The sequence below is a fragment of the Drosophila willistoni genome, chromosome 3R (genome assembly GCF_018902025.1).
Source record: "Drosophila willistoni isolate 14030-0811.24 chromosome 3R, UCI_dwil_1.1, whole genome shotgun sequence".
NCBI lineage: Eukaryota > Metazoa > Arthropoda > Insecta > Diptera > Drosophilidae > Drosophila > Drosophila willistoni.
In genome coordinates, this window is record NC_061086.1 from 23,534,753 (window position 1) to 23,744,207 (window position 209,455).

General features: G+C 37.4%; 24 protein-coding genes and 1 long non-coding RNA gene across 47 annotated transcripts; 13 read left to right on the forward strand and 12 right to left on the reverse strand.

Annotated features, from left to right (window-relative positions):
- Positions 1-9,299: 9,299 nt before the first annotated feature.
- On the reverse strand, positions 9,300-18,061 carry LOC6647178 (muscle segmentation homeobox). Its single transcript, XM_002070120.4, has 2 exons — positions 16,399-18,061; positions 9,300-10,008 (listed from the first exon to the last, which is right to left on the reverse strand). The coding sequence occupies exons 1-2, from the start codon at positions 17,639-17,641 to the stop codon at positions 9,671-9,673; spliced, it is 1,581 nt and encodes a 526-aa protein (XP_002070156.2). The 5' UTR covers positions 17,642-18,061; the 3' UTR covers positions 9,300-9,670.
- A 65,209-nt stretch (positions 18,062-83,270) lies between these two features.
- Positions 83,271-87,581, forward strand: LOC6647319 (protein TRC8 homolog). Of its 2 annotated transcripts, none has more exons than XM_002070119.4 (8): positions 83,271-83,482; positions 83,536-84,498; positions 84,570-85,140; positions 85,205-85,745; positions 85,813-85,987; positions 86,207-86,403; positions 86,462-86,662; positions 86,725-87,581. In XM_002070119.4, the coding sequence occupies exons 2-8, from the start codon at positions 84,072-84,074 to the stop codon at positions 87,043-87,045; spliced, it is 2,433 nt and encodes an 810-aa protein (XP_002070155.1). In that variant the 5' UTR covers positions 83,271-83,482; positions 83,536-84,071; the 3' UTR covers positions 87,046-87,581. The 2 variants fall into 2 exon arrangements, with proteins under 2 accessions (XP_002070155.1, XP_015032818.1); XM_015177332.3 differs by having other exon boundaries at positions 86,222-86,403.
- Positions 87,582-87,673: 92 nt separating this feature from the next.
- On the reverse strand, positions 87,674-91,598 carry LOC6647318 (F-box/LRR-repeat protein fbxl-1). Of its 3 annotated transcripts, none has more exons than XM_002070118.4 (7): positions 91,557-91,598; positions 90,259-90,470; positions 89,262-89,586; positions 88,581-89,199; positions 88,355-88,522; positions 88,090-88,293; positions 87,674-88,027 (listed from the first exon to the last, which is right to left on the reverse strand). In XM_002070118.4, the coding sequence occupies exons 2-7, from the start codon at positions 90,340-90,342 to the stop codon at positions 87,892-87,894; spliced, it is 1,536 nt and encodes a 511-aa protein (XP_002070154.1). In that variant the 5' UTR covers positions 90,343-90,470; positions 91,557-91,598; the 3' UTR covers positions 87,674-87,891. The 3 variants fall into 3 exon arrangements, with proteins under 3 accessions (XP_002070154.1, XP_023034615.1, XP_015032882.1); XM_023178847.2 differs by lacking the exon at positions 91,557-91,598 and adding an exon at positions 91,501-91,518; XM_015177396.3 differs by lacking the exons at positions 90,259-90,470; positions 91,557-91,598 and adding an exon at positions 89,683-89,795.
- Positions 91,599-92,960: 1,362 nt separating this feature from the next.
- Positions 92,961-94,697, forward strand: LOC6647317. Of its 4 annotated transcripts, none has more exons than XM_002070117.4 (4): positions 92,961-93,058; positions 93,494-93,832; positions 94,018-94,085; positions 94,149-94,697. In XM_002070117.4, exons 2-4 carry the CDS (start codon positions 93,507-93,509, stop codon positions 94,508-94,510), a joined length of 756 nt encoding a protein of 251 aa, XP_002070153.1. In that variant the 5' UTR covers positions 92,961-93,058; positions 93,494-93,506; the 3' UTR covers positions 94,511-94,697. The 4 variants fall into 4 exon arrangements, with proteins under 4 accessions (XP_002070153.1, XP_023034406.1, XP_023034407.1 ...); XM_023178638.2 differs by having other exon boundaries at positions 92,961-93,052; XM_023178639.2 differs by having other exon boundaries at positions 92,961-93,027.
- Positions 94,698-94,828: 131 nt separating this feature from the next.
- LOC6647316 (signal peptidase complex subunit 1) lies at positions 94,829-95,409 on the forward strand. Its single transcript, XM_002070116.3, has 3 exons — positions 94,829-94,944; positions 95,000-95,146; positions 95,214-95,409. The coding sequence occupies exons 1-3, from the start codon at positions 94,921-94,923 to the stop codon at positions 95,343-95,345; spliced, it is 303 nt and encodes a 100-aa protein (XP_002070152.1). The 5' UTR covers positions 94,829-94,920; the 3' UTR covers positions 95,346-95,409.
- On the reverse strand, positions 95,347-96,479 carry LOC6647315 (tRNA-uridine aminocarboxypropyltransferase 1). Its single transcript, XM_002070115.4, has one exon. The coding sequence runs from the start codon at positions 96,375-96,377 to the stop codon at positions 95,400-95,402; it is 978 nt and encodes a 325-aa protein (XP_002070151.1). The 5' UTR covers positions 96,378-96,479; the 3' UTR covers positions 95,347-95,399.
- Positions 96,480-97,440: 961 nt separating this feature from the next.
- Positions 97,441-100,328, forward strand: LOC6647314. Its single transcript, XM_002070114.3, has 5 exons — positions 97,441-97,881; positions 98,469-99,713; positions 99,783-99,790; positions 99,879-100,006; positions 100,192-100,328. Exons 1-5 carry the CDS (start codon positions 97,441-97,443, stop codon positions 100,326-100,328), a joined length of 1,959 nt encoding a protein of 652 aa, XP_002070150.1.
- LOC6647153 (dynein light chain Tctex-type protein 2B) lies at positions 98,223-101,226 on the reverse strand. Of its 4 annotated transcripts, XR_006955398.1 has the most exons (5): positions 101,045-101,226; positions 100,850-100,969; positions 100,479-100,777; positions 98,380-98,408; positions 98,223-98,323 (listed from the first exon to the last, which is right to left on the reverse strand). XR_006955398.1 is itself a non-coding variant. In XM_002070113.4 (4 exons), exons 1-3 carry the CDS (start codon positions 101,145-101,147, stop codon positions 100,518-100,520), a joined length of 483 nt encoding a protein of 160 aa, XP_002070149.1. In that variant the 5' UTR covers positions 101,148-101,226; the 3' UTR covers positions 98,223-98,408; positions 100,479-100,517. The 4 variants fall into 4 exon arrangements, 3 of the variants coding, with proteins under 3 accessions (XP_002070149.1, XP_046869550.1, XP_046869551.1); XM_002070113.4 differs by having other exon boundaries at positions 98,223-98,408; XM_047013594.1 differs by lacking the exons at positions 98,223-98,323; positions 98,380-98,408 and adding an exon at positions 99,715-100,400.
- A 527-nt stretch (positions 101,227-101,753) lies between these two features.
- LOC6647152 (F-actin-monooxygenase Mical) lies at positions 101,754-150,825 on the reverse strand. Of its 4 annotated transcripts, XM_023178861.2 has the most exons (23): positions 150,716-150,824; positions 149,607-149,642; positions 144,313-144,422; positions 129,074-129,127; positions 119,945-121,614; positions 119,748-119,880; positions 119,184-119,680; positions 118,873-118,928; positions 117,971-118,240; positions 116,782-117,321; positions 116,096-116,359; positions 115,614-116,031; positions 115,433-115,548; positions 109,994-115,252; positions 108,833-108,991; positions 104,708-108,775; positions 104,511-104,543; positions 103,346-103,637; positions 103,015-103,219; positions 102,876-102,953; positions 102,720-102,820; positions 102,463-102,656; positions 101,754-102,396 (listed from the first exon to the last, which is right to left on the reverse strand). In XM_023178861.2, the coding sequence occupies exons 5-23, from the start codon at positions 121,611-121,613 to the stop codon at positions 102,391-102,393; spliced, it is 14,358 nt and encodes a 4,785-aa protein (XP_023034629.1). In that variant the 5' UTR covers position 121,614; positions 129,074-129,127; positions 144,313-144,422; positions 149,607-149,642; positions 150,716-150,824; the 3' UTR covers positions 101,754-102,390. The 4 variants fall into 4 exon arrangements, with proteins under 4 accessions (XP_023034629.1, XP_046869547.1, XP_023034623.1 ...); XM_047013591.1 differs by lacking the exons at positions 101,754-102,396; positions 102,463-102,656; positions 102,720-102,820; ... (5 more) ...; positions 108,833-108,991; positions 149,607-149,642 and adding an exon at positions 109,600-109,899 and having other exon boundaries at positions 109,998-115,252; positions 150,716-150,825; XM_023178855.2 differs by lacking the exons at positions 101,754-102,396; positions 102,463-102,656; positions 102,720-102,820; ... (8 more) ...; positions 149,607-149,642; positions 150,716-150,824 and adding exons at positions 109,600-109,899; positions 121,781-121,896 and having other exon boundaries at positions 109,998-115,252.
- Positions 122,830-123,610, reverse strand: LOC6647151. The gene has a single exon (XM_002070111.4). The coding sequence runs from the start codon at positions 123,454-123,456 to the stop codon at positions 122,950-122,952; it is 507 nt and encodes a 168-aa protein (XP_002070147.1). The 5' UTR covers positions 123,457-123,610; the 3' UTR covers positions 122,830-122,949.
- LOC124462122 lies at positions 124,474-124,972 on the forward strand. The gene is made up of 2 exons (XR_006955399.1): positions 124,474-124,806; positions 124,866-124,972. It is a non-coding gene; the product is annotated as an uncharacterized LOC124462122 (long non-coding RNA).
- Positions 150,826-151,570: 745 nt separating the features above from the next.
- On the forward strand, positions 151,571-153,669 carry LOC6647150 (eukaryotic translation initiation factor 2D). The gene is made up of 3 exons (XM_002070110.4): positions 151,571-151,739; positions 151,818-152,236; positions 152,310-153,669. Exons 2-3 carry the CDS (start codon positions 151,837-151,839, stop codon positions 153,611-153,613), a joined length of 1,704 nt encoding a protein of 567 aa, XP_002070146.1. The 5' UTR covers positions 151,571-151,739; positions 151,818-151,836; the 3' UTR covers positions 153,614-153,669.
- On the reverse strand, positions 153,643-154,796 carry LOC6647149 (phosphoglycerate mutase 2). Its single transcript, XM_002070109.4, has 3 exons — positions 154,575-154,796; positions 154,002-154,499; positions 153,643-153,932 (listed from the first exon to the last, which is right to left on the reverse strand). The coding sequence occupies exons 1-3, from the start codon at positions 154,675-154,677 to the stop codon at positions 153,766-153,768; spliced, it is 768 nt and encodes a 255-aa protein (XP_002070145.1). The 5' UTR covers positions 154,678-154,796; the 3' UTR covers positions 153,643-153,765.
- Positions 154,797-154,902: 106 nt separating this feature from the next.
- Positions 154,903-155,990, forward strand: LOC6647148. Its single transcript, XM_002070108.4, has 2 exons — positions 154,903-155,090; positions 155,175-155,990. Exons 1-2 carry the CDS (start codon positions 154,984-154,986, stop codon positions 155,869-155,871), a joined length of 804 nt encoding a protein of 267 aa, XP_002070144.1. The 5' UTR covers positions 154,903-154,983; the 3' UTR covers positions 155,872-155,990.
- A 160-nt stretch (positions 155,991-156,150) lies between these two features.
- Positions 156,151-157,296, forward strand: LOC6647147 (UDP-xylose and UDP-N-acetylglucosamine transporter). The gene is made up of 2 exons (XM_002070107.3): positions 156,151-156,221; positions 156,280-157,296. Exon 2 carries the CDS (start codon positions 156,287-156,289, stop codon positions 157,256-157,258), a length of 972 nt encoding a protein of 323 aa, XP_002070143.1. The 5' UTR covers positions 156,151-156,221; positions 156,280-156,286; the 3' UTR covers positions 157,259-157,296.
- Positions 157,297-157,349: 53 nt separating this feature from the next.
- On the reverse strand, positions 157,350-164,635 carry LOC6647146 (aminopeptidase N). The gene is made up of 7 exons (XM_002070106.4): positions 164,304-164,635; positions 160,110-160,840; positions 159,889-160,044; positions 158,447-159,827; positions 158,179-158,384; positions 157,808-158,116; positions 157,350-157,744 (listed from the first exon to the last, which is right to left on the reverse strand). Exons 2-7 carry the CDS (start codon positions 160,838-160,840, stop codon positions 157,516-157,518), a joined length of 3,012 nt encoding a protein of 1,003 aa, XP_002070142.2. The 5' UTR covers positions 164,304-164,635; the 3' UTR covers positions 157,350-157,515.
- An 854-nt stretch (positions 164,636-165,489) lies between these two features.
- LOC6648200 (UDP-N-acetylglucosamine transferase subunit ALG13 homolog) lies at positions 165,490-166,078 on the forward strand. Its single transcript, XM_002070105.4, has one exon. It carries the CDS (start codon positions 165,545-165,547, stop codon positions 166,061-166,063), a length of 519 nt encoding a protein of 172 aa, XP_002070141.1. The 5' UTR covers positions 165,490-165,544; the 3' UTR covers positions 166,064-166,078.
- A 92-nt stretch (positions 166,079-166,170) lies between these two features.
- LOC6648199 (V-type proton ATPase 116 kDa subunit a1) lies at positions 166,171-173,112 on the reverse strand. 9 transcript variants are annotated; one of them, XM_023178881.2, is made up of 13 exons: positions 173,040-173,112; positions 172,516-172,662; positions 172,243-172,419; positions 172,033-172,161; positions 170,013-170,113; positions 169,546-169,587; positions 168,979-169,105; positions 167,753-168,911; positions 167,465-167,682; positions 167,202-167,207; positions 166,888-167,104; positions 166,657-166,828; positions 166,171-166,588 (listed from the first exon to the last, which is right to left on the reverse strand). In XM_023178881.2, exons 2-13 carry the CDS (start codon positions 172,630-172,632, stop codon positions 166,480-166,482), a joined length of 2,574 nt encoding a protein of 857 aa, XP_023034649.1. In that variant the 5' UTR covers positions 172,633-172,662; positions 173,040-173,112; the 3' UTR covers positions 166,171-166,479. The 9 variants fall into 9 exon arrangements, with proteins under 9 accessions (XP_023034649.1, XP_023034651.1, XP_023034653.1 ...); XM_023178883.2 differs by lacking the exon at positions 169,546-169,587; XM_023178885.2 differs by lacking the exons at positions 169,546-169,587; positions 170,013-170,113 and adding an exon at positions 171,166-171,257.
- Positions 173,113-173,384: 272 nt separating this feature from the next.
- Positions 173,385-175,731, forward strand: LOC6648198 (augmin complex subunit dgt6). Its single transcript, XM_002070103.3, has 2 exons — positions 173,385-175,229; positions 175,287-175,731. Exons 1-2 carry the CDS (start codon positions 173,475-173,477, stop codon positions 175,404-175,406), a joined length of 1,875 nt encoding a protein of 624 aa, XP_002070139.1. The 5' UTR covers positions 173,385-173,474; the 3' UTR covers positions 175,407-175,731.
- Positions 175,732-175,873: 142 nt separating this feature from the next.
- On the reverse strand, positions 175,874-181,831 carry LOC6648197 (choline transporter-like 2). 2 transcript variants are annotated; one of them, XM_002070102.4, is made up of 3 exons: positions 181,730-181,831; positions 178,596-178,947; positions 175,874-178,530 (listed from the first exon to the last, which is right to left on the reverse strand). In XM_002070102.4, coding segments are annotated over exons 1-3 (2,430 nt in total). In that variant the 5' UTR covers positions 181,732-181,831; the 3' UTR covers positions 175,874-176,454. The 2 variants fall into 2 exon arrangements, with proteins under 2 accessions (XP_002070138.2, XP_046869554.1); XM_047013598.1 differs by lacking the exon at positions 181,730-181,831 and adding an exon at positions 181,092-181,149.
- A 485-nt stretch (positions 181,832-182,316) lies between these two features.
- LOC6648196 (yemanuclein) lies at positions 182,317-186,993 on the forward strand. The gene is made up of 6 exons (XM_002070101.4): positions 182,317-183,255; positions 183,321-183,536; positions 183,596-184,343; positions 184,408-184,555; positions 184,614-184,853; positions 184,914-186,993. Exons 1-6 carry the CDS (start codon positions 182,998-183,000, stop codon positions 186,310-186,312), a joined length of 3,009 nt encoding a protein of 1,002 aa, XP_002070137.4. The 5' UTR covers positions 182,317-182,997; the 3' UTR covers positions 186,313-186,993.
- A 48-nt stretch (positions 186,994-187,041) lies between these two features.
- On the reverse strand, positions 187,042-189,367 carry LOC6648195 (beclin 1-associated autophagy-related key regulator). Its single transcript, XM_023178391.2, has 3 exons — positions 188,958-189,367; positions 187,839-188,890; positions 187,042-187,780 (listed from the first exon to the last, which is right to left on the reverse strand). Exons 1-3 carry the CDS (start codon positions 189,269-189,271, stop codon positions 187,626-187,628), a joined length of 1,521 nt encoding a protein of 506 aa, XP_023034159.1. The 5' UTR covers positions 189,272-189,367; the 3' UTR covers positions 187,042-187,625.
- A 285-nt stretch (positions 189,368-189,652) lies between these two features.
- LOC6648194 (pyruvate dehydrogenase E1 component subunit beta, mitochondrial) lies at positions 189,653-192,522 on the reverse strand. Of its 2 annotated transcripts, XM_002070099.4 has the most exons (6): positions 192,470-192,492; positions 192,144-192,396; positions 191,648-191,809; positions 190,331-190,742; positions 190,152-190,271; positions 189,653-190,095 (listed from the first exon to the last, which is right to left on the reverse strand). In XM_002070099.4, the coding sequence occupies exons 2-6, from the start codon at positions 192,336-192,338 to the stop codon at positions 189,884-189,886; spliced, it is 1,101 nt and encodes a 366-aa protein (XP_002070135.2). In that variant the 5' UTR covers positions 192,339-192,396; positions 192,470-192,492; the 3' UTR covers positions 189,653-189,883. The 2 variants fall into 2 exon arrangements, with proteins under 2 accessions (XP_002070135.2, XP_015032877.1); XM_015177391.3 differs by lacking the exons at positions 189,653-190,095; positions 190,152-190,271; positions 190,331-190,742 and adding an exon at positions 190,843-191,349 and having other exon boundaries at positions 192,470-192,522.
- Positions 192,523-192,551: 29 nt separating this feature from the next.
- On the forward strand, positions 192,552-193,359 carry LOC26528824 (uridine diphosphate glucose pyrophosphatase NUDT14). The gene has a single exon (XM_015177451.3). The coding sequence runs from the start codon at positions 192,608-192,610 to the stop codon at positions 193,289-193,291; it is 684 nt and encodes a 227-aa protein (XP_015032937.1). The 5' UTR covers positions 192,552-192,607; the 3' UTR covers positions 193,292-193,359.
- A 57-nt stretch (positions 193,360-193,416) lies between these two features.
- LOC6648193 (uridine diphosphate glucose pyrophosphatase NUDT14) lies at positions 193,417-194,364 on the forward strand. The gene is made up of 2 exons (XM_002070098.4): positions 193,417-193,892; positions 193,955-194,364. The coding sequence occupies exons 1-2, from the start codon at positions 193,489-193,491 to the stop codon at positions 194,184-194,186; spliced, it is 636 nt and encodes a 211-aa protein (XP_002070134.2). The 5' UTR covers positions 193,417-193,488; the 3' UTR covers positions 194,187-194,364.
- Positions 194,365-209,455: the final 15,091 nt, after the last annotated feature.

Below are 209,455 nucleotides of genomic sequence, written 5' to 3' on the forward strand. Positions count from 1 at the left end.
GTATAAAAACAATGCCAAAGTTTTGTTTTGTTGATCGTTTTCTTCTTTTGCTCGCTCCAGTTGAACTCCCATCATTATCCACTTGTTTCATGGTATCAGGTGGTTGCTCTCCTCTTCTGAGAATAATGGCCAACCCAATTGATGGACAGCTGCTGCTGTTCATTGCAACAACAAACTCGTGCACGTAGCCAAGTACTTTGAACGAGGTGAAAACATTATTTTTATTACCTAATTACCTCAATTTATTCACTGTAATTGTAAGTGCTCTGCATATGCAACTCCGCCATGCCGTCTGGCTAACTTCAGTGAGGTTTCTGCGGATCGCTAGTTTATCGGTTCGGTTCGGCCCTAAGGAGGTTAGATAAACGGATTTCCAATTCACTTGAGTTTTTCATGAATGAATTTTCTGTGTACTCAGTAAGTACTTTTCTTTAGATATGTAGGAGTGTGTGTGTGTGTGTTTCTGTGTGTGCAATTTTCATTTCTTGAACTTGTTTGCTGGCGTTGGCCATTGCCTTTTGGTTTGGTGTTGGTGTGGAAAAACTACTTACCCTGGAGTGTCTGGAGTGTGAGAAGTTGCCCTCGTCTTGCATAATCAACTCATAATGAGCTCATTTACATCTGCATGTGTGTGAGTGTAAGTGTATATGTATGTGTGTGGCAGATGTGGAGTGGAAAGAGGTAAGGGAAATTAATTAAAAGTCTAAAACAGTAGTACGAACTATGAAGACAAGTTTAAAGCTTATGTATTTCTAAATACTGCATTAACAGTATTTAAGTTGAAAATTTTAAGACAAATAGAACTGGAAAAATTTAGTTACTTAAATTTTTAATAAGGGAGTTTCTTATATTGGACATAAATAGTAAATCTTGAATGATTCAGAGCTTTTAAAGAACTTATTGAACCTACATACAGCGGATACGAATTTAAGACTTTTTTTGACTTTAGTTCTGAATTTTTCGGCTTATAAAAAACTTAATAAAATAATTTTTTCTGTAATTTGTTGATTATTGTATTCAGATGATGAACTGTAAAAATGGTCTTCATAGTTTAATCCGTTTTTTTTCATAGATGCATTTCAGTTTTTGGTGAGGATATATTTTTGACTTTTTTTCCAAAATCTTCCATATAACAGATAGAAATATGAACTCTTTGATAAAGTTGTAGATCTAGTAAAAATAAGATAAACTGCATAACACAAATTTTTAATGTAGCCCCAACTTTCGATGTGGAGCCAATTTAAAATCGGAATTTTGTATGGAAATGTTTTGGTCCTTTTGGGCGAGGCTATTTGGCGACACAAGTTTGCACTAAAGTACTTTTTTCCATGAACTACGAAAGAAAGTGAATTGAATTTCCCTTCAAATGACATATTTTTCATTAAAATCTGATAAAAATTAGATATTTTTTGCCTATCAATATTTTTTGGCTATCAATATTCCATTAAGAAAAAGAAATGAAAACTGTTTTACCAAACGAGCCCGTATTACAAAAGAAACTGTTTTATCAATTTTCACCTAATTGCATAGAAAGTTTGCCATATATGGCAAGTAAGTCGTCTCGCCTACTTAGGTATACCATACACCAGTAAAGCAAATATTTCAACTTTGTTAAGCAAATGCATTTTCATATGTTTCTTACAAGCATATCTTAGTATCTCGCTCACTCAATCATATCAGCACCCTAGCGCCCCCACCAGCCAACGGCCAACTCCGGCCTTATGGAAACACGTTTATATGCATAACTCGACTGTTTTTTGTCCGATTTTGATCAAATTTGGTATTTTGCTAGATATTAGTATTAAATTTAAGTTTGCCAAATTTGATTGCATAAGGTAAAAACATACGGAAGATAATCAAGGTTTTCAAATTACGGGGGCGGAAAAGGGCGTGGCAAAATTTTTATACATAGAAAATGTGTGCATTTACTAAGCGAATATACATACCAAATATGGTGTTTTAGCTGGAATAGTTTTTAAGATAAACGCTTTTTTTAAATTGCGGGGGCGGAAAGGGGCGTGGCAAAAATTTGAAATAAACTGGATCACTCTACATACTACACGAGTCTACATACCAAATTTGGTGGCTCTAGCTCTTACAGTCTCCGAGATCTAGGTGTTCATACGGACAGACGGACCGACGGACAGACGGACAGACGGACGGACGGACAGACGGACATGGCTAGATCGACTCGGTTGTTGATCCTGATCAAGAATATATATACTTTGTGGGGTCGGAGATGCTTCCTTCTGCCTGTTACATACATTTTGGCGACTTTAATATACCATTTCACCCTATGGGTGTATGGTACAAAAAAAACGTCTTAAATTCGTGTCCACCACTGTACATACATAGATACTTCAGTGTATACCCATGTACATAAGTCGGATTATGTATGTATGTATATCAATCAATTCGTCATTTGCTATAATATATGAAACGAGTGCCAATTATTGTTAAGAAAATTTGTAGAAATGCCAATTGTTTAATATAAATGTCACACTGAATGGATATCATATTAAACGCAATGTACATTTTGATGCCTAATTAAAATGCATCTATATATATGTATATACAATTGAGACTTTTGTCAAACTCTTAATTGATCAATTGGAATACAAATTTGTAAACAATTAAAATTCAATCTGACTGGGCGTTAATTATAACTAGTAATTGTATTATGCTAGAAGCGAAATGAAATAATTTCCTTAATTAGGCATTTATTATGCGACAATGAATAAATGATAAATGAATTCGCACAAAATGCAAATGCCAATTTTCACAACAGTCGACAATACATATACATATACATATGCAGGTGTGTGTGTAGTGTATATATTTTGATTTGTATTTGTTATCTCGAATGTCAAATCGATTGTCGCCGCAATTAATTACGCGTATATAATTACAGCTTGGCCTACGCTGACGCCAGCCATGGTGGAGACCTCTGTCTCTGTCTCTGTCCAGTCCTGTCCTATAATACATACATATAATACTACATTATTTGGGTTACGTCTCATCGTCGTCTTTTGATATTAATTAGGCTCTGATACGCCTCCAGTTAGCCACAGGTGGTTGCTGCTGCTGTTGGAAAGTGCAATGCGTTAATCAAATGCGGTAATCAAATCATTTGGCAAGACGGGCAGAACGGTTAACTGGAAACCGATCCCCCACTCCTCCTCCCTCAATGGTCCATGTCCCACAATCCGTTGGCAATATGGAAGCGCAGTCAATCGGCTGACTTGCCTGCTGCCTGCCTGATCACATTGGTAAGTAACCTGCTGCGTTTTTGCCGGGCTAAGCAATTAAGCTTTATATTTGGGCCTAATGGACCGAGCGCCGCCTGTGCTGATTGCACGCATTTGTTTGGCGTCGTTTCACTGTCTCCCTCTCTCTGTCTCTCTATCTCGCACTCTTTCTGGCAGCACCCAATCACAGTCTATAGCCCCCCAGATCCCCAGACACAGCACGATATTAACGCCCAACTGTGAGGCGGCGCATTTGCCATGATAATATTTGTGTTCAAAGTTATCAATGAGCAAGCCGAAACTTTATGCGTTTGAGAATGTGAATGGGTAATGGGAATTGGAAATGGAAATGAAAATGGAAATGAAAATCATTTTCGATTGACCACTCTAGTTGGTTAAGAAATTTGGACTTAAATTAATTACAATTATAACCCAAAAGCGAGACTGACCATATAAATAAGATATCTTTATCTTTTGGACATCGAAATTATGTGCTTTGCATGAAGCTTTTACAATTAGTTTAAACAGTTTTAAACTACAGAGAGCTCAATTTAGTGTTCTACAAATTTAATCGTTCTATTAAAATATAAAATGTATGTTAAATAATTCTAAAAATTAGGTTATTTGGTTATTGAGAATTATTCAGTGGTTCTCGTTTTCGTTTAACAATAAAATAATACTATCAATAAATATTTAATAATAGAAACACAGTACATAATGATTTACTTACCCAATATCTTTACGATCGGCCACGGGCAATGATCGGCTTTAACCGACCTCCCCCTCTCAGTCATTCGTCTTTTATAAGCTCAACGTCAGTGGTAAACGGAAAATCATTCTCTCATGGAGCTGCCTTTTTATTTCTCTCTCAGTATTTTTCTCTTTTGCATCCTTGGCACTAGCGGTCATACGGAGAGAGTGTGAGTTGGGAAGATAGAACGTGTGGGTGGTAAAAAAAGAGAGTGAGAGAGTAAGTTTATCCCTCTCTAAAGTTATTACTATATACTATAATTACTATAAATTAAAGAATTTCGTTTTTACTTATTCAATGATTACAAATTGTTTATTAATAATTAATTTCGAGTAGTTTATCTTTGATTCTGATTGTACATCAGCTGAAAATTTCAGCTGAAAGCAATTTTAGCTGTATGTATTGTATTTTATAGATAATGGAACAAGCTGTGTAGAAACTCTCTTAAACCTCGGCTTCTGCAGTTAATTGATGTGACTGCAACTCCGGATGTAATATATACCAAGATTGGTTTACTAAGTAGAACTTTCTGGACTTACTGGACCTATAATAAATATTTCATATAAATTGTGGCTGCCCAATTCATGCCCACTTTCAAAGTCAAAGGGCAAATCTATCACAAAGCTGGCGCCCCGCTTCCATTCCCAGATAGTGAACATAAATTTCTTTAAATGTACTTCATTGGTGATGATAGAGACGAAGCCAATGCACGATTTAGAATATATACAAGCAAGTCCATCATTTCGCAGCTACAGGAGCTTCTCCACAATCGAAGCAATTTAATGCGTTTGGTCAAAATATATCAAATATATAAAATATAAATATATAATCAGGCGTGGTTTCTAGTATATTTATATATTTCATATACTTAGTCATCAAATCTAAAGTAAACTTTGTTTTCGAAATTTACAGGAAATGAATTAGACTATTTTGAACGACGATTATATATAATTCCATGTTAAATATGATTTATTTGAAGATTATTTGTTATCAACAGTCAAGAATCAATCTATTATTACACCCGTAAGTGTATATATTTATATAAAAAAGCAGATTATTAACATGTACAGACAATTTTGTCTTAAGAACAAAAATTTGAAATTTCGTTGGAAAAGATTATTTTTCTTGGTAATTCAATAGGAAAAAACAAAATAAAAACAGTACCAATTTAATGGACACTTAGTCATGCTAGTGACTAGCAGCTAGTCATGTTTACTATGTTAATCATGTCGCTAAGAGTAAGTTTTGGATCTTATAAAAAAAACTGAGGTAATTTAATCTATTTATAATGAAATCTAGTAGGTGAGAAAGTTCAATTGAACTAAATCTATTGCATCTTTCACTGATTGTGCTAAGTTGTCTTTTCTGTTTAAGTATCCATTTTTTAAACCAACCACTATAAGACTTTGACATGCTAAATAAAGTAATTGCCACTTAAAACTAATAGATAGTAGATAGATATGTTAATAGTTTTTATGTTTCCAATTAAATTCAACATCAAACCATGACTTATCGATTAAAACGATTAACTCTAACTCAACTGAATTGAAATAAATCAATGGCATGAAGATATATATAGTACTTATTACCTCAAAAACAGGCAACAGACATTTCAATGTCAAGTATTCTTCACATGTTGATCAGGAATGTATATATGTACATATATATAGTATGCCTAATATTTGTTTATTGCAAATTCACACATGACTTTTAATTTTCACTTTCAGCTATTTAAATTTTTCATATGATTCCATCTGTTTGCCCATTTTGTAATTCATTTGTGTATGGCATTCAAATATAGCAAAAAAATATTTTGTTCTTATCAATTTCAAGTGGCAAATAATATTTTAATTTATTTATTGAGCACACATACACACACACACATACACACTTCACTTGTTTTCGAATTGCAAATACATAAATCAAAAAAAGCAACAAAAATTTTGACGTAAAAGTTGCCGCTGCCGCTGCCTTTGGCTCTGCTGCTGCTGCTGCTGATGTCGGCGTGTTATTTCCATTTGTAATTAAATTAATTGGGTTTTAATTCAGTGTGATAAGGGAACAACAACAACAACGAAAACAACACACAGTGACCAGCCGTTTGTCAACAACTTGAAAATAAGTCCACTTACTGCGAGTTATTTGTGGCAAGTTCGTTATTGAACCCCGCCTGACACTCGACAAATCATGTAGGAATAAAAATTATGATGATAACTCACTGAAGGCAGATCATCATCATCATCATCAACATGTCTATGTTTAACCTACACTTTGATGGCATTCGAGCTTGGAAACAGACGTCAAAATCTACTTAGCATCCCAACCCCGCCTCCTCCTCCCACCACTCTCCGGCGATCCTCTCTGCCTGGTTAATTAAATATTAATTGCCTACTGATAAGCACGCGCTAGCACTTTTGCTCAACTGCAAAAATTCAGTTCAACGCAATCAACTAAGTAGCCTCTGTTCTTTGTTCTGTTAGTCTGTAATTATAAATGGCATATTATAAGCCAAAGGTGCCATTTGCCACATAATCAAACATACAATCTGTAAGCAAATGATTCGCTTCGTGATATAACCAATTCGTGATTGTTAGATAATTTTTCCACAAAGATAACAGGAAAGTTTTTTGTTGTTATTTCGGTTGATTCATAGGGCAGATCTATGTGTATGTATATCGATTTGTTCTGCCAATATCGTGCTTTAAAATATTTTTCTCCATTTGTGTGGATTACATCACATAAATGCACAAATGAAAAGGAAAAAATAAAACAAAACTTTTACGGCTTAATCAAGTTAGCTAACAAATTTGTTCCACACATTCCAAGCCACAATTAGTCAGTAACTAGTTTGTATGAAACCCATTTGAGCTTTTTGATAGTAAGCGGGGGAATTAGTTCTGCATGTAATTTTAGTTGGCATTGATGGAATGCAATCAAATCCATCAACTTTTTTACTTTCATGCAATTAACTCCAAGAAAACTATGGCTATAAATGAATTAAATCTAAGAAAACTATGGCTATAAATGAATTAAAACAATTGTCCCGAAAAGATATAAAAAGTTATTATATAGCTGAGTTTAATTAACCATTAATCGAACTTTGACTTAAGCTTAGTTCGGATTCAATTGCATTATTTGTGACCTTAACTGAAATTTTATATTATAATTTAAGCAAACCTTAGTTAAGGCCATCTGATTTTTGAGAGTCCTTTGCAGAGATTTTTATTTTGTTTTGTGAATAACGTCAAAGTTTTGAGAATTTTGGTAACTTAACTCAAAAGGTAATAACTGATATATATACTTTTGCCAGATCAGTTTAAAGTTGTTTTTGATTTAACTAAGATTCCATAATGGGCAAAACTGATGCTAAAAGTTTAAGGGGGGTTTCTACCTTGTTGGGCCGAAAAGGCGCTTTTTAGTAAGAATTCTTTGTTGAGAAAACTATAATAGATCAAGAAATGAAATTTTCCACATTTGTTGGGAAAACTTTATTCTATGTATAAAAATTTTTTTTCCAATGGCATCCGCATTTTGTCCTTATGGAAGTCCTACCGTTCGCAAATGAAGTCTGAATCCGAAAAAATTGTTTCTTAATCTAGACACTTTTCCGCCGCGCTGGTAGTAGAATTGGGAAAAAAGGATGAAAAATGAAAAAGTCGTTCGAAAAGTTTTGTCGTTTTTCGTTACTAATTAATTTTTTAAATTAACAATTTTTAATATTTTTCGCCAATTCTACTACCAGCGCTGAACAATATCCTAAAGAACATGTGTAAAAAATTTCATAGCGATTGGTTAATTTTTGTGCCCTGTAGGACTTCCATGAGCTCCAAAAATGTAATTTTGAGAAAAACGCGTTTGAAAATTTGCGCTGCGGCCCAACGCGCTTGACATCGCTCCACTTAACGGCCGACAACTTTCGTATTTTACAGAAATTAACTTGAAATTATTACGCAGTATTCTTGAAACATATATCTATCCGAAAATGCATCGAATTTTTTTATAACACAAGGTAGAAACCCCCTTAAAAAATATTTTCAATATCTCGTTGAGAAATTCTAAAAGGAAAACCTTTGATGTCAATTTCGAGCTAAAAACCCAAAGTTATAGTATCAATCAAAAAGGTTGTCAAAAAAAACTAATGTTTTTCAAAAACCTAAATTAAAATTTATCTAATGATTGATCAGCAATGATTTCACTGGCAAATTCAATTAATTTCAACTCAGTAATACTAAGTATAAAGGCCTAGTAAAATATTAGGTATAAAACAGTGTGTGTCAGTTAAGAAGAATTTCACATTGAGTTATAGATCGGTTAGGGATAACCCCTGACATAGCTGGTCTTTAAAAATCATCCACTGAATAAGGACAGTGGGAAACATATTTTATCCTTTATCTTTTTAAAGAAAAAGTAGGACTACGGATCTATTGGCCTTTGAGCAATTTGCTTCTGAGAATCCTTTTCATAATCCCACAGAAATGCTTTAAAATTTTCAATTGGCCTCACTGTTTAAAGAAAATCTTCCCTTCCAATTGATATTTGTTTTCAATTATAATGGAATATACATACATAAGTATATATATATATATTAATCCAAGCTTTAATCAATGAAATCGGAACAAATTCCATTCGAAGCAACATCGTAATCTAAATAAAAACTAGAATATTGTTTTTTAAATTTTTTGTATAATCATATATTTCATTGATTTTTGTGTTGTTTTTTTAGCTTTTTGTTTTTGTTTTTTTTTGCTTTTTTTTGCTTTTTAATTTCTTTTTTCTGTTGTTTTGTAATTTAGATTTAAACAACTACAGAGGATTAACGCTATATGGTATTATATATGTATGTATGCTTGTATGTTTGTTTGTTTTGTATGTTTTGTTTGTTTTGTATGTTTTGTATGTAATGTGTAATGTAATTTAATGGTCTATTTATGCATTTAAATGTAATGTATAATGTATAATTAACGGCATAGTTATAGTTTAATTGCTTAAAAGTATTTTTTAAATACACATTCAATTATTTTTATCTAGTCTCGACTTAAATGACCATGACAAAATACAAATACGTTCGATCAGCAATATATATATCGGATATATATCATAATTTATGTTTTTATGTTTTTTGTTTTGCTTTAGAATTTCTCTTGCTCCTTTAATTATGCTTATTGACTTGAGTTTTACAAATAAATTAATTACGTTTTGCTCTTTTTGTTGCAATTCTCCACTTTTTTTTTAACAAACATGAAATTTTCTTTTTAATGTTAAATCTTAAGACTCTATGATTTTAAGTTATTTATGTACAATTAGGAAACATTTTCTCGCTTGCTTTTGTGTTTGTTTTATATATACAATATATCGGTTAACTATATATATTTGGATATGGTAACGTCATCGTCTCCATCGTCTCCGTCGTATGCTTACATTATTTACAGAGTGCATTTTAGTTTCAAACATTTGAGAATATGAATAAAGTAAAATGCTCTAACATCACAGCAAAATTTTGGGGGGGTTTCCACTCACGTCGTGCTCTCTTGGCTCATTGGGAGGGGGGAGGGGAAATTGGCTTATTGGTTATTTGGTTAACAATCTGTCTGCTATCAATGGACTTGTGCTGCTGTTGTTGTTGCTGCTGTTGTTGGTGGTGGTCATTGCCGCCCACCAACTTGGCCGCCACTTATCCTAAATGCATCAAACTGGGATGAAAATAACCAGCCATGGCCCATTGTGCTCCCGGTGCACCGCGTCCCAAGGCGGCCATTTTGATTTTCTCAATTTCCGCTTCCTGCAGCCGCTTGGCCTTGGCTCGGCGATTTTGAAACCAAATTTTCACCTGAGTCTCGGTGAGACGCAACGACGACGAGAACTCGGCCCGCTCGGCAATACTCAGATATTGTTTCTCCCGGAATTTCTTCTCCAGCGAAAGGAGTTGCTGTGTGGTGAAGGGAGTGCGGGGCTTGCGATTGGGTTTATGTTTTCGTAAATTGCATTTAATACGAGGCGGTTCATTGGCATCTATAAAGAAAAACAAAGGAAAGAAAATTGATTAGTAAAATGTTCCATTGAGAGAGTTTTGAATGACAAGGGGTGGGGTGAGGTGGGGGGATTGCTGTCATCTTGTGGGGATATAAAAAGTAGCCACAAGAAATGGTAATTACTCCTTTAAGTGGCCAATAAATTTGCTGTCTAAACTATTTGTCAGGCAAAGCAGCGACGGGAAATGCAACACAAGTTTTTGCCTCAACCAGCTCTCTCCCCCTCTCTTTGTCTCTATCTCTCTCTGTCTCTGTGTCTCTCACTCGTATACATATCAACTCTCGGTATAGCGAAAACAATTTTAATTTGGGCATTTTGTTTTGGCAAACAAAGGCAAGAGACACAGAAGACAGGAGACAGAGGCCAAAGAATCGTGCAGGCCATATACAGAAGAACTGGAGGAGCAGCAGCTGCTTCGTCGTCGCTATGGCATTCAGCCTGGACATGCATTTGGCTTTGTGTGTGTGTGTGTGTGTGAGTGTGTGTGTTGTTAATGAAAGTAATGAGCTTGCCACAAAGATGCAAATGGCATTTTAAAGATGCAGCCAGTCCCGGGTCACTCATCCCTCTGGAGTCTTGAGGCATGCGTAATTTATTGGGCATTTTGTATTTGTATATATACATATATATATATTTCGCTCTTGGAGAATCAAAATAAAGACAAATGTAAATGATATGCAACGCTTTAATTTTATGCATAATTACGCAAATTGAAAATTGTTGAGTGACAAACGTGGCCAAAGATGCCAAACAGATGAGAAGGCAGCTGCAGCAGCAGGGAAAATTCTCTTTTGTAATTGCTTTTTATGCTCCACAGATGGGGCAATGGGGCATTAAACAACAAACAACAACAACAACAATGTTTTGTGGTTTTTTTTGGGAAAGAAAGACAAATATTTTCCCATCACAACAGAGAAAGAGAGAGAGCAAGAAACACAGATGGAACACACACAAATTTGTTGTCACTTAATGTTATCAATAAACGAAATAAATGTCAAAAAATAATAAAAAATATAAATAAAAATACTCCTGCAACCTCAATCTCCTTCAGCTCTCATCTCATCTCATCTCTTGTCACTTGGCTCACAATAAAATGAATATTAAGCTCAGTCTAAGTCTCAGTCTCAGTCCAAGTCTCAGTCCAAGTCACAGTCTCAATTTCAGTTTCAGTTTCAGTCAGCTCTCTGGCCGATCAGCTCATTAAGTAATTAGTGTGACATGTCAGAGTTATGTTAATGCCTTCAAGATTTCTCGGCTCTTGATGCAGCTTATCTGTTGCTGCTGATTCAATAATATGCATATAATTTCATTTATTTGTTGCTGTTGTTGTTTGTGGTTGCATATGCAGGTCGTAAAAGCGTTTTGTATGGGGCCCTAACAAGGTGAAACGAAATGTGAAAATTCAGATTAAGAAACCAATGTAAATTTTGAATGTGGATGGGAATGTGGATGTGGTTGTCACTCTGATTGGGATTGGTATTGGTATTGGTATGAGAATCAGGCTAAGAAGATGCCCCGCAGCAACAGCAGCTATCAGAAATTTGTTACAGACTTCGAGACGCTTAACTATAAATATAAATATTGTTTTCTTGACCATTTTGTTGTTGGTGTTTATTTTTTTTAGTTCATTCTGATTTTTTGTTGCCTGTTTTTTTTTGGTATTTTGTTGTCGCTCTTGTTGTATTTGATCATAAATTTTCTTGCCAAATTAGCATATAAATGATACGGCCAAAGTTTTTATGGCTTTTATTTGTTTTCGTGTTTTCTTGTCTTATGGTTTTTATTTTCTATATCTATCGTTTTGTTTGTTTTTTTTTTGGCCATGTAATTGGTTAAGATTTTCAAATGAAATTTAGTTTCAATACACTTGTCACCTGCCATAATAACTTATTAACAGCTTTCTCCTGCATCCTCCCGCCCCTTTGTTGCATCCCTCTTCCCCTCTTTCGTGCTTTCTGTAACAATCTCTCCAACTCCAAATCCAATTGGCTTTGTTAAGCTCTTTGCATTTATTTCAAAATTAATTGCTCATTTGTCGCTAAATTGTTGGAATGGGGTTTCCATTGCAGACCAAAACGGCAGAAAAACTATAGCAAGTGAGCCTCCAACTCCCCCAACTCCCCCTGCCCCCTCTACCCGCTGCCTTAAACGTCGACAATTGGCAATCCTATCCTATTACAAAACCACCAACAACTCTAGCAAAGGGGGGCACCAATGAAAAAGAAAGAGACAAAGGCGCAAGAGAGGTGGAGAGATCTAGAGAAGGGGGCTAGAAAGAGACAGACAATGGCGACGCACGTTTTAAAACCAGAGTGCGAGACTTGTTTTCGCCTTTTTGCTCTTTTATAGACATTGTGTTGTTGCTGTTGCCGTTGCTGCCGTGCTATGTTGTTGCTGCTGCTGCAGCAGCAATACGTCGCCAGCAACAGCAGCCAGTGCAAATACATGCCACAAACGCCAATTGTGACATTTAGCCTATGTTTGTAATGGATTTTCAATTAATTTGAGTTCTCCGGTGTATTGTAGACGAGACCGACATATAAGACCCGAACAACAACGGCAACCAGCAACAACAGCAACAATTGTGAAATTTACGCATTTACAATCCAAACTAAACCAATCTCGTACCGTCTCGTCTCGTCTCATCTGGTCTATATGGTTAGCTGCTGGGGCTGCTGTATATAGACGATAGTGACAACGGCCGATTGATTTGCGGTGCAAATTGCTGGCAATTAATTCTTCATTAAAGCGTTTTCGCATAGCAAAATGGGCACCAGCAACACGAGCAACCTTAGCAGAAAATCATTTTGCAATATCTAGAGAGAGAGAGAGAGAGAGAGAAAGGGGAGAGAAAGAGATAGGCAGCCATTTGGCTAATGCAATTACACGCTTACGGTCAAAACGGCAACTGTTGTCCGTCCCTATGGCTAACTGATTGGGCCAACTGATTTCATAATGAAGGATTTTAATTAGCACCAAATATGTAGATATCTACGATGACACACACACACACAAACACACACACACAAGTTTAATTTAATTAAAAGTCAAATGAAAAGATGACAAAGATTATTCCATAATTAGGTTTTGCTTTGTATTTTGAAAGAAATACGTAATTAAATTCACTTGTTTAGAGGAATAGTCGAATATGTATACTCAATATTCATTGATCAACACTGTTTATTAGTGTGACCAAGTGTGTGAAACTCTATTAATTTAATTTGTCAATCATATTTTGACATTTGTCTAGCTGTCACACTTGGATCCAGAATACTTTGCCAAGACGAATCATTTCCTTTAATCATAGACCTCATTGCAAATGCCAATTAATTAGCTGAAGAGCGCGTCAAAACTAGTTGTCATAAGATAAGTAAATTGCATTTGTATATGGTGTAGAACTAGTCTTCCCACCGATCATTTTCGCAATGTCCATTGCATGTCCAGCTGCATTGGCCCAGGTCTCTCCGGGGCCTCGGGACCGCCGTTTGGAATGCACATTTTGCTATAAAGTGCACAATTTAATCGCCAATGGCTGCCTCTGGGCAAGATAAGCGAATGAGATAACAAGTGGGTTGGGTTGCCCAGTAAATGGGCCCTGGGGGGGAGGAGGGGGTCTTACACGCATGCGCCAACTTGCCTCGAAAACTGAAAAACTTGCGCCTTATGACAGGCAAGAAACAGCCAAAAGTGGGCGAGGCAGGGGGGCGAACAAAAAGTGATATGTACTTTTTTGAGTTTGGTTTTTTAATTACTCAGCTGTGTGTGTGTGTGTCTGTGTGTGTGTGTGGGGCAAGTGAACAACTCAAATTAGTTGAACTACCAATTGTCTACAAATATTTTAGCAAATATGTTTGCCATTGTATCAACACAGAGAGAGAGAGAGAGAGATACTCTGCACCTTGCGGCTAGCATCTAGCCCCCACAATCCTCCTCCCCCTATCCCACCCTCTGTCTCTTGACATTTTCTTTGGCAATTTCCATGGTTCGGTCTGCGGGACTGGTAATTTAATGCAAATAAATTTTATTTACCAAAACATACATCAAAATGTCTACGCCAACTACACCTCATCCTGGTCCCTCCACCCTCTCTCTCTCTCTTTCTCTCTCTCCCCCGTCACCACCTTGTGGTTATCCCAATCATCCAGCCGCGTCTTTTGGCACGTTAGATGGCGTGCAGAATGCAAATATTATTTTAGCTTTTGACTCTGACTCGGAATCGGTTGGCGTCTTCGGTTTAAACGGTCTTGCTCGCTGGAGATGGGCGGGGCAGGGCAGGCAAGGTACGAATGTGGTAAATGGTGTTAAAACGCATGCAAGTTCTCTCCCCCCTCCTCACCCTCCCATTCCATTCTGTCCAGCAGCAGCAGCAGCCTGTCTGTCAACGTTTAAATTGCTTGAATTGCGTGTTTAGGTGGGCGTAGCTGACACTGCCACACCTACCTACCAACCTACCTAGCAACCTACCTATACATATTATACATCTATCGTTTTGGCCAGGTTTTGGCGCTTCTCTTTAGCTCTCACTCTCTGTCTCTCTCTCACTCTCGCTCTTTCTCTGTCATTTCTTTACTTTGGCTTTTGTGTGTGTTGTTTGTGGCTTTTTATGCAATGACTCCCAAGTTGTTGCTCGTTTGTTCAGCTTGAAAAATTAATTTCTATAATGGCTGCCAAGAATTGCAGCTGCAATGTGGTCCAAGGGGGTGGGGTTGGGGGGAGGGTTAGAAGGTGGTACGTGACTATGGTTAGGCTTGCAATTAGTTCAATTATTAAGGCATTCCCCGTGTTCATTTTACTAGCACGAAACGTAACAAATTTTTGAATATATAAGTTCTAAGAATGGCCAACAACTTGTGTGTTCTTTCTCCCCCCTCTCCCCTCTCTCACTCTCTAATCTTTTAACCAATTTCATTTAATTCACCGCTGATAAGGTAGAAAAAATCCTTAAAGACACCGACTCTCAACCGTAAACGGTAGCTCTTAAGATACACACACACACACAGAGAGAGGGAGAGAGAGAGAGAAAACATTATGTTGAGGGCTCTAAGTACCTAACACTTGACATAATGCAGCGCCAGAGCGGCAGATAGCGGCACAGGTCACAACAAAATACTACATCCATATATAGACAAAGGAGCTGAAGACCTGAAGAGAGAGTGAGGGGGCAGACAAAAGCAACCTGCTGAGCTAATGAGCCCTGCCAAGAGGATAGCCAAGAGAGAGAGAGCGAGAGACAATGGGATCAAGAACCAAAAAGAAAAACCAGCTGCCAAATGAAACGAAACACGGTTGAAAATGAAGTTGTACACACACATACACACACACACACATCCATATATTCATTTAAAGTGTTCTGACAGTTGACAGCCAAATGACAAAATAAAGCGGCAAATGTTTCTCCATCACTCGATCAGATCTCGATATTTAGAAAAATTGACAAAAAATTTACCAACTTTAAGACTTTAAAGCGCTTTTGGATTTCTATAACTTGAAAATTTTGTTTCGACCCTCTTACAAAACATTTGAAGTATTTTCCCTTCTGGCGGAAATGTGCAAAAAGTGTTTGGAAAAGAAAAACTACTTTGTGTGTGTGTGTGTGTTTGTTTTTCTTCTGTTAAAGTTCACATGTCAGTCAGCCGTCGGATTTTTGTCCTGCATTTTCAGTGTTTTTTGTGCGAATAGTTTTTTTCAGGAAATGCATGAAAAGTGTGAACTGTGCATAGAGATAGAGATCAGACCCCAAAGAGAAGGCTTTGTAGTGGCCAGACCCTAGCCAGACTCGCTTCAATTAGTCTGGTCGGTCAGTTAGACCTAGATGGGTGGCGGGGGGAGGGTGGCTAGACCGGAAAACGCCAAAAAAAACGCCACAAATCAGACAAACCAATGTAATGAATAATCAGACAGAGGCCACCAATTGAGTTAAATCAAAACCGACGCGACATATCCACGATCATGATGATGATGATAATATTGTTGATGATGATGATACGAGTAATAGAAATTGAAATGGAAAATGGTCGGTGAGCAATCAGCAAAGCACATTTCATTGTTTTTATTTAAAGCACAGCAATAATTGCCACGCACTTTGACTACACCATATGAAGGGAGGATGGAGGGAGCATGGAGGATGGAGGGAGCATGGTGGAGCACCCGCAGCTACTCGTCACCAACAAGAGTACGTTGGCCATTCCAATTGCCAATTAAGGAAAAGGGGGCGAGCGAGTTAATTGAATTAAAATGCGACACACAAAATGGAGATGATAAAGTAAAACAAAAGTGAAAGACAAAGACAATAAGTGGGCGAGAGAGACAGACAAAGGGTCAGTCAATTGGCATAATGAATTATGATCCTAAATGGCTATCGAAACTTACCTCCACCGAATCCTTGTCCGGGAAACAAGCCTGGCGGTCCGAATGGGGGCATTTGTCTTGCTCCTGGCCATGGAACACCGCCACCCATTCCTCCCCAGGCAACAGCAGCTGCAGCCAAAGCACTGAACGGTGTTGGTCGTATGGGCACATGACCGGAGGCGGCCAGAGCGGCTGGCGAAAGAATTGCCGTTGGCATTTGGGAACCCGGTGTACTGCCGCCATGGCCGCTTTCCAGGGATTTACTGCTGTCCAGGCCATCGGGCGTCGATCGCGGCGAATCGTCGGCATTCATGTCTTCGATATCAACAATGGAGTCCTCCTCCTCGTCGTGCTCATTGTCACCGTCGTGCTCGTGCAGCATGTCCTCATCGTATTCCAATTCCGAGTCCGTGTGACTGCTGCCCAGCGGCGAGTGTCTTTCACTTTTGGCGGGCGTGGAAGTGGCTGCCGCTGATCCTGCTATTGTCGTTGTCATCACTGGCGTGGTGCTTGGCGTGGAACTGGTGGTAATGGATGCGGGTGGAGAATTGGCTCTTGCCTCGGCCTGTGCTTGGGCTTGGGCCTGAGCCTGGGCCTGGGCCTGCCGCAATTGCTGGGCCATGGCCGCTGCCTGCTGCTGCTGGTGTTGGGCATGTGCCGCCGCAGCCGCATGGGCGGCATGCAGTAAATGGGCATGGTGGGCTACGGCAGCGGCTGGATGGAAGGCAGCTGGATGCGGGCCTGGAGGCGGTGGTGGCGGCGTGCCCGCTGCACTGCCTTGTGAGAGTGGAGAAGTTGAGAGATTCGTGGGTCCATCGCTATTCTGGGATTGTTGGGTGGGTGTGCGGGGCCGTGTATCGGCCAGCAAGGAGGCCACACTGAAATTGCTCAATCTGGAGGTGGTCTTGTGGAGATGATGATGATGAGCCGCCTGCTGCTGCTGCTGTTGCTGCTGTTGTTGTTGTTGCTGCTGCTGTTGATGCTGCTGGGCCAGTAAATGCTGCTGATGGGCCAACAAAAGTGCCGACGGAGATGTGGGACTGGGACTGGTCAAAGGATGGACTATGGGACTCCCACTGCCATGCAGGGAAGCGGAGGTCAAGCTGTTGTTGGCACTGCCGCCGCCGCCGCCGTTGCTGCTGCTGCTGCTCCCCGAGCTGCTTTGGCTGAGCGTCGTAATTGGCGGCACCGTCGGGCTGGTCATTGTTTGGCGGAGCCCAGTCACTGTCATGCTAGTTGCTGTTGTTGTCGAAAGCTTTAACATAAAGCCTTCAGTGGAAAAGTCGTTTCTCGGTTGTTCGTTCACTTGCGTTGCCGTTGCCGTTGCGTTTTGCGTCTTTTGGATTGTTTATTTTACTGAAACATGGCTTGACTTGACATCAGGAATCCGTAAGTGTGTGTGCAGTTAATTTGTTTTGATTATCTCTTAATTAATTCGCTCGTTTATCACTCATCACACACACACATGCACAGACGGAGTATTACACACACACACGCACGCACGTACACTTGCTCTCAGTCACCTTCACACGCGCGTATAAAACACGTCCGCTTGGTTGAAAAATCGTCAAAGTATTGAATTCGAAAAATTCTCAACTCAAAAACTCAAAAAGACTTGTTCACAACAAAAATCTCGTTAATGCGACCTGCGTGCGAACGTTTCAAAGTCAGTCTGTTAACTAACTGTTAACGAATACTAAAACCGAGCATGAGCATGCCTGAGAATGCCTGAATGCGCTCGCGCTCACCCTCATGTTGGCTGCGGTACTTTGGTACTTTTGGTGGTGGCTTGCTCACTCTCTCTCTCTCTCGTCTCCTCTCTTTCTCACGCAGGCACTGAGGCGATGCAGCGACACCATTTTTATTGGCCTAACGTTTTGTTTTTCCCACTCACACTCACAGACGGTCCGCTCTTTTCTCTGCTTGCGCCGCCTTCTTTTCGTGCACACTTCCAGTGTGGTGAGTTTCACAGACAGAGCCGGCTATGGTTTGCTGCCAGCCAACTGGCTACCTATCTCGCTTGCACGCCTAATTATTATTGAATAATTCAATCTTCAAAGCGTTTTTTTTTTTTTTCATTTTTCGCTGTTGCTGCGCGTATTAGCATTTTATAACAAGCAGCCGCAGCGTTGACAAGGGTGGGAGGACGGTGTGGTGATGGTGATGGTGCTGGTGGTGTGGCGTCGGCGGAGGCAATCTCTTGTCCATTTCCACTTGGAGGTTTAGATGTATTTTCCATCTCTCTCTCTCCGTCACGTCACAGATTCTAACTGCTTCCACTGTGTTCATGACTTCATTTGCCTGTCCCAGCTGCCTTTTAGCTGTGGCTGTTGCTGCTGTTGCTGCTGCAGCCGCCGCTGCCGTTGGTGATGCTGCTCCTTATTAAATTCTGCTGTCAACATAATTGGCAGCGTCGTCGTCGCCCTGTCTGGGACACTGGGAAGCTATAGATTCGGTAAGTGAGTCGCTTTTGCCTTGTCTTTAATTTAATTGGTGCTCCATGGCGTATGAGCAACCAGTTAATAAATGTCCTACCCCCGAATAAAACAATACTTATAATGAATAATAAGCTGCATCATTATCAAGGTAGAAGCATCTCGCATTCGGAATCCCTTTTCGCATTCCCATTTCACATCAAAGACTATGACAAAAGGGTACCACCAACTTATCTGGAAGCTGGCATCTTGGCCAGGAAATTATGCTTTTTTACGTCCTTTGAAAAGATAAACCATAAAAGAAGAATCTTATCGTTAGCCATAAATCGGGTAGCCCAGCAAATCAATCACATAAATAAATGGGAAATATGCAGGATTACAAATTCAGATCACAAAAAACAAAGGCAAAAAATGAGGATGTCCTCAAAACGCATTTTATATAAATTTTGTTTACAAAAAATAATCTCATTTTGGGTATTATTTAATAGGCAAGCTTTTTGGCGGCCATTGTAAATTGGGAAGTTATGGGGAAAAGTTAATGCCTCATTGTGTAAAAGTTAAGAAAATTTTCAAAGGTTCTTTGTAGGAGAAGTCTTGATAAGGATGAAGTAATCTGTATAATAATCTCGATTGCGATGACTCAGCCTTAAAATAATAACTAAATGGATTCTGAGAATCTTACTTTTTACTACATAAAATACTTTTTACTCTAATGATTCATTTCAAAATTAAGAGACTTATTTAACTTGATTTATTTATTACTCTTTAATTCTTAAATTGAATTCATGAATATGGATTCCGATAATCTTATTTCTTACTTAAAAAATTACTTCTTACTTTAATGATTCATTTCAAAATTAAGTTATTTATTTAATTTGATTTATTTATTACTCTTAAATTCTTAAAATTGTATACATTCATGAATTAATATTCACATAACACGCATAAAATTCTTAACATAGAAACCCATTTAGAAAGAAATTTAATGAATTAATTGTAGAATAAAATTAAAATTTAATAAATTCCATCACCAATTTCAATTTCTCCTTCCTCTTTTAGAGTTTAGTTAATCATGTAAACTTATAGATTAGTCTAATTTTCCAACCCCAACCCAAACTAATCCCAAACTAATCCCATTTATAATCTTCACACATTTTCCATCATTAAAATTCCACTCGGTCCACCAGAATAACCAAAATAACTCAATTAACAAATGATCTATGGTATTGTATTGTATATTTTCAATATGTTTTCATGTGTTTCTCTCTCCTCTCTTACCAATATCCAGTCCAATTGCTCATCCCACTGCTTGCTCTGAGGCTGATTAAAGCAAATTCGACTCTATGTCAGTTGGGCGCTTCATTATAAAAACCAACAACAATGCCGCTTTCATTTCAATTAAAAACATTTCGAAATACATGAGCAGGCCTCATTAATAATATTGTATTCTTTTCATTTTTCTGTGTTGAAACTGTGGCCATTGGCATAAACAATTATAGCCAATTACAAATATTAATTTCTCAGACGAAACGTGTCAAGAGTTTTCTTTTCTTTTCGGTTTTAATCATCATCATCATTATTCATTACGCCTTTGAAATACGCAAATAAGAGGCCAAAACGAGGCGCAAATTAATTTTTCAATAAACATCATAATCATCCACACACACTGAGAGAGAGAGAGAGAGAGAGAGATATACACCTATATAAGATACAATCGCCACCTCCGCCCATCCCCATCTCCATCCCTCTGTATTAACCAACAACATTGCCGGCCAAAAAGATGAAACGGTACCGGCAAACGCAGCAGCAGGCCCGGACCAGCCAGCGGGCTGACTGGCTCTCGGGCTGGACTGGCTTTTTGGTCGAGTTGGTCAGTTTCAGTTGATAAATGGCTGCCGCTTTGGTCCGCATGTAAATGTTTTGATAGTTTTTCATAATTCTTTTTATTTCCCCCTCCTCCTCCTCCTCCTCCTCCTCCTCCTCTATCAAGCGCTCATTCTCTCTGTATTTAGCTATTTGTGTTTTGATTTTATTTGCCGCGCGCCCACTTAGTCTAATGTGGCATTTCCAGTGAGTAACGACCTTTAAATACTCTGTTAAACTTAAATTCACATTACAACAAATTTAAATACTCTTAACTTTAGTTAAAACCATTTTGGCATATTTAAATTCACTTTAACAGTTATCTATAACAATTTCTATTGATTACATTCTGATTTTCTTCTATTCAAAAGTTTAGACTTTAATGAAAGACAAAAGTTTTCACAATTGCAATAAATCAAAAATGCAAATCTCTTAAAATTAGACAAACGTATTAATAGCCCCTAAATCTTATAGATTCTGAGTTTTAGTTAGTGATACAGTCTACTATATACTTTTTTAGAAGCAAATACTTTGAAATAGAGTATTAACACCAAAATGGTTAGGGTCTTCGGGGGGGGAGGGAGAGCAAAACTTTTCAAATTTAAGTGTATTGTATGTAAGTGTGAGTGTGTATTGTATGCGTGTATTGTGTGTGTGTGTGTGTGTGTATGTGTGTGCGTGTGGGTGTATTGCATATTTATGTGGGTAGTTAGCTTTTCAAATAGCCGCCGACGTCGCTGCCGCTGCCGCTGCCGCTGCCGACGGACGCCGCAGTAATAGGCTGGCATCATCAATTAAACAAGATTGTTGTTGTTTTTATTGTGCAATTAATTTTCAAATTGAATTGCATAATTGTTCGTATCTCAAAAGATTTTAATTGTTAATTTAGCACAAAGAAAATATATGTTGCATACAACAATTAAAATTGAATTCAATTTAAATGTTAACCCATTCGAACGGATCGAAATACTTTTTTTTTAAATTCAAATAAAATATTTCGTGTTTTTAATATCAGCAACTAGTTGTGAGTCGAGTTAGTTTACGTTTGATCTCACAATTTGTGAAGCAAATCGAAATCATAAATCAAAAGTTAAAGGAAATGAAAAGTTTCACCCAGAACAAGCTGTGATTTCGCCTTAAAGTAGGCAATGGAAATTTACTTTGGCCTTTAAGAGGGCTTAAAAGGAAAATTTGTCTTTGGTGATTAACATACATTTGGAAATCTTTAGTTTTCCAACATTTTCATTCATTTCAAATACTTTAGTTATGTTATATAATTGTTTATAAACAAACTCGTAGATTTATTTCCAATTCGTTTAAATAAATAAAAATAGAAAAGTGACAGAATGAAAAACAATAGAACAGCAAACTAAATACTCTTGACTTTCTGTTGTAGGACTAAAATTAGTTAAGTAAATATCTAAAATTAGATCAAAAGTCTATTGAACTTGCCATGGGAAGCTTATTCCCACATGTATTTAAGCCACAATGGGTTAACAAGCCATGTTAATTAGCAGCTTCCAAAAACTAATTCTCATTCAAAGACAAAATGAAATATATGTATATGTATATATGTGTGTGTGTGTGTCTAGTACTTGACACTAATAGCGATAAACGTTACGTCCAACGAAATGGTTAGAAGGGGGAAGATGGGGGGGGTAGAGAGGAAAACGAGTAAACGAGAACCAGCCAAGCGCTACATAATCAAAATTTCATTATCCTTGCGATGCGTTAAATCGCTTAAACAACACTAAACGCCGGAGCCACCCCTAACTGACAATCGTCTTCCCCTCCCCCCGCTTCTTAGCCCCATCCACCATTAGTTGACGTGTTGACAGTTTGGACTTTTCGAGAGAGAGAGAGAGAGCACAAGAGATGATAGAAGGGTCGCTACAGCGGGGTTGTTTGGCCAAGTAAATAAACCAACCCCCACTCACACACACACACACACACACACACACACATAGATATATATACAATGCGGTTGTCAGTCAGTCATTTAGTCACAGCGGCTGTTGTGGCAATTGTGGCCTCACATACATACTATACATACATATATCTACATATATATCCTGGCTAAACGGCTGGGTGTTGATGGCTGCTGCTGCTACTACTCCTCTTCACCTCTCCCTCTCTCGCGCTCTCATCTATTTAGCTAGATGTCTTTCTGTCTCTTTCTCTGGCGCTCGTTTATTGAATTACATCCGCATGACTGAACATTTAACGAGCTCTTGGGTGTCGTTTTGCTGATGGCGTAAACGTTTGGCAAACAACAAACAAATAAATAAAGTTCTGATTTGGCACTGATTGCCTTGCTGCCTGACTGTGGGATCTCTCTCCTCCCCCCGCCCCGCCTCTGGTTGTGGCCATGGCGGGGGTGCAAAAATTTTTAGCCCAGTCAATCAGTGTTGACAGACTGACGTCTCTGTCTCTGTCTCTCTGTCTCTGGGGCAACTCCACCCCCTTCGGCACTTTGCTCACATAATTGCCAAGACACACACACACAAACACACACACATACACACAATGGGACGCCTGCCGACATGCGTCCAAACTCGTTATGATTTCGTTTCGACAACGCTGCCATTTTTATTAATTTATTTTGTATTTATTCTACGTTTTTATATAAGGATATACGCACACACACACACACATAGAATCCCTGACAAGTTCTTATCTTTCTTTCCATTTAATGCGATAGGCAAACAACAGGGTGCCCACCCAAGCTACCCCATAAAAATGTAAATCAAATAAATTTACCTAATATCAAATTTCCCCTTCGCTGCAGCTACCAAACACAACAACAACAACAACAGTTAGGACTAAACAGGACCCACACCAAAATTCCATAAGGATTTTTTTTCTCAATGGCGGCCAACTTTACACCCGCTTGCTCTGCATCATCATCATCATCAGCATCATCATCATTCACGCTCATCCTTTATCCGCTCGTTTAACAATCGTTTAATAATTTAGCCTGGTAAATAACACTTAGCCCTCTACAGCCGGAGAATTTTGGCTTTGCCTTGGGCTAGAACGCTCCGAGCACTGCGTTTTGTTGGTTTTTGGTTCGGGCAAGGATTCAGCTTTTTGGGGATGTACAAACTGGGCTGAAGTTTGGTTTTGCGGCATCTCTTTGTTTGCTTTGCCAGCTTGGTACAGTGGGCTCAAAAGTGCATTTATTATGGATTTTGGTGATGACTTAAGTAGTTTATAGATTTAAAATCTCGTTTTCAAGTGCTTTAGCTTCTAATTTAATATTTCTTAGACATAAAATTGTAACAGTAATCACATTTATTATATATATGTTGATCGCATCATAATATGGTGATTAACATAATATTATCTTAAGAAATTTCTTAACCAATTGGTTACCCAATAGTATTTACTCCTGATTGAAAGATAACTAAAGTAAATAAAAGACTAATTTCATATGAAACAACTAGAACTAATTGTAAGAGATATTTTATAGACAAACATAGTCATAACCCAGTTATGACCCGGGTTTTGAAAAACCTCAACATTTTTTCCTCAGTTCCGGGAAATGAAAAATTAAGAAGTTTAACATTTAAATATTAACCAAACGCAACTTTTTTCCAAAGAAAGTATGTTTATTTGAGTTACCCAAAAGATTTTGGAGCAGATTTAATCTGGTTAATATTATTTTAGGCCGAAAAAAAGTTATGACTCACCTTAAAAAATTCACTGAAAATAAGAAAATATGAAAGGAATGTCACACTAATTGTTGTGATTGGTTTGTAATGGTTTATTTGAGAATGTCACAACTGGACCCCCTCCCCTACATGTGAAAATATTCGTCTATTTTCCTATTAGATTCTAACTCTTATATTTTCCAATAATTATTGATTTTCTCATGAAATGAGCCCACTGTGCTTGTGTTGGCTCGTTGTCTATTTTGCAGCATATTAGCTACTATCATGCGCCTAACCGCAACCCCCACATATCCTGATATCCCAACTCCATGGCCAATCCCAGTCCAATTTCAATCCCCTTCCCCCGCTTGCCGCCCAAGAGCTGAGATACTTGGCTCGAGTCATTTAGCCATTTAACTTTGGCTTAATTCAATTTGCAATTTTTCAAAAGCCTTCGGCTGGAACATCGTTGACTAGATGGCGTTGCATGGAGCATGGAGGGGGGAGGAGAAAGACTGGGTAAGTGCTCTCTCTTTCAGAGTGTTGGATGCTGGTTTGCTGGTGGCTGTTTGGGCTCGGAGCATACGCTTTTCAAGCGGTTTTTATGTGCCTTTTGGGGGTTGACTTTTGTAATTTTAGCCGGCTGTGCTTCCTGGCACAGGATGTGCGGTTCTGTCGTCTTTTATGTGCCATCCTCGCAGGCTGCTGTGTACATATTTACTTTCTGAATGTATGTACATACATATGTATATACATATGTTTGTCTCTGTATATATACACAGAATGGAGTCTGTGGCTCTTGGCTTTATTTGTCGCCGCTCGGCTAATGAATTTTGATTGTCTTCGGGCGGACGTGGGAGGATTCAGCCATAAATGGCAAGGGTTATATTTTTGGTGTCGGCTTTGTGCCTTTGTGCTCTTCTTAATTACAACTTAATTGCATTTTATGCGAACAAATTTTCAACTTCCTATAAATACTTACTTACGTGGTACGAATCCGACGAGTACGAGATTGAGATTGAGAACGAGAACAAGTAGCACAGTCAGTTGAAATCAAATTAGCTAAATGTATTTATCTTGTCAATTTGCAGACTGCCACAGAAATTGAGATTGCCATTGGCATTGCCAATCAATGGGAATCACAGAGTAGAAATCCAAAAGAGAATCACATCAGTATATTCATTCTCTGGCCAGATCGGGCAGCAGCAGTTCATTAGGCTGCCCTCAAGTTGAAGTTGAAAAGTTGCTAAAATGTTTACAAGTCACTTTGCGGATCTGCTCGCTTTCAGAAGCTCCAAAAAGGCACACAACAGACAAACAGGCCTTACTGTTGTCTGGTCTGGGATAACTCTTTGCCACATCAATTGTTTGTTTGTTTGTTTACTTAACTTTTTTCGTTCTTGTTGTTGCCTCCTCCTTCGGGTATAAGACTGCAACTGGGAGTGGAAGCCTCGAATTCAGGCTGGAACTGAAGCTGAGGAGCTGGCATGGCACATTTGTTTGTCAACTGCGTAGCCGTTCATGGTCGCTGGCTTTCTTGGCTTTGCACTGATTGCACTTTGCACAAGGATCTTGGCCAGCAGCGGCAGCAAAAAAACTTTTCGCGCGACGCACATAAAGTGTCATTCCGTAGCTGCTAATTGACATCGCACACAGACCCAGCAGCTACCCAGTCAGCCAACCAGATAGCCACTAAGCCCAACATTCTGGCCAAAGTAACTAAAGCCGTTGCTTTTTGGTAGACCTGAAGCTAAAACTGGACAATTGTTCTCATCGCTGATTCTTCCATTGATGCAATTTGAATGCGCGCGCGGCGAGTTTTTGTAATACCCTTTACAATGGGTATTACACATCACATATATCACAGTTGGTTCCTTGTTTTATTAATTTTACAGAATTGTCGATAAGGCTTAAATAACAAGCCAGTTAATAACTGAACGTGTGATAATACAATATATCTGAAAATTTTCATCCAAAAATATTAAAAACTGTGTGAGATATAGGCAATCTTTGGCGGGACCTCAAAAAAAGAACAGATAAAATATTACCTAAATATTTCGTCTTCTTATTGTAATCCCAAAAGTCTATAAAAACTTTTTAAGTAGAAATACTTAACTTACTCACTAACTTATATTTTATGATCGTTCAAATCTATTAAAATGTGTAAAATGATTTTAAAACATCTTGATTTTTGAAAAATATAAATACTTATATAGTAGAATCCGGTTATACGACGCTCTAGGGATCGACGATCGTTATATCCGGAAGACATACTGACCGGAGGTCCTTTCACCTATGTTTGTATTGGGACCAACCAATCACTTATCGAACTTTAGTCGCGATAACCGGACGGACGTTAAAGCGGAGTCGGTATAACCGGATTGTACTGTAAAATGTAAAACCCAATTTTAAAGGAAATCGTCTCAAGGTGTTGCAGTTGATGTCTTTTGTATTGATAAGTGTCCTCTATAGACCCTCGTCTATCCTTAGCCATTATTATGTGGCAATTTAAAGTGTATTCGGAATTCGATATAGCCCTGAAGCATTGAAATTACTTTGACCATTCAAAATCAGATTCAGTTTATTTATAGAGCACCGGTAGCTATGTCACACACTCCAAAGTGTCGCAGTTAATTGGCAAATGTGAGTCAAAGTCAAAGTTTATATAGAAAAATGTGTCACAACAATTGGTGCGCCGCCGCTTTGAAGTCATAATAGATGTAACTACAGTTTGGATGAGACTAACCACCGAAGGGTGAAGAGGGGAAGAGAGGGGAAAGAAGCCAATAGTTAGATGGCACACAAGAAGCAAGAATTGTGGCCCAATCGAAAAGGCATTGTAGATAGAAGTGCCGACTTTTCTTTTCTCTGGTCCATGGTCAGAAGACAGCAAAGACACCTGACAATACGTACCTACTATGGATGAATATTTTATTGTTGTTGCTGTTATATTGTTATATTTGCATGGCAAATATTGACGCTTGGTAGTTGGAACGATCCGACCGACAGAGACGGAGACAGAGATGGAGACGGAGACGGCAAAGCAAACAAATCATAAATACTAAGAGAGCCAAGATCTTCATCTCCATCTATATATATACATCTTGGTGTCCATGTTTGGCAAAGTAATTGAGTAAGTGGCGGCGGCGGCTACGGCGGCGACTTGTCATACCCATTAGCATTTGTTTGTGAAGGTGCGGGCCGCCGCAGAAGCCGAAAGTCATACGGCATAACACAAATGCCACATTAATTGTTTCAAGTTGACGACGTTGACGACCGACGACCAAGATTAAATATTTGCCATCATTTTCAAGTGGCAAGATTATGACGCATTCACGCCAGTTGGAAGACCGTGGGGGAAAGAGATGGCAGATATATAGGTATACATATATAGCTGGAAGATGAAAGATATTTGCAGCAAAGTCAGTCAACCACTTGTGTGTTCCAGTTTTCCCAGTCTTTCCCAGGTCTTAAGGTTTCTCAATTTCCAGTTTCAGCTGTAGTTATTAATTGGTATTTAAAGTAGAGAATAATGTTAGCTCAAACAAAAGGACACCACAAGCCACTTGACGGGGCTCATCCATCACCCACAGACTCTCGAGTACCCAATCGGCAGGTAGGAGGTACATACAGCTGGCCACTCAAAAACTCAAGTGCGGCGCACTTTTTCGTCAATTGTTTTTGAGTGAACCACAGGACACTTTCTGCACACTATTTGGCAGTTTTATTATTTTCACACTCGAAAATAATTGCATGCTGTGAGCTTAGCCCAATGCCCCATGGAGAGAGGCTAGAGCTAGAGCTGCTCCTCATCCAGACGCTTAGGCACCACACCCATTTCGAGTTCCCATACCAAAATTCTATATATCCATCGGCTTAGACTAAGGCCTCTAGACCTCGTGGCTGCCTTGTGAAACTCGTGTCTGTCCAAAGTTTATGATGCTGGCAGCTGGGCCCAAAGCAACACCAGGACAACAACAGCCAACAAACATCTAGCCGTTAAAACGACTGCCAAAACATTCAATAAATATGTTGGCTCATATAAATTATGGCAGCTAATGAACACGCGCTCCCAAACCAAACCAAAAAACTCTCTCTCTCTTCTTCATCTCCTCTCTTTTCTAGCCCCACCTCTCCTGCTTACACTGAATAGCGATATAAAAGCAGTTGCATCTGCCACTGCACGCTTATCAACTGCCACACATCTATAAGATTTCTTTGGAAATTTACTATATCAATAGCCTTCGGCCGAACACTGATCTGAAAGGGAAAATGTCGACACTTGGGTTAAAGCCGAGCAACTGCTGCTCTGGGCATTGCTTGATTGGAATTTGTGGGCTCCTTGGCTTTATGGTTTGCTAATTAATAAAAACCCAAAGGGGACAGATACAGAATTAAAGATAGAATTCTAGCGAGGAACAAAGCGAAACAGATAGCCATCTAAAACGCCATACAATCTGTTACATTTCCTTTGCGTTAAAACAACTCAATATACTCAAAACTTTGAATAAAATTTCAATTAATACTAAAGATTCCGTTTTTAACTCCTACGTCTTTATAATTATAACATCAAAACTCCATTTATTATCAAATCCTTATGTTTATGTGAAATTTAAAACCATTGTTAATTCAAAATAGTTTATGATAATAAAAAATAAAGACCTTTTACTTTGAATTTTTAATCTGCAATCAAATGATTTGAGAAATAATATTCGTCTGAGTTCAAATCTGTTTTAGAAATATTAATAATTCTTTAAAAAATTTAAGATAAACAAGGAAAATAAAACCGTATGACTCTATGATGGAAAAAGGATAAAAATAAATCGAAATATATTTGTTGCCAATTTCTCGACCATAATAAACTGCTTCTTCGTTTGAATTCGATGATTCAAAACTTTCCTTGGCTATGTACATACAGTAAAGGAAAAAAGTCAACATACACCTCCAATTTTGGCATAAAAATTGCTCAAAAAATTAAAAATGTAAGTATGCCATAATTTAGAGGACATAAAGTTAACTCTATGCGAGAAAAAAAAACAGAAAAAGTGATGGGAAAAAAGTCTACATACATGGTTAATTTTTTGTATTTTTCAAGACTTTTTCGACAAATTGCTTCATTGTAGGTCTTCCTTATTGCTCAGAGTTTTATAAACAGGATCTAATCTAGGAAAAAATCGGGTAACTTAATGCCCGTTTCAGAGTATCCTTAAAAAAGTCCTTCAAAAAACAAAACTAGTAGGCAGAAAAGGACGAAACACATCGCAAAATGTCCCTGAAGGAATAGAGAACTATGTTGCGTTCCAAAAAGCCGAATTATGTGTAAATTGGAGGTGTATGTTGACGTTTTTCCTTTACTGTAGTTCCACAATCTTTCCGAAACAGATTAGACGACGTTAACCAGTTTTTTCATTTATTTGCGAGTTCTCTTGGTACAGTAAACTCTTAAAGCTTTGTGCTACGAGAGAGAGTAATTCAAAGTAAAATGTAAAGGAAAACGCAAGAAGAGAGCCAACAGTGATGCTAGATTGAACTTTTTTTGAGCTTGCGGTATATCGATAGTTTAGCTATTTAACCCAATGGTTAATATTTCAGAATAATTAAATTAATGAGTTTAAATTCAAGAGTTCTCCTCCAACAATATTTATTATAAATATTTTGTTATATTTTTACCATTTTCTATTTCTAATAACTAACAGATCTCCATTTAAAAATAATGAAACTCAAGAGCGTAGAAAATTTGATGTAAAAAAGGAATTTCAAAGCAAATGAAGTTAATACCAAACGAATTTGGCATTTTTACTATCCTTTTCTCTCTCTGTCTCTCTGTGTGATTGTTCCCTTTTAACAATTGTTTTTTTTTTCTTGTTGTAAATTGGTTCAATCATAATTCCATAATCCTCTAACCACATCACATTTGGTTTGCCTTTCAGCAAGATCAAATAATATGGGAAAAATATCTTTTAATTACGCTTCACGTTTCGTCTATAGATATTTAAGCAGAATTCTGGCAGATGTTTGAGCCCCCAAACAATGGAGAATAAGATAGAGAGAGACAGAGAGAGACCCTTACCTGGTATATCAATCAAAAAACTGCATAGTCTTTGGCCCATAAGCGTATAATACCTTTTGCACTTTGACTTTCAGAATTGGCTGAGCCTCTTGTAATACAAAGACCAATACAAATCCTGCTAATCCGCTTGCCTTTTTGACACTCATCAAATGCCTCAATGACTTCAGGGACTCAAGTGCTTGTGTGTGTGCGTAAATGTGTGTGTTTTGAAATGCTTTTTGCATATTGTAAGTGTTTATGGATTGTGTTTTTTGTGTTTCAAAACTACGTTTTCAGCTGAAGATGGCCAAAACAATTGGCTTGTCAACAGAATTGTATGTCAAGGGAGCTGACTTTAAAGTGAAGTGCAGTTTATAGTTCGAGGCATTCGAGGCGCATTGTCGACGAGTTCATTATTAAATAATTTTTAGTTGTTCCTTGACACGTGAACTCAATGGCCACACAGAATCATAGAAGGGAACCAGCAGCTGGACATGACTTTGTCAAAATGTTGATTTTCATATGCAGATTTCTCATCACTGGACAGGGGACAGGGTAAGGGACAGGGATAGCAGCTGACAATATTGCCAATTATGTTTGGGCTTTTGTTTTGTTTTTTTTTTTTTGATCATGAATCAATTATGGAAGTTGTTGCCATTGGGTTGTTGCTGGGTTGTTTGGGTTGTTGTTTCCCCCCATCGACTTAATCTAAACGTAATTGGCTTATGTCGCAGGCACAAAGCCAAAAATAATGAGGGTGCTAAAAGCAAACTCCCGCACAATGTCAATGGTATTATATCGAATTGGAAATTCGGCGGAAGGCAGTGACGAGATGGAGGGAAAGATTTTCTGATATTCATATTGCCAGGGGCAATCAAAACATAACAGACACAAAGATAAACATCTCGCCCCATAATGAGGCAGATAGCGACACACACACACTCACATATGCTTTAATTGCAGCTTGTGTGTGGATGTTTTCTGGTTGCCAACAGTTTTTGGCAAAAGGACATGCGGGTGGGACAATGGAATTGCGCCAGTTGTTGGACAAACGCATGAACGCCTCTTCTTGTTGTTGTTGTTGTTGCCCAGCGGCATCTGTAAGATGCGCGTTCTCTTCTTGAGGAGTGACCAAAACAATTTTCAAATTAAAAACCACTAAAAGATGCAGTTGACACGCTTCATATATCAACTCCTGCCGAGATGTAGACAATGCCAACTAAAATGGCATCGAATCGGATTCAGATGGAGTGTGTGTGTGTGTGTGTGCCTTTTTGATTTCCGGGAAAATCAACTTTGGTTTTCGAAGAGAGGCGTTAAGACAATTTGAGCCAAAAACACTTGGCATGCTGGCAATTAGATGCGCCTCACTTGAACCTATTTAAAATACAATACAAAAGAGGTGTAAAATTATTTTTTGTTTTTTCCTTACTGTTGTTCCTCATGCTGCAGTTGTTGTTGTTGTTGCTGCTGCTGTTGCTGATCTTGTTGTTGTATTTCGCAAACGGCCAACAATGCCAGGCCACTGATAAATAGAAGGTAACAATGGCAGGTCGAAACAATGCTTTAGTTTTTTTTTTTTGCTTTTTCGCAATTTGAAAGCAAAAACTTCAGACAAGGCATTGTGTTTAAGCCAAACCCAAAACTATATACTCCCTGTCTCCCTCTCTCTCTCTTACGCTATCTATCTATCTCTCTCTCTGCATCTTTTATTCTTTCCTTGTTTTGTTTGACTTCTCATCTGGCTTATCACAATTCAGTTTTCATATTTGTTTGTGGCAAGTTCAATAAACTTCATTTACTAATTTTAATAAACTATAAAAATTATCAACGAATTTTCCATTAGACCCAAGGGGACCTTGAGCCCTTTATTATCAGCTCAAATTAAAACATTGTGCTTGTAATTACCAACAAATGCATGGAAAATCAATAACAAGAAGAGAAGGAAAACTAAAGAAAGAAAAGGGGAAAAGGATAACATCGTTGACAGCAAACGCGACTGTCTTATCAGTCCCTTTCGCTGGGTAATTGAGGCTGTCATTGAAATCAATTCCCTTCCTCCCTCCTTCTCCTTCTCTCTCTAATCAGCTGGCATAACGCTTGACTAGCCCCCAAATGGCAGACTCTCTTATCTCGGACACGAAGCCATGTAATTATGTGGCACAGATAACCCCGAAGAACTCATAGCATCCCCACACACACAAATAAAATAGTTGAGAACACTTTCGAGCCAAGATTTATGGTATTTGGGCTGATAATTGCTTTAGTTGCGATAACTTTTCAGTTCGATTTCTCATTTCTTTTGTTTTTCGGTTACTTTCTTCTAATTTGGTAAATTATTGACTAAAGTTCGAAAGCAGCAAATGTAATTGTTAATTAATATTGAAATTATTCAAGCATTTAAAATATGACTTGCTGCTACGTTGTTTGAAGGCGTGACTCTATGGCTGGTCCCCTGCCATTAAACGGTAGTTTGTTCAATTTGGGCGAACAAGAATCCTTTTAGTCCTGCGACAGTCGACTACTTTCTCTATGAAGCGTGCCCCAAACTGGCGCCAGAGGTGGACACTTGTCACACATTCCGACATGGTCGCTTTCTTTGTGCATCGCATTACAAAGACCAGAGAGACAATACGGGGAAATGGAAACGCAGAAGCCGCCAGTAGTCGGATATGTTATCCTTTTTCTCATACGCCTCATTAATATGGATCATGTTTTTTCACGCCGCAAAAGCAAAGAGTTCCCTAATGAAGCAAATGAAGAACTGGTGTCAGAATATTCTCGTTTCCTAGAACTGAAAATCAGATAATAAATTATGGGAAAATCTAACACAAATTATTATATATGTATGTATGTGTGTAGTGTCATGGATAGAACTAATATGTTACTGAGCTCATGTGAAAGCTCTTGTCAATCTCACAGTTCAATGGTAGCCATTTTACTTGGTTATTTCAAATGGGAATGGCAAATGTAATTAAACCAAACAACTGACACATAAGGCATGAAAATGCTATGAAATGCAATTTTCATCAAATTTATTGTTATTTGCTTTTGAGTGGCTGACGGCATGCAAATGGCACTTTGGCAATTGCATTAATGCCTCATTATACAGATAGAGGCAGGAGGGGAGACGATGACGTTGAGGAGGGGAATAACTCTAGCCATTCGACTGGGCACATTCATGCTGGTCAATTGCCAAAATGGCATTATTATTATTATCCCATCGACACTCAGTCAAGCGGGCAACGCCGATTGGGTGTTTATATGTGTGTATGTGTGTATTGGCAATGAGCATTCAAACTACCGTTATTGTTATCCTTTCAACACAAAATGGCTGACAGGCTGCACCGAGTCTGACATTTAAATTCGCCTCTGTTCCATTGTCTAGAGTCAACTGTGCGTGAGCCACGCAGCGGGCATCTGATGATGGCAAAGCGATTAAAATCGATGGGAACACAAAACTATTCACAATACACATACATATGCAAAACACTTTTCCTTCAATGGTGTGAAATTTTCCAGCATTCACGCATATGCTGATTGGAAAAGTCCCACCACCATTGGAACCATTGGTCGGACTTGTCTGTTGCAAAACACGAAAGTTTTAACAAAATGAAAACGTTAGAAAATCAGAGAAAAATTCAGTGGCAAAAAGAGCAAAGAGTCTAATAAAACAAATAAACACTAAAAATTGACATTTTTATATACTTATAAAGGGTGTGTCTAATAATTGGAGTCCTCGGTAGATGAGTTGTCTAAGTGGCCCAGTCATTTAGTCAACTGAACAGCGAGGATCCGGGTTCGAATCCCGAAGGCCTTTGTTGCCAGTGCTTGTTAAATATAGTAAGGTTGATAGTTTACAACTATATCCCACACTTTAATAATAATAATAAAATGTATTATAATTTTAGTCAAATGTTCATAAAGTAGTCAAGAAGATGTTTGTCGGATCGGGACCACTATAACAGAGACTAGGTTTTGGAAGATCGAAAAGTCTTTTTAAAGTTGGTTAAGTGGCTAATTCTTTATAATACTGAAACATCTTATTGTAGGATACTTATTGAGGAAATAATTGTGGGTACTACAAGGGTATATGAACTTCGGCGAAACGAAAGTTAGTTTTCTTTATCAGTTATTCCTAAACATATTACTTTCATTTAGGGATCAGACTTCCTATTGCCTTTAAGTCTATATTACATATACATTCTAGATATACTTATTAAGAGTAATGACCTCGAGCCGACTTCAACGAAGGTTTTAATGACATAAAATATGTTCATTGTGGTTAAAAGTACTTGAAAAGGCAATCTTATTGTCTTCACTCAATATTTTTAAAAACTATGGTTATATTTTTTGCTAACATGGCGACGAAAGAGTATAAAAATTATCGAAGGCTATAAAAATCTGAAAGATAATCTAAACAATTTAAAACGAAATAAATATGTGATCATAGATTGAAATATGAATATGAAATATGAATTATACTAGTAAACAATCTAAGACTAAATATAAAAATTATCATAGATTGAAATATGTTTTACGAATTATAATAGTAGTTCAATATTCAAAAAACTATCAAATCAATTGTTAACTCCATATATTCTAATCTAACTTATTGAAAATTAATTATTTTTTATTCTAGGCTTATGCCTATATCCAAAATTGTTTTGAAATTAAAATTTTAGTGGTTGCCATTTGCTACTAAAATAAACAACAATTATCATAAACAAAACGAAATGAGCAAAGAACGTGACAAAAAATATTTGTGATTAATTTCAAACTGTTTCTGTCGATTTTTTTTCTTTTGTTAATTTTAAGCAAAATTTAACAAAGATTTAAGGGCAGTATATTCAAAGATACATATATGTATACATATGTATGTACATATATACATTAATGAAAATTAAGATGATTAAATTTGTAACAATTGCAGTCCCTAAAAATGTACAAAATTGATAACAAACTATATTGTAGAGTTGTATTTCCTAAGCTTATAAATAAATTGTAAATTAATGTTAATTTGACCAAATTCGTTCAGCCATATCATTTATTGTCTATTGATAATCATTCATATTTTTCTTTTATTTTTTTGTTATGCAGCTGTTTCCGCTCAGTCGAGTAGTAAACGATTTAAAATGTTTATTAATTGTTTGAAAATAATTGATAATTATAGATGTGATAATCGCAGCGACGGCGGCGGCGGCTTCGGCATTGGCGCTTAGCTCAAACAAACCTGCTCCAATTACAGCGCGGAAATTCTCACACAACGGGCGGAAATACGAGACTACCAGACTGTGAGGTAGAGGGAGAGGGAGAGCCGGGAACCGAGTACGGGTAATGGCATTTAGAATATCAGACTGATTGCCGCTGCCAAGGATCGTTAGTGGCAGACAAGTTGGGGCGCAACCGCAACAACACAATTCCCGTGAAAACAGAAAAAAAGAAAAACACAAGGGAAACTGCAGCAAAATGATGCACGGAGTTGCAGGCCACACAAACACACGCGGCATCGAAGGCGTTGAAGGCGTTGGCGGTGTTACAGATGCTGCAAGTAGCTGTCACTTCCAACACATGTTTTGACCACATCAATAAATCATCAGTCAGGCATGTCAGAACAGGCGACAGCTAACGAAATGCCACCGAATCTTCAACTAAATTGTTATCAACAATTCGAGAAGTCTTTATATTCCAAGAAACACACAATACATTGAAACAAAAGTATTTAATTAATTTCACTAATTTCATGTATAATAAGCTTATTTCTGTTTCACATGAAAATTGATAACGCAAATTTCTGACAAATTATTCAAGACTAATTCATAAGAATGCTTTTTCGGAATTTTTGCTTATCATTTTCGAATTTGGCGCCGACCTCCAAAACTGTTTCATGCTTTATTTCCTAGTATATTTTTGTATACTTTATATATATATATATTTCAATGAATTAAAAATAAAATAATGAATTGGAAATGTCCAAATTATAAGTTCAGATTTAATCAAATACATACACAAAAATTCATAAATGATTCGGCTACTTTTTTTTACGCTTTTTCATTGAATTAATTTTGTTGTCGATAACTTTGGACTTTTTATTTTTAAATTCAAATCTAAATATACATATGTATAAGTAGCTTTTGTTGTTATGTTAAAAATTCTTTATGGTAATGAATCAATCAAGTGACTGATTCATCTATAGAGAATTTTTATCAAAGTTCTTACACAAAGTCCTAGAATACTTAATGACTATTTTCAAATCAAAAACAAATGCTTCCTGTTTAGTCTTCATACATTTACATTGTCTTACAATAGTTTATCTCTATCATATCTCTCTTCCGTTAGACTAAACAATTCTTAATTACTATTTAGAAATTTTCTAGTAATTTTGTTGAGAATTTTTGGGTCTGTTTATCTGTTTATTGTTTTTCCCACAGCCCTTTTTCCTTATTACTTTTCAATTGCTTGATTGTCATTTCATTTATTTTCCATAGTTTCCAGTTTACTTTTATGCCTGACCAGCAGTTTATGCCGTCCAAGCCAAGCCAAGTCATGGCAGCCCACAGAGACACTCGAATCTAATCTGAAGCAGACAATCTTTAAGATGGCAAACGGACATACACCCAAATGGCACTTCCACCAATAAATTTCAATGTTAATTTAAATGAATTTCATTATAGAATCGCCATCCTTGCTGCCAGCGGACTAGAGTCCATTATAAATCAAGTTAAAATTTGAAAATTCATCGCCACTTTAGTAACCCCTAATGACTTTTATGTTGAAATTGTTTTTTTTTCTTTTGGGCAATCAAGTCCTGTGACCAACCCCACTCCGACAGAGAATCATTGTCGCAGGAAGCTAGGGGTTGGACGGCCAAAAGGTGCAAAATGCACAAATGAGTATAAATATTTTCACAATTAACGAGAAATTAAATGTGACAAAGATCCATGGCAAAAGAGAGAGAGAGAGAGAGAGGGGGAGAGAAGGGAAGAAACGCGGCAGCCGCAGTGTGATCTGTGTTAGCAATCTGGCGATCCTTCGATCCCCGATACAGATCCTTTAACCAGAGTCGAGACAAACAAATAACAACCACTTCATGAGCCAGGCACTCGAGCCAGACAATGGGGCAGTACACGCATTTAATAGACTCGGGCTCTGGCTCAATGATGATGATGATGTCCTTCTGGCATTTAATGCGTACAAAATGTCTAATAAATTAACTTCACTTCATTCTCACTGTGTGAGTGTACGAGTGTGTGTGTGTGTGTATATATGTTTTGTGTTTTGTGTAAGTGGCCTGAAAGAAAAATCGTTTTCAAATGAATTTCAATGCAACGAAGCGTAAAACATTTTACGCCGCGCTTCGTTTAGGTTTTTTGGGGTTGGGGTTATCATTGGTTTGAGTTTGGGTTTGGGTTTTTAGCATAGGACAACAGAAGCTGCACAAAAGGACATACGGCGGCTGCTGCTGCTGCTTCTGGTGCCCCTGCTACTCAAGAGAGATATGGTTATACTATTAAACATTTTATTAATGAATCCTTTCAATTGTTAGCGCGTGATTTCACTTTCACATGCCCAAGGATAACTAGCTGAGGCCGCATTCAAGGACAATTAGATGGCTGCCTTAAAAAGCAATACAGAGCAACAAACATAAAAAAAAGAGAATGCCAATTGCATTCAACAAAATGAAATGAAATTAAATGACCCAGAAAGCATGGACAACTCGGTGATTCTTGTAAATATGATTGCATATGAATTTGGATTCATGTTTCACTACCATTCCACAAAAAAAAACATGGTATTGTATGGCACAGATGAAAGTGTTGCCGCTACCGTATTCTTCCCCCTCTCTCTCTCTCTCTCTCGCTGGGTCATAATAAATTTTCCTAGATTTTTGTATCCTTTTGAAATTGACTTTTAGTTGGCGTTGAAATTGTCGTTCTGTCTTGGCAATTATTATAGTCTTTATAGTAAACATTTGTCACTAGAATACCTAAATCCCACTTGAGTCAACTTATTATATAGTTAGAATTATGAATTGGGACAACTGTTCAGGCCTAATTCAGATTTTGGGCTTTAACGAAGTGTATTTTTTAATTATTAATCAGAAAAACTCTTTGATATTTTCAATATATAAAGGATTCGTCTACTTGCTTATAAAAAGCAACCAATCTTCAAGAGACATTGAATATATAAAAGTCTCAGTATTGAAACTCGGAGTAATAATGTAAGAAGATCTATACATAACCTTTAGAACTACCTAATTCATAGATAGAGTGATGAGAAACATCTAATATTGAAAAGTGTCTGGTGACTAAGACTATTTTCCTATTGGTTTAATTCCTGTTTATTGAATAGTTCTTTAACTCAGATATAAAGCTAAGTTCCACGTGTCAATGTACGGTAGAATCCGGTTATAACGACTCCGCTTATAACGTCCATCCGGTTATAGCGCTAAAATTCGATAAGTGATTGGTTGGTCCCAATAAAAATTTTTATGAAAGGGCCTCGGGTTAGTACATTTTCCGGATATAACGACAAAGCTCGTCGATCCCTTGAGCGTCGGTTTAACTGTATTGTACTGTATTCATTTAGATCAGATCACCCACCAAATGGAAGAAAATAGAATATAATCGATTTTCATCTATATATTATTACATTCATTTTGAAACAATAAACTGTAAGAATTTACATTTGTATGGCATAATGTGATAATTTTCTCTTTAGTTCTTTTTTGTTGAATGACTTGAATAGTTGAAATAAATTAATATTTTTTTAGAACAACCAATTATGCCTAAGGAGCAGCTTGAACTATTGTATATCTAATGTTTTCCCCTTATCAAGAGTTGAAAAGAAAAACACACGTGTTTTATGGCTTAAATAGTCTCACAGAATTGGATTAATATAAAAGGTTAGGCATCTGCTTCATTCACTTAACTGAATTGATAGAGAGTTCTAAGGAGCCGATTCGATGGGCTGTAGAAGTTGTCTTTTAGGCATTACCATTACAAATTTTTATTATGACCCACAAAAAATGGAAGTGTATTCTAATAAATGTCAAATGAATTTTTTGAAAAGAGTTCAAAGAAGATGAGCATAGAAAACAGATAGATAGAGAGAGAGAGAGAGAGAGAGATAGAGAGAGATAGAGAGAGAGAGGGAGAAACATTGGCACTATGAATTAGTTTCTGAAGTGTCAATGAATGGCATAAAAAATTGTCGTGGTGTAGGGCAGAGCCCGGCACTCATATCCCCCGGGGGACGAACTTGTTCGGCACCTCGTATGCGTGTAACCTGCCGAAGTCCTCACACAGAGGATGAGGGTTGATTTAGTTTCCCTCAGCATTTCGACGCAAGCAGATCTATGTCGCTTTGTTGAGAAAACACACATGAAAAAATTGATCGCTGCTTTGTTTTCTCTATCTTTTTCTTGCATAAGATTATTTGCTGCACTCGTTTTCTTGATTCGAGGCAGAATTTGATGAAGTTTAATTTTGCGCAGTGTAAAGCAACATACGCATACAAGCAAGTGCACACATACAACTAAACTTTTTTAGCGCTCTCTTTGTGCCGGGCCCTGGTGTAGGGAGTCTCTATGCAGTTCATTATAAGCGAATCCATTGAACAAATTTGCTCTCTTTCATATGGCTATTGCTGACTCTTTCTGTTATTGTTTGTTTTTACAGGGACAGGCCAACTGAATGGCAACGACATCGGCTAATACGATTATAAATATGCGATTATTAACACACGATTGCTTTCTGACATAATTAAGACATAAGGATGGGTATGCCAAGAGACCAAATAAACTGAATGGAAATGGAGGGTTATAGCACAGATATATAGGACATATAGATATCTGTTTATGTGTGTGTGTACGTGTCTTCTTGTAGTATATGTGAACAAACAATGGCGGCGGCAAAATGTCACACGGCACATTGCCTGACATTGGCTGATGTCGATGTCGATGCTGATGCTGATGCGATGCTCATTACTGATAACTGACATGTGCTGGATATATCCACTCGACTCACCATAATGGCCTGCTCTAATAGATGTTTGAAATTAAAAGTAAACCGCAAATAAGCCAGAGATAAATGGTTAACAAGAAGTTTGTACAATGCAAACGGGTGAGAGTTGAAGAGAGAATGTACATAGGATAAGAGGGCTGACGTTACAGGGGGGTTAAATATCCGAGTTTCAGTGATTAATGATCGTTAAAAATTAACTTGATGGCACGAAGAAAAAGGTATTTGAAAAGGGGAAAACGCGAATTCGAGGAATATTCATATGTAGGTTGACTTACCCAAGTCTGATTAACTTCTTATTGTGTTAGTTCTATTCAAAGAACCTTGGGAGTATTAATTATTCGAACTTGTATTCATTTGCAATAAACATTTGATTTAAAACTCATTGAGATATTCATTACAAAAACTAAATATTATAGGTCATACTTCTCAATTTAAGTCATGTTTTCGAAAAATTACATAAGCTAAACATTATGAGTCAAATTTCTTATTATAAGTCATATTTTCGACTAAAGTTTCTTTAGCTTTCGTAACGCCAAATTTAAAATGAGTTTATGGATCAATTTAGTGACAAAAAAGAGGAACAAACGTTCGATTTTTGGCCAATTGTTTACTTTCTTTCAAAGCTTTTTCTCAAGATTATAAATTCTTCTAGGATAGTCATTTCATTCACCAATTTTTGATGCCCTTTGAAAACTAAAAACCATAAAGGACTATATAAAATAAAGACTTACGGATAAAAATTGGTTGGCTTTAATTTGAAATTCATAAAGATGTATAACAAAGAGGATAGATACCAATTGATAGTCACAGACGATTCCCAGAAAGTCTCATAATCACAAGCATTATATTATTTCTAAAGCAAATCTATAGAAAATGATTTCTGCTTAAATCAGTTAAATGCAGTTCAGGGTTTTCAACAGACATGAGGGGTTTATTTTTTTAAATTTAAAGCGATGTTCGTTTAGCCACAATTAGCCACAATCGAGTTAAAATGTGTCAAATTAATAATAAATAAATTTCGTGTTGGCCCTGGCAAGTTGGCCAAGTTGTATAGCGAGGTCGGGAGTTAAGGTTAGGGCGCATAAATTGTGCGATTCGAGGCGTTGATTTCCTGAACGGGTTATTCGCTTTCAGTTTCAGGCGATATGTGACTGTGGATGTGCCCTGTGGAGGCTGTCAAAAAGCCGTAATTTCTGTTTAACTTTAAGCAAAGCATTGCTTGTCGATAAATTATCACAATTTGCGTTGCATTTGCAGCAGCGGCAGCAGCAGCACCAGCCGCTAAATTAACAGAAGCCGAATGCAACTAATTTGCGACAAAACGCCCTCAGGTATTGCCTGGCGAGCCAATAAATCACGTCAAGCCAAAGTGACTGAGATCGGGGGAGTGCATTCGGGAGGGGGGGGGAGCTTCGAGCGGCTGCCGCTTGGCATCATTTGGCACTCGAATTTGTTGTCGTCGTCTGCATGCGCGGCAAATAAATTGCCAGGGCTTGGACTCAGTCTCTGTACTGGAGCCCACAAGACTAGGCTCCACTCTCTCCCTCTCTCTCTCTCTCTCTCTGGCTCTTTCACTCCCTTTTGAAGCACAATTGTGCAGGATCACCATGAAATGGGATTAAATCGGACAAAAATGTTCGTTAGCGTCAATGAAAAGGCCAAAACAGGGCATGGGCATGAATGGGGCCAACTTCAGAACTGCAGTGAGCCAAGGCTGAGGCTGAGGCTCTGAAGCTGCTGCTGCCATTTCAGTCGTCATTCGAAACGAGTGTTCAGAGTGTGCCTGTGCCCCATCTGCCTCCCATTCCAGCAACAAATTAACACCTTGGCTTTTGTGTTGCCACTTTGGGTACAAACAATAAATAAATATCACTCCAAGCGGGCTCGGTCTGTCAAGAGCCAAGTCCAAATGTGAAGTCACTCGTTGCTGTTGCTGTTGCTCTTGCTGTTGTTCCCTGGCATTGAGATTGGCAAATTTATCGCCTTTTAATTAAAGTGCAGGCGACCTGGTGCTGTGTCAGGCCGGCAAAGAGAAGGGCTAATTGCAACTCAATGAGCCCACAGTTGCTGCCACATCGTGATCTGCATACTGATCGGCCATTCGAATTGTACTGACAGTGTGAGTATCACTATCAGTCTCAGTCCCAGCTTCAGTTTCAGTCTCGGCATTGGCGTCCGTGTAAGTGTACTGCATTTCCGTTCTATTCTCGATTAGATCAGCTCAAAAAATAATTGAGTTGGCCCAGAAGTTTAGATCAATTGTCGACCAGATTTGGCCAATGGCTTCACTCAACAAACTCGACTTTATCATCAAGTAATTGAGTAATTGAAGTACTTAATTTACAAATAAAATAACTTACTGCGCCAGAGAGAGAGAGACAAAGAGAGAAAGAGAGCGAGAGAGAGAGAGAGAGAGATAGAGATTGTGTTGACGCCTCAAAATCCGTACTAATATCCATATCCAATATATCCGTATCTGTATAAACGTTGGCGGCATTTGGGCTTCAGGTGTTTTTGAAATTGCCCATCATTATGTGAAGACGTGCTTACTAAATACGAGGGTTTCTACAGAAGTTCCAATGTGATCAAAAGTAAAATCTGTTAAACGAAATAAATACTGATATTTTCAGATATACTTTGATTGGTTCGAGCTGTATTTCATATTTAATGTCTCCAATAAGATGAAATATATTCACATGTCAATTATATCTCATCAGGATCTCAATAGAATCCATGGCGAATATAAGTACAATCTCTTAAGGCAAACTATTCTATGGGAATAATGCCTCAATCTAAATCAGTTTTTGTTAAATCTTAGCTTAAGAACTGCAAAAGCAAAATTATCTTACAATTTTATAAATTTCTAAAGAATTATACTTAATAAATAGACTGAAAGGCAGTCATATGTAGTTGTAAAATTACTAAATAGACAACAATTTGAAAGCTAAACTGATTTGGTAATATTAATTAACATATTACCAAATCAGTTTGGCTTTCAAATTAACAATTTAACAATTTCCTTAAATAGTTCAAAATAAACCATAAAAACTACTATAATTATGGGCAATTAATAAACTATTTAATGAAAAATGATTTCAAGGGATATCTATATTTTGAAGGGAATTCATCAATCAACCACCTCATAAACATGATCAATGTGATCGGTGCAATGTTTTGTGATCTTTCAACGACCATTGGACTTAATCACAGTGCTTATTGTCCGGGCCCGAAAGATGCGTCCAAGCAAGTAGAAGGAAGCAACGTTAACAACTCCGCAGATCCACAACTACACACACACACACACACACAGATGCATACTACACACTTTGTTTCTGATCGAGCCGAAGCCAAGTGCAATTTAGTTTATTGTTATAAGTGAGTGAGGTTAAGTACGAGGAGAGTAATCTACGAGTTTCACTTGCCCCAATCGCCTCCTCCTTTGGTTAGGTATCATCATCATTTGTAAAGGAAAGATAGAGAGAGAGAGAGAGAGAGAGAAGAAAACTGATTGCATTCCAATCGCGGCAAGTGGCCGATGTGTGCCGGAGCAAAGGTGTTATAAAATTTGTTTAACTTAATTTCAGCGAGCGCCGCGGTATGCCTTTAATCAAGAGATCCCAGTCCGAAAACTGAGACTCGACTCCATGGTGGAGGATCGATCAATCAAGTCATCAATTTGAATGTGTTGTAGCTCAAAATATAGTAATTTTCAATATATGAACAAGATATACATACATATAGAATGTATATGAATGTATGTATATATTTTTAGCAATAATTCAATTTGCAATTATCTCAAGTGTTTTGACTTCAAACTTCAGGCCGCTCGGATCATTGTCCGCTGGATCGCCACAGCGTCATCATGCAGAACAAATGAGCGACAGCTCTGGGGCAACTCACGTATTGCCCGGAGGGGGGCTCGTCGTTGCTTTTCAGAGCCTGGTGTTTGGTGTAAATGAACCCAATTGATTAAAGCGTAAATTAACCTCAGGTTAACAATGTTTGATCGCAATTGTTATTAATCATTGCACGTATGAATGCCTAATCAGTTAACGCATTTATATGCGGGGAGGTGTGGAGAGGAGAGGTTAGGGGGGGCGGCAATTGTCAAAGCCTGTCTTTGCTTTCCCAGGCCAAAAGCGATCTATTCAATAAGCGATGATGATTGAGCCCAAAAATGAATATAATAACCAAGGGGAGCAAAGAAAGTGCAATTGGGACAAAAGAAATCAAGAATCTCAGCAATAGAATTTAGAATAGGCAAAGCAATAAATAATTTTTTTACCTTTTATTAAAAGAAAAAGGCTTTTCGCTTTAACTCCAATTGAAAGTCACTTGAAGTGACTATCAAACATTTCCATTTCCATTTTCATATCCATTTCCATTGACGAGTATTAATTTTTCATCATTACAGCCAGCGAAACGCTTCAATAAATCAATCAACAAAAAAGATGTTTTTTTTCTCCTTTTTTTTGTCTGGGGTAGACATTGCGTCTGGGCCAAGTCATGCTTTGGGCCTATATGGCTAATATGCCAGACAGTTTGGAGCCAAGGCGATCATTGATTTGTTTACAATTTGATTTATCACAATTCATGCTTAGTTGGCACTTTTTTTTTTTGGTCTTCCACCAGATCAAAATAGTTAAAGAAGAGGCTTATGTCAATAGAACTTCTTCAGCAGCTCATTTTGAAGTGGAGAAATTGACATGGTTAATGATCGCCAGGGCATATCAAATCTGTAGAGTAAGAAGGGTGAGTATGTTGAAACTTATTGAAAGGAGTAAGAATTCTGAAGAGCATGAAGAGAATTCTATTCTCCATTGGTGTAACGAAATGACTTTAAGAATCTTTCAGGGTTCATGTAGGCAAAAAGGATTAGAAATTTCATTTGGATTCCACTCTTTCTTTGTGATAATTGTATATAAAACAGATGAGTAGAGCCAGGAATAGAGATGAAGTAAGATCAAGTGGACAAATTTCAAATAAGAGTCAACTACAACTTTTTGGCTTAACTTAAACTGCTCCTTGCTAGGATCAACTTTAGAATGAGTTAGCAAATGGCAGATCAGTTGGAAGAACAAACTTTATTACTATTTTCTAACCTGCTAACGAACTAAAACCATTTCGAAAAGCAAACATAATCTCTCAGGTTGTAATATTTCAAGCTTTTTGTCGCTAGGAAAATTAATTCAGTTGTCTAATTTTTACAGCATTTATGCTCAAATATAAATTGCCTGCTAGAGCCATTCAGAGTCAGACAGAGTTCCGACCACGCAAAATGCAAAGTAAGTCCCTATTTGGACAGCCAAACAGGGGATCAGGGGATCAGAGGAGAATGGAAACGTAATGGAAGCGTGCATATAAAATATTTTGATATTCAAGTTGCATTCATGTTAAGTTAAGTCTGGTTTATGAGTGTTGAAAATGCGGACTTTCTGGGTCCCAGAGTCCGTGATTGCAACTATTGTTGGGCGATTGCGAAACCCAAATGTGGCATGAAGTTTAAGGCTACCATCAAATTTAGGTAAAGACAATTTTGAATGCATGGCATATGTATGTGGAGAGGAGCAACCACTGTTGGATTCTTGGTAATGTGCCTTTGTGTTAAACAAATCATAAATCAATAAAAAGAAAAACTAAGCTGCGGCATTCCATAACACACAAAAAAAAACCCAAAACAAGGAAGATAGAAAATAAGAAAAGATCCCCAGACTATGCGGCGTTGGTTTTGGCCTGTCCAAGATAATTGCACATACACCTAGCAGAGGCCAATGCAAGAGAGGGCTCTCAAAAAAACAAAACATCTTAACTTAGTGCAGTCAACTAAACTGCTACCACTAACAAAGACAACAAAAACCACGTCCCGTTTCCCGTCATCCCGACTTTCAAGTCGGTCCCAATCCAGAACTCAGCATGCTGCGCTATGGAAAATCGTGCAGCCAACTCACGACTCTATGGAAACCAAACGAAACTGGCCAAAAGAGAACTGGCAAGTGCCATGGGCTGTAAAACACTCAAAGGCAACTTGATGGTGGGGTGTAGGTGGATCATCGGCATGGGCCACGTTACTAGGCCCAGGCCTGGGTACACTATGGAAAATTGTCGCTTAAGCTTAATCGACAGCAGCCACAACGAGAAATTATTATCATAGTCTTTGGCTATCACATCGTCTCCCCGTTTACCCGTCTTTCGCCTACATGCCAAATCTCCTTGTTTGCCTTTAGGGAAAGGTTTTGTGTCAACATAAATGCTTAAGGTGTTGGCAAGTTCACGCTTTTGGCAACAACAATGACTGCAACAACAACAACAACTACTTACCAGACCTTCAACAAGCATATTAAGCCACAAAATGAAGTTATCGGCAAAAAGTACTTTTGCGCTATGAAAAACTGATTCATGACTTTGGCATAGCTGGCAAAGAGCTTTGTTATTTGTTGTTGGCATAGCTCAGTAAGATCGTCGTGCAGCCTCTTATAGCCACGGCAATAGTTGTTGTAAATTTGTTGCAACTGTTGTTGGTGGGACTGATGGTGGTTGTGCTTATGGTGGTGGCGGTGGCGGTGGCGGTGGTTGTGGTGCTGAAACTGGTGATTTACGGCATGCGTTGAGTGCTGAACTGCAGTTTGGCCTGAGTCTAGCATTGAAAATTTGCATGCCGCAAGTTTAGCGATCCTGCCGATAATAAAAGGCTAAAACCCAGGCTAAAGCCCAGCCAAGCTAGCCTTGGCTAACTACTACTACTACCACTACTGAACTCGTAGAGTTGTTGTTTCCTCCTCATCGTCGTCGTCGTCGTTGCTTGCGATCCTTATCGACTTTAGACCAAAGTGCCATTTGGACGCAGAAACCAATGAACAACTGCAACAACAACAACAACAACAACAGGGGCAACACCACGTTTAGTGTGCGCATTTTATGATTATGTTGTTTTGATTTTCACGATCATTTAGCCCTGGATGTGGTAGTATGTATTCACTTGGCCTTTGATCGTGTTACTGATCGTGGCATAATTATTGCACAAGTTACTTGTTCTTAGGCAACATAATTAACAAATGAATTTGTTTTCAGTTTGTATCATACAATAAACTAGCTAATATAAAACAAGCAGATCGACAATCTATCGATTTTAGTCATCGATAAGTGTTTATTATGTAACCAAGTCTGTTTTGGCAACATTTTTAGGCAAACCATTTACAAGTTTTCTAGTGAGTTTAAGTAATTCTTGATTGATTTCTTGGTTTCTCTATTAATATTCTGTTTAATGTTTATGTTAATAATTATTTTACATATTTATTTATTTAAATTGTGATTGGGAAGTGATTGTAAATTACAGCCAATCTTCTTACTAGCTATAGCTACTAGTTAATGTTAATAATTAAAGTTGATCTTGAGTTTTATTAGTCTTTAGTTTGTTAATGTCAAGGGAAACTTTGTGTTTGAATTTGTGGAAGATTTTGGCCGATAAAGTACTCAATTAGTAGTATATATATTTAATTTAAGAACCCAATTTTAAATTAAAATCTAGGATTTATCCCAAAACTCTCTCCCTCCGACCTACATGCTAGCCAGATAGTGTTAGTAATTGGTAGAGAGAAGAAGGGAGAGACAAAAAGTCAGATATTTTAGCTTTTCTTCCGCTCGTATCTGACCATATAGAAAATCAGAGGGTTTTAAGGGCTTTGAAACTGAGGGTAAATTGTGGGGCGTAATAAATAATTTAATAACTGAATCAACGAGATACTAATTAAGACTATATTTACTGCCATTTTATTTTCATAAATTTATTTCTCTTATTTTGAAATCCTTTTTGCTTTAAAAACATCGATTTTGAAACGAAATCGATGATTTCAACCACCCAAAAATCTATTATTTACGAAAAAGCTATGAAGAATTTTAAGGTTTAAATATCCATAATATAAAGACTACTAGCTAAATAATGGTACTATTAATTTTGATAAAATTTTTAAACATTTTCTTAAAGTGTATTAAAAGCTTAATTGAAACCAATCTAAAATCAATTAAAATCTCTTGGAAAAACAAGAACTGAATTTGCTTTGCTAATGAATATGTTACAATCTCTTATAGTACTCGATAGATTGAGATCTCAATGCACGATTTTGATGAAATTGACAATTAACAAATTAAGTCTTAAAATATCATTTATTTGCCTAACGTGTTGACTCTCACACACAATTGAAATGCATTCCTAAGATATAATGCTCAGGTATCTGTAAATCAAATGTCTTTAAGTAGTAATTAAAATGTCACAAGTTCGACCAGAAAAAGAAGATGAACTAAAATTGATTTATGCTTTTTGGTCGCTTATTCAAAAGAAATATCCGTTAATAGTTCTGGGCTCGCTGTGCATTTAATAAGGATTTATTGTTTCTCTCTCTAGTAAAAAACTCCCCGCTAGGCATTCGATATGAGAAATTTACAGCTGCCAAACGGCTTAATGGGGCCATTAAGTGGACCATCATAACTCTCTATGACGAAGAAGATGTTTTAATCAAGTCTCAATACTTTTCTCATTTGGTTTGTATGTATTTATTTATTTCCTTCTCTCATTTTTGGTGCCCTTAACGCTTAGTTGGCGTTTTATGAGCGTGACCAGCCAAGGCCGGCCGCCCTTAAGCCAATTCCCCTTTACCCATTTTTAATATCCTAAAGATTTTCTATACCATCTGCCGGCGGCATACCAAGAAGATTCGAAGATCCCACTCATCATAACATTTATTTGTTATTTGTAAATCAAAAGCGTATTTAAATGCCTCAAACTTTGTGTGTGGAGGGGGGGAGAGAAATAAATCAATGCTTTGTGACATGAAATTCGAGAGGGAGGCGGGCGGGCATGATTTTATGACACCCGCTTCTTTCATTTGTTAATTTGTTTTTGGGGCAACACATGGCGCAATTTATGGCCTCATGATGAGCTCAACTAACTGACAAGCGGAAAGCTTTATGTCATTTCAATGGTCCTTCAAACCAAAAAAAGAAATAAATATATACAAGGAAAAAAATAAAAATAAAAAGAAAACTTTGACAACATTTCCAGGAAATGATAGAACACATCATAACTCTCATTCTATAAAGGATTATTTATACATTGGTAATATATAGATATATATATTTATATTGTTATGAAGCTGCCAATTGCTGTTTGCTGTTTGTCCCTTATCTTTGTTACTGCTCCTGTCCCTGAATGTCCCTAAATGAATGACGATGATTATGATGGGTTTACCTTTTTATGGCTCTGCAATAAAATGGGCATATACAATTTATTTGCCATTTTGCTACTAAAATAATATATGTACCTAACCAAACGTAAAAGCTATAAAAAATTTAGCTAGAACCCTTAGAAATGATGCCAATATATAATTTTATGGGTTTAAACCCCATGGAATGTCTATCATAGTGAAAAAGTTTAGCAACTTTAAAGTTGAGCTTAATATTGAAAAGTTTTTTTAACCTAATGAAGCAGCACGCTTTTTCTATTATTAAATTTGGGTAATTTAGAACTCTAATTAGTTTTTAATACATTTAACTAATTGGAATAGTAAATGGAGTCGAGCTTAAACAAATCCAAGTTAGCATGATATCAATTCCATTTATATAGACAGACAATTAAATAATGGCTTGTAGGAAAAGAAAATCTTATAATGTATTTCTTAAGAATGTATGTATTTCTTTTAAATTTGTCTTTAGCTGAAATTTTCTTAAGAATATAAGCATTTCTTAAGCTTTTATTATAAAATTTATAAAACTATTTTATTATAAACTCTAATACTCTGTTCCTATTGTAGCGAACTCCATAGTAGATCCTTCAGAAATTCTAAGATTTCCAACAACGATGACAGATTCATAGAAGCATTTTCTAAAATATAGATAATCAAATAGATCTGATCGAAATATTTAACTTACGTATCTTTTATTATAAAATGAATTATCTATAAATTTCAACTTAGGATTCAATTATCATACTCAATTTAAAGTGCTGTTGCTATTGTTACGAACTTCATAGTACATAGAACCCTAAGAAATTCTACGATTTCCATTTTCTTTCATTTTATAGAAGTAGTTTCTAAAATTTATAAAAAATCAAATAGATCTTGAATCCACGAATTCAACTTAACTTAAGAAACATCTTCTCTTAGATTTTGTTTTTTAGAAGAGTAATCAAAATGCCACTACAATTGAGAGAGATAAGAGTTTCCCCGGTTTGTTGATTTCATATAACCGTTGTTAATATTTTATTGTTAAATGAATGAATGAAAGGAAGTCGCAGCGAATGCCTTTTTTTCTGTGTAGTCAACCAGGCTGAAGCGTGGCTAGCGGTTGTCACGTTTGCCTGGCAATTTATGCGCTGGATGAACGAATGCCAGGATTCTCCAACAGGAAAAAGATGCTGGCAACACATAAAAAGGAAGAAAAAACGACTGCAAAAGCAACACTCACAGAAGAGAGAGACACTCTGAACAGCATCAGAGGAACGCCAACAGCAACAATCCTGTCGAAGCATTCATCAAAAAATGGAAACTAATTTCCTGTCAGTTGTTGTTGTTGCTGTCGCTCACAATGCCTTACGCCTTCTTCATTGGCGTTGTTGGTTTTTTTTGTGTTTTTTTTTATATTTGCTCCCCCAACCCTAGCCCCATTTTTTTGTACCATTTCTGTTTTTTTTATTGTTGCTTCATATATTTGCTGCTTTTTTTTTTGCCTCCTTCGCTCGTTTTGTTTCGTTTTTTTATTAATTTTTTGTTTTGCCCGTCTGACGCTGTTTGGTCGCGATACAATGAAGTGAAAATGGCGCTGAGTGCACATAAATTGCCACCGATTGCCGTTGTTGTTACTACTATATGCATATGGTGAAGTGAAGTTATCTTTCAGCTTTTGTTTGTTGTGGCCAATTTTAATTGAAAATTTTTGCATATTGATGGAATTTTTTGTTCACTTCTCCCTACGCTTCTCCCTACCCTTCTTCTCCTACACGCATTCTATCTATCTGAAAAAAGGAGACTATAAAATTAAGCCACTTCTTCTTCATTGAACAACTCAATAAATCGGCGGCACTTGAGGCCATTGAAATTATATGCTTTTTGTAAGCACTTTAATGGCAGTCTCTTGTAATTTTATTGTACCAAATAACAGGCTGAGGAGGTTATTGTGGCCATCGGCTACCGGGGCCAAAGTAGTAATTTACTTTGGTCTGCCTTGCCATCAGATGTCTGCTTAATTTGTGACAATAAACTAAGCAATCGGCAGCTTTTTGTAAAGTAAGGAATTACTATAAATACGAAATGCTTAAGATAATTTGGAAAATATCTGCAATCATTAAATTGCCGACTGACGACTCCAAAAACTATAAGAAATAAGCAAAAGAAAAGAAAAGGAAAAAAAACAAAGCGAAACGAAACGAAAGGCAGGCAATAATAAGTAATCATAATAATTACAGCGAAAGGCACAATAAAAAAATATAATACTTAAGCCACATAAAAGGTAGAGACTACGAGAGAGAGAGAGAGAGGGGTGGAGAGGGGGGACAGGGTGACTCTTCAAACGACTTAATTAAGACGTTTTGCCCAACGACCGTTACAAGTGGCGTATACGCAATTAAAAAGTCACAAGGCATTCAAAATATGAAGAAAGCTACGTAGCTTCACCTCCTGCACCTCCACGGAAGCGGCGACATCCCTCAGACCGGAAGTTTGCTTAATTGCGTCATACTGGAGACTGAACCGCATACCAACAATTGCCATTGAAGGATGAAGAAGTGCCCGAGACGACGCCATTGGGCAAGAAGTTATCCAAGTTTATGTAGCTTCAATAACTACTATATCAGTAATTAAAAGTAATTAATGAATTTTTATAAGATATGACAATTTTTTTAGTTTGTTTAACAGTCACAGAAAAATTTTAAGATTCCGATTAGATAACTTTATAAAACTGGCTCTGTTTTCTAATTATTTTATTTTCTAATTGTATTCTAAAGTCATTTTAAAATTTCTTTTAGGGGGGTTTCTACCTTGTGTTATAAACAATTTTGATTTCATTTTCGGATAGATATATGTTTCAAGAAAACTGTGTAAAAAATTGAAATCTGTAAAATTACGAAAGTTTTCGGCCGTTAAGTGGAGCGATGTCAAGCGCGTTGGGCCGCAGCGCAAATTTTCAAACGCGTTTTTTTCAAAACTATATTTTTGGAGCTCATGGAAGTCCATCAGGGCCAATCGCTATGAAATTTTTTACACATGTTCTTTAGGATATTGTTCAGCGCTGGTAGTAGAGTTGACGAAAAATATTAAAAATTGTTAACTTAAAAAATTAATTAGTAATAAAAATAGGCAAAAAAATACATTTTTTCCTAAAAAAGCTCATAACTTTTTCATTTTCATCCTTCATCCCAGTTGTATTACCAGCGCTGCGGAAAAGTGTAATTTCTGTTTTCACTTTTGGTAGGATTTGCATAAGAACGAAATTGGGATGCCATTGGAAAATTCCTACCCGTTACCCCTTTTCACGGTTCGCCGAAAAAAAATTTTTATACATAGAATAAAGTTTTCCCAACAACTGTGAAAAATTTTATTCCTTGATCTATTATACTTTTCTCCAAAAAAAATTTTTCCTAAAAAGTTATTTTTCGGCCCAACAAAGTAGAAACCCCCCTTAACATTTCAAAAGATAGTTTTAAGTCATCTTCTATTCTGAAGTTCTTTCAAAATTTCTAAGAAATATCTATATAAAATAAAAGAATAACAATCAAATTCTGTCTTGCCTGAAATATATTTCAAGGTCACTTTTTGTTATAACAAATTTAAACATTTTTGAATTTTTTATGTTTAATCAATGTTGATATTCAGATTCAGGTTTCTAAAACTAGTAGATTTAATCTTTAAATTTAATATTAAATGTGTTTAATTTAACACTCAGAGATACAAAGATAAAATATTTAAAGCTTTAAATGTAACCTCAGCCCTTAATTTATGTAATTAGTAACTAAAAAATTTAATAAGCCGTTTCCCAGATTATAAATGTAGATGGATATCGATATATAAAAGATTATTATGTTAATAATATCTCGTCTAAGCTTAAGACTTTTAAATGGCCTCAGGAAACGACTCTAAAAGGCATAATTTTCTGGGCTCTAAGAAAAACTGCTTGTTATCGCAATCACATTCATTAGTGAAACTATTTACATATATGTTATATATATATATATATGTATGTATAGTAACTCGATTCCAATTCGTTCAATTTGTGACCATCAGACATCAACACAAAATGGCAGGTAGCACACGAAACTTAATTGCCTATTAGCAGGAGCAGCAGCCACCACAACCACCACCACAGACACTATCTGGCTAAAAACCCAAAAAAAAAAAACAAAATAAAGGTAAAAACAGCATGGCTGGCCAACCGATCACCCGTACTGGTTTGGCCCAAGTGGGAGTTGCAGCCAGCCACTGGCAATTAAGTGCAAGCCAATCAAGCGATTTGTACATGGCCAACACTTGCACACAGACATGGAGAAACTCATTTACGCTGATTGCCGATGATCTTGGCGGTTCCGACGACTTGCAAACTCTTTTTTAACGCCTCAAAAAAGAAAACAAAAAAAATGAAAATAAGGGAACAAAAAAAAATCTGTGCTATAAACTTTAATTAAGACATAAAATAGTTTTAACTATGCACTCAAAGGCAGCCAGCTTTAGTCAAAGTCAAAGTGAAAGAAGGGAGAATTTTTTATTGCCCTACGTGAAATAGCATTAAATGGGGAGGTAAAAAAAAAATGGCTAAAAACCCTTCTGCCATATTTGTGCAAATTAAATTTCGAATTATGTCGAGAAGGTCGAGCTAAGTTAGTTAGTTTAAACAATAAATCGTAAAGATAGAGCATCAAGCCTTACCTTAATCTTAATCTATCTCCCTGAAGATTAAAAACTTTCTCCTTGCGTAAAACAATAATTGAACAACTAGCAGTTGAGAAAATAAATATATGTGACCAATTTCAAACACATTCACCACTAACCATACCAAAGCCATTCAGTTGGCCAAATTGCCAACTTGTCAAGCAAAGGCCAGAAAGAGTTTTGTTGTTGTTGTTGTTGTTATTTTGCAGTCGTTACAATCGCCAACCAATTAACTTGAAAAGTTCACGAAACTGCAACCGAGCGGCAGTAAGCACTAAAAATCGACACATAAAATAAAGTTATAAGAATGCTGAGTGGGTACCATCCACCAGATGAAGGATGCTGGATGGATGGATGGATGGAACCGGTTAAAATTTCATCCACAACTGGCCACAACATCAACTTGAGACTGGGATTCAGACAGCAGTCAGCAGTCAGTTGGCGATTTAACGTGGCGCACATTATTCATTCCGTACGTTTTTATTACTTCATGTTCGTGTTATTTGTAATTTTAACAAGATAATTTTGTTCAGGCATTTAATGACAAGACCAACTGAACGACGATGAAGTAAAGGAACCTGGAAACTGTCAAACAGCAGCAGCAACAGCAACAGTCAATTTAGTTGCACTTGTGCACAGATAACTAAAAGATGGATCTCTTCTTCTTCAAGCCAAGTTATGTTCTTTTCTTTTCAGCTCAGTTAATTGCCATGAAACGGAAATGTATTCATGTGATTTTTATGCTGCCAAACCAATTATGGGCAAACTTTTCACTGCATACTGAATGCTAGCCCAAAACTTAATTGGCAAAAATATTAAATCAGTCAATTTGTAAAAAAAAAAGCTAAAACCAACGAGTCCAAGAGGCAAGCAAAACGGCCAACTACTGCATAATGAAGCCATCAAAGCCAGAGAGACACTCTGCAAGTCCACTGACAGTCACTGTCTTTCTCTCTCTCTCCCTCTCTCTCTCTCTCTCTTTCTCTCTCTCTCAGTCTTGGTCAACATCCTGATGGCAATTGTTTGAATCATCCAATAAATATTACCATGGTTCAGTCCTCTGACTCGTTTTTCAAATTCTGCAGCCATTTTTGGTGTCCGGCATTCAAATTCCTAGAACAATGAAATAATTCCATAAATTCGATCGCTATTAGCGTTAAGGCCCACCATTTTTGTCCAGTCACCACCAACACCACCACCATCTTTGGAAAAGCTCCTCCTACCTATCTCTGGCCTGGGGACAGGCCTGGGTAGGCGTAGCCCAAGTCCGATCATCAAAAGCAGAAACAAGTTTTCGTGGTTAAAAGCCAACAACATGTTAGCAAACTGGTTTTGTCTTTTGCCTCTTCGATGGAAACTCAACACAGTTGCCCAGTCTATGGCGTATTTATGTACAGAAAAAAAAGCAACAAAAAATACACACTAAAATGAGTGGACGCGGTTGGATTTATGGTCAGTAACACTTGAGCTGAACATCGGAATGGGTTTTACAGCAACAACAACAACCATATCGGCTAAATCGACGGCGAAATTTAGCCAAGTTAGTTAGCTGTCACACCGTCGGCACTTACACACACACACACAAACACATGTATATGCAGTTGTGTTGGCCATTTGATCTCATTTATGTCAATTTAGTGTCATTCGATTCAAGTGTTTATCTATTTATACAATGGGCCACAAGATGTCTAACTTGTCTGTCTATTTGACTGTATATTTGTTTTGTTACACGATGGAAAATAATGTGCAAGATTCGAAATAGAAGGTGGAAGGGAGGAGTCCCTCTATTATTTTTTTTTTCCTCATCAATTTAAGGTGTTATTTGGTAATTGAACTGAAATTAAACTGAGTAAAGTTTTTCAAAGTGTATAATAATTTTGAGTCTTGGAGTAACTTTTTTTCAAGTTGGAAAAGTCTGGCTTATATATTTTCAACATCCGTTCCCAAATTCTTGTATTGTATTCTTGCCGTTGTATCTCTATTTTTGGCTTCTTAGTTTAAAGCTTAGTAAATATTAGTCATCAAAAAACCATCTTGAGAACTATATTTGAAGATACATTAATATCTTTTGATTTATATAAATTATTGCTACTTTAAAAAATGTCATGAAGGTCAACAAGCAAAGAGATTTTAATTTGCCTAGTTTAGTACCTAAACTAAAACTAAATGTTAAGTAAAATAATACCCTCTGCAAGGGTATAAAAACAAAAGGTTATCATTTACAAATATGTATCTCCTCCTTCTCCTACTTCTATTTGTTCCTTCATTGTAAATGCAATATTATATGTATTAGTTTCCTTCTTCTGATGATGTTAGATGCAATAAGACATATCTTAAATAAAGATAAGATTTCCAATGCCAAACAACAAATTATTATAATTAAAAATTTGATATAAATTTCTGTGGCCTTTTTTTGTAAAAGTTGTCTATGATATTTAAAAGAATGGAACGTTTTTTAAACTATCTTTCAAATGGGTTAAAAAATATATACATAGGTATTTATTCTTTATCTAATTTTATATATGCAGGTTAGGCCATTTTTATACCCTTGCAGAGGGTATTATAAAATTGGTCAGATGTTTTTAACTTTGAATTTGATTTTCTCGGCTCCCAAGAAATTTAATGAAGAAATTTGTTCAGTAATTTGTTGGTTGTTGTATTTAGATGATGACCCGTAATTATTGTCATGTCAGCTTTCGACGTTTTTTTTACAGGTGCTATTGAACGAAAAGCGCCCCACAAATTCTGGTCAATAGTTTAGCCCGGTCTTTCTAAAATCTTTAATATTATATTAGACATGTATATTCTTTGAAGAAGTTGTAGATCTAGGTAATCTAAGATAAACTGTATACCAAAAATGTTCATTTTAGCCCCAGTATTTATTTTGAGGCCCATCGAAATTTCCGGTTTTTGTATGTAATTCTTGAGGTCTCTTGGTTAGGTAGATAAATCAATTTAAATACAAAAACTGACTGGATAGACTTAAAAAAAAAACATAATGAAAACAAAATTCTTGTAAGAAGTGCATGTTTAGTTATTATTAATAATGTATCTATAGATTTCTATTTTTACAATGTTCTATTTTAACTGTTTTCTATTTTGTTCTGTAGGTAACAGAATAGAGTTGAAACTAATTTATCATGAGTTGACTTTGGAATACTAATATAGAATATTACGGGTGTTGCTTAAGCCATGGGTGTTTGTGCTTATAGCCATGTTATATAGAGTACATGTAGTACATAAGTTAACCATAAAACTATAATAATTTAAATGAATTCCTTTTCTTATTCACCATTAACGTAACCTGTTTGCTGACTCGTCACTAATGGTAAATTCCGTAACTTGAACTATTTGCTTTTATGGCCATTTCGTTGCCTCATAAATATAATTAATAACTTTAATAGAATCGGCCCTTAAATAGATTGAAAATTAGTTATAATTACAAACTGTTTGCGATTAACTGCACAGTAACACGAAGGCGCCCGTTTTGGCCATCAATTGCAACAGCAACGACTCCTTGATGGAAAAGGGGGAGAAGAAGCAGCAAGAGAGATAAAAGTCGAAGAAGAAAATGCAGAAAAAGGAAAGAAAAGGGAAAAGAACGCGCTTCCTTCAGGGGCAATTAAAACGCTCAACGGCGCGCAAAACTCACGAAATGGAATTAAAAAGGCATCTTGTTATTAATTAGGGAGAACAGTAGCTGACAGATATAAAATGTTTGCTAATTTGAGATATATACATACATACATATGTTTATATGTATGAGTGTATATTCCATCCTGAGTTGCGGCCTTCTTCTTGATAAATTCGATCTTCTTCAGTCGCCTTCTCCTCATCCTCATTCTATATCTTTTAGTTTCATGCGTTCCGAAATGCCGCGATAAAGCGAAATTCAATGTCTTTACCTTATAATTGGCAAAGTCAGTCGCACCAGTCGGACAACATTGACAAAGATACATTTTTATTTTGTTATTTTTAAGCTGGCTGTGGCAACCAAAAACCCAAAAACTTTGCTGACAAAATGCTGCCTTAATGCCACTCTATCGTTTGTATTATGAAATTCCATTTGGTTTCAGTTTCATTTTACCGATTGCTATCGGGTTCCCCCCCAAATTCAACTTTTGTCATAGTCAAAATTAATTAACATAACTTCCGTTTCTGATTCTTTGTGCTAATTAGGCATTTGTTCGTTGTCTTAGGCATATTGTTTTCATAATCCTGAACGTCCTTAGGCCTTCTTCCCCTTCATTTCTTACCCTTAATAAGCCATTATGTACTCACGAATTGTTTGGTTGAACTAGTTGCCAAATGGCGTGTCGCTTTCGGTTCAAAAATTATAAATTATTATTGAAAATTTAATTTTCAAACAACACGCCAGCCAATCTATACCCCTCCTCCACCTATACCCACAAACACACACACACTCACACACATACATGAAGTTATCGAAGCTCGTGCAAATTGATTTTCGCTTTTTGCATGCAAATTTCAATCAAAATTAATTAGTTAACATTTTTATTGTTGTACAAATGAGCAAAATTAATTTCCATGACTATTAAAAAAGAATGACTTTCGTGTAATAAATAACAAAAAAAAAAATAAGAAAAAAACATAACAATAATAAATAAAAACATAAAATAAACCAAATACAATAACAACAACAAGCTAGATATCTTAAAAAGCAAAGAAAAAATCTACAACAACAAAAAATCTCAACTTTTTTCAAGACAAATGCTAAAAAAAACAATACTGGAGACAAGACAAGCAGAGATTTTTATTGAATTTCAAATATAACTGAATACAAAATACTCTAAAATTTTGTAAATTTTAAAATTCCACAACGGTTCTAAATAATATGCAAAGAATGTCGAATCAAAATTTATTATTATATTAACATTAAATTAACTCGATTGATAATACAACTTATGTCTTTATTATTTGTCAGACATGACATTTAAGATTATAATTTCAAAGAATTCAATAGTTTTTCAAAGGCTTTTCATGGATATTTAGTCGCTTGGATTATTCATAGAATGGAAATTTAAATAGAGATAAAAATTAAAAAACTAGCATTATAGTTTAGAGTCTAAACTTTAGACTTTCCAAATAAAGCTAATGCATCTTAAAAGACTTTTGGATCGAAATTTTAATTTATAAAATAAAATGCGAAAGATTTCCATCTTAAATCAATTAGAAACTAGTTTTACAATTTTGAAAAAGTAATATTTAATTTATGTTTAGACATAATCATAAAGAAAATTTCTTGTTTATTAATATTTGTTTAGCTCGTTGATTGTCAATTTGAGATGGCTTCAATTATTTATAGGGTATTTTGCGCCCGCTTAACACCTGATGCTGCGACATGAACGTCGTCTCTAGGGGTCTAAAATTTATGAGTGCGCTACTACAAAACTATAAAACTATCGGATTACAAGGCAACAACAAGACAGCCTACAGCATGTTTGGATTCGGGGCAACCAGAGACAGAGACAGAGACTAGTGAAGTGGAGAACGGAGAGAGTGTGATTCAGAGGCAAAGGCAGGGAGATGGCCGCCCATATGTGTATATGTTGATTATGTTGAATGTGGCAAGTTGGTTTTGTTTTTTATTTGGTGGAGATGATGCTGACTCCAAACTTGTTGTGTGTGTGTGTGTTTCTCGCTTGGTTAGTTGCTTTACTTTGACCCAGTTCCCTGAGCTATTTATGGTCAGATAAAAGAAATAATTTTGTTAAAGCTTATCAGTTGGATCGATATATACTTATATTTATGTGTAAAAGGTATGTGATAACAAATGCCAAGTCAATTGAAAGAAATCAAACAAAGAGAAGACCAAATTAGCATAAAATTATAAACATTTTAATGGCTAAAACCACCTTATGAAATCTGTTAAGCTTTTTGAGATACCAAACGACAAATGAGACGATAGAGTGATAGAGAAGCACCAAAAGGGAGAGAGAGAGAGGCAGAGTGACAAAAGTTGACTGCATAACCCATAAAATCAATTAGTGAATATTGTCGATTGAACCTTTTAGTTGGACTGGAACCAAAACATCAAAAAAAAATACCCTGCTACCGTGCATGTCAGAGGATTAAGAGCAAACTTCGAGCATATATCAAAAAGAAAAACACACACACGAAAGTCAAATGATAATTTTATGCTGCCAAATTAAAGAAAACATGCAACCAGTCGGTAGCCAGAAGAGCACCTAAATAGTTGTTAATTAAAACCTGATTTTTTTTCGATTCTCTTCTCTCTCAGTTTTGAGGAGTTTTTCCAAGAATCAATTAACAAACGTTGCTGGCTGCACATTAACCAATTAACTGCTAATCTAATTTTATAGATAGATAGAAAAACAAAAAACAAAAAAAACCAAATAGAAAAAAACAAACAGGAACGAGTTAAGGAAAAGAATCGGAAAACATAACGTAAATCTCAGTGGTAGTTCAGTTCACTCTCCTAGTCTCTCTCTCTCTTTCTCTCTCTCATACTCTCTCTATCTCTCTTGCTGTCATTTGGGGTCTGGAAGCAATATTATCAATGGAAAGACAAGACGATGGAAGACGAACCCTTTCAACTAATTAGCATTTTTCACTAAATTCCCAAAGTCCCAATTAAAAAACACGAAAACACGACGTTAAGAACAGAGCGATAATTTACCTACATCAATGAGTTTCATTATGGCTCAACACACACACACACACACACACAGTTGAAGAGTTACCAAGATCTTTATCTCAGACGAGAGCTCTGATTTCACAGCAGGCTAGCAAGTGAAAGAGAGTGAGAGAGATAGACCAAAATCATTGGACCCACACGAAAGTCTTCAAACTCAAAGAGGGGGGGCAAAAGGGGGGAATGTCATTCATAATTAAAAACAAAAGTTATACCAATATGTCAAGCATAATTTTTATTTGAATGGGCCCAACAAAACCAGTGACAAAAGTTCGAATGGTCCCTCAACATAAATTTCAAGCCTAATCGAGCCAGAATACTGAAAATATTCTCACCTTTGGGTTATATAGCTTCCTGCGACGATGTCGAAGACGACATCGAGACAACGAGACAACGAGAACGACGAGGCAAATTAACATTTCTGTTTGCCTTTTGCTCTCTTATCCGTTTTGTTTGGATTAATTTTGAATTCAGTCCATTGCTGGTTGACTTTGGTGTGGTGTGGTGTGGTTTGGTGTGGTGTCTGGTGGTGGTGGTGCCCCTGCACCGCCAGGCTGCATTCTAGTATTAATTACTTTGGCTTCCGAAATCGAATTTACATATTAAAGTCGTTTTAAGGCAAGCACACATCGACGATTGTATCGCGATCCGCAGGGTGCAGTCGTTGCAGTCCTCCGTTGTGTCCCTGTGTCCCCTCCCCCCCACTCGTCCGTGGTAAGCTGCAGCAGGTTAAATGGAAATCAGCAACTCAGAAATCAATGGGAGCCACCAGTCAACCAGCTTCAACCATTTCACAAATCGATACAAACAGAAAACTGGAGAGCAGAGAGGAGGATTCTTTCGACTAAAAGCATCCCAGAGCATTCAAAGAGTGTGTGGCTTTCGGGTTTTTACCTTTTGTTTTATTTATTTTAATTTTTATTTTAATTGGAACAACATAATTCCTAGAAGTTCGCACGAACTGTGAGGACAAGCCTCGAGCATCGAGAGCAACAGCCACAGCTAATGGAGTTCGTTTGTTTGGGTGTCCCAATCACCATGAGGCCATCGTAAATTACTCGATCGTGTGTCTTGGGTTTTGGGAAAGGACCAGGACCCAGGCAGAAAAGAGGATTGAAAACAATTAAAAAATTGGCAAACACGAATCGATTGTGATTACAGTAAATTGTTGTCAAATTAGCTGTAAAATGAGAGACTTGTATGGCGACTTGCAACTTTGGTAATCGCCATTTGAGTGGGTGTGGATTGGATGAGCGATGGCGGACTAAAGTGGACCTAAAACCTGTTGAATTAGAGAAAGTTTTTAAATCATAACCTAAAGTTCGGTTCGGCCTAAAAGGCCAAAGATCAAAGACAAAGCCAAACCCAAAAAAAAAATACAACGTTTACTTTTAACGTCTAAGTTTAAGCATTTCTTTTTGTGGAATTATTTTGTAAATTGAGGCTTTAACGTAATAGAATTGTAGCTTTTGGCAGGAGCTAAACTAGGAAACAACTTTTGGAACCCCAAACTATTTAATTGTGGATAATTTGGATTTTGGAATATTCTGGGAATCTTCCCCGAATCCTTCTCCAACCTCTCTTAATCCTTCTCTGACAAAGGTATTACTTTTATAGTGTAATTTTCCCTTAATTATGTATAAACAAGAAAAAAAGGAGGAACGATTTCTCCTTTAAAAATCTGTTCCCAAAATACACAATTCAGAGTTTTTCATTCGCCAAAATAAAATATCTATTACATTTAACAAAACGATAGTCAGACAAGGCAAACCTCAAAAATGAAATCCAAGATCCATCCAAAAATTAAACTAGGAAACAAACGTACTAAGGTCAAGTAAAACTTGTTCTTTATAATGAAGGTGATTAAGAATTATTATCTGAATGAAAAATCTCAAATATTATGGCATACGAAAAACTAATTAAACCTTCATGGCTATAGATCGATGCCAGACTAACTGAAATTCTGACAACATAATTACAAAAGAATATCAATCAGATCATCACCACATAAACCTAAGCCCCATGTTGATTCTCTATAAAAATCATCATATAAAAGCAGTCAATTATATACATTTCCATCATATCGGCCAGAGCACATCTTTATCACACACACACACACACACACACACACACAGCCATTAAAAGACCAACACACCCAACGGCTCAGGTTCAGGCTATCGCCATCGATTGATCGATCATGAGAGACCAAGACGAGACATTGGGTGAGTCTTGATTGTGAGTGAGTCTCAGAAAGACAGTTGAAATAATTATGAAATGTCAAACTTGTGTTCGCGCTCGATTACGCCACTTGACATGGCCAATTAATCTCGGCTTAATTGGTTTGTGCCACAATCACAGGGAACACGGAGACAAAAGGAGAAAAACAGTGACAGAGACAGGAGCTCGTATCGATCGATATTGATGTGCATTGAAGCTTCTGATTTTGTCTTGTAGCCATTCGTTTTGTTTTCATTTATTTTTTTTCTCTCTTCGTTGAAATTTGTCATATTTAACCGTCGGACAAGCGATCGATATGAGGAGATGAACAGGGAACAGGTCGCTTGCAGTTAGAGTTTTTCTTCTCCTTGACTTCTTCTAGGGTATATCTAAGTCGTAAGTACTTTGGGTAGGAGGAGAAGCATTTGTGATCATAAAAGGGATAAAGACAATCCATCTTCATCATCATCTCCATCATCATTGGTGGTCTTCCACCTCGATATGCACCTGAAATTAGCATCTACTTAGTGAAAAACACTCTCTAATGGATTAACAATAGTTTCTCTTAGAAATTCTCATAAAGTTAGTTTCAAAATTTTATCCAACATCATAATTCTTTATAGGGTATCTGAAAGTCATCACATTTTAATATAATAATCTTTGCCTTTGTCGCTTGTGGACATTTTATCAGATTCTTTAATTGCGTAAAACATTTTTGAATTCTTCACGTAACGAAATTCCAAAACACCGTAGCTTGTTAAAATTCTTCTAACCGAACGACAATGATCGACCGATTGGCCGACAAGAGGCAACGACAAAAATCGAAATATCACCAGATTATATACATATATATAATGGAACAACAGACATGGGAATCGCAGAGACGCTGACAGAGAGATAGAGAGGGAGAGAGAGAGACTGCCAGTCGATTGTCTGTCTCTGTTTAACATTGTGGAACGCCAATTAAGAAATTGACAAATTAAAGCTGAATGCTTTTTATAATCAAAACAGACAAAGCAAATAAGCAACAACTGGGCGGCCAAACAACTTGTTCGAGGCAAAATTTATGAATTTTTTATCTTCTCTGTTTTTTTTTTTTTGTATTTTTGTTAAACATTTTTTATATCTTTGCACATGCATGACAAGTGTCTGGTTTTTTCAGCCCAAACTGTTTATTAATTTTATAAATTTGCATGAAAAAACAAAAGGAAAAAAACAAAAAAAAATAAAAAAAAAAAAACTTTCTATTTTTGGAAATAAATACTTTCGGCGTTTCGGTAGCCAATCGGCGGCAAATTAACAAAAAAAAAAAAAACAAAAAAAAACGACTTGTTTGTTACACGGCAAGTTTTACAATCTGTGCCAATGTATGTCTATCTCTGTCTCTCTCTCTCTCTCTCCCTGTCGGTTGGGTTTCCTTTTTTATTCTGCGACAGCAATCAATCGATCAATCGTTCCAACAATCCAGCGATCAAGCGATCAAACAAGCGAAAGCTGCTTCGGCCATGTCAAAGTCCTTTGGACACAGCAGGAAGGACCAATCCGATGGCCAACCATGGCTGCTGGCTGCATTCCGAAATGACAAAACAGTTAAAAAATAATTAATTGCGTTACCATAAATGGCCCAAAGCGGTTTGCCATTTTTTTTTCTTTTTTTGTCGTTTCGTTGCAACAACATCGACAGGAGAAACAAGTGCACATGTTTCTGCTGTTTTCATGGGAGTAGCGAGAATTTCCTACAGAGGTAAAATTAAAGGTTATCTGCAATGAGAGAAATTTGAACTATAAAGTTCTAACTTAAAGGTCTAAAAGATGATGTTTTCAAATTATTTTTTTTTAATTTTGTTTGTCCTTCAAGTGGATCCGATCTTACGAATTGTTAACAACTTTTAATAAGCAATTCCTCCTTTGGACAACATATGTTTAATATAATTGGTTTAGGCTTAAGAATAAAATTTGCCTCTCTGCCTTTTGACCATCCTGCGACCCATCGGGCATTTAAAAAAATATTGCCAACTAACAGAATATAAAATATTTATAAATAACTATAAGATTTACATTGTCATTACAACTGTAGATTCTTTATCGAAGTCTGGTGATGATAGAACTTGGTGGTCCTTGAAATAGCTATACAGACAACCTGCTTACCTTTTGTGCTGACTATGACTTAAAATCTTATAAATTAGTAAGATTTATTGACCTCATGCCGACTAAAACCGAGTTTTGATATAAATAACGAAATATTTATTGAATTTGACTTTAGACAAATCTGATATTTTAATTCATAGAAATAAAGATGTAGAGAATTTGTTAGTAGTACAATATGTTTATCTCTTTTGTGTCTTTTTTTAGACATTTCCTTTAGATATGTTGCCATATTCCTACAGAAAAAGTTTCTTATTTAACAATTATCTATCTCCTTCATTTTCATTATTTTATTTGTTCATTTAGTTTAACTTTATCATTTAAAATTCTGTATGTTATTGATATTGTTATGTTATTGCAATTTTATGTGTTAATAAATGGTTTAATTTTATAAATATGTAAAGATGTTTAACCAACTTTCAGATATTTTTAGGGTACTATATGTATGTATATCTGACTAAACTTTATCTGGCTTTATTAAAATAATTTACCAAATGCCCTGATGTATCTTTTCATTGAAGATATGTTTCTTCTTCTTATTGTAACAATTAAAGATCATATTTTATGTGATTGTATTTATGTACGTATTTAGAAACTTTTATATGTTTAATACTAAAAACTTTTTGCTGGCTCCACCCATGACTAGTTCGTTTATTGCCCATTTTGGCCTTTTGTTTTTATTGTCCCCGAGCAACCACTTTAGGGCTTATTAATGATGGATTCTCCTCAATTGTTGCGCCGCTTTTTTTTTTGTCTCTCTCAGTTTTTATTGCGCAATGTGCAATGTGGAAGCCAGCAGGACAAGGATGATGATCATCAGTAACATTATGTGCCTGGCTATGTTGTTGTTGTTGCGTCTGTAGTTGTTGGCTTACAACAAAGACCATCCATTGAATGTATGTCAACGGCAACACAGTCCTTCTGCATGACAAATGAACAAATGTTTGAGTTTTTTTTTTGCTGGTTTTTTGGTTTGGGATTTCGAGCGATTGGGTGAGAGCTTGGTACTAAACGTTTTGGCAGCTTGGCGACTAATTTCGACCATCATTATGACGATGACAATGATGACAAAGGGGGCAAGTGAGTAAAGATAAATGAAAACTGAGAGAAATAACAGATATCTAACTGCTTTAATTAACTACCAATATCATAAAAGAAATACACACAGTATCTCAGATCAGATAATAAGTAGATAACTACTTATTAACTGATTTGCCATTTAAGCATTTGACTGAACGAGTTTTTCAAATGTTACGAGATACCATTTTCCCCTTGGACAAATTTCTTTTTATAGCCAATAATAACTTTTAAAGATCTGTTTGTAAATTAGTTTGAATTTTCATTGAGTCAAAGAAGTTTTATGCTATAAATTATGATGCTTATCTAGATATTTATTTAAACAGTCAATTTTCACATATCAGAAATGATACCAAAAAAGTATCTAAAGATATCTTTGAAATGAGTGGCCAGGGCCAGGTTACAATTTATTGAGCTTAACAAAAAGACGCACACACAAACACACCCAAAATTTGAAATGAACATAACCGATTGTGAGTAGGAGATTATCAATATGTATATCAAACAACAAATCGTCAATACATTAGCAATAAATTTTCAATCAAATCCGTATCAATACAAAAGTAAAACTTTGCTGCATAATTAGAAAATGTCTAAATTCAGAAAAGAAAAAGACACTAAATTAGATTTATGATTCTTGGTTAAATTTTCGTGGAGCGCAATTAAAATCAGCTTAATAATTTTTGTTCCTTTTTTGGCCAGAGAAAGCCAAATGTTGTTCAGAGTGTGATAATATAAAAGAACCCCTCCACCCCTCCTACCTTCAATATGGCAACAAATCACGTGAATATAATGCACTTCGAGCCAATAAAAAAGATTTAAAGAAGGCATTTACATTCATGAACATAAATCTTTTTAGGGAGCACAAAAAAAACGAATCCAAAAAATGAAAATATAAAGCGGACAGCAAACATTTTCATTATGAATAAAAGAAGGTGAATGAATCAATGAATGAATGAATGAATGTAGGAGCTCTCTTTCTCTCTAGCATTTGGTGGATATTTTCATCTATTTTTTTCTATTTTCTTGGGTTGGGCGGCAAGTCAATTTTGGAGGACCTCACAATTGGAAGACGGGCACATTATAGGCGATTAGGTGTTAAGTAACACAATTCGTTGGGCTCTGACATAATTTATGGCCCATTATAAAGTAAAGAACTAAAGAAATTAGACAAAAACTCCTTAGACAAAGATGCAGGTACTATGGCATAGTGACCACCATCCATTGGGTGGTCGCCGATGGTTGGCAACGAAGTGCAATTCCTGTGCAATTCATGAGCATGCGCCGCTGGACACTTCAGTGGAAATTATCATGGACCAGCGGAGCTTTGGCGCCCGCAATTAAGACAGAAATCATAAAAATTAAGGTTAATGTAAGTTTGGGTCTGCTAATTAAGACATGGTTGTCTGAGCCTGTATGCTTCAATGACGCCTCCAGTCTCCCGACTGCTCTCGAACGTCTCTCGTACCTTTACCTTGGTCCTATCCCCCATAACCATTTTCATTCCTTTCACTATACTTATATCGCATATCCCTTTTGTGTTTTTTTCACCTTTCGACAAGTCATTGAGCTGTTAAATTTATTTAATGGCTCGAACATGGCACTTGCTTTATTTTATTAATTTTTATTGCCATGCGATTGTAGCAAGTTGGTCTTTATCTACATGGACTAGGGATTCCCATGATCCCAAAGGGCAATCGGATAGCTAGTAACCTGCTGGGCTTTTGTTTTCCAAAAGAAATACCCCTCAAAAACAATATCGAAGATCCCGGTCAGACTCCCTATTTTTTTTCCATCAATGAACAAACAAACCAAGTTCATTCATTCATTCATACATTGGATTCATTCATAGCTATTCATTGTCTGCTGTTGTGGGTGTGTATACAAGGATTACACTAATGCTTGGTCTTGTTTGTCCTGCGTAATATTTTATATACTTGTTACTGAGAGGATTTCATGATTTTCCCATCAAGTTCAAGTGTGTCGGCAAATTCGCAAAAAGGATTCTAAGGTTTTTGTTCCCAAAATCCTTTTCTTGTATTTCAAGAACCCTTCATATTTCATGATGACATTACAAAAAGATATTCAAGTGTAGACTGAAGTGCACTTGACAAACACTTCTCTCTAGGTCCATGATTTGGTTCAAGTGCAGGTGCACACTAGGCAAGATGAGAGGGGATTTAGATTAAGAATTTATGCGCTTAACTCTTTGACTTTGTATAGAGTTAACGGATTAGGTTTGTCCAATTTTTGAACCATTGCAATATCAGGTAGAATTGGCCATAAATATTCTGCAAAGGTAGAAAAATTATGAAAAGAAACTCAAAATATTAATGATTTGTTTGAGTAACTTCTCTAGAAATAGAAAAGGGTAAAATCTGAAAACAAGATCATGATAGAAAATGGGCAAGTTTTTCATCTTGACAACGACAGTTGAACAAAACTTTGCAAATGCTGCAAAACTTTGTCTACTTAGGCAAAACTTTTGACAGCCTTTAACTTGGCCATTGGTCCAATATTGACACCCCCACAGGAATCAGGCAGGCAAAACGAAGACGATGCGTATGACGATGGCTACAATTGAACGACTGAACATTGGACAATTGGAATTTAATGGAGTCAATTTGGAGTTTTGGTGTGAGTTCTTCTCTTTTTTTTTTTTGGTTTTGAATGCAAAAAGTAAAGGAAAACCCCAAAAGAAAAACACCAAAAACGAAACAGAAGTCAGAGACAAAACAGCTAACAATGCAGATCAAGAGATGAGCGCGTCCATTTCGGGTGCCAGGATCGGAATATGGAACGGCCATTGGGCCATTGTTCCATTTGGCATGTTTGTTTGTTGTTTTAGAATGAGAAGAACATGAAGAGACGAGAGTGGCGGGGGTGGTGCGGAAGGTAGTTGAAGGAGCTGCTGCAAGCGCGTGTTAGCTCCACTCGTTAAGGATTTACGAGCAATTTTTATCACTTTGAGGATCGCTGACAAATCCGGCAACAACAACAACAACAGCAGCAGCATCAGCAATCGCATGGCAATGCAACATGCGCATAATAATGGCAAGTTGTCCAAGAAATACATACGAATATAGGTATATATATATGTACATATATACATCCCACATTCGAACTATGGAGCCCAGGAAGCGCGCTTGTCTCATCGTTGTCGCTGATGTGGCCAAAAGTGGCCAATAAAACCCAAGCGACGACGACGACCACAACGACGACGAGTTGCCTTTGTGGCTTTTTAACCATTTTGCTTTCCAATATTTTTACTTTTTTTTTTCATGCTGGCGGCCTTTGGCGTTGATTTCCCTTCCAATTTATGTGACATATTGATTTTAAATTGATGATAGTCTAGTTTGCGTTGCACTCCGAATAGACCAGACTCGGCCAGACTGGTCCAGACTGCAATCCAATTTATTTTGACCATTTTAAATTGGCATTGCGTATGCCATATGACTTCATCACCATATGAACAATATGCATCCCCATATGATAAAAATTCGACAAAACTTCACTTAAATGAGCAGATAGAAACTTAATCGAAGTTCAAAGGAATGTTAGGAAAATTTCAAGTTTTTATTTACTATTTTTTGTCTGTCTTGCATTTTTGATTGATTAATCTTATTATCAAAAGCAGTGCAGACAGACAATTCGTTTTGATAATCTCAGCATGCAATCAGAACTCGCAGAAGTTCTCAAATATTCAGCAATGCATTGTCATTAAAGGCCAGATGGTATGCAGATCTTAAAATTCTAAAGTAGTTTTCCATTCTTACTTTGTCTATGTTTTCAAAGCTACTGGATCGACTGTCATCAGTCTTAAAGTCCTTAATTCGAGTGTAACTTGTTCCCATATAATGTCTAATACTGGGCCATGAATCAGAGGATATTTTTGTACATGACTTTGAACCCTTTGCAGGTGCTTTTTTATGCAAAGTAAGTTCAGCAGCAGAAGATATCGAAAGAAGTTCAACTGAAGGATACGAATCCGTAGAATCAGAAGCTATAGAAGATGAAGTAGAAGCAATGGAAGATGGAGGTATTAAAGGGATACATTTGCTTTGTTCAAGGTGTCTTACGAGATTTTCTTTTTGAGTAAATTCCTGGCTACAAATTTTACATATGAAAGATTTGGACCCGCTGCCTCACACTTCGACCATACGAAGTCTCAAAGTTCTCTGACTTGTCAGCTTTTTCTTACATTTCTGGCCTTTGAATTTGGTAATTTTTTTAAATGTGTATAATAAAATATAAAAATAAAATATGTAAGATGAAAATTCAAAGCTTTAAACGTAGATATCTTTAGCCATTCCTTTCCTTTTTGATGGACAATCATGGATAAAAATATTGACATAGATTAAGTAATGTTATTGATGAAGTGATCCTTGACAAAATTTGAACAAATAAGTTTGTTTCAATTGTGGCAAGGATTACTTCATGAATAACATTCAGATATAGAAACATATTTGATTTCTCTGGTATCTATCGTCTTGACTACTTGTAGTTGTGGCACATTTAAATGTAAATTTTATTCAATTAATGATTGTCATCATCCAATGGAAGCAAATGCCTAATTGCCATGCCATGATCGTAGCCATTGTCATCATCATCATCATCATCATGATCATCCTGGCAGGACTCTGCTCTCAGATCTCAGGGAAAAGGCAGCTGACATTATGATGATTTAGTGCCGTTGTGTGTTGTGTTGTGTTGTGTGTCGTGCATCGGGCACCATAGGCGTAATTTGCGCATTGTGCAAAAAGCGTTAATTAAAAATTGCTAAAGAGACAAAAACAAAGAAAAAAAAGTAAAAATAAATAAAAGTAGTAAGTACAAAACAAGAAATAATAGTAGGAGAAGAATTGCAGCTGTGCCATGTCTTTGCCTTTGGCAGCGTCTCAGCGTCTTCGTCTTTGTAATGAACCTCTTTGCCACATTGCCACATTGCCACATTGCCACAGCTTACATGCGTAAGCTTCCATGTTCATGTTCCATTAAATAATCAGGAGGAGATCGGGCCACATTTCAGCTAATAATTTCCTTTTAAATGGCACTGCGTTGTTGAATGAATCGAAGGCTGGATTGCCTTTAGCTTCATGCCTATTTATGAGACTAACAATGAGCCTCTGTCATTGCCTGGAAATATGCTGGGCTTTCAATTTGATTTTTTTTGTTTTTCTCTCTATATCTATTCAATTGATTTTGACGCCAGTTCAAAAGTTTGAATGGAGGAGTTACAACGAATGAATGAATCACTTCATCACTTTACTTTGAAGCTATGATTCACTTTGTACATCCAACACTCAAAATAAATACTAATAAAAATATTCTTTTTTCTAGATGTACATTTAAGACCATTTATTTAACAGTATGTTTAAAAATGTTATAATATTTTTAGGAATTATTTCTTCAAGGTTTCGAAATGGTTTACTTTATAAGTCGTTTTTTCAAAAATTTATATAAATTAGATATTTCTAAGTTTATATTGTGTGGCCAACCAATTTTAGGGAAGTACAAGTATAGTTAGCTGTTTATCTAGAGCTCTTCTTTATATCTCAATCGGCTGACTTACCCACTTAGACCTTTCTTTAATCTCCTGGATGTCCTTACTAACAATACTCTAATACTTTAACAATAAAATACCAATAATTTAAACTGAATCGGAATCGGTAGACTTCAGTTTGACTTTAGGAATAAGAAATTTAAATTCAATAATAGAGAAAAAATGGCTTTAAAAGGCTTTTGCATTACCTACACATTGTGTATAATATAATATGAAATTATCCTCAGTAATTGAGATTTCTACCATATTTATCTATGATATTCCTATAAGCAAAAAAGTTGAGTAACATTAGCATAACACCAAAATTTTGTTAAGAAATGTGTCACCAACGAGCCAAGGATTTTGGATTGATCTTACCATCAAAATTGATTGATATCCAGGTCGACCTCAAGCCAGCAAACAAAATGATATGAATACAATTTTTAGCTGTATTAAATTAGACTTGTATACTACCCATCATAGATTTAACTTTTAGACTCTCAATTGATATATTTCTTACAAATATTCCCAAGTAAGTATTAAGTACATATATCCTCTTTTGAGGTTGTTATTATAAAACATTCAAGATCTATACATTTGATCTAAATAAACGAATTTAAAACTACTTTAATACTCTTATAAATAATACTCTTATACATCTGATACCTATTATAATAGTCTATACTATTTTATAACCATTTGCCTGACCATTTGGATCGCCGTCAAATTGATTATGATTTCTCCTTTTTTACAACTCAACACCGATTGTTTATGCTCACTTTGAATAAGTTAGTTAGATGACATTTTACCTACGATCAGCCAATTAAAGATGCAAAAACAAGCATAGTTAATTCTTTTCGATGGAGAAAACCAAAGACAATAAAATCAACAAATTTTTTTGTATTAAATGATCGGCAGCAAATTAACATACATTTACACATGGCCAGAGAGTGATGGGGAGGGGGCGATGGTTAGGACCGGGTCCGCAAGCCGGGCGTAAGAAAACAAACGAGTTCCAACAACCACCGACAAAAAGCCGACAAACCCGACCACAACGACCACCCAGGCTAAAAGGTATACTAAATGGCCGGGCCCCTGATGCCTCCGAGCCAAGCCAAGGCAATCCAATCCAAACGCAGAGAGCTCGTTCAGCTCGACTACATTTATAAGTAGGTGTTGACAGTTCGTTATAATAATAACTACTTTAAAATAAAGCCCGACTCGGAGGCATGATAATTAATTGCCAAACGATTAATGACAATGTTAGGCCAACCGCCAACCGCATGACAAACGCAGCGGGAGTTGCCGCCGATCCGCTTCAGTTCATCTGACTTCAAGCATGCTTTGCTCTCGGAGGAAGGGGGATTTGGCCTTGGGCATGGGCTAAGTGCAAAATAACTTAATAGACATCTTTAGCATAATCAGACAGATGTCATATCTGATTGCCAACACACAAAATACAAAAGGGATACTTTGATTTTTTGGCGGTGCACTTTGAACTGTTTCAATTGCCTGTTCTGAATGTCATGTAAAGCACACACAAAATCCTTTTAAACACACATAATGTCATATGGGACATTATTCTCTCTACTTTTCGCCCCCCCCAAAAAAAAATATTCATTGTTTGTTTTTTTACCGCACAAAAATTTATAGCCACATCATTCCACTAGATTTCCACTTCATACCACTCGAGGCGCATAATTAATGTGAGGGCCACAGCATTCCTTAAGTAGGGTGCCTTCTTCCCCTTCTAATACAACAAATACATAATTACGTTGTTTCATTAACAGCATTAGCAGCGATAATATTTCACTCGCACTCTCCTTCAGAAAAAAAAAGAAAATCTAGGAGACACAACTTGAAGTGGAGGTGCTCTTTGCCTCTTGATTTATCGACATTGGCAGATCGTTCAAATGCCTATTTCGGGTGGGTGGGCAACTAGTTAGAGATGATCTAAAAGATCTATTAAGGAATGAGCACGTGACTAAAGGAATATGAATTTATTGTGCCATTCTTTCCATTACATATAGTATTTTCGATCCAAATAACTATTAGAAATGATAGAAGTTGAAATCTTTTGGCGTAGATGAGTTTATAATACAGTTCGTTTAGATTAAAAGACCCTTCAGATCTATTCCCAATCACGTGATCATCTCTAGTTCTAAATATATTTGCCTGGCGTTATGGATTATTAATGCAATGGGTTGTGAAGGGGCATATGATGCAGCATTGATCATGCAACAGAAGGCCTTCCCCTAATCGAAAATGTTTCTGGAGGCGCAAAACTGACTAATGCAATCTCAAGTATGTGCGACATGCTGGCTAGGAGTTATCCAGAGAGTGGGAAAGTGGTGCAGAGAAAGATTGAGTGAGAGTGGGAGAAGTTTTACCAACATGTGGCTATGTCAAGGCATAAAAAGACACAACACAATGCAGAGCAACGGCTGCCTCTGGGTCTGGGACTGGGATATGGGCATGGGCATGGGCATGGGTCTGGGTCTGCATTGAATTTATGTGCAACGACATGTTGCCATTGGCTTGCCGCTTGGTGGCAAGTTCTCGCACGCATTTAAATACCTAATAAAACTTACACTTGAAAATTAATGAGCAGCATTTTAAGGCAAAACATTTTGTGGAACACACGACAAAGTGACAACACTTGAATTAAGTTGTTCCCTCTATGTGGCACCACCACAGCTCAGCAACACTCACAGATGTCAATGGATGTATGCGATATATGCTCCTCCTCATCTCCTCATCTTGCCGAGATTTCAGTTTTAGTTGGTGTAATAAATTTTGTGGTTTAATGGGGCGGGCGTTTGTCGACATCGGAGGCGGCATGACTCTGAAGTTTCGCTTTGATATTCGAGCGTCTATTAATGAAAACGTCTTTTGCCATGCAGAGAGAGAGAGAGCGAGAGATCCATTCAAATGCTGCTGCTGCCGGCTTTTCTTTTTTGGCCTATTTTATAGGGCCATAGTATACACTTCGTTTCTCTTCGGGTTTCCTGTATAATGCACTCACTTCACTAACGTTGCACATAAACGATGCTATTAAAGTGACAAAAATTGACACTAATCATGCTTGGGTGCACAGGCAAAGGGGTGGCCCCTTAAGCCATTTGTTTCGGATGATACGTACCGGAGGCTAAAATTCCTCCAGAGACTATCCCATCATTTTGTAGCCCTGTCATGTTCAAGACTGGCTAATAATTTATGTCCCAACACTTAACAGAGTCTTGACAATCAATAGAGTTCAGGGTGACTCTGTTCACGGTGGAGCAAATAAATAAAATCCAAAGTCTAATCCAAAAGTCATAATGCCAATAAACAAAGATATTTCCCAGGACAATCTTCTATTGAAAGGGACAGTTCACCGAGCCGATCCTATGTATTAATAGTTATATCTTACTTTACACTTTATAAGAAACTTCAATAATTAAAGTATTAGGTCTGGCAAAAACATAGGGACAGAGACTTAAGGATATAGTTATGGATATTTTTATCAAACTTCCAGGTTTTCTGTAGCTATATTTTCATCATTTTTGGGCATATTTCAAAAAGATTTAGATAAACTAGATAGTTTTAATGGTATTCTAATGAATTTTAAACTGTTATCAAAACATTAAAGTCTTGGAAAATAAATTTCTAAGTCGATTTTCAACAGATCTAATGATTGTGAAGAAGTTTTACGAAAATTTTGGCTAAAATATTAGTTTTCGAGGTTGTAATGCACTTTTAAAAACATTTTGTTTAACAAAAAGGTACAAAAAAATGAGACAATTATATACATATCTGGATGGATTTTTAAAGATTTTGCTAAACATTAGGATAACAATGTTTAATGATTCCAATTATTTTTCTCAGACTGTACTTTGGCCAAATTTTAATCGATTTTAAAATATTTCTATCTCAATTGTTTCATAGTTTAGTATATTTTAAGTCAAAAACTTAACAGTTTAAGTATTTTCAATTAATTTAAACTCAATTTTGGTTACAAGACAAAGTAAACCTTACGATTTTTGTAAGTTTACCAAAACATTAGTTCCTAAGGATTAAAATATAACTTTTCTATAAAAAAATAAAGACACCAATTTCAATGGGCCAACTTACAGATTCAATAAGTTACAATTTTGTATAATTAAAACAGAAAAAAAAGCGAATTACAATACATAAATTAGCATAAGTTTTGAATGATTAAAGAGTTAAACATTCATGAACTTACATAAGAAAATATAATCCGTGGCAGTTGCAACTCCAACACCATGGCTAAATGCAACAAAGTAAATTGTTCGATTAATTGGATTTTAACAGCGACAAGTAGCCAGCGAGAGTGGACATCGGGCCAGGAGCTGCTCCAGACCACAAGAGAAAGAAGAAACAATAAAAAAAAAAAACAAACCAAACAGAAGTAACAGTCAGCCAACATTCCCCAACCTGAACTTTCTTGTACGAAACGAAATAGAGATGAATTTACAGCTACAAATCGCTTGATCAGTCAACGTTTTAGCTACGTCTCTAATTGTCAGTCAGTCAACTGGTGATGGGGCAACCAACCACAAACGAGCGGACAAATGGACAAGCGGACAAGTCCAACAGAGCAGCAGCAGCAGCAGCAAAAAAGAGGAACCAAAGTTGAATTTTTATTGTTGTCACAGCAATTTCAATTGGTTCGATGAGCATTCCAACGTTGCACGCGGCCAACTAGAGACCAACAAAAAAACATTGCTGAAAAACTGAACAAAAAAAAACACAACACAACACTAAACAAACAAGGAAAGGAAAGAAAAAAAAACTGGCTTAGACAAGTCGATGGGACACAGCTCCATCATCGATATTATGTCGCTGGCAGACGATTAATGATTGCCAAGGTGAAGATCTCATCGGTAAGCAGTTAGCTTGGCTCCCTCTGTGTTTCGTCTCAATGTCAGTCAGTTCGGCAGGCAGTCAGTTCGTCAGTTAGTCCATGTCGCCAAAGCACCACCATTGTCTCCTGTGCCTCCTGTCGCCTCTGTTGTCCCTCGAAAACACTTGGTATTTATGCCAATTAGTATGAAATTTCTTACATGCCAACAGACAGAGAGAGACAGAGAGAGCACAGCATCCAAGATCCAAGATCAACACAAACCATCGACAATGTCTTTGGCTACTGCTGCTATTGCAGCTTCCGCTTAAACTGGTCCAGTTTCATTTCACGATTTCACCCTAATACAAAACTCTTTCGGTTTTTTTGCCTTTTATTGCCGCTTTTGCAGACACGGCCAAGTTTAGCGCCATTTTTGTCGCGCATTTTCTGTTGGCGCTTGCCGATGAGTTTGCTCTAATCTCAATGCTCAAATCGCCAAATATTTGCGAATCTGTTTTTAAGAGTACAGTCTCTACAAAATATCTCTCACAATCAGTTTTCAATATCTCAAATATCTTAAGTGTGAAAAATATGTAAGCTACATTTCAAAGAGTTTCCTTTCTGTTCTTTGCTTAATTTTAGAAAACTCGAACTTTTCAAACACAAATCTTTTTACATATTATCTCCAACTGTTTTTGAACCAATAAACTTGAAATCTCAAGTCAAAATATTGAAACATGTACGGAAACAAAGGAAAACTGTTTCGATTTTGTTTATTTTTCTAAAATTTAAATTGAAAATCATCAGATGAGAGACTATAAGAGAGTATTACTTATAAAAGGATTTAAAAAAAGACTTAATGGATTTCATATTTTCAAAAGATAATTATGTCAAATTTTAAAAAAATGTTTTGTTCCTTTTATCGGAATGTTTAAAGTTCCCTAATACATATTTTTAAGTTTTTTTCTACATCTTTTTCTTTAGAACCTGTAAAACTTACTGGAAAACTTCGAACATTTTTTTTGCTCTTGATAATTCTTTGATACTCTAACTCAGCATGGTTCTGATTGAAAGCTCTAACCAAAGACTGGCACTAACTTTACAAAAAGAAAGGCATTAAAAATAAATAACACCCATATATGAATATATGTAGCAATTTATGAGCACTTTAAATCTTATATATCTATATGATTCTAGAATCTCAGAATATGAAGCACATAAACTTTGAGATGATGTTACTTCAATTTCCATTCACCGACAAATTTCCAAGACCAATTTTACGCCCAGCAAGCGGTATGTGTTCGTGTGTGTGTGTGTGTGTATGCGTGTGAGCCTCGTTAGTAGCTGACGGTGGCAATAATTGAGCAATTATTCATTCAAATGGATTGCCAATTTCGCTTAGCAGCCTCCAATAACCAACCTCCAGGGGTATCTCTACAGGAACACGCCCCTCACCAATGCCAAAGTCAATTTGGGACCTGAGCCCCATCGAACTGCAATTGCAATTGCAATTATAAAACAATCACTTGTCCGGATAGGCGGCTCCTGGTCGCCACCTTTAACGACTTACCATTATTTTTCTGTATTTTTTTTCCTTTTGTATATTTATTTTATATATGTATATGCATTTTTTTTTTTCGTTTACTCCTTCTTTATTTTTGGGGCGGCAGCCACGCAAATTGTGCTTACTTAATAAGTCGTACAACCTGCTAATGTGAGCAATTTACCAAAGGAACGCGCTCCAAACGGGCTACCGGTAGAGACATTGGCCAGGCGGGGCAGAGGGGGTCGAGAAGGCAGGCAGGCAGGTTCGGCTCCGATCTGCGGGTTGTCCTCATCCTCGCGCATGCGCAACTGCGATTGCAATCAGCAACAGACGAATGCGAAGGCGAAGGCGAAGTCAACCTGGAGCTCGATCTGGTGGTGGAAGGATGGAGCCTCATGCACCTCAAGTGAGTGTGTGCGCCGAGTGTATGAGTGCGCACAATAAAAAGGTGCGAGCTTAAAGAATTTATGGGCCAGCTTGAAATGTCGATAAGCCGGTAGAAGAGCTTGGCCAGAACTGCAAAACGAGAAACAAAGTCGCCTGGACAGCGCACCTAATTATTATAAATAAACCAATCGAACAATAAAGATCTGCTCGGCCAACTTTCCACGAACTGTGTGTGCACAGTGGCCCCATAAGAACTTAATCGCAAATGAGATTCAGACCAGAAAGCCAATAGCCGAGAACTGAGACCGACCGACTGAACGACCGAACGACCGACCAAACTCTTTGGCCAACGCGATCGATAACACAATCGATGATGATGAGGCGGCAGCGGCATTGGCATTGGCAATGGCATCGGCCCAACCTAACAAGCCCGGATTCTGTTCAGTTGATCCGGCAGCGGTCTGCTGGATTAATCGCTGACAAGAAAGGACCCATGGACTGCACCTAACTCGATACACTGGCCAGGACCCAGCAGAAGATAACGCGTTGACGTAGTTAAACATATTGTAATTGCTGCCAAAAAAAAAAAAAAAAACAACAAAAACCGAAACGAAAGAAGGAAACGAGTTTGGCCATCGTCTGTGCTCATTGTTTTTGGGGCTGACTTCTGTATCTGGGGCTTAGCATCAGATTACCACTCTATGTGCAGACAAAGGCGCAGACCCAACCAATAAATGGAAGGCATCCTCATCCACATGATCCACTGCCTCCCCTCCGCTCTCTGTCCGCGTTCCCCAATGTTTGTCTTTATCATCATCCATCCTCTACGTTGTTGTCGTCTGTCTTTGATTTTTGTGGATCAGCTTTTGCACAGTAGCCGTTCGATAATTTGCTATGGCATTCCAAGTATATGTATGTTTGTCATCTTCTTATCCCGCATGTCAATCAAGCTCCTAATTATTCTCTGAATGCAAAAGATAATTGGCGTTTCGGGGTGCTATACCCAGGGTACCCCAAATACACCAGGTACGTTGGCAACCACATTGAGGGATATCAATTTCAATATAATATACGATTTGGTGACAGTTTTTCGTTGCCAATTATGACAAACAATCTGACATCGAATGTGGAGCAAAAGCAGGCACTGTAGCCCATCATTGGCTACATAGTTAATCAACGCAGCTAAAAATCCAATTAAGTCCATAAAAAGACAAACTCAATAGCAAAACAAATCCAAAATCAGCATTCAATTTCGTATCGAAACGAAATCTACCCTGGACTTAAAGTGAATTAGGATTAGAAACCAAAAAGACTTATAAGTTTTTACATTAGGATCATGTGGAAAAAAAAGTGAAAATCATTGAAATTTTAATCACTTTTCTATTGTTTCCTATAAGCCTTAAAATTAGTTATATAGATCTTTATCCTTTATCCTATACTTATAATAATAATAATATGTACCTAATAATAATTATTATATAGATCCATAGCACTTGAATATGATTTATTCGAGATAGAATATATTTAGTAATGGTAATCGATAAATTAATTGATTTGTTTATTTAATTAAAGTATATTTAGAGGCTTATTTTTTAAAGTATATTCTTCAGATAAACAAATGAAGATAGGATTGAGATTATATGCCGGGAACTTTGTCAACTTCCTCGTTTTTTTTTCAAGTATATTTGAATAAGAAACCTAGGATTGGCAACATACATAGGCGGATCCATAGAGGAAGTACGGGATCTACAGTGTACACAGATCCTGAAATATCAGTTTATATAAAAATTTTTGACTTTTGACGCCCAAAAAGCCAATCTTCGAAGTCGTCCTTCAATTTTGATAGATCCTCATAGTGAAAAAAAATCTTGAAGTGGTAAAATCTTGATTTTTTAATTGAATACCACCAAAAATATTTCTAGATCTATTTAAATAAGTTTCAAAAAATGCTAATACACCTATGCACATATATCCCTGCTTATATATACTTACCTACATAAATACTATATCTATTATTAATAACAGAGACGATATGTGTAGCCATTTTGGAATGGTTGTTGTCTTTAGATAAAGTTGGCTTCAATGAATGCATGTTTATAATAATATGAAAGATTAAGAATAATAAAAAGTATGGATAAAACATCGGCCATTTTAACCTTTATCTTTGAATCAATTTAGATACATATATACATATAACTCACTATATGGAATAGGTATAAATAAATGTTTCAAGTCTTTTAAGTATTTCTAAGTCTTTATATTTGATTTCATTATAGTTCCAGAGACCAAACTTGTATTGACATAACATCTAAAAATGGCATTTTAGTTGATACATGTGAAAAATCAACATTTATGCTTATGCTAATAATGAGAAAACTGATGTCCGACATTAAGATCAGTTCCAGCAAATCACCTTAATTGAATCGTATTGGCTTCAATCAACAAAATGTGATTCCTGCAATGTTTTCCTTTCCTGACAAAAGCCCCGTTTTTATATCTATTTGACTTGGTCCAGTATCTAAGAGTGCATAACCTGTGGCATCTCTTTCCAGAAGTAGACGCAGAAGCAACTGCAGCCAATTCATTTGGCTTCTCAGCAGGTTTCCAGTTTTCTTCATCATCATCGTCATCACCATCATCATCATCATCGTTGCCGGTCTATCTATAAGTGGTAATCAGGTTGAGAACGCATTGCACTGGTTCACATGAGTCCTGGACCTGGCCAATTCGCCGAAGTGCATAGCTTTACGTGTAATGAAATCACACATAGACAGGCCATAGAGAATCGCGGTGGAGGCATCGGATGGCCTAGACCGGACCGAACTATCGACACTTTGTTCAATGCTGTGTAAAACGATTGGCGCGTTAATCAATGTACAAATTTCCGACTTATATGGCCAGCGAATTAAATCGTTCCCCCGAGACAGAGACAAAAACAGTGTGTGAGGGAAAGAGAAAAGAGATCCTGTCTTGTCTTTGGACCCGACACTGACAGCTGCCGATTAGAAGTGGAGCGATAAATTATACAATTGCCATGCGTGAGAGTTGGCCAGGACCATATCTAGGTACCAATCCCAATCCTGGTCCCCCACCGCCTAGCACATCGCCGCGCCGGTGACAATTACACTGATTATATTTATATATATGAAGCCCATATATGGGCCACTCCACATGGGAGAATGTAATTTGTGCAATTTGCTGTCCCTATCAAGTATCAACACAAAACTATGCAAATTAGTTAAGAGCGTAGAAATAAAAAAACAAAAAAACGGAAAACAAAAACCAAAAACACATGCATTCTCGTATTGTTAACAACATTTTGTGGCATGGCATGAAAAATCAATTATGTTAGTTGAACTTTTTGAGCTAAACGCTAAACAATTGCGCATAATTACGATCGTTACACACTGAACACCCCATTCCACCACAATCCACTCCACACCATTCCACTCCACCCGAATCCTCACTAGCTCAGCTGCAGTACCGCCGCCTCAATTTGTGCATTTGCATAAGGCACAGTTTACCTCCATGTTTAAGGTTTGTGCCACAGAAACAGCAACAGAAACAACAAACAAGAACCAAGAACAACAACAATTAAAGTTCAAAATGGCAAAAGTTAACGACCGCACAATTGAGGAAATTCACGTAGACCCAAGGGCCGAGGTGATTACATAAATGCCAACCATGAGGGTTTTCTTTTGAAAGAATTCCAATGATTTTTACATACATATGTATGTTTGTTGTTGTTGTTGAGCTATTTTATTTAGTATTATTTGACACGGAAAAGATTTTTCAGACTAAGGAATCTAAAACTTCTTTGCTTATACGCATTTAAAAATATATTATACATAAATTATCATACTTCAAATCTCAATCAGAGACATCCTTTTGCCAAGTTTATCCATTAAAAATGTCATAGTTACATATCATTTTAGGTTTAATCCACTTTAAGGTGCATTTGTATTAGAAAGCTAGGAAATTCTACAAGATTAGGTACAGAGCGCCAAAAAGACAAGATTTAAGTTAGCCTGAAGAAATCTGTGGACCTGTATTCAGTTTTCGTTTTAATACTTAATAGTCCAAAAAAGCATACTACAAAACGAATGATCAATAATAATTGACTAAATTTAATATTAATGCTTGTATTGAAACTTTTTTATATTGGATCATTTCAATTACATTACCTATCAAGTTTTTATGGTAAACAAATAAATCAGAACAAAAAATTGTTTATATCGATTTCTAGCCAACTTAGCGTATCCAAATTGCTTAAATTAGAATAAGATCAAAGGAAAATAGTTCGATTTTTAGTTTTTTTGGCTCGTCAAATGTTGTTTCATAATTGCTTATTTGAAAAGACATAATCAGTTTTCTAAATAAGATCAAAATATGAATAAAATCGAGTCTACAATATACACCACTTTAACGCTTTAAGAGATTAAATATTCAGATCATAGTTACCTGGAAAAAATGAAAAACGTACTCACCATTATACACATTTTTGATTCATTCACATTGTTTCATCTCTGACTTACATATCAAACTATAATACAGATTTGTTACGTTACTAAATATTCTTCTATTTTGAAAAATTTTGTAACACCGTTTTACAAACTCTTAAATGCAACTGCAAGTTTAAATTAACACGGCACCATTTTAGTTGTCCAATTTGCTAAAGATAAACGAGCGTATATATATAAGATTGATGAGCTGAAGGTTGTGGATTTTCGTCTAAAGGTATTGTTAATCATTTGATTTCAATTAAGACTTTGTAGTAATAACCCATTTAGTTTGATTTCCCGCCATTTATGGCCAGTGCGACCAATTTTTTAACTTATCGAAAGATATATTTATCGATGTTTTAGTAATCGATATACCGGTCGCCGATTGGTCACACTACAGGTGACAGAAAAGAAAAAAAAAACAAAGCCAAAATTATTGTGGAAAAGTGTAAAGTTCAAAAATCGTCGTCAATCGGAAAATTGGCGATTAAACGAAAATTGCCCGAGTGTGGAAATTGAATCCAAAGCAAATACAACGTTACCACCTGACCTCCTTCCAATATAGTGATTTTCACATTAACCATAGGCTTTCAAACACAAACACATACACAGAATTGTACGCTCCCATACACGTACACACACACACAATTCTCTTCTCTTTTTGCGAAATCCAAGACCGAAGGCCAACGCCAGCTCCAAAAACCGCTCCAAATGCGTTAGATAGTGAATTACCATTACCCTCCCGATCGAACATTCAAAATTTTGTGCACCGTCACGGTGTATCAGCCAGACGCCAAAACCAAAACACAGACTCAGCCACAATCATGTCTATGCGTACGAAAGTTCTGGGCCTGGTGGATGTGATGATGCGAGTGCCGCCCATCATGGTCATCGATGAGATACTCAAAATTGGCATGGGTCTGCCCACGCGAATGTATCCGGAAAAGAATGAAGCTGGCACATCGACAACGACGGTGGAAGTATCGACAGAGCCGCCATCTAATAATGAAGCATTTTCCTTTATAACAACATTCTTCGGATTGAGCAGTGGATCGGGACCTGATCCATCCCCACCGGGTGAAGCTGGCCAAAATGTTATTGAACAGGCCATAGACAATGCCTCGAAAGCCGCCCAATCTCGGGGAATGCTAGGCAATGGTTTCAATACCATAATGGATGGACTGGCCCACGATGAAGCGATAGCGAGCATAATCAGCATTACGACAGTGAAATTCGTATTGTGTATACTGGGTAAGTGAACCATTATTTACAATTATCTTATCTTTCAATTGGACATTAACCTAGTCCCTGTCTTTATTCAGGTTTCGCGTCTGCCGCCTGCATATTTATGCTCTGGACACGTCATCTTGTGATGGTCTACATGTTTCTCACCTCACTGGGTCTCACATTTCTGTCCTATTGGTCAAATGTCAGTGCTTTGGCCCTTATGGAGGGTAGTCCGTGTATCTTAGAAGATCTCATGTCAATGAACACCACACGAATATTGGAGTCGGGTGGCATTATCGTCTCACTGGCACCGCATGTAATGGCACAATGGTTCATGGGCATGCTCTTCGCTTACATACATTTGGGACCAAGATTTGCGCTTCTGCAAAAATCCATGCCCATGATTTTTACTAGTCCCATTCTACTTGCCATTTTGCCATTATCCCCACGATTTGTGCAACAGTTACCAATAATAGCGGGCTTCACGCCCATCATATTAACCAAAATCACAGTGATTAACAGCAGCATGGAGGCCAGTCGAACGGTGTACAATGGTTATCAGTATGCTATGAATTTTGTATCCAATTTTGGTTTATCCGCACTTATCGAGAATGAATGGCAACGTCTTAATGTGCCGAATGTTTTAAGGGTTTTCTGGACAATTAGGTAAGTGGCAATTAAGTAATTAGCAATTTCCAAATTTATTATCTATTACCTTATTACATAACAGGATCTTGCAAGGTGCCTATGTCCTGGTCAGTGCCGAAAGTGAGGCACCTTTGGAAGTTTATCCCACTATCGAGAAGCTTCTTGTTGATGGCTGCGAGACTTTGACTGCTGTTTTGGGCATGACAGGTGTAATATCAATGATATGCCATTATATTGGACGCGGCTTTCAATGGTATCTGCTGACGTATGACAATGACGAGGAGAAATCACTGGGCACTGTTTCGGCGGTTCTTTTCTATATATTGGCCTTGCAAACTGGACTAACCTCATTGTCGCCAGACAAACGATTTGTGCGATTGTGTCGAAATTTGTGCCTTCTGGTTACTGCCCTGCTACATTTTCTCCATAACATAGTTTCGCCCATTTTGATGTCGTTAAGCGCTGCGAGAAATCCTTCGCGCAAACGCCATGTTCGTGCTCTATCGGTTTGTGTTTTTCTGATCCTAATGCCATTGAGTCTGCTTTACTATCTGTGGACCCAACATTCACCTTCCACTTGGCTCCTGGCTGTGACTGCCTTCTCCATAGAAGTTATCGTTAAGGTTTGTCTAAAGATGGATTTTAGCTATATATATATTTGTATTTAATTGTTTGCTTTTATGTTTCTAGGTGCTTGTATCGTTGGCCACATATGGCCTCTTCCTTCTTGATGCTCGACGACAGTTCTTTTGGGAAAAACTGGATGACTATCTCTACTATGTACGGGCCTTTGGCAATTCTGTAGAATTCTGCTTTGGTATTCTACTCTTTATTAACGGAGCCTGGATATTGCTCTTTGAATCGGGTAAGTGTCGTATAATGTGCCGCTGTAAATCACATATCCAAAAATTACATCAGCACATGAGCAGCCCAATCTCTTCTCTGTCCTTTCTCCCGTGACCCGTTTCCCCATAATTTTTCCACTTCCGTGTCTTTTCTTTTTTTGGCTTTTCTGTTCTATGTGTGCATGTAATATTTTTTATTTGGTTGATTTGCGTGTACCGATAACTTGATAACTTGATAGCTCAAAATGCTACAGGCGGAGCCATCAGGGCGATCATGATGTGCATACACGCCTATTTCAATATATGGTGTGAGGCCCGGGCCGGCTGGTCGGTGTTCATGAAGCGACGTTCTGCTGTCCATAAGATCTCGTCCCTTCCTGAGGCGACAACGGCCCAATTGCAAGCCTTTGACGACGTCTGTGCCATATGTTATCAGGTAAGAGGATTTAAACTTAAGTAGATAAGATCAACCTGAACTAATTTCGTCTTCCTAGGAAATGTATACCGCCAAAATAACTCGATGTCGTCACTTCTTCCATGGTGTTTGCTTGCGCAAATGGCTTTATGTGCAAGATCGTTGTCCGCTGTGCCATGAGATAATGATGTATACAGAGAAAGCTGAGGATAATGCCACACAAGGCGAAGGTGCCGGTGCAGCCCCAGCTGATCAGCCATTAAGGATATATCCACGAGATGTGAGTAACCAGTACATTCTCTAAGCATAAACCTGACTAATTTCGAATATCATTATTCTTAGGATGGCAACAATATGGCAGCGCCAAGACAATCGCCAGAACGTACTGCTTCCGATGTGGGTGAGATTGGCTCCACAGCAGCAACAGCTACAACGAGCAGTGCAGCAGCTATAATTGGAGCTGAAGCAGCAGCAGCCATCGCCGAGGCAGCAGTAGCAACTGCTGCCGGGCTCAGTGTCACACCAAGTAGCAGTAATGCCAGCTATATAACAACGTCGTCGGCTCAACCGCCGCCACCAACAGCCACATCGGCGGCAGCTGTGGCCACTGCGGCTGCTAGTAATACAACGCACATCTTTCGGATGTCGCAGGACCAGCAGTGAGCGATGATGATCATCCTTCTTACTATTACAAATTTTTACCATTTGTGAACTGTTCTATGTGTTAGTGTACTTACGATTGTAAAAACGAAAAGAAAAAGAAAAAAATGGGAAAGAAGAAAAGTAGCATGCGAATGTAAAGTGATTAGGAGCAGCTTAGTTCACCTTTCCAAAGCAAATTTTTCCAATTTCCACACTCACGTCCTACACATACACACACTCACACACACACACACACACACACAGCCATGCTTTATTAAATTATATACCATGCATATAATAGCGCGCTGAACGAAACGAAGATTTCCAAACCGGAGATCTATGTAAATTAAGTTTATGGTAACCAGTTGAACCCAAAAAGATTTTTTGAAAAATATTAGTTATAAGTTTGCAAAGAGAAGAAGAAAAACAAACAAAAAAAACCGAACAGTAAAAGTGTAAAAATCAAGAAAAACATAAAAAAAAAACAAATGAATGTGGTGAAGTCTGAAAATGATTTAATCAAGTTACCAAGTAAAAAAAAAACAAAAAAACAAACCTAGTTAAAAGAGAGAGGGGAAAGGATGAAAAAATCAAGAACACACTATATGTTATATAATTTTGTAATGAAAACGAAACTTGAATTAGCAAATCCTTTGTTTATATATATATATATTTCTTTAAATTACCTATTTACGTTTATTTAGATATAATTTAATTAAACGAAAGAAGCGGAAAAATACAGAAAACAATTTATGTTTAAGCAAAGCAAAAACAAATTCAACTCTAGTTTAACTATATCATATATATATATATATGCATATAGACACAACAATCCAAAGAACGACAAAACAAATGTAAGACAATCGTTTAATTGAAAATCAAATCATTATAGTTGCGCAGCAAATGATATGGCGACACACGGCAACACGTTGTGGTGCGTACCACAGTGATACGATCTGCACGCTCAAAATTGGCCTTCACTGTCTCATAGTAGCGACCATCACTGTATGTGAGAAACACAATAACCACAACATTGAGAAACCCTTTTTTGTTTATTGCACTCACCTTAGAACCATGCAACGCAGCTTTAAGCACTTGACACGCAATATATCAATGGCCTTTTGACTTTTGTCCGAGAAACGCAAATTATCGGGATCCCAACGCAGCTCCAGACGCTCCAAATTGCCACAATTGGAGGCTATAGTGTCCATAAGCTGATCAACATGGATGTTAACACCCAATTTCTCGGCCGTGCCCATGACAACAATTCTGTTAATAAACTCAAGTTTTTCAACAAGAATTTCTTAATATTTATCAAAGGGAAACTCACTTGCAATTGCCCAGCAGTGGTAAGATACTCATCCATAGTTGATCTGTAATATGTGGCATACCGGATAGACAACAAGCAAGCAACTGATGTCCTTGACGCTGCAAAAACTTCAACAGACCCTCATCAGAGATGTTGTCGGAGGAATCCAAGTCCAAGGATATAAGAGATCTAAAAAGTAAAGAATAAGAATTAAAACACCAGTAAATAAATAGGTTGATCTACTTACCTAGTAGTGCCCGATTCCATCCATTGCTTGAGAACAGAATCATTGAATCCATTGATTTGTCCAGCCGATAGAAACTTAAGCGTTGGTATGCGTGTCAACATATCAATCAGACATTCGGTGGACAAATCCGTGGCTGTGATATCCAATTCCTGTAGAGCACATTTATCCCATTCAGCTTGCATGACAAATTCGGATTTCAGACTGGTGCCATTCATGAGGAGGCAGGTCAAACGTTTGGAACGTTGAATCAACGTCTTCAATGTAGAACCAGTGACCTTGTTACAAAAATTAACAGCCAGACACTCCAACTGAATGCAATTCGAGCTGAATGCATCGATATGAGAGTCATCAATGAAATTGATGCCATATAGATTGATAACCCGCAAATTGGGTGTGGCCGACTTCAGTTTGTGGACATTGATGACTTCGTAGATTTCCTCCTCCTCCTCTTCGCACTTCTCGTATGTGCCAATCAAATGTAGAACCTCCAGGCCATTGATGAAATTATAGATTTTGCGCATAAAACCCTCCATGAAAATGACTTCGGAAAGGCAAATGCACATATAGCGCAGTTTGGTGGGAAAAGCCTGCATTTCGCTGAAATCGTGAAGCTGCATGGCTAGATAGGATGATAGTAAAAACAAATATAGTAAAAACTTGGTTCTCTAACTGACTACCAACCCGTGGAGAAGTCCAGCAGCATGTGAGTCAAATTGGGACACTTGGCCGACAATTCATGCAACACAGTGTGCGTGATCAATTCAATTGGTAGCTCAATGTAACGCAATGTGGGTCCAAATCTCACCGAGATTAGGGACAACAGCATCTCCAGGGATCCGACATGCAGACCTGATACCTCTGGCCTCAGCGATACATTCTTCCACAGGCGTGTATCGTAGGCTATCTGACGCCAGCGACGACATATACGTGCCAGGCGACAAATCTCACGATGAGATAGATACGAAAAAATGTGCAGCAGCACCTTGTCCGGCAGCTTCTCGATGGTCTAAGAGAATAGTAATGAATAATAATATCAGCATATGTATATATAATATATACAAAAAGTGTGTAGACTCTGCTCTTCATTCCATTCTATTCCTACCGTATCAGCAAAGGGACTGCGCACTGTGCCATCGGATAGATAAACCTGAGATGCCTCTACAGCCAATTGACCCCAAATATCGGTGGAAATATCCATTTTTCTGTTGTATTACTATTATTATATAGTATTGATTTGATCCAATTTGAGGTGACCACTTGCTTATATAAATATTTAATTATTACACCGAGCTATACACGCGTTGTCGTCCACACTCAAAGTACGTCTGATTTAGCTTCTAAGATCACTACTACTTGGCCCACTACTGTGAGAAATCTCCAAAAATAATGAAAACTAACTCAAGAGAATAATCATCATCACCTAGCAGCGAGATCCTATTTATAGCTGAGCACAAAGTAACGATCACAACAAAATTTTGTTGGGGAGAGGAACAGCTGTTGATCGGCCCGGCTGGGTGGTGGCCATATCCACCCACTGTGTATATAAAACGCATCTTTTTGTTGTGTTTTTGGGTGGTGAGTATTGCCAACATTTAGAAAAATATTCTATATACATCGATCGGTTTGTTTTGTTTACACGCCATTTGATTGACACTTTTGTTGATGTTTCTCTACTCACCAGACGCGTCTTCACTGTGCCAATATCATCACGTCCAATGGCTTGGGATGAGGTCTGTGCGGCTAAAACATTCCAATTGTCCATTATCGTTTTGCTTCACTTATGGGTTATTGTGTATGGATATTTGTAAACCTGTATCGGATCAGCTGGGCAACTAGTTCTATCAACTATATACAGGCTGGCGCCGGTTTGTGTCGGTGTATTGTATTTGTCTATAAGTGAATGAAAACAATTCGATCATGTGTATATTTTTACAAGTTAATGCCATGCCGGTTTAAGATCAGACATTTGACATGGAATGTAAAAGGGTGGATCAATTATGAACAAAATTTCCACGACTGTCTGTTTGTCATTTGAGAAAATATTGCCATCAGGATCTTTACACTAGAAAAGACTTCCATATAAAGGAAAGATGCAATTTTTTATCACTTTAGTCTAAATTAATAAATGATTTTTGTTTTGAAAACATAAAAAGCCCTTTTATACATTAGGAGACGTCAAAAATTGGTAAATTTTTGAATTTTAGATCCAAAAAATGCAGCAATTTGTCCCAAGTAACAGGACTTTTTATTCTCATTCAGAGATTCCCCGAAATTTCAGTGTTATATGCGTTTGCAAACGAGATGAAAACATATTAAAACTAAGTTTTTGTAGGGAAGTTCATCCAAAGCAAAGCTAGAGCAAATCGTGGGCAGTTACTACATATCTATTTCAACTTTTATACATTCTACATCGAGCTCTTTAATTTGTAGGATTAAAAATGCAATAAAAATATTTACCCATTGTCAGATTTTTTTTTAGTAATTCACGATGTTATTATTTTTGGCATGAAATATTCAAAAATGTTAATCATAAATACAAACACGGATAATTCAGTTCACACAAGCAATGTATGTACATATATAAATTTTGAGGCAAATCGGTAGTAAATTGCAATAAATTGCACAGAATTTACTGATGCATTTTGCGCATCAACAATAGCAAATTATGCAAATTATCAAATATTTGCCTCATCTGAGTGGAGGAGGAGGAGTACACACATCAAATTTGTTTTACCCCTTTTCTTTTTTGTGGATACTATTTATAGGAAGATTTCTTGGGTCTGTTCTGTAATTTTTGTAATTTGCACACAATAATTTCGTAACGTTCACTTAGCTACATAAATTGGCAAATTGCACTTTTACTTTCACTTTGGGAATGCAAATGGCATTTGCATTATTTGATGCATTTACTAAGTATTACTTGGTTGGGGTAGGCAATTCAAAACGTTAACAATGCAAGTATTTTAATTGCGTTACATGTTGAATTTTCAGAACAATTCTGGTAAATGTTTCGCGTAGTTGACGGCTCCACAACTCTTTGGCAACTGAGAAATCAGGCGTCCGAGAAAAATGAATTTTGCCAGAATCAGAATACAACATTTTGGCATTTGTATGGGGCATGAGAAATTTTTATGTGGGGTCAGAGCGGGAATTTTATTTAGCCAAAGTTGCTCGCGCGTCATTTGCTGCAGCTGGCAGAAGTGCTTTCAAATGGCTTTTGGCCAACATCGTGCCGAACATGCACAGAGACTACAAAATTCATTCATCTAATGCAAGCTAAATCTGCCTAAATCTCCTTGTAAATAAATTTAGATTCAAATTATAACGGACAAGAGTTGCCAACTTGGCTTGAATAATATATGTGAATATCTGTTAGAGATGGGCATGTGATCTTAGCAAAGTATCTTTATTTTTTGAGAACTCTAATAATTGAAAAGAATATAGCAAAATGTTTGCTTTTTTATAAGTAAATTTGGCAAATTTATTAAAAATTGTATTTATAAGAACTATTTAAAAGCAAGGGTAAGAAACAATCACGAGGCCATCTCTACGCACGCTCTCTCTCTCGTTAGATCTATCTTTTATACCCTACCAAAGCAGTACATTAAGTTTGTTGGTAACCATTGCAGGCCATAAATTATATCTTAATTGTACATAAAGGTAGATAGATAGATAATGAAATCAGTATTTCTTTTAAATTTAGAGTTTTAAAAGTCACTTTAGATAAGTGAAAAATGATTTCATATGCCTTGTTTTCTATTCTGGATGGAGTGTTATTTCGCCGGCAAGGGTATACAAAATTCTGGATATCTATTTTGATCAATGTCCACAAACTGATATAAACGATTATCTGTTAAAGATGGGCATGTGATCTTAGCAAAGTATCTCTAATTGTTGAGAACACTAATAAATGAATAAAATATAGAAAAACCTGTTTATTGCTTTTTTGCAAGTAAATTCGGCAAATTTATTTAAAGTTGTATTTACAAAAACTATTTAGAAGCAGTGAAAGGTAACAATCACGAGGCCATCTCTACGCACACTCTCTCGCTAGATCTATCTTTTATACCCTGCAAAAGCAGTACATTAAGTTTGTTGGTAAGCATTGCAGACCATAAAATTATATATTAAATGTAAATAAAGGTAGATAGATAGATAATGAAATCAGTATTTCTATTAAATAGAGAGTTTTAAAAGTCACTTTAGTTAAGTGAAAAATGATTTCATATGCCTTGTTTTCTATTCTGGTTAAAGTGTAATAGTGCCGGCAAGGGTATACAAAATTCTGGATATCTATGTATATTTGTATATATGTATATATATATATATTTGTGTGCCCGGTTCTGATCAGAGTTTTTTGAAACCACCAACATTCGTATCTTTGCTGCCTTAGCTGTTGGTTGTCGGTCTCCCTTCGAATTGTTCAGCTATAGATAAACCCGTGTAGGTGTGTCCACACTAAGTGCGCTTGTGTAAGTGTATGTGTCAGCAGGTTGGCCAAAAAGGCTGGCTAAACGAATTGTTTAACAATAAGTACAAGCATTTTGTTTTTATCAAAGATATGTGAAAAGGATGTGATATAAATTATTATCAAGTAATTTGTAATTTGTAGCAACAATAAAATTGGTACTACAAAATGTTTGTTTATATTTTGGGTACAGTAAGCGAGCGTTGCAACAAAAACATGTTTATGTGTGTGTGTGTGTGTGTGACGCTCAATTGAGAGTCAGAGAGAGCACCTTAAGCCAGAGAACGAGCGAGAGAGTGTGGGAGAGGCAGGTGTACAATGGGCAGACGCAGCCTGCAATTTAAATTTCAAACTGAATTGCAATTAGTTTCAAGAATCTCTCAATTAAAGAATTATCAATTAACCCATTTGTGTACTTATCTTATGCATACCTATTTATTTACAGTCAACGCCCAACGATGTCCTACAGTGCAGAGCGTGCCCTATCCTATCTATATCCCTTTATCATTGTCGCATCGTTGATTTGCTGCATCACATCAGCGGTTGCATCGCTGCATTGGCGCTATGTCCTGAATGCCTGTCCGGATACGAACTGTGGCTGCGTGCTGCACAGTAAAAGCACATATAACAACTTTGAAGGAGGAAATATTGCTTACTGTCATTACGCTACTTATGGCTTAGTTTTGCCTTTAGTTTTTGCCGTCGTCTTGGGGGTCTATCATGGCTATAGAATGTGCATAGGACGGGGCAAACCCAAGGCTGGCACAGCGACCATTAGACAGCGGTAAGTAAATGATCTTTTTCAATTTTCGTCGTCTAGGGGTCAAGTGGTTAAATGGCTCAGACACAGACACCCACACTCCCTAACTAATTAGAGCGGTGTTATGCTAATAGAATCCATATTGCTGAAGATCCAAATGATTCAATTAAAGTTTCGCCAATTACTCATACTTCCGTTTCGTCTTACAGCTCTGGCGATATGATTGTTGTGACCACCGAATCGGAATTGACACCCGATGGCCTCTCCCCATACTATTGTAGGTCAAATGGTGCTATTCATTCTTATCATTTAAATCTAATTGTGATGATTTTGCTTATAGGGCTCCCAGCCACAGTTATATCTGTAATTATGGGTATATATCAACTGGTCTATGCTGCAATTTTAACCGACGGCTTTGAAGTAACATGTAAACAGTACAGAGAAACCCTTTTGAAGGAAATTCAAGGAGTGGGCAACATAGTGCCCGTGCTCAAACAACGTTTGTCCTGTGGCGCAGTTTTTGATTTCATGGACTATCTGGTAGAGAGCATTTCCTATGAACGACGTCGCTATGGTCGGATTAATACGGCCGCTTGCTTGTATTTTGCTGTAATCTTTTCCTGGTTTGCCTTGTTTGCTTGGCTCCTCGTTTGTGTTATCAATATTTTGCATTTGCGACGTACTCGAGCAGCTCGAGTTTAAAGCATTGCTGCTTTCTATTACAACGAAACAATTCGACAATCCATGAACATTTCCATTAATTTTAAATGTAGTTATTACTCGATGTCACTTATTTATTAGTAATTATCTAACGTCCACGGTTCATTCCGCCATATCACCACACATATTGTACAAATAACTGTATGAACAAAAAACTTTTTCTTAAAAATTCAAACGTTTTTTAATTTTATTAGTGGGCGGCAGTTTAAATCATAATTTGAAAATCACATTCCTCACAAGCTGTGACTGCGACGATACATTATCGTTGCTGTGACTTTCGATAATTCTGAGAGATAAGCAAGTTCCATCACAAAATCGAAACCTTTACTGCTGACGTGCCGCATATGCATTTGTTTACGTGAAAAGTTAGCTTATTTAACAAAAATCTCACAATGCTAGATATACAAACACACATGGTAAGCCCTCTTATAGCCAAAAGGTTTTGTCAATTGTTAACCAGCTTATTAACAGGACTTTGAGGGCCAAGCAAAGGCAGAGCGCTGGTCCCGCCTCATTATAACATTTTTCGGTGTCATCGGTCTTGTTTATGGAGCCGTTGTCCAGCAGTTCTCCCAGACAGTTTATATTCTGGGTGTGGGCTTTCTACTGTCCTCATTGGTGAGTAGTTATTACGAATATTTATAATATCTGAAATCAACGGCACGATTTTTCCTTTTGTCTACAGATTACAATTCCACCATGGCCCCTGTTCCGCCGTCATCCCTTGAAATGGCAAAAGGCCGTGAATACCGAACCCAAGTCGCAGTCACATTCCCCCTCTGAATCGAGTGATGAGGGCAAGAAGAAAAAGAAATAGCTTTAAATTAACTTAATCTTTTATTTTGTCTGTCTGAATAAAGGACAAACATATTTAAATGGGACGCCGATAGGATATCAGATCATTGTGGTCATAATATTTATGTATAAGATCATACATATTGGCAAAGAAAAACAAGAGATTATCGTACTGTCCATTGTAAGGCGATTCACGCTTCACAGCATTCTCCTCCGTGGCTGTAGCTATTGTCAGTGGCTTGGCCAGCTGATGAAAGCCCTCCGTTATTTCCAGGTTGTCCAGTCCTCGGTAGGCAGCATTAAGACCCCATGCATTGACATGAACCTCTAACAGAAATTGATGAATAGCTTCAATGGTGGCCAAATACCAGCGTGGGCTCCCTTTTTGATGACGCCAGAACTGCGAGAGACGGTTTTGTAATACCACAGTCTTCAATTGTCTAACCCGCTCATCCAAATAGATGCTACGACTTTGGTTCCATGTGCTATCAATAAAGACGGCTCTTTGTATCGGCAGATTGCCAAAGGTGTAATGGCTCTTTATTGATAACTCCTCCATCTCGGACGTCACTTCCACTTCGTCCATGCGGCGGCGGAGCATGGTTCCCATGTGATGGCCTTTCGGCAAGCCGTAATTATCATCTATTTTAAGCTGTACATTCCTTTCAAAGAGTTGAGGAACTGTCAGACTCTTTGAGCTGGGAAAGATTAGCACAACGCCCGGCTCGCCTCTGTAGTCCGGTATATTCGGATATGTGTGTATTGTGACATGTTCCGGAGCCAAGACTGCCGCATGCACTGCTGTGCTTTTCCCATCGATTTCCTTCTTATGCTTAATAATGTCAATCTTCAGAGGTAGCTCCACTTTTGGTAAGACTTCTCCCAGGTCCCCTACAGGCTTGTAGCAGCTATAGCAGAAAAATTTCCTAGATCTGTTGCAGTCCCCACAAATGTGGCGGCCCTCGATTGTGTCCAGCACAGTGTGATCCCCTATATGCAGATTGGCAAAGGGATATTTGCGCGGCCGCTTTTGGCGCTCCACTGGATGAGACATAATCCCTTCCTTGGGCTTAGGTATTTTCAAAAGTTACCAATTTTATTTCCTCATCCGCTGGGGACTGCCGATACAGATTGTTTTTGCTTTACTCAAATTGATCTTTACTCAAAGTGAGCACTAGAGATGGCACAAAAGTGAGTATTTTTTGAAAATTTAAATTTCTAATAACGGCCAGACAAACAAGGCAATATATTTGAAATGGAAATTACGTTTAAAAGTAAATGATGTGTAAAGTTGTTATGCATATTTTAAAATTTACTAAAATATTTATCTAAATTTGTTTTAATATCTATATTAGAAACATCATAAAAATGTAACTCAACTATGCATTACAATCTGTCTAATAATACGTCTATCTAATGATACGTTATAGAAATCAAAAACTAAATACTGTTCTTTATTCTGTTACAGTATAATTACCAAAGAGATATTTTAAATATTATTTGTCATTAGTTTCAACTGATCGAAAATCGACAAACTTGTCACAAACTGGCAGACAAGATAAACCTTTTTACATTGACTATTCAGCATTGCTTTTTAGCAATGTTTGCTTGCAGATTTATATACTTATGTATGTATAAACAATTGGCTGGCCGAAAAACTACCGAACCACTAAGTGTAGCCGATCCATCATCCGATCAATCGGATTGGCCAGTACTTTATGAAGAGAAGAGCCGCTTTCCACAATTTCAGTCTGGCGGCAGCAATCACGCGAATCAGTTTGAATTTAAAACTAAACTCAATACCAAATCCAAACAAAACTCGCAAATGGATTTATATAGAAACATACAAATGTGCTATGTGTAAAACGCGATCTATTTGACGGTTCACAAATTACAGAATTGTCAGCCATTACCTTGAATTCAAACAACTCAATTCGTTTAATTGATTTGAATGTGATATTTTAGAATTTAGAAGCGTCAAAATAATAATGAAAATACTGCAATTTATCAGCGCACATAAAAATTGCGAATTTTTTTGCTAAAAAAAAAAAAATATACTGTTAATGCGCCAATTAAAGTGCACTTATTTCAATCCGAGCAAGGTCAACTCTCTTGTTATGCCTCGATTTGCCTTAATAATTACCTGGATAATATTGGGACTTGGTCTCGTTTCGGTTTATTTCCCGACTCAAGCTCATTTCATACAAATTGATCATGAGGAATTTCGTGCCAGCGGTTTTCCGCATCCCCATTTGCCACCACCACCGCCTCTAACACCGCTGGATCATCTGCCACAATTGGTGGCTACCAAGGAACTGACACCAGCCGAGGTGATGGTTGATCTGACAAACGATTTAACCCAACGTCTGCTTCACTATCATTCCATTCTCAATCGCAATAATTTCGCCTTTTCGCCAACTGCTTTGGTCAGTGTCTTGGTGGCTCTATACGAAGGATCAGCCGGACAGAGTGCCAATGAACTGCGCAATGTACTCCAATTGCCCAACAATCGTGATGTCATACGAGTTGGTTATCGTGACATCCATCGACGGCTGCGTGTAAGTTTTTCAACTTAACCCATAGCCCAAAGTTAAATCAATTTCGCCCCTTGCCCTAAAAAATACCCAAAAAAAAACAAAAAGAACTCGTATTGAAAACATCCAAATAAAATGCCAACCCACATTTACATGCTTGGTTAAGCAAACACATTGCCAAATGGATTACACTTCATTGATAATAAAAAAACTAGATACATAAGTATGTTTTTTGCCCCTAGGGCAACTCCAAATCCAATTTTATGACCACACTCAATTGATCTTTAAACATGCTTCAATAGTTTATTGACCTTTTTTCTCTACTGTGAACCAAATAAACCGAGTGAATTATAAATAACAACATATTTTGTGTTTAGCTTCGATTTTTAATTGTTAACAATTTCAGAGCTTAGTTTTAGGCATGATATGACAAGATAATTATATATATACATACACAAATAAATATCTAGAATATGTCAAATGATGTAATGATGAAACTTATATTAAATTTGTACTACTTACAAAGCCAATTTAATGCAGGTCCTTATATTCTAAAACGAAAGAAATATTGTAAAATTACATTAATTTTGTAAATTTCTATCACATTGCAGACTTATTTTTTTGGATCGGATAATCCTTTAAAGGGTCTTAGCATGAATAGAAATAATGTGACAGTGCTAAAAGATTTTGAAACAATTCTAATGTTCTATGGCTACGATCTGAGTGTCGATATGAAGTCGAGCATGCCAGCTAATATCACATCGGACTCGAAGATGGCCAATACTACCTTAGCCAGCAATGCCACAGCGGAGGAAATGCAAGCCGAGATTACAACAATTAAAGATACGGAGGCTACCACTACCACAGAAGTTCCGACCACTACAACCACAGAAGAGGCTACAACCACAGAGGAGGCAACTACCACCACAACGGCAGCCGAGGCAGAAACTGAAGCTGCAACCGAAGAAGCCCCAGCCACAGATTCAGCCGAAGAAGCTGGTGGTGGTGATGAGGCTGCCGAGCTGGTCTCAGCTTTTGTGGCCGAAGAGGATGCAGAACCCCTTTTGCGGATACAAAAAGCACGGGTTTCCCGTTTACCCACCAGCAAGCTGCAGGCTCCTCTAAAACACTCCAATCCCATAACACCAAAGCCAAGCTATTTGCCCAGTGCTCGGGTAGCAGTAATGCCCATGATGGAACGTCAGGTGGCGGCTCCACCGCCAAGAAGGAATACAACATCAGCGCCAGGCATACGTAAAATAATTACGACCATAATTCCAGCTCAACCAGTTCAGAAACCAATGAATAACTCAGCTACCCGTAGGGCCAAGGCTACACCGGCACGACATAAACGACATATTTTCGGTTACAAGGATCTGGATGCAAATCTCTTTTTGACCCTATTCAGTCCACATGAAGTGGCACATTCGCATCCATCTCTTCTACCAGCCACGCCTGCTTTTGCCCACATCAACAACGATTTTGAACCACATTATATAGGCGAGGCAGCCGAAAGTAAATCGAATTACAACACAGATGTTATTAGCCATGTCTTCTATCTGGGCAGCCAGCAGATTGTCCACACGACCTTTAAAGTCTACAATGCTGTGCTCTATTATAAATATTTTGAGCATTTGAAGATGAGTGTCCTGGAACTGGAACTCGATACACCTGAATATAATCTAATGATTCTATTGCCGGACTATCATACGGATATTGTTGCAGCAGCCGCTGCCCTCAAATTGGGGCCCACATTACGTCTGATGCGAAAGCAACTAAAGCCGCGTTGGGTTCAGGCAATTATACCCGATTTTAAATTACATGGCACGATGTTCTTGACCAACGATTTGCAGAATGTGAGTATGAACTTTACTTTAATTTAGTGAAGAAATTGTGTTAAAACTTTTGTTGTCTATTTCTTTCAGATGGGAATGTAAGCTATATCCATTGGGACTACTATTGGGTGTGTTTCACTTTTACTTTTTCCAATTTCGCTCTTTTCCCTTGATTTCATTTTGCAGCTGTGATATATTCGAACCAAATCGAGCTGATTTCCGACCCATGACTGATGAGAAAGGCATCTACGTGCGACACATTGAGCAATCTATAGACGTTAACATTCGAACACATCCCATCAATCAGCTTAAGCGTAAGTATCAGAGGCTATACTACCAGACACCTGAACGAAAGCATTGAGGCGCAACATCGCCATCACACCAATACCCCACCCAACTATAGATGCAACTGCAACTGCAACTGCGATTGCGCAGCAGCAGCAACAAAAACCTAATAATAACTTCCTATTTGATTTCTTCTTTTGCATTTCCAATTCAGGCAACTATGGTGCTCAAACGAAACCCATACAGATCTCTGTAAATCATCCGTTTTTGTTTTTCATCATCGATCGCGACTTGGACGTGGCTGTGATGTCAGGCCGCATACTCAATCCCCTGAATGTGCGCATCCAATGAGGCAAAACGAAGGTCAAAGCATTAGGACAAAGACTGTTGCATTGAAAGTGAAGCTGGCATCAGCCCTAATGGCTATTAATGCGAAAAAGAGTTAACTAGTTTAAATTGTGTATATACATAAGTTGTTGTTGCATAAATGCTGCTGCTCACCATTTCCATAGTGCATAGTAAAATCGACAATGTTTCCATTCAATACTGATAGGTGCCAAAGACAGTGCAGACACAAAAGAGGCTGGTATTACTGAAGACTTCCGATACGGAGGTGTCACAATCGCAATCCCAGCAGCAACGTGAATTGTAGGTGGCACCTGCTCCAAGCTCCTGACCCAGCATTACTTGGACTACATGTTTGTAGCGTTTCACTTTCGGATTGCTTGCGATTTGCTGATTTACCTCATCGGCAATCTCATGAGTCCATGTGGTGGCCAGGACTTTGTCATAGGTTTTGTCTGTAAAATGAAATGCAATGTGTTGCCATTAGCGACAATTTGTTTGGAATTTTTCATTTTTCCCCTTCTTACCTTTTAGTTTTTGGGACATGACCGTGTTCATAATATTCTTTATGGTAGGCAATGGGAACATTTCACCCTCACCAAAAGTCGGACGCATACTATAAGCTCGCTCTTCTTTTTTATCAGCATCTATAAAAATTAAGTATTTATTCATTGTACTTCATTCAGACGCTCTTGACCACAAGCCGGTGGAATATTTCTTACCCGGCGTTTGCTTTTCTTTATCTTTTTTTGGCTGTTTTTCATTTTCTTTCGTAGCGTCAGTTTTCACTTCAATTTCCCCTGCATCTGACTTTGTAGCGGCCATTTTTTTAATTTAATATTTAATAGTGAAATAAAATTTACGAATTCTGAATGTCACAAATGCCAATGACAACAATAATTTTTTGTTGTGCTAGGCAACAGCAGCTGTTGTGACTATCGACGAAGTAATCGATAACTTTGTGAGACACATTATCGATAAGTTATCAAATTTAAATTCGTTTGCTTCACAGTGATACACATTTGTTTATTTTCTTTAACTTTTAATAATATTTATTCACTCCGTATAAAGAGTATTGATCAGCCCAATGACCGATATTAACTCAATTTTTATAAGATTCATTTCTTGGAATTTTACATCAAAGCCTTTAACATGTGCAGCGGTTTCATTTTTCATTAAAATCTTTATTCAATTTAAAATAAATCAAAAATTACATAATAAATTCGATAAATATTGTTTTTATATGCAGGTTATAAATAAAAAGTTACACAATAATTTAATTTCATTTTTATTAGTATACAATAAATGGTTGCTTTGCTTTCATGTATCGCTTCATTTCATATAGAAAATATTTGTGTGTATATCTTTGTGTTCACTTTGATTTAATTTGGGCAGCAAAATACATATTACATACATGGATCATCATTCATATCGGATCATATACATACATATTTTATTTTTAATGGGCATTTAAACAATACATTCAAACGGTACACACACACATATATTCAAAAATAAACATAAGAAATAATCAAAACTAAATGGAACTAACCTAAGCAAATGGATAAAATATAACACCATTTACTACATGCCATTAACCCGTTGCACATACATAATTTTAAATTTAATTCCATAGACAACATAATACATAATACGAAGATCAGACAATTGATAAATTTGCAACTGGTTCACAACTAATTATTAGAGTTACATTTACAAAACAAAATGTGTGTAATGTGTGTTAAGAAACAAATGTAGGTCTTAATTTCAAATTGCAAATAAAGTTTTCGTATTTTTTTTTTTTTTTGGTTTTGATTTTGTGTACTTTACAATAAACTTGCGCATCTCTACTTAAATTAATTGTTCTTGTTGTTGAAATTGTTCATCTGCAATGAATAGGTTTTGCTCGTTTCTGTATACAGCTCATGCGTTGCTTTTTGTTTTTCTTATTTTTCTTTAGTATTGTTAAATTTTTATCCGATTTTTGGTACGTTTCTGCTTAAGTATTAAGGCTTAAAACTCCTTGCACGATTTCATAGGCCAGCAAACCCCATGGAAAGTTTGCTACTCAAATCTATGAATGAGAAAATCATCGAAATGAAGTTATGGAATGAAATCTTGAGAGTCCAAAACAACTTACATTCGATTCTTCAAGATCGTGCGGTTGACCCGATAGCTTAATGCCGGCCGCTTCCGTTGAGGTTGACGCACCCGCTCCGGTTAAATCGAGCTGAGAGGCTGTTGGACGTAGGGCCGCACGTTTGGCAACAATTTCCAACATCTCATTGAGTATAGCACCCTCGGCTGCTACATCGGCGGAGCTCTTGTCGAGTTCTGTAAATTTAAAAAAATGAATTTTAATAAACAGTTTAATAATCAATCTGTCACTGGACTTACTATTGCATGACAAACGCAGATTGAGCTCCTCCTTGAGCTGGGCATGCCGATATTCCAATTGCAATTCCTGTTGCCTAATAGTCAGTTCCTCATCGCGTTTCCTAATTGAGTTAAGGGATTAGATAACACTATTATTTCGTGGAAGTAGATACTCACTTGAGTGCTGTGATGTTACGCCAGATTTCTAAAAGTTCCTTTAATAGTTTCTCATCGTTATCCTTTGCCAAGTCCAAACTGTAAGAAAAGATTATACATTTTTTACTATAATAATTGAAAGAGAAGTTTATGCACTTACTTTTCTGTGTGCTGCGCCTCGCCACGCAGCTCCTTCTCAATGAGTACACCGCGTCCTTCCAGTTCCTTTAGCTGCACCTCGATTTCCTCCTGTTCACGCTGTATTTCTTGAGCGATTCGCAATCGCTTGAGCTCAGCTTGTCGTGAAGCCTTCGATATGGCACGTTGCTTTTTATGCTCTCGTGTCTCGTTAGCATAACTCTCATCTAATTGAGATTATTAAAAACGTATTAATAGATCAAATTCTATTTTCATTTGATGGGACGAAGGTTAGAACAAAGGGTTAGAGGGAGGGGGAGGAAATGTAGACAAACAAAATGAGAGTAACAAACCATCGGATCTTTGATAATTCAGTGGCAATGGCGGTATAGGTGGCGGTGTCTGATCATCCAGAGCTTTCGCTGCGGCCAAATGATGGGGTTTGTGTATATAGAGCTGCGGACTGGATGTCGAGAAAGTTTCGCATTTGGATTTCGAATTCGAATTCGAGTTCGTGTTGTTCGTTTGTTGTTGTTTGCGATAGCGACTCTGATTTGCCGTAGTGTTTAGATGATCTTGCGAGTGTTTTGTCTGTGTAGTTGATGATATCGTGTTTGTGGCTGCATTCACGGCTATATCCTTGTCCTAATTGTATATATTGATATATAGTTTGAAGGAGGGGGTTTATCAAAATATAATTTAGTTTTCAAAATTTTCAGTGCCAGCAGCGTTTAAAAAAAGGAAATATTTCAAAATCAATTTGTTTGTATTATCAAATATTAAAAACACAAATTAGAATATTTATTTTATATTTTGTTAATAACCAAAAAAAGAAAATATATCACAAACGTGCAAAAAAAAAAAAGGTTTCCAAACATACGTATATATTTTCTATGGGACGTAGGGGTCACCATAACCATTTTCCAATTTCCCGTTCATGCATAATACTTAAACTAACATAAACCCTATGGCAAATGTCCGTAAAATTATAATTCTTAAACATTTTTAACTAAAACTAAAGTAAGTTATAAAACATTTATTAATAACTTAGCGGGGGGAAAAAGTGAAAACAAAGTAAAAATGCTTAAACCAAATAAACTTATAATAACAACATAAAACCTTTTCCCACATTCATTTGCCCACAAGCAAACCAAAAAATAAAAATAAAATTACTTAAATAAATCCCAAATAGAAAACTTAAATTATAACTTGAATATTTTAAGCTGCAAGTGTGAAAAGAAAATGAAAAATAAATCGTAATAAATTATAAATAAAAACCAACTCAAAATTGCAGAGAAAATTAAAAGCAAAATCAAAAAACACAAAAGTAGAAATGTAGTTAATGAGGTTTTGATGGAAAAATTTTAAAATAAAATTAGACTAAATTACACAAATTGACACACAAATTACATGCAGAAATTACTTTAAACGAAAAAATTAGCCAAAATGTGTTTGTGTTTTTTTGTTTTCTTTGTCTAAATAGAAATGAATAATAAAGTTTTATGAAATTGTTCTTACACCATAACCGAAATTCCTCAGATCAAAGCAAGACTGTAAAATGATTGGAAAGTTTGTTTGTTGTTTTTTTTATTGGTTACACATTAAATCGAAACAATAAAACATTAATAAATATGAAATACACCCACACACCGAATCCATGAGTTACACAGTACAAAAACTTTAGGACTAACGAAAAATATTAACAAAAAACTTACCTTCGACTTCTCCTTGGACTTTGGTGAGATGCGGAAACGACTAAAGACCCCACCGCTGCCACTGCCTGCATCAGAGATTGGCGGGGTGGCGCTGCTTCTGGTGCCGGGTCGCTCTGCTTGGTCAGAGAGACTGGCAGAGGCAGCTGCGACGGCGGCGCCTTGCTCTTTGGGACTGGTCGAAACTGTTGGCGATGTGGAGCTACTGTTACTTCCCTTGTGGAAGAAACTCGATAGAGATTGAATCAGACTCTTGCGGCGTTCGGGATCCTTGTTTGATCTCTTGCTCGATTTGGTTTTCAGCTGTTGATCCTGACTGCTGCTAGCTGCCAAATTGGGATCGGATGTAAAATCAGGCGTCTTGGCTTGATCCTTGTCGAGGTTGTGCTGCGACTGTTGCTGCTGTTGCAAACTGACCATGTAGGCCAGATCATTGACGCTCTTGGATGCGCTCATTTTGCGGGCCCGGGCGGCCAGTTCACCGGACTGCGTGTCCTCTAGCTGTTGCTTGGCATTGGGATCGTAATGCAAGCGCTTGCGTAGTAGCTGCATCTTCTCCTCCGGACTCAGACCCAACTCTGAATTCGACTTGAGACGGGCACGGGCTCTGGCCTCACTGCGCAAGTTTTCTGTCGATGCGGATATATTTATTTCAGCTGGAGCTGCGTGTTGTACACCAGCACGATGTGTGCGTCCCGGTGCAATGGGCGTGACAAATGCTTCACTCATTTTGCCATTATTAAACGACGAAGTTTTATTCAATTTGTAACGATCGAGTAGTTTAATCTGTTCGGCATCTATATGCTCGCTAAAGGGGCGTGGCTTGTAGGCATCAGTGCTCCTAGTTGGCGCCTGGACAGTGCGATAGGGCGACACATATGTGGCAGTGGCCGACTTCTGCAGAGGATTAGGCTGTGTCTTACTGGGTCGCTGCTCTTCGGCTGTCGATACATGATAATGCGCCTGGCTAGAGCAATTAGTATCCTGTGTGCTGGCAGCTGCCGCCAACTTGGGAGTGGGACTCAGACTGGAGCCACTGGCATAGCCACTAGTCAGAAGACTGCGTTGACGACTCCTGTGCAGTCGTTTCTCGGCATTTAGCTGCTTCTTCGACTGCAATTTATCCATAACCAAATCGTGTATGAGATCCTTTTGCTTGGTCCTCTCCTTGGTGATCTCTTCCAGTTTGCTACTGAGCGTGGGTATCTCTGGTACTTTGCTGGAAGAGCTGCTGCTTCTGGGTCGCATGGTCGTCTCATCGTTTGGATAATCGGAGGCGGCGGCATTTGTTGATTCTATCACAGTTGCAGTTTGCAGATTTGGTGGTGCCTCCCCCTTGGAACTTTTGCGACGCTGTGTGCTAATCTGCGAAATCCTCTGCTGCAGAGCTCTCACATATTCAAACTGGATTTGCAGATCCTCTTCGGCTGGAGCAGTTTCCTTAGCGGCCGCCTGAGGTCCAGGAGTGGAACTACTGGCACCGCTGCTACTAGTTGTCACTGTTGAAGTCTTTGGCTGTTGCTCCGAGCTGCTGGGCGTGGACCCATCTGCCTTGCCCGATGCCAGCAGTGAGGCAAAATGATCGAGCACCTGGGGCGAAGACGTGTCCAATGGGCTGGTCACCACAGTTAGAGCCTCGCTCTCCTCCGTAGTTGTGGGCTGTGTCTGTGACGTGCCCATTCCAATACCCAAACTATCGTCGTCCAGTTCGTTTAGAGTGCTCGAGTCGGTCAAAGATTGACTCATAACGGGCAATGGTGTCTCATTCACTGGGGTCTTGGCGTCATCGTGCAATATGTAGGATCCCTGCTCAATATAGTCAATGCCCAGTTTCTCATCGCGTTTCGTTATCAACGATGGCAGCAGCTTAGCTGGTTGAATTGGAGGGTTTGGCTTTTGCTGTTGCTGGGATCGCTGCTGCTGTTTTGAATCGGTCTCTATATATTCCATATAGCCGCGATTGTGCAGCAAAGCTGTATTTGTGGCACAATAGGCCTCAGCACAAGATCCCTCCGATCCCGTGTCCATAAACTCAATGTCATCGATGTCAATGGCATGAAGAATGCCCTCCATTTCGGCAACTGGCGCTTGTTTGGCCAACTCATGGATTACATCATGGCTGCTGGGAAGTTTCATTCCGGCGCTTCGTCTCTTCTCTTTGCGACGCTTCATGGTGCCTTTGTTTGAGTTTAGTACGAATTCCATATCTACGAAATTCTCTGAAATGCAATCATCAGCCGTCCAATCCGATAACTCGGTCTCTGTTAACACTTGTCCAGTTCCAGTGGCCTCAGTTTCGGAATCGGAACCCCGTGAGTGAACCTCTTGTCCCGTGGGAGTCTTATCACTATCGTGGGCTGTGGGTGTGGTCGGGGTATCTGGTGTTTTGGCCACACTACTCAAGTTAAGGGTTATCGGCTTTACCACCTGACTATGTTCTATTTGATGATCCACAATAAGAGGTAGATTCTTGAGACTTTCGATTTTGTTTTCATTTTTGCTATCAAATTTCAATTTAGGTGGTCCCATTTCGGGCAATGGACAAGGGTCTACAACAATCTGCCCTCGATCGGCCTCGATGACCGTACACTCTGCGGGCTCTGGAGTAGCCGTGACTGGCTCTACATCCCCATCGTGGTCATCCTCCAGTTCGCTGGTCTTTAGTACCGCCGGCGCTGGAACTATCACATCTGCTGGCATTTCCAGATATTTGACATCCTCCGGATCACCGATATACTTGCCATTGACAATCATTAGGCTATCCACTTCCATTAGGGCTCCAGTCGTATCGTGCACCTCAAGACGTGGCACATTGTGTTTGCCAGTCGCTGGCGTCGTTGTTTGTGTGTCCGGACTTGTTGTAGACTCCAGTATATAATGTTGAATGTCCTCAATGCTGGAACTGTTTGAGCTGGAGCAACTTGTACCGCCACTGCTAGCCGTGGTCGATATAATCTCTGATTTTGGTTTGCTCCATGGTATATTCGGCACTTGAATTTGAACTGCATCCTGAGTATCATCGTATTGATCAGGATCGGCATTCTCTTTCTCCGGTGAGTCACGCTTCTCCTCATCTGATTGACAGAGAAGACTCTGCTCGTCTTCGGTGTGTCCTCCGCCTGGCTTCACATGCTTATCTGTCCTTATGTCACCCAATATATCTGGAATACATTCCTTCACATCCTTAGACACATCTGGCTCTGGTTGGTCTCCTTTTTCACTGATCAGATCACTGATTTTATTGCTATCAGGGGTAAGACGATCATCTACTTCAATAATGCCATCGGCTAATTTCCTTGGAGTCTCCAAAGTAGTCAGATCAATAATGGGTATTGAACCCTTCTCGGGTGTAACTAAATCGATTACTTCGATTACAGTTTTATTGTTCGTGGGCGTTGTGGGAGTTGCATTCTTGCGACCAAGCTGTTCCAGGAGAGTGGCATTCACCGCATCCGTGTACTCCATGCCTTTGTTCAACTCGTTTTTGCTATTGACAAATACATTCTCCTTCTCATTGTCCGTAGAGTTGCTCGATGGAGCCTTTTGGATTTTTAGTTCCACCCGTAAATCATTAATCACATTGCTGGTAGCCGAACGCATAAGATCATTGTTCTGACCTTCGCCCAGTTTGGTTCTGTCCAGGAAGGAACGCATGCCTGCACTGATGTCACTGCTGGGATTCAATAACTTCTGACATTCAGAGATGTTCGATTGGAAACTACGTATACGTGAATCGAGAACCGATGTGGATCCCGATTTTTGTATCTTATTGCCATTAGCTGGTTCGCCCAGCAGGTAACGTTTCTTCAACTCCAGACTCTTCTTCGAGGCAATGCCCTCGGTGCTGGCTGTTTTATTTAGCAAATAATCACCAGGACGTGGATTTTGTAGGGGAGCACCGCGTTGACTATTAATTAACAAAGTGGGATCGACCTGAACCAGTGGCTTAAACTGTGGCAGTGGCGGTTGCTGGGGCTGATATTTTTGCAAATAGCTGCCACCTTTTTCGCGAGAAGCCAATTGTTTTTGGTGCAATCCCGAGGCACTGGGCGTAATAATGGAGGACTTGATCTAAGAACATAAGTAAGTTAAGTTAGTTATCTCAACTATTTCAAGTCAATGACTTACCTGGACTTTAGTGGGCTTTCTTAGGTGTGTATCGTCGATAAAGATTTTTGGTGCCTGCCGTATGATTTCGTCGTTATCAAATTCGGAATCGGTGGATATTTCTGTGGCAGAGTTAAGCTCAACTTCGTCAGGCCATGTGCTGTCGGATTCGCTTTGTACCTGCAAATGTAAGCAATCGAGAAAAACAAATCAAGGCATTGGATTAGTTTTTGTTCTCCAAAACACACACAACAAGAAAAATAAAGCGCATTAAAAACAAAAAACAGAAAGAAATATAAACGCATTGAACAAAGCTTGGAGAGTAAAGAGCTCTATAGATAATCATCCGTAATAAAGGAGTTTCTATTTGATTGCCCTTAAACTCTGGGGCGGCATTGGGTCATGCATCATCCATTAGTCAGAGTAATTGAGAGTTAATAATTTTAATAATTAATTGGCAGCGACATGCCTCTTCAGCAGGTACGATCCAGAAAGGTACGAAACAAAGACAAGACAAAAAAACACACACAAGACGACAATAAATTTGATGTTAGATCTTCCAGTTATTTGGTAGTGGCTTTTTGGGTTAGAGAGGCTTTTGTAAAAAACGACAAATGGGATATAGACGAAACGACGAAACAATTTCTCCATTCTCTAATATTTTTTTTTAGAGACTACTACAAACTTGATTTTGTGGCTCGGGCTGCTTTAAGGGTTAGGCGCAACATTTGTCAACAGATTTCTAATTGAGAATTTACCTTCATAGATCGTACCCAGATGCATTTTGATTTGGATATGAAAAATGTTCTAATAATTGTGTTACTCTCTCTCTCTCTCTCTCTGTTTTTCTCTGTGATAATTGTCTAAACGGTAGGCGTTGCACATCTAGAGCAGATAGGCGGGCGGGCGGACTAGCAGTTGGTTGGTTGTTTGGTTGGTTGGTGTGGTTGGTTGGTTGCTTGGATTTACGTAGAATGATTCAGATTTTAAGACCTAGTGTGTATTACAGAGTATTGGGTTGGGTTGGTTGGTTGGTTGTTTCTCAGGGTTCATTCGTTTCTCAGTAGTAATAATAATTGAGTCGTCGTCTAGGGTGTTTTCCATATTTAAGAATAATAATAATAATAATAATAAAGATATCAAAATTAAATCGTTAAGGTGGTCTAACAACTAAGAGATAACGCACGACTCTTTGCTGGTTGTTGATGGTAGATGACTGTAATCGCCATATCTGGAACTTGATGCCGGACTGCGACGTTTGAAAAGATCACTGAGATGGGAACTTCGCGGTGTCGATGATGCTGTTGTACTTGGATAATAAGGGGAGGTGGTGGTGGTGCCTCCTCCAAGTGCTGATGCATAGCTGAGTGGTCTTCGGCTGAGGTAGTCATAGTTGTTGCTGCGGTGCGTTGAAGTGCTGGGAAAACGACTTGCAGTTGTCGTTGGTGAGGGAGCATAATGTCGCGGACGATAGCTAGATAGATCATCATCTGCCCCATCGTAGTAATCATTGCGATCCGTACTACGTATGACATCGCGCATATAGGGATTCCGCTCCACTACACGTTCATTAACAAAATCACGCTTTCGATTGTGCAGCTTCTTACTGCGATCCAATAGAGCTTTAGTGCTGGCATCCACCGATTCATCATAGTTAATGTAGCTTACTGCTGGCCGTGATGTGGTCACTGTTGTGGCCGTTGTTGAGTGACTATCGGTGGCATCCTGACTAGAATGAGCCGATAGCGACTGCAGTGAGGCGTGAGTGGAGGCACCTTTCTTGAGGTCACTGTACGATTTCGAACTCTGGCGAGAGCTTGCTGTCAGTGGCTTAAAAGGCTGTGGGGATTGAGAACGTGGTTTATTTCGTATAGCAGCTGAACCATTGGACAGATCACGTCGCTTGCTGGCCTTCAGTAGGCCGAGAATATCGTCCGACTCTATAGAATCAGCACGTTGTTCCTTTGGAAAAACTGTTTTGCCATCGGGCCATTGTCGATTTTTAAAAGCAGCCGAAGGCGGCGAGTCGGAGCGAGCATATTCGGGTAAAAGTTTCTTTCTCTTCTCCTCCTCATCTAGGTCGTCGAGATCTTCGTCGTCGCTGGCCATGGTCAAACCCTCTATTTGCGCCTTTGGCCATGAACGACCTTGGAAAACCTCTGGCACAGGTTCATCGGCTGAAATTATTTCGGGAACAAATTTGATGGCTTCCTTTTTCGGTAGTTTCAGCTTCTTGGGCATTGGGACAATCACTGGTTTGTTATCCTGCAACTCTATAAATGCAAATGAGCTACGACGCGTAGAGCACGTTGTGGAGTCTAATGGTGTGGATGTTCCATCAAGATCTAGTTTCTTGAACATGGGAGGAGTTCCCTCTCGTTTGGTTACATCTGTGCGATTAGTGTCCTGAGTTGTGGCTCTCGACTGGGAGCTCTTCATTGTGGTTGGTTTGGACGTGGATGAAGGAGGAGGTAGACTACGTTTGCTGCTTGAGTTACTGCTGCTCTGAAGGGAGTCACGTCTCCTTTGCTCCGCTGCTATCACTTCAAAGTTTTCATCACGCTTTATTAGAGCCTGACGACGTTCTCGTTCAATGTCGTCGATAAGTCGACGTTGAGCTGCCTCCTCATTGACGTCAGATATATTGTTAAGTAGTTGGATTGAATTACTTGGAGATATGTTGCGGAGTAGTTTGTTTCGACGTGGCGGCATGGGACTATTCGGCATCTTTTCCATGTCCCATTCCAAGGAACTCTCCTTGGAGACAGTTGTTCTTTGTGTTTGTTGTTTGCGCCGCGGCATGGGTGAGGCTGGCATTTTTTCCATATCCCAGTCACTGGAATTTTCCTTGCTAGCCTGTTTTGGTGGGGTCACAATTTTAGGAACTTCATTGAGACTGCCTTGTGAGGAATTCTCGCTTTTAAGAGAACTGGTTTGACTCTTTGGAGTATTTGTTGGCTTTTCCTTGACCTCCACAGTTTTCGTTGAAACAGCGCCATCAACTTGATCCATTGGCAGCATTTCAGTCTGATCAAGAACTTCATCCCTTCCCAGCATTTCATTCTGCTTAAGAACTTCATCCCTTTGCAGCATTTCATTCTGATCAAGAACTCGATCCCTTTCCAGCATTTCATCCTGCTCCACAACTATTGTGGGGAACCTTAATGCTTCTTGCGCTTCTCTAGGCTTTTCTATTTCCAATCTATCTGGGTGGACATGTTGTTCCAGTAGATCTTGTACTGAAGGCGGCATATTTTCGGGGTCTAGTTTGGCTAATTTATTTTTCAGGCGTTGAGGAGGCACTGGCATGGTCGGCTCACTGGATGAGGAACTGCTCTTTTGACGACGCTGTGGACGCGATGGAAAATGCAAACCATCAACCTCATCATCTTTAATAATGTCATTATGAAACGTATTCATAACTACAGGCTCAACATCTCGTTCTAGTGACTCTAGTTTATCTATGAAATCACGATCCGCCGATTCACTGGAATGGACTGTGGCACGTGGGCTTATGCCAATCAGCTCATCGTTGGAATCGAATTCAACATTCACTAGCATTTCATCAGAGAAATTGCCAAATAGCTTCTCAATGCTATGCTCCTCTGAGCTACCTCGCTTTACCACAGTGATGGGTTGAGCACTGGGACTTTTGCTAATGGTGGTGCACAATGAATCCGCATCAGCATCCACATCTTCAATGTCTATGGCTTTTGGCTCCTGATCCATTTCCTCAACCATGCTCTGGAAGAGCTCTTCCACATCCTGAGACTGATGCTCCTTTTTCAATTGACTGAGAGCAGCAAGAGCATCTTGATTCAGCTTCTCTGTTAGAGATATATCACCTGAGTTTCGCCGTGAAAGTATTAAACTAGCCTGCGAACCGCGTCGTGAATTGTTCAAGGACTTGTCACATCCTGTCTTTGGCAAGTTTTTAATATCCTCAATGGGAATGGTTTGATTAATCACCGGATTATCTATTGGAGTTCCATCAACTAATGATTCTATGGCCGGACTCTTTGTCTGTGCCCTTTCATGTTCTTTGGCTTCTGTGGCCTTGTCCAGCAAATCGAGAATCTCAAAATCATCTGGAACAGGTGTGGTCGGTTTTTGTGCCGGTTTCTCCACTGGCTTGTTACTAACAACATTTAATTTATTGGCTTTCTTTTGTGCCTGCTTAGCCTGACGGGCATTGCTTATGTTGGCCAACTCTTCCAGAGAATTATTGGCTTTTGAGGCTGTCACCTTTTGACTCTTTGTGGGTGACTTCTTTTTCTTAATTGGTGATTTGCGTTTCTCGGGTGATTTTCGTGAACCGAGTCCAAAGAATTTGGATATTTTAGATTCGCGATATTGCACGGGAAGATCTCTGATTGGATCTGGTTTGGAATTGATTTCAGCCTGCTTTTGCTGCTGTTCCTCTTTCTGGGCATAGAACTTATTGCGCTTTTTCTGCAAAAAGTTTGTGGCCTCATTACGCCATTCGTTGCGTAAATAGTCCATGGTCTTTTCCAAATCACTCATTGAATCACTCGTGGCCGACAATAACGATTCACGTGAACGATTGAGATTACTCAGATTACTGGTAGTTGATTCCATGCGTCGCAATTTGAATGCCTGATCCTCACTGTTGTGTGAACTAACCGAACTGAGTGATTCGAAACGTTTAAGTATATTCTGTACTCCGGTGAGGCGTGGAGACGATGGCTTCATTTCGAAATCACCCTCGCCAAGGGATTTGGTCTTTTGTAACTTGGGTTTGCTGCTGCTGCGTCGTGGTAAACCCAATTCCAAATTCAGACCCGTCTCTTCGAGAATACGATCAATATTATCGGATAAATCACTAGGCGATTTTTCATCTTGGAAAAGTTTTTGATACTCAGAGCTGGGGGAACGTGTTGCACCGCCATCACCCAAGATTTCATCCAGAATGCGTTCCGCTTCATCGCGTGGTGGTTCCTTCTCCGCGGTTGTTGTAGTTGTAGTTGCCGCTGCTGTTGCTGCTGCAGCTTCTGCCGCCGCTTTTTTAGCCGCCTTAGTGCCTTTGGGTACAATTTTCTTCACGATTTTCACTTTACCTTTGGTTGTTGTAGTGGCTTTACCCACACTGGTTGTAGTTGTTGCTGGTTTCTTCGCCGTATTAACCACCGCCACCTTTGTGGGTGCCTTCTTTTTGGTTAAATCGACAGCTCCGTCCATTTGATGGTCACGTAAACTAAAATTTTGACCCAACGAGGCTTGACGCTTTGGTGGCACAGGCTTAGTTTTATTCTCCTCCGATTGGGAAGCAGGTGGAGTTATCTCTTTAGGCTTGGCTAGGGAAGCCTCAGTCTGTGATTTCTTGAGTTTTTCGGCCACCGTTTCGACTGTTCTTCGCTGTGGCACTGGACTACTGGGAAAATATTTAGCTAGATCGACATCTTTTAAAGTTTTTTGATTCTTATTCGTATTGGCCGATGTGTTCTTTTCCTGCTTTTGATTGGGAAAGTATTTGGATAGATCCATTGTTGCTGCCGCCTGAGAACTACTAACTGTTGGCATGGTTAGCTGCGATTTTATATGATCCATGGTGCCGGCAAAGCTGCTGGCTTGAATCTCTTTGAGTTTATTGCTCAATTCTTTGTTATCCTGCGGCACATCTACATCCATGGCATCTTCTTCTTCGTCGTCTTCTGCTTCTTTACTTTGTTGTCGTTCAATTTTCTTAATTGTGCCCAGGATATTTTGAATATGCATTTTGGGTGTCGTTGTCTTCTTCAGACGTGGACTGCCCCCACTGGAGCTGGCATTACTCTTCATACTATTGGAGCGACTTACATTAGTGCTGGTTCCGTTCTTTTGTTCTGGCTTAGGACTTGGCTTGATTGGCTTTTGAAGGCTGGCCGGTTTGGGCAGCATTTCTTGGGGACGTTCATCAAAATTTGGTTTACGTGGCTTTAGTTCGTTCAAATCGAAATCAATCACTGGCTTGGGTTTAGGTTCAACCACTAATAGATTGGATGATGGGGAAGGACTCACAACCTTTTCGTATTTCTCATCGAACTTGGATTTGGGAGGAGAAGTAAGTTGAGGTTGTACTGGTGCTATGGTTGGATTGGCCATTCCTGCTGCTATGGCTGCATTCTCCGCCAACCATTTCTCCTTGAGTGTCAGCTTACGCAATATATCGCTCTTGACCAAATTCTCTTTGGCCAAAACTTCAAGGTCTTTGTTCATTTTCACCATATTATTCATATGATATAATTTCTCGCTAATTGCTTCGATTTCACTGCTAAATTTACGTGGAGCATTACGTTCCAGTTGCTCCAACTCGACACGAGTGGTGGGCATGGGCGTAGGCGTGGGCGTTTCCAGTTGACTCTTAGCCGATTCAAACGAATTGATCGACTTAAGGGAAGCGCGTTCATTATTCTCTTTATTATCTGCATTTAATTTTAGCTTCTACATTTTAGAATGAAATACCAACACCAACATGGATGGATATGAGGAAGGACAGGAATGAAAAGTTTTTCAGAATGAACATCGATAATAATAATAGTAATAAAAGAATATAAATAAATATATAAAGATATATTAGTTATTTCCTTAACCATGGGCAATAGTGCATAAAATGTTGCTTACCTCCGTTTCGGTATCTGTGGGCAGGTTGGCAGGCAACGGTTGCAGACGCACTTCCTCGCGTCGCTTTTCACGGGCCTTTTTGAATTCCTCGCCTTCGGTATCATCCTTACCATCATCTAAAGGAGAAATGAATATTTGGGAAAATTTATTTTGATCTTTAAGTATATAAATGCCAGCTAACCTGCTATACCTTCACTGGAATCATAAAAGTCATCCGAATCATCGCTATCCTCGCAATATTGCTTTCCAATCCAATCCGAGGCCAATTGTAGAGTTTGTGCACCGAACGGTGAATCATCAGCTTCCTCAAACAACTCGGAGTCCGATTCCGTATCCGATTCATCGGAACTTGAGAGTTCTGATTGTGAATCATTATTCGATTCTGGTAGGAAATTACGTCCAGACCATTCATGCTCATCAATTACATTGGCCTCATCATCGGACATGGCATCAGCAGAGGCAGCAGCCGCAGCTGCTGCCGAGGCACGTGAGGTTTCCAATAAGTCAACTTGGTCCCGCAATGGTGTAGTGTCCATGGGCTCAGCAGCGGCAGGAGCAGCAGATCCAGTAGTGGCTGCACCCTGAGCTCCAGCAGATTTCTAGCGAGAGAGACAGAGCATTAGAAAACATTCTATTTCTATTTTAAATATATTTTCCACTTACTCTTGCCTTGTTGCTGCGCTGTGGCAATGGTTTGGCTGGCAGTCGGAAATGCTGTGTGCAATAGAAACGACCCTGGGGATCGTCGCGATCGAAGGCATAGCCACCTAGGCGTAAATTGGTATGACAATGATGACACTTAAGGCAATTGCGATGCAGGATCAGTCCCTCGACAGTGGTCTTTTCCATAAGGTAGACAGTTTGCTTGCAGAAGCGACATTTTTCCGATGCAGCCTGCTTCTTGAAGGCCAGCGCCACCTTAGAGCTCTAAGCGGGAGAATTGAATTAGATTAGTATAGCAGTTTAAAAGGAAATACTAAGGACTTAAACCACAAGTTAAATTGGCATTCAAGATAAATGATTTTGTGCATAGATAATGTATAGATTGATGCGGTTGTGTGTGTGTGTGTTTTGTATGTGTGTGACCTATGAATTGATTGCACTCTAAGAACAACAACAACAACAACAGCAACAGCAGCGGCAGCAGAAACACGGGGAATCCCCTTAACCACATAAATAAAAATAGGAAAAAAAGCCATAAGCACTATACAACTTACAAAACTTAAACCAAAAATTAACAAAACTCAAAAATCAAATCAAAATATTAAAAATAAAATCAAAATCAAAATTAAAACAAAACAAAGCCCCCCCGGAACACAAAACACAAGGAACAAAGGATAATTACTCACAGATTTTGGTATGACTGTGTTTGTATTGGTATTGGTGGTGGCATTGCTACTAGCATTCTTTTCCTCCGATGTACCATCGTCCTTCTTCACAAATTGACCAGCTATGGAGGCGACCTTATTGCGACCGCGCTCACCCACATCCAGATTGTGACCCTCCTTCAATTGTTTATCCAGATTCTTGATTGTCTGATCGATATCCTTAAATTTTTCCGCCTCACGTGAATCCTGACGCTGGGGCTTGGACATTTTATGCTGTCGTGCCTGAAATTGCTCTTTACTCCATTTGGGCACCTTCTCACGTCCCTTGGGTCCATGGATTTCCGTTTTCTTCGACAATTCAATTTTCTTTTCAATTTCACGCACATTCCAATCATTCGAATCGATTTTACCAATCGCTCGCATCAGATCTTTGGGCTTTTTATCACTGCCCAAGCCACCGCGTGATGTCATCCGCTGTTCCATATTCTTGATGCGATCGCTGAATTGCTCGTCGGCAGCACTCCGGGGCTGGGCAGATGGTATATCGCTACGTTCTCGATCCTTTTTTTTGGTTGGTTGTGGTGTGTGGCAATTGAAAGTGTTTGTTTGTTTTGTGTGTTATCAGGTTGTTTAGGTTTGTAGAAGGATTTCAGGATTTAGGAAATCAAAAAAAATTGATATATTCAATATTTTTTAAATAAAAAATTCATAGCTTCATTATTTTAACAATAAACAATAAAAATCGAAAAAAAAGCAACAACAAAATTAAAAATATGCAACCAACATAAGAAAATCGAAATCAATTTTTAGTATTTCAAAAACATTAAATGAACAAGAGCTTTTCATTATGTAATATATATATATATATATATTAACCTGACATCAGTTTAAGAAAATAGCAACAAATTATTAAGGCAGCATATCTTAATCTATATATTTAGTTTAAACAACAACGGGAAAATAGACTCAAAAGTGACAACGAGAATCCTTTTTTTAGTTGAGATTCAACTTAATTCTTTGATCAAGCGATTTATCTAAAAAGTTAGTTGGCAGGTCCTAAAATGCAATGCTGAACCAATATTTAATCACACTGTTTGATTAGTTGTCAATCATGCCAATATAGAGTCAAATGGTTAGACAAGGTCGGCGTTTAACCTAACGAACGAACAAACGAACAGGCAACAGGCGGACAGTTCATCGGTTTGCTTACAGGAAACAAAAGTTTGCGTTCAAGATCCTTAACGCGATCATTAAATACCGGAGCCTGCTGACGATAGAGAAATATGGAATAGTCCTCAAAGGAGCTGCCATCCTCGGCTACGCCACCTTCGGCATTGCCTTCTCTTAATAGTTTACCCGCCTGCAGTAATTGCAGACTCTTGTAAAAGTTTTGGGTCTGATGATAACGTTGCTGACGTCGCTTGCTCATGCGATCCTGTCGATTCTCTTCGATCTCTTTCAAACGCAGCTGCCGCTCCTCCTGCTCGGCACATTTTAGATATATGGACAGAGGTTTGTACGAAATTGTAATTGCAGACAGTGAAAGAGGATGGACTACTTCACTAACGATTTGGGGTTAGTAGAGAAAATTGTTGTATGGATATGATAAAGGTTAGAAGAATCACAGATGGCTTAAACAAATGAAAGGACAACATGGGACGGACAGTACATAGTTGGACACAAGAATTGAACTGACCTCATTAATGGTTTCATATGCATTTATGGCATTATTGATTTCATGAAAGAGAGCTGTTTTCAGCATGAGTTTTACCTTGATACGCAGGTGGGTGTAGTATGTATGTACGTATGTATTAATATTAAAAAATTTCAACAATAACAATTCATTTATGTATATATTTATATAGAGCTAATATAGGTATATGATCGAGAGAGAGAGAGAGTTATGTATATATTATATTGATAGGCATTATGTTTGTATGTATTATATGTACATGTATTCGAAATGTGATCTTTCTTATAGCTTATTAACTGCATTATGAATGGCTACTTGAAATTAAATATTCAGGCAAACCAATAACATAATATAATTAATAATGTAACATAACTTAGGATGTTTATTAAAAATCGTTTAAGGCGTTTAAATTTACTCACAATATTGGCCGTTTTATCGGCCTGTCGTCGCTTCTTTGACCTGCGATCACTTTGACCTATAAAACAAGAAAGTACAATTTAGTCTATGAATCAAGTTTAGTTTAAGAATCAAGCATAAGGCTGACAACTAATTGAAACAACTACAAAAATGTTTGCTTTAGAAATTGATATTTAAATTCGTTTTTCGTTTAGCCAGTTTTTGTTTTTATTATTTTGAAACGAAAGTAAATGTGAATCAAGTCAACAATTATTAAGCACATGTTTCAATCAGTTGAGTAGGCCAGATTTCATAATCGTTATCTTTAACACACCCTGTGGCAAGTTGGTGGATGGACTACCGCCTCCACCTGCACCACCGCTGGCGGCTGTTGCATTGCCACTGTTTAGTAGCTGCTCATGCCGCCGCTGCCTCTTGGCCCGCTCATCATCAAGAACTGAGCGACGTTGCACTGTTGTTGGTATATCCACAGCATCCTGCATCGGTGACTTAGCCTTGGGTTTGGTTTGCAGCAATTTGGAGAAATCTGGCTGCGCATGGGTGTGATTCATGCGATACTTTTGCCGCAAATCACTGAAATCCATCTTTGGATGCTTAATGTGAGGTATTTCGCCACGAAATACTTCACATATCTGATCTAAGTAATTCAACCATTTGCTGGATTCAATTTCAGTCAACTCGATCGATTGCTTGGCACTCATAATACGATCAATGTGCAGTTCACGATCAAGCACAGCAAAGGCCAACTCATTTGATTCCATGGGAGTCATATCCTTGGTGGCCGCATAATCAATTAGATCAGGACGATAGCTAGAAAGGAATGTCGAGAATATGAAATGAATTTCGAATTGATATAAAATGACTATGATAAATTTACCGATTGATGAGGGCACACAAAACGCGTCCATTGCGAAAGACATCGGATGGTTCCTTCATTTCGGCAGCAAAATGATAGGCATTTAGCTGAGCACTGATCCAGCGCAATAAACTGGTACCCTGAGGCAAAAGATCTGTTGGAAAATCAAATCATTTTATTTAAACTGTACTATAATAATTAACATTCGGTTTCCCCACCTCCACTGCGTCGCTTGCGTCTGCCCGGAGTCTCCATGCGAGGTAATTGCAGCGTGGCATGTGTGGCATCCATGAATGTCTGCTCCAATATCGTCGGATCATCGGTATCAATCAGATGCTTGACCTGCCAACTATTTACCGACTCACGATTAAGATTTGGATAACGTGTGGCCGGATCTACCGTATAGGCGCTAATATCACGTTGCAGGGTATCCGGTGTGGTCTGATTGAGCAACCGATAGATACTCTCTCGTTGGGCCAGAACACCGAGTGTACTGTTTTGTGGATTGGACCAGAGTTTAATGGCATAGGCGGCATCCATGCTGGAGAGAAAACCTCGAGCACATCCCGAGCCGGTGGGCCAAAATGGTTCCAGTAGGCTGTCACCCACAAGGCACTGCATAAGGCGACAACCCTTACGCACAATGACACGGCAGGACATTTCGGCGGCAAACATTGAAGTAAAATCAAACATGGCTACATCTGGTTTGCCATAATGATTGACAGCGAATTCCAAATTAGGCATTTGATATTGTGTCGAGAATTCGGCTGCTTCGCGGGCATAGTCATGGAGCTTTTGAGTATCGACATTGGCAGCGGCCAATAGTTCACCAGGATCGGCCATATCCTCAATGATGACACCCTTATCGATAAGACTATGCTTTTTGGCGGTCATTACAAAATAATGTGTTTCATCCTTATAGTACACAATATTCTCCAGATCGATGCCCGTTTTGCCGTAAAGTTCTTTAAAGAATGCCTGATTGAAAATGAAGGCCACACCGCTGATCTCCTCCACTTTGGCCTCAGCCTCGGTTTTCTTATTAATGAAATTGGCCGTTATGGCTATGGCCAGCTTGCCGCGGAACTCTTTACGCCGAAAATCCAACATATTCCTCTTGCCATCGGCACCAATCAGGACATCAAACTCATAATGAGAGACGGCATGATCGGCTGGACTCACTGCTGCCCTCCAACCAGTGGTGCTGTCTTCACTCGGCTCCAAAGGATGCTCGAAACTTACACCCTCATGGATCTCAACGCCCAGGAGTAGAGCAACCTTTAGCAGCATACATTGCAGCTGACGGATCGAGATGTGATCAATGGAACCAGCACAGAATTTGCCATAGAACTTCTTCGCTCCCAAGTTCCTGAGATCCGTGATGACAAATGGCCATAGATGCAGCACATTATTGCGGGTAATACGATCTCGTTTCTCTAGCACCACAACTTTGGCGCCCAACAATTGAGCCTCAATGGCCGTTCGCAGGCCACACGGTCCGGCTCCAATGACCAGGACTCGGGTCCCCGAACATGCCATACCCTTGCCATACACCCGATGGGCAGCACGTGCATCAAATTTCTTCCACAATGCCTGCGCCTTCCATGATCTCACCTTGGCCTTAAGCTTGGGATAGAAATCATTCAGTGGCGATGGACGCAGACCAACCGCCTCGCACATTTCCCGATGCAAGGCCAGAATCTGTCGCATTGTTGTCGCCACACAGAGCAGATCGAACAACTCCGCCGCCTTGGCGGCTGCAGCATGCTCCTCCATAAGCAGAGCCTGTTGTTGTTGCTGCTGAGCCGTCAGCTGTTGCTGGTTGGCCGCCAGCTGCTGCTGCTGCAGCGGGTGGTGATGGTGGTGCCGCTGGTGTTGGCGGCTCATTCTGCGAAAGACACAAAAATACAGACGCAAAAAAGTTTAGAATAATGTGGTTAAGAAGACAACAAAATACAGAATTTGTAAATTGTTGTATGTATATGTATATATATATATAATCGTTGACGTGTTGTTGATTGAGTTTGTGAGTCGTCTCAACCAATATTATTTACCTGGCATTATAGAAATTAATTTAATTACAGCTCAACGACACGCGCTGCGGCTGCATGTCCCTTAAAAACATAATACACAATATATACAAACATAAATCTATGTATATGTATGTATGTATATCTACAGATATATTGTTGTGTGTGTATGTGTGGATTTTGTAAATAAATTTTAATTTGACAACTTTTTGATTTACATGTTGTTCATTGTTGTCTTTCTCTCTTATGTTCTTCCTCTATAAGATTTTGTTCTTTGTCTGACTGTCAAATTAATTTTAATTAATTAAGTTGAACAAAGGGCAAAATGAAATCTTTTTTGATATACTCAATGTGCAAAAAATAAAACTGCAATTACATTTCTCTGAACTTCACCGAAATGTGTCCCAAATTGAATCAATGATAAAGGAAGGCTGAGAAAAACGATTAAACTGCTAAAATTTCCACATTCAAAAACGATTCCTGCCACTGTCTGTGGCAAAACCCATCATCTCATTCTTTACCAGAAATCAAATCAAATCGGTTACTATATAAACACACATATGTCAATGACACCGACACAGACACTGCTTATCTGCATGAAAAGCGTTTTCAATCTGAAGAATTATATTACTCGACTTAAACGTAGACTCTGTTTATTTATATATTTCCGCTCAGAGTTGAGAATCTCTTCATGCTTCAATTAAATGCATAACAACAAGGAGAGAGAAATGAATCGAAAGTTTAAGGACGGACACAAAGAGGATTACTCATCCCATCACTGACAATGAGTGGCCGAACAAAAGAAGGCAAGAGAAGAGAAAGGAAAGGAAGGCCAGACAGACTACAAAAGATGTTGGTTAGTTGGTGGAGTTCGGGGCCTTTGCCTAGACAGGCAACAACCTGTCAATGGACACATACATATAAATAATAATGCATAAACTTCATCAAAGCTATGTGAAAAAGTAAACCAACCACATGACAACTTGGCTATTACACTTCCTCTTTGTGAGAGGACAATAGCCAGGACATTGCCCCATTTTATGTGACGCATAATATTTTGGGCTTTTTTTGAATTATTTTTTTCATTTTGAACTGCTCGAAGAGGTGGATCCATCCAAGCATTGGCGTCATTCTTTATTTTTTGGGTGTGCTTATGTATGTATAAAATACAAAATGGACAAAATGGATTCAATTCAAAGTGGCAACTCCACACGAATCGCATCCATTGTTGGGGCATCTCCAGATGGTGTACGCTCACGTCTCTCGCCAGTGGAACGATTCTGATTGAGTTGAAATGGCGGCGAATCATCCAATTTTTCTAGTTTCAACATTAATGTTGATGGTTGAGGAATCTGTAGATTGCTATTGCCATTGACACTACCACCACCACCACAACCAGCAGCATTGCAACCAGCGCGGCTCATAGATAAAATTTTTGTGGCATATTCATCGATATCGCTTCTTAGCTGATCAACCGTATGCTTATCGACCGTATAACGTCGATTGTAATAGCTGAAGAAACCATGCTGTACACCGGATTGAAGGACATCCCCCACAACTGGTTGTATGCGATCCAATGGCACTTTATAGATATTGGCCACACGTTCCGCAATCTCACAAATGGTAGCCGGACGACCGAGAACCTTTAATACCTCTAGCACCAAAGCCCCATTCTGTTTGCCCAGATTTGTTGGATACATAATTGCACAATGAGAATACCTCCTTGATGGCGCACTTAAGTTCGATTTTATATTGCTTTTTCTTTTTTCGATTTTCGACAATGGTTTTACAATGAATTTGTAATTGATTCTTTTGGTTTTAAAAAAAAAAAGCGTTCAAAAAAGGAAAAAATTTCAATATGTATATTTTTTTTTGTAAGAAAATATTTTTTAGCAATGTTACTTATTCGAAGGTTTATTTTCTACTAAATCAAAAGCATTCAAACTTTAGTTAGAAATTGACTGCTTGGATTCGATTTGGGAAAAACAAAAATTGCCTGCTTATTCAGCGCTTTTGTCTATTGTTGTTGGTGAATTCAACAATAGACATCGTCATGGAGTGGCATCTCTTTTAAGGGCGCAACTGAATAATTTCAATTATTTATGCAACAAAACAATGGCGAACCCTTTCTTTGAATCATTCCACTCAAAAGGAATGCCTATTACGTGGGCAGCATTTGTAGGCTAAAGAAGTTGCTGCCAAGACAATTTATAATAAGGATCGACCTCGTTTGAAATTGTCTATATATGTATGTATGTATGTGCTGTATAAACTATGTAGTTCCATGGATGTTGAATAAGTTTTTGAGTTTGATTCTTTTCATGAGATTTACAGTGGACTTAGTTTGGAATGATACCTCCTTTTGTAAGACTTTGAAAGCATTCTAGAATATCATTTGACGAGGAATTCGATTCACTTCTTTTGTGGTTGAAAAAGAGGAGTTTTTTAGTATCGAATAACGACAACTTACCGAAAGACCCAAAAATTATATAACAAACTTAGAATTTCAATTGGCCATATAACGAATTCAGGGGTTAATGTAAATTGAGGCAGTTTTTTCAGGTAATCACTTCAATTAGATCTGAAATCCGAGAACACTAAACGCCTTAAATTTGTGGTCACTACTGTAAACGAAGTAGATACATACATATATGTATGTACATGGTGTGCGGTGAGTTTTATTCCAATTTCTATTAAACAAATTCGATTGGCGCCAGTTAAGTCATAAAAAGCTCACGCACATCTAAAATAAAAAGCTAGAAGAAAGAAATCATTTCTTGCAACTTGAGGCAGGGCACTCAAATGAAAAGGAAAGACGAGGCGGGTTCAGGCGAGGCACTGGCGACACTTGGACGCTAACTGCTGCTGCCGGCTGGCTACCACAACACTCCGAGTCATTTCTCTTTCTCTCAGTTGGCTTGCGCGACATATTGGGCACATGGTATGCTACAAGGATTATGTCACAACTGACAATGGATGAAAGGACAAGCGGGAGGGAAGATTAAACATGAAAATTAAAGCGAAAGGAAAATGAAACGACAAGTATATATGTATGTATGTATGTACGTACATATGTATGACAGTCGGGCTTATCGATTTTTCTCATCAGTTGTAAAAGAGGGACCCATCAACCAGTTAACATTTGGCCTGTTGAGGCAGGATACGCGAATAAATGTCAAGGGGTGGAAACAACTTGCTTCCCTTTGTGATAATGTGCTTTTGCTTGTTTGTTTGTTTGTTTGATGACTCATTTTTTGTGTGGGCGTCGAAAATTCTATAGTTCAAAATATCAACAACATTTTCCAATATTTGCAATTTTATGCGAAATATCTTCCACATGGCCCCTGACAGATCGGACAAGATCAAGGTTCCCCCCGCGTAATAGACGTGATGTACACAATTTGATTTTTTTTTTGATTTCAACTTGGCCAATTGCCAAAATGAAACAAGAATTAATAATCATTTAACATTTTTGTATCCAAAAAATGTTTTGCTTCTTACCTCGTGTGTCAAGTGATTCTACAATTTTTCCCTTATCGTTGAATTAATTAATTTTTGTTTATAACTTTTTTTTCCTTTTCGCACAAAATTGATGTAAATTTTCTCGTTACAATTTCGTTGTGACTTCAGTAGCGACTTGCTTGCTAATGAAACATTTGCAATATAATGTCGAGCATTTTAAATACGAATCCAGTATGAATCCTATACAAAGGTACAATGAGTGTAACAAAAAACAAGGAAAACTGAACCACCACCCCCCCACCGCCTTCATTAAGCCATATGAGAACCTTGTTCGTTGACATCTCATCCATAATAAGGTGAGGGTGACAAATAAAGCTCACCCGAATGATGATCTGATGAATTTAACTATTTATCTATCTATATACTCGAATTCTACACTTGCTACTTGAATGTAAATTACAGATATAAACATTTTCATTCCTTTAAACCAACATTATACTTGGCTGATGTAGAAATAACTTATCTATAAAAAGAAACAAATGTTTTCGTTGTCAATCGAATAGACACACACACACAATCACATTAAAGATAATGTTTGTTAAAGAAACAAGCGCAATAACAACATCGATAAGAAAACCACAAAAAAGAAGACTTTCTATTCCATTATCAAAAATTTCCCACTTCAAAGTCACGTAATTTAAATATATATTATTGTCATATATGTATGTATAAGAATTGTTTGTTAGAAATCTATAAATATATTTACATATAATATATGTAATTGTGACAGCGACGTGAATGGGTTTTGTTAATAGAAAAAGTTGCCCAGCAAAATTATAAAATGTCTAAATCAAGCTATGATAAATTGGGATTAATCAATTGAATTTTTTTTGTAATAAACGTTTTTTGCTTTTTGGAAACATTAATGCTTACAATTTTATATTGTAAATGTTGATTACAAGGTCATGAAATTTAACTATCGCTAGTTCGAACCTTTTATATACATATAGGTTTATATATTAGTTAGAAATTATACACAAAATCAGAAAACTGATTCGTAAAGATTCGTAATCATGAAATAAACAAAAAGTTATTTCTGCAATTTTGCCATATTTTAATGTGTTCATATATACATACATTACTGTAGCTTCTATTAATGATTATTTTCTTATCCATGCTTAAAAAATTTTAATCATAATATTGTAACTGAATGGAATTTGGCAATTGTACATGTCAGATTAATGTTCCTTTGTCGAACTCTCGCAAAATATTTATTAATGAAATGAGATTCAAGGTATGTAAAATTCATAAATGAGTGTGAAAATAATAAGAATTCATTCCAACACTTTGAAGAGCTATTTAATACAGAAAATTTGTATAATTTAAACGGATAAATTGAAAGAATACCACCCCCTTTCCATTGAAAAGAGATATAAATGGAAAGGGGACTCCCTTTTTCATTGGAAAAAAGAGAATGAAATAGTTAAAAAAAAACTCTTGATTGATCTCTGCTTGATTTTCTAATTTTGGCAACGTGGAAGAGTATTAGAATTTTGGGCGTTACCGAATACACAGAACTACACCACTGGGAATTGTTTAAATTGCAACAAATTGATCTATGACGAACAACAACCACAAAAGACGCAATGCGGAAATACATTGAAAATCTCTAAGTAAAAAAACGAAACAAAAGAGAAAGAGTATATGTATGTATATGGTATGTATCCATACATTAGTATTTATACATATATATGTATGTATACTTGTTTAGTAGGGGCACTCACAAATATGGAAAACATTTGAAAATGCATACAAGAGCGCCACAAATTAAGTTTGACTAAAACAAGATGACAAGTGAGAAAATGGTGCAAATTTGTTAATACTTTTGGTTGAAAGCCAAAATACAAACAAATGCAACATATACATATATTATTCGCCTATTCTTATAAATTAAATAAAGCCTTTTAGTTGAAAGACAAGAGGCATGTTTTTAATAAATCACCTTTAATTAATGTCTAGCAACAATAGACCATTAAACCAAACTACAACAAAAGAAATAATCAATTAATCTTATAAAAACATAGAATAAGATCAGACTTTAGAGATTCGTTTGCAATGATTCTTTAGGTTAATGTAAATAATAGTAGTTCAATACTTTAAAGAGAAGAAGGGGGTAAAAGCAATTGCCAAATGAATTAGTTAACCAATCAAAAAAATGAAGTTTAGAATGCAGAATCTGGACTCATTTGCATGGAGTTTCCTAGGAAATTCATTTCTTTTAGTGTTTGCAAGTTTTTCCACTCAAAATGTTGCAGAACTTTTCTTTTAGCATTAGAGTGCCAAGTAACTTAAATTAAAGTTTAAATTTGCCAACTTTTTCTTTCTTTCTTTTGCTTACATTTTTTTTCTTTAAAACATTCACTTATGCTCTTTCTATGTCTGGCTCACTCTAAATTGTAATTTGAGGCATGGACGGGCAACAGAGCACGCGAAAAAATTGTTTAAAACATATCATTTAGATACTTATTTTCGCTATTCTTAGCCTAAAGGAATATTTGGGTCAGCAAACGATGTGCACGATGTGCGGTTGGTCAAACATTTTGGCAGCTAAAAAGAAAAAGTGGCATAGAAAAAAGAGATGGAGACAGCGAGAGAGAAAGAGAGAGAGAGAGAGAGTGAGAGAGAGGTGGCAAAAAGAGAGTGAATCTTTTGGCGGCGCCTGGGTATTTATTGTATTTCTTCTTCTTATTATTATAAATAAAAATAGCAATTTAATTGATTTTTAGTGTTGCCAGCTCGCAACAATGTGCCCAAAAAACAATATACTCGAATAACGCCAAAAACAAAAAAAAACAAATTTTAATGCAAAATCAATTTTATTATAAAGCTGACGGGCAAAATGACATCACGAGTGCGAAATGTTAGGGCAACAATCGGTTACCTTTGCTAATTAATGCAGCATAAACGGCTCAAAATGTTTTAAATAAAATACTAAAATAAAGCAACGTCTTAATTGTAGTAATCACTAAATTAAAAGTCACATCTCTAAAAACAAATGTAATTACTTTGTAAAAGAATATAAATCGATGTGTAGCAACTACTTTTAATTCTCCTTCCTTTGGATCGTTAAAGATTCTTAAAATTGCCTGTCCCATTAAATATTTGTCTCATTCTGCTCTGATCAACTATCTATATTACCAACGACAGTTATAGTATAATTTTATATAGCCCGATTCATAATGTATAAAGCAGTAATTAAAGAAAAGTATAGCCATTTTGAAGCATTTTTTGTGCTGTCTATGAGTAAAAACCCTATATAAGATCTATTGACATCAAGCCAGCTAAGACCCAGTGTTCATCAATTTCAATATATTGAAAGATATAAGTTACAGTAATATACCTTTTTTTAGAGTATACAAATGATTCAGAGCAAAGTGTAAGTAGATTACATCCTAAATTCATGCACACACACCATAAAGCACACAGCATCCTATCTAACGAGTCATCCTTTGGAAATAGCTGACCTCATTTTTACTCTAGAATCTCCATGTCCTGATTTCCGCTCCAGTTTACAATACATTTATTTGTAAGTACATACATACATACTTGGATCCACATTCTATACTATATGTACCTACATATTTTACACCAACATCATCAACACAAATTTATGCCGCCTGCACAACAATATAACCAGAAGTTGGGTGTGTATGTGTGTGTGTAGGTTGCTCCATTTTTCCTACTTTTTTTTTTTTTGCAGTGGGTACAGACAAAGTTTCTTTACATATTTTTTTTTTTGTGCTCATAGAAAATTTAATAACAATTTGCATATATTTGTTGTTAAGCTCTACTTACTTCAGTCTCAATCGCTGACAATTTTGTGTGGGTCTGTCATATATGCAGCATTAACTGTAAAGAATAAACAAATAAGAATACAAATTTATACATATGAATAAATTAAAGCGAATAAAGGTTGATTAATTTCTAGTTGAAAAATTATGCTTAACCCAAAGGCCAGGCGACATTTCAATGTTGAGGCCAATTAAAGATATTTGCAGATACAATATAATATATTATCATGTGGGTTGGACCAAACAGCAATTTATTATTGTCGTTTCTCTGCAAAAATTGAAAAAAAAAAAAAAAAAAAAAAAAAAAACAAATTACCTGGGGTGTGGGTATAACCAAAATATCAGACATTTAACATTTTAGCAGACTAGCCAATTCTGTTTATATAATAATTTTTGAGGATTTTTTTACGATATATCAAAAAATTGCAGCAGTTGTTTAATTCACTATTTTATTTTGGGCAACGGGGTAAGGCAAAATGTTGTAATTTTTATTCCAACAAACAATTTTGACCTATTAGCACTTTCTTTAGAATTTATAGACCTAAAATTCGTTGCCAAATATCCTTTTTAGGTTCTATTTTCATTGTCTTCTACGTAAACTTTTATTTATATATAATCAAACATCAAGATTAGTTAATTTTATTACCAAAAGTTGTTTTAATTGTGATAAATAAATACATAAAATGTAAAAATTTTTGAATATCCATCTTCAAACATTTCATTTCTATTTTCTAAATCTGTTTTTAGTGGTTTTGTGGAATTTTTATAACCCAAAATTTAATATGAATGTATTTATATCTAAAACTGAAGTTAAATAACCTTCGATGAAAACAAAAACACATATGGAAGGGAATTCGGGGCAATCACGAATAAATCACAAAAAAAAAGAAGGAAAACAGCTACCAACATTATACAAAATATTTTAAATGGCAGTAAAATAGAAAACAATATTATTCTCGTATATAGAGTTTGGAGTAATTTTTTCAACTTGCAACTAGAAATGGCACGAAAATGGCATTAAACTTAACTCAACTGAAAGACGACTTCTCTCAGACGAATGGCGTTGAATAAAACACGTTGTTGTTGTTGTTGCTGTGATTGTTGTAAGCCCATCTACAACAACAACAACAACAACAACAAAACACAAACAAAACGAGGGGCAAACTATGCCGCAAAATCACGTGGCTCAAAACATAATAGATTGAAATTAATTTTCATCATTCATCATATAACGAATCCAGTAATACTCTTAGCCAAGTTATTTTTTGAATTGGAAATAATGCAGTTCAGGGAAATCAAATACATTTGATTTAGGACATTTGACATAGGAACTTAACATTTGATTATTCAAGACATTAAGTAAAGTTAAAAGTTCTTATATTCAATAAGGAGAGTTTTTATTCACAAATTCAAGTTTTTAAAGTCTTAACCCTTTAATACTTAAAAGTTTATTAGAGTTTCTTCTTTTTTTTAGAAAGGTAGAGTATTAAAAAGTCGTTGTATTTAGCTAGATTCACACAAAATGTTTTGTGTCTCTTTGTCTGTGGGTCTTTTTCTTTTTTGGCAGGTTTGGCTGCCGTTTGAGCTGCAATGAATGAAATTAAATGTTGCCATGGGGAGAGACTGACAACAGCAATAGCAACAACAACAACTACAACAAATGACGAAAATAGTTAGAAATACTAGGCAGGCAAAAGTTTTGGCTAACAGCAACAACGGCAACGGCGGCAGCAATGGCAACGGCAACGGCAACAACTGGTTTTTTGTTGCTGCCGGTTGCAGCCGTCAAGTTGCCAAACTTGGCCAAGTGTGCAATGGCAAGTGTTCAGTTATTTTTATAGCCAAAGTAACAACAACAACAACAACAGTCAGAAACCACAGCAAGTGCAACAGAAAAATGTTGCAGAGGTGAAATATGATTGCAGGCGGCAAGTTTTATTTTTTGTTTCTCCTTTTTCTTTACTTGCCTTAAGGAAATTTTATTTTCCGAAATAAAGTTGGCGCTTTCACTTGCAACTTTTTTTTCTCCCTCTCTCTTTCTATAAGTAGAGACTTTTGAGCTCTGTTTGTTGCCACAGATTGCCAGGCGAATGGGTCAAGTGCTGGCAGCGGCAAATACCCAAAAAAAACACAATTCTTTAATGCCACACCCCAAAACAACAACGAAAAGAGATAAGCGGAAATAAGAAATCAAATGTTTTTGTTGTATTTACACACACACACACACAGTATAAGATATTAAGTTAAACAAATCAACAATTTTAGATAGTTATTTGGCTTTTTATGCAAATTTCTCTATGTTTTGTCTGGTTGAAGACTTTGATTTATGTCGCAAAAGAGATTATGTAATACATGAGCAAAACTCAGAAGAAACAAACAAAAAACAGAATTCAAAAGAAAGACGAAGAGAAAAATTGAATCAAAATTATGTATACAAATTTGTCTATTATGCTAATTTAAAAAGATATTTAAACTAATGGAAAGTAAATTCTAATAAGCCAAACTATAGACTGTAATTGTTAGTTCACATTTCAAAGTTAGAATAAATTATTATTGTTAAAGTTTGGATTGCCTTTAAAATCAATAAATTAATAAATTAAATTCTGATATATCTAGAGCTGCTGTTAGAAATATAAGAAGAACAAAGTTCAATTCTCTTTCATATTTAAGCTGTAAGCGGGAAGTTTACCTGAGACTTTCATATTTCTCTATTTATTAGCTGGATTTTGCGCATTTTCCACTCACAAATCTTTAGCCAAAAGTCTTTTATTGATTTTCTCATTTGTTTGAAATTCAGTTTAAGTTTGAGCTCTTTACAGAAATAGTTTCCTGTCTTGGTGTTAATAATGAGGATGAATGTTGTATTGGAAGTGAACGGATCCAGGTCCAATGTTTACACATTTTGGCCTTTTGTTGTTGTTGTTGTTGTTGTAGAAGCGAACAGCCGTCCCCGTTTTGAGAGTCCATGGGGCCAGCCAGCTGTGTGCAGAGCATCGAGTGGGCCCAAAAAGGCATATGCAGGATAGATTTCATCTTATTTTCATGTTATTTTTAAACAAAATGTGCGACCCATGCACCAAGTTTTCTGTTTATATTGGCTTGTTCTTGTTATGTGTGTGTGTTTGTGTGTCTATGTATATGTATCTTTTAGATACTTAAACGTAGGCTAGAAACATCAAGTTTAACACGGAGGCCCCAACATCCCGCAGCATTATTATTTGGTTGCAATGACAATGAACTCTGCTGATGCCAATGAAAGTGCAATTAAGCCGAACCAACCAGCAGCAACAACAACAACAACAACAATGGCAGTGACTGCTAATTGCATTTATTTGTGTAGATGTTAATTATGATAGAAAAAAAAAAAATGAAAAACAAGAAACAAAATGAACGGATCGTATGATTATGCAGGAGACGGTTTCGAACTCTTGTCGAGGTCAAATGATATAAGAGAGATGATTAACTAACAGCAACAACAACAGCAACAACAACAGCAACAACAACAACATCAACCACACTGCAGCAACAAGTGACTCTCTGCATAGCAAACATAAATTACCAACTAAGGTTAAAGTTGCAATGCCATGGCAACCAACATATACAAGTTTATCTCTAGATATATATATATAAGAGTGTAGAGTGTAGTCAAATTAGATGAGATGAAATCATTCGTGTTCTCTGTCTCTTGTTATTATCTATCTTTTGTTTTTGGAAACTAAGTTGCATTTACTTTTTGTACGTGTCTTGTTTATTTAGTTTATGATGTGATAAAAAAGGTTAAGCTTCTTAATTTTAGCTCGAAACCGTAAATGTATATAAGTTAATAATATAAAAATTTAAGCATATGACGTCATAGAGGTTGAAATGATATAAACAGAACAGTCTTTAGAGCAAAAAATCATGGCAAGTACAGGAAGAATTTAAAGTTTAACTGACTTTCCCCTCATAAATGGTATTACAACTTCATGGCCTTTCAAAGTTAACAAAAATCCATCTAATTTTGATGAATTTTTTAGTATTTTGTCACTTTTGTTACTACTTTTTAGTTCAATGTCCACTTTATATACCCTAGAGACTTGGCCAGTGAGTATGCAGATTTACGATGTACGACTTCGACCCGCCCCTGGGGATACATGGTCGACAGTGTCACAATGTCCGACGGACGGTCAGACCATGGTGCAAAGAAAATTGTAATTTTCACGCATTGTCCACTCCTCTTTGATTTGATGAGTTGCTTTTTGATGTCTTCATGGGGCGGCGAGGAGGCTCAACGACCGTGCGTGAAAAGCGGCTATTAAGAAATGTGTCTCTCGTTTTTTTTCTGTTTTTCTGTTGCAAAAAGGCAATGTGCCTATTTCAAGTGCATTGGCTTGGCCATGAAAATGGGCATCTGCATTTGCTGGCGCAGGTGAAAGTCTTTAATTATTCGTCTACTAGCTGCCATGACAAATCTCTAATACGATGTTTCGGTGTGATGATGAATTGCTGCTGCTGTATCGCATCCTTCTCCTCCTCCCCCCAGGCTGACCATGATAAATCCCAAAATTGTATAGACAGGAAAGTGAAATAGCTACCAAAAATGGGCTTTCGCCATTGAAAACATCAAGAGAGCGAACAAGGTTAACACCTTGTTGAGATGTAGTATTACCAAAAATATTTATTGAATCTAATAAACATGATGCAGTTTGCATGGCAAATTGATTCCCATAAGGCAATACCAAATAAACCCGAGACAAAGAGAGAGAACGAGCGAGAGAGAGAAATAAATTGGAATCTTTGTTTATTTGTTAAACAAATACAAAACTGTTGACATCCCCCGCCCATTTACTTTCATAATAACATCACATACGTCTGTCAAGTACTTAGCAAGTGGACAAACACACGCACACACACACACACGCTAGAAATAATGTTAGAAAGTTTCACTTTCAAAGGCATTTTAGATCCCATATGTTTCACTTTCACGAGAAACAAGTTGCTATTCGGCTCTCTAAAATGGATTAGATGTCTCAATCAAGTTATTTGTTGGCTCGCAGTTCTAACATCGTAACGGATTGTAAGGTGCGTAACATATTTATATACAAATTCTCCGAAATTTAGAATAAAGAGTGTACATTTTTCAAAAAATTCAATTTCGTTAGAGTAATTTTGGTGTACGTGGCGTATGAGTAATAATTGCATCTATTTCATAGTCATGACTAATACCAATGATGACTGCATTGTTAAATGGTATTTTAATAAGGCAATTAAGGCCATATATATTATACTTATCTCAAGATAAAAGTTGTTTCGTAAATCTGAGCAATTACCTAAGGTTATGCGGTGTGTCATGGTGTCATTAATTGTAATTGGGTTAAGTCAAGATCTGTTTAGAACCTTTGTACTTTTAAAATTATTGTAGAGTATAAAAAAATGCATCACAAATGTTGCTCTCGAAAGTAGATTTCCAATCAATGCCAAATTTGTCATCTGAATGAATGTTACAATCTAAAGAATGGAAGTGTATGTTTTGATAGTTAAATTTCAAGCATTTCTGTGATTCTTGATATACTTGATAGTAAGTATACAGCAAATTGTATCTCGTTCTACGATCTTTATGAAGAACAACCCAATCTCCAACTCAAAACTCTTGAGTATGTCAAAGTTATTACTAAATGTAACAAGAATCGGTCTAAAAATTTATCTATTACAATTTCTATTCGTCTATAATTTTGAAATTCGTGAGTCTGTGTGTGAGTTTTTGCCATGATTGTGTTATAAATAAGTTGTGAATCGAAAGTAGAAAAGCTAACCAAGCAGCAACCATTTAAAGTGCAACCAAATGAAAAACCAAAAGTTATTTATATAGTACATTGTTTTTTTTTTGTTTTTGTTGTGTTGTATTTTATTTATACAACTATTTTTTTTGTTTTTTTTTTGCTCGTTTTGTTTGGCATTTTCATTGCAAACATTGAACAACCACACCGAAATGTGTGGCCTGAGGCATATTTTTAAACGATTTTCTCTCCTCCACCCCACCCTCAGTACTGGCAGCTTGTTAGCCACTTGGATGAAACCAAATCTTATTCACACATATCAAACAGAAGCAAAAGAAGAAGAAGAAGAAAAAAACAGCTTTAACAATTGTTATTCGACAATTTCATGTTGCAGTTAGTTAGCAGAAAGAGAGATATATTTTTGCACAATCCTCGGCCGATGCGATTGTTGCAATTGCAATTTTTATTTCAGCTTTTTGCTTCTTCTTCTTGTTGTTTCTGTTGCTGTTTCGCTCCTCTGGGCGCTAATTGAGTGAGCACACGCCAAAAAAAAAAAGAAGGCCCAACAGGCCAGAGGAGAAATGAAAAACGCTGCAAGGCCCCCACCAACAGCAGCAACAGAAATCCAACTCACACATTTGTATGTGGGGCAAGTAATGCCCCTCTCTCACTCTCTCTCTTTCTCTCTCTTGGTACCTACCACTTTCGGTTCTGCCTCATGCAATTGCGGCATGTGGAGTAACACATGTACAAAATGTATATCCAAAGAGTTGCATGCAACACACATTGAATCAAGGAAGTGCCACAGATAACAATAATAATAATAATAAGCCGTATTACATTTTTTCTCTCCAACTTTCTGTCTCTCTTTATCTCTCTCTATCTCTCTTTCCCTCTTACAAGGGGAACTTCAGGTATGCGAATCACCGATTTGGATGAATTTTGGATATGTTGTAGAATGCCCCATAATTTGAAGCTGTGTGAAATATTTCGGCGCACTATTCTATATTTTCCTAATAAATCGGCTTTAAAGTTATAGCTTTGGTGACTTATAAGTAAAACGCCGAGTGGTCTACAAGCAGCTCGACGGTGTAAGGGGTAGAGGTCCTGCCTTAAATCGACGGAACTCTGGTTCAACCCCCGCCCGAAGCTAGTTAGTTTTGGGTTTTCTTTTTTTTTTTTTTTGCTTTTTCAATAATTATTTTTGTCTAATAGCGAAATAGGTCTTTTGATGATTTGTAATTGGAAACATTTTTTATGTATGTCGAAATTATTGTAGATGCAAATTATTATTATTAACTTGTACGCTTAAGGTAATACCAGCTATACGCACGCCATTATGTACTGTATTTTTTAGGTAAGTTTAAAATATGATAAAGAGAATGCAAAACTCCTTAACGCTTATAGAAGAAAATCGAGAAATTTAATCAAAAGAAGACTGTACTAAAGTAAAATCCCCGTCAAAGACGGGGCAATTCCACTTGTCATCTCTGATATTGAAGGGAATGCTCAAGTATGCATGGTTCGCTTCAGATTAGAAAGTGGTTTTCCAAAATTTTTATTTCGTTTGTTTCCTTAAAATTGGTTTAAAGTTGGTATGTTTTTGCACAAAAGCATTATTTAAACATGTTCATAGTCTTGAGAAAATATACATACGGATATCATGTTTTTATGATTTATATCACAACAAAAAATGTGAAGGCAGAAGTTAATTAGTCTATTTTGCGTCTATATTATATATATGTTTTTGTAAAGGCATAAAAAATGAATCCAATCACAAATCATCAAAAGACCTATTTCGCTATTAGACAAAAATAATTATTGAAAAAGCAAAAAAAAAAAAGAAAACCCAAAACTAACTAGCTTCGGGCGGGGGTTGAACCAGAGTTCCGTCGATTTAAGGCAGGACCTCTACCCCTTACACCGTCGAGCTGCTTGTAGACCACTCGGCGTTTTACTTATAAGTCACCAAAGCTATAACTTTAAAGCCGATTTATTAGGAAAATATAGAATAGTGCGCCGAAATATTTCACACAGCTTCAAATGACGGGGTATTCTACAACATATCCAAAATTCATCCAAATCGGTGATTCGCATACCTGAAGTTCCCCTTGTTAGTCTCTGTTTCGCTCATCTGGGGATCGTGAAGAATGTTGATTGGCCTAAAAAAACTATAATTTAGTGCCGCCAATTGACCTGCCCAAAAGCATGAAAATTGTCATAAATTTAATCTGATAAAAAAAATAGTTCATTTCTATTTTGTTCAAATCACGAGCGGATTTAGATATATAAAGGGCTATAACATAAGGGCATTTAAATTAAGTTATATTTAGCTTTTGGTTATATACATTTTTATCTGATCGTTATTTTAACTAAAGTTAGTAAAACGTTTTTGGGCGATTCTAAGCCATTTACAAATACGAATGAATATATTCAAATATCTTTAAAATTTAAAGTTTAAATAAATAAAACAAGCAAAATTAACTTGTAAAGTAAGTTGAGTAAGTAGTTGTGAATATTATGCGAGTGAGTACAAAGCAAATACAACATTTTTTCGAATACTTTGTGCTCCTATATCTCTATTCATTGTATTCGATTAAGCATGGAATGCGTCTCATTTTGAATATACCCATTTCCTCCCTACTCTTTATACGAATAAATAACTCGTTTCTATTGAAAGATAATTTCTCTGGCTTGCTCTTGCAGAATCCGTCACTGGTCGTCCATTGGACAAGAGTGACCACTGCCTCGCGCTGCTCATGTGTGTGGTGGTAGTCTCGCATAATCAGCATTATGATCGTTTTCATTATTATTACTATTTTCATTATTGTGATGACAGCACATTTCAAAGCTATAGATGCCGATGCCGCTGTCGTCCATTGTCGAGACGACTTTATTGTTCCATAGCGCAGAAAAACAGAAAAACAGTTTTCCAAGTTGCAGTTTTTTAGGTCAACAATATTTTCCCCTGCCTGAGCAAGTCAGTGAACTCTTGAGTAAGTGATTGACAGAGTGTTTGATTGATTGACTGACTTAAGAATTTAAAAGCCATGCCATAGTAACTTTCAATTGCTATTAACTCGCTTAATTTTATTTTCTTTTTCGCTTTGCTTTTCTGCATAAATGTGTAATGAAATTATGTGAAAATGAAATTGCGTAATTGCATTCTGTTCAATTCTATTACGAGAAGTTTTATCTCCCTCTATTTTGATCAAGAGAAACTTGTTGTTGTTGTTGCCTCTCGAGAGATGTTTGCACAGCACAAACATTTTGTTCATTTGGCATTTGTTTTGCAATTTGCTGAGGAATGCATTGGCATTGATTGTGGCCTAAAGATGTTGTCTATCGTCGGCCATGATAAAAAATATAAAAATATATACAACCGATCGGTGCATTTTATTCTAAGCTCAAATATATATATATTTCTTGAACATTCTATATTTAACACAAAATGAAAGTAATTTATTTATTCTTTCTTAATTCATTCAAAAAATAGATTAAAAAATTTGATAAAAATGAACAAGTATTTCGAGTAAATTGTTACAATATTAACTTGTATTTAAACTAATTATTTGAGACCTGCTTTATATACATATACTATTTTATATCAAACTGGCTTTACATGTGGCCAAATTTCATCTATTGAATGCATTTTGAAGTTTCTCGTCTCATAGACGCTGTTAATTGAAATTAAATTTCCATTGAATTGCCATACAAATATGTACTTTTGTTTAAATACCAACAATTTTTAATTTTTCTTTTATTGTTATTTCACTTTTTCTTTGTAATGGCTAGACACCAGTTTTTACTTTTTTCCTTTTTTATTTTGTACAAAAATGGAAAGAAAAAAAAACTATAAACAATGAATTGGGGGGGGAAAAAAACCGTCACTGGTTCATGGCCAACTCGTGTGGCTAAATGGTAGCCAACAATTTCCAAGCCGCATTATTTCTAACCAACATCGATGGCAACACAATAACAAAAACATGAGCAACTATTTCAATTATATTGTGCAGAGTCATGAAATCTGGTCAATGAATCGCTTGGAGATAGAATCGGAGGAGTGAGGGTGAGGGCCTGAGGTGTACCAAACAATTGGCCAGAGCACGCCAACACACACTCACACACACACACATATTAACATATGTATATCGAGTCGAGTGTGTGTGCACGCGATGCCAAGAAAATATGTCTCAAAAATTGAGGTGACGCCACGCCCACATTCTAGTAAATCGTATTATGGCATAAATTTTATAGCCAAAGTAGCTGACGTTAAATGACCACAATATCAAGTAAACGTAGGCAGGTGTCTCTCTTCATGTGTGTGTGTGTCGTTGTGTGCGTGGGTGGCAAGCGCCAAAATGTTTATTAAAAACCACTTCAAGTGGCCATGGCTTAAAGTGAATAAAACAATACTTAAGCCAACGCACGTGCTTTAAATAAAATCTGATGCAAAACAAACAACAAACAAGAACCATTTGTTAAAAGTAATCGATCCAACCTCGTAAGATCTAAACAATAATTTCCCAAAAGTTTTGACACACCAAATGTGGTTAATAACAAAAATTGCAAACAAAAAATGTTTAAAATTATATTATAACCACTTTTAAAATCGCGTGTTGATGGTAATAGCTGTTAGTCATATGTTTTTAGACAAGATTATGATTTTAGAAAAGTTAAAACAATAAAAGGAATGAAAGAGGTTTAGACTTAGAAGCTGGAAGCTCAACAACAATACAGAGATATCTAAACATTATATATAAATTAATGTTTTTTTTTGGCTTGTTCTTGATAGATTGTGAAAAGGGAAGAGAATAAATAGATCTACTAATATCCTTACTATAAAGGAGCGTTTTAAAACTCACTTTTTGAAAACATTGTGAAGGGATAAATATAAAATATTCTGTATATGTTTCTCTATGGATTAAGGCAAAAATTGTGGGTAATTTTACCCTAGTTCAAGTAAGATAGGATGAAACGGAAAATATATAACAAATCTAGGATAATTTTTGTCCTTTTTTATGTAAAATATATAAAGCAACAAGCAAGCTTTACTAAGGGACACATTGAACAAATGTAAATAGTAAATATATGTACATACCAAATTCGATAACTAAATAAAGTTGTTTATATAGAAAGACACTTTACCGAGCAAGTTTATAGCAGAGCTCAGCCTAGGCCCGATGTTTAAAGAGAACTATAAACATTAACAGATTGCATTTATTATAATAATACCCCACTCTTACCCTTTAAAGAGTAAATTTCCTGATTTCTTGATAATAATTTGTAAAAATAAACACATATTCATTGAAAGTCTTATCTCATGTGAATTTTTTCAATTTGTATTTTAGTTGTTATTGCAATTAATGGCCATATAAGTGCCGACACGGCGCCATTTCAATACCTTTTATTACAGTTAAAGGTCTACGAAACACACACACACATGGAAATTGATTACTGATAAGGTCTAAGTTGATAGAAAAAAAATTCGACTCTATAGAATTTTGATAGCGATAAGCACGTTCGCTTAATGCAAACCTTGACCAACTGTTTAATTGAGGCCAATGGAATGAATCAGCTGGGCTCATTTGGTGCGGGGTTCAATCAAGCCGATCGATCGATCGCCATCCTTCGATCCATATAAGGTAAGGGGCTGGTTTCTTTTGGTTCGATTCTCGGTTTTTGGTTTCCAATCAGCAAAACGCAAATCCAATTATCAATTGGAAAGTTAAGCGACCGCAGTACAAGAAGAAAAAAAAAACGGAGGCTTGCAATTCAATAAATAGGGCGTGGCCCCTAATAAACATTTCTCAATATAATTGGGTAGGAAAAGTAACAAACCAAAAAAAAACAAAAAGAAGAAAAACTTTTAAACTTGATTCTTAGAGATTTTTCATCCACAGATGCAACGTGATGGTTCGTTGGTTGCTTTTGTTGTTGTTTGTTGTTGCTGCTGTTGTTGTTGTTGTTGTTGTTGTTGTTAGCAAACAAGTTTTCTAGTTGCGCATGAATCATTTTTTATACTCTATAAACGTGTGTGTATAAAGAGATTACACACTTTTAGCAAGAAGTTAGTGAATAAAGTAAATGGCATTGGATTAAATCTGAATTCGATCCCTTTCTTTGAATTTAAACCACAATTTATTCCTTTTTAGCTCAAAGGGCATTCCAAGGAAGAGCAAAAAGGACTTGTCCTAAGTATACCCATTGAACTATTAAGCAAAATTGCCCACTGTGTAGGGTATCGAATAGCTGAAGTAAACCAAAACGATGTAAGGTTGGTTTTTGTGTTCTGTTTTTGCTTCTTTTAGTATATATGTACGTAGATACATAACAGAAACTGTGTACACACTGTAATTTACAGTTAAAAGGGCAGGTCGAGAGACAAAGAGATGGGGAGGGTGGTTAGGGGGCTTGGGGTTAGGGAGAAAGAAAAGATTACTCTCTGGGTTTGGGTTTATGATGACATGACATAGTTATTATAGGGTGACGGAAGTTACCGGTCAACGAAGGCCAACAACAAAAAGTCAATGTGCATGATCCACACACACACACTGTGTTTCCCCTCCTTGTCGCTCCATTTCTCTCTCTCTCTGCCACTTTGTGTAACTATTTGACATTCTGTCAGTCAGTCAGTGAATTATTTTTATTTGTTGTTGTTGTTTGCTTTTTGTTGCTGCTTGAATGCATTGCCAGCGGATATTGGCCAATGCAAGAAGTCAGTTGCATTGCATTCAGGTTAGACTTCCATTTAATGACTAACAAAAACATTTCAAATTTGTTTAAATTAAAGCAAAGCTGTTTAAAAACATCCAATCATAAGCATAGCCTTTATAGAGACTTGTTTTATTAAAGACAAAAGGAAATTTATAGTTCCTTAAATGAAGGACTTCTACTCCTACAAAGAGATAGAACTGAAATGCCAAAATATTTAATATCTTTCATATTCATATCACTCATAAAAAACAATGATTAAAAAGAAGGAAAAAAATTACAGAATTTTAAAAAACCTTTCACAAAGAACTAACCTTTCTAAGCAGTTAATTTTGGCAAATGTCACATAAAAATATTTACATAAATAAAATTGACTAAAAATATATAAAATTCAATTTCAAACTTCACCATGTATGAAAATATCATAAGAATATCGATTCATAACATATTGTATTATATATGTAGGTGACATTGAGTTGTCTTAGCCTCTTCTAATTAGGGTCAAAATCCTTTTTGCATTTTTAGTTCAATTGTACGTTATTTTTTTTAACCTGCTGTGTCCTTTTTTATATTGTTTTACCACCTACTATTGCTATTATGCATCATGCGTTTTTTGTTTTTGGTTTTTTGTTTTTAATTAGTTAGCAAATTTTAAAACAAATTGGCCACGGGCCAATCGTTGAAAAGTGCAAAGTTTATTGGGCCATCACACACACACACACACATAGACACATACAGATGCGATGGTTTATCGAAATCGAAATTGAAACTAGCCAAAACGAATTGAAACTATTTTTAATTGCTTTGCTCTCTTTGGGCTATTAGTGTTTATATCTTCTATGTACAGTTTGACAGTTTTAATTTCAATTTCTGTTTCATTTTAATGGCATTTTAATTGATTTCTATGGCCTGTTTGCCATGGTTAGTTTGGATTTGTATTGCTTTTTTTTTTGTTTTGTTGGGTTTAGGCCAAAAATCTTTACGCAAATGACAATTTTGTCAACCAGATTGCATTATGGATGAGATTTTCTGAAATTGACCTTTTTATCTATTCTATTTCATTTGACGTTTTCAATCATTCTTCTTCTCTCTCTCTCTCTCTGTCTGTCTCTCTCCCTCTCTCTCTCTCTGTCTCTCTCAGTCATGCATCTATTTGAAACTTAGTTTTCATAATTAGTTTTGAAATATTTTCTAGTTAAATTTGCATGTTATACTCGTAAAATATTTTTGTTTTTTTTATACCTAGTACCTAAAGTAGAGAGGTTTATTTGTGGTTTGAAATTATCTACGAGAGAGTCATTTCCAAGTATTCACATAGAATAGACAAGTTTCCAATCGGTAGACCCCAAAAAGGATATTTTGGTTCTTATCTTAACCTGTAAATTGTGTCTTTGGGTTCCTCTAGCCAATTTCGTTCTTCTGAATTGTCTATAAATTTTAGATAGAAAATTCAGAAGAAAATTGTGAAGATAAAAATTGTAAAAACTGTTTTGACTGCAAAATAACATAAATTCCACTTAAAGCAAGGTATCTTATAGTCGATGCTTAGGCTTTTGGTTGTTTTTATGCTGTAATTAGTTTGTGCTGAGTTTATTGAACCATAAGTTTAAACCAAAAAACACGTTAAAATTACGGCACATGTTGTTTTTTTTTCCTTTTTTTTTTTGTTTTGTTTGCTGCCTGCATTGTTTTTGTGGTTTGCTGTTAGTTAGTTTTGGACATGTTTATGTATTGAAGCTATTTATGGCCGACAGACACAGCACCAACCGATGTGGAAAAGAGAAGTGAAGAGAAACAAATTTTTTTTGAAGTACTTGAAGTAGTAATGCCGCCATTTGGGTGTCTATGTATGACTACAGGTCACTGTCATGTCGCTTTGTTCTTCTTGCATTTGTCGAATCGTCATCCCTTATTCTTTAGTTGTACATCCAGTAGAACGAAATGCTCCAACAAAATTAAAAGAAACACATGTAACTACATACATATCTTTGACAAGTTTAAAAAAAAAACTATTTTAAACGCAAATATGATATCAAAGATTGTGTCTTGTGTCTAAAATATTCTGGCTGATATTTCAAGCCATGTCTAAGAAGTTTTCCATTTCGGAAATTAGAAGAAAGTGTAATAACAAAGTGGTGGATTTATTTAAATGCTCATACACATTGATATTAACAATCATAAGACCTTTAGTAAATGAATCTATCAAAGAAAGCTTTCAGTACCAATGAAAAATGCAGTTGCTGATTGAATTTAAATGTAAATTCCGTTTGCAATACTCACTGTATAAATGAAATAAAATGTCTCAAAGTTTCAAGCTAATTTACAATCGATAAGTCCAATGAAAATCCAAATATTATAAATGCATCTGGTTTTAAATCCACTATGGGAATTACTATCAAATTACGCCAATGTTTCACTTATAAAGTAATCCCAATCTAATCTAACATATGCCACAATGGACAGATGTGCAAAAATCAATATTCAACGTATACAAAAATAAAGAAAACATGCACACAAATATCCTATGATTAACATACACCGCGCTTCATGACGTTAGTGTCACCAGGTTGACCATTACTCTTCTTTATTCCGACTCAAACAGATATGCGATTTGAAAGGCCATCTAAGTTTTTTTTGGTAATCATTCAAACGTTAATGGTCAACCTGAAAGGGGGACGGCTTTAACCTAATGACGCGCATTGTTTATATTGTGGCAAAAAAGACTCGACATTCTTAGTCATTGACATATGCCAATCTACTAAATTTAACTCACCTTAAATCGCTAATTTGTAGCTGCTGGCCGAACACATTTATGATGTAGGAAGAGAATGAGATGGAGAGACAAATTTCCGAGTTGTCTTTCTTACTTTATTGTTTAGTTTGCTGAAAAATAAATGAGCAAAATTAATAATTTTGTACACTTTAAGAAAAATCTATAGACTAAAAAGAATATTTAAGGTAGACCCATTCATTCATCCAGTAAAATTGAGCAAATCAATTTCTTCAAGTGCAAAAATAATAAGTATTCATTTTAGCATTTTACTTTTACCTCAAGGTCTTCTCAAATGAATGAATTAGATAATATACGTCATTTGTATATATTTAGATATAGAATGATGATTCACTCAATGAAATAGACGTACAAAACCGAAAACCGGATGGGAAATTTCCTAGAATAAAGATTCCGGCCTTTTGTGTGTTCCAAGCTCCTTGTTGCTCGCCTCTCTCACACATCCGGTTGTTAGTGCTTTTTGGCTTATATCAATTCAAAACTCAACGATGTGCCAGTGACATGCACTCAATTTAGAAATGCTTTCTATTTATACCTATAAACATAATCAACACAAACAAAAATCGAAAGGCTATGCAAATGTCAACACTTTTCATATTTATAAATGGTGTTTCATTTCATTTCGTTTGATCGTTCCATTAATTGGCCTTCAAAATTGACGCCAATTTGAAATTGCCATTGCCATATAGAGAGACAGATAGAGAGAAGGAGAGAGGGGAGGAGGCAAAAAGGCATGCCAAACAATTGCACTTTGTTCTTGTAGTTCATTCAATCTATTATGGCAAAATGCTTTCGCCTTGTTCACATGACGATGCAAATCTATTATGCCAATAAATTACACAAAATGTTTTATCAATAAAATTTAAAATAAATATATCCACATATTCCTAGATATTTGCATGTTTACTAACTAATCAGAGACATCTTTAGTTAACATTTAAAGTATTTAATAGTGTAGACAAAACTTAACTTTTTCATTTTTTAAATTTAAACAAACATTACAAAAGTATACCTTTTTTTGTTTGTTGTTTCTTTTTTACAAACTTCTTAAGCTATTTGTAAATGCTTTACTAAAATGCATTAAGGACCATATGTCTTTTGTTTATGTACATAAAAGTGTGCTTTTTTTTACAACAATGCTCTTAGCCTTCAGAAAACGAAAGGTTTTTTACACACACACAGGGCACAAGTGGAAAAAAAACTCAAACTAGACCATTAACATAAAATGCATTCAGAACTGCCATTAGTGCAATCCAGGGCATGAGCAGGGGGAATAGTTAAACCACCAATGAGCAAAATATTAGTTAGAAGCCAAGCAGAACAACAGAAAATGAGAAGAAAACAAAGTCAAGTGTGGAAAATTGCTTGGGGAAAAGCGTGACAAAGTCAAAACGCATGAAACGGGGGAAAACTGGAGCAGCAAATTGAACATCTCCGTGACATCATTGGCCAAAAGCCGAGAGAGAGACAAGACAATAGATAAAATGAACTCAAAAAGTTGGCAAAAAAAAATAAGAAAATAAATTTTCATGCATCAGCCTTGACATTATTTTTGTGAAATTATAAAAAACCCAACTAAGAAAAAGAAAAGTTGCGAAAATCGCAAAGATATGATAAACTGTCGACAAAAAGATTAAGAAAAACCTCACTGCCTCTCTCTCTATCTTCTACAATTTCCAGCAAAAGGTTGATGAACCCATTAGCAAGATGGAAAATCAGCGATAGGCGGTGCAGCAAAGAGTGGGCCAAGCCAAAGAATAGACTAAGAAAAATAAACGGATAATGCCTTGAACTAATCAAGGGCTCAATAGGATAATTATCTCTATAATAAAATCTGTCATCTAGTTGAATGATTACTGTGCCTACTTTAAATATTATAAGATAACTTGTGCCCAGATTTATTAGAGAAAATGTGTACATATTAACACAGACCGCCATTTTTTAAGTTAAGAAAAAGTGTTTTAAGTTATTGAACTTTTATGGAATTTGTGGTCCTGTTCTTAGTTTTGGTCAATCACGTCAGGATTTTGAAAAAATTACGTTGGAATTATTTAAAATTTCCTCATTTGCAATATTTTATAGTTTAATATAAACAAATTATTATACTAAAATCATTATTATATTAACCTATTATTATATTAGGTATGATTTAAAAGTAATTTACAAAATATCAAAGAAGCGTTTCTTTGTTATAATGCATAATAGCTTACATTTTGGATATGGTTCCAAAATGAGTAAAATTTGAACCAAAAAGTATGCTATAGGGATGGGAAGAATTTGCTTCTTTTTGATTTTAAAGAATTATTGGAAGCTTATGCATCTAACAAATTGTTTATTAGTAATGTTTGCAAAATAAAACTATTTTTCTTCAACAGGAAATTCTAAAATCTGTTGAAAATGTAGAAAAACTATTTTACGTTTCTTTTGGGTGCCCATTTTTCAATTCACAGATCCCCTGATTTCACAAAATCTGGATGTTATGGGCAAAAACCGAGTATGCAGGCAGAATCAGCTTACCCGAATTAGTTAAGAACACCTCTCTAGTTAATGTCACCAAAAATCATGTCGGCCTGTGTAATTGATAACAAAAATTTGAACCATTTAAAGAAGTTTTTAGCAACTTTAAGCAAACGAAACCGAATAAATGGATCTCTATATCCGCATGATTTCATAATCGAATCATTCGAAAACTTTGAGTACTCTGAGCCAAGATAAAACAAATATGTTTACAGCATTTTGCGTATTCCTACATTACTGAACGATTGTGTCCCGAATGACTAAGTATATGAAGTTATTTTCCTGATTTCTTTCTGTTCGAGTTCAACAGCGCAGGATTGCGACATTTTTAATCACATCTCAATTTTTGATTTAAGATTACCCACACATACACACACAGTTTACATATATCTCTAGTAGTTGTTGGTTGGTTTTGTCTGAATTAGCATATAAAAACGAAACGTTGAACTCTGCCCACATGGAGGCTGACTGGTGAGAGAAAGACAGACAAAGAAAGAGATAGAGAGAGAGCATTGGCCATGGCCACACGACAAAGACACAAGTTCCAAGTACATACATATATGATTGTTGTTGTTGTTATTGTTGCCTGTCAGCACTAAAGTAGCTTTTCTAGCACTTGCCACTCAAAAAAAAAAAAAAAACAAAATACATATAAGAATAAAGCGACACAACAAGAGACAAGACTTCACCAAAGGAAACCAAACGAGTTGGAAGGGAATGCAGTTGACGAAACTTTTCAACATTAAATAGCTCATTTTTCTTTTTCTTCTATATTTATTTATTCTTATATGGTTTAGTGTGTGTGAATGGCAGATAAGATAACACAAAAATAAATAAATAAATAGGTACAATTATTCCATTTCTATTTTCGGTAAGCAAAATATTTTCCATACCTGGAAGCCTGATTTCAATTATATCGCCACAAAATAACAAAGATTATCACAAAACAACAAAGGAAGTCAAATCACAAACAATTTGAAAAATATTTCACTTCTTGCATCAGAAATCTATATACATAAGTGTTCATCCTAATCAGTTTATCACTTCCTAATGTACATATGTATCTAAATGCACTTCATGATTATTAACCCTTTTATGGGCCATAGAGTAAACTTTATGAGACTTTAAAATAGGTAAAAACTTCTCCATTTCCTCTAATCCAGAGTCTATCTAAATATTTGTATCTGGGATTCGGATTCAGTATACTTAATTAGTATAGTTTTACTCTGTTTCATTTTGGTTTTGTGAAATCGGTCATCGAGACACAGTTTGTTAACCCATTTGGTGTTTCTTTATATTGTTGCTTATCAGACGTCTTTCACGTGATGTTATTTGCTTTCATTGTTGTCATAATTAATCGCATTTTTATCGCTTTTTAATAGACATAGTATATACTGAAATGGCAAACCCGTCAGTTCGACAAACCAAATAAAGAGGAAGGGAGGAAAAGGAAACAATCACTTGAGGTCAGCTATCAGGACGTGGAAAAACCATCCATTGAGAAACATAAAGCAAGACAATTGGCAAAATCTTTTAAAGTTGTATTATAGAATTCATTTTCTAACATTTTGGATTGTGTTTTTGTTGTGGCAACTATAGGAGCAGCCCTCGCATACATTACTATACATATTTGCTTTATAATTTATATTACAAAAAGTTTGTTTTCCCTTTGTTCAGACAATTTGTTCACATCGCCAAAGTTCGTCGTGCTCTTCGAGGGACATAAAAAGAATTTACCACAAATCCAATTCCATCTGAAGGTGTATATTTGTGTGTGTGTGTGTATGAAGTTGTTTTTCTCACATGCTGCACTTGACTATACAATTTACTGAAATATATACAGATATATGTATGTATGTACATACATACATAGGTACAATGTCTATCGTTCCCCGCTTATGAATTCAGTTTTTCCAGTTTATTATGCAAAAATTGATCACAAGGCACTCAGGCATTAATTTTTCGCTGTTTTTACACAGTCACTCACTGATTCAGCTACTCATTCGCTTATTCCATTCAGTTATTTAGTTAGCTGAACGAAGCTTCTCCTGCCCCACCCCTTCCCAAACCCTCCTCCTCATCGTGTAGGCCCTACTAGCCGGTTCTCGAGCCGTTAATATGATTAAGTTTTTATGCTTCGACAGTTTTGTTGGGCCAGAGAGCCAATTGAACTACTGCTGTTCAGCAGGGGCGGGGGCAGTGGACAGGGGACAGGGGGAGAAGGCAAACCTTGGGGGTTCTCTTCAATTTTTGTTGACACATTTTCTTTTTGTCGTCAATATGGGTCAATCCTGTTCTGAAAAATTGGGACATTTTTATTAACAACATTTCCTCAGGGAAATCACATGAAGTAAAGAAGCCACGAAACGTCTTGACGTATGTATGTGTGTGTGTTTTTTAAATTCTTTTGAAAGTAAAGAGACACAATGAATTTCCTCTGATTAAGCTTAAAAGTTAAACAGTTTTCAAAATTATTTCAACTTTTAGATTCAACACTTTCCTTCAGTCTGAGTCTTTCTTTCTCAACTTTTCCAAAAAAAAAAATGTAGTTATATTAAATAATCTTCATTCAATTTTCCCAATTCAATACATATATTATTTTTAGAAGAGCGCCAACTACAATGGCGATTTCCATTAGAAAAACTCACAGATTTCTTTACAGTTATTTATCCAAAATATGATGAAGATAAAATAGAATCGATAAAACTTTAAATATTTACATATGTATATGTATATATGTATGTATATCGATAACTTACCTTTTTTTTTGTTTCTAATTAAGGATCGTACGGATTCTAGATAATTTTCAAGAAATTTGTATTTTTAAGACACAAAACGAAAGAGAAATGGTGAAACACACACACACACGCACACGTACAAGGAGTCAAAATAATCACATAAACAGTTAATTTAAAAACAACAAAATAAAAACCGAAAACCGGTTCCCGTTATTTGTTTACACCGCGTTTACATTATAAAGAACTCCAACTACAGGAGAATACAAGTAGAAAAGAGGAGAGAAATATAGAGAGTAAGATAGAGAGAGCAATATGATGGTGGTGGAGCATGGATAGCAAATAAATGGGGAATCAATAAAACAAACACACAAAAAAAAGAAAACAAAGACGCAGACATAAAACACATGACAAGAGAGAAACCGAAAAGAATTGTTTATAATTCATTTTGATTATTATTTATGGTTAATTGCGCAAAAGAGGCGAATAATATAGAACGATAAGAAGGAGGGGGGAGTCTGTTGTGGGGGTGTGAGTGCGTGTGCAGCAGCTGAAACTAGATAAAGAACAAGAACAATTTCTTGGACTCCTCAGACAAAAAAAAAAAAAACAAAATATAAAAGAAAAATCTGAATCATCTGAAGAAATTAAAGATAAAAAATATTCTTAGCTGCACGCAACACAAATACACCCACACACACACATACACACACAGGTAAATGTTTATTAATATATTCCAGACACGCGGTGGCGGCTTCTCTTCACTCCTTGCCAATGCCCACTCTCTTTCTCTCTCTCACACTCTCTTTCTCAGTGTCTCGTTGATTCCCTTTGTCTCCCTTCTCTATTTGGATTCTTTTTACTAAAACGCGTTGCAGTTGAGCGGCCTTTTTTGCATTTTAATCATTATATAATATTTGCATGCATTTGAGCTTCTTTTATAAAATTTCTTTTATTCTTGGGCACTTTAACTGGTTTTCACTTGATTTGGGAGCTCAATTTATTAAACACAACAGCCCACGCACACACACACACACACACATACACAAATGCAGTTATTCCACAAAACAGAAGCTGAGATACATTTTTTTTCGAAGCACTGCATCAGCTTTTTTAACACTTAATTTATTTACCTTTTAAAATCTATTGACTTGTTATAAAAATTAAATAATTACTCGCGAAACACCCGCAACAGAACGACCGCACAACCGCTTACTTTAAAAACAAAAACAACAATGAAACAGTGTTGCCAAGTCAGCCTTTTTCCCGTCAAATGTGGCCTTTTTTAAAGTCAACAACGATTCGTGCCGAACCCGAAGCACATCAAAACAGCCGAATTAGATCGAACAACAACCTTCGCCGCGAGTTCGCCCGAGCCGTGTTCAAACGTAAACACAACATTACTCACGAACTCGAACATGTTCGCGCGTTTTACTCACATGTTCGAGCGGTTTACTCACGCGTTTTAAATCGCGTGAGTAAACGCTAGCGTTTTTAGAGCTGGGAAATCCATCGATGGCTCCATCGATAGTATCGATGGAATTTATAAAGTGCGATAGATCGATGTAAATTTTTCGATGGCGATGTATCGAACTTAATCAATCCTTTAAGTTAGTCAGAATCGGAAGAATGCGAACTTTCAAACCCATCTATTGTTTATTTCAACTTTGTTGCTTCAATAAAAAAGGGTTTTTACTTGAATATCTCGAAGCAAACCAAAAATTTGTCATTTTTACTTTAAATTAATTTTGAAGTCAATATCGGAATCTTGCAACAATATATGTAGCTGTTTAACAGTATTTGGTATTAGTTTGATTTGCCTTGAAAAGTTTTTTTTTGTTTTATAGCACAATAAGTGAACTATCGATACATCCTACATCCTAACCCCGAATAGCACAGCCCAATAAACATTTACCGCATAAGAATTTTATTTATTTTTTTCTTTTATTCTGATTCTCCCAATACATGTTCCTTCTGAATTTAGTGAGATATTCTTCTAGTTTATTTACTTCTGCCATGTTTGTGTCATCGTTATTTTGTATTGGTAGATAAAATTAATAAAGAAAGAAGCGGGCCACCCTAATTATTTGCTAGCCATCATTTTGGCTGGAAAAGACTTAAGATGCCAACGCTGTTTGGCATTGTTGATTTTCGCAGGTGAGTCTGAGTAATTTAAGTACATGTGGCTTTCCACTTGATTTTCTCAAAGTTGTTTTCGTTTTGTTTATTTATTAGTTTTTTATACTAGTCGCAAATGTTTCTAAAGCCTTACAGACCAAAGAGCAGTGCCGCTCTGAAGGGCTCAGAAGGTAAAAAGTTGAGGCAACGTCTTGAATTGGCTTATCCACACATTTCCGTTGATCTGCTGATGCCGGCAAAGGCTGCTCTGACTCAGATAAAGATTCTCACACATGGCGGTGTCCAGAGTATGGTCTATTGTGTCGACAAGTTGCCAATGTTTTTCGAGCTGGATGGCGGCCAACTGGTACCAACTTTGTACACTCTGTGGACGGTAAAGGACATCCTTCCATATTTCACCACCCACGAGGGTGTGCTTCCGAAACTAACAAATGGAGCAGATCTCATGCTGCCTGGAGTGGTGCCGCTGGGTGTGGGACTAAGCATGTACGGTCACTATAAAAAGGGACAGTTGAGTGAGCAATCATTTAAATATAAGAATTGCATGGAACATTAAAATTATTGAAACCTTTTATTTTACCCTTCCAGTTGCTGTCAACCTAACCAATAACAGTTCAGCAGTGGGTGTGGGCCGGCTGGCGCGTTCCAGCGATGAGCTATACATGTGTGGTGGCCATGGCGTTGCTGTTAATATGCTGCATCTATTTGGTGACAAATTGTGGTCCCATGAGCCAAGTCTGGTGCAGCAAATTCCATTGTTGAAAACGAAATCCTTAACTACCGAGGATTTCCCCGCTCTGGGGGCTGAACCACAAAGGAAGACGACACCAAAGGTAGATGCTCCAACAGTGACTACTGAATCGGAAACATTTGCAACTGCAGATGTACCCGAGGACTGGGAGGACAGTACTGCTGCTTTAACTCTTGAGAATGAAGAATCCACTTTGCCGGATACTTTAACCCAAGAAATCAGCCAAGAGACGATATTAAAGAACGCTTTTTTGTCGGCTCTCAAAAACAATGGAAAAAAATTGCCACTGCCTCTGCTGACGAGCAATTTCTATCGACTCTATGTGGTCACCGAGGCAGCTGAGCAGATTGATTTGAAAAAAACTCGCTACAAGAAGCTATCCAACTTTCTTGCCGAGATGGTGGATCAGGGATTCATTGTAGTACGCGAAGAGAGCAAGGGAGTGGACAAAATCATTTCTGTGGATCTGGAGCATCCTGATGTGGTAAACTTTATAACCGACGTGAAAGCCAACGATGCCAATAGCGGCGCCAGTGAGACGCCACTATTCCACTCGGAGCTTAAGGAAATGTACATTGTATCGGATATCACGGCTGCTTTTTTTACCAAATTGAATTATAAGCGGGGCGAGGGTATTCCGGTTGCACAGATTAAGAAAATTGTCAGAGAATATGTGAGCAAGAATGGCCTGCTCGACGTCCAGACCAAATTGGTGCGACCAGATGAAACTTTGGCCGAGCTGTTTGGTCATCAGCGGGCAGGTACCTTAAGCGAGATCTGTTCATTAATTACTAGCAAAATGGAGCACGCATATCAAATGTGCAGTGGCAAGGACACGAGCGGAAAGCCCCTGATTCAAATGTCCTTGGCCACACGCTCCGGCAACAAGAAGGTCACCCTGGTAAGCAACATCGAAGCTTATGGCATCATCCTATCAGAGTTTATAAAACTTTGCAAGCAAGGAGCCGCTGCAAGCACAACTATTGTCAAATTGCCACATCAGAAGCATGAACAACTCCAAATCCAGGGTAATCAAGTGAGATTCATATTCACCCTGCTGACGGAAACGTATAAAGTGCCGCCCAAGTGTATTCTAGGACTGGAGCTGGCCAAAGATGGCAAGAAAAACAAGCGGAAATGAGGCCACTCAATAAACATGTCGACCCGTGATTTGAATAAATTATTTAATAACTTTAATGTGGGGATGAATCAGATTAACTGCTACGGGAACAACAACAACGATTATGTGGGGTTATCATGCGGGGCAATTCTGTGTGCCTTATTTTGTGCGCTTTACTTGGCTTTGCCCTGAGCAGCCACGGCTTCAATGGCCTTCTTGACTGTCTCCTCATCACCCAAAAACTGCATGGACACCACAGGCTTGAAGTTTTCATCCAACTCATAAACGAATGGGATACCAGTGGGCAGATTCAGAGCCATAATAGCATCCTCAGAGAGATCTAGAAAGTTAAAAGCCAATTGTCAGTCGGAGACGTTCTATTCTAGAAAGGTCATATGTATGTACTCACTATCTAAATGCTTGACAATGCCTCGCAGACTGTTGCCATGGGCAGCAATCAGGATACGCTTGCCCTCCTTCATCTGTGGAATGATCACATCGTTCCAGTATGGCAGTGTACGTTCGATGGTCAATTTGAGGGACTCGAATTGAGGGAACTCTTCGGGCTTGGGTCCATCAGCATAACGAGGATCCTTCACAATGGTATCGTAGTACGCATGGCCTGGTTCCATTGGAGGTGGTGGTGTGTCGAAGCTGCGACGCCAGATTTGCACCTGGGCCTCACCGTATTTGGCAGCCGTCTCGGCCTTGTTCAGACCGGTTAGACCACCATAGTGACGTTCATTGAGACGCCAAGTCTTTTGGATGGGAATTTCCTTGTGGCCACTGGCTTGCAATATGCTGGCTAGAGTCACTTGGGCACGGGTCAAAACCGAAGTGTGGGCCACATCGAATTCGAGGCCTGCATCCTTAACAGCCTTACCAGCGGCTAGGGCCTCCTCCTTGCCTAAAATAATCGATATTAATATTAAGTATACGCCTTGTTGGGTAACGCAGCAAAACTATGTAAATCATTACTGACCCTTGTCACTGAGATTGGCATCGAACCAGCCGCAGAATTGATTCTTCTGATTCCACTCAGATTCGCCATGACGGACCATCACAATCTTGTACTTGCCACCCATATTAGATGATAACGATCGAATTAGTTTCCGGAAAATTGTGTATACTCGTCGCAAGCGCTTACAGCACTGTCGCTTTTCTTTGAAAATTTGGCCGAATTTGACCTACAAGAGAGCTTACCAAGGTCGCAGCTGTCAAATCGCGAATTGGGGGTGAAACTTGCACTCGGTGGCGCCGCCAAACGCCCGCTTAAAAGTATCGACACTAGAAACATTTTATCGATAACTTTTGTATATTTATGTTTTTGTCTTGATTTACAAGTGGAGTACTTTTGTTTTGAATTTATCCATGTATTCTGTAATTTAACCATGGACTGCACAGTTATCAACGCGCGATGTAACTGGACCCAGACGGCTGGTAAAGAGTTGTCCCAATTAGTGCCCGCTCGCCTTTATGATGAAGATGTGTTTGTCAAGTGAGTAAGATTAACAAAGGACTTGTATACGACGCCCAAACTGGTTTGGAATCACACATATATATATAATTTTCCTTTGTCTAGACCTGATATAGATGATGTTGTCGGCGACGATCGTGCTGTTTTGTTCTCCAACGATGTTACTCAACCTACGGCCTGTGAGCTTAACTTTTCCATATCGCCTCGTTTTAAAATCTCCGTCTTGACCATTGTGTGTAGTGTCCCGAAAATAGAGTTATTTCTGGGTCCGTCACAGGAGTACTATGAGACCATCTATGGCACAAGCATTGAGGAAGACGATAGCGATGTACCCATTCGACCTTATCGCTACGATATGGAAATCGACAGATCTGGAATTTGTGATATTAATCTGAAGCTTCTGACGTCGGCCAATGAGATTTGCATTTACGGTGCTATCTTACATGTAGCACCCAATCCAAATGGCATTACCACTCAGTCCAGGTCTATAGACTTGCAGAAAATACAAGAAATATTGATGAAGGGAGGTTCAAGTGCCGCTGGTGCGGCAGACAAGAGCGAAGAGCAATCTCAGAAATTTCAACAGTTCATGGCTTTGATGAAGGGTTGTACCACCAGTCATGTACCGGCAGAGAATCCAAGTCAGGATATACCCACAGATCTGATAGCTCACATAGACAGCAAATTGCAGGGGCTCGAAGAGAAATTAATGAAACGAATGGAGGAGATTGGGGCAAGACAAACGGAGAAACTAGATCTGATTATTAGACTGCTGATGGTGAAGAACCAATCACACGATTAAAAATTTTTTAAGTAATTATTTGTAATTCACTTCTCATTTTATTTTTTGTCCTGGTGCTCGATATACATATAAATTTACGATATTTTACTTCAGCATTAAACTTTCATGAATAGATTGTATTTCTAATGCTTCTCAAATTAGCAAATCTTTTAGAACATTGATTCGGTAAATAATATCTTGGAATTTGGCGCCAAGTCCTACATATAATTTCGATTCGATAACAGGGCTGGCGAGAGACTTGTTGCTCTACTCTACGTATTTATCGATAAATACCTGTTGCTTTTGTTTTGATTTTTTTGGGGAAATAAAGAAAGTTCAGCTGAAATAATGACCTAGTTTAAGTGCCTTAGGTGAGTGTGCTTATCTTTATAACAAATTGGAATTTATTTGTTTATATTTATTCATTAGGCCTCATATGTCTTCCCTCCGTCCAAGCTCCATCCTTGCCACAGGCGGCGTATTCTTAGGATGCTGCAGTGGAATCATTTTCTTAGAGCTCCTGGTGAAACTTGATCCGGGAGCAGGTAATCTCATCACGGCCGCTCAGTTCGTCTTTATAGCCCTAGAGGGTTTTATATTTACCTCTAATTTTGGTCGGACCCAACGTATAATTAGTCTAAAGGACTATGGACTCCTGGTGCTCATGTTTTTCTTGACGAGTGTCTGCAACAACTACGTGTTCGAGTTCAATGTGCCAATGACACTGCACATGATCATACGAGGCGGCTCCCTCATATCGAATATGTGTCTCGGCAGAATTTTACTTAAGCGACGTTATACGATCAGCCAGTATATATCAGTTATTATGATAAGTGTAGGCATTTTTATATGTACATACTGCTCCAGCCAAGACCAAGGGCAAGGAGTTGGGAATAGCGAAGGGAATTTCTTCTGGTGGCTAGTGGGCGTTTTACTTCTCGTATTGGCTCTCTTTGTGTCATCCTACATGGGCATTACCCAAGAGCTTCTATATCGCAAGCACGGGAAATGTGCCCGGGAAGCCTTGTACTATACTCATCTATTGCCATTACCTGCTTTCTTGTTCATGTACGAGAATATTAAAAATCATTGGTTTATGGCTTTTCAGGGTGAAACTATAAAATTGCCCTTATTAGATCTCTCAGTACCTTTAATTTTAGTTTTTCTACTGGCAAATGTGCTTGCTCAGCATCTGTGCATCAGTTCAGTTTACTCTCTGACCACCGAATGTAGTTCACTTACCGTGACTCTCATTCTGACTCTGCGTAAATTCATCTCTTTGGTATTTTCGATCATTTACTTTCGTAATCCCTTTACCTTGTACCACTGGTTTGGCACATTCCTTGTCTTTGTGGGCACATTAATGTTTGCTAACATTTTAAGACTGCCACGCAGAAAAAATGATTAAGCTTTAACTTTAAAAAAAACCACCATTCCATTTTCACATAAAATATACATATATATAAATGATACATTTAAGTACAAGTTAAAAATACAAAGAAGAAGTTTTTAAAATTAGATTAGTACAAATTATTCCTTTTTTTTACAGAGGCAAGCGCTCCAGCTCTCCTAGATACTAAGACATAAATGCATAGCCAAGTGTTTAATACTGCTGCTGCTCCCGCTGTCTCTTTGGATCCAGCCAAAAACCAAATCGGAACGTTTTTACGTCGAGCCAACTTCACGTTGTAGCCATTTCACAATCGACTTGTAATTGCGGGTCATCCAGTCAACACTGGTCTCAACTTGTTCAACAATTTGCTGTATGGGTCTATCATAATCCCAATGGGCATCATGCAGAAATTCCTCAAACTCGGCCAGCTGGTACTTGGAGTTCATGCGTTTGGTGGCAAATTTAAGCAATGTATGGATATTGGTTATCTGGGAGCCCATACTGGAAAAAGGAAAAATTGTATTAAATCAAGCCAAATTATGATAATTGTGTAGATCAACTTACTATGTGTTGATCTCTTGCCAATTGTTACGCAGAAAATCAAAGGCTACATGCTGACCAACCACCGAATTGGATACAGCGGCAAATACCCGAAATACGTCTTGTTTTCGTATATGTTCTCCGGCAATACCACGTCGAAGATAGCGATAGAGCAGCCAGGGCTCTTTTGAGCAGCCCAAGGCAGTGAGCAGTAACTCCTTTTCGCCGGATAAACTTGTCCTTAAATAACGCTCGAAAGCAAAATCCCATTCATATTCAGTACCATATTGAATGGCCGTACAGTAGACAACGCCACGAAGATTTGGACCAATTCTAAGCAGAATAAACTCATTAGAAATTAGTTAAACAATTTCTTCTAGTTTTAAGTGACTTACGGATTATTAGCATCAGGATTTGGTGTTTGTATCCAGTTCTGAAAATGTCTTATGCTCTCCGAGATGCATTCCTGATGTCCCAGATGGCAAGCCATATTCAATATTTCCGAACGCTTTAGCAGCAATAGAATATCTTCGTTCTCGCTCCGTGAGTCTTCAAATCGAACTTGATTATAAACTATTTGCAGTTGTTTGAGAAGATATTTCTATTGTGAAAGAAATGTGAGCAATGAATAACCCAAGAAGTAGATCGTTAAGAAATTAATACCTTAAGCAAATCATAATCCCCAGAATTGACAAACATGGAGTCAATGAAATTGAAATTAGTTATGGCTGCCTTCCAGGGCACATGACCCGTCTCATGGGCTAGATATCGGGTCAAATTCATAGCCGTATCATAAGAGAGGAACGAACCCCTTGCCAAGTTCATAACATCGTCGATGAGCTGAGCCCGATTGGCTGGTGCAATTTCCTCAAAATGCTTTTCATCCATTAAGTGTTGGGTTATAGCCTGCCAGTTATCTATATCATAGTTGACCCGATAGTAGCCAGTCTGCTGGATATTAAAGATGAACCATTTATCTGTGGAAAGATTACGATTCTCTATCTCGTACACTTTAGTACGTGGCATCCACGTGGTGGGACGTGTGTTGGCAAAATTTAACTCCGTCGAGGTGGTAAAGGTTAGAGGTATCCACCAAAAGAGACTTTCATCCTCTTTGGAACTGTTGGCATAAACAAAACGTACTTGCTCCAATCTAATGGCATTTGAATTCGGATGACGGGAAATTTTAACGACCGGGTATCCAGTCTGAAGGGTCCATGTATCCATTATCTCCTTAACACTGGTGCTGCGATCTAGCAAACCAGAGGCCTTGGCTTCATTGGTCAGGAAACGCCAAAGATCATCTTGAGTAGCCGAGCTATATGCCATATCTCTCAAATATTTGCTCAGACCGCGACGGAAGACAGAATCCGTAAGGAAATGTGCCATCATTCGAATAATGGCTGAGCCCTTTGCATAGGAGATGCGATCAAAGATCTCTGTTATCTCCTGCGGATTATACACTTCCTGTGATATCTTATGCGATGTGGAGAGAGCATCCAATTGAAAGACTGACTGCAGTTCGTTGACCACAAACTGATCCAATTGTTTCCATTCGGGGGCCACAGCATCTGCTGTTATATACTCCATATAGCTGGCGAAACCTTCGTTCAGCCAAATGTCTGCCCACCAACTGGGGGTCACCAAGTTGCCAAACCATTGATGGGCCAACTCGTGGCCAACCACAGCGGCAACTCGTTGCCTGCTATTGGCAGTGGCCAAGCCTGGCTCGAACAGCATTGTCGTCTCCCTGAAGGTAATGAGACCCCAGTTCTCCATGGCACCGGCTTGAAATTCAGGCAGAGCTATCATATCGATCTTGGGAAGTGGAAACGTTACATTGAAAAAGTCCTGCAGAAAGCTTAGAATCCTCGGTCCCACACTTAAGGCGTATTCTGCCGATCTTATGGCATCTGCTCGGGCCCACACAGAAAAATTACCCGACGATATATGACTAAAATCCGAAATGGCATAGGCCACCAGATAAGTTGACATGGGCAGCGATTCGGCAAAGTGATCCCAGACATAATTGGGTATAGAGTCACTGCAATGACAACGAGAGGGTTAACAAAGGACACTGTAGGGAATCATTAATGATTACTCACTGCTTATTGGTCGATGTGATTGGCATATTGGAGATGGTTGTCATGTTACGAGGACGAGCAATATGCAAGGTGAACTTGGCCTTTAGAGCTGGTTCATCAAAGCAGGGAAAAGCACGACGGGCATCGGTCGCTTGGAATTGTGTTGAGGCCACCCACCTGTTAAAAAAATGGAGATCCATTTAGCCACCACAATCATCTTCGACATCCAAAGCTCAACTTACCTTGTTTCATTGTGCACTTTGTAGGAGCTTCTATAGAATCCCTGTAGAAAGTCCTGAATGATGCCACCAAATTGTATGTGCACCACATATTCAGAACCACGGACTAGCTTATCATAGAGTTCGATGACAAAGAATTGCTTGGCTCCCACTAGATATTGTTTGTGTATCCTTAGGCTATCCTGATCCAATTGATTTTGAGCCAATACACGATAAACAGCCACATCATTGCGTGAGATATTCAACTCCTCCGCATGCATGGTGATGTTATAGCAATCCTGGAGCACACGTACACGTATCTGGACACTACCTGAGAAGCTAAAATTTCCACTTAGCTCAGGTTCCAGGGTAATATTATATTTCAATGGCTCTATGGAATGCGGCAAGCGTACATCCCGATCGTATTTGGGTAGATCATCATTCTGGGCATGATTGGACTTATGACGCAAGTGGACACTGGTACAGACAATATCTTCACCCGGTTCTGCTGTCAATTGGCCGCATGTTGCAAAATTATAGACTATGAAACCCACAGCCAAAAGGGTGCATATAAAGAAAGAGATCAATAGCACGGCAGTGGTGATGGACACGCTATAGACCCTAGAGAAGGTTGTTGTTGTTGTTGGTGTTGTTGTTGTGGGCGTGGCCCTGCTACTGGCACCTGATGTATTGGCATTCAAATGACGTGCCTCCATGCTGAGATTCTCGTGCAATGGTATCTCCTTGACAACCATCTGAGGACAAACAGGAAGAAGATATCAATTAATAGAGACCACCACCACCACCACCATCATCAGGACTATCAGTCCACCACTTCCATTTCCGTAATGTGATAGCCAACTGCAGGTTTAAACCTTTGCCCCCTCCCCTCCCTTTTTAACCACTTAAGTGGTTTCTCTTGAGCCTCCCTTTCTTACATTGCACTTGGCACATCGATTTAATTGTCCTTGCATATCCTTTTTGTGGAAGCACAAACAAAAGAAGCCAAAGTAATTGAGTACAGATTTCTGTAAATTAATAATCATTGCAGGTTCCCCCTATTACCCATATTTTCAACTCGATGATGATCATCATCGTCATTATTATTATACAAAAGATGTACAGTATTATTAAAAAAACACAGTTGTTGTTGTTGTTGTCCCAACAAAATAACAAACTTGGTGAAAAGGCCATAAATACAATAGGAATAATTTCTGTTAGGTAAATAAATAACTATTTATCTGGGTGGGTTACGAATAAGAGAGATATGTACATATATATATATTGTACCCACTAATTGTAATAGAAAAAGTGTGTGTGCCATTCGTTAATCAGTCTTATATCACGCTTAGCAAGCTTCTCTATTTCATTCACACAATTCAACGTCACTTTACTGAAATTGCATTTAAAAAAAAAGGGTGTTTCCCTCGTCATCATCATCATCATCATTATCAAGAATTGTGTTGAAAAATCCCAGTTGAGTGAATTCTGTGGACAACTGGTTTTTATGTTAAAAAAAAAGACATAATAAAGTTCCTGCATTTGAGATCAATTAAATTGTTGATTTAAATGCTAATTTTAGAATATAGTCTTAATGGTTCTATTAAAAATTTAGCAGTCTTTGTGGTTCAAAACTCTCTCACCTCAAATCAATTATCTAATATGTAATTAAATAATTACAACTGATAATTTATTGATAATTGGTCAATTTTATTGCTTTATTTTCAGTTCCAAATTGTTAAAATGTTACGACTTTATTATAATCAATTGTTAAGTTATGGGACAAGTTCCCAAAAATTCATGAGGTTTTAAGAGTGTATTCATTACTAGAGTTTTTTTTTCTACTAAATATAAGACCAGAATCAAGACAAATTTGAAATGTACATACATATGTACATATGTATATACATAGGATCATAGTCAGAGAAGGCTCCATTCTTATCTTTTCTTTAATATATATAAATAAGATCTATCAATATTTAGGATCATAGTTAGAGATGGTTCCATTCTTTTCTCTTTCTTAAGATATAAAAAGAATATCAATCAAGTGTAAGTAACCAATATATTTCAAGCACATTAAAAACACTTAAATTGTCAGGCAAATGAAAAGTTTTTAAAATTTCTTGCATTTTATAATTAATATGGAACAAGATCAGAAGATTTGCCTTATCAAAATGTCAATTTAAAAGACCTCTGGCGATTACGAATTATTTGTGCACCATAACAAACAAAACTCACCACGTCATCATTATAATCAATTGGCAAAAGTTTAAGTATAAATTGAGCATAACAACAACGACATCATCATCATCATCATCATCATCATGAGTTGGTTCACATAAATCAACTTATACATACATATGCAAATATGATAGAGTCAGTCAGTCTGCCGGCTAATTGAGTTATGGCATTAATTTGATCTGTTGCTGGTTGCAAATTGCAACAATTAAACGCCGACAACTGAGTTCATCTGGCAGAGATGACACGATGACCTTCATTGAAAACATTAATGATATGTCACCCAAAGCCCAAGCTCTTGCCACCCCCCTCCCCAAAGGGGGGTTGGAGGATTCTCTCTCCGGGGATCCAATTTAAAGCAATATTTCATTGATAAAGTGCGTACAAGTCCATGGCATATGGCATTGGCATGTAGTCAATTAATTAATACAAGGACATTTCTGGATACGATGTTGACAACTAAAATGTGCAGAAAATATACACACACTTTTATTTATACACTCACAAATAGGTGTGTATCTCTTTTTGGCCATGAGTTTGTTTTGCAATGGAAAGATAAGTATTTGAGAGAAGAAGTATATTAAGGATGTATTCTACTCTATATATTTCTTTCATTAAATACTTATCTTAAGGATGAATTCTACTCTATATCATTTATCATTTGTTGATTTCGAATAATCGTTAAAGTGGCAGACAAGATTCATATCCTCCAGTTCATTTTCAAAAACTTTAAATTAGATTCTTCATAAAGACAAAGATATTTGATTTGTATGTCAAAATGACTTGAAGACGATTTGGATTTGGATTTTCCTGCAATATCACATAAAATAAAGGCGACGTGAACGAAGAGTTTTAATTTATCAGCTTTATTTCTTTACTTTTGAACTAGTAAAAGATCAAAACAGATTTTAACCGCTGCCAAATCGCTTTAAAATATCAATATATATTGATAAAAAACTTTTATTTTGTCTAAAATATATTTTTATTATAAGACCGACAATAAAAATGATCGAAAAAAACGCGAAATGAACTGGGCCCTAGGCTAGTAAATAAATTTTTTATATAGCACATATATCTATATCTATATATTTATATCTACATGTGTCTATGCTTGATTAAGATATCAAAAACACAAATTGAATCGATGATCCCCATTCTCCCCCCCGTTGGAGGATACATATATAAAAAGTAAATTTATTAGCCGATGACTGATGTATGTGGCTATGTCTCTGTGTGTGTGATTGTGTGTGTGGGTGCCGATGATGATGTTTGCCGGCTACTGATCTTTGGTCTTGCTCTTGGGTTGGGCGTTTCACCTAATTTGCACTTTTGCTCTAATTGAATTTCGGACAACAGGAAAGAGATAGAGATAAAAAAAAAATCATAAATAATTTCTACAAATTTTTTGAATAGATTAAAAATTCAAAAGTCATAGAAAAGTTTCCGCTCGTGTTTAATGGATCCTGGCATTATCGAGAGATAGTCAATGTTAGTGTTTTTTTCTTTTCTTTCTTTTTTCTTAATCGTTGCCAGATGGCAAGAGATGAAGGAGAAAATAAACACAAAAACTTAAATGTATTGTAGACAAAATAAACAACAAATTCAAACAACAAAATAATGTGCAAAAATAAAAATGGAATTAAATTAAGTGTTGATGGGTCAATTACTGTCCACACACACACACACACACAAACAGACACACACACATTGAATATACAGTGCATTGCTAGTGTCTTGGCTCAACAAATTACCACAAGAAATTAATTTAAAAAAGGACATGAAGGGCATATGAAAGCCACTTTCTCAAATATTGGTCTTTAATTAGTTGCGGTTTCATTTGAATGTACATATACTTTATGCATACACTGTTGGCATATGGACACCCACACACTAACGAAGAAGAGCAATTGGAGCCAGGGAACATAGATTGAAAATCAAATTACCACCACAGAAATAATTACATTTTGCTTGTGCTTTTACCTTCTCGTTGCAATTTTACAGTTGTTCACAAAACTTTTGCAATATCAATTTAAACGGACACACACACAGACACATACAATTTAATTAAATGTAGAATAAATCAAATATCCAAACATAAGTGACTTTATTTTTTGTGCGCCGCCGTAACAAGCTAAACTAAATGCAATTTGTCCAAATGACCAATGACCACCGACCGAATGGGTATGGGAGGACTCGCCCCCACCGCTTAACTAGACACACACACACACGCACAATTCACCCAAGGAACAGGTGGAACGAGGACGAGCAAAGACAACCGTGTATCGTAACGGTCGAGACCAGACTGAATCCGAGGCGGAAGCAACCCAAGCATAATAAGCTGATACGAGTAGATCGACAGCCAGGCAACCAGCCCGGCGGGCAGCAACTTTACTACACATATGAATATGTACATATACCCGCATAGGTGTGTGAGAGAGAGAGAGAGAGAGAGTAGTGGGTGAGTGAGAAACCGAAAGTGCGAAAGTGAGAGTAAAAATATTGCACATAAAAAGTTTACATTTACTCAGAAATATACTTGCATATATTTCTAAGTGAGGGAGACCGCTGGTCATAGCGTTTTTGTCATCTTTAATTTATGGCGCGCTAAAATAATCATTAAATTTTTTTATTCTTGCAAAGGGTCTGTAAAAAATACAAAGTGTTTAAAGACTAAAAACTTAAAATTTAAAAAGCATAATTATTATTTTTTTATTGGCGTGTATTTCCTAATTGCAATCTGTGCTTACATGGACAATGGACACCCACAGTGAATTTTGTTATTAACGTTAAGATTTAACACAGATACAATAATTTGAAATTATTAGTTTTATATATCTTAATTATTATAATTATTTTAATTGGCTACTAAAAAGATAATAAAATATGGGGTGTAAATGAAAGGAATGTGGGTGCAGGAGAGTGAAGGTCAATATAACATCATTTTTTTCTTCTTCTCAATATTTCCATTAGTCAAATGCGATACAACTCAACGAAATAATCTGTTTAAGTTTGATTTATAAATGGAATATAAACTTACGTATAACTTAAAACAGATTGTAGTTGAAATCCTTGAGAAATACAAAATAACGGAAAATACCGAACATTCGAAATCTTGTGATTTTTTTTGGTATTTTAGTATATTTTATATTTTTATAGTGTGCCCAGCTCACTAACAGGGTGCCAACTTTATTTATTTTTGTTCATTATTATTTCTACAAAATATGCAATTGACAACTGTTTATGTGACCGTGGGCACGACTAGATTTAATGCCCTAATTAGGACAATGAAATCGCCATCGGTTCTGGATGCACTCCAGAGTCGGGGTTGCCAAAAGCTTATCCTTCAACACGGTAATTCTGCCGCCTTACATTCCGAAGATGTAAAAGGGATACTGCTGAGACATGGGATTCAAATAGAGCAGTACAAATTTCGTCCAAATATTGAGGATATCAGATCTGCTGATTTGGTAATTGGACATGCTGGAGCAGGAACTTGCATGGATATACTTAATAACAAGAAGCCTGGTCTAATTGTTGTCAACGATGAACTGATGGATAACCATCAGCTGGAATTGGCACAGCAGTTGGCAACTGAAAAATATTTATATTACTGTCGAGTCAGCCAATTGGCAAATAAACTGACCACATTGGACTTTTTACAACTTTTGCCCTATGAGCCGGCCAAAGAAAATATGCAAACATTTGTAAACGCTTTGAATGATTTAATAAAAGCTAAATAACTCCTTGAATAGAAAGCATTCCCGGCCAAAAATTCGATTAATTTTACTGTAAATAAATATACCTCTCGTTTCAGATGTCTTATCAAATTGTTAATGCACATGTTTTGTTTGTTTTTGGCAGGGCTGTTCCCTAGGACTATTATTTATTTATGAGAATAAACATGATAAACGGCTACATAGAACATTAGTAATTACATAATATTATTAACATACACATATGTGAACTTGGGTATACGAGATATACATTAATAAATTCATGATTACTAGACATCAAGCGACTATTAAAGCATACATATATGTAATTTTTAAGAAATTGCTAGCTTATTATGTATTTGGATATATAATTTTAAATTGCATTAACGATGAGACTCCTCCCTTCATGCTTTGGTTACGTTTCGGATGCTGTCGAATGAAATTTATTCAGCCTCGCTAGAAGAAGCTCCTCCATTCTCGATGATGGCATCGAATGAGAACGGCAAAAAGGCATAACCCTGGCCCATGTAGAATTTACTCTGGAACTCAACCCTGAGAAGAAAAACGAAAATGTTTTAGTCTATAAACTTAGGCAGTTTACGCAATCATCAATCAATTACCAGTGCAAACGCAAAGTGTGCAAGAAGGCAGATAGACCTTCCATTAGCACCAAAATGCCAACAGTTAAAACAGCCCAGAAAGCAAAAACGAAGGTCAAAATAACACCGCCAAGCCAGCCCTCTTGTTTGAGTCCAATGGATAATACCATGGTCCACAGGACTTCGGCAAGCTCTGCAAATATAAAAGAATATTACTTAAATCCAGGATACGGTCAAGTTGATTCCACTTACGTGCATGAGCCAATGACAGAGCCCACAATCGTAAATATGAGGCGGTATGCGAAACAGAACCAAGCACATACTCAATGGTATGTATGCCCTGATGTATGAATATCTCGGACATTTCCTCCTCATCATGATGACCACCAGCACCAGCCCCTCCGTGGGAACCACCATTAGAATTACCACCAATTTCCGCATCAGATGTAGCTCCAGCTATGGGTTGAACCTAAATTGAAAAATACAATATCAATCTTTAGTATTTGAGCGTTTTGGAAAAATAATTTCAAATATTTAGGACAAAAACACAACGAGACACGACTAACCTCTTCCTTTAGTATTTGGGTTGGAGTGTTTATTTTTTTTTTTAATTTGATTTTTGTTTTGTTTTGTTTGGTTTGGTATCGTGTGGATCGGGTGGGGAATAATTGGAGTACAAATAAACAAGAAGCAGTTACTATATGCTCATGTTATGTTAAGATGTTTAAGTGCAATGTCGAGATGTAGTGAGTGGTGATTCTTAGCGGAGGTTTGACTACTTATAGCATGAATGATATATGCGATATTTGATAGTCGAGGAGTTACTTACGTTGGCCAATTTGCGGGCTTGCATGATTTTCCATGGTTTGCCCAACAGCATGACAGGAATGCAAGCGAGAGCAACTAGAACAAATACTGTCTGAATGAAAGATTGGCCCCAGAACATATAAACCTCACAGCCCGTTGGCGGCGTTTTTGGAGTATTAAACAGAACCATATCAATGAAGGTGATTAAAATTGATGGAGCACACGATTCCGAATAGGGCACTGTAAGGAATAAAGAGTTAATATTTATTGTTCTTCAATATAGACATTCTCTTTAGAAACTAAAACTCACTGGGATTTGTGGCAGCATATCGATTCCATTTAATAAACATCAAGAGCACCAAGTAGAAGAAGAGCAGAACCAGGAACACAAGCTGGGGAATGAACTCATAGATCAGCGACAGACGATTACGGAAATAGGTATGATTATGCCAGCTCATAATGACGCCAAAGATCATGTGTATGACACCAAAAATAATCGAAATCTTCATTTTGTAACCATTGTGGAAAATTATTTTATTGGATGTAGCCACTTGCCAAATGGGATCCAAGCCAAATGGATAAGGATCTCCCACATAGTCAGTTGAATTCGGATTCAATTGAAGTAACTTATTTTCCATTACAGTCGATGTGTTGTAAGATAAACGCCAATGGGATCCAAATATGTTTAAAGATTTCGAGAAGATGTCGTTGTAGATGAGACCAGTGTACATGGAGAAGGCGCCCATTAAAAAGATAATGTAACGACCACCAAAGAAAATGTTCCAAATCTCGTTATCCGTCTTCTGGGCGGCCAATCCTTTCTCCTTGCGTATCATCCACAAGCCAAAGAGAGCCATTAGAGCACCATGACCCAAATCGCCAAACATCACAGCGAACAGGAAGGGAAATGTTATAATCGTGTAAGGAGCAGGATTCATTTCGCGATAGCTGGCCACTCCATAGGCATCGATTAGGGCCTGAAAGGCTTTAGTAAACTTGTTTGTCCGATTATATGTCGGAGGATTTTCGAATGTTTGCATTCGATTTAAAATCGGCGGCACCGACGAACCCGAACGCTCTGTGCCACGTCGCAAAGCCAATTGTATGGTCTCTATGTCCAACAAGGGCACCCAACATTCGGCAATCAAACACTTCTGTGTCACATCCAAATTGAAGAGATTCAATGTATGGTAGATGGCCTTGATTTTGCGGACCTTAACAAACCAATTCTTAAGGTTCTTAGCAGCAGCTACCAACACTCGATGGCGATGATCTTGGGTTTGGCCCAAAACCGTATTCAAATCCTCAATACGAGTCATTACACCCATAGCCATTTCACGACGATCGGCAGGAGCCTCAGGGCAAGGATATAAAGTAGCCCGGAAACCCTCACAAATCTTCTTAACGCGTGTCTTTAACTGATCGCCTTGAAAGAAGATAATGAACACTGACTTGTGCACCTGATCGCCCTGCAAATGAAACAACAAGAAATAATTAAAACTAAAGATCAAGTCGACTATTTTTCAATGCACTTACATTGGTGGGATCCTCCAAGGGGGTTTCGATCATAGCCTGACGCAGGAACACATTGCCACGGCAGGCACGCCACAGCATCCGTTCAAAGGCGGGTAATCTCTCGCGCAAAATAACGCCAGCCACAAAACTAGAGGAAAGATTGATTAGTTTGAAAAACTTTTATAAATTAACACGGTTGATCTCTCAACACATTTCGATTAGTTATTTACGACAAAAATGGAAAAACTAAACTCTCAAGCACAATATATATATATATAAATATATATATATATAGATATACCAATGAGCGGCGCTTAGCAGGGAGCGAGCATGTAGCATGAGACGAAGGGAAAGGACAACAGACAGGCGTTTGGGGATGGTGACAGGAAAGGGATAACGAAATGGCGGCGAACGAAGCTAAATGATTGACCACTTTTGATGGGTGTTTTTTATGTCTCAGATATTTACAACGCATTTAAATGTATGAATCGAGTGACGAAAATTGAATTTTTATCCTAATCTAGGTTTTAATTTTGTTTTTGGCAATTACAGAGAGAGAGAGAGAGAGAGAGAGTGGAAGGTACCAACCATGGTAGATAATCCTCACGTTCATTTGATTTATCCATATAACTAAAAACATTGTTTTATTTGTTTTGTTCATTAAATTTTGGTTGTCATATAGGAATTGAAGATTGTTGTTGTTGTAGTTGTTGTTATTGTTGGTGTTGTGGGTGAAGAGAAAAGGAGCAGAATAGAGAGAATAGAGATCGACATTTGATTTAATTTTGTATTTTTTCATAATTTTCACATAAAATTATTGCTCCAATACATTTTCTAATGTTTATGGCGACATCGTTAAATCTGGCTGGATTTGATCAATGATTATGTATAGATTCATTTTTGATTAGAAATCTATTCTGATTTTTCTTGTTTGTTAGTTGCGGCGGCAAGTAAGCAATAATTTTTGTTTTGGCATATATTAAAAAAATTAACGTAACGTAATTATTTCGTAGATTTTTGCCTAATTCGTTGAGATTGGATAGATGGATACGTACCCGAGCTGAACGGGACCCATGGATGCACCAGCGGTGCGTGCTTCATCGGTAATAAGGGCACGTGTCATCGATTCAGTGGTATGGTTCACACCTCCCTCTTGCTAAAAATTTGTTTGTATTTTGTGGATTTGACTATTTTCTTTTGTTTACTATATATGTATGTATGTGGTAGGTATTATAATTAATTAGTTAGTTAGCCAGCTGGCTGGTTAGTTCAAGCCGCCACCATTTTGGGTTGTTGAAATGTGTTGGATTGGGGGGCAGTAAAGTGGATACCATCACCAGAGCAAACATATTCATTATGTGCATTGATTATACATATTTTAAATATATATTGCAATTAAAATAGTCCGGATTATCACATGGATAAACACACACGCACACACAGAGACACACACATACGCGTAATGGACATATAGTATATATATATACATATATATAAACCTATTTTTTATGCATATTTACAAATTGAGATGATTTGCGACGAGGGAATATGAGAAAGAAAAAAAAAACAGAGCTTAGGAATTTCAATATAGCAAGCGGGCGATCGATTGACGAAATGGCTTTAACTTTTTTATCTTATCCTTGCAGATGATTATATCAAAAATATAAATAAAATACTTCACAGCAGAACATAAACAATTTTTGAATCAACTAAAAACCAAAAAATTATTTAAATTGTTAACTTAAAAAAAAAAACATGGTGAAATTTTACTAAAGCAACAAATGAAACGCTTATACTTTGTTACATATAATGTAAAAATATTAATAATTGCAAATTATACATTTTAAGTTTTATATTCTTTTGGTTGACCTTACATTTTTGTTTGAAATTTGAGTTGAATGGGGAAAAACTTAACAAAATAATTATAGATGACATTTATGACTTTGTAATTTATTGCCCCACATTAAAAACAAAAGTTCTCAGAATATTTTCCTATTGTTTATGATGCGAGTTATTAATAGCGAAATACTATTAATTATTTGACTAACAACTGCTGCAAGGATATGAAAAAACTTTGGCAAGCCAAAGTTAAAATTGCACTGAGTTTAGTTTTCCATTGTTGTTGTAGAGAAGGGGGGAGGGGCGAGTGCTAAATGGATTGGGACTGACTGTGTCTTTTTTTTTGTTGTTTTTTGTTCAAATATTTACCCAAGTTTTAAATTTTGGCCCGGCTGACTGGCACGTACACCCTCCTCGCCCAACAGCTGAGCTTGCTCATCCTCGTTCTGGTTGTCGGCCATCTGTTGATAGCGCCGATATTTGTTGGATGAATATACATTGGACTTATACACCGTTGGTACCGACTATCAACACATAGTCAACAGTCGCAAAGTAATGATGGGGCGGGTTTTCGGTTTTTGGGTTTTTGTTTTCGGGTATTTCGGTTTCAGTTTCGGTTTTTCGTGTGTATTTGTGGGTGGGTGGTGCACATTGTGTGTGTTTTTGGTTTTTCAAATTGATTGATTGTTTTTCAGGTAGGTAATTGGGTAGGTATTGTTTGATTGTTTTTGATTGATTGATATGGAAAAATAAAAAGTTATAAAGAAAAACGCATAATAAATAATAATACAGAAATAATAAAAATCATTTATATATACATATATATATATATATATAACTATATAGAAAATGTACAAAGCGTATAAACAAAACTAAATCAAAAGCGCACACACTAGGAAATTAGGCAAATTGGGAAAAAACAAATTTAGATTAAATGCACATAAAGTTTGCCATTGAAATGGAGGACGAGGGGATATTCGTGTAAGACTCATCATTAATTTCTTGTTGTTGGTCATATTTATTAATTAAAAAAAAAAAAAATTAAATTAAAGCCAAAACCATCATATTTTGTTTAGATTTAAAGTTTTTGTTAGAATTGTTGTGTTCCTTTTGCCATATGTTAATTGGAAATTGCAAAAATGTATATAGTTTGCGAGGGGAAAGTGTGTTTAAAGAAGGAGGGATTGGGTGCCAAATTTTGGCTATATGCAAACTATTATAACCTGACGACTTTACCTCATCAAAGAAAACTTGCGTCTTCCGCAAAATATGCTTCAGTTCGGTCAACTCCAGAAAGTTACGTTTCAGGGCTTCAGCATTCTGATTAACTTCCCTCAGCTCGTTCTCGAGTTTCTCAAACGTGGCCTACAAAAAGAAGGGAAGTCATAAAAATGATAATCCAAACTGGTTATGGTAAAGCAAAAAGAAGAAAGAAACAAAACATACTTCCAAATCGATCATTTCACGTGGCTGCGGGGCTTCAGGACTTTCGCCAGTATCCAGCATGGGTATGCCATCCTTTTTGATCTCCTTCTCCAAATAACGCAATTTGCGTTCCATCTCATCGCAACGTCGCACTTCATTCACAAATTTACGCTGAAAGGCATTCACATCGGGATTTAGCTAGAAAAGAGAGAGTGTGGAAGAAAGAGAGAGGGGAGGTAAGATGTTTGTTCAATTTCATGGGTAATTTCCATTACGAATCTTCAATGTACTTACATCGCGGAACTGCACTAAACCCAACTCGCCTAGCTCAGAGACACAAGCATAGGCCGCCTCGCTCTGTAGGAAGAGCTGGCACAAGGCCATCTCCTCGCTGCGGAATAACGATCCCATGTCCTCTTCTCTTTTAACAATACCAAATCACTGAAAATTAAAAGTGAAACTGGGGGAGTTGAACATATATTGCTATGATTCATATAACGCCATTTGTGGCTCTTTATCAATTACACTCTCTCGCCCACTTTATTTTGTTTCCGTAATCTGCATAGTATTTATACTAAATGCGACACATACACATAAATTCAGATTTCAGATACTGAGAGGCACTTATTGATTTTTCCGCATAAAATGAAAGTGCTGCGTTGTTCAGTCTGTGACCTATCACCCACATATGTATAAATGTATATCACAATGACTACTATGCAATCACACTTCCATCAGCAAATTATTTCTTCGGTTTCCTTTGTTTGTTACACTGATTACAGACTCTAGATTATTTAGCATAAGAAACACTTAATTACCAATTAAATTAAATCCAATCTTCTTTATAAATTTGCAGCTCAGCTGAATTGAGACTACTCAGTCAAGGAAAATTTAGTGCTGTAAAACAAGAAATTCCAGTGTTGTACCGTGATTTCTTTGTGTCTCAATAGTGATCACTGTTACAACATTAGACATTTATTATCTATTTCTATTTAGTTTAAAAAACGTTGAAGTCCTTAAGCATAAATAAAATAGCTAATACAACAAACGTATTAATATCAGTAATTTAATTAATTATGTGCGGGATACGAAAATGTCACAGTTTCCATAAAAGTGAGTTCATCCCTGGTATTTTAGTGTTGTAAAACAGTAATATTTATAAATTGGCATTGTCATATATAAAGCAACACAACTTTTAAAAGAAGCGGTAAATTCCAGCAACAAGAAAAAAGGGCAGATTTAAATAATTAATAATGGACCGCACCATAATTGCCCCACGAAAGGCCGAAGAGAAGGAACAGAGTGAGAAACTTTATGTAAAACTTCAAGGCCTTGGAATGCTCTATCCAATGAATGATGAATTGAAGCCATTGGTGTCCAAAGATATGTTCATCAAGCCAAATCAGCCAGCCTTCCTGCAGGTAATGGCTTATCTATTCCGCTTGCATGATTCCGTAGAGTTTAAAAAGCGCTTCTACTGGCCAATTACAAGTAAAAAAGAAGAGGCAACCTTCCGTTCGGCTACAGTGGAATATCTCAAGGATTTGAACGAAAAACATCAATTGAAATTCGGTGACATCAAGTCTTACTTGGTGGTGATGCCAGGCGGATTAAAGTTCATTAATTTTCTATCTGAATTTATTGGATTTGTCATTCGGGAAATGTGCAAGACCCAAGAAAAGTCATTGCGTCAAAGTTTAGGTAAAGATTTCGATGTTCTACGAAAGATGCCACTAAAGACCATGCAAAAGAGAAACAAGTTATTAAAAGAAGCAGCTTCGTCATATGTGGAGGACATTACCGAAAACTCGGCTCTTTTGAAGGAAAAAATTCAGAAAATGAAGGGTATGATATCGCAGATGTCAAATAAAACCGGTGTGCCAGTGTCTGTAATGATGGATGAGAGTTTCATCCAGAACTTTGAAGCCAGTAACATGCAACTAATTAAAGAAAGAGTTACCGAGCCAGCTGCCAGATTGGCAGCTCTTGAGGCTCCACTTTGTGGCCTTAAGGAGGACATGGAACAGTTTCAAGCTAAACAATTGGAAAATAGTCAGGCCAAAGAGTCTGTAAACCAAGCGCTAAAAGTACTTGGCCATAGTCATCAAACCGAGTCTGAAGGCTCTAAGATCAATGCGTTGTTAAGTTCTTTCAATAAAATTAGCGAAACAATTGCAGAGCAATTAGATGCCAACGATCATTACAACGAGTCCAATGAGTATGTTACGAAACAATTGGCCGAACTCCAACTTGATCTAACGCAAATGCAGAATCAAGCTACAGAGATACAAAAGAGCGTGAATATTCGCGGTAAGGAGCTGCACAACAACAAAAATTTGCCATCGGATCAGACCTTGGAAGTCCCTGCTACGCCTCGCATAAATAATTTGGCTGCTGAGCATCCTTTTATGCTGAAATATGTTTCCACGCCACCGATCAAATTGGAATTGCCGCCAAATGGTTCGCGGAATCCTCAAGTACGGTTGCCTCTCCAAGACGACATCGTTGATGCAAATCTACAATTTGAAGCCCTAAGTAAAACCTTAGTAGTCCCAGCTCCACCTCGATCGGCGCGAAAAGGAGTCAATATGGATCATACCTTAGATCAAAGCTCGGCAACAAATCGTTCCAAGATACTTGATCCAATGCAGCTGCTAAGAACCATCAATAAGAAGACATCCCAATCCCATACGAATCCCAACCAAACAATGCAGCCAAAGTCCAATCTCTCTTCGTTGGGCAGTAAATGGAAAGAGTTGCAAGCTTCCTTTGGATTTGAAGAGACCACGCCGGTATCATCTAGTTCTCTGCTCGGTTCACATGAGCGAACAATTACTGAACCCACAGGAGATACCAATAGTTCGCTGATGGCCAAGAAGAGTGCTGCCATGATGAAGGTGCTCGATGCATCGCTTAATGTGCAAAATCTCAGCACTTCGCCATCGGGTAGACTGGATCCTTTAGTGCCATTACCGCCTCGTCTTCAATTGAACGATTTTACAATTACTGTAAGTCGCATAAAAATATCTTATTATCTTAATCCAATAACTATGTTTGTTTTGCAGAATTCAGAGCCTCTGGAAATGGATGAGAAATTAAATAGTCCTTTAAACTTGAGTTCCAATCAACAGGATTTTGAGCTGCAAAACATTAGCGATAGTGTACTCAAGGATATTTCCATGTAGACACTTCGAATAATATAACTAAAACTGTAAAAATCAAAAAGAATATATTTATAATAGGTTTAATTAAATTAAACTAAACTAAGCTCTAGAATTTTCTTCAAACAGAAAGTAAAAACGATAAAATACTCTTAAAACTGTAAAAATTAAAAAAGAAATGTTTAATTGAATTAAACTAAACTGAAGTTAATATACATATCCTTAGATCAATCTTCAAATTCGAAAGATTTTTAAAAAAGTCAATGTTTAGAATTTTGTTTTTCTTTTTTAGTTTTTTATTTTTCTGTTACACATTAATATATTTTAAAAAAAAATCATGAAATTCATATAACTGAACTACTTTATTTATATATTTTGGAACTGCATCCTTTCCATTTTCCAGCTAGCAAAATCAGCCTTGATCAAAAATGAGTTGAGCATTGAATAAATCAAATTGATGTAATGTTAAATTCAATTTTATTGTACAATATGATAAACAAAATAGAAGAAAAAAAAATACAACCGAAAAGTGAGATGTCGTGCGTTATTTGAGCTGGATTCAATTATTGAAATCCGATGCGATATATAGTATATCTATATATGTGTTTGTTAGATATGTTAATAGCATGCCATATCTATGGATGTATGTATTTATTGCTTATGGTCTTTTTCATCACTATTGTTTAGAATTGTTTTGTTTTTTGTTTCTGATGTATTTTGCGCCTTAATCTAATTTATTCATTCGTTCGCATTCGTATAAATATTGTGTATTATATACAAAAGTAATTCATTTAAGTTAATAATTAAAGATCATTAGAGTATTGGCAATTCTAGGATTTTAGTTGCATACATTTTATGTAATGCTTATTTTGCAATATAATAATGAGCAATCCTAATCTGCTCACAACCCGAAACAATTGCGCTGGGGATTATAATAAATATATATATATATAGATATGGGTATATGTATATCAAAATGGGTATTATGTGTGTATCCTATGTCTTGAGCTCGTTCTGTTTACAATTAATTTACAATTTGCACTGTCCTTTTATATATTAATCTGATCTTTGTCTACTTGCGACGCTGACGCGGTGGCAATTTATTTTTCTTTCCCAGTATCTTCATTAGTTGCTTGGACATAAAGTATGGCTTCTCGGGTGTACCATCATTTCGCTCACAATCCTCTAGGAAGCACAAGAACAATGTATCCACGGCCATTGAGTAGACGCCAAAGAAGACGCTGCTAATGAGAAAAGCTGCAATGACCACAACAGCAGTGGGCACTTCCTTGTAATGCAATTGTACTATGGCCGGATTGTTGGCCAAAAAGTAATATGTGGCGACACCAGAGCCGGCTGTGAGTAGCATTTTTGATAGGAAGAACAGAAAATCTGTAACCTTGTCCAATGTGACAACACGCAAAAAGTTACGCATAATCAAGTTAAATGAATCCTTGGCACTAGAGCAAAAGTTTTTGCCATGTATAGCGCACATTATATAGGCATTTCGATTGAGGAACTTTAAAAATGTCTCCAGCAGCCAAAAGAAGCAACGCATACAACAGAGTATGGCTCGCGTTACCGAATTATCATACTTCTTTAGCTTATTATCGATATACTCCAGGATCAAGCGTATCATGCGGCAAATGGCCAAAATGAGGGATCCAAAGGCCACGGTACCAAGATGATAGAAGGCTGTCTGGAAGAAGGCTCCCGTTAGCGTAAAGTAGGGAACATCACGCTTCTTAAATGTCCAATACCAGCGAGCAAATGTGGCAGCCAAAACCATGTCACTAAAGGCCGATATGAAGAAACTCAGCCATAGGAAACCAAACACATTGTAGACAATAAACCATTGGACCAATCGGGGATTCTCTATCTTTTCAAAACTGCATGTGGTATTGGCGCAGGGCACTCGTTGCGTCTGTTGGAAGAAGCCACTTGTCGAGGCCTGCGGATTGTAGCAGTTTTGCTGAAATATCTGCGGATCGCAAGCACTTCCAATTGTATAATTAATGGCAAGTCCATCACATCTGCACTGTTCCTTGGTTGGCTCTCCATTTGCTGTTAGACGTTGGACCATGCGGTACGATGATTGACCGATGGAACCCAAATATAGACCCACTCCAATGGCAAATGTTATGGCCACAATAAAGAGGATCCAAGAAAAGATCGGGAAGAACACTGTGCTGATTACCGTACTAACAGCCTTGCTGCCCTCCTTGGTTAAAGCTATGGCAATACGTATCCGTTTGCGTAGCACCACGACCAGCAATAAAATGATTATAAAGCAAGCGCCAAGGAATATAGACAGATATAGCCATGTGCTCTGATCCTGCAGAACATTCGTCACCGTCGATTGGAGATTAAGACCATGATTGGGGACTGTCGGGGTCTTCTTCCAGTGGGTATATTGCCGAATGGTGTAATAGATTCCCACCAGCAAGCCAACGAGCACGCCAATTATCGAAAACCAGAGTATGGGAGCGGAAAGCCAACGCATTAGAGCAATAAACACCAGCGATGCAATCAGAGTGCAAAGCAAGGCAACCAAAATAACAGACCACGAATTAACCAAATCCTCAACAATTTCTTCACCCAAACGCTGGGCATCGTGTGTGCCATTGTAAAAGTGAGCCACCATGTTGCCCACCAATTTGGCTAATCTCGTATCCGTTTGCATCATCTTCTCTTTGATAACGGCCTCATTTAGTCTACGACGACATTGGACTATCGGCTCCTCTACAATCTCGGCGTGTTGCTTGCTATCTGGCGTCGGGGGCGCCACCAGATATTGCGGCATGTTCAAAACCAAAGCTTGAGCTTGTATCTCGGGCTCGGAGCTTGCATTGCCAGCCAATTGGAGCAGATCGCGACGCGAACGTCCACCTCTCAGTAAGAAAGAGGGAATAAACTCACACATCTTCTCGGAGAACTCGAACATGCATCGATTTAGGAACGGAGCACTCTTGATATACCATCTGGCGCATAATTGATTCTCAATTGCTCTTTCGATGTCATTCTTTGTGTGAATTGTCGAGTATGTCTCCTCGGTAATACATATAAGTTTACTTTTTAGCTCATCAAAGGGTCTATCTTTCATTGTGTCCCAAATGAACGATTCTTTGGGGCAGGACTCCACGCATACCTACAAAACCCAAAAGGAGCAGGCCATGAATTTTTATTTCAGTCAAAGCTAGTAAAAGTAATTACCTGAGGTGTCTGGCAGCCTGTTAGTGGCACTAATGGATCAATGCATTGTGAGAGATTAAAAAAGAATAAGTACTTCTTGTTCAGGACGGACGAATCAATGCCGCATTTGCGATTCAACGAATCCGTTGGCACCATCAGTTTATTTAGATCACCATTCTTGATCGCATAATGAGCAATGAAACCCCAACCGGCAAGGAAGAGGATAAACAAAAGCAGACAGGGTACATCCGTGCAGCTGCGATCCTTTTGTCGTGGTCCCTTGAAATTCCTATCATAGCGTAATGGTTCGCCATATTTATTCATCAGTTCGTCGCTCTCAGTCATATTGTTGGTGGTGTTCTGCTCACGCGGCCTGCAAACAGAATTAAAAGTTCATAATCAATTTTCAAATATCAATATCAATTAATGGTTTCAAGTATGTACAAATATGTATGTTTTCTATAGTCAATGGGAATTTCAAAATATATCTATGCGTCATGTATTTTTTTCTCAATATGAAATGACATGTTCCATCTGATAAATCATGATGTAGAGCAAACAAAAAACTAGAAATCATTTATTGGTAACAATTTTTTGGGAATATTTGTTACTGGCTCGTGTTAGAAGCCTTGGCCTAGGCAAACAAATTTGAGAAATTGGATTAAATCGAGATATGTATCAGACATACATAAAAAACTTTAACTTTATTTATCAAGACTGTTGTATAATTGCTCTTATATTTATTTTACAGAAGTCTTAACTTTATCTTGGCAGGAAGTTGCACTCACTTCTTTTTTTTTTTGTTGACTGCAATTTGAAAGCTTAAAATAACCTGTTGCAGGTAAATATACTGTTAACCAGTTTGGAGAAACTTTTTCTCTAGCTTTGTCTATATCCCTTTCATTTTCATTTGGTGGGGCAATGTCATTACTAACTATCAAATACAAACTATGTGCTGTTTAATGAAAATAGTTTCGTGTTTTATATTTCATTTTTAAAATCATTCTTCAGATTAATATTCATTTGCTGAGGAATATTTTGTGATGAATTAGTTTAAATTCTAAGAAATGTATATTACTGATACCATTTAGATTGAATCATTTAGTTTAATCATTCAAGTATACAATTTATAAGTATATATGTATGTCTACGGATCAATATTATCTTAAAATATATACATATGTATATGTAATTCTTATATCGGATCATTCTATTTTTATGATAGGCATATGCATTAGGATTATAATTATTCGCGTTGGGGTTATTGATTAAATTTTCAGTACATATTGTTATTCAAGAAGTCTTTTGATTAAATTTCATTAAGAATAATTATACAGAATTGTAATCATCTCATTCAGAGGGATATTTGCAGGCTTCAAGAGTCTCAATGTTAGGATTGTACATTAATTATATATACTTTATATATTTTCTTACTATCTGAATGCCAAAATCTAACTTCTAGGATTTCTAGAGTTTTATGGAAACCTCTAAGAGTCAAAAATTGCATCAATTCGTTATTCTCCAACATTTTTTGACTAGGTTATCACTGAGTGGGCGCGTTATCAAGTATTTTAATAAAAAAAATTTTGCACTTTGCTTGTTTGATGTGAAATGATGCCGATATTATTCTTGATAATGAACGGGAATGAACCCACAGACAGAGAGAATGAGAGAGATACGACCAAGAGCAGGGCAGAACAATCAATGCCGGCAGTGACTTCTGTAGCCTCCTCCTCCACCTCCTTCACCGAACATCGCCACCCCCTTCCACCCTTACAAAGCATTGCGTAAATTGGCAATAATGACGCATTAAAAAGTAAATTAATTTTATGCGCTCAACTTGTTGCGGTTGCTTTTCTTTTTTTGTTTGTTTGTTGAATTGTTTATTTATTTAGCTTAGTTTTTGGTGGCTTCTGTCCAAATGGAAAACCCGTTGCCGCCTTAATCGTCGGCATTTTCATTGAAAGTTTTTCCAGTAAAAAAAAAATTGCTTTTTTTTTTGTTGAACAAATTTGGACTGCAAGGCAAGTGTGGCGACACAGTCAAGGTTATTTACCGCTATTGTAGAAATACTCTAACAGCAAAACGGGTACGTTTGTATTTACAAAAGGTATTATTTGTTTTTCATGGGTGAGATAAGATAACGGGATCAGATGACTATATGTATATACAGTTCATGTTGGTTGAATTTGACACTTTATGTATATAAATATACTTTTTAAAGGGTATAGAGACTTCGGTTTAACCACATTGTCTACAATTTGGGGATTTAATTATTTTTTTTTTGTTTGTTAGGGATTTAAAGTTATTATGATCTAATTTTCATGAGCAATGACTTATAAAATAGTCATGCTGTATATCTATGTATGTATATATGTACATATATCATATGCATTGCTTTTATCTCTTATCGCAGAAACAGGAGTAACTAACTAATTGCCTTGTAGTTTGCGTTTGTTTTAACAAGTGGCACAAGAAACATTAATTACTAATGGAAAAGATATTAATATTACTCACTGCGTTGTCTGTCACGATCGCGTTCAAGGTTTCAATGTAAATGAGAGAAATGGAAGAACAACACAAAAAAAAAAAAAAGAAAAACCACTAGACAAAGCTCCTCTTTATTGTCTCGTTTTGGTTCCCTCCCATGTGTATGTGTATGTGTGTGGGTGGCTAAGTGGAAGGGAAAGCGGGAGCAGAATTGCTCCTTTGTTGAATCCCCTTTATGTTATGCTGTGTCCTTTCAAGTTTCGTTCAGGTCAAACTTAGTCTTTGTTTGGACTAAGCTTTAAGTCGTTCGCGTACGTTGCTCTTTTTTCACGAAGTTACTGCAAGCATAGGGTGGTAAAGGGGGCAACATAAATTCACAATACATACATACATACATATAGAAACACATTCCTATCGAATGAACAACAAAAAAGTGGCCAAAGATGGCCCACATTTATATTATTGATAACCAAAACAGTATAAAAACACCTAGCACAATTGTTGGTAATAACAGCTTGCATTTTCACTTGAAATTTCCCTTAGCATGCAACATTGTTTTTATGGTGCAGCAGGCTCGCACTGATTTGTTAAGGGTCCCAACCAACCAACCAACAACAAACAAGACGAAAGAGCACTTTAATTATTTATAATTAACAAACACTTACATGGTGAGTTACGTGAAGCAACTAGCTCCACTCGCGCAATAATACTGAGAGAGTATCACAATACGGAAACCCCAACAAGAACTGACGGACAGAGCCCCCACTGTTTAACAACATTTGATCAGCTGTTGCTGCTTAGTATTGAACAGTAACAAAATCTACCGAGCTTAGAGGTGGGTGTCTGTCATGTTATCGTGATTTTTCTATTTTATTAAAGGAAAAGACTAAATGTTGCTCGCACTAAGCAAATGCGTGTTAATTTAGTTCAATAGTTTCTATCGAAAACTTTAAGCATAATTGTAAGGCAGTGTCAATATTTTATTGGCTTCTCTCCAATTGTTTCTCACGTGCCCATCTCTACACTTATCGTTTGTTTTGTTTGCAAAATCAGCTGTTTACCGTCTTGTTAAAATATTTACTATACTATATAATAAATTGGAATTATTAAATGCATTTTTCTTTAGCTTCATGTAATGATTATGACTGATCGAATTAAAAATATAAACTTGTTTATGTTTAGATCACTATCGATGTCCGTGCAAGAGAGATGGCTATATTGCAAATGTTTTTTTAGCCAGTGCTGAAAAACGTTTAAATCGCGAGGGGGTCGCGGGTACCATGAACCATGTAGCGTTGTGCACGGAATTTTGTTGATTAAAAGAAAGCAAATTAGAAGGCAAGAATTCGCAAATGTGCAAAAAGCGCCTCCACCTCGACTTTCGAATGTGATCTCAATTAAGAACTGTTAGTAGGTACATTGGTATTAGAAGTCAATTTAACTTGGAAATTCGAAAATTGCATTGTTTTTGTGCCGGCGCCTGCAAGACAAAACGAATTGAAACAGAAACGAAAGCGTTTTTTTTTTCATTTACTGTTATTACACCTCCCAAGAAGAAGAGGGTAGATTAGTGTGTGGTCAAAACTGGAGTGCAGGCGACGCTCCAACAAATCGAACTTCTTTGTGTTTATTTATGTGTGTTTTTTTTCGTTATTTTACTTCTATTTGAAATTAAAGTGTCAAAATTTGACTGAAAAGGCTTAAAGGAGGGAGAGGCTGAGGCCATGACTCGCTATTAGTGTTCGTGTGTGTACGTGCAGAAAGTGACATCCATCCCAGTACCCTGTAGCAAGCGGTCGGGGGGAGGGGTTTGGCTGAAAGGGAAGAAGAAGCAATAACCGCAACACGCGGTGCGCTCTCTCTGTTATTTTTTTTTTTTTTTTTATCAAAAGGGCGGGAAGGTTTATTCGGTTCTTTTGGTAAACAACAAAAAATGTCGAAAACATCGAGTGGAAGTGGCGAACCAAAGCGTGTCAGTCTAACCACTATAAGCCAAACGGAGACAGCGGCTGCAGCAGCGGCAGCCTTTCCCTCCAGATTTGGTGGCGGTGATTTTCTTGAACCGGAGGTTCCATCAGCCAAATCTTCAAAGACCACCAATAAGAGTATACGCTTGAAATTGGAACTATTCGAAACAGATTCCAACAAATATCCAGAATTTAATTATACAAAGCTCCTGCATGTGGAAAAGGTGAGTGTGTGTGTTCTTTACTCAACAGTATAATTCTAAAAAAATTCATTGTAAAATCGTTTTAGAAAAGGGCCAAGAAATTGAAGGGCAAAACCAGCGGTGGACCGGGAAGTGATCCATTTGGAGATAACGATGATGATGTTGCGCGAATTGCCAAGGAGTTGGAAGCCAAATATGGCAATGCTTATGTCAAGGGCAGAGGGCGTAGCAAAAAGGATGACTTTTGCGACATTGGCATGGGCTATGATGAATCTGACTCTTTCATAGACAATACGGAAGCGGTATGAATGAATAATTTTATAATTTTCAGTTAATAAATATTTATTTCTTATTTTTATAGTACGACGAAGTTATACCCGAAGAGGTTGAGACTATTAAAGGCGGCTTCTATATCAACTGTGGAGCCTTAGAGTTTAAGAATCTAATCAAGAAATCATATACCACCCGCACCGATGAAATCATTAAAATGCCAGAGAGATCCCGCAAACGTATTATATCATCTAGTTCTGATTCATCTTCTTCTTCGTCCAGCGATGGCGAGGACAATGATGATGACGACGAGGACGATGACGATGATGAGGAGGACGATGACGAAGAAGAAGAGGAAGATGGCAGCGATAGCGAAAGCCTTGAGGATGAAGATACTGGGTCAGTAGCCGCAGCCAAAGCCAAGAAAAAGTACAAAGACAAATTAGAAAAGAGGCAAAAATCCAGTGCTTCAAATGAAAAGGCTAAGATTGCCATTAATCCCAGCATAGACAAGAAAAAGACCGTTAAAAAGTTAGATGGCACCTCATCGTCATCGAACTCTCCTCGTCCCAGTGCTAAAGAAAATTCGGATACAGATGAGCGTCAGGCTCAGGCCCTGAAGAAGGTCGTTAAGACAACCACCGTCAAGGATATGCTTAAAGCAAAAAGGGATAGCTTTCTCAAATCCCAAGGTGGAACGTCCAATAAGGGAACGCATAATGGCGAACTTAAATGCAATTCCACGGATGTCGAGTCCAGTAGTGAAAATGGTGGCACAGATTCGGCTACGGAGCAAGGCAAAAACGAAAAGCAGCCCAAAGGAAACAACGGAGTGGACAGTAAGTGCAAAAAAAAATGTATCTCATTAAGATTAATTCGATGCAATTTGCATTTCGTTTTCAGATCTACGAACAGGAGACACTGCGTTACCCACATCACTAGATAACGAGACCCTATCAATCATCCAGAGCTTTAAGGATGCGGTTAGAAGTCGCGATATGTGTGGCAAAAAGTTCTTTTTCGATGATAAGCTAACAGCACTCCTCCTGAAGTGAGTTCAACATTTAATCTGAAAACGAAATAAATCTATAATTCATTTTCTTGTTTAGGTTATACGAGTCACTACTCTGTACGGATCGTAATGCACGTAATATGGTCTATGCACACTTGGAATATCAATTACAATTGCCGAAATACTTTATCCTACGCAAGGCCAAGGCCATGATATCCAAGGAGGAGAGAAACAAGTCGACAAATGCTCTGGATAAGCTGCGCAAGGCGATTACCGAGATTATGCCAAGGGCAATAGCAAACTATGAAATAGAACTACATCAGTGCAGTATCCAGGCGTAAGTTTATCGAATTGAAATTCAAAATAGTTTAATTTATCTTAACTTCTATTTAATTAGGGCGGTGGATATCAACTCGGAACATCCTCCCAAGATGCCGCGAAAGAAATTCCAATGGAATAGTGAATTGAGGCAACTTTTGTATGATGTATATCAGGCACGATGGACATCGTACGCTGTGCTCGGCAAGCGCAAAGACTCATTGGAGGAATTCATTAATGGTTATCTGAAGAAGAAAGTGGTGGAACTTTGGCCAAAGGGCTGGATGCACTATGACGATTTGCAACGTGAAATCGATCGGTATAAAAATACTAGTAAAAAAACAAAAGATAAACCAAAGGCAAAAGGGCTTGCTGCTCCTATTTCCAATGCTGAATCGTTATCAAGCCATGCCTCCAATTATCTGAAACCTATAATCGAGGAGAGTCGATCACGTGCCAATTCTGATACAGATTCAGCAACAAGTGCCTCATCGAATAGTCTAAAACGAAAGCTCAAAGAGCCGCCGTCAACGAAACCGAATGTCAAACCGCCCAAAGTGAAAAAGACGGCAGCAGCAGCGGCGGCCAAGCAGACACCGCAGGAAACGCAGCAGCCGCAGCATATCCTACCCAATCCCCTCGAAACACTTTTAAATATGCCTAGTACCTCCGCTCAAGCAGCTGCCCTAGCTGGCGTCATTGATTTGGCCTCCATCACTAAGAAAACCGATCATAGCATATTTAACATAATGACAGCCTCAGCTTTGGCAGCTGCCTCATCTGTTTCGGGATCTAAGTCCATTCCGGTATCTCCTTCTGTTACAGCCACTGCCAGTTTAGCCTCCACATCCGCCAATGCCACGACAATCAAAGTCGGCAATCAACATTCCAATATGAGTGTCAGTACAGCACGGCCTACACCTCATATCATTAATCTGGATGATTACAGAAGTCCCAGTGATATTTTGCAGACATCAAAGCAGCTGGTCGCCACTAATGTCTCCAACACGAAACCCAACAACTCCATTACGATTTCACCTGCGCAAGAGGCCCGCTGGGAGAGTAGCGGGGAATCAGATGGTGTTGAGTTTGTGGGCTGCTATCCAGCTACAAAACCTGGGGTGAAAAATAAAGTCGCACACAAAACAAAAGTAAAACCATCTTCAGCAAATGGAGCAAACCTAAGTGTGGGGTCACTTGGCTTTAAAATGGACAACATGTATGTTTATAATAACAATAACAATGCCAAACTGGGTTTGCCCATGAGCGCAGCGGGTGTTGCGGCTGGCGCATTGGGCCAACATGCGTTCGATCTCACCAATCCGCATATAATAAAGGCCATGAACGATTTAAAGACTTTAGAGAAACAAATGAAATGTTCACCACAATTCACCACCGTCGTCTCGCCTAGCAGTCTGAAGAGCGCCGGAGCGGGAACAGCAGCAACTGGCGCTGGAACGCCATCGACGCCCCAATGACATTCAACAAATGCCGCACAGACGCCTACGCAAACGCAGACGCCAGTGTCGGCATTCTACAATCACGAGCAGGCTGTTGCAGCTGCCCTCGTGCTCTCCTCCATGAGTGTGCCCACCAACCACTATGATCCGCACCAGCATAAGACTCTGAACCTGATAAATGGCTCTACTGTGAATGCTGGCGGGGGTTTAACCACTGCCACCGGCCAGGTTGGGACACTAACCGCCACAACACTGCCCCAAGTATTTTTAAAGCCTTCTCCACCTCCGCCGCCTTCAGCCATAGAAGTAGTGTCGTCTAGCAATGGACAACATCCGCACCAGCAGCAGCAGCAGCAGCAACAACAATTACAACTGCCCACAAAATTTGTTTAGTTTTTCATTTTCCCCGCCTCTATTTTCTACTGCTCCCCGAATAAGCGATTCTAAGTTTAAATATCTCCAAAATTAGTTGATATTTACATATATATTTATATAGGTAGATATGTATAAAGGTTTCGTAAGCGCTTTAGTCATTTGCAAAATTTATTTCTTTATTCGAGTCGCAAAGAAATTTAATTATTGTTTTCGTATTGTATTTTAATTGGTCCATTTAGACTTGCATACTTATCAAGAAATTAAGCAAAACAAGTTTATCTAGTTATTTTTAGCGAACCATTGTTTATTAAATAAAAGAAGAAATCATAAGTTATGTAATAAAATTAAAAATAATATGAACAATTTTTGTAAAAATTCATTGTGGAAAAAAAAATAAGCAGCGTACTTTTGGTTTCAGTGAAAACTAAATCAGCAGATTTAGGTACATTATTCATTTATATATGTACGTGGGTCGATAATTGACTGAACAAGTAATCTAAGCTATATTTTTAGCTGGACGCTATATGGCGAAATCGAATGAAAATGGAAGATAAACCATTAATTCAAAACTTCAGTGCATATCAGACCTATATAGAATTCATTTGGGAAACGTTTTTCACAAAAACAGAAATAAAACAGCGCATTATTGTTTGTTTTTTTAGTGGAAACGTCAATTTAGTTAATTATGTTTTGCTTAAGAAGAGACCCTCATATACACATAGATATAGTTAGATAGATATATATATATATAAGTATATATACTCATCGGCGATATCAAATGAAAAGGCTTATCCGCCGTCGTTCCCCAGGAACTCGGTTCACGATGTCATACAATGATGAACTTAGCCTAATTTGTAAAATGATAACATACGTGCTCCAGATATTTCAGGGGTTTTTTTTTCTGTTTTTGTTTTGGGGGGATGTTGGGTGGGTGGATGAGAAAATGATTGATTAATTCACTTGATCCAACGCAATACGGATGTAGCTGCCATGCGAACCATGGCAATAGTTGATTGCTGGGCCACAGCAGGCATTAGATTTGGCTCAGCTAACTCGGGCTGCGGTGTCAAGCTGGGAACTGCCTCCCAGTCCAGGCGCAAGGAGTTCTCATCTGTATAGGAAAATGTATTTATAGTTATAATTATCTCAAAATTATAGTATACTCCTACCTTCAGATTCCGATTCCGTAGCCGTTTCTATGCCAATTAGAAGAGAGTCCACAGATCTCATTAGGGGCGCATTATTTACATCTAAATGGCCATATCGACCCAAATCACTGCGCTCGAGATCAAGTATGGCCAGTATGTTCTCCAACGTGTGTTGCTCATTCAGATCACGCAGTTTCACTTGCTGGGTGTAGGCCAGATACATAATATTGTTATTGACGCGTGATACTTTTCGCAGGAACTGCTCTTCATTGAGAAGTTTGCGACAAAAGTCACCGTAGGCAATCTTTTGCGGTAACCGTACGTTTAAGTAGAAGCTAAGAATTTGCGTCAATTGGGCTGTATATGTGAGGGCGCCCACAATCCGATATGCCTCAAAACGACTTGGTGTAATCTCATTGGCTGTTGTCTTGGGCACATCATCTTTATTGTCCGCCAACCAGTCTAGGTAAGCCGTATAGTCCCCGTTTGCGGGTAATGATGGACCCACAATACGATATTGCACTTCGCTAATGCCGCTGCCATGGAACACCCATTTGCCCCGTATGTAGGATGTGTTTTTAGCTTCGGCCAGAGCGGCAATTGTCTCAGCCTCCTCGCTGCGTTCGTTGCTCATCTTGCGATGCTGTTCATCACGAAGCACCACCTCCGTTATGGGGAAAATATACGTAACCAATTGCTGAATGTCTCGACGTGACGCCTGCTTGATATTGTCGATGAGACCCAGATGCGTCTCCCTCAGCTGTTCGATTTTCTCTATCCGATCGAGTACATAGTCCTCCAGATGCTTCACCTTATTCGGATATTTGGGCAGATTTTTACGCTTCTCAGCATTGGCTCGACGTAGTTCATCCCGCTGTTCGCCTAAAGCCACCAAACGTTTACCTTTGTTTGCAATCAGCTGTTGGAGTAGCTCCAGCTGCTTACGCTTAGCCTTGATGGCCATAATGCGATTTTCATTCGATTTATGTTGCTGGATAAGGCGCTCATATTTGCTACTGACAGCCTTTAGTCCAGCCTGTATAGTTATATATTTTTGCTGCTTCTCGGACAAGCTATAAAAAAATAAGCAAAATATATACATATGACTAATGCATCATCATCATCATCATATGGATTTACCTTTCGACTTTATCGCAAGTACTATGTGTAATGTTACCATTTTTAACACAATTTCTACAATGATAGCGACGCTGATGCTTGCAGCATAATGGACATCTGGTAGTTGTGGCTGTTGTTGTTGTTGCTGCTGCAGCTGATGCTGCTGCTGTTGTTGTTATCCCCGTCGCCTTTGTCTTTACGTTGAAATTCGCATTCTTATTTTTTGTAGATACATCGTCATCGTCATCATCGCCATTGGTTGAGGTGCTGGAGATTTGAAAATTCTCTGGTGCCTTGGAGCTTTCACTTTCATCGGAGCTGGAGGTATTTGCCATTACAAGCAAAACATTGCATTTGCATTAATTAATTTGTTGTTATTTTGCCAGTTTCTATTTTCTGCGTAAATGTCGACAGTGTTGTGAAATGCGTTTGGCTTCAGTGTTGTTAAACTCTCTATTTTTACAGGGCTGCAGTTTCCATGTCACGGAATTTCTCCCGGGTAATTTCGAATAATTAAAAAAAACTCAAAGTGCCGTATATATTTATTGTAAATATAAAAAATAACCAAACGAATATATTTTAAGACGCATTATGTATATACATACATACAAATGGATTTACCAAGTGTATAGATTGGATTTAATTGTATTATTCAAATAAGAGAATTAAGAATTCAACTAAAATCAATTAAAACAAGAAAACTTAATTTGACTGAATTCATTTTTCATGTTACTAATGTCGTTTTATTTTCAATAGAGATTTCGTTAACCCAATATATTAATTAACTAGAGTGTCTTTAGACCAGGGGCAGCATTAAAGCAGCCTAGTTTCCAACAAATCATATTACAATTTCGATTTTTTCACTGTAGTGCGCTTAATTTCGGAGGCAGGGATATGGGACCAAGACTAGCTGTCCATAAAGTTAATTTTAATAATAAACATTGCATCTACTTGGCGGCCGCAACAGCTTTTCCAGCCTTGCCACCGAGCACTTTAAGTGCAGCCTCTGTAACATCATGAACACGGGGTAGAGCATTCAACTCGAGTGTTTTGGCATAGGGCATGGGTACATCAACACCGCAGCAACGCCAGACTGGGGCATCAAGTTCGAAGAATGTTTGATCCTCCATAATGCGGGCACAGATCTCAGCACCGACGCCTGCAAAATGAATACACATGAAATCTCTTAATCAAACCAATACGAGAACTACTTACCATGCTGGGGCCAGCCATTCTCGATGGTGATCAGGTGATGTGTCTTGCGGACAGAGGCAAAGATGGTTGCCGTATCCAGGGGACGAATGGAACGAAGATTGATTACCTCAGCTTCGATACCTGGATGGAAATACAGTTTGATAGTTTATTTTGTAATTCGAGTTGTTTGTTATGCTCACCTTTCTTGGCCAACTCGGCGGCAGCAAGCAGACCGGTTTCCACCGCCTTGGAATGCGCCACAATGGTAATATCCTTGCCGGGCCTCATGATTTTCGCCTTGCCAATGGGCACAACAAAGTCTTTGTCGACCACTTTGTCGTCCACGGGGAATGCAACACCGTACATAAGCTCGTTCTCCAGTACGACAACTGGATCGGGATCCCGAATGGCAGCCTTAAGCAGTCCACGAGCATCTTCAGAGTCGTAGGGAGAAACAACCTTCAGGCCGGGGCAGTGTGCGTACCAGGCAGCGTAGCATTGTGAATGCTGTGCAGCCACACCAGAGGCAGCTCCATTTGGGCCGCGGAACACAATGGGTACATTAACAGCGCCAGCCGACATGTAGAAGGTCTTGGCTGCCGAATTAATGATCTAAATGGAAATAAATTTAATATAATAGATGCAAATTAAATCTAGACCCCTATTTGTCCTCCTCCTCAATGCTCCCCTTCCTTTTCTAGCCATAGACCAATTTAAGTTAACCTTAGAGTTTTTATTTGGGGCCAACTGTTTACTTAATCCCTAATTTCTGTTTAATAACAAATGCGGGCAATCGTCGTCCTTTCCAAAAGCGTGGAAGTGGTTTCTCATTAGCCTGCTTTAATACGTCGGCCACATACTGCTCGGCACTGAAGGACTCGGCTTTCTTGATCTGTGACATTAGCTGGGCCTGGAAAGCTTTCTCTTTGCGCATTTCACGACGCTGACGCACTTTAGCCCATTCGAATTTCATCTTGCGGCGCAGCTTCTTCAACTTATGCTTCTTCATCTTGCGACGTCGTATGACAATTAGACGAGCTGCTTCCATTTTGTCGGGTTTGCTTTTATCCAAAGGCGGTGAAATAATCTCTCCCAATTTCGGCTTATCGAGAATTTCATTGATTTCGTTTAGCCAAGTAGAGCGCGGACTTTCAATTATCTTACTAAGTGAAGGCATCTGGTCACCAATGGTGGGACGTGGTGCTCTTAGGTACTTGGCCTGCGCATAATTGGACAATATGGGTGGGATTTAATTAGTTGAGTAACATTTGGAATTTATGGCAGGGCAGGAGCCATCTGAAACACCCATATTATCCCATTACGCGAGTTCCGTGTCCCCATTATATGGCTGTGAACTTGAATTGGTCTAATCTCAGCTAGCTAGGTAAAGGGGCAGGCACAATAAATTGGAGATTTGCGTGTTTTTTCGTTTTTGTTTTGGCAATGAGATAATATGAGTAGTTAGGCTACTGCCCTGAGTGTATGGGAAGGAGAAGGGGTAGGCAACAATAGCTTACATGATCGATGGCCTGCATGGCAAAGTTGAAGGTCATGAATTCGCAAACGGGACGCAATCCAGCCATGGCAGCTCCGACGGCAATACCAGCGAAACCCATTTCTGTGATTGGTGTATCAATGACGCGTTTGTCTCCATATTTCTTCCACAGTCCACGTGATACCTGCAAAATAAAGGTAAGAAAAACGATTCAAGTAAAATCTATACATGTATTTTATTTATATGCGTAAGTGTTATCAGTTCGCCGGTCACTCACAGACATTCTCTCTTTGCATGACCCCAGCCAAAATTCAAAGTCAATCACGCACCTTACACTATGCGAAGCATAATCAAAATTAAATTATTGCCCTTATCAGTAGCGGTTACATTGCCCACGCAATGGGGAATGCTCATACCCCGCTGCATCAGCTGTCATCAGGCAACTGTCACTTTAGGGGGACTGATTACGTAAACAATGCGGGACTACCTATTAAATTTTTTTTTTGCTTTTCTCTCACCTTGTATGCACCATCGTATTGAGCCACTTCTTCACCAAGTATGAATACGCGTTCGTCGCGAGCCAATTCATCATCTAGGGCGCTATTTAATGCATCCCGAACCGTTAATTGCTTGGTGGCCAGCACCTTGGGACTGGTGGAGAATGTCCGCTGGACGGCGGCGCATGCTGCCTGTGTAAGTTTGGAACGCAACATCTTCTTCCCTTGCCTTGGAGTACCTTTTGTCGCAACGTTTATTTGTTTGTGGTTACAGCTGGAAAATAGATTGACCGAATCTCTATTAGATAATATTAAAAATAATGGAAAAATTTATACCATATACCCACCGACTAACGCAAGTGTCAAAATGAGCTGCTTTTGTTGTTCAACACTGGTTACATACGGCATTTTCCTGCACTAATTGAAGATTTAGGGTTGTCACCCAGCATTCGGTGAAATGTATTTCAAAATTTTATTTGGGAAACATGAGAAGGGCATTAACGAGTATACGTGGCATGTGTAAATCCCATAAAGCCATCAGAGATATAACAAAGATTTGGGTTTCACCGCTGCCTCCAAAATCCAAGTATTTATTGCCATGTCGTTTTAATTACATAGAAAACGGTCGCGAAAAGCATCGCGATGTGGTACAAATCAAGGATGCGGTGATGGTTTTGTTGTACAATAAGTCACGGAACAAGTTGGTCTTTGTGCGCCAGTTTCGAGCAGCTGTATATCATGGCGTTATGATGGGAAATAACTTAAAAGTTCCTGAGGGGGAAGTCGATTTGCAAAAGTATCCTCCCGAACTGGGCGTTACTTTGGAATTTTGCGCAGGTTTGGTGGACAAAGACAAGAGTCTCGAGGAAATAGCACAGGAGGAAGTGCTTGAAGAATGTGGCTACAACGTGGACGCAGCATCCATGCAGTTGGTCTACAAATATAGATCTGGCATAGGCACCTCTAGCGGTGGTTTGGTATTATTCTATTGTGAGGTATGTGATGAGCAGAAAGTGTCTCAGGGTGGTGGCATAAATGATGAGTTGATTGAAGTGGTGGAGTTATCCATCAACCAGGTAAAGCAAATGGTAAAAACATGCTCCAGTTTTAATGGCTCGCCCAGTGTTTTTGTTGGCATTCTATGGTTTTTAGCAAATTTTAATTGCTAGCCTCCCGCCAAAATTTAAATAGTGTGGCCATGTATTTTTGTGTCAAAATATATCAAATTGAAACCTGACCTGGTCACACAGTCTTTTATCTGGTATTTTTTAGTTCTACAATTACTACACACTGACAGCTGTTGTTGGTGGCCCGCTCCCGCTTGTGAATCAGCTGAAAAGCGTAATTATTTTTCCGTTTTCTTATTATGGAGAATATATCAAAAGTATGGCTGGGACCACTGCCGGCGGACTCCCCTTACGTGAAGCCATTTCGCATGTATTACGTTCAAAATGGAAAGGAGAAGAATTGGGATTTGCTGAAAGTTCACGATAGTGTAGCAATTATTCTGTATAACACAAGTTCCAAGAAATTGGTTCTGGTGCGTCAATTCCGGCCAGCTGTTTATCATGGAATTATTACGAGCGAGCAAGGGAACTTTGATAATGTCGATCTAAAAGCATTTCCGCCCTCACTCGGTGTGACCTTGGAGCTGTGCGCTGGCATTGTGGACAAGTCAAAGAGCTGGCAAGAGATAGCACGAGAGGAAGTCCTAGAAGAGTGTGGCTATGATGTAGCATTGGAACGTATTGAAGAAGTTATGGTCTATAGGTAAAAACCATCAGGCTAGTGGGCTAAAACTGATGGCCTAACATTTTTACTTGCTATTATAGATCTGGTGTGGGCTCGTCAGGAGCCAAACAGGCTATGTACTATTGTGAAGTCACCGAGGCCGATCGAGCGACAGTCGGCGGTGGGGTAGAGGATGAAATCATTGATGTTGTGGAACTTCCATTGGACGAGGCTCGTCGCATGATTCAGAAAGGAGCCCACAACAATAGTCCGCCCAGCTGTCTTATGGGTCTCATGTGGTTCTTTGCCAACAAAGCTCCAGCCAATGTATAGACACTGAGATAAAATCTAAACACACACTCCAAACACACACATACACAGATAAGATACAGCACTAGCCAGTGATAAGCTGCGGATTACTATCAGCTGCCTTCATATTCTTTCCAAAAGCCTCCCGAGTCTATGTAAATGTTATATTTTCTTACTTGAGAATAAACACACATACATTCAATATTGCTGCGAATTCGGTCAAGTGGATGACTCCCACTAGCAAAGTGCATAAATCGCATATAAATCAAAAAAGGAGTCAAAAGCAGACAATGTGCAAGGGAGATGGCGAGAAAGAGTCCGATACTTAGATCCACACCAAGATCGAGCAGCGGCGGCGGCTGCTGTTGCAGCAGCAGCATCTAAACAAGTTCCGATCCCATGCCTCGGACTGGGCAAGCCGCATTTTGGGGGCCCCCTGTCAGGCAACGTGTTGCTCAGCTCAAGTTACTTATTTATACACGGCGAGGCATTTTAGCTGCTGAAGTTGCTATTCCCGTGGCTCTGCCGCTGCCGCCAATGCATCTTAACATCTCTCCATCAACCCATACCAAACGGAGCCGAAGTTCAGCAGTGGCGTGGAAATTTATTTGCTTCAAAGCCATGATTTGGCAATATTTCAACATTGTAATAGAATTTCTTTTCAGCCTTTTTCAAAAAGTTCGACTTCCTTTAAGCATGTGCGTGTGCTGCAGATAATCAAGGCCAGGGTCCAGACTACCATACCCCCGTACCCAAAAAACCCCAAACCATGCTTCAGGCTAAGAAAATAAAGGCTGGGTCTTTGTTGTTGTTGTTGTTGTTGTTGTTGCTTGCGTGTTAACCTCATGTAAATTATGGACGTACACCAAAAGAAGAAGACGAGTGTTGAAATTATATTTAATTTGCATATGTGGACGGGGACGCACGAGGCAAGAGCAAGAGCAAGTCTCTCCGAATGGCGAATGGCGAAAGGCAAACGGCAGGTAGCCATCGATAAGACGCACTGCCTCAACTCTCAAGGGAAATGCAAATGAGTTGCGGGAGTTTGTGTCTTTTATTTGCATCAGGTGTAATCTGTTGACAGTATAAGAATTAGTCATGCTTAGGACCAATGAATATAAACCAGGCATATATTTATATGGTCAAACTCTATTGAGTTCCCACTGAAACTATTTTTCCAAAAACTCATTGCCAGTTCTTTCCCAGCTCCATTATCATTTCCTTATTCTATGGAATTCTTCATTTTGCTTGGCTATTTAATATTTTCTTTATATTACGGAATTGGAATTTGTAATTTAATATATCCTTTAAGCATTATAATCAAAGAAAAGTTTCAATATATTGCTTGGTCTAAATTTAGAGATTGAATTATGAAATATGAATGTAATTTTCTTAATAGAATGGTTAGAATTCTTTCCAAATGTTAAATTTTACTTTAGAAAAGCAATTCGACTTAACAAAATTATGAATTATGAATGTAAAATCCAAGATATAAATTTGGTAAAGCTAGAAACGATAGCATACATTAATTTCCTTCATTGATACTAATTTTCTTGATCTATACACCAAAGAAAAAGAAAATTGATGCAGCCGTCGTCATCGTCGTCGTCTGGGTCGAGCCGTATCCCCAAAGCGATTTTCTTTTGATTTGTCTGGCGACTGTTCGCGCTTCAGCATCATGGTCGTCGTCGTCGTCATCGTCGTCTATCTGTCGCCTGTCAGTTTGCTCCCGTTTGAAGAAGTTCCATGCCATGGTGTGCTCCCCAAGGTGTTAGCCAACGTTGAGGTTTGGAGAGTTGATTGCCTTTTTGCCTTTGCACCGTTGCGCAAGCGCAAAAGGTCCAAAGATCTAGCAATTATTTCATAATCACGTCCCAATTTATGTTTCAGAGATTGCAATTTCGAATCAAAGCTTCTTTTTCTATTCCTAGGATGAATTGCAGCCCGTTGTCCGTAGCCCGTTGTTGGATGCTGCTGCTGCTACTAATGTTGCTGCTGACCTCCAGTGGCCGTTTGGCTGAGAACTAAATCGCAAAATGGCGTCCGCACTTGGAGCACTTGGAACTGCATTGTAGAGTGGACGGATCAAGAAATCGCGATCATGCGAAAATTAAGTGCAGCCAGGCAACAATCATAACAGCAACAATAACAACAACAAAAACAGCAACAACAACAACGAGAAATTACCTGCAAAACAGTTATGGCTGTTGCTGCTGCTGCTGCTGCTCCAACTGATCCAACTTCTCTGCTGTGGCTGCTGTGGAGCAATAATGAAATTTTTTTTATCGGATTTGATTATAAGTTGGCCCAGGTCTGGCCACCCCGCCGTCCGTAATCTGCCAATAAGAAAAAAGTAACCAAGGTAGGTAGGTAGCTGCTGATCTTAGGAAGGGAGGGAGGTAGGGGAGTTGGGTAGTGTGGGGCTCATTGATTCCGCTTGCCTCCCGAACCGTCGTGATGCACTTTAATGAAATGAAATCTTATACTATCATGAGCTGCATGAAACTGCCAAAGCCAAGCCATAGTCACAGAGTCAGAGTCAGAGTCTCTGTACTCTCTGCCTCTGCCTCTGCTTGGCTTTGGCCACTCAAAATGTATAATTATCTGGCGGTTTTATCCGTTTGCCAATATTAAATTTCTCATCACGCCCAGACGGGGGCACCAACTTCCATTGAGGGAGTAAGCGAGATAGCCCCAATTGGTAAGACAGAGAGGGAGTCAAATGCAGTTGCTGCTGCTCGGCTTTGTGGATTCTGAGCGAAGCTGGAAGCTTGTGGTGCGGGTACTTCATGGGCACGGGCGCCGTCAAACAATTAATAAAAGGCCAAATGTCTGCAATGAAATTTATGCCGCTGCCGCTGAGTTATAGTACAGTAGAAGGAAGGCTTTTTGGGCTGTCGAGCTTAAGGAAAAGGAAAAAGTCTTTTGGCTTTGCCGTCATCATCAGGCAACAAACTTTCTAAAATCGATGCCACCGTTGGATTCCGAGTCCCGGGCGTTGTCGCCCCACTCATTGTCAGTCGATGCACCTTGCTCTCAGATTCGAATGCTGCAAGGTGCAGCTAAAGAGAAATTAACCAAAAGATTAAAACAATGCCAACTCAGGAGAAAGATTGTCTTAAGTTAAAGTTTTAAACCTCTCCTTTTTGGAAACTCAAAGGAAACTTATAATATTATGTCTTAACTATAGAATTTTAATAATATCACTCATACGACATGGTTTTCGTGCAGAATACTTGATATGTTCTATTGATTATCTAGTAATTGGTACTTAAAACCAATTTTTTGTCACATGAGTTAATTATTTTTAGAACAAGACATTAGCTAATAAAACATTAATTATTTTATAACATTTCTAATCAATGCTCCTTAGTTTGTAATTAGAAAACGATGTAATTGATTATATATATTTATTTATTTATTTATAATGTGATTGGGCAGTGATTGTAAATTAAAGCCAATCTTCTTACTAGCTATAGCTACTAGGCCTTAAGATTAAATATAAACCAATCCGATATAAGTCAATTTCATACCATGTTGTTGTAAAGGTTTCTTTATGAAAACTCTAGTCATTAATACTCTTAGACGAATATGTAGTTCGACTAACTTAATATTTAATTTGCTTAGCAAGTGTCTGTCATTTTTTGTCTAACTTTTCCATAATTTAATTTGATTCAATAAGTTCTTTAGCAAATTTTCTTCAATATTCTCTGCCTTATAATATTCAAACCTAATTTATTTTAATTTGAAATTGAAAAAAAACTCAGCAGAGGACCGGATTTGAAAAAGTCTGTTCTTTTGGATTGTTCAAAATCAAATATGTCAATATAAAAAAACAAAGACTCGTAGAGAGTACAAAATTTATGAATGAATTGCTGAAATAAACTAAATTAAGAATTGAGTGGGCCTTATGCCAAGTTATTAGATCTATCCATTTAAGAAGTCTTTATTTATCGAATATATTCTCAAAACTCATATTCCAAGCCACATATACTTTGCCAAAAGGTTTAAAAGTGTTTTAACGATTTAAATAGTTATCAAATATTCCATCTTAAAGTAAGAAATCAAATATAAATAAACGTTAAAAGTATTAACTAAACATTTAAACTTAAACTTTAAAGTTTAACACTCTTAAAGACAGTCTTTTAGTGGCAACCTTTTAAAATTTATAATTTCTTACCCTAGTTCTACATTTCAAGCTTCTTTTCCCATAGTGGAAAACAAGATGAATTAATTAATTAATTTCTTAGCTATAGCCTTAAGAAGCGACTTATAAAAATATTCATTCCATGTCTGAAACTTGATGAGAAATGTTCAATTGGGTTTCGCCTAAAGTTAAATCTAGATCTCCAGTTTAGTCTGGTCTTTGCCATTAAGACATTTTAATTAACCTGACATTGGACGTGTTGCCACGTTAATTGACATTTGGCCAGCACAATGTACATAGGCAGCAAAGTGTCAACAAATATTTTTGGCCAAATGTGTATAATTGAAATTATGTCATAAATGGCTAAAAATGCAATCGACACACATTAAAAGCCATGCCAGATGGCGAAAAAATTTCACACTCTCCGCTTTTGATTTGGATTTGATTTGATTTATGACAGGCTCCAGCCATTGTCCATGGAAGGAAACTTGCCACAGAGGCAACTTCAACAACGAGGCAAGAAGATAGAGTTGCACCTGCAATTTGATTGATTTGCGACTTGTCGAGCAAAATGCAGAGGGAAAATTTAAATTCGCAGACTTGGCTCTGAAATTGGCTCTTGCTTTTCTTACCAACATACTTCTCTTCTCTAACTCCCTCTTTTTCTTTCTCTCTGCTGGGTTGCTGCTTTCTAAGCCAGTTTTTTCTCTTATTTTTTTGGTAGTTCTCTTAAATGTTTGTTAGACATGTGCTCCGCCCCCTTTTTTTTTTTTGGTCAAAGTCGTGCCAAATCTACATGGGTACATACATTCGTGAAAGTGACAAAATGGGGATTTGGATGACTATTTGTTGGCAATTTATGAGCCAACTGGGTGGTCCTTGGAGTTGAAATTGAGTTTTAATTAAGGAGGCGTCTCATGGTATGAAAATGTTAAACTGAATTGGGTCCGACATGATGCCGCTAATGATAATCGGCAGCCACATTAAAAGTCAAAGTCAAAATCAACAAAGCACACCGAGAGATGAACTAAACGAGATGACGATAAGGAATACCAATACCAATCATGACTTGGAACAGACCCATCGAACATACTGACCGCAACAACTTTGTTGCTCCATTCCGTTTCCCCCCCACAACCCTTCTGCAACCCCATTAAAGTTGTTGAACTTAACGCGAAATCTTGTTGTTGGGTCTTCGGAATGTCCATGATGTCCATGATGGCTACGTATGCATTTTGGAGGATTTCTGTTCAGTTTTAACATTGAGGTTGAGTTGAGTTGAGTAAGCGCGGCCATCGAACGATCTCTGGTTATCTGATTTTAATTAAACGGCATCGCATAATAAATTATCTTCATTAGGGTTTCTCTTCCTTCGATTTCTACTCATCTTCTTACCCCTGTGACTTGAACTTAAGCAAGGCTCTGAAATGGATCGGTTTGTCTCTAAGACTAGGCTACCAAAAAAATAAATAAAATAGAACTAAAAATTAGGAAGGCTTCTTTTTCCCCCCAATCTACAAGAATCATATATCAAGTCATAGAACTCCATCCATAGACTGTGCGTGTGTGTGTTCCATTCCGAGACTCATGTTCATTAATGAAAAACCGGACCAACTGTCAACCAGATTCTGCAAATCATTCGACGGCTGTGCGTCGTTGACAGTTGAGAAAAGCGCCGCCGTCATTGGTGCTGCCGGCGCAGACTTCTCTCTACCCCAGTATTGGGTTAGGAAAAATCAACACATGCTTAGATAACGATAAAAAATGAACACAAAACTTTGATTCTCAACGACAATTTAATACTCTATGTAGTTCAAATAACTATTCACTAAGTCTAAACATAATGTGAAGATTGATTACGGAATTCTGAACCGTTTAATCTTATTTCGTTTAAGATCCTTAAGTATCTTTATAACCGTGAATCATTACAAGCTAAATGCAATATTATAATAAATAGTTTTGTGGCTTAAACATAAGATTAATATTTCTGGGAGGTGAATATCAATTCGAATTTTTAGCCTTTTTAATTATTTTAAAATGTAAATGTAAAAAATGTCCATTAGTCGTATCCTCATACAATTAAAAGATAAATTTTGATTAACAAATCGTTGACTATAAAGTGATTAGTATGTTTAAAAAACAAGTTAGTCAGTTAGCTAGTTTTATATAAGTACTTGAAAAAGTTCATTATTTGTGGCGTAGATGCAATGGTAGATCTAAAGATTATACTTTGTGAAAATTGCCCCCTAGAGTATGCAATAGGTCGTCGAAAAGTACGCTTCTTCAAGAATATGAAGAACTTTTGGTACATTCTGTAAATCAAAAAATGGTACTCGATTTTAGCTTCATGTTTTATAAAATATTTGTATTTTTTTTAAAACATCAAACTATTTGGCAGCCTATTAAAATACTGACCCCCATATAACATCTTCAACTACCAAGATCCACCCATACTCAAGATCCCTCCATAAATTCATTGCTGTAATAGATTCTACTCAGTCATTCAATATTTTTTTAAGAAACCTAAATCTAATGCACTGATCTAAACTATTTGAATTTGTTTCTGGTTTTGTCAACTTATTTTTTTTCCTTCAATAAACTGCTACAATTACTGGTAAGCCAATTTGATTAATACCTATCGAATTGACCAGGCTTAAACGGGTTTATCATTAGCTTAGCATCATGTCTTACCATCAATTGGTTCCATTATGTTTGTAAAATGACCAAAGAAGCCTAAGATTTTATTCAGAAGCTTACTTCGGTAGCTCAATTAATTCAAAACTTAAGATTTCATAGAACTTAAGTCGCTTTAATTTAAAGGGTATTAAAAATAAAAAATAAATAAAACAAAAGAAAGAAAAAAAGAAAAAAAATACAACAAAAAAGGCAGTAAACTGGAAGTGGAGCAGAAACCGGTTGGGCAGTTGGGCATCTGATTGACGAGCTGCGTACCTCAAATGTGCAGTCAACACGCACACAAGTGCGTATATCTCTCTCTGTGTGTGTGTGTGAGGCAGACCTGACTGGAGCTAGTAGAGGAGGGGTGGGGTGGGGGGGGGGGGGGGACTCATCATCAATAATGGTAACCAAAGGAAGCGCATGTACATGTCCATGTTGCGCCTTAATGATCTTGAAATCGAAGTAACATTAGCATTGAATGCAGTCGCAGCAGCCGCAAAATGTTTCAATTATTTGTAAGCGACCAACAACAACAATAACAACAACAATAACAACAACAACAAGAACAACAACAAGAACAACAACCTCAACCTGGCGGCAACAACAAATTATGAATAATCGAGTTCATTAATCAAGTGTTAATCTTCATGCATGGGCCGCCGCATTACATAGCCAAAAGCACCCAAAAAAACTCAAAAAAAACTACATGTACATATATGGAAACGAGAAAAAAATCAACTCCAGCCTCCATCCAACACTCACTCATCTAAGCAGAGCCAAAAAAAATTCGAATCAACAAAATCTCTAATTTATTACTTTTCTAGCATTTTGCTAATGAAGACATAAAAACCGCAATCAAATTAAATAGTTTCGTTCATGGGAACGAAATGTAAAAAGGGGCTGGGGCACCCGTTACCTTAACCAACTAACTTGGCCAGAAAGAAAAAAAACAATTTCCCCTGACCAAGGCCAGGCCATGCCGTCTAAAGTGGAACTAACATGTTTCGGCGCCCATAATGTTTGGCGGCAAACCTATCAAGGGACGCCCTCCCTTTAAGCTAACATAATTCTAGCCAGACATATTTTAATTTAAAAAACTATAAGAACAAGAACCCTAAAAACTGGATAAAAAAATCATTTATAGATAGAATTCTTCATGATTTGTGGCTTTGATTAATGGTTGAAAATCATATTTATAGAAATTTTGTTTTATATTGAAATTTTTTTCTTACAGAAAGTAGGTATACCTTATGGGTTCTTAGACAGTTTATCGATAGAAGATGTTTGACTAAAATAACACTTTAGATTTGGTAATTCGGAAGCTATGTTTTTAATTTTAGTTGCTCAATATTTTTACCACAGATTGAAAAGTTATAAACTTAAAGAATACAGAAAAAATACTTTGTTAATTCACAATTCAATTTATATTAAATATCTATTCATAAAATAACTTTTAAAAGTGTAAAAAGCGTATTTTTCCTTTGACTGTCAAAACAAACATCAACTTTTTTATAACCAAACTAAAACTAACTTTAAAGAATTAAAAGATCCAAGGATATTTGCTATAATCCACTGACCTCTTCAATCAGATGTACACTATTCTCATTGGTTTTTAATCACATTGGCCAATATTTCGATTAGTTATTTTGACCCATATTTGGTTGTCTTTATATAAGTAGTACCAAAAACTTTTCGCTGTTGTTAAACTATCATCAGTGTACGTTAACCAATTAACCTGTCTTCTTTAGACAACAAACCGTCTCGATACAACTTTCTTTATAATGTTCTATATAGTCCCTAAAATTATTATTTATATTCATTTTAGAACACAACAAATTCTCCTTTTGTTTTAAATTTTTCTGTCCTATAATTTTTTACTTACAAATAAATTATCCTGAAATTATATTTTTCTAGAAAGGCAGAAAAAACAAAAAGAAAAGCATACTAATTTGAAAACTTTAGAATAGTTTAAATATTAATTAATCACAAACTAGCTAATTACAATTCTGCCAAATTTTAGTGAAATCCGATAAACGTAAATCTGTTCTTTTGGTTTTCCTAATTAAAGCTGGAATATAGTTTTTGCAAGTATATATTATATATTTATAATTGTTTATACTTTAAAATTTGTTTCCTTTCCGGATACCATTTCCGTGATACCCAAAACTTTTTCGGTCAATCTTAAGTCGAATCGATTCAAAACTTGATAAATAATTACAGAAATGTAGTGAAAAAACAGTCAAGTTAAAAAATCTTTAGATTTCAAATTAAACTGCATTATATATACTAGTTTAATTTAAATGAAAATGAACTAAAATAAGACAAAGTTTTATTGAAATATCCTTATTTATTTGGAAGCCCTAACTTAGATGTTGATAATAGATAGAGGTAAGATGATTTAAATCTTTATGGGAAGATACAATTTGTTTAAATATTGGTTTATCAGCAAATATAATCATAAGAACATGTGTCAGAGAGAGATTATCATATTCGATTGACCTTAATTGTGTTAAATTCATCAAAATTAAATTGTACCGGTTAAGGTAAAGGCCACGCCCGATTTGTGGCAGCTTCCAAATTTCGCAAAAGTCTTTTTAGCTTACCTTCCGATTATGTCTCGAGCTGATCTCTCTCTCTATATATCTCTTTGAGATCTTTCTCTTTTACCCTAACATACTTATTAAATCAGCATAAACCCAAATTAAAATGTCGAATTAAGGTAACAGTTTAAGGCGGCAAGCGGCCAATGGCCAATGGCCAACGGCCAAGAGTAAGTGGCAGAGATATTAAAAAAAACGAAATACTTATAAATTTAAATTAAAACATACACAATGAAATGTAAATCTTGTGAAATAATAAATGTCGGCGAGGCGACTCTAAATGGGCCTAAATCCCCGGACCAATGGCAATGTGGTCCAACTGGCAGAAAATGGAATTAAAGAAGCATTCAGATCAACATCAGCCACAATTTGCTTCTTTCTCTTGTAGCAAATTATATGGTATATGCTCGGATATCCCAAAGTTGCGAATTATGTATGTACATACATACAAATGTACATATATACATATGTATGTACATACTTATGGGGCAAGTGGATCGTCTCTGGGGCTCGTGTAGAGTAAAATATGAATTACGCATGCTCTGGCCGGGCCCTGGCCAGGAAATTAAGTTAAAAATAAAACTCAAGTTGAAGACCAACTCGAAAGGTAACAAAAACATGCAGCTACAACTACTGTACAAAAACAACAATAAAAACAACAACGAAAAACAACAGAAACAACAAAAAAATGCCAGCAACAAACCAAAAATTTACAAGTCACTCACACACACACACACACACACACACACATACACAGACATGGGAGTATACCCAAGTACATATGGACACGGGGCAGAGTTCCATAGCAAGTTAAAGGCTCCAACTGAAAAAATCGACTAGGTGTTTATCCTAGAAGGCGAGGCAGGAAGAGAGAAGGAATCAAAATGATTCTAACGGACTTTCTTGTCCTTTTCGAGAGGTAACAGTTAACACAGGATAACATTAACATTAAACATAAAGGATAACAAGCTAAGCTCTCATTAAGCTCATTAATTCAATTAGGAAGAACAACTTAGCACATATTGAGTTTATGTACTTGTTCTACGCATTTCATATGACCTTATATACACGTTTACCCTTTCGATTACAGGGTATACAAATCAAATTAAACTTCTTACAGATTCCGCGCGGGCCTTGGTACTAACAAAACTAAAAAAAAAAGCTCACAGAGTCCAAGAATCGGAGCACAGAAAACACATAAAACACGAGTATATACAAAATTTACGTGCCAGAGATGGTCACGTGAGTCGACACCATAGAGAATGGAAACACAAAAGATCTGGTGCGAATATATAGTTTAGCTGATAATACTATAGTTAGTTAGTTTAGTATTCAAAAGTTAACAAAACTGTCTAATATCTTTTAAAATTTTAAGAGGAATACGAAGAATGTTCCTTTCGGAGTTTTATATTATTTAAATTTTGTTGAATTGAATATATTTCTATACTTTTTAATGTTTTTAAGATCTAATTTTAAAATTTAAAATTTTCAAGTATGAATTCTCAACAGAAAAAGAAAGCGAAATTTTAATCAAAACAAAATATATTCAATATTTTTAAAACTTCTTGAAGAGTTTAGTGAATATAGCTTACCTTATTAGGGTATTTATATTATTTTTAATATAAGCTTATAAACATTCGAACTGCAGGGCAGGGTTTTCTTGCTATCATGGAAAATCATCTCTTGTCTAGTGGAAAACCTTGAATAAAACACAACTAACTAATCAAGTTATGCTTTATTCAACTAACTATTCAAGTTTAATCAATTTTGAATAAAAACTGTTGTTTGTTTCTGAAAAAGAGTAGAACATAGATATAATATTCATACATATGTACATATATAGCTAAGGACTATTTGCTATCATAGATTACTTTTCAATATATCAAATCTTTAATTTATTTCTGATCTTGAAGTGAGGTTAAATTTAAATTCAATTTTAACGGTATTAACGATAAGTTGGATAAATTCAAGTTATAAAGATTTGACATTAACTTATTGAATTGCCTTTTGAATTGTGTGTGTATGTGTGTGAGTCTTTGTGTGTGTGTGTACTCGTGCTGTTGGCAGCACGTTCAACATTCAATATCCATCGCTAGGCCAAAATCCAAAGAGAACCCAAAAGGGGGCCCAGCACAAAACATTTGTGAGTCGAGCAAATAACACTTTATTTCATTCATTTAACAGGTTTCATTTATGAGCGAAGCAGCAACAAGAGCAACAGCAACAGCAACAGCAGCACCCAAAAGGCAGTCCGTCTCCGTCTCCGTCAGTCAGTCAGTCAGTCAGTTAGAGGCCCAATGGTCAAGCCCAAGTTGGTAGATAGAGGCCCCAGAGTCAGTGCCAGACTAGGTAATGTTCCCACGAAACAGGTTGTGCTTGGTCCTGGCTCTCGTGCAGCAACTGAAGCTGCGTCTTCGACTGCGCAGCAACTGCAACTGCGACAGAGATGCTGAAGTGTTGCGCGCCTTCGTGCATGGCCGAGAGCTATGGGCCACTTTGGCTTTTGACTTGCTTATTTTTTTTTCGTTTCGTTTCGTTTGGTTTTTTTTTTACAGCTATGCACACGGCTGCTTTGAGAGAGTATATTGCCATGGGCAAGGCAAGTCAGGGCTGCAAGTTGCACCTGGACAGAGTCTGTTGAGGCTTTCGGTGTTTTTTCAAATGCGAAAAAAATCATTGTGCACAATTATAAGTAGCTTATAGGCTGACTCGACTGACAGAATATGCTAAAAGTTAATTGAAATGACTTTAAATTTAATCAGACAGGCCACCCCCTTAGATAGGGGCCCATTGTTTGGTCATTGACCAAACTTATTAAGGCCAAAAGTGTTAATAGATTACTTAACCATCTAAGGATCAAAAATATGAACTCTGAATTCTCTCAGTAATGTAATATACCAATATTTAGCCTTACACTTACTTAGTTCTCATTGAAAGTTGGTACAATAAAACTGGTAGAGACTAGTCACTAGTCACATCTGGCCAGGATACAATGTTGTTTCTGGCTGTGTGTGTGTGCCTGTGTGTGTGTGAGTTTGTACCTCGTGCTCCTCATAAATATTTAACGAGTCTCATTTTTAGTCAGTAACCAAGCAGCCAGGCAAGCAAGTCTGGGATTTTGGCATTAGACGCCTCATGAGTGGCCAATTAGTGTTGTATTACATTTTTGGTAGCTTTTCTTCATCACAAAATCCTGACTAACTATAGAAACTAACTAAATATGCATATTACTTTTGTCTATTAAATTGGCAAACATAAATAATAAGCAAGAAGAAACTAACTAAATATTTACCTAAAATGTTTAGCTGATTTTCCTACTAATCATGAGTAGTTACTCCGATTGTTTGCTGGTAATTTATATTAACATTAAACGATATCAAAAGTTTTATTAAACATTTTTTTTTGAAAGTAATTTAAAAAACTTTTCAAATTTGTGAAATTAAACCACAATGAATCAACAGAAAATGTTGGCCTTTTGGGTTTGTTCAATTTAACGCCTTTAAATTGTTATATGCAATGAAATATTTTATCTTGTTGGTACACACACAAACACACACACACAATCGCAGTGAATGTGAAAAGTACAAGAAAAACAGATTTGTATATTTATAGCGCAATCCATCAACGAGGTTTCGATTTTGAAGAAAAGAGTGGTAAGAGAGGTGAATCTATATGAAGGGCTGGGGGCACGGCGGGTTGTCCTCTCTTGTTGGCTTGTCTATTAATTTATTGTTGTTATTATTGTTGTTGTTGCTGTTGTTGTTGGTGGTGTTGGTAATCAACACGTTGCTTTGATGACCTTGCACTATACAACCATCTATCTATGATAAATCGAACGGAAATCATTAATAATCAGGCAAAGTCAAAGGCAATTGGATTTAATGATGGGGATCGGAATTTTTCTAAGGGATAAAATATACATACAAAGAAAATACTTGTCATGGGCGTAGAGAAAGGATCTAGAAAAATAGAAATAAGTTATATAAGTCCATTATCTATCCATCTACCTAGTCATATAAGTCCTATCCAGGTTGTATCATCTTTATCCCAAAGCAGAAAAACTCGAAAGCCGATTACTTTTATCAAAGAGATGGTAACTTTTCTTGGTAGACTTAATCACACTTTTAGACAATTAACCATATTTTTGAATTATAAGGACTCAACATATAAATAGAGATAAACTTAAGAAGAAATGATAATACCTTTTAGCGGCTTGGATAAATATTTTAGGCTGTTTCTTTTAAAGATCTAAGATTCCTAGAAGATCTGCAAAGATATGTTACATATTTTAAAGATTCTAGAAGTAAACTATAATCTGATTTAAGTTACATACCTATATCCCTACTAATATTGAACCTTCCATGTAAATAGCTTTCTGTATTTATAACTATAGAAATATGCATAACAAAAAAAAGGTTAACAGATTTTTTGTAAATTATAATGATTTAAATGTAGCAAACACTTGACGGCATTTCCGAGGTCTGAAGTGCGATGAAAGTTTAAATCAAAACCGAGATTTCCCATCGGTCATCGGTCATCTTCCATCTTACACCTTTCTTTCATCTCAGTGACTTACAAGTGGTTGCCAGCAGATCGTTTGGTGGTTGAGGAGGGATTTTATTTGATCATCTTTTTTTGTTTTTTTTTTCGTTTGGTTCGTTTTTGTTGACAGCAAAATTGCAACTTCAGTGGGCTATGACTTGACTCTTGGCCATTGTTTATTGAGTTTTTTGTTGGCCAAATTATATGCTAAGTAACAGCAAGAAGAAACAAAACAGAAGAAGATACCAAAAATATCAAGAAATGCATATTTATAAGCAGACCAGGCAAAATGCCAAAAGTACGGCTCACGTTTTCATTTGCCGGCATTGAACGAACATGCGATGACAAAACAACACGAAATCCTTTAACCAATTGTTGTTGTTGTTATTACAGTTGTTGTTGTTGTTGCATCCCTCTGCATTGTTGACGCTTTTGACATGAGCAGACATTTTCACAAGCCCCCATGAAACCAAAGCACATCAAGTGCAGCCCCAACTCCAATCCCAACTCTCAGCTAAAGTTCTTTCTGTTTTTTTTTTTTGCCAAGTTAAGCAGTCATGTGCTTTGGCTTCTTCCTTTTGCTTATGTATATGTTATTGTTCCTACTTAATGTCTTTAATATTCATGACCAAGCGAAAGTAAGCGACTTTGTCTGGATCGTGTCCAGCAAATCGAAGTCATCGAACGTTCCTCCTATCGAAACAACATCGAAATGTCGCAATAACAATGCGTGTCTTTTTTCATGTCTTATCTCTTCTACACTTTAAATTTAGTTGCGGTACATTCACTTATTGGCAGTGCTTGTTTCAATTAGTCAAATTAAGTGGCTTTAGCTAAAACTAACAGCTATTAATATCAAATCATTCTATAATTTAAAAAGTGTTTCTATTAAGTCAAGTATATTGCAAGCTTCCTAAACCTATAAAACCCAGGAAATTGTTTTGTTTAATCTAGAATTTATTATTGATAGTTTTGAGTTTATAGTTGTATAGTTAAAACAGAAGCCATAATAAATTTCTTACCTATATATACGTATATATACATAGATACATAAGGGTTCTGTTTGCATGACGGATCCAGGAAAGTTCTTGGGACTACCTTGAAATATTGTTCTTTGAATAAGCATAAGATATGTGAAGGTATGTGGATTAAACTGGGATCTTTGTTTGGACTTTCCGTCCAAAATATTATAGATTTTCTAATATAATAGATACTAATCTTCCAACTTTTCTATCATGCACTTTCATCTTGCTATTGCTGAAGAAAAGACACAAGTTTTGAAGTTTAAAGGAAGTTGAGAAGATTATGATCACAACTTTCTAAGA

What these genes read in the sequence shown, in the direction of transcription:
- LOC6647178 (XM_002070120.4), bottom strand. Translation starts at nt 17,641, where the DNA reads ATGTTAAAGCTTTCGACAACAACAGCAACTAGCATGACAGTGACTGGG. An exon ending in CGGACAAGGATTCGGTGGAG is followed by an intron (nt 10,009 to 16,398) that starts GTAAGTTTCGAT and finishes TTTTCTTTATAG; the next exon opens with ATGCCAATGAACCGCCTCGT.
- LOC6647319 (XM_002070119.4), top strand. Translation starts at nt 84,072, where the DNA reads ATGTCTATGCGTACGAAAGTTCTGGGCCTGGTGGATGTGATGATGCGA. An exon ending in ATTCGTATTGTGTATACTGG is followed by an intron (nt 84,499 to 84,569) that starts GTAAGTGAACCA and finishes GTCTTTATTCAG; the next exon opens with GTTTCGCGTCTGCCGCCTGC. An exon ending in TCTGTGCCATATGTTATCAG is followed by an intron (nt 86,404 to 86,461) that starts GTAAGAGGATTT and finishes TCGTCTTCCTAG; the next exon opens with GAAATGTATACCGCCAAAAT.
- LOC6647318 (XM_015177396.3), bottom strand. Translation starts at nt 89,778, where the DNA reads ATGGATATTTCCACCGATATTTGGGGTCAATTGGCTGTAGAGGCATCT. An exon ending in ATGGAATCGGGCACTACTAG is followed by an intron (nt 88,523 to 88,580) that starts GTAAGTAGATCA and finishes TTTACTTTTTAG; the next exon opens with ATCTCTTATATCCTTGGACT. An exon ending in CTGCGTTGCATGGTTCTAAG is followed by an intron (nt 88,028 to 88,089) that starts GTGAGTGCAATA and finishes TCTCACATACAG; the next exon opens with TGATGGTCGCTACTATGAGA.
- LOC6647317 (XM_002070117.4), top strand. Translation starts at nt 93,507, where the DNA reads ATGTCCTACAGTGCAGAGCGTGCCCTATCCTATCTATATCCCTTTATC. An exon ending in ACAGCGACCATTAGACAGCG is followed by an intron (nt 93,833 to 94,017) that starts GTAAGTAAATGA and finishes TTCGTCTTACAG; the next exon opens with CTCTGGCGATATGATTGTTG. An exon ending in TGGCCTCTCCCCATACTATT is followed by an intron (nt 94,086 to 94,148) that starts GTAGGTCAAATG and finishes TTTTGCTTATAG; the next exon opens with GGCTCCCAGCCACAGTTATA.
- LOC6647316 (XM_002070116.3), top strand. Translation starts at nt 94,921, where the DNA reads ATGCTAGATATACAAACACACATG. An exon ending in TAGATATACAAACACACATG is followed by an intron (nt 94,945 to 94,999) that starts GTAAGCCCTCTT and finishes GCTTATTAACAG; the next exon opens with GACTTTGAGGGCCAAGCAAA. An exon ending in GCTTTCTACTGTCCTCATTG is followed by an intron (nt 95,147 to 95,213) that starts GTGAGTAGTTAT and finishes TTTTGTCTACAG; the next exon opens with ATTACAATTCCACCATGGCC.
- LOC6647315 (XM_002070115.4), bottom strand. Translation starts at nt 96,377, where the DNA reads ATGTCTCATCCAGTGGAGCGCCAAAAGCGGCCGCGCAAATATCCCTTT.
- LOC6647314 (XM_002070114.3), top strand. Translation starts at nt 97,441, where the DNA reads ATGCCTCGATTTGCCTTAATAATTACCTGGATAATATTGGGACTTGGT. An exon ending in ACATCCATCGACGGCTGCGT is followed by an intron (nt 97,882 to 98,468) that starts GTAAGTTTTTCA and finishes ATCACATTGCAG; the next exon opens with ACTTATTTTTTTGGATCGGA. An exon ending in TCCCATCAATCAGCTTAAGC is followed by an intron (nt 100,007 to 100,191) that starts GTAAGTATCAGA and finishes TTTCCAATTCAG; the next exon opens with GCAACTATGGTGCTCAAACG.
- LOC6647153 (XM_002070113.4), bottom strand. Translation starts at nt 101,147, where the DNA reads ATGGCCGCTACAAAGTCAGATGCAGGGGAAATTGAAGTGAAAACTGAC. An exon ending in TAAAGAAAAGCAAACGCCGG is followed by an intron (nt 100,970 to 101,044) that starts GTAAGAAATATT and finishes TAATTTTTATAG; the next exon opens with ATGCTGATAAAAAAGAAGAG. An exon ending in CATGTCCCAAAAACTAAAAG is followed by an intron (nt 100,778 to 100,849) that starts GTAAGAAGGGGA and finishes TTCATTTTACAG; the next exon opens with ACAAAACCTATGACAAAGTC.
- LOC6647152 (XM_023178861.2), bottom strand. Translation starts at nt 121,613, where the DNA reads ATGAGCCGCCAACACCAGCGGCACCACCATCACCACCCGCTGCAGCAG. An exon ending in ATCCACCAACTTGCCACAGG is followed by an intron (nt 118,929 to 119,183) that starts GTGTGTTAAAGA and finishes CTTGTTTTATAG; the next exon opens with GTCAAAGTGATCGCAGGTCA. An exon ending in CGTAACATCACAGCACTCAA is followed by an intron (nt 102,821 to 102,875) that starts GTGAGTATCTAC and finishes TAACTCAATTAG; the next exon opens with GAAACGCGATGAGGAACTGA.
- LOC6647151 (XM_002070111.4), bottom strand. Translation starts at nt 123,456, where the DNA reads ATGTATCCAACAAATCTGGGCAAACAGAATGGGGCTTTGGTGCTAGAG.
- LOC6647150 (XM_002070110.4), top strand. Translation starts at nt 151,837, where the DNA reads ATGTTTCTAAAGCCTTACAGACCAAAGAGCAGTGCCGCTCTGAAGGGC. An exon ending in CTATAAAAAGGGACAGTTGA is followed by an intron (nt 152,237 to 152,309) that starts GTGAGCAATCAT and finishes TTACCCTTCCAG; the next exon opens with TTGCTGTCAACCTAACCAAT.
- LOC6647149 (XM_002070109.4), bottom strand. Translation starts at nt 154,677, where the DNA reads ATGGGTGGCAAGTACAAGATTGTGATGGTCCGTCATGGCGAATCTGAG. An exon ending in TGCCAATCTCAGTGACAAGG is followed by an intron (nt 154,500 to 154,574) that starts GTCAGTAATGAT and finishes CGATTATTTTAG; the next exon opens with GCAAGGAGGAGGCCCTAGCC. An exon ending in CATTGTCAAGCATTTAGATA is followed by an intron (nt 153,933 to 154,001) that starts GTGAGTACATAC and finishes TTAACTTTCTAG; the next exon opens with ATCTCTCTGAGGATGCTATT.
- LOC6647148 (XM_002070108.4), top strand. Translation starts at nt 154,984, where the DNA reads ATGGACTGCACAGTTATCAACGCGCGATGTAACTGGACCCAGACGGCT. An exon ending in GATGAAGATGTGTTTGTCAA is followed by an intron (nt 155,091 to 155,174) that starts GTGAGTAAGATT and finishes TCCTTTGTCTAG; the next exon opens with ACCTGATATAGATGATGTTG.
- LOC6647147 (XM_002070107.3), top strand. Translation starts at nt 156,287, where the DNA reads ATGTCTTCCCTCCGTCCAAGCTCCATCCTTGCCACAGGCGGCGTATTC.
- LOC6647146 (XM_002070106.4), bottom strand. Translation starts at nt 160,840, where the DNA reads ATGGTTGTCAAGGAGATACCATTGCACGAGAATCTCAGCATGGAGGCA. An exon ending in ATCACATCGACCAATAAGCA is followed by an intron (nt 159,828 to 159,888) that starts GTGAGTAATCAT and finishes TTGTCATTGCAG; the next exon opens with TGACTCTATACCCAATTATG. An exon ending in TGGCAAGAGATCAACACATA is followed by an intron (nt 157,745 to 157,807) that starts GTAAGTTGATCT and finishes TCCTTTTTCCAG; the next exon opens with TATGGGCTCCCAGATAACCA.
- LOC6648200 (XM_002070105.4), top strand. Translation starts at nt 165,545, where the DNA reads ATGCAATTGACAACTGTTTATGTGACCGTGGGCACGACTAGATTTAAT.
- LOC6648199 (XM_023178879.2), bottom strand. Translation starts at nt 172,632, where the DNA reads ATGGGATCGTTATTCCGCAGCGAGGAGATGGCCTTGTGCCAGCTCTTC. An exon ending in CCTTGGAGGATCCCACCAAT is followed by an intron (nt 168,912 to 168,978) that starts GTAAGTGCATTG and finishes TTTCATTTGCAG; the next exon opens with GGCGATCAGGTGCACAAGTC. An exon ending in TCTGTCATTGGCTCATGCAC is followed by an intron (nt 166,829 to 166,887) that starts GTAAGTGGAATC and finishes TTATATTTGCAG; the next exon opens with AGCTTGCCGAAGTCCTGTGG.
- LOC6648198 (XM_002070103.3), top strand. Translation starts at nt 173,475, where the DNA reads ATGGACCGCACCATAATTGCCCCACGAAAGGCCGAAGAGAAGGAACAG. An exon ending in TGAACGATTTTACAATTACT is followed by an intron (nt 175,230 to 175,286) that starts GTAAGTCGCATA and finishes TTTGTTTTGCAG; the next exon opens with AATTCAGAGCCTCTGGAAAT.
- LOC6648197 (XM_002070102.4), bottom strand. An exon ending in CAGGCTGCCAGACACCTCAG is followed by an intron (nt 178,531 to 178,595) that starts GTAATTACTTTT and finishes TGGGTTTTGTAG; the next exon opens with GTATGCGTGGAGTCCTGCCC.
- LOC6648196 (XM_002070101.4), top strand. Translation starts at nt 182,998, where the DNA reads ATGTCGAAAACATCGAGTGGAAGTGGCGAACCAAAGCGTGTCAGTCTA. An exon ending in CTAACAGCACTCCTCCTGAA is followed by an intron (nt 184,556 to 184,613) that starts GTGAGTTCAACA and finishes TTTCTTGTTTAG; the next exon opens with GTTATACGAGTCACTACTCT. An exon ending in CATCAGTGCAGTATCCAGGC is followed by an intron (nt 184,854 to 184,913) that starts GTAAGTTTATCG and finishes CTATTTAATTAG; the next exon opens with GGCGGTGGATATCAACTCGG.
- LOC6648195 (XM_023178391.2), bottom strand. Translation starts at nt 189,271, where the DNA reads ATGGCAAATACCTCCAGCTCCGATGAAAGTGAAAGCTCCAAGGCACCA. An exon ending in ACTTGCGATAAAGTCGAAAG is followed by an intron (nt 188,891 to 188,957) that starts GTAAATCCATAT and finishes ATTTTTTTATAG; the next exon opens with CTTGTCCGAGAAGCAGCAAA. An exon ending in TACGGAATCGGAATCTGAAG is followed by an intron (nt 187,781 to 187,838) that starts GTAGGAGTATAC and finishes TTTCCTATACAG; the next exon opens with ATGAGAACTCCTTGCGCCTG.
- LOC6648194 (XM_002070099.4), bottom strand. Translation starts at nt 192,338, where the DNA reads ATGTTGCGTTCCAAACTTACACAGGCAGCATGCGCCGCCGTCCAGCGG. An exon ending in AATACGATGGTGCATACAAG is followed by an intron (nt 191,810 to 192,143) that starts GTGAGAGAAAAG and finishes TTTATTTTGCAG; the next exon opens with GTATCACGTGGACTGTGGAA. An exon ending in CCATGCAGGCCATCGATCAT is followed by an intron (nt 190,743 to 191,647) that starts GTAAGCTATTGT and finishes ATTTCCATTTAG; the next exon opens with ATCATTAATTCGGCAGCCAA.
- LOC26528824 (XM_015177451.3), top strand. Translation starts at nt 192,608, where the DNA reads ATGAGAAGGGCATTAACGAGTATACGTGGCATGTGTAAATCCCATAAA.
- LOC6648193 (XM_002070098.4), top strand. Translation starts at nt 193,489, where the DNA reads ATGGAGAATATATCAAAAGTATGGCTGGGACCACTGCCGGCGGACTCC. An exon ending in GAAGAAGTTATGGTCTATAG is followed by an intron (nt 193,893 to 193,954) that starts GTAAAAACCATC and finishes TTGCTATTATAG; the next exon opens with ATCTGGTGTGGGCTCGTCAG.